The sequence below is a fragment of the Salvelinus sp. IW2-2015 genome, linkage group LG7 (assembly GCF_002910315.2).
Source record: "Salvelinus sp. IW2-2015 linkage group LG7, ASM291031v2, whole genome shotgun sequence".
Classification (NCBI taxonomy): Eukaryota; Metazoa; Chordata; class Actinopteri; order Salmoniformes; family Salmonidae; genus Salvelinus; species Salvelinus sp. IW2-2015.
The window spans coordinates 2,964,355-3,252,712 of NC_036847.1; the positions used below are offsets into that span (position 1 = coordinate 2,964,355).

Below are 288,358 nucleotides of genomic sequence, written 5' to 3' on the forward strand. Positions count from 1 at the left end.
CGTAAACCAAAACCGGGTGTAAAACATAGCCCACCTTGCCTGGCGAGGGTTCAGTCTCCTCACCGCKTGGATGTACTCCAGATAACGGTGGTCAGTCCAGATGAGAAAAGGGTGTTTAGCCCCCTCAAGCCAATGTCTCCACACCTTCAGGGCCCTGACGACAGCCAACAACTCCCGGTCCCCCACGTCATAGTTTCGCTCCGCCGGGCTGAGCTTCCTCGAAAAGAAAGCACAGGGGCGGAGCTTCGGTGGCGTACCCGAGCTCTGTGAGAGCACGGCTCCAATCCCAGCCTCGGACGAGTCCACCTCCACTATGAATGAAAAAGAGGGATCCGGATGCYCCAGCACGGGAGCCGAGGTAAACAGAGCCTTCAGGCGACCAAAAGCTCTGTCCCCCTACGCCGACCACCGCAGACGCACCGGTCCCCCCTTCAGCAGTGAGGTAATGGGAGCAGCCACCTGCCCAAAACCCCGGATAATCCTCCGGTAGTAGTTGGCAAACCCTAAAAACCGCTGCACCTCCTTTACCGTGGTGGGAGTCGGCCAATTACGCACGGCTGAAATGCGGTCACACTCCATCACCAACTCTGATGTGGAAATGCGATATCCTAGGAAGGAGACGGCCTGTTTGAAGAACAAGCATTTCTCAGCCTTGACGTACAGGTCATGCTCCAACAGTCGCCCAAGTACTCTGCGCACCAGAGACACATGCGCGGCACGTGTAGCGGAGTATATCAGAATGTCATCGATTTAAACCACCACACCCTGCCCGTGCAGGTCCCTGAGAATCTCGTCTACAAAGGATTGGAAGACTGCTGGAGTATTCTTCAACCCGTACGGCATGACGAGGTACTCATAATGGCCGGATGTGGTACTAAACGCTGTCTTCCACTCATCTCCCTCCCGGATATGCACCAAGTTATACGCGCTCCTGAGATCCAGTTTTGTGAAGAAGCGTGCCCTGTGAAATTACTCAATCGCCGCGGCGATGAGAGGTAGCGGGTAACTGTATCCCACTGTAATGGAATTTAGACCTCTATTGTCAATGCACGGACGCAGACCTCCCTCCTTCTTCACAAAAAAGAAACTCGAGGAGGCAGGTGACGTGGAGGGCCGAATGTACCCCTGCCCCAGAGATTCAGAGACATGTCTCCATAGCCACCGTCTCCTTCTGTGACACGTGACTCCTGGGAAGTGCGGCGTCTACCAGGAGATTTATCGCACAATCCCCTCGTCGATGAGGTGGTAATTGAGTCTCCTTTTTACAGAAGGCGATAACCAAATCGGCATATTCTGAGGGAATGCGCACCGTCGTTGCACCGATGGAAACTCCTACACACCTGCCTGAGCACTCCTCTGACCACCCCTTCAGAGCCCTCTGTTGCCACAATCTTAGGGTTGTGACAGGCCAACCAGGGTATCCCCAGCACCACGGGAAACGCAGGAGAATCAATAAGGAAGAGACTAATTCTCTCCCCATGACCCTCCTGTGTAACCATGTCCAGTGGAGCCGTGGCTTCCCTGATTAGCCCTGACCCTAATGGTCGACTATCTAACGCCTGCACTGGGAAGGGCTTATCAATCTGCACAAGGGGGATCCCTAAACTAAACGCAAAACCACGGTCAATAAAATTCCCCGCTGCGCCTCAATCTACTAGTGCCTTATGCTGGGAATGAAGGGCAAACTCAGGGAAAGAAATCAACACATACATGTGAGCAACAGGGGACTCTGGGTGAGCCTGGTGCCTACTCACCTGGGGTGACCGAACAGTTCCCTGCCTGTCGTCTCGACTCCCAGAAGAGCTCCTCCAGCACCGGTCAGCAGTGTGCACTCTACGACCACATCTGGTACAGGAAAGGGCTCCTCCTCCGGTTGACCTCGCTGCAGCACCTCCTATCTCCATGGGCGTCGGAGCGGAGGTGCTGGGGGATGAAATTGACCACCGCGGGTAGCCAGCAAATTGTCCAGCCAAATGGACATGTCCACCAGCTGGTCCAAGGTGAGGGTGGTATCTCTACAGGCTAGCTCCCGGCGGACGTCGTCGCGCAAACTGCACCTATAGTGATCGATCAGGACCCTGTCGTTCCATCCCGAACCGGCGGCAAAGGTCCAGAACTCCAGTGCGAAGTCCTGCGCGCTCCTCGTCTCCTGCCTCAGATGGAACAGACGTTCACCCGCTTCTCGGCCCTCAGGTGGGTGGTCGAACACTGCCCGAAAGCGGCAGGTGAACTCTGGGTAGTGGTCCCTCGCCGAGTCGGCCTCATTCCACACCGCATTGGCCCACTCCAGGGCTTTGCCTGAGAGGCAGGAGACGAGGGTGTTCACGCTCTCACGTCCCGAAGGAGCCGGGTGAACGGTTGCCAGGTAGAGCTCGGGCTGGAGTAGGAACCCCTGGCACCCGGCAGCCGTCCCATCGTACTCCCTCGGGAGCGCGAGTCAAATACCACTGGAACCAGGCGACGAATGAGAGGGTTGTGGGGGTTGTTGTAGTGTGGCTGGTGGAGGTGTAGGAAGGCCACCTCTCTCCCACCTGTCCATCGTCGCCATCACCTGATCGATCGCTGTTCCCAGACGTTGCAGTACTGCCGTGTGTTGTTGAACGGGCTCCTCCATAGATATCGGGTGAGCGTCTGCTCCTGCTGACTCCATAAACTGGTGCGGGGTTCTGTTGCGTAATTGTACTGAAGGTAGGTAAGGAGTCAGGCGCAGGAGAGCAGAGATGTCAATGTAGCGTCTTTAATAGGCAAGTCCCAAAACGGTACAGGTACACTGTCCATAAACGCCCAAGACAAAATAGAACCCACAGTTATTCACGGAAGGAGGAAAACAACGCTCCTTACTATACTAAACACACGGTACACGGTACACATGTGAATAAACTGAGGAACAAACCTCCACGAGCAACACAAAAATAACCCCGCACAAACCTAAGTGGGGGGAACAGGGGTAAATATACACACAGAAATTAAAGCAAATGAAAACCAGGTGTGAATGAACCAAAGACAAAACCAACGGAAAAGGACAAATGCATCGGTGATGGCTAGTAGGCCGGCGACGCCGAGCACCGCCCGAACAAGGAGAGGAATCACCTTAGGTGGGAGTCGTGACAATGGACATAGCTCCAAATAAGAACCTTTTTGCCCAATTTACCAGGAAATGACAAGATTTACACAACAAATACTTTTGCTTTTCTAATTCTCTCAGGGGATTTTAACGAAACATATTTTATATTTGAGATTCTTAAAATAGCCACCCTTTGCCTTGATGACAGTTTTGCACACTCTTGGCATTCTCTCAACCAGCTTCATGAGGTAGTCACCTGGAATGCATTTCAATTAACAGGTTTGCCTTCTTAAAAGTTGTGGAATTTATTTCCTTCATAATGCATTTGAGCCAATCAATTGTGTTGTGACAAGGTAGGGGGGTATACAGAAGATTGCCCTATTTGGTAAAAGACCAAGTCCATATTATGGCAAGAACAGCTCAAATAAGCAAAGAGAAAGGACAGTCCAACATTATTTTAAGACATGAAGGTCAGTCAATATGGAAAATGTCAAGAACTTTGAAAGTTTCTTCAAGTGAAGTTGCAAAAACCATCAAGTGCTATGATGAAACTGGCTCTCGTCAGGACCGCCACAGGAATGGAAGACCCAGAGTTACCTCTGRTGCAGAGGATAAGTTCAATAGAGTTACCAGCCTCAGAAATTGTAGACCAAATATATGCTTCACAGAGTTCAAGTAACAGACACATCTCAACCTCAAATGTTCAGAGGAGACTGTGTGAATCAGGCCTGCATGGTTGAATTGCTGCAAAGAAACCACTACTAAAAGATATCAATAAGAAGAAGAGACTTGCTTGGGCCAAGAAACAAGAGCAAAGGATATTAGACCGGTGGAAATTTGTCCTTTGGTCTGGAGATTTTTGGTTCCAACCGCTGTGTCTTTGTGAGACGCTGTGTTGGTGAACGGATGATCTCCGCATGTGTATTTCCCACCGTAAAGCATGAATGAGGAGGTGTTATAGTGTGGGCGTGCTTTTCTGGTGACACTGTCTGTGATTTATTTAGAAATCAAGGCACTCTTAACCAGCATGGCTACCACATCATTATGCAGCGAAACGCCATCCCGTCTGGTTTGCACTTAGTGGGACTCATTTGTTTTTCAACAGGACAATGACACAACACAAATCCAGGCTGTGTAAAGGCTATTTTATACAGAAGGAGAGTGATGGAGCGCTGCATCAGATGACCTGGCCTACACAATCCCCCGACCTCAACCAAATTGAGATGTTCTGGGATGAGTCGGACCGCAGAGTGAAGGAAAAGCAACCAACCAGTGCTCAGCTTATGTGGAAACTCCTTTAAGACTGTTGGACAAGCATTCCAGATGAAGCTAGCTGAGAGAATGCCAAGAGTGTGCAAAGCTGTCAGCAAGGCAAAGGGTGGCTACTTGAAGAATCTCAAATATAAAATGTATTTGATTTACTTAACACTTTTGGGTTACAACATAGTTCCATATGTGTTATAATTTTTTTTGACTCACTTGTTCTATGAATGTAAATCTGTGATATATTTTTGGAAAAACCTTGCAGAATACTTATTATCTTTTTTGAACAATACCCATGGTTTTGACATGAATGATGTAATATTGTTACTATTGCAATGATAGCAAGACCATTGAACATTTTTTTATTTTTTTTATTCTTGTTGCCAAATCCTTTATACACAAACAAAAATTCCAGAATTCTATACCAAAATTACAAATATTTTTGATTGAATTTAATCATCTTGTTAAGGCATTATCCATAGTGACTAGCAAAAAAATCTACTTCTTCCTGAATCATAATGAGATTTTTCAGAGTGACTACAATTGTACTAGAATTGTCATATTTTTGTAATATAGTTTTTAAATATTTTTTTAAATGTTTATATATATATATATATACTGTATATTGTATGTATTTAATATTTTCTTGTTTATACCTGTGTTTTGTTAGACATGTTTGATGTAAGTTGTTGATGAATTTTGTATAATGAATATAAAAAATACAYCATGCAAAAACTAAAAATAGAAACAAATAATAAAATAAGGAATCAAGTCAACATTCTACTGGCAAATCCCTTTTAATTCTTATCATATGAAGAGAAATTATGAAGAGAAATTATAGATAAAACGTATCGGTGCTCATCGGCCATTGGAGATAAACAAGAAGTAAGAAATCGCAAATTCAACAATGAGTGGTTTGGAAGGAATCAGTGGCCAACTGCAACCATTGCAAAGCTATCACTAGCCTGCTATTCAGTGGAGTGGGTGTGTGGTCCCAATTCTCAGTTTATCGGTCTCCTTACAGAGTTTAGAATTATAAACTTTCAACAAACATTCAACAAGATGAGTCCAAAAATGTATTGTATGCTGCTGCATAAATTATATCATGTGCCAGGGAGATATGTATACTGTAGCTAAGAAAGTAATACTAAGTGTATGTTGTGTAGTAAGCTGTTAGTAGCTCATGTGCTTCACCCTAATAATTTGGTATATTTTCCTCTCTTAATTTCGCCTACAATTCGGACTTGGTGGTGTACATGTAGCCTATAACCTGCTTTAGATAGATGTATTCATTGAATATTGTAAGAGCTTTCATTGTCTGCTTATAGGGCCCCTTTATTTATCCTATGGTTCTGACTTGGTGTACAGGGAGAACACTAAGAACGGGCCATGTACATTTCAAAAGTGCTGAACAAATTCCATCCCAACTCGCTCATTAATGTCTTAATCGAAATTACGGATTGCCTCTTATCCGTTTGTCGTCTCCTTATGCCATAGTTTGTACATCTAAATTGTAGAAACCGAATGTTTAAGAAAGTAGGCCATATCAGCTGTTTTTTAAAAAGGCAGTAAATGAGGCTGGCTGAATGAACTGTTTCGCTGCCAGACAAGGCTGCTGATAGCCAGGTGTAGCAGTGGTAAGGTGTTGGGACTGCTGTTGGGACAGCTTTGTGTAGGCCCTAACAGTTTGTGGGCGCCGTAGCAGCGCACTTGCACTTTATATGGCTATGGATGAAAAAGTGAATTTGTCATTTCCAAACGTTTAGGTCAGTTTTATACCGCTTTGCAATCTATTAACAGCAAGGGTTGCGTTAAATAGGCGCAATCTTTTTTTTTTATGCATTTGGTGAAGTTCAATTCATTCACACAAAACGTAGGTATAAACATAAGCATTCACTATGAAAGTTAATAGACTACATAAACCCTTCATAAATAGGCTATGCGCAGCACTTCGTTCAATTTATCGAATCAGTTATTGTTTCTTGCGCAAACCGGAAGCAACACCTGTCAAACGCAGACATTTATCTCAAAACACAGGGATGTCCATTCGCACGGAACCAGTATTAGAGGACTTTGGAGTTTTCAAACAGTAGGTTATTCTGTCTGGAATTGTTACTCTCCTGCCATGTCAAAATTACTGACATGGCAGATTCAGACGGGACTAAAATGACAGATCCTCCCCCAGTAAAACTAATCCCGTCCCAGATTAATCCCGGATTAGTTTTGCTGGGGGAGGTCGGGTAATGTTATTATGGTCATGAGCACAAAACACAAGATCTGTAAATTTAGTCACGTCCGAATCTGCCATTATTTTTGACATGGCAGGAGAGTTACAATATCAAACATAATAACCTACTCTTGGCAAACTCCAAAATCCTAGTCTCGTGCGAATCGACATCCCCTGTGTTTTGAGATAAATGTCTTGAGTTTGACAGGTGTTACTCGCGGTTTGAGCAAGAAACAATAACTGATTCGATACATTAAACAAAGTGCTGCTCATAGCCTTTTATATGAAGGGCCTACATCTATCAACTTTCACAGTGAATGCTTTTGTTTACGTTATGTGCGAATGAATTGAAGATATCAAATATTGCGGGGGGGGGGTCATTTAGGACGTCTTCTACTGCGGATCGCTCAAATATCCTAATGATTATGATCACACTTCCTCAATTAAAATATTATGGCGACACTATACCAAAGATAGTTTGTTATGGTTTAGAAATTTGGGAAGCAAGCTCGAGTTGTCAGTGTACCCTGCTATTGCCCGGACTTGTTGAAATATCTTCACGCCAAGAAAAAAAAKCCTCCAGGCTTCCGTTATATCTGTCAATTTATATAAAAAAATTACATTTAAAAAAGCAAGAAATACAGGGGTCAGTTTGGAAAAAACGAATCCCGTCCGAATCGTTCTCTGGAATAACGTACATTATGGGGTCATACCGACATAACCAACGTTCTCTAGTAATATTAGTCCCGTGCGAATAGGGTTTTATTAAACCTCAATTTTGCACCAAACAGATTCTTAAAACTTGAAAACCCCGCCTACTTGACAACCACCATCTGTTTACGAAAAGTCACGGGTACAACGTGGACCCGAAGATGATAAGGAGACATTTTACGGTGGTTTGGAACCGTAGCCTACAAGGGAATAATTTCAGATAGTCTCGTATATGTTTCGAATAAATTGGCAAACTAAAGGGATATGAAGGATATGACACAGCTGGTTCGACGTTCTTTTAAGGGTTAAATGTGTTTTCTTCCCTAACTGGAGTGGTTTTCGGAGATTAGTTGTAGCCGTTGGAACGCGCTTTGCACTGGGCACATTTCATTCTCGCTCTTTCAAACAGTACATGGAAACAATGGCGAGGCGCAAAAAGGCACATCGGGTTGGAATTTAACTGCGCGTAGCCATAACGTAGGTTGAAAACGGGCTTCGAGAAAACTGAGATCGGGGGACAACCGGAGTCGGAGCGAGATGGAAAGCCCGACCGAGAACCCAACCAGGGCTGCGGAGTATCTGAAGGAGCTTAATAACATTATCGAGACCCAACAGGAGTTACTGGAGATGCACAAGACTAGGATAGAGGAGCTGGAGCTGCAGGTGTCCGACTTGTGTTCGGAAAACGCCTGCTTGAAAGACCAGTACCAGCGGCACCTGGCTACATGTAGGCTGCTGCAACAGGGCAACAGCCACGCAACGTTAGGTGCTATAAAGGAAAACATCACCCAAGAAAAGTAAGAATTTATTGCACTCACTGCACTATTGAAAAACATTTGATAGATGTCGCAATTAATGTCCCATATTTTACTAAGTCCTTGGCAGGAATCTGCTCTTTAAACCCCAGATAAACGCACACCAACTAACGTACACTTTTGTATAATGTTATAGATTTAAAAAGTCTCTATAGACGTATAGCTAATAACATAGACTAAAGTAAGGGATTGCATCGAAAGTTAGTTTCGAATAAATCAAATTGGACACTGGCATTCTATTTCAGCCAAGCCAGTAGGCTTGAAACGCCACAATATAATTGAACAATAATAGGCCCTGCATAGGTCAGTGGCAAGGCCCCCAAAATGAAAAAAGTGCAGAATAATACCTGGCTGGAGGGGGGTGTGCAACAACAACCCAACCTCATGTAACCCAGTTTTGTAATTTTTTAATTCACCTTTATTTAACCAGGTAGGCTAGTTGAGAACAAGTTCTCATTTACAACTGCGACCTGGCCAAGATAAAGCACAGCAGATTGACACATACATCAACAGAGTTACACATGGAATTAACAAACATACAGTAGAAAAAAAGTATATATACAGTGTGTGCAAATGAGGTAAGATAAGGGAGGTAAGGCAATAAATAGGCCATGGTGGCAAAGTAATTACAATATAGAAATTAAACACTGGAATGGTAGATGTGCAGAAAATGACTGTGCAAGTAGAGATACTGGGGTGAAAAGGAGCAAGATGAATGAATAAATACAGTATGGGGATGAGGTAGTTGGATGGGCTATTTACAGATGGGCTATGTACAGGTGCAGTGATCTGTGAGCTGCTCTGACAGCTGGTGCTTAAAGCTAGTGAGGGAGATGTGAGGCTTCAGTGATTTTTGCAGTTTGTTCCAGTCATTGGCAGCAGAGAATTGGAAGGAGAGGCGGCCAAAGGAGGAATTGGCTTTGGGGGTGACCAGTGAGATATACCTGCTGGAGTGCGTGCTACGGGTGGGTGCTGCTATGGTGACCAGTGAGCTGAGATAAGGCGGGGCTTTACCTAGCAGAGACTTGTAGATGACCTGGAGCCAGTGGGTTTGGCGACGGGTATGAGGGCAGTGAAGTATGGGGGTAGTGAAGCAAACCTAGCTATATGAGCCACGTTACAATTCCCAGCAAGCGGATTAACCCTATTGCCACTGTGTAGATTTGTTTTGTCTTTCACACCAGCGACCGTTTGCTACAATACCAAAAGGCTAAAATATCTTGGTGAGGCTGCTACATGTTGTAAAAAGGTTGTTTAGTATTATTACAAGCAGTGCAACTTGTATTTTCTTTATGATGATTTTTTAAAATATTCTTTTGGAGGCTCACCTCACTTTTCAACAAAATAAATCAGTTATACTGTTAATACAATTTGTATGGCCTTAGGGACAACACAATTTCCTACCTCGACTGGCCTACAGTACCACAATGCAACGGATATTTGCATTGTTGTTTTAAAGTCCGTACAATTTAGTTCAATTCTACTCTAGGCTGTAAACAGCAGTGAAAATGTCATTTGAATAATGGATGTAAAAACCCAGTTATTTGAATGTTTCATTCCGTTTGGATCAGTTGCAGGTCTACTCTGGACCGATTTTATAAGGTCTAGAAAGACACAGGACAGTCTGGCTGATTTTTTACTTCTGATGCGCTGTTTGTTGCCAATCATCATTTTCACAGGTCATCCTATACACTCTAGCCACATAGGCCTGTGCTTCCAGCAGGCCCAGTTATTTCGGAAAGCTCAACACACGTTTAGCATCCTTTCCGATCCGAGTCACTATTTATGACCTAGAACCTAACGCTTCAATATAGCCTAAATATTTGTCCATTTAACTTTTTTAAATGTATTACCTTTTTATGTGTGGGATGAACATAACCTGTCACAAATACTCCGATTAGGCTACTTCAAAAGTCTCTTGTCGGCTACCTGCGCACATTCATCCGTTCCGCTCGAATATAATTCCAGCATTCAAACTGTGCCCCGGCCATTTGAGGAATGGAAAGAGGCATCCGTTACAAACCAGCAAAAAGTTTAATGACATTCGTAGATTGTCAAGCCAGGCGTTTGATACTGAGTAGGGAGGGATGCATTTTCTGTTTGTTGAGATAGAGTATGTCAATTTGATTGTGGTGTTGAAAACGCAAACTATGATGATAAGCGCTCGATGTCAGTAATTGCTATGCAGTTATGCGTTGCTTATTGGTAGCGTGGCGCTTTGGCCCAGAYACCTGTTGGTGAACATTTCCCCCTTAGCTGATCATTGTATGTAGGCAGCAGCCTCTCTGAGTTAGTGATTGCTGTTTAACAGTCTGATGGCCTTGAGATAGAAGCTGTTTTTCAGTCTCTCGGTCCCAGCTTTGATGCACGTGTACTGATCTCACCTTCTGGATGGTGGTGGGGTGAACAGGCTGTGGCTTGGGTTGTTGTCCTTGATTATATTTTTGGCCTTCCTGTGACATTGGGTGTTGTAGGTGTCCTGGAGGGCAGGTAGTTTGGCCCCGGTGATGCGTTGTGCAGACCGCACCACCCTCTGGAGAGCCTTGCGGTTGAGGGTGGTGCAGTTGCCGTATCAGGCGGTGATACAGCCCGACAGGATGCTGTCAATTGTGCATCTGTAAAAGTTTGAGGGTTTTAGGTGACAAGACACATTTCTTCAGCCTCCTGAGATTGAAGTGGCGCTGTTGTGCCTTTTTCATCACACTGTCTGTGTGGGTGGACCATTTCAGTTTGTCTGTCATGTATACGCCGAGTAACTTAAAGCTTTCCACCTTCTCCACTACTGTCCCGTCGATGTGGATAGGTGGATGCTCCCTCTGCCGTTTCCTGAAGTCCACGATCATCTCCTTTTTGTTTTGTTTTGTTGACGTTGAGTAAGAGGTTGTTTTCCTGACACCACACTCCGAGTGCCCTCACCTCCTCCCTGTATGCTGTCTCGTCGTTGTTGGTAATCAAGCCTACTACTGTTGTCTTGTCTGCAAACTTGATGATTGAGTTGGAGGCGTGCATGGCCACGCAGTCATGGGTGAACAGGGAGTACAGGAGAGGGCTGAGCATGCACCCTTGTGGGGCCCCAGTGTTGAGGATCAGCGGGGTGGAGATGTTGTTTCCTACCTTCACCACCTGGAAGGCCCGTCAGGAAGTCCAGGACACAATTGCACAGGGCGGGGTTAAGACCCAGGGCCCCAWGCCTAATGATGAGCTTGGAGGGTACTATGGTGTTGAATGCTGAGCTGTAGTCAATGATTGTAGTGTAATGAGACAGGCAAGGAGAGTTGTGTTGGTTGGCGAACCCTCAACCCATCGACTGTGCCACAAAACCATGCTGAAGTGGTCAAGTTGATATCCATGTTTATAAACACCAGGTTGCTAGAGTTATTGTTAAATGTGGTGGTAATCCTTATGTTTTAGTTCATTTTATGAGAGGGTAGTGTGTGCACTACTTTTTTTTGCACTACTTTTTTTTTTTTAACAGTACAAGGGGAGGGTCATGTGAAACTGTCCGTAATAGAACTGTCCATCAATAGGCTACTACCGCGTTCTCCCTGTGGGTCTGAGCTGCTGGGCACATTAAATGGAAGCTTTATGCACAGTTTGATCTCATAGAAGTTTTGCCATACAGAGCTTGGAATATGACCTTATTTGGAAACCTTTGAGGCACTGTGCATTTCATTCAAGCACCTGGGAGATATTGTGCGGAGCAATTCGTTTTCAATAGGGTTTCCAACATTTCATATGAATGAAATGTCCTTGAAATCATTCTAAGCAATTTTTTTTTTCTTCATTTGAGTGCATTTTATTCCTTTGCTCCTGACTTGATGGGCTTTGTTATCATTACATCTATTTTGTGGTAACCATGTTTACAAAGTAGTGGGCTATTATGTAATCTAATTGTGTAAATCAAGTTTTATCTTGCATCCGGTTGGCGGGCATTAGACTCAAAAATAGATTTGCAGTATGACTGTCTGAGGGTCATATTATTTGTTTTGTCGTCAATACAAAACACTGCCATGGCTTTCCCATGGTTTCATCATCATCTCAACCTCTCTCCGTCCTGGTCACTCATCCCAGAGACCAGACTGAGCCTCCAGGCTGTCAGGTTCACTAGTGTCATGGAGTCTGTCTGCTCCCTGTTTGGTAACCTCAGTTGGCTGAGGACTCTCCCATGCCAGGCTAGCTTAGACTCGGTGTGCTAGTCTTTTAAGTGGATTTCATGTGTGGGGCAGGGACATAAATCCAGGATATTTATGGAATGCGGTACAAGCTCTGGGATAGATCAATTATGCAATTACTTCCATGTTTCATTTTTATGTAGGAGGGCAGTCTGGGTGGCTCTTGTCTGGGGATGATAGGAGGTTTAGCCGCCGAGGGCAAGGCAGGGCGGGATAGGTTAGGGTAATGGAGCATATATCACAGACCGAGTGATACACAAGCTGTCAGGATTACCCTCCTCAATTTAGCACTGTTTAAAAGTCCATTCAAAATAAATTTGTCACATGCGCCAAATGTCACAGGTGTAGAACCGTGAAATGCTTACTTAAAAGCCCTTAACCAGCAATGCAGTTTAGTTAATTTAGTAAATATTTTCTAAAGTAGAAAAATAAGAGTAACAACAATGAGGCTATATACAGGGGGTACCGAGTCAGTGTGGGAGTACAGGTTAGTCGATGTAATTGAGGTTATATGTACACTACCGGTCAAAAGTTTGGACACACCTACTCATTCAAGGGTTTTCTTTATTTTTTTACTCTTTTCTACATTGTAGAATAATAGTGAAGACATCAAAACGATGAAATTACACATGTAGAATCATGTAGTAACCATCACCAAATTCCCTGAGAACATTATATAGGATGAAGAAATAATACTCTAAGTCGCAGTTCCATACTACTTGTCAGACATAGAGAACTGATACTGTGTACTTGTTGGGTTGGGATTGGCGTGGGGTGTTGGGGCTCCGTGGGTGGCTTTTTACCATTTCGTTGGATGCTTCATGTCTGACTCTTTGTTAGAAAAAAGTTTCTTCCAAATTGGATGTTGGGTATTATATTTATTGAATATTATATGACTCCTATTAATTAAAATGGCCTATTCGGGACCAATCAATTAACTTAATTTCTCTGAGATTATATTATAAACAATAATGTTGCGGGAATGCTTATCTGTTTCTAGCTACCAAAAATGATTTCAGAACAATCTGAGATGGTGGGTGTCATGGCTTGCTGAAATGACATGGAACGACACAGCTATCAATTGTCCCATCAACAATCACCCATATTAGCAAACTTATTTCAAACTTCACATTTCTCTAGTTGTGCCCTATAGGTTATTTATCATAATGAACGACATCTGCAAAATGTCCACAATAAGTGGTTGGTGTCAACAAGTTTCGGTATATCGTCCCGGCTCTAGTTTATATAAACTGAGTGTACAAAACATTAASAACACCTTCCTAATATTGAGTTTTTCCATGTCTCAAGGCTTACAACTCCTTTAACTTGTCTCCTCTCCTTAWTCTACACTGATTTGAAGTGGATTTAACAAATTATATCAATAAGGGAACATAGCTTTTACCTTGTCAGTCTGTCATGGAAAAAGCAGGTGTTCATAATATTTTGTACACTCAGTGTTCATCATTGGTTGGGTGATAGCCAATGATGTATATAAAACCTGGATGACTGACGGGGCGACGTATTGAACCACCGCACAGCCATTTTGCTACTCCTCCGTTGAATAAAATATGTAGTAATTATTTATTAATGTCTACATTCATATAGTTTTATTTTTTACATTTACCTCTTTTCCTCCCCAATTTTGTGATATCCAATTGGTAGTTACAGTCGATTGCTGCAACTCCCATATGGACTCGGGAGAGGCGAAGGTCGAGAGCCGTGCGTCCTTCAAAACACGACCCTGCCAAGCCACACTGCTTCTTGACACACTGCTCGCTTAACCTGGAAGCCAGCCGCACCAATGTGTCGGAGGAAACACCGTACAGCTGGCGAGCGGAGTCAGCTTGCAGGAGCCCGGCAAGCCACTAGGAGTCGCTAGAGCGTGATGGGACAAGGACATCCCAGCTGGCCAAACCCTCCCCCAACCTGGACGACGCTGGGCCAATTGTGCTCATGGGTCTCCCGGTCACGGCCGGGATCAAACTCGGGGCTGTAGTGATGCCTCAAGCACTGCGATGTGCTGCGATAGACTGTGCCTTAGACCGCTGCGCCACTCGGGAGAACGTCTACATTCGTTTTTGACAAGTCAATTCTATTACAGACACCTTAATGCATACTTTTAAATTATATTATGTGAACTGAACATAATTTAAAATATAACCTATTCCTTAAAGTATATTTTTAGAAAGTATTAGTGATAATGTCCCCACTTTAACAAAGAAATGCACATCATTTTGTCCTGTAGAATTCCATTATTTCCTGTGGAGGACTGCTGTTTCTGGGGAGTACCAATATGGCGTACGGTAGCTTTTAAAGCCTCTAATTGGACAATACATAGCATCAGCCTTCCAGGGTTTACATTATAGGTGATGGCACTGAGAGATAGTACTGGAGGCCTAGGCTATGTGATGCTGGTTACTTAGCAGTCTGTGCTCTTCCTCTATGATCCTGATTAAATATGACAGAGATTATGAATGTTAAGTGGGTTTTATACAGGTTCCAGAGTTGTGTGGTGAATTTATTTTTTTATCTCGGCATGTAGTTTCTCCTGACCTGGTAACCTAAACAGGTACAACTCTGGGTATTGTACCACATGACTTGATTTATCTGTTGTAAAAAGGTTTAATATGGGCTAGGATGAGACCAGAGTTCTAATCAGGTCACATGGCTTTAAAAAACTCCTCCTTGGGGAAGATGAAAATCCTGTGAAACTGCAGCGACCTTGTACCTGTTAATATTATATTTTAAAAGACTCGGCGGGTTTCCTATACACAGACGCAGAGAAAGCAACATGACTGGACAGTAAAACTCACACGGCGGAGCTTGCTTTATACAGGTTTGCATCGTTTAGTCCTGCCCACTGTAGGCCTAATAAAAAATGTACTCACAGTCTATGTCAGCCATTGTGTTAAATGAACAATTCAAGTTAATCATTTTGGATTGAAAAAGTTTAGGTAGCCAAGTCAACCCAGGTTTGAATATAAAACAAATGTTATCCCATTTTACATTTTCTCACAAACAAATGGGCTATAAATGCACAACATTACCACTTTGTTTACCCTGGGACAGGGCATATAGACTGAAAAATAGTCTCGTGTCGATATATTTTATTAAACTGAATCATAAGRGGTGTAGTGCTGCCACACTTGATTGAAAAGTTCTGTGGCAAATGCCGCCTTGCCAAACGTTTTCCGCCCTTCCTGGTTTTCTCGTTGGTTACTGAATCCTAAATGGCATATAAATGTGGAGGGCAATTTTTAAATTGTGTTGTCTCCTTATAAATAGCAGGACTGCCTGACATCTGTAAAGGTAATTTCAGCTGAAGGAAAATGTAATTAAAATGGAATGTGTACATGACACTTACACTGAGACTGATCATTATCTAAATCATTATATAGAGATTGGCAGAAAACGATAACGTTCGGGACCATATTCTGTCATTCAGGTCTTCTCACGTGCTGCTCTTTGTCCTTGTTTTTTTTAATGCCTATTTAATTTCTCACTGCGTGCTTTTAAAGCAGTGTGGAAAGCATAGGCCTTCCGTCATATCATCAGACACTAGATAATCATCAGCCTTTCGTGTCATTGAGGCAGCGTAGTCTTGAATGTCAAACCGAAACCTCTCTTATCTCGAGTTTAGGTATTCTCAAGGACATAGAACTTGAAAGTTTGCTTATTTCTAGCCTACTATTTTGGCTCAAACCACCTTAATGATTTTATTTTAGTCTTGGTGTTATTTTTATCCCCTCGGGTCTATTTATACCAGGGGCAGAAAAAAGAACATCCTGTCAGCTGCTGGATGAGACGACTCTTGTTAAACTGACATTTATCTTGGGTCCTGCGCATGATTAGCTCTCTCTTTCCCTACATCTCCTTTTCAAATCACAGACCAGTGGAGAGAGTCGTAGGGACACCTGGCCTTGTGTTGCTAAGTAAACACGTTTCTCCCTGGGTGTTTCTGCACAGCGAGGCGAGCCCCTGGGAAGCGCTGTATGTCAGGCTCTGAGAGAGGGGAGAGGGCCACTGCACATGTATTTGAAATAGTTTTTATCCTAGCCCCCAGGTTAGGGTGATTAGGCAGGGGTTGATTTGATTTCACCGCCTATATAGGCTTGAATTCCCAAGCTGGTTCCAACTGGAGTAGAGCTGGATCAGGTTGAGTAAAAGCCAATTTATGCTTGATCCCAAATGTGGTCAGAGGCTTCGTATGGAGGGTGTGACGCAATTGCGGTGCCTCCAGAGACACGCAGAGGGCAATTCTAGCTTCGTACAGCGTCACCGTGTGCCTCCCAAATTTTGTAACAATGCGGAGGGCGCTGTATAACTGCGGGTTGACATGATTGGCTGATGGTGTGGGGGGGTCCTGTAAAAACACAAACTCATTTCCTTGACAACTTCCTTCGCAACAGCTCTGCTCTGCTACACAAAGCGTAAGAAGTATGAATGCCCTGCCTTCTGCAGAGGCCGTATCACAGTAAACGCTGTGTGGCCACTGTAGATAACGGATTGACCATGAAGAGCCTTTAAAGCTGGTTAAATCTCACTGCAGCCTGCTATCCAGTTCTTTGTTTTACCCTACCACACACACACACACACACACACACACACGTTCATACCACACACACTCAATTCTTGGAAATAAAGGAAGGTGAGGGAGCAGTTAGTTTCAGAGTCAGCCGGGGAGAGGAGACAGGCGGGGAGAGGGGCTCATGCTCTTCTTAATGTTTCCTAAACAGTCTGCCTTGTCAGCTCTCTGTTGTCTAAGTATTTGTGCTGACCATATGCAGCTTCTATAATCAGCTCTTGTAAAGGACAGACGTCCACAGCTGCATCTTCCCGAGACCATTTAAGAGTCTCTGAATGACAGACGGGACAAATGTACAGTACATTATTCAGTTGTTGTGTAAGTGTACGTCAGGCCAGGAGGTGCAATAAGTAAATAGGAAATAAGGTTAGGCTTCGTCCTCATTGTTAAACAGTATAGCATGGCTTAGTTTAATCCTGTCACCTGAATGCCAAAATACAGACTGGAACAAAGTCACTTGTACTTACTTAAGGCTAGCTGGCCACAAATCTCCAGTTGTACTCAGTAAAACATAACCTGAGCAAACTAAAAAAGTCTGTCATTGAGCAGAATGGGTATATGTAGCATGGTATTTACTGTGGCCTGGTCCAGTCTTCTTCTTGCGTGATGCATTAGAAGGCTGCAGGAGGTTTAATAAGAGTGGCTCCTCTCTGATCCCAACAGGTCCTCTGGGGCCTGGGAATGAATGGGGTTTTGCAAGCACTTTCATTTCTTATCTCGCCAGATACATCTGCAAGCTCTCATTTAGCATTCTAGCTCAGTTCCCAGCCCTGAATGGCCAACATGCCGTAAACAATATTTGGGATGCTGACCCGATCTTTGCAGAGATAGTTTCTCGAACCGCAAGATGTCAAAGAAGTGATGTAACCAAAAGCATTTATTTTATAAGTAAAATTACAGGAAATATAAACAATTTATTCAAACCAGGTCCTTGGTTTAAAGATGTTTTAAAGAAACCAACTGAGGCATCTGCAACAAAGCACTTGGATAATTAAGTGATGTTATGCATAAAACAGTTGGATCCCTCAGTGGGCTTTTGACTAAGTGGAGCATAGCCATGGGCCTCTCTCTGGCGAAAAGCRCACTTGTCTGCTTTAATACTTAGTGCTATGCTTACGTTTATTTATAAGTCACTACTTTTGACCAAGAGTGCACTATATAGGGAAGAGTGTGTATTCGACCTATGGTCTATGACAGGGTTCCCCAACTGGGTGATAAAAAAAAAAAAGAAAGTCCTGTGGCTTAATACAGTTGATGATCCCTGGTATATGAGTTAGAGGCTGGGGTGGTATTAAATGTGAGTGTACAGTGCATTCGGAAAGTATTCAGATCCATTGACTTTTTCCACATTTTGTTACGTTACAGTTTAATCCATTTTAGAATAAGGCTGTGTTTTCCTTCTACAATCTACACACAATACCCCATAATGACGAAGCAAAAACAGGTTTGTAGATTTTTTTTGCACAAAAAAAAAAAGATTTCAAAAGGTATTCGCACATCAGAGCTATCTGTTTTGAAGATGCATGATAACAGTTGAATAAGATGAGAAAAAATAAGACATTTCTACCTTTTTTTTTGATTTTGTGGCATAAAGAAAGTTAACACATCAGACAGGGGAATAAATAATACTCTGAGCAAAAGATAATGTTTTGGAATTMTAGCCCTCCAAACGTTATTTCTTGACGTTCTTGATGATGAAATGTTATGTTGTAYATGTGAACAATAATTAATGCCACCATTTCAGATTACTTTGACGTTTTTCTTGCYTTGTACCCAKTGATTTATGAACACTTGCTTGATGGGTGGATGTCCTCATTGTGGTTTTACAGACGTGTTTAATACGTTTTATGTACACACTATTAGAATATTTATGAAATGCACATTGTTATATTTGGTAAGACTTACTTATTTTCCCTCGACTCCAACCCCATTCGATGCATTGAACGGATGTGGGTGGAGCTATGTCTACATAAGGGTGCTAATTAAAAAGAAATCACAAAAGCTCTGACGTAGGCCTGGAGTCCGATACGTAAAACTTATGAAAGAGCAGTAATACTAGCAAGAGCAGTGTGCAGGTTTCTTTTTTCGTAACAAAAAATGTATATGCAGACATTTACATAAGTATTCAGACACTTTACTCAGTACTTTGAAGCAGCTTTGGTAGCGATTTACAGCCGTGAGTCTTCTTGAGTAAGATGCTACAAGCTTGGCACACCTGTATTTGGGGAGTTTCTCCCATTTTTCTCTGCAGATCATCTCAAGCTCTGTCAGGTTGGATGGGGAGCGTCGCTGCACAGCTATTTTCGGGTCTCTCCAGAGATGTTCAAGTCCAGGCTCTGGTTGGGCCATTCAAGGACATTGAGACTTGTCCCGAAGCTGCTCCTGCGTTGTCTTGGCTGTGTGCTTAGGGTCATTGTCTTGTTGGAAGGTGACACTTCTCCCCAGCCTGAAATCCTGAGCGCTCAGGAGCAGGTTTTCATCAAGGATCTTTCTGTGCTCTGCTCCGTTCATCTTTCCCTCAATCCTAACTAGTTCCTGTTCCTGCCGCTGAAAAGCATCCCCACAACATGCTTCACCGTAGGGATGGTGCCAGGTTTCCTCCTGAAGTCACGCTTGGCATTCAGGCCAAAAGAGTTCAATCTTGTTTTCATCAGACCAGAGAATCTTGTTTCTCATTGTCGGAGTCCTTTAGGTGCCGTTTGGCAAACTTCAAGTAGGCTGTCATATGCCTTTAACTGAGGAGTGGCTTCTGTCTGGTCACTCTACCATAAAGGCCTGATTGMTGGAGTGCTGCAGAGATGGTTGTCCTTCTGGAAGGTTCTCCCATCTCCACAGAGGAACTGACAGCTCTGGAGCTCTGTCAGAGTGACCATCGGGTGCCTTTGCCTTTTAAAATCATGTCCGATCAATTGAATATACCACAGGTGGACTCCAATCAAGTTGTAGAAACCTCTCATGGATGATCAATGGAAACAGGATGCACCTGAGCTCAATTTAGAGTCTCTTAGCAAAGGTTTAAATACTTATGTAAATAAGGCATTTGGAAAAAATGTCTAAAAACCTGTTTTTGGTAGAATAAGGCTGTAACTTTACAAAATCTGGAAAAKGTGAAGGGGTCTGAATACTTTACAAATGCACTGTATGTGCGTCACCAACTATTGCTRCAGCAGGACCCTGGGGTGGCCATGTCAGGCTGCCACTTGAATGCATCATGAAACGTAGCCTAGAGTAAACAAACATGAAAAGCATTCTTGCCTGATGAAATATTGATGGACAGTGTGACAAATCAGGCCCAGCTCTAAAGCGCCCCTCATATTCGGGGCGGCAATGGCGCTCATGTGAACATCAGTCAGAACTGATCGAAGGGCCGAGAGAGAATCGGACCTTTCTGTTGTTGGTACTGTAGTGTACAGTAAGTAATGGATCAGTGCCAGAACAGGCATGTTCTACCACTTTGACTTGGTTGTAATKATTTGTACTATGGGGACATTCAAAAAAAAAAAAAATTATTCTAGTTTCCACTGAAATGAAATATGTCCTCTACGGGGTAGATTCATAGGGTCTATTGCACAGTTAATAATCATGTTTTATATCAAATTAATATTGCTTAATTACCCAATATATCTGAAGGTTATATGTTCATATATTGGCGTTTAGAAATGGCTGTGTTTGGCAGCTCTCTGAAAAGATTTGTAAATGTTGGTTAATAATTTCAATGTATGTTCAACTTTAATTGGAACATTAATATGTTATGGAAACAATGTTCGGTTCTGATTTTTTTWAAACATTTTTATAAATTGCCCCTTACTAACTTGGCTTTGAACTAATGCGTTGATGATGGTCTTATGTAATTTTATTCAGGGACACACACTGTGTACAATGAGGACGTATTAAAGGATCCACTAAGCAGGGTGTCTGCAGACTAAGCAATCTTTAGATCATCTGAACGGGCCAGCCAAGTAAACAACCCACTTAAGTGTTTATCCAGGTGATAAACAGGTCAGGAGAATTTGCATAGTGCGTTGACATTTTGAAATGTCCTTATTTAGGCTGTTCATTTTGGCCAAAAAGCTTTTCCAGATAGAACTCTAATCAGTCAGTTTTCATATAGCACTTTGTATCCCCGTCTTTACTGTAATTAGTTACAAAACTATCTGCGTCGCAGCCTAGCCCTCTCTGAAGYAACTACTGCAGGCTGCAGATTGTCCTAACAGTGTTAGCATGTGTTTTGGGACCCCTCTGTAGGAAATTAAAGCATGATCTAGCAAGCTGCTTCCTGTGGCTGCTGGTGTATAGTCATTCACCCGGCGATTCTGCTGAACAATCAGTGTGCCACGCCAAATTTACGAGCGCCTGAACTCCCTTTCTCTGGCGAAAACCCTTAATGAAATCCCCCTTCTAGATTAATGTCTACGCAGGGATGATTTGCATTCAGACCCACTTATAAATCTCTGGCAATGGCCAGACAATTTGCTTCTGGGGCTCACACACACACACACACACACACACACACACACACAGATTCCCCCAGAGCAGCCTTCATCCTTTAATGAAGTGCAGTTCTCCAAACACTCTGAGAATCACGCCCCAACATTTCTCAGTGGCCCGAGTCGTGCTGCTGGAGGGAAGCCAGGCTGTGCTGACCTCTGCTCGCTCCAATCAGGGCTATTAAGATGGACTTAAGGTTTGGTTTGTGTCCTGTGATGTAGCCAGGGCCCGCCCCCATGAGGATGGCTAATGATGGCTTTAATGAGAGCTCTTAGCTGTATCTGATGGTGGTTCTCGTAAAGGCCACTCCAAGGGGGGTGGGACGGTGGTGGGAGGGAGCACACACACACTACCGTGGGGCCTGAGTCTAGTCTAGCCACGAGCTTCCCTTTTAATTTGATTTCCAACAGAGAGGGGTGCTGGAAATGCCCTCTTCATTCCCTGTGTCATTTGATAACACTCTTTTTTTTAAATACATTGCAGGCTTAGATGTGCGGTGTATCATGTGACTTCATTTCACGCATCTATTTCAAAGATCATTGATCTTCTGATTTGAATCTCTCGTAGATAGACTTGTCTGGTAGTCACAATGGAAACGGGTCTGAGGAGCAGGCCTTTAGACCTTCCTCATATGTATTCTGGCTGCGTCCTGTGTGGAAATGAAATGCTTCTCCAGCCTCCCTCCCAGTCTCTGCCCACTGGGCACAGACATCAGTTCAACTTCTAGTTTTTGATTTATACTGAACAAAAATGACAAATACAACATGTGAAGTGTTGGTTTCATGAGCTGAAATAAAAGATTGCAGAAAATGTTCCATAGCGACAAAAAGCTTGTTTCTCTCAAAAGTTGTGCACATATTTTGTTTTCGTCCCTGTTAGTCAGCATTTCTCCTTTGCCAGGTTAATCCATCAACCTGACAGGTGTGGCATATCAAGAAGCTGACTAAACAGCATGATCGTTACACAGGTGCACCCTGTGCTGGGGACAATAAAAGGCCACTCTAAAATGTGTAGTTTTGMCACACAACACAATGCTACAGATGTCTCAAGTTTTGAGCGAGCTTGCAAATGGCATGCTGACTGCAGGAATGTCCACCAAAGCTGTTGCCAGAGAATTTAATGTTAATGTCTCTACCATAAGCTGCCTCCAACCATTGTTTTAGAGAAATTGGCAGTACGTCCAACTGGCCGTACAACCGCAGAGCATGTGTAACCACGCCAGACCAGGACCTCCACATCTGGCTTCTTCACCTGCGGGATCGTCTGAGACCACCCACGCGGACAGCTAATGAAACTGGGGAGTATTTCCCTGTGTTAAACGCCTCTGCCCAGTCATGTGAAATCCATAGAATAGGACCTAACGAATTTATTTCAATTGACTGATTTCCTTATATGAACTGTAAGTCAGTAAAATGTTTGACATTTTTGCATGTTGCTTTTATATATTTGTTCAGTATACATTTGGTTGAGTTTTCAACTAGCGTGAATTCAACATGAACTCCAACCAAAAAATGTCACCCTGTCATTGGATTTAGGTTAAAAGTTGGGTGAAAAACGTTGATTCAACGTGAATACATTACATTTTCTGGTCGAAATGACGTGGAAACAACATTGATTCAACCAGTTTTTGCCCAGTGGGTGCTGACTGACAGGTACCTTTTTTCATAATATGATGAGCTTGATTCTCATTATGAAGCGTTTAATAATGCACAATTTAATTGGACTCTGATTGGGATTTGTTCCCTCTCATATCTCTGCTCAACTATTGGCAGAATGGTGATTCTCAGAAACTTCCACCATGAGAAAGCATTTTGCTCCATTGCTCAGGGTCACGATAGAATGATAATCACACCATTACCAGATATAGTTTTTATTACTTTCCGATTGAAAATGTGTTTCTTTCACAACAACTAGCTAACAATAAGAAAGACAGGGGGGGGGGGGGGGCGGACAAGGAAGCTCATATGTCATCACTCTACTACTCAGAGGTCCCTTGGCATAGAGTACGACAGTTCTACTGTCAACTTCCTGTCTCTTATACACATCTAGATGTGTATAAGAGACAGCTACTACTCAGAGGTCCCTTGGCATAGAGTACGACAGTTCTACTGTCAACTTCTCCATCGGTCCAAGGTTGTCGACAAATATACAAATGCGCCCGAATCTCTACCAGTAGCCGTCTGTATCAGGATATAACACGGTTACTTTTTGGAGCACTTGCACTACGTTAGTTGAACTATTCAGCATAATGCACAAAACTAACTGCATCCACTTGGTTTGACATTTTTGCTGTTGACAAATATGTTTCCATAAAATCCTGTGATCCCGTGTCTGGCAGAGAGAGAATGCATCATCCGAATGTTATTTTTTACCTCTGTTTGTCTTTAGTTTCCTCCCAATCTATCCCATTAAGCCTCTCCCGACTGATGCAGCCGATTTCCTACGTTTTACGTAATACTTGTAGGAGGTTGGCCGTTTTAACCTTTGCCACTCTTGCTGTTGCCAAGTGTGAATGTGATGTGTATGGGTCTTGGCTGTGTCAGTGAAGCCTGAGTAAACGGCTAAATATAGCCCCAGGAACCAGCCGCTATACAGCCTTGGTCATCAGAGGAAGAGGTGGTCTCAAAGAGCACTAGAGGGTGTCTGGGATCCTGAAAAGCGCTGGCACAATTACCGTGTAACCGACAGTTATGGATGAAGACTGTCATGAAAAAATAACCTTTTATAACCGTTATAAAAAAAAATCTAATGACTGAATACTGGACGGCTGGGGAATTTGAGGTTGAGTCCGTTTCTGCTCTATTATGGACTCTACAACGGGATGAAACGTTGTTGCATAGGCAACGCCCCCCCTCCCCCTCCCTGCAGAAGCAGCACATGCAGTCAGGAGCAGAGGAGAGTAGAAAATGTGCGGCCACAAAATAATAATACAAAGAAGCTCCTCGAACGGTTATGACAGCGACCACGTCATTTGACTGACCAATAAACGTAAACCGAGAATTCCATGTCCGTCACAGCCCTAATCCTGACGAGTCAATATGTGAACCCAGATCTCTAGCAGTAATGTTTTTACTTTGATTTCACACTGTAAACTGAAATAATTTGCAGTTGTAGTATAAACTTTTTGTTTTTTTTGTCTTCAGTTTCAGGTTGCAGTTTGTTGGAAACTGAAAAAACATCACAATGAGATCTGTGCTTCCTCTTTCTTTGTTTTCCGTGTTTTCATGCTGCCTTTGTCGAACGGCATTTCCATGTATAAAGCCCCATGAGCACTGACGTGAAGTTCATAGGAGCACATCAAATGTGGTGTCAAATGAAAGCGTAGACAATTTTTTAAATTAAGGTGTGTTTATATTGTTGGTCAATTTCTTCAACAGATGATCAGGTCTATATCATTATCAAACGTACATTAGTAATGGAAATGAAACGCACTCTTTGTTTTAAGTATTACAATTCTCCTTTAGTAATACAATTGTAGACAGACGTTGGTACAGAGTGCAGTATATGATGGCTCTTCCCAGGTTCTGCAACATGTCTAAGACATCCTGTAACTCATATAGCCTCCCAGTCCTCCTTGTGTGAGTTTCCCTGGCAACAACATTTTAATAAATCTAACCTTCCCCTGACAGCAGCAACCATCTTGTCAGCAATTAAAAGCTTAGAAGTGGGTTTGACCGAAACTTGACCTTTCATCACAAGTACAGGGTCATAACCAGGTGAACGAGTCCAAGCATCTCCTGACAGGTGGCTGTTTTCATCAGGCCTGCGGCAGCCTTGTGTTCTCAGACAACCAGTCGTATTCTCAGAACCTCAGACAGCCACGGTGGGGCCCAGACAGGAGGAGTATGAGCGTAGGCGGTTTCCGCCTTCTGATAGTGTCTGAAGGGCACAACACACTAAACAGGTGTTAATACACACACAGAGGTCTCCTAGAAGAGGAGACCTTACGGTTTATCATAAAACAATTTATTAACCCTTTAAAAGGTACGAGGCCTTGGTTTAACCCCTTCAATATATAAACCACTTCCCATCCTAAAAATTAGGAATAAACAAAGGCTTTGACTTCTGTTCCAACCGATGTAAAGTGGGTCTTCGAAAACATCTTATCAGAAAAAGTATTTAAAAGGTATTAGAAATATAGACAATCTGTGAACAGTCCTGGAGTGTTTATTTATTTATTTATTTATTTTCCCCCCKAAWGAAAYCCCCCCCCCCCCCCAAAAAAAATACCGACCTCATCCAGTGTGCTGAAAAGTGGATTGGCAGTATAGTCTCTCATTTGCATATTTTGTTACAATATTTCAGAAAAGTAATAAAAAAAGAAATATTATATTTGTGTCTCCATTCAAATGGTAAAGGTACATTTTTATTTATATATCAAGTTAAATAGAAATGCAATGTTAGGTTGTGGTGCCTGGCCTTGTATATTATTCAGGCTACCTCTAATTATGCAATAATTATGTACTATGCCTTTTGCTGACCTATTATTTTTAAACATTCCAAATGACAACAAATGTGCTATGATAGATTTTGATAAAGGAATATTTAGGATGTGAATGTCTATTTCTGACTAACATCCATAACGGTTTCTACTCTCTAAAGTAATAATGGAAATGAAAAATTATYGTTTTTGTTTTGACCGAAGACTTTTTCCCCCCTATTATTTTCAGTCTACCCAAAAAGCTTGTCCATTTCCTATAACATCCATAACGCATCTTATTTGCTTTATTTCAGCATCATGCCAATATTTCGAATTCCGCTTTCATTGTAATGAAGCGGGTAGGAAGCGCGGCTCGAACCCTCAACCCTCAGCCCAGCGTGCCTTCACAAGAGTCGATAGGCGCGCTTATAAACCCAGGGTCGCTACGCAACCCCTACTTACAAAGAGCGCGTTCTTGTGCTAGCCCATGGCACAACGTCTTACAGGAACACGCTCACCAGCCAAACCCGAGGTCCAATCACTTCTCCCCACAAGGGGTACTATAGACACACATCAAAAGTTTAATTTAATTTTTGTTTCTCCGTTATGTGAGATTAAAGGTGTGATTTTTGCATGCGACTGTAACGTCTATATCGCTGGAATCGCCCAATGTCTACCCTTCAGCCAGCAGTCTGTAAATACCTGGTAGTGTGATAGATTGAAAGATTTCAGTTCACTATCTGCCAGTGCATGCTTCTGGTTCGCCTTGGCCTTTACTAAAGATTACTAAGGCTGTTCAAAATCCAAGCAATATATTCTGGAATGCAGTTGGAATTAAATTGCAATATGAGTTTCTGTGTATTCAGCCATCTTTTGTGGGATCGGTGCTAGTCTTCAGTTTCTGTTGGGAGAGGAGAAATCGGGCTCTCTGTACAGACAGTCTACACATGCCAACCTATAAAATCACTGATGCCAACAGTCTAGGATTTGATTTTGGGAGAGAAATAGAGACATTTATTTGACTATCTTTAGTTTTAACATTTTGTTTGAAAAATGCAGATCGGTGATCAATATGTATTCTGAGTCTCAATTGTAGCTGGTAGACACCAGGCCACATTTCTACTTAGCTTGTGCTGTAGCAGCTAAGTGGAGCTGAGKGGCAGATGAAACATCTTTCAGCCAGTCCGTCAATAAAGGCATGGCAGCTCGCTTGACAACTATACTGGTGACTGACAGCGCGTATCATTCCTTAAAGGTCCGCTCCACTCATGCCATCCACCGATTGCTTAAATAACTTATTGACCACTGTTGTGCAATCACTGGAAATAGATAGATAGAAATGATAGAAATGGAATGTGGATGATTGAGGCACATCTCATCCGTGTGCATGTTTTTGATGTCTGCATGTGACTTGTGACTTGTGCAAGTGTGATGTGTGCACTTTTGACAGTTTACACAAGCGTGCGTGTGCGTTTGCACACATCTGTTCAGAGCTGAACTACCAGGAGAAGGACTGGAAAGGGGTATCCAATCAGCTGCTGTGGACGGAGATGGACCATTGGCTAGCTTCATGAGAACATAACACACCAGAGGATCAGACAGACTCATAACTGCTGAGCCAGACACTTCTCTCTGTAATTAGGAGTTGACAGATCATTTGGATTTCAGTAATGGGGTAACTAGACACCATAACTGTGTGGTGCAATGGGTCTCCTTTATGATGAATGGTCTTCATTTACTCTGAAGATTGAGGAGCAGGAGCACGGAGCAGGAGCACATGAAGAGTTTCATTCCAAAATGCTCTATATCCATTTTCAGAATGAGCTTTTATCGTTTAAAGACATTATGAGAGATTTGTGTTTTTTTTTACCATCTTCTGCAGAGTGACTTACAATTAGCTCATTCCGTTCATCTTAAGATAGCTAATGAAACAACCACATATCACAGGCAAATATACAGTATACGAACATTCCATTCCCAGCTAAACAATGGATATATAGTGTTTAGAGAAAAAAAACATTTCAATACACATCTCAAATCTATTCATAACAAAATCTGAGAACAGTGATATTTTACACAAACATGAAGGTACCCATAAGCAATCATTTCTGGGGGGGATAGGTGGATATAGCGTTTTGGAACGAACCATGTACATGCTTCACATGTAAACACATGCAAACAAACACACACACCATATCATAAACATTCTGCTGAAAGGCTGCCTTCTGCTGCTTGGGCAATGTTTCTGTACATAGATGTTTGGTACTTAGAAGTCCTAGAAAACTGGATAAGGATCATGTTTGCTTTCAGGACACCCAATTTGAGTGAGCTGCCGTTGCTGAACGGGTGTTCGTGTCGTCGATCGTTTGGTGACATTGTTGTGATGTAAAGCAACAACCACAAAATTGGAAAAGTGCCTCTCTGTTTTCTATAAAAAAGTTCTGTAAATCCCACATGGTTTTTTGACACGATGACATCATTTTTCATTCGAGCTTGCAGGAATGTGTTTCATACCTGTCTGTCTGTTTTTGCACTCAACAATTTTGATGCTTATTTTTTGAACAACATCAATACTGTTTGCAAGTAGGTCCATAAAAAAGGCTGGTTTGATGCTCATAGTCACACGCACATACAGTACTTAAAATAACCATCTTCCTGGGGGAAAAAATCACCTAAAAGCACCTTGGACAAACTGTAATTAGTCATGCTTTCCATACCCAGAGAGAAAGAGGAAATAGCCACATGTACACTTCCTCTTTCATCTCAGCTTTTCCCCTTTTTATAATGTTGGCATTATCGAAAGGTTATCTAACAAAAAGCTGCAAGGCATGTTTGGCCTTTAGGCTTAACCTCAGTAAATAATTGACTGTGTGGAAATAACAAATAATGCAAGCAATTGCTGTGGGTCAGGTCATTCCTAAAACAAGACAAGGAAGAAGAAATGGCTTTGGTGATCATTTCCTCTTAGCCAGATATTATTAGGGTCATTTCGATGTAAAAGCACCTATGAGCACCAACACCTGAAGTTCATAGGAGCAAATCTGGTGTCAAAGGAAAGCTAAGAGTCTGTATTTTTTTTCTTTTAATTGAAGTGTTTAATGTATTATTTGGTCCTGAGTCGCTCAGATGGTAGAGCTTGGCGCTTGCAATGCCAAGGTTGTGAGTTTGATTCCCACGGGGGACTAGTATGAAGAAACAAATGGTATGCACTTTCTACTGTAAGTCGCTCTGGATAAGAGCATCTGCTAAATTACTGAAATGTAAAATATACATTTTTCAACCATTTCCTTTCGTAAATCTTAGGAATAAGCAAAGGCTTTGGTTTCTGGTCAAACAGATGTAAAAGGGCTCTAAACATATACTAGAACGTTTTAAAAATGTATTAGGAAGGCATCAAAACACAATAATGTTGAAGTAAAGACTCCTGCCATGTACACTTATAATCTCCACCCGGCACAGCCAGAAGATGACTGGCCACRCCTCAGAGCCTGGTTCCTCTCTAGGTTTCTTCTTAGGTTCCAGCCTTTCTCGAGAGTTTATCCTAGCCACTGTGCTTCGACATCTGCATTGCTTGATCTCTGGGGTTTTACGCTCGGTTTCTGTATAAGCACTTTTGTGACAACTGCTGATGTAAAATGGGCTTTAGAAATAAATGTGCTTGATTGCCAACTAATATTAACACGTATATTTAGTTTTGGAGAAATCATTTTTGCGGTGTGACATAATATGGAGGTCCCGGCAAGCCAGCCTATTCCCTATAATGTAAACTCAAACCAAAATTAACATCAAATTAAACCACATCGTTTGCCCTCGTGACTACTAGTTTCAATTTCATTTTCAGCCAACATACAAGCAAATACTTCCTGAATTTATTGTTACAAATCAGCTTGCAAGGTTGCTAGCCTGCTAACGTTAGCCCTACTAGCCTGCTAACGTTATGCGACTGCATGAGTCACAGTTGCTATCAACACGTAGCTTACAGCTACATTAAAGTAAACCAGAGTTTTGGAAATACCTTACGCTATCGAACTAGTTAACTATATGCAGTTATCTTGGCAAGCCAGCCAGCTAAAGTTAATTATTTTAGCCTCCTAGCTAGCCTAGCCAGCTAATCCAAAAGTGATACACAGAGAGTTTCCAAAGGCAATAATCCAGAGGTGGCATTGGGCACAGGAGACGAGGGGAAGAGTCAACAATTAGACGGCAATCGGAGGAAGGCTCCAGCAGATGGCTGTGCTGTTGTGATCATGTGCAATCTTTTAGCCCGCTAGTACTAAGCCAAGGTTGAAAAACAACGGTAGCCTACTTCATGGAGAACAGGTCAAACAGTTGACCAAACAAATTGGAGGACAGAAAACAAACAATGAACAGACGAGGTACTGAACAATTAGAGTAGGCGTGATTATCCACTTTCCTTTTGAGCCAGAGGCAAGCCTGCTGGTGGTGCAGGAGAAGTCTGAGCTGCCTGGACTGGAACAGCCGAGCAGGATCATGTTGTTAACATCACACCTCGTAATTGGTGGATTGTAGCTCACTACTGCCAACATTTGGTCTGCATGGCTAGTAGCTGAACTGGCTAACACGGAGTAGATTCTCCATATGATATTGAAAAAGAGTGTATTATGGGTCGTTTTAGAAGATATCAGGAAATAAGTTAATAAATGCATGTAAAACTTAKCTGAAACGCTGAGTCTCATAGCTGCCTATCCCCTTTTTATAGCCAGCAATGGCACACATTTCAGAAAATGAACACCTGTTTCAAATAAACACTAMGTCTAAATTAATTGTTTGAGATTACCATGAATTGTTTACGAGGTTTAATGTTTGACCAAAGAAAGGCCCAGTGCAGTCAAAAACATGATTTGTCTTGTGGTTTGTATATATTTTTTACACTGAGATATTGTGAACACGACGATAATGCCCTTTTAGTGTAAGAGCTGTTTGAAAAGACCTTCAGAAATGTTGGGGTCAGGAGACCCAATATGAGTGAGCTACTGTTGCTGAACAGGAGGTCATGCCATTGATCATTTGGTGACATTGTTTTGATGTAAAGCAACAACCACAAAATTGGAAAAGTGCCTCGCTGTTTTCTATAAAAAGTTCTGAAAATCCCACATTGTTTTTGACACGATTACATAATTTTCATTCGAGCTTGCAGGAATTTGTTTAATATCTCTCTATCTGTTTCTGCACCAAACAATCTGAAAATTAAACCAGTTTGATGAATCAAGATATTGGAGGGCTTACCTTTTGAAAAACAACATTTATACTGTTTCCAAGTACAGTGGGAAGAAAAAGTATGTGAACCCTTTAGAATTACCTGGATTTCTGCATAAATTGGTCATAAAATGTCATCTGATCTTCATCTAAGTCACAACAATAGAGAAACACAGTCTGCTTAAACTAATAACACTCCAAACAATTAAAATGTTTCATGTTTTATTGAACACACCGTGAAACATTCACAGTGCAGGTTGGAAAAAAGTATGTGAACCCTTGGATTTAATAACAGGTTGACCCTCCTTTGGCAGCAATAACCTCAACCAAACGTTTTTTTTGTAGTTGCGGATCAGACCTGTACAACGGTCAGGAGGAATTTTGGACCATTCCTCTTTTCAAAACTCTTTAAATTCCACAATATTCTTGGGATGTCTGATGTGAACCGCTCTCTTGAGGTCATGCCACAYCATCTCAATCGGATTGAGGTCAGGACTGACTGGGCCACTCCAGCAGGTGTATCTTGTAATGTTCAAGCCATTCTATTGTTGATTTACTTCTGTGTTTTGGGTTGCTGTCCTGTTGCATCATCTAACTTCTGTTGAGCGTCAATTGGTGGACAGATAGCCTAACATTCTCCTGCAAAATGTCTTGATAAACTTGGGAATTTATTTTTCCGTCAATGATGGCAAGCTGCCCAGGCCCTGAGGCAGCAAAGCAGCCCCAAACCGTGATGCTCCCTCCACCACACTTTACAGTTGGGATGAGGTTTTGATGTTGGTGTGCTGTGCCTTTTTTTCTCCACACATAGTGTTGTGTGTTCCTTCCGAACAACACAACTTTAGTTTCATCTGTCCACATAATATTTTGCCAGAAGCGCTGTGGAACATCCAGATGCTCTTTTGCGAACTTCAGACATGCAGCAATGTTTTTTTTTGGACAGCAGTGGCTTCTCCCGTAGTGTCCTCCCATGAACACCATTCTTGCTTAGTGTMTTACGTATTGTCGACTCGTCAARGGAGATGTTAGCATGTTCCAGAGATTTCTGTAAGTCTTTAGCTGACACTCTAGGATTATTCTTAACCTCATTCAGCATTCTGCGCTGTGCTCTTGCAGTCATCTTTGCAGGACGGCCACTCCTAGGGAAAGTAGCAACAGTGCTGAAATTTCTCCATTTATAGACAATTTGTATTACCATGGACTAAGTTTTAGAGACACTTTTGTAACCCTTTCCAGCTTCATGGAAGTCAACAATTCGGTCTTCTGAGATCTCTTTTGTTCGAGGCATGGTTCACATCAGGCAATGCTTCACATCAGGCAATGCTTCTTGTGAATAGCAAACTCAAATTTTGTGATTTTGTTTTTTTTGTTTTATGGGGCAGGGCAGCTCTCAGCAAAATCTCCAATCTCGTCTCATTGATTCGACTCCAGGTTAGTTGACTCCTGACTCCAATTCGCTTTTGGAGAAGTCATTAGCCTAGGGGTTCACATACTTTCCCCAACCTACACTGTGAATGTTTAAATGATGTATTCAGTATAGACCAGAAAAATACAATTTGTGTTATTAGTTTAAGTACACTGTTGGTCTATTGTTGTGACTTAGATGAGATCAAATTTCAGAAATCCAGGTAATTCCAAAGGGTTCACATACTTTTTCTTGCCACTGTAGATCTATAAAAAGGCTGGTTTGATGCTCATAGTAGTTTGATGCTCATACTGTATGGCACAGTCACACGCACATACAGTACTTAAAATAACCATCTTCCTGGGAAAACAAATCACCTAAAAGCACCTTGGCCAAACTGTAATTAGTCATGCTTTTCATACCCAGAGAGAAAGAGGAAATAGCCACACGTACACTTCCTCTTTCATCTCAGCTTTTCCCCTTTTTATAATGTTGGCATTATCGAAAGGTTATCTAACAAAAATCGGCAAGGTATGTTTGGCCTTTAGGCTTAACCTCAGTAAATAATTGACTGTGTGGAAATGACAAATAATGCAAGCAATTACTGTAGACCAGGTCATCCCTAAAACAAGCGAAGAAAGAAGAAATGGCTTTGGTGATCATTTCCTCTTAGCCAGATATTATTAGGGTCGTTTCCATGTGAAAGGACCCATATGGAAGCGAGGAGTCTGTATTTTTGAGAAATGAAAGCGTATAATGCATTGTTTGGTCGTGTGTGTGGCTCAGTTGGTAGAGCATGGTGCTTGCAATGCCAAGGTTGTGGGTTTGAGTCCCACGGGGGACTAGAATGAAAAAAGTCAAATCTATACATTTTTCCAACATTTTCTTTTCGTAAATATTAGGAATAAGCAAAGGCTTTGATTTCTGGACAAACAGGTGTAAAAGGGGTCTAAACATTTTCTAGAAAGTTTTTAAAAAGGTATAGCCAGAAGATGACTGGCCACCCCTCAGAGCCTGGTTCCTCTCTAGGTTTCTTCTTAGGTTCCAGCCTTTCTCGAGAGTTTATCCTAGCCACTGTGCTTCTACATCTGCATTGCTTGCTCTCTGGGTTTTTACGCTCGGTTTCTGTATAAGCACTTTGTGACAACTGCTMATGTAAAAAGGGCTTTAGAAATAAATGTGCTTGATTGCCAACTAATATTAACACTTATGTTTAGTTTTGGAGAAATTATTTTTGCGGTGTGTGACAATATGGAGGAGCCTGCAAGCTAGTCTATTCCCTATAATGTGAACTCCAAACCAAATAACTTCAAATTAAACCAAATTGTTTYGACTCACGACTACTGGTTTCAATTTCATTTTCAGCCAACATACAAGCAAATACTTCCTGAATGTATTGTTACAATTCAGCTTGCAAGGTTGCTAGCCAAGCAGGATCATGTTAACATCACACCTTGTAATTGGTGGATTGTAGCTCATAACTGCCAACACTCGGTCTGCCTGGCTAGTAGGTAACGTTAGCACAGTCAGAGGAGAATAATTATAAAGACGTACTGGGACAAAAGAAACGTGACACAGTGTGTAAATGATTACACATTAGTTCAGGAATTGAAGAAATGTATTAAAATTGCAAGTTATCGTTACTCATTGTGTATATATTATTACTTTTATCAAATAGAGTAAAGTACAGTTTACCTATTTAGGATACATCACCATGAATGACACACACATCCATATTTATGCATTTCTYTGTAGAACAGATCAGGGATCCATGATTAAATTCTGTTAATGCAATTCTGTTACCGGGTGTAAATCAACTTCACTTACTGTAGTTCAATAACCAAAAGGTGTCATGTCATAGCTGACAGACCAATCCTTCTGCAGACATGTTTGAATCTTAATTCAGAGTTTTTAGAAAACTTGGTCACAAAAAACTGAGGGAGATTTGACTGGAATTCTGTTATCAAACTTTGCATCTGCACAGTTCATCCAGTAAATGTTTATTGTCTGTATTTTTTTTTTTTAATATTGTCCTTGTGAATAGAGTTGTATGGTTTGTTAAACTTTTAAATCAATGTTTTTTGTTTGGGATACATTTCTAAGTTGAGTATCTTAGTCTGAACGCAATTCCGTTACTGTGGAATTACCGTTAGGTTTGTTTTGAAGTCATTCAGTTCAATTAAAAGATGTCAGTCTATTTTTTTWATGTATTTTTRTTTTTATTGATTTCTATCACAAATGATGATTTCATTGTTGTATTGTGAGAGGTGGATCAGGGGTCTGTGGTGGATGTGCAACACATAAACGGCTGCAGGTAGCCTAGCYTTGGGCCAGTAACCACAAGGTTGCAAGTTCGAATCCCCGAGCCGACTAGGTCAAATCTGCCGATCTGCCCTTGAGCAAGGCATTTAACTCGAATTGCTCTGGGGTCGCTGTCAATGGTCCCTGGCTGTGMCCCCACACTCCACGCACTTGTACAGGTTACACATTTGTACATGTGTGATGCAGGACAAATATAAGCACCCCCTATRTGACCGTTATAGACAGCGTCCCAATATAAGTAAATTAAGCAAAGCAGGAAGCCATTATCAAAAGAGCCGTCCGGTGCACTTCTGCAGTCATGTCCAGTTGCGCTTACTGATGCAGAAATGCAGATTTGATAAAGGTTGAGTCAGCAGTTTGAGCCCTGTGGTGGTGTGCTCCCTTCTGTCTTGTCCTGTACTGTTCTGTCCTCCCTTTCCCTGACTCTCTAAGGAAGTAGAGAGTCTCCTGGCCGGCTTGGACCTAGCCAGGGCAGAGGAGAGGAAGCTGAGAGAGCGCCAGGGTGTGCGGGCGCGCGGGTGCAAGGGTCTGCGGGTGCAAGGGTCTGCGGGTGCAAGGGTCTGCGGGTGCAAGGGTCTGCGGATGCAAGGGTGTGCGAGCGCAAGGGTGTGCGCGAGCGAGATTAAGACATAGAGAATAAGAGAGAGTAGTGATAGGGAGATGAGGTTTCAAGGAAGCAGCTGGATTGAAATCTTCCCCATGCCACAGGAGATTTGGACTCTTAATGAGAAGGGATAGGGCGGCCACCAATCAGGGAGCCTGTAAAGGTCGTCATGTAGAATGATAGCTCCAATGGGATCTGGCACTTCATCAATTATTGAATTGGGTGCTGGAATGACCCTCTGCAACTGTTGTAAGGCCTAATGCAGWAGGAAAGAGTGTAAATCGCATTCCGTAGTAAAGTGCCAGCCCGATTCACCATACTCCTAAAACCATGATAGATTCGGCTTTCGTTCCAAACCTTCCTTTGATGAATGTATTAGCCTGGTATAGAACAATTTTACACTGCAAACATAAAGATGAATCCTCYTGCTTTCTGTCCCCATTTCCACCTTTTTTGTATGCATAATAGATTTMTCTTTATTTGGCTGCATGTTATAGTGGCCATAGTTGAGGCACTATTGACATGGACGATTTCGTAGTATGGATATGCTGTGGCACTGTATGTGTGCATTTAAATCACACTGGCCAATTGGGTATTTTAAAGTTCACTCTTGTAAAAATGCMTCATAATAATTTTGTGCTTTGGATTACATTTATTTTCATAAATGCAGTATTAAAAATGTATATCTGTATTATCAGAGGTGCATGCGTTTCACCACTGTCTTCGGAAGAGGTCTATAAACTGACAATTGAATCATGTATTATTGGAGATATTCCAAAGCACTTGCATATTGTTTGCTATAGTCTCGAGGCCTGTAAAATTGTCAGCTACCCCTCCACCCAGACAAGTATATAAAGCAATATAATTCAGTTAGAATATAAATGGATGATGTTGTAACACACAGTACAAAGTACTGCACTTTCCATCGCTCTTCCATTAAATGTYCCATTCTGGCAGACTTCCTTTAAGTGTCCTTGTTATTGCCTAGGCCTTGTCTGCAGCCTTCCCTTTGAAAGGGTTTTAGKGCATTACGTTAAGTGACCTGTCTCGGTGAGAAAGGAGCTATCCAGGGTTCTGACAACTCATACAGCCCAGTCTCTGTCTGTCTGAAGAGAGACCGACTTAGTTTGTTCTCAACTCTGAGCCTGTCAGACACGATTGGGGTCTCTAGGAAATGGCATTTCTCATAGGGATGGGCATTTGAAATTATTTCAATATTCGAATAATATATTTTGTTGGATATCTAGGTAGTAGAAATACATGTTTTAAAGAAAATATACAGTACCAGTCAAAAGTTTGGACACCTACTCATTCAAGGGTTATTCTTTATTTGTCCTATTTTCTACATTGTAGAKTAATAMTGAAGACATGAAAAGTATGAAAACACTTATTTAATCATGTAGTAACCAAAAAAGTGTTAAATCTAAATATATTTTTGATTCTTAAAAGTAGCCACCCTTTGCCTTGATGGCAGCTTTGCACACTCTTGGCATTCTCTCAACCAGCTTCACCTGGAATGCTTTTCCAACAGTCTTGAAGGAGTTCCCACATATGCTGAGCACTTGTTGGCTGCTTTTCCTTCACTCTGCGGTCCAACTCATCCTAAACCATTTCAATTGGTTTGAGGTTGGGTGATTGTGGAGTCCAGGTCATCTGATGCAGCACTCCATCACTCTCCTTCTTGGTAAATAGCCCTTACACAGTCTGGAGGTGTGTCAGGTCATTCTCCTGTTGAAAAACTGCAGAATGCTGTGGTAGCCATGCTGGTTAAGTGTGTCCTGAATTCTAAATAAATCACTGACATTGTCACCAGCAAAGCACCATCACACATCCTCCTCCATGCTTTACAGTGGGAACCACACATGCGGAGATCCATTTACCTACTCTGCGTCTCACAAAGACACAGCGGTTGGAACCAAAAATCTCAAATTTGGACTCATCAGACATAAGGACAGATTTCCACCAGTCTAATGTCCATTGCTGGTGTTTATTGGCCCAATTAAGTCTCTTRTTCTTATTGGTGTCCTTTACCAGTGMTTTRTTTGCAGTAATTTGACCATGAAGGCCTGATTCACGCAGTCTCCTCTGAACAGTTGATGTTGAGATGTGTTTGTTACTTGAACTCTGTGAAGCATATTTGGGCTGCAATTTCTGAGGCTGGTAATTCTATTTAACTTATCCTCTGCAGCAGAGGTAACTCTGGGTCTTCCATTCCTGTGGTGGTCCTCATGAGAGCCTGTTTCATCATAGCGACTGCACTTGAAGAAACTTTCAAAGTTCTTAATTTTCCGAATTGACTGACCGTCATGTCTTAAAATAATGATGGACTGTCATTTCTCTTTGCTTATTTGAGCTGTTCTTGCCATAATATGGTCTTGAGCCGTTTGATAAAAGATATTTTCTATATACCATCCCTACCTTGTCACAACACAACTGATTGGCTCAAACGCATTAAGAAGGAAATTCCACAAATTAACTTTTAACAAGGCACACCTGTTAATTGAAATAGACTTGCATGGTGAGTGAGTGACTTGTTTCAGCAGATGGGTGGGGGTGGGGCAYGAGAGGAGCAGGGGCCGTTGTGTGTGGCATGCAGGGGAGGAGAGAGAAAGTAGTCAATCCGACTTGCTCTAGTTAGACAAACGTGTTGCCACCATAGGTTATCATACCATCTGATTAAGAAGCTAGCTACAGTAGCCAGCTAGCTAGCTAAAGTAGCAAGGCTAATTGAAGCTACTGTATTTAGCTGTGCTTCCCTCCAATTGCTACAACAACTCCATTCACATGAAACAAACAGCCTGTTGTTGATCATTGTAGCCTACTCCTCATTTAGCCAACTTAATTACATCATTTTAATTCCCTTTTGCATTGATTCATATCTCCCACTTCTCCCCGGGTTTGGCCTTGGGCTTTCCTTGGCCTATCGCGCTCTAGCGACTCCTTGTGGCGGGCCGGGCGCCTGCATGCTGACTTCAGTCGTCAGTTGAACGGTGTTTCCGCCGACACATTGGTGCGGTTGGCTTCCGGGTTAAGCGAGCAGGTGTTAAGAAGCAGCGCGGCTTGGCGGGTCATGTTTCGGAGGACGCATGACTCAACTTTGCCTCTTCCGAGGGGGGCCCCGTTGGGAGTTGCAGTGATGAGACAAGATCGTAACTATCACGAAATTGGGTAGAAAAGGTGGGTACATTCTCTGACTGTATAGCGCCACTTTGATTGACCAACAATAACAAGRTAKACATGTGAAACGTCTTTTTAAAGGGGCACACTCATAAAGAATGTCATAAAACTGTTTAGAATGTAATGGTGTATCCTTGTAGGCTATGTTGCAATGTCACAGATAATTGCATTTAATTTTAGAAAAAGCCTGAAAAAAACTCCCAAGTAATCGAATAGTAGTAACGTCCATAAGGATATTCAAATATGAGAATAACCGTGTCCATCCCTAATTTCTCATTCCACAAGGTATTTAGGGGTTCATAGTTCAATAACCTCTTGGTTATTCAGTGATGTTTGCATGCCTATCATGCTGCACTGGTACAGGGTTAGTATGAACACCAATCACTATGTGTGTCAATGAATCTCAGCACATCATATTGACCCAATGTCACTGCTCTGCTCCGGTCGAACAGGTTCAATTGTGAATGTGATGGGGATTTGCCCTAATGCAGTGGTTCCCAAACTTTTATAGTCCCGTACCACTTCAAACATTCAACCTCCAGCAGCGTACCCCCTCTAGCACCAGGGTCAGCGCACTCTCAAATGTTGTTTTTTGCCATCATTGTAAGCCTGCCACACACACGTTATACTATACATTTATTAAACATAAGAATGAGTGTGAGTTTTTGTCACAACCCGGGTCGTGGGAAGTGACAAAGAGCTCTTATAGGACCAGGGCACAACTAATAATAATCAATAATTTTGCTCTTTATTTAACCATCTTACATATAAAACCTTATTTGTTAATCGAAAATTGTGAATAACTCACCACAGGTTATTGAGAAGGGTGTGCTTGAAAGGATGCTCATAACTKTGCAYTGTTGGGTTGTATTGGAGAGAGTCTCTGTCTTAAATCATTTTCRACACACAGTCTGTGCCTATATTTACTTTTCATGCTAGTGAGTGCCGAAAATCCACTCTCACATAGGTACGTTGCAAAGGGCATCAGTGTCTTAACAGCGAGATTTGCCAAGGCAGGATACTCTGAGCGCAGCCCAATCTAGATATCTGMCAGTGGCTTCTGATTTAAATGACATTTTCACAGAGCCGCTTGTTGCAATTTCGATGAGGCTCTCTTGTTCAGATATCGGTAAGTGGACTGGAGGCAGGGCATGAAAGGGATAACGAATCCAGTTGTTTGTGTCGTCCGTTTGCGCACCCAGCTCACTCAGGTGCTTCACTATATCACATTTGACATTGTCCATAAGCTTGAGTTCATTAGCACACAAAAAAGCATACAATGATGGAAAGACGTGTGTTGTCCTTGCAGACAGAGAAGAGCTCCAACTCCTTAATCATACCCTCAATTTTGTCCCTACATTGAATATAGTTGCGGAGAATCCCTGTAATCCTAGATTCTGATCATTCAGGCGAGAAAAAACATCACCCAGATAGGCCAGTCGTGTGAGAAACTCGTCATCATGTGAGCGGTCAGACAAGTGAAAATGATGGTCAGTGAAGAAAACTTTAAGCTCGTCTCTCAATTAAAAAAAACGTGTCAATACTTTGCCCCTTGATAACCAGCGCACTTCTGTATGTTGTAAAAGCGTTACATTGTTGCTGTCCATTATCATAGTGCAGAAAATACACGAGTTTAGGGGCCTTGCTTAAACAAAGTTAAATGTCTTTCAAGCTGTCAGGCGTTCCCTTGGCAGCAAGAGCCTCTCGGTGGATGCTGCAGTGTACCCAAGTGGTGTCGGGAGCAACTGCTTGCACGCGTGTTACCACTCCACTATGTCTCCCTGTCATGGCTTTTGCATCATCAGTACAGATACCAACACATCTTGACCACCAAAGTCCATTTGATGTCACAAAGCTGTCCAGTACTTTCCAGTGGTTTGCAGAAGAGGATGTCTTCCTTAATTGACCCCCCATAAACGTAACGGACATATAAAAGGAGCTGTGCCAGGCCCGCCACGTCTGTTGACACATCCAGCTGTAACGCATAGAATTCACTGGCTTGTATGCGAAGCAGTAATTGTTTCAAAACATCTCCTGCCATGTCACTGYTGCATCGTGGAACAGTGTTGTTTGATGAAGACATTGTGTGTAGTTGTTTTATTTTAGGCCTTTTCCCCCCAGCATTGTCCCAGCCATATCCGTGGCAGATAGGAAGAATTAAGTCCTCCACAATAGTATGGGGCTTGCCTGTCCTAGACACTCGGTAGCTCATCATATAAACGCTTCTAGCCACTTCTTATTGATGGTATCTGTTGCTTTTATACATGTCTTACTACTCGAAAGTRGTCTTAATTTTCGCTCCAAAAACTCCCGTGGCTTATTTTTCAAATTGTCATGTTTTATTTCTAAATGTCTGCGCAAGAGTGAAGGTTTCATCGAGTTGTGAGACAGAACTTTTTCACATATAACACACTGTGGCTGAGGAAAGGCACTACTCCCAATATAAGTGAACCCCAAATCAATGTAGTTCTCATCATATTTGCGCCTCTTCAATGGTCCAACATCCCTGTCTGTTATTCGGTGCTTTCRCGGGTAAGGGGGCAGTAGCMCTTCGGCTGCATCAGATTCACAACTGTCYGTGTCCATGCTAGCTGGGCTAACAACAAATGTATAATTACTGATGCTGGCATTGGATGTGCTTGTGGAAACAGAAAAACTTGTGTCGTCGACAGGTGCAGGTGTAGTACTGCTGGTAGTAGCAGTTCTACCAGTAGAGCTGATATGTGTCTCTATGGACACGGGCCTTACTAAATGGACAGTTTGAAAATGTGAAGAAAAATACATATAAATAAATAAATATATATATACAGTTGAAGGCGGAAGTTTACATACACCCCAACCAAATACATTTAAACTCAGTTTTTCACAATTCCTGACATTTAATCCCAGTAAAAGTTCCCTGTATTAGGTCAGTTAGGATCACCACTCTTTATTTTAAGAATGTGAAATGTCAGAATAATAGTAGAGGGATTTATTTCAGCTTTTATTTCCCACATTCCCAGTGGGTCAGAAGTTTACATACACTCAATTACTATTTGGTAGCATTGCCTTTAAATTGTTTAACTTGGGTCAAACTTTTCGGGTAGCCTTCCACAAGCTTCCCACAATAAGTTGTGTGAATTTTGGCCCATTCCTCCTGACAGAGCTGGTGTAACTGAGTCAGGTTTGTAGGCCTCCTTACTCACACACACTTTTTCAGTTTTGCCCACATATTTTCTATAGGATTGAGGTCAGGGCTTTGTGATGGCCACTCCAATACCTTGACTTTGTTGTCCTTAAGCCATTTTGCCACAACTTTGGAAGTATGCTTGGGTCATTGTCCATTTGCGACCAAGCTTTAACTTCCTGACTGARGTCTTGAGATGTTGCTTCAATATATCCACATAATTTTCCATCCTCATGATGCCATCTATTTTGTGAAGTGTACCAGTCCTTCCTGCAGCAAAGCACCCCCACAACATGATGCTGCCACCCCCGTGCTTCTACAAAAAAAAAAAAATTAGGTCTTAGCTAATTTCTTTTGATTTTCCCTTGATGTCAAGCATGGAGGCACTGAGTTTGAAGCTAGGCCTTGAAATACATCCACAGGTACACCTCCAATTGACTCAAAGGATGTCAATTAGGGTATCAGAAGCTTCTAAAGCCATGACATTTTCTGGAATTTTCCAAGCTGTTTAAAGGCACAGTCTAAGTTGACTGTATGTATGTGTATGTAGTCTTCTGACCCACTGGATTTGTGATACAGTGAATTATAAATGAAATAATCTGTCTGTAAACAATTGTTGGAAWAATTACTTGTCATGCACAAAGTACATGTCCTAACCGACTTGCCAAAACTATAGTTTGTTAACAAGACYTTTGTGGAGTGGTTGAAAAKTAGTTTTAATGACACCAACCTAAGTGTATGTAAACTTCCGACTTCAACTGTGTATATATGRATGTGTATATATCATTTTAAATGMGAATCACATTTTTATTTGGCGTACCCCCGACGGCATTGCMCATACCCCTGGGGATGGGAATACCTGCCCTAATGAGTTCACTGGACCATTTTTGTCAGCTGAAGTTTGGTCTTAATCAGATTTTAAAGTGATCGGGTYAAGCCTGCTAGTCAGGTGCTGACAACAACAGCGAGGGAAGGCARCAGCAGCACTATATGCCAGCAGTCATATCACATTTTTGTCTGTGCTAGTTTCTCTAGTGTGCGATCTGACTGTTTTGGCTGAGGATAAAACAAATACACAAAGAGACCCATATAGAAGTTGAAGTACTTTTCTCTATCTCTTCCTTGATCTGATATCTATGGAACAGAGCAGATGCTAAGTTGAGAGAGAATCCTCTGCTCTTCCTCTGTTGCCTATGTACTCCGAGGAGAGGGAAATGGGAGAAAGAGAGCGAGTGAAAGGGAGGTGAGGTAGCCATGTGGGATGGTATAGCGTTGAGAGGTAGCCCGCAGCGAATCTTCAGCCCCAGAGAGAATCCAGATGGTTCTGTTGAAAACAACAGTAAAGATCTAAATGTCCAAAGGACCACCATCTACTCTGTCAACAATTCAACTTCCCACATAATTAGAAAAAATTGCTGCAGTCAGACACTTCAGATGGTGTTTTCTTTRTGCAGCTCAGCTCAACTTTCAAAAATGACTGTGGTGGGGGAGGGTTGACTAACTTTCTTTTGGTTTCTTTGGGGAGGGTCGTGCATTTTTCCCCCCTGGTTTTCATTCCCTGTTTTGCATGTATTACTATAAWTTCTTCCATTCTTGCCACATTTCCTGATCTGCTTTCATGCACCCCTATCAAGGTGTTTTAGTACTTCCCTTATGCGCTATGCTTTTCTGCACATTTACTATACCACAGGTCAATATATGTCTACCAGCCGGTCTATCCTGCGTTCTATCCACCAATCATAGGGACCATAGTGGTAGGTGGATCGTWTGTCCAGATCTGCAATAGGCTAAACTAGCAATTATACCACACATAAAATAATTCAAAGCTGCACCAATTTTRAATATAAATCCATAAGAWCAAAGGGGAATAGGTGATAGGCAGTGCAGCGGAGAGMCCKGGTGCATCATTGCGCATGAACGAACATTGAAGACCTTAGACACGCAGCTCAAAAAACTCCCCTATTGATCTTGTTTAGGGACAATAAGATTATCCTACCTAAAGTAGTCTACAACATCACAATGCAATGAATCATTGCATTATTGTTTTCAAGTGAGTACAAAACTCTACRTAGGRTGTAAACTGCYGTGAACATTTGAATAACTGCACAAAAGCACTGTGATTTTTAACTTTTCCTTCCATTTGGATCCATTATAGGTCCACTCGTACTCTTGACAGTTTAGAAGGTCTAGAAAGGCACAGTAGCAAGCCAATCTGTATTTTTACTTCTGATCCTGAGATACGCTGTCTGTTGCAGATCATCATTTGTCRAAGCTTAATGCGCGTTCTGCCTCCTCTCTGATCCGAGCGGCTATTCCTCCCGCACCTACAACCTAACTAGGGCTGTCCCCCGACGAAGAAAAAATGATCTCTTCTTTAGACCAATCGATTGGTCGAAATGTTTAAACTTTTGTTTTTCCATATATAGACAATATGTGTTTTAATCAAATCGGCTATATGCACTGAGCTTGTTTTGATGCTTTAAGTGCACGGTTTGATTAAATAATTAAGACACACAAATGAGAGAGAGTCCGACCTCAATTTATTTGATTGTGACGGGCTGGGCTCAGATTTGCTGCGCTGGGTTAAAACAACATACAGCGAGCGACTGTTGTCTCGTTCTCCTCCCTGCTGCAGCGTCTACCGCAGGACATCAAGTGTTTATCACGCTGTCTGTGCTGCTGAAGCTGCAACATAATTACAGCCATTTCTGACTGAAAAATGTCGTTACCAAAATCCCTCATTTGTTTCGGAAAAACATTCCCTATTTCCCCCAACCCTTGCTCTCTTTATGCATCACATGCACGTGACCAATAGGGCCTGACCTAATAGTATATCATAATCACATCAATAAATGTGTTATCATAAACTCTGAACACCGTATCAGCAAAATGGATGCAGAGGACYTGACAAATAAACTCAAAACGGGGGAATGTTTACTGGTTGCTCAGGCGGTAAAGGGGAAGTCAGATGGGTGTAATACGTTTGACTAGTTGTGGAAAATACTGGAGATKAAGAAAGTAAGGAGCAAGCGCAGCGTGCATATTAGGCTAATGCCAAACAGGTTCTGTTAGGTTGCAATATAATTTTTCTGACTGTTTGGAACAACGTAAACAATACTAAGTAAATTACAAATGTGTACCAGAGAGTCTGTTGTACGCCTTTATTACAGCAAAGACTAAAAACAGTCGTATTAATTTGTGAATGCAATTTCTGAAATGGAACAGTTTATTTATTGTTTGTGATAATTATTCAAGGGTTGCTTTGTTATTTTATAAAACTGAAATGCTTGATTGCATTTCAAATCATGAATGGCTCGCATGCTGTGAGATGAAATGAACAAATTAATGATTGATACAGTAGCCTATGGAAGTATTGAAATGTAAGTAGGCCTAAGTTACGGTATTAAGACCAAACAGGATGCGTTTTTAGGCCTACAGATCAATGGTGGTTATACAAGGCTGCAATACTAAGCCTACTAATGATGATGATATTAATTTATTGTAATGATGATGATCATTTTAGTAATAATAACAATAAGAAGGAGATCAAGAAAAAGGTGTGTTACTATTATAAATATAATTTTTCTGACAATTTGGAACAGTGTAAACAACACTAAATCAATTAGAAATAGCACCAGAGAGGCTTTTCTAACGACACAAAAAGTGTAAAGCCTTTATTACAGCATAGCAAAGATTAAAAACAGCCACATTTGGTTGCATGAGGCTTGGTGCTCACGGAATCAGTAGGCTACTAAACAAATACTCAAACAGGCAACTTAAGCAGGATCTGTCTCATTCCTGTAGATACAGTATATATGGATGATTTATAAAGCCAGGCAGATTTAACAGTTAGGCTGTTGATTATAGAGATAATTAAGGGCTCCTGAGTGMTGCAGCGGTCTCAGGCACTGCATCTCAGTGCTAGAGGCATCACTACAGACACCCTGGTTCGAATCCAGGCTGTATCACAACCGGACGTGATTGGGAGTCCCATAGGGCGTCGCACAATTGGCCCAGCGTCGTCCGGGTTTGGCCGGTGTAGGCCGTCATTGTAAATAAGAATATGTTCTTAACTGACTTGCCGAGTTAAATAACGGTTACATTTAAAAAGTTGTTCWAGTCTTTTCTCACTTTTCTTAGACAATTAAGGCAAGAGCTGTTTTCTTGTCTCCTAAATCCACTGCTGCCCCTGCCACATTGTTCTCAACACCAATATGCTGATCAACTTTGCTATATGCACATAGCAACATGGTCTAGGAAAAGGCGCCAATTCAACAGAGCACTGATGTTTTAGAACCGCGGACATCTGTTACAAAACACCAAAAAGTTGAATGACATTCAGAGATAGTCAAGCCAAGCCTTCGATACTGGATATAATGTAGGGAGGGATCTATTTTCTGTTTGTTGAGATTGACATAGTCTATTTGATTGTGGTGTCCCAAAGTTGGTAATCGGTATACAGTTATGCTTTTCTTATTGGTTGTCTGGTGCATTGGCACAGAAACCTGTTGGTGCATATATTTTCTATAATTATAAATATAGCACCAGAATGTTGAAAATCAGATTTTTTTCCCCCCCTAGCTGATCATTGTCTGCAGCCGGGTCTGACCGTAGTGTAATGAAACAGGCAGGTAGAGTGAGCTCATCCGTGGTGGTCGGCGAACACTCAACCCTTCTGGCCCGTAGCCCTGCGTGGCTTCGACTGTGAAGAGCAGGCCGAAGTGACAGAGTCGATATCGACTTTTATAAACACAGGCTCACTACAGTTCTTATTTGTGGTTGTAATCATTATTTTTGATTAAATTCAACTGGGCGGGGGGGGGGGGGGGGGGTGCAATTTGTTTTACAGTACAAGGGGAGGTTCATGTGAGAAATATTATTTACGTTGGGGGATTTATGACACCTCGAGATGGACTACCCCCCCCCCCCCAGTAACTATCCCTTTCAGTAAGTAACTCAAGCAATTCCCTGTCCATTCATAATTAATGAAAATGCGAGGAAGGTACTCTGTGCGAGGAGAATGGCTAGGCCTCAGTGTGCACATAAATGTAGCTATATTGGCCCTGATGGCTGTGTTCCAGAGAACAGCCATGTACAGAGCAGTTTCCCTTAACGGTAGAGTGGCATTTGTGCAATACCACGTTAACGGAATTCTGACTCACATTTTTCACTTTAAAATGTATGCCAAACAAAACGTTGATTTACAAAATGTAACAAACGATTAGTGATGGGAAAAAGTTACACTTCGGGATATTATTTTTGATGACATTGTTTTGACAATATCACATTGTTTTGTGCTAGTCGTCTGTACCTGTACCAAAACTCCAGTATGTTTCCTTCATGTGTCGGGGGTTCACCTTGGGGTCATGATAGAGGCTGTACCAAATGTTTGATGTATTATAATAATTCATTATGCTTATGTTGTTTTAATAGAAGGGGAGGGGTTATAAGACCCATCCTTACATTTATAGGGTCTTAGACTACAGATTAACAATATATATATATTCATTATAAAGGTTTATATTGTTCAGTCTTTTCTAATCTCTGCCTCTTATAAAGAACTGTCTGAGAATGTGTGACTGAGACAGAACTCTGTAGGGGAGTGTAAGAGATTAGAGACTAGTCAGACATTCCACTATAAATCAACTTGGGGATGGACATTTACTGCTGAGCTTTTAGATAACACTAAAACTATTGTTTATATAGCTGTGTAGGCATGGTTTTGGTCTCATGAGTAGAAGGTAATGACGTAGGCACTGCAGAACAATTTGCAGAACTTACTCGGAAACATGCGTGCTATGCTTCCCGTTTCTCAACTTCTGTCTGCAATTGCATTAATAAATGAATGATTGATTTACTTAAAGATATTGTCTGAATGCTAATTTCACCAATGAGCCAATGATTGACAAGGAACAAGGAACAAACCCCAACATTAGCTTGTTCTCCATCTTCTTTTGAAATAGTGAGGCAATTTGGTTTCAGCACTTTTATTTTACACGACTGATCAAAACGTGTTTTCTGATGTCTCTCTTGTCCCTCTGCAGCAGACACATGGTGAGCAAAATGATTGGAACATCAAATTGCAATAAAATCACAGTATCGAATCGCAATACATATAGAATCGTGAGAATCGCAATACGTATTGTATCGGCACCAACGTATTGTAATAATATCGTATCGTGGGGTCCCTGGCAATTACCCAGCCTTCAAACCATATAACTCTATGCACAAGGACTACTTTGAATAATTTACAAAAATGTTCACAAAACACTTTTACTGGAAGAACTGTGCAGATGCAAAATTTGGTAACAGAATTACAGTAAAATCTCGCTCAGTTTTTAATGAGACCACGTTTTCTGAATTGAGATTCAAAGATGTCTGTAGAAGGAATGGGGTGTCAGCGACCTACAGTAGGTGAAGTGGATTTACATCCGGTAACGCAATTACGGGTCCCTGATCTGTACTATACAGAATGCATAATTATGGATACGAATATCATTCTCTTCATGGTGATGTATCCTGAATAGGTACACATAGGTAGAAATATGTAATGTCCTTATTTTGCATATTTGGTTATTATTCTACGCACTGGCTATTATTGTAATGAGCTCCGCCCAAAAACAAGACCACATTTGGTTGGTCCAGACCAAATCTAAAACAATTATAGACGTCTATGTTTAACAAGTCTGGACATCACACATTGTACAGTTCTGGTTGATAACTTTTTTTCTCTCAAATCCAATGTATTTTCCACGTTCATTCCAGGTCACAATACACCTCCAAATGAATTGAAACCCTCCCTCAAGTGTGCACTATCCTCTTCCCATACAGTCCTTGTAAAACAGTTTTTGATACCTAAAGGTTGAAATGAGGAATTCTAACCACTAGCTTTGTCTTGGGCTCTCTGGAGTATAAAAAAAAAAAAAGTGGAGCTCCATTCCAGCACAGCTTGTGGCCAACTAGAGCCATGCCTCTATCATTATTAGCATGGTGGCACGGTGGGGATATGGTCATCTCTCAATAAACCCTGACTATCAATCGAATGGGGATCTAATTGCGTTGGATTCTTTGCAAATGTTATTGTTGTAAGATATATTGTCAGGGATTTCAATTTGTTTTCTTTGTTTCATGTGGTATTGTTGGTACAATGCATTTGGAAAGTATTCAAACCCCTTGACATTTTCCACATTTTGTTTCGTTAGTCTTAATAATAACCTATAACGACAAAGCAAAACAAATATTTATCTTTTGTTTCTCGCAAATTTAAAACTAAAACTATCACATTTTACATAAGTATTCAGACCCTTTACTCAGTACTTTGTTGAAGCACCTTTGGCAGCGATTACAGCGCTCGGGTTCAAGTCTGGGCTCTGGCTGGGAGACTCAATGACATTAAGAGACTTGTCCCGAAGCCACTCCTGCGTTGTCTTGGCTCTGTGCTTAGGGTCGTTGTCCTGTTGGAAGGTCCCAGTCTGAGGTCCTGAGTGCTCTGGAGCAGGTTTTCATGAAGGATCTCTCTGTACTTTGCTCTGTTCATCTTTCCCTCGATCCTGACTGGTCTCCCAGTCCCTGCRGCTGAAAAACATCCCCACAGTATGATGCTGCCACCACCATGCTTCACCGTAGAGAGGGTGCCAGGTMTCCTCCAGATGTGACGCTTGGCATTCAGGCCAAAGAGTTCAGTCTTGGTTTCATCAGACCACAGAATCTTGTTTCTCATGGTCTGAGAGTCCTTTAGGGGCCTTTTGGCAAACTCCAAGTGGACTGTCATTTGCTTTTTTACGGAGGAGTGGCTTCCCTCTGCCACTCTACCATCAAGACTTGATTGGTGGAGTGCTGCAGAGATGGTTGTCCTTCTGGAAGGTTCTCCCATCTGCACAGAGGTACTCTGGAACTCTGTCAGAGTGTCCATCAGGATCTTGGTCACCTCCCTGACCAAGGCCATTCTCCTTCTCCCAAGGCCCTTCCCCTCCTAGGAAGAGTCTTGGTGGTTCCAAACTTCTTCCATTTAAGAATGGAGGTCACTGTGTTCTTGGGGACCTTCAATGCTGCAGACATTTTTTGGAACCCTTCCTAGGAGGGGAAGGGCTTTGGGAGAAGGAGAAGGCACCAAAAGGCACCTAAAGGACTCTCGGACCATGGGAAACAAGATCTGTATCTCGACACAATCCTGTCTCGGAGCTCTATGGACAATTCGACCTCATGGCTTGGTTTTTGTTCTGACATGTACTGTCAACTGTGGGACCTTTATATAGACAGTTGTGTGCCTTTCTAAATCATGTCCAATCAATTGAATTTACCACAGGTGGACTCCAAGTTGTAGAAACATCTCAAGGATGATCAATGGAAACAGGATGCACCTGAGCTCAATTTCGAGTCTCATAGCAAAGGGTCTGAATACTTATGTAGGTGTTTAATAATGTGTTGTATGATTTGTTAAACTTTTGAAATCAGTGGTTTCTTTTTGGCATACATTTTAAAGGGAACAATTTGATTCTCAGTGTAATTCAGTTTCCGTGTAATTGGCCTAACTTATCTGTTCAGTTTGGTCTTTTCTATTGTAGGCAACTCTTAGCAAAGTGCTCGGTGCTGCAGCGTCCCTGTAATATGTCTTATATAACACTATACTTAATCACTGACTGAATGAAGAAACCAAGCTAGATAGCTAGTCATTTATATTGTCATATCGTCCTTGATTAATTGATAATTTGTTTCAATTAGATTTTTCCATATACTGTGCGCTAGTATTGAATGTCAGTTAATATAAATCAACTTACAATTAATTGATTAACACACTAATCTATTGCCTCTCTGTTTTTCAGAACTGAATGTGACATCTCCAGAATGGTCAGGTATGTACACCATTACTCATGATGTAATGCACGTATTCAGCTAGGACTTTATTAACTCTGACCAAGGACACTCTTTCTCTGACTGTCTTTCTCTCTGTTTTCCTCTCTCTTCCTCTCCCTCCCTCACTCCTCTCTCTTTCTCGCTCTCTCTCCACCCACCGATCTCTCTTGAGTAGGTTCTGGTTCTAGGTAACTTATGAGGCCCTACATTCTCCGGCCTATAGCTGACGAACCCTGTGACAAAACATTCTACAGTAGCAGAGACATGAGTGATTGTCCCRGGGTGATGATAGTAGCAGCTAGGTGCTGATGACGTGTCTCAATGTCCACTAGTGGCCATTGTGATGGGTTTGAGTGTTGAGTGCAACCCAACGTTGTGTTGAGTGCAATCCTTGACTGCATTGAGTACAATTAACTGTTGTATTTTAGTTATACAGTCTCTGTGGCATGAGATTTGTATGGGAGTGTCTCAGTAAATGTGAAGCAGTGGAGTGATTTAAAAGCTGGAATAAGCATACATCATTGATGTGATGTGCCTAGGGCTGGGAAACATGACTGGCATGTTGAGTAGAGGTGCTTTGCTTCCCAGTCCCTAGTAAATAAACCTAGTTGTCTCCAGCTCCTTCTCTCCATAGTATATAGATGTAATATCTTGGGTAAGCAGCACATATGCTCCTGTGAAGCAGATGGTGAATTATACTCTTCCTCCTGCCTCTCAAGTGTTGTCTGTCTGAGCTTTCTGAGAATGGAGAGAACCCGAGAGGAGCTGAGTTTGTGTTGTTTGATATACATTGGTGTAAAAATACTTTAAAGTACTACTTAAAGTCGTTTTTTGGTATCTGTGCTTTACTTTACCATTTATATTTTTGACAACTTTTACTCCACTACATTCCGAGAGAAAAGAATGTACTGTTTACTTTTCCCTGACACCCAAAAGTAATTCACACACTACTGCCTCTGATGTGGCGGACTCACTAAACACAAATGCTTTGCTTGTAAATTATGTGTTGGAGTGTGCCCCTGGCTATCTGTAAATTAAGAAAACAACACGTTTGCTTCATATAAGGAATTTGAAATGATTATACTTTTACTTTTGATACATAAGTACAAAAATTACATTTACTTGTGGTACTTATGTATATTTAAAACCAAATACTTTTAGACTTTTACTCCAGTAGTATTTTACTGGGTGACTTTCGCTTTTACTTGAGTCATTTTCTATTCAGGTATCTTTACTTTTAGTATGACAATTGGGTACTTTTTCCACCGCTGTTGGTATACAGATGAAGTCGGAAGTTTACATACAGCTTAGCCAAATACAAATAGCCAAGATTCTTTTCCGGCGCCGAAAAGAGATGGCCGCCTCGCTTCGTGTTCCTTGGAAAATATGCAGTATTTTGTTTTTTTACGTGTTATTTCTTACATCGGTACCCCGGGTAATCTTAGGTTTCATTACATACAGTCGGGAGGAACTACTGAATATACGATTAACGTCAACTCATCATCGTTCCTACCAGGAATATGACTTTCCCGAAACGGATCCAGTGTTTTGCCTTCGACCCAATACAATGGATCTGATCCCAGCCGGCGACCCTGTGCGACGCCGAAAAAGGGGAAAACGTGGCGGTCTCGTGGTCAGGCTTCGGAGACGGGCACATCGCGCTCCACTCCCTGCATACTACTCGCCAATGTCCAGTCTCTTGACAATAAGGTTGATAAATCCGAGCACGGGTAGCATCCAGAGAGACATCAGGGATTGCAACGTGCTCTGCTTCACGCGAAACATGGCTAACTCAAGAGACGCTAACGGAGTCGGTGCAGCCAGCTGTTTCTTCATGCATCGCGCCGACAGAAACAAACATCTTTCCGGTAAGAAGAGGGGCGGGGGGTATGCCTTATGATTAACGAGAAGTGGTGTGATCATCATAACAACACACAAGAACTCAAGTCGTTCTGTTCACCTGATCTAGAACTCCTCACAATCAAATGTCGACCGCATTATCTACCAAGGATTCTCGTCAATCATAATCACAGCCGTATACATTCCCCCCAAGCAGACACATCGATGGCCCTGAACGAACTTTATCTGACTCTTTGTAAACTGGAAACCACACACCCTGAGGCTGCATTCATCGTAGCTGGATTTTAACAAGGCTAATCTAAAAAACAAACTCCCTAAATTCTATTCAGCATATCGATTGTGCTACCAGGCTGGAAAAACACTAGACCATTGTTATACTAATTTCCGCGACGCTTATAAGCCTCCCCGCCCCCCTTTCGGAAAAGCTGACCACGACTCCATTTTGTTGATTCCAGCCTACAAACAGAAACTCAAACAACAAGCTCCCCCGCTCAGGTCTTGTCAACGCTGGTCCGACCAATCTGAATCCACGCTTCAAGACTGCTTCGATCACGCGGATTGGAATATGTTCCGCATCGCGTCCAACAACAATATTGACGAATATGCTGATTCGGTGAGCGAGTTCATTAGGAAGTGCATTGACGATGTCGTACCCACACAACGATAAAAACATTCCCAAACCAGAAACCGTGGATTGACGGCAGCATTCGCGTGAAACTGAAAGCGCGAACCACTGCTTTTAACCAGGGCAAGGTGACCGGAAGCATACGACGCAAACATACAAACAGTGTACTATTCTCTCCGCAAGGCAATCAAACAGGCTAAGTCTCAGTACAGAGACAAAATCGAGTCGCAATTCAACAGCTCAGACACAAGAGGTATGTGGCAGGGTCACAGTCAATCACGGATTACAAAAAAACCAGCCCCGTCGAGGACCAGGATGTCTTGCTCCCAGACAGGCTAAACAACTTTTTGCCCGCTTTGAGGACAATACAGTGCCACTGAACAGGCCCCCTACCAAAACCTGCGGGCTCTCCTTCACTGCAGCCGAGGTGAGTAAAACATTTAAACGTGTTAACCCTCGCAAGGCTGCAGGCCCAGACGGCATTCCCAGCCGCTCCTCAGAGCATGCGCAGACCAGCTGGCTGGTGTGTACGACATATTCAATCAATCCTTATCCCAGTCTGCTGTTCCCACATGCTTCATGAGGGCCACCATTGTTCCTGTTCCCAAGAAAGCTAAGGTAACTGAGCTAAACGACTACCGCCCCGTAGCACCACTTCCGTCATCATGAAGTGCTTTGAGAGACTAGTCAAGGACCATATCACTCCACCCTACCGGACACCCTAGACCCACTCCAATTTGCTTACCGACCCAATAGGTCCACAGACGACGCAATCGCAACCACACTGCACACTGCCCTAACCCATCTGGACAAGAGGAATACCCATGTGAGAATGCTGTTCATCGATTACAGCTCAGCATTTAACACCATAGTACCCTCCAAACTCGTCATCAAGCTCGAGACCCTGGGTCTCGACCCCGCCCTGTGCAACTGGTCCTGGACCCTGACGGGCCGCCCCCATGGTGAGGGTAGGTAACAACATCTCCCCCGCTGATCCTCAACACTGGGCCCCACAAGGTGCGTTCTGAGCCCTCTCCTTACTCCCTGTTCACCCACGACTGCGTGCCATGCACGCCTCCAACTCAATCATCAAGTTTGCGGATGACACTACAGTGGTAGGCTTGATTACCAACAACGACAGACGGCCTACAGGGAGGAGTGGAGGCCCTCGGAGTGTGGTGTCAGGAAAATAACCTCACACTCAACGTCAACAAAACAAAGGAGATGATTGTGGACTTCAGGAAACAGCAGAGGGAGCACCCCCCTATCCACATCGACGGTCAAGTATGGAGAAGGTGGAAAGTTTTAAGTTCCTCGGTGTACACATCACGGACAAACTGAATTGGTCCACCACACAGACACGTTGTAAGAAGGCGCAGCAGCGCCTCTTCAACTCAGGAGGCTGAAGAAATTCGCTTGTCACCAAAAGCACTCACAAACTTCTACAGATGCACAATCGAGAGCATCCTGTCGGGTGTATCACCGCCTGGTACGGCAACTGCTCCGCCACAACCGTAAGGCTCTCCAGAGGGTAGTGAGGTCTGCAGAACGCATCACCAGGGGCAAACTACCTGCCCTCCAGGACACCTACACCACCCGATGTCACAGGAAGGCCATAAAGATCATCAAGGACAACAACCACCCAAGCCACTGCCTGTTCACCCCGCTATCATCCAGAAGGCGAGGTCAGTACAGGTGCATCAAAGCAGGGACCGAGAGACTGAAAAACAGCTTCTATCTCAAGGCCATCAGACTGTTAAACAGCCACCACTAACATTTAGCGCCGCTGCCAACATACTGACTCAACTCCAGCCACTTTAAAAATGGGAATTGATGGAAATTATGTAAAAATGTACCACTAGCCACTTTAAGCAATGCCACTTAATACAATGTTTACATACCCTACATTACCCATCTCATATGTATATACTGTACTCTATATCATCTACTGCATCTTGCCATCTTTATGCAATACATGTACCACTAGCCACTTTAAACTATGCCACTTTATGTTTACATACCCTACAGTACTCATCTCATACGTATTATACCGTACTCTATACCATCACTGCATCTGCCATGCCGTTCTGTACCACCACTCATTCATATATCTTTATGTACATATTCTTTATCCCTTTACACTTGTGTGTGTGTGTAAGGTAGTAGTGTGGAATTGTTAGGTTAGATTACTGTTGGTTATTACTGCATTGTCGGAACTAGAAGCACAAGCATTTCGCTACACTCGCATTAACATCTGCTAACCATGTGTATGTGACTAATAAAATTTGATTTGATTTGATTTGAATACACCTTAGCCAAATACATTTAATCTAAGTTTTTCACAATTCCTAATTTTTAATCCTAGTAAAAATTCCCTGTCTTAGTTTAGTTAGGATCACTACTTTATTTTAAGAATGTGAAATGTCAGAATAATAGTAGTGATTTATTTCAGCTTTTATTTATTTCATCACATTCCTAGTGGGTCAGAAGTTTACATACACTCAATTACTATTTTGGTAGCATTACATTTCAATTGTTTAACTTGAGTCACACGTTTCGGGTAGCCCTCCACAAGCTTCCCAAAATAAGTTGGGTGAATTTTGGCCCATTCCTCCTGACAGAGCTGGTGTAACTGAGTCAGGTTTGTAGGCCTCCTTACACACACACACTTTTTCAGTTTTGCCCACATATTTTCTATAGGATTGAGGTCAGGGCTTTGTGATGGCCACTCCAATACCTTGACTTTGTTCTCCTTAAGCCATTTTGCCACAACTTTGGAAGTATGCTTGGGTCATTGTCCATTTGGAGGACCCATTTGAGACCAAGCTTTAACTTCCTGACTGATGTCTTGAGATGTTGCTTCAATATATCCACATAATTTTCCTCATTATGCCATCTATTTTGAAGTGCACCAGACCCTCCTGCAGCAAAGCACCCCCACAACATGATGCTGCCACCCCCGTGCTTCACGGTTGGGATGGTGTTCTTCGGCTTGCAAGCATCCCCCTTTTTCCTCCAAACATAACGATGGTCATTATGGCCAAATAGTTCTATTTTTYTTACATTAGACCAGAGGACATTTCTCCAAAAAGTGCYATCTGGCTTTTTTATGGCGGTTTTGGAGGAGTGGCTTCTTCCTTGCTGAGCGGCCTTTCAGGTTATGTCGATGTAGGACTCGTTTTACTGTGGATATAGATACATTTGTACCTGTTTCCTCCAACATCTTCACAAGGTCCTTTGCTGCTGTTCTATTATTGTTTTGCACTTTTCGCAGGAAAATACGTTAATCTCTAGGAGACAGAACGCTTCTCCTTCCTGAGCTGTATGACGGCTGCGTGGTTCCATGGTGTTTATACTTGCGTACTATTGTTTGTACAGATGTACAGTGGTACCTTCAGGCGTTTGCAAATTGCTCCCAAGGATGAACCAGACTTGTGGAGGTCTACAATTCTTTTTCTGAGGTCTTGGCTGATTTCTTTTGATTTTACCATGATGTCAAGCAAAGAGGCACAAATACATCCACAGGTACACCTCCAATTGACTCAGATMAAGTCAATTAGCCTATCAGAAGCTTCTAAAGCCATAATGTAATTTTCTGTAATTTTCCAAGCTGTTAAAAGGCACAGTCAACTTAGTGTATGTAAACTTCTGACCCACTGGAATTGTGATACAATGAGTTATAAGTGAAAAAATCAATTMTTGGAAAAATTACTTGTGTCATGCACAAACTAATGTCCTAACCGACTTGCAAGAACTATAGTTTGTTAACAAGAAATGTATGGAGTGTTTGAAAAGCGGGTTTTCATGACTCCAACCTAAGTGTAAACTTCTGACTTCAACTGTACATTAGATTCAGGCCATCTCTGTTCTTTCCTCCCATGTTGTTTTTTGTGCTCCGGCCTCTTGTGTTACGTACTGGCTGTCCTCTCTTACTGAGGCGAAGGTGAAAGAGAGGGCTGAGCCCCAGAGGTGCCTGCCTGTTGTTGTCTTTTCCTGTGTTTGTGTGTGTGTGTGTGTGTGTGTGTGTGTGTGTGTGTGTGTGTGTGTGTGTGTGTGTGTGTGTGTGTGTGTGTGTGCTGCGTGTGTGCTCACCCACCGAGCAGCATCACCAGCAGAGCCAGTGTACTAAAGATGCTGCGTGTCTGCCAGACCTCAAACTGTGAAACACAAGAGACTTGGGCCTCTTCAATCCGCTATCAGGCTTTCTGAGAACTGGCCAATAACCCATCCCGCTAATTAAGCCTTTATCCAAACACATGGGTAGTGTCAATCATCATAGCTACAGTAGCAAACGCTATTTCGTCTACACTTTTTGTCATCCAAGAGCTAGTATTCATCGACTGCTACCACTGGTAATACACCGCCCAGACAGAAATTCACGTTGTGTGTATGTCTATAGTCTTTCTACATCAATACGTAAAACCAGGGTCCGGCTGAGCGAAATCGCTTCAACATCCACCACTACGTTCAGCACTAATACAGTCCTGAGACAACCAGTACAGACCTACAGCCTCACAGTATGGGATGTCGTTTGGGTCTTTGCGTGTGATTTAAAAGATACAAGTCAAATAACAATATTTGACCCGTCTTATAAAACTGATAATTTGACGTSTCAAATAACACAATTATATTTTAGAATGTTTGCGCCGAATCTGCATTTAGCAAGCCAAGTGTCACCACTATGGTCAGTAGCGCTGTCAAAGCTGTAAAAAAATAAGTCTGCAAACAAGCACACACACCAGTCACAATGTGTTTAAAATACAGCGTTGGTAATAAGKCGTTATTTGTTAGACCGAATGGGGAAAATGTCTGTGTGAGCATTTGAAATAAGATCAGGATCAAATGAGCAGGATAAAAATTGTTAGCTTGGTAGTCCAACATTTCTCCCTGACATGCAACCATCCCAGAGGCAGGGGAGATAGGATGGTGATCCTTCTGCCTGCCAGCTAGCTWGCTAACAAACTAAACAAGCTAGCCAGCTACAGTACCTTGTCGCCCCATGCTAACATTATAAGCATYACTTAGCATGGGATCATCACCCAAATACAAAAACTGTCTTATAAATTAGGGGTATTTTAGATGATGACACCTAGCTAGATAGTTAGCTAGCTAACTATAGCTACTGAAACAGATTGTTGTTTTGCTGTGTTTTTGGAGGAGAACATTGTTTGCCTCCAACTAACTAGCTTGTTTCTGACCAGCACTGCCTGAGAGCTTAGGGAAGTGTATGTCTGCCTCGTGCGGCAGCGGGAGGTGACCGAAAAAACTTTACCAGAATCATAGCATACATATCGGTGAATTGCTATGAAATATGGTGATGGTGTAATCAATGTGTAATCACTATGTCCAAAATTCATGAACGTGTTACATTATTATGTAATGTGCAGTCACATTCAGGTCCTGAATGGTCACCAAGCTTACTTGGCACATCAAATAGTGTTATTTGACATGTATCTTTTTTGACACGTAAAGACCGAAACGGTGCTCTATATCACAGACCCTAGTCTTTCCCTTTTGATATAGAATACTGAAGCTCAAAGTAAGCCAGGCTCTTCAAATTCAAAACCACTCCACGGCCACTGAGGTACCACTCTCTTGCGACACTCACTAGGCTCACTCACTAGGCTCATAGCTTGCTTACAAGTCTCTTGCGTGTTAATATGCAGCTACACCATGACCTAAACTGAGCCTGGCTGTTTAAAATCTAGTGCATTGCATACCTAGTTAGCTAGCTCTCGCTATCATTAAACATGGAAAAGTCATTGTACCTGAGGATTTGGCTTTGCTTTTCCGAGGTGAGGTACCGTAGCTGACAGTGAGCGGACGTGTAGAGGAACTAATGAGAGAAGAATAACAACATGGCTGTGATTAATTGGCCTTCTCCGCTAATCAAAATGGATGGCTTCATTCAGACGTGATTAGGAGCCAGCCAGCAGTGTGAGAGACTGACTTGACTGCTGGTGTGAACAGCCTCAGAACAGCCTCAACGACCTGGTTTTTATGTGTAAAGCAGCACTCGTTCATAAACCCTGACTAGCAGGGAACAATGGGCTGGAGGGAGCTGGAGAGCTCACCAGCAGTCACAGTCAGACAGACACTCAATACAGTACGAGGGCTGGGGATGAATGAAAGCAATGTTCATCCAAGCGCGATAAATATTTGAATAACACTTCCTGTTTTTTCAGAGTGTGCAAATAAGTACATTTGTGTGTGTTCCACAAAAGGGTAGTAACATTATCCTAATGAATTCCGAAACACAGGGACTACAGGTAAGTGCATGGTAGCGATAAACTCTCTACCATCTCTACCATCTCTCTAGATTGAATCTGATTTTCATTGTTATTATGAAACGATTTAATCATAGAACATCCGTATAGCTTCCAGTCGTAGTAGCCAGTCGTTGTCGTTCTGTTTTCCTGAATGAGGTTCCTCCTGTGACACGTGGGGGAGTAATGTGGGTCCAAAGCGGATTGACACTGAGTATGTTTGCATGCACACTAATGAATCAGCTTTAAACTGATTATGGCAGAATGCAGAGAATGGCATTAGTCATGAAAAATCGTTCACCTGCTTTGCAAGAAGAACAATTCCGCTAATAATAATTAGGGGAATTGTTCTTCTTGCAAAGCAGGTGAACGTTTTAAACAAACTATTGTATTAACCCGACTATCCACAATAGTCACATTTATTGTGTGCATATAAATAACCATGCTCAATGTGGTGATGTTGCTTGCCTTTTTATATTACCTTTATTTAACTAGGCTAGGTAAGAACAAATTCTTATTTACAATGACGGCCTACCGGGGAACAGTGGGTTAACTGCCTTGTTCAGGGGCAGAACGACAGACCTTGTCAGCTCGGGGGATTTGATCCAGCAACCTTTCGGTTACTGGCCCAACGCTCTAACCACTAGGCTACCTGCCACCCCAAGTCTGTAGAGGCTCGACGGAAGCGCTTTGCAACAAGAGGCCTGACAGAATCAGTGGCTTTTCATTCCCTTGTCATTGTCAGCAGGGCGGTGTGGAGACTGAAATAGGTTTTCTAATCCCTCTCTGTTATTACTGTGAAGGAGAGAGAACAAAGCACCGGCTCTGATCCCTCGTGTTCAGGCCAATGCCTTCTTCTTATGTGTTAAAACATCCAGTAGCTGATGAAGACACCACTGTCATGTTTTGTAGCCCGTACATACTGTAGCATAATGATGATGTGATGGTGGTTGAGTGAATGTGCAATTATACAGAATTGCACCTTTTTTTCAGATCATTTTTTAGCGCTTCACACATGAAGTGACCTCGGGTAGGGCGGGTGGTAAATCTTAGATGTACAGCTATTACACAGACCTGGACTAATGTTGCATTTGAACCTCAGGGCTATATCAACAGGGGAGCAGGACATGTCTGTGCCAAGGTGACCACAGTAAGACAGAACTGTTTAACCTACTGCTTAACCTGCAAGCTTGCACCTTGCTCAGTCACAGTGCGATGCCAGGAACTGTCGCTGCATGCGGACTCACTGTGGTCCCTGGGTAGAAGAGGTGTCTGCTGTACTCCGCTGCCACTGCACCTTGCCTCTGGATTCATTCGAAGTGTTCTCCAGGGGAAACGTTTTGAAACGTTTTCCCAACTGCACTTRGTTGGGATCAAACAAGGTTGTCCTCTACTGCTCATGAGCGTATATCTCATCGCCATGGAGAGTGATGGTGAACTTTGATAACGGCCCACTGAGGAGGAGATTTGTCCTTGAGTTGTACTCCCTCCATCCTCTGTTTTAAAACGCACACAGGCCCCTGTCAGACTGAAAACATTCTGGACAAATGATTAAGCTATATGATTAAGCTATCATGTGAATAACTCCCTACTAAGGGCTGTTTTAAGAGATTCTGAGATACTGGAACCGGCGCGCCTGACTCCGGCGATCATACCATCCCCGACGTTGCTTAGGTCACTCATTTTGGCCATTCTAACATACAACCGAACAGTAACTGAATGCCTCGATGCCTGTCTGCCTCCTTTTTATATAGCAAGCCATGGTCACGTGACTCACTCTCTGTAGGAGTGAGCACTTCTCGTGAACAAGTGGTGTACCTAATAAAAATGGCATATATAATGTGTATATATATATATATATATATATAGTGGTGGGCTAATGCAGTTTCTGTTTTAACGTTTCGAGAGCGCCACTTTCACCTCCATAGCCTTTGCTAAGTGATTCTTGACGCTTCCTCGTTGCGCTGTTTATTTCTGATAGTTTTCAAAACCTATGAGAAGCAGATATGCAATTTGTTGATACACACAACACAGTACAGATTTGGATACACATTATCCCGACTTCGAATCATTAAAAATGTCTTATAAATTTGTTGATTTCGCTGCACTGTTTTGCTTGTTTACAGCATTGTCGCACATGGTCAGACCGGGGGTCTGATTCAAGTTCACTTTTTGAGTCAAAATGCAAGCCGAGATCTACCGCTCAAACGTATTCGGGAAAAATGCATTCGGAAACCATTCAAACCCCTTGACTTTTCCCACATTTTATTACCATTTTATTATTTTCCATTCATAGTACATAACAATGATACAATTTCAGTTCAATGTGTTTAATGCAGGCCTGAATCACAATGTCTATTGTTCTCTGGGCGGCAGACAGATGGCAGTGTAGCGCAGCTGTTGACCAGAAAGGCCGAAATAGAACGCAACTGCTCAGCTACAGCGACCGACACATCAGTTTGCTACTAGCTATTTTTGCAGTCTGGTCGACATGGAACGATTTATTGTAAAAAAAAGAAACGTAAATATACTGACAAGGAAAATGAGGGGGAAGAGCTGGAGAACAAGGTGACAGCTATGAACGAACAAACACCAGGAGAACCAGCAAAAATCATAGAGATGGCGGCGGGAAAATGCAGCTGGCTAACGTGGCTAAGAGAAGGATACGGTCGATTCAAGAAGAACACAGAAAGTTCCAAAAGAAATGGACAGACAAGTATTTTTTTTACAGCATGATGGAACTAGCTCACTTTGTCTTTCTTATTTTCCAGAAAGCAGTCAATTGTTTTAAACAAGCAAATTTAGAGCGACATTTTCAGTCACACCATGCCCACTTTTTGACAAAACATATCCGCCACAAAGCAACCTCCAGAAATATCAAAATAGCGCAACTCAAAMGACAACAACAGATGATGGACAGATCTAGCACTGTTACGACAGAGGCAAACAAGAAGGCCTTCACAGATGCAGAGATTGTCAAATAATGTTTTTTGTCCTCAGACATATAGAAGACGTAGGCGAGGACGTCGGTAAGCAACTGATGACTGACATATCCGTAGCGCAGTGTTTTAGTATTGCGCTTGACGAAAGCACTAAATGTAAGTGACATTGCCCAATTATGTGTTTGGGTCCGCTTCCCTCAAAACGAGTCGTTCAGAGAGGAACTTTTATGTTTACTGCCCCTTCAGGGACAAACACGAGGAGAGGATATTCTGAAAGCCCTTGTTACATTTTATGCTGATTTAATCATATTGACTGGTCAAATGTGGTATCTGTGTGGACTGACGGCACCCCAAACGTGGGAAGGAGAAGGGACTCATAGGCCTGATGCGCAAGAGAGAGGATATTCCCAAATTTGTTACGTTTCATTGTATCGTTCATCAGGAAGCGCTTGTGGCTAAACTCAAAGACTGTGACTTGCAGAATGTGATGCAGCAAGTCGTGCGCGTGGTGAACATTATTATTGCGAGGGCACTGAATCACTGGCAGAGGAATACCAGACCGAATACGGCGACTTGATATTTCACAATGAGGTGAGATGGCTGTCTCGTGGCAGAGTTTTGGAAAGCCAGAGCTGGATGGACATTCTCCTGCAAAATGAATTCATTTTTCTGTCGATGATGGCAAGCCGTCCAGGCCCTGAGGCAGCAAAGCAGCCCCAAACCATTATGCTCCCTCCACCACACTTTACAGTTGGGATGAGGCATTGATGTTGGTGTGCTGTGCCTTTTTTTTCTCCACACATGGTGCTGTGTGTTCCTTCCAAACAACACAACTTTAAGTTCATCTGTCCACAGAATATTTTGCCAGAAGCGCTGTGGAACATCCAGGTGCTCTTTTGCAAACTTCAGACGTGCAGCAATATTWATTTTTTTGACCGCAGTGGCTTCTTCTGTGGTGTCCACCCATGAACACTATTCTTGCTTAGTGTTTTACGTATCGTAGACTCGTCAACAGAGATGTTAGCATGTTCCAGAGATTTCTGTAAGTGTTTAGCTGACACTCTAGGATTCTTCTTAACCTCATTGAGCATTCTGCGCTGTGCTCTTGCAGTCATCTTTGCAGGARGCCCACTCCTAGGGAGAGTAGCAACAGTGCTGAACTTTCTCCATTCATAGACAACTTGTCTTACCGTGGACTGATGAACATCAAGGCTTTTAGAAATACTTTTGTGACCTTTTCCAGCTTTATGCAAGTCAACAATTCTTAATCTTAGGTCTTCTGAGATCTCTTTTGTTTGAGGCATGGTTCACATCAGGCAATGCTTCTTGTGAATAGCGAACTCAAATTTGGTGAGTTTTTTTTATAGGGCAGGGCAGCTCTAACCAACATCTCCAATCTCGGCTCATTGATTGGCCTCTAGGTTAGCTGACTTCTGACTACAAATAGCTTTTGGAAAAGTCATTAGCCTAGGGGTTCACATACTTTTCCCAACCRACACTGTGAATGTTTAAATTATGTATTCAATATAGACAAGAAAAATACAATAATTTGTGTGTTATTAGTTTAACTTGTTATGGATAGGGGGCAGCATTTTCACGTTTGGATGAAAAGCGTGCCCAGAGTAAACTGCCTGCTACTCAATCCCAGTTGCTAATATATGCACATGTATTAGTATATTTGGATAGAAAACACTCTGAAGTTTCTAAAACTGTTTGAATGATGTCTGTGAGTATAACATAACTCATATGGCAGGCAAAAAKCTGAGAAAAGATCCAACCAGGAAGTGGGAAATCTGAGGTTGGTCGTTTTTCAACTCATTCCCTATTGAAGGTACAGTGGGATATGGGTCATGTTGCACTTCCTAAGGCTTCCACTAGATGTCAACAGTCTTTAGAACCTCGTCTGATGCTTCTACTGTGAAGTGGGGCCGAATGAGAGGGGAATGAGTCAGGTCTGGCAGAATGCTTTGAGCTCGTGACGCTTGTTCACGTGAGAGCGAGCTCTGTTCCATAGCTTTTCTACAGACAAAGGAATTATCCGGTTGGWACATTATTGAAGATTTATGTTAAAAACATCCTAAAGATTAATTCTATACTTCGTTTGACATGTTTCTACGGACTGTAATATGACTTTTCGTCTGAACTTTTGRCTGGACCTGCCTGCGCGTCGTGAGTTTAGATTGTGTACTGAACGCGTGAACAACAAGGAGGAATTTGGACATAAATGATGGACTTTATGGAACAAATCKAACATTTATTGTGGAGCTGGGATTCCTGGGAGTGCATTCTGACGAAGATCATCAAAGGTAAGTGAATATTTATAATGCTGATTTATCCGCCATGTTGTTGTCAACATATCTTCTTGGGTTGTGTTGGTCTCTGAGCGCCGTACTCAGATTATTGCATGGTTTGTTTTTTCCGTAAAGTTTTTTTTTAAATCTGACACAGCGGTTGCATTAAGGAGAAGTATATCTTTAAATCTGTGAATAACACTTATCTTTTATTAATGTTTATTATGAGTATTTCTGTGATTTGATGTGGCTCTGTGCAAATTCACGGGATGTTTTGGTGGCAAAGCCAAATGTAAACTGAGGTTTTTGGATATAAATGTGAACTTGATCGAACAAGTTAGCGGAACACAGAACGCAGTCCTAGACAGGTTAAGCACACTATGTGATCAGATCAAATTTGATGACCAATTTATGCACAAATCCAGGTAATTCCAAAGGGTTCACACCCGTTTTCTTGCCACTGTATATAAATATATATAACATGGCTGTCAGCCAATCAGCATTCAGGGCTTGGAATTTATTTCCTGGTATTGTTTTGATATCCCCCCCTCCCATTATTCTCAGCACCGTGCGTCACCTTGTATGACATCCAAGTCAGCACAGACAGCCCGCTAMCTGAACTCACAAACTGCCCCATCTATGGTGACCAAGCAGAACGGATGTTATTTATGATGATTTTCCTTTAGGTTGCCTCATTCTGCTGGCTGGTAGAAAGGCTCTCATACAATTTACCAGTGAAGTTGTGTAACACCCATTGCTGATTTTCGATTTGGAGTGGTGTCTCCGTGTGCCTCCGTTTTGGTRTCTGCAGCCCTGCCAGTCACTAATAGAGGAAAGAAATCAGAGTAATTCATGGTTCACAGCTCCCCAAACTCATTCAGTGGAGAAAGGGAGCGAGAGAGATGGGACATTAGCATTTGTGAAATTAATAATTCAAACGGCAGTAAATGGCATCAGCCCTTGATTCAATTTGCAACTGATATTAATCATGGCTTGTGTGCAGAAATGAGAAATTAAAAAACTTTTTCGGCGCGTTCTGGGCTTTTCTGTGAAGGTGTTTTCAAGCAAGACATGAACTGATTATACTCTGTGATAATGCCGAAATACAAGGCGACTGTAATTCCTCACCTATATTCATGCTATAATTACTTTTCTTACATAGCTGTGAATTTCAATAGAGGGATTACAGAATATTACTGCACACATCCTACCCACCAGTCAAGATATTGTTCATGTAACATTGGCGAAGACACTGAGGCCAAATGTTAATCTGATTGAGCAAACTGCTTTCATAAAAGATGTCGGATAGCGTTTCCTGCTGCTCTGTGTGTCTGACAGAGATGGGATCAGAGTTCCGTGATGGAGAAAAATGGCCGCTGTTCAGCATTCAGGCCAGATGTTACATGGCTCCATGCTTAATGAAGGTCCTCACCTCTGAGAGACTGATGGCAGACTGGCGGTGGACTGAAGAGGGGATGGTCCCGGCACCAGCGGGCCGAAGGTGGATCATGGAAGCTCTTCTATAGATGAGTGAGAAGTGCTGCCGGGGAGAACTACATCAGGTATATGATGATAAAGAAGGAGAGACATGGCCATAACGACATCAGGAGGAGAGGTCCTTGACAGAATAGAATTCAGCGCCGAACACAAACATACAAAGACTGTAGAAACACTACAAATAACCTGACCTTCTGTCTACATGGGCAATTACTTTCCGTTTCTTTTGTGTCCTTTCTTTGGAATTATTTTTCATTTCTCCATGTCTCTCCTTCCTCTTTCACAAGTAGGATTGAAGTGTGTTCAGGGCGATGAGATTTATGCCGTAGCGGCTGCCATAGACAGAACCTTCATTATGCCGCCGGGCAGGTTCGGGTGTATTCTGGGAGGTGACCTCTGAACTGTACCATTGTATTTCATTCCTAGTGCCTCTGTGGTCATGATGAATGTACAGCTGTACAGCTGCTGAACATTTTGTTTAAATGGCTCTACTGCATATGATCTAAACATCTCATCAATGTCATGTTGCTGATTTTAATTCACTAATTTGAAAATATATCTTTCTAGGGAATTGATCATTTCATGTGTCCTGCGCTAAATACTGTTGTTCTACTGAATTGTTAATATTATGAGCCACTGCGTTTCCATGGTGTAGCTGTTAATAGATCATAATGCAAGCGGAACRATCTGAATAATGAAAACCGTACTCCTGCTGCTCAGCCGATTCATTTTAGGATGTGGAAAGAGCGATTTGGGAGAAAAACGAAGTGTGTTTGTTAACCCCACGTTATATATTATGTATGATGCCGTAGACTCCAGATTAAACTGTAGATTTTCCAGGCAATACATCTCGTCTGTGGAAAGATTGTCATGTGTGCTAGGCTTTAAAAAAAGGCCATCAAATTGAGTTCTTTAGTGTGATTAACCCTTTACTCAATTGGCCTATATGGATACGGCGACATTGAAATGTTTCTCACCATGGTAGCAATTGAAAGGGAACAGTTTGGAGAGTATGGGAAAATYTTTAGACCAAGTAGAACGCTCTGGATACATTCCGTAACATGATAAGAATGTTCCTGAAAAATGTGGGGTAGGTGCAACAAGAGACATCACAAATTACAAGGGTTTGAGTGAGAGGACCAACTGGTGTCTCCAAATGGCCACACACCTCTACAAAGTGTGCGCAGTTCTCAAGTAATTTCAATGCATTTTTATGACTCAAAGAATTGAGTCATAAAAACTTGTAGTTGTTTTGTTTGGGACACAACCCTGAATGCTTTTTTCTTTAACATGTGTGTTTAACAGAAAAGCATGGGTACGTGATTTAATATCCTAAACACAATAATACACCATTTTAAAACATAGACGTATGAAGATAATGAGTGATCAGGTTGAGAGTGAAGCAGAAAGGTGCCACTGGCTGAACTGGTGCCATAAAAAGGTCCCGTTGTCACCTGGGGAACAATCCTGAGGCACACACACACACACACACACACACACACACACACACACACACACACACACACAGCACACGTATCTGTCATTCAGTTTCAAATGAAATGGCTCCTGTCAGGTTGTGATGACTGTGTTCTGTTTCTCTCTACAGGAGACATGCCTCTCTGCCCATCGACGTCACAGAGAACCCTGCCAGTCTGGTGTCAGCCGGCTGTAGGAGAGGTTTCCCCTGCCGCAAGTGGAAGTCTGCCTCTTTCGGGTACAGTAACATGTGGTTTTTGTTCGGGTGTGTGTGTGTGTGTGTGTGTGGTGTGTGTGTGTTTAGTGTGCCTGTATGGACCCCTTAAGCTTGATAGCACTGACATGTTTTGTTTGGCTTTAATCACAACTGGTGCCCTCAAACTGTAGATGACCAAATCTTTTTTCAGATTGGCAGTTTTGAAGTGACTGAAATATTTTTTTTTTTTTTTTTTTTTGCAGTCTGAACAGACTCTGATATTTCAAACCTCATTCGTAGGTGGTTTTAAGTAAGAAACAAATCCTATTACTGGCCTTTGTCTGAATGGTCAAATCTGATTTTATTTGCCCTCAAATGGTTTTTAGACTGTTATTGGGCATATCTTGTTGCTTGCTAGCTACTCTGACAGTTTGACAACAACACGTGGTAGCTAGCTAGCTTGTTAGTTGTGTACAAACAAATGAGTGAGTCTGCTAGAAAGCTAAACCGCTACCTAGCTGTCTCGTTGACTGCCGTGGTTCGCCAAAAATACTTGTTTTGAAAGTTGGATCATCTTATCCTTCGAGGCTTTAAAAGTGTTCGTACACTATGATTTTGAACATTCAAAGCACGTGGGAATAGACCGTGGCAGGCATTGTTGTTCACCTTAGATTGCTACACAACTTCTGAGTGATAGGAAGCACAGGGTTCACCACCAATCAGCCTATACCATTGTGCACACACCGGTCGTTACTATGACAACTAGCCTAGCCATGTCAGCAAATGACTGCTTTCTGAACACCCACACACCACACATACATACAATTTGGTCACTTGTAACGTGCTGTTTGACAGTCAGTAGTCCAAGGCATTAAGCCTTGTTCACACTGCAGGACTTAAGTGTTTGATGTGATTGTGTTAATGTTATAAACAGAGTTTACAGTAAAATTGCCTTCTGGTCATGTTGCACCATGTTTGAGTCTCTATTGGCATATTCTAGTGAGCTGGTTGTGATGCCTTATCCACCTTGGGGGGACATGGCTGTTTCTTTCCCCCGGACATTCCTAATGGGCATCCTGTCCATTATGTAGACCACTAATGAGATATGATGTTGGTGTATAATACCACCCACTACCTGGAGCCTGAGAGCCTCTCAATAAACAACAAGAGCCGGATGAGATAAGAGAGCACACACACACACACACACAACACACACACACACAGCTTCGAAAGGTTGTTGGGGGTTTCAAAGCTTCTTCACTGCCCCGTGCTTCATCATCAAATAGCAATGAGCTCCCACTCAATAGCCTTGCCTTCCTCATTATAGGCTCAAATTATCCCCCAAGCTCATACCAGGCTCATTTAAAAAACATTTAACGTCTGTATCTACGGTGTGTTTATATGGAAATGAGAGACCAAGCCCTGAGATATGAGTATCTTGATATTGTAGCCGTTGTGAAGTGTTTCATTGATTTTAAGTGCCACGGGGTTCTATGACGTTTTCCAGAGAAACAGAGGAGATTATCGTGAACATATTGAGTAATTAGTATGTCCGGTCAGTTGTGTCCTCTGCGATTAGCGTTTGTTTCAGGAACACATTTTAGTAGCTAATAGGTGAAATGGGTTATGACGGCCAACGCAATAATGGATGTGATTGAAGCGTGATAGGCTGGCTCGCAGCGCTGTTGTTTATTCTTTCATCATTTCACAGACTCGTTAGCATAATCAGTCCCTAATCACCAACCAGCTGACTGACGACAGAGCACAACACTCCCAATATGCCCCCAACACATCAGTGATGATTTGGACAATTTACTGATTTTGTTTTCGTTGGGTTAATTTAGCCCACAGGTGGTTATTACATTTAAATGTATTAACGTTATTAAGAAGTGTTAATTACTGCAGCTCAGCGTTGTGTACACAGTACATGTAGTATTACTGCTGAACGATTAACTGAAATTTCCTTCCCCCCCCCCCCCCCCCATTTAAAAAAAAACAACTAATTGACTGACTTGTGTTCAATTATTTGAATTTCCTTTTTATTAAAGTAACGTCATGTGAATAAATGATGGTTAATAAATGATAAGCAGTAATGGGCAGTCACTACCATCATGGGACTTTTTATTAATTGTTTTACTCTGTGTTACAGCATTCAACCCACAAAAGGCATAGTGCATTTAATGTTAAAAAAATTAATCGGAAACCTGACATTTTTTTCTATAAATCGCTCAGCACTGTGCAGTAAAAGTCCTTAAAGGAAAGGTTCACCCAATTTGAATGTTATATTGTTTTTGTGTATCTCTGAGTGATGTTCTGTCTATTCCCTGGGTCATTTCATGTTTTTCATTTTTTTCTGAGTTGTCGTTCAAGCAGGCAGAAATCTGGCCGGTATGACGTAGTACTGTGATAAAGCTGCTCTCACTACACTGGAAGATAATAAGAATATGACTTTTAGATCGCAAGTATGTTTATCATACATGTCAAATTTCAATACTGGTCGATGTCATAACTCGGGAGAATATCTTCTCTCGAATGAGCCATTTATCATATTTTTGCGATAAATGTGTAATTTAACAGAGGGTCCAGCACATTTCTCCTATTTGTCAGCCTCTTAAGTCCAGGGTGCATTGCATGGTGCCGTTGCCAGAGATATTAGAGAAAGGAGATAGGAATCCCATTGGGCAATTAATGGAGGAATGTATACAATATTACAGATATGAAGTTAATTATCTAATTTCAGAAAAGATTTGTAATGTTGTACTTCTTGATAAAATTGTATTGGTCACGTACATATGGTTAGCAGATGTTAATGCGAGTGTAGCGAAATGCTTGTGCTTCTAGTTCCGACTATGCAGTAATATCTAACAAGTAATCTAACAAATTCACAACAACTACCTTATACACACAAATGTAAAGGGATGAATAAGAATATCTACATATAAATATATGGATGAGCGATGGCGTAGAATACAGTATATACATATGAGATGAGTAATGTAGGATATGTAAACATTATTAAAGTTGTGTTATTTAAAGTGACTAGTGGTACCTTTTATTAAGTCCATTTATTTAAGTGGCCAGAGATTTGCGGTTGAGGGCGGTGCAATTGCCGTACCAGGCGGTGATACAGCCCGACAGGATGCTGAAGAAATGTGTATGTGTGGGTGGACCATTTCAGTTTGTCTGTGATGTGTACGCCGAGGAACTTAACCTTCCACCTTCTCCAGTGTCAGTGTCATCGATGTGGATGGGGGGGGGGGGGGMGCTCCCGGGGGGGTGCTCCCTCTGCTCCCTCTGCTGTTTCCTGAAGTCCACGATCATCTCCTTTGGTTTGTTGACGTTGTGAGAGGTTATTTTCCTGACACCACAGTCCGAGGGCCCTAGTACAGGAGAGGGCTGAAAACGCACCCTTGTGGGGCCCCAGTGTTGAGGATCAGCGGGGTGGAGATGTTGTTTCCTACCTTCACCACCTGGGGGCCCGTCAGGAAGTCCAGGACCAATTTGCATAGGGCGGGGTCGAGACCCAGGGTCTCGAGCTTAATGATGCGTTTGGAGGGTACTATGGTGTTAAATGCTGAGCTGTAGTCAATGAACAGCATTCTTACATAGGTATTCCTCTTGTCCAGATGGGATAGGGCAGTGTGAAGGTGATTGCATCGTCAGTGGACCTTTTGGGGCGGTAAGCAAATTGGAGTGGGTCTAGGGTATCAGATAGGGTGAAGGTAATATGTTCCTTGACTCATCTCTCAAAGCACTTCATGATGACAGAAGTGTGCTACGGGGCGATAATCATTTAGTTCAGTTACCTTCGCTTTCTTGGGAACAGGAACAATGGAGGCCATCTTGAAGCATGCGGGATTGGTAGGGATTGGGATTGGGTGAACATGTCCGTAAACACACCAGCCAGCTGGTCTGCACATGCTCTGAGGACGGGGCTAGGGATGCCGTCTGGGCCGGCAGCTTTGCGAGGGTTAACACGTTTAAATGTTTTACTCACGTTGGCCATGGAGAAGGAGAGTCCACAGGCTTTGGTAGCTGGCCATGTCAGTGGCACTGTATTGTCCTCGAAGCGAGCAAAGAAGTTGTTTAATTTGTCTGGGTTGGTTTTCTTTTTGTAGTCCGTGATTGACACTAGACCCTGCCACATACGTCTCGTGTTTGAGCCGTTGAATTGCGACTCTACTTTGTCTCTCTACTGACCATTCATTCCTGGAATTGTTGACGTAATGCATGCTAATGTTGAGCTCTCCTTGTCCCAGAACTGCCCAGAATGCACCACGCGGCCCATTGATGTTAAAACGATTCCAATGGAGTTTCCCATCTCCTTAAAAGTATCTCTGCTGTTGCGAATGTCAGACTCTACTTTGTGAGGCACATCGATCTGCAGGTTGAACATGGTGAGATTGTAGACTCCTAAATTGATAGTGCAGTTTGTTTAGGCGATTTCACAGCTAACTAGCTACTTCACATGCTGATATTGTCTTTGATATTATAGTGTGTAGCTACGTTTGCTAGCTAGCTACGTTTGCTAGCTAGCTAGCCAGCCAGCCCATAGAGAGAGCATTGCATTGTGGATGTTGTAGATGACTTGAGCTGCAACAGATTTCCACAATGGTTTTCACATGTTGCTACCAACCTTATTATWAAAAAYATATTGTCAAATATTAGTCTTATTTAACACTGTAAATTATAGGAATGAATGGTTTTGGGTGGATTTTTTCTGTAATGCATGCTTTAATGAGAACTTTCATTCCTCATGTCTGTTTTAGTTCTTTGTCTTTTGTGGCAACGATGTTTTCTTGTGCTTGATCATTTCTGTGTTGGCATTTCTTTTTGTGTTCTGAGGTTGCCTTTGTCCTCCAGGACAGGACTGAATAAAGTCTCGGCACGTGATAAAACACTGAATAAATGTCCTCCTCCACAACACAAAGGCACAGTTCGTCACACTCAAGGTTAATGGAACAGATTAGTTTACGGGACTAATGGAAAACAGGCATTTACTCCGGAAGCCAATGCTAGAACTGCTTTTTACACAGTGTCACTAAGCGGATGTCAAACCATTTCTATTTTCTTTGTGATGATTATCTGCTGTGACACGGTAGGCCTGTGTGAGGCCCATATTAAAGAGAGTGATTCATCTGCATACCTGGGTGCGTGCAGTATTGAAGTGTGTGTGTGTGCAGTATTGGAGAGGAGGGTAAATATTATTAGTGTGGGGTTTCATATAGCTGCTGTTATCTCCTTTGGCATGCTGAATCATTATTTCATGTATTGACATTTGCCCGTTTGCTAATGTTCAACTGAAAAGCGGTGCTGTATATGCTCCGTGAATACTTTCAGTATTACACACAGGTTGTGATGCAGTTTCAAAATGGTGTGTTGCGATTGTTGTTGTGAGCGTTGTTCACACTTATACAGAACATGTTGTAAGTCAGCTAAAGTTGCGGATAAGTTTCAATTGTTTTGTGCTAGGACTGAACTACATGGGATGTTCAGAATTGTAGATCATCCAACTTTGTCCTCGAGCGTTAGGTATACGGCGTATTCGGAAAAGGTTTCAGACCCCWTGAACTTTTCCACATTTTGTTATGTTACAGCCTTATTCTAAAATCGATTAAATTACATACGTATTCAGACCCTTTGCTATGAGACTCGAAATTGTACTCAAGTACATCCGGTTTTCATTGATCATCCTTGGGATGTTTATACAACCTGATTTGAAGTCCACCTGTGGTAAATTAAATGGATTGAACATGATTTGGAAAGGCACACACGTCTATATGAGGCGAACAGTTGACAGTGCATGTCAGAGCAAAAACCAAGCTATGAGGTTGAAGGAATTGTRCATAGAGCTCCGAGACAGGATTGTGCCAAGGCATAAACACTGTAGCCTCTATCATTCTTGAATGGAAGAAGTTTGGAACCACCAAGACTCTTCCTAGAGCTGGCCGCTCGGCCAAACTGAGCAATCGGGGAGAAGGGCGATGGTCACTCTGACAGAGCTCCAGAGTTCCTCTGTGGGGATMGGAGAACCTTCCTGAAGGATAACCATCTCTGCAAGCACTCCACCAATCAGGCCTTTATGGTAGAGTGGCCAGACGGAAGCCACTCCTCAGTAAAAGGCACATGACAGCCCGCTTGGAGTTTGCCAAAAGGCACCTAAATGAAACCATGATGAAACCAAGTATGAACTCTTTGGCCTGAATGCCAAGCGTCACATCTGGAGGAAACCTGGTACCATCCCTATGGTGAAGCATGGTGGTGGCAGCATCATGCTGTGGGGATGTTTTTCAGTGGCAGGGACTGGGAGACTAGTCAGGATCGAGGGAAAGATGAACGGCGCAAAGTACAGAATGATCCTTAATGAAAACCTGCTCCAATATTTCAGTCGTTTTATTTTTTCTACATTTGCAAAACATTTTTTTACAAGCTTTTTCTTTGTTATTATGTGGTATTGCGTTTTAGATTGAGGGAAACAACTATTTAATCAATTTTAGAATAAGGCTGTATGTAACGTAACAAAATGTTGAAAAAGTAAAGTGGTCTGAATACTTTCCGAATGTGCTGTGGCAGTCAATACCAATGCTGCGTTGTTGACAAAGATTTGCTCTGTCAATGGGCTTATAAAGTGAAGTAGAGCAATCTCTGAGGAGTAGCCATCACATTCCAGGTAAACTACACAGTTAATATAACACAAACATACCCCAGGGAAGAACTTGTTCAGGGTAGGCCTCTGCTTTTTTTTTTTTCATCTCTCTCCCTATGTTTAAGGGTCATATATGTAGTTGTATCTGTGTAGTATTGGGGATGTCTATAGGACCACTGGCTTAGCTGAATCTGCTGCTGCTACTGCTGATTTAAAATGTAACAAAAGAGGTACACTAATTTACCTTGGAACTGGAGCTGCCTGGTCAGGAACCTTCGCAATATTAATTGTGCTCGRGTGGCTATTCATCAATTTTATTTTACTCACGTGAGCCACTACGCCTGGACACGTGTCAAATGTTTTCCCTGTCCAAACTCTCTTTGTATCAACCAAAATATTTTCTTTGATTACTGGACCTCATTGGCTGATGGTTAAACATAGTTAGTGTACTGTCTTAAAATTCTCTGAAATGAAAGACAGGCCCGGTTTCATGTTGTAGTAGATGTTATTTTCTAAGACCGATGACTCATTGGCTCTGTCAGTGACTTCTTGTGCATCTGATTTAGTCCCAGTACAGAACCGCATTAAAAGAGTTCCATTGCACTCTGTGGTGTGATCCTTCAATTAAAATAGTCTTGACTCATGAATCTGTAGACAGGAAAAGCCCTTAGTGTGTGATAAATTGCTTGACTCCCCAGCTGACTTCAACAGTTCCTCCTTTCTTTTCCCCCTCGCTCTCGTCTCTTTACCCCTCTCTCCTTTCTCTCTCTTGTCTTTCCTCTCTCTAGTCTAGATCTTCTCTCCTCTCTCCTCTCCACTGATCCCTCCGCACCACACCAGAATACGTCAGGGGAGATATGTTCCATCCCACAACTYACACTTCCTGATTGTGTTATTACACATGTAGGACAACAGTGAGTTGTCCTCGTGTGATCCATGTTACATTGAAGCTCTTTGTTTATGCTTTTGTCAGAGGTTTGTCAAATTGGTCAAGTCTGTTCAAGTGTGCAGTGAGAGCACTGCTTTTATTGTCTGCTTGTTGAGACTTAGAGAGAAAGTGGAGCAGTGAGCCAGCCCAACAGGGACAGTGGATTGCAGTTTATTGTGTGACAGGGTAATTGCTCTATACGATTTATCAGCCAAGGGGATGAAATATTCAAAGGCATCTCGCTGCAGAGATACTTGAAGGGCACACATCTTGAAAAGGCACACTACTGTGTATATACACTGAGTGTGCAAAACATTAGGAACCCCTTCCTAATATTGAGTTGCAACCCCCCTTTTGCCCTCAGAACAGCCTCAATTCGTCGGGGCATGGACACTACAAGGTGTTGAAGGCGTTCCACAGGGATGCTGGCCCATGTTGACTCCAATGCTTCCCACAGTTGTGTCAAATTGGCTGGATGGCCTTAGGGTTGTGTTTGGTAAACTCAGTGTATAATATAATATACCTGTATAATATATGCCGTTTAGCTGACACTTTTATGCAAAGCGACTTARATTCATGCCTCCATARATTTTACATATAGGTGGTCCRGGGAATCGAACCCACTAACCTGGCATTACAAGCACCGTGCTCTACCAACTGAACTACAAAGGACCARTCACAATYAACACGTGGACAGAGCATGCATTAACTGATTGGAAATGGGATGGAAGTACATTATATTGCCAGTGCGATGTGTGCAGTAGCTGCACTATTTACTGGATGTAGATTCTCTCTCCCTCAGCCTGCAGAGCTCAGGGCTTCCTGGTCTGGTTTATGATACACTGTAGGCTCAATCTCCCTCTCACTCTTTCCTCCTTCACATTCTCTATGTATTTCTATATCCCTCTCTCCCACCCTCCCTCCCTCATGTGCTCTCTCTATTTCGCTCTCTCTCCTCATCCTTCTCTCGCTCTCTCTCTGTGTGTGTGTGTGTGTGTGTGTGTGTGTGTGTGTGTGTGTGTGTAACTATTGCACCACAAGTCTCTCTTGATTACTCGATACGAGGGTTGGGGTGAGGCTATGAGGTCATGCGAGAGGTGTAAATCCCCCCCTGACTTCTACCCAGCAATCAGGGGATGTCCTGAGGACATTTGGTGACGTTCCCATTTGGTCCCTTATGGGATTCAGCGCAACGTTATCCCATTGATAACAGTACCAACCGGGTACTGGTTGGTGTTTTGTGCCGGCCAGGTTCTGATGTGCTATCTGCAGGCCGGGACGGATGGCCGGACGGACAGCGGGAGGAAAGGAGGGAGGGATGGATCTGAATGATCCACTAGCTCCATTTTCATACATTAATAATTCAGAGGTTTTATGATCTTCATTACAGTGACTGGACGTTTCAGAGGGAGCCTGTGGTTTGTGGTTATCTCAGGCGCCTGGCTGCAGTAATAACACAGCTCAGCCTATTGATTACTGGAAMGGTCTGCCCTATTCCTGCATCAGCAGCTGCTGGTAGTGCTTCTGTTAGTGGCCAGTGTGTTATTTGTTGCATGTTGCTTCCGGGTAGCCGGCTAGTAGCCAGGAGGCAGGCTATAATACTGGGTTGAGGTGCATGGGTTCACTTCACACAGAGGAGAGGGAACAGAGTGAGAATAAGTACTATAACAATACAGTTCTGTACATGGATCGATGGCTATATACAAGTTCTGGAGAGATGGATGTATGGATTGGATATACTGTATACAGTTGAAGTRGGAAGTTTACATACACCTCAGCCAAATACGTTTAAACTCKGTTTTTCACAATTCCTGACATTTAATCCTTGTAAAAAAWTCCCTGTTTTAGGTCAGTTAGGATRACCACTTTATTTTAAGAATGTGAAATGTCAGAAAAGTAGTAGGGATTTATTTCAGCTTTTATTTCTTTCATCACATTCCCAGTGGGTCAGAAGTTTGCATACACTCAATTAGTATTTGGTAGCTTTGCATTTAAATTGTTWAACTTGGGTCAAACATTTCAGGTAGCCTTCCACAAGCTTCCCACAATAAGTTGGGTGAATTTTGGCCCATTCCTCCTGACAGAGCTGGTGTAACTCTTTTTTGGTTACTACATGATTCCATATGTGGTATTTCATTGGTTTGATGTCTTCACTATTATTCTACAATGTAGAAAATAGTAKAAATAAAGAAYAACCCTTGAATTAGTAGGTGTGTCCAAACTTTTGACTGGTACGGTACATATAGATACATATCCTTTTAAAARATATATAAATATATAAAACACTTAGGCTTGGTTTGTTTTTAGTCCTATCCTTCCTCTACCTTCAACCTCTCCCATCTATTTCTGATGTCCATCCAGTTTGCTTTCTATTTTCCATATATTTTTCAACTGTGCTGTGATGTTCCACAAAAGATCTGAACATTTCWATTSTCATAGTTTCTACAGATTGTAAATTAAAGATACAAATGTTTGCTAAAAGTATTATTAGTGTTATCTGCAGAGTTMGCTCCAGGTAAATSTTGCAATTCTTCAGCCATTCCTGGAACTGACCAAAAACAAGCTATTGTACATATGCACAGAACCAAAATAAACAATCTAATGACTGTCACTTTGCAGCAAAATCTGCATTGCCGGGAAGGTTGCATCCCCCATATATATATATATATATCATTCTATTGGTTGCAAGAATTTTGTATAATAATCTAAATTGAAAAATTCAAAGTTTTGAACCTGGCGTCGTTTTGCGTATTTGTCCATAAACCATAAGCCATGAAATCTCTTCCCAACTATTTAGCAATCTATATGGCACAGCTGTCAATTTTTTGGTCCTTAAATGAAACGGGTATACTTTTTTATTTATCKCGATTTTCTTTAATCAATTTTGGTCTTTTAATGAGAGGCCGACAGACAATTTCCTTACTTTTTCCWTCTTCCACTTGCCTCTTCCATTTTTGTGGTAATGCTGCAATTAGTTGGTTGTAATTTTGGGTAGAGCAGACATTTACATATATTTTTGTTAGCTGCATGTGTGACCACTCCACCAGTCCCATTTATGATAGAATTTACAAAGATTATACATTTAAAKAAWWWWMTTTAACCTTTACTATATTTACATTTAACCACACTATTTGTTGAATTACTTGTTCTGTCTTTTCTGGTGGATTAAACTGAAATTGRAACTAACTTTCTATGGCTTGTTTTAAAACTCAAATCAAATCCATTTTTATTTGTCACTTGCGCCAAATACGACAGGTTTAGACCTTACAGTGAAATGCTTACTTACAAGCCCTTAACCTACAATGCAGTTTTAAGAAAATAAATAAATAAATAAGAAATAAAAGTAACAAGTAATTAAAGAGCAGCAGTAAAATAGCAATAGCAAGGCTATATACAGGGGGTACCGGTACAGAGTCGATGTGCGGGGGCACCGGTTAGTCAAGGTAATTGAGGTAATATGGGCCGTACGCACTACCCTCTGTAGTGCCTTGCAGTCAGAGGCCGAGCAGTTGCCATACCAGGCGGTGATGCAACCCGTCCGGATAATCACGATGGTGCAGCTGTAGAACATTTTGAGGATCTGAGGACCCATGCCAAATCTTTTCAGTCTCCTGAGGGGGAATAGGTTTTGTCATGTACTCTTCACAACTGTCTTGGTGTGCTTGGACCATGTTAGTTTGTTGGTGATGTGGATGCCAAGGAACTTGAAGTGCTCAACCTGCTCCACTACAGCCCCGTCGATGAGAATGGGGGTGTGCTTGGTCCTCCTTTWKCTGTAGTCCACAATCATCTCCTTTGTCTTGATCACGTTGAAGGAGAGGTTGTTGTCCTTGCACCACACGGTCAGGTCTCTGACGACCTCCCTATAGGCTGTTCCGTCGTTGCAGTGATCAGGCCTACCACTGTTGTGTCATCGGCAAACTTAATGATGGTGTTGGAGTRGTGCCTGGCCGTGCCGTCATGAGTGAACAGGGAGTACAGGAGGGGACTGAGCACGCACCCCTGAGGGGCCCCCGTGTTGAGGATCAGTGTTGCGGATGTGTTGTTACCTACCCTTACCACCTGGGGGCGGCCCGTCAGGAAGTCCCGGATCCAGTTGCAGAGGGAGTTGTTTAGTCCCAGGGTCCTTAGCTTATTGATGAGCTTTGAGGGCACTATGGTGTTGAACGCTGAGCTGTAGTCAATGAATATCACTCTCACATAGGTGTTCCCTTTGTCCAGGTGGGAAAGGGCAGTGTGGAATGTAATAGCGATTGCATGATCTGTTGGGGCGGTATTCAAATTGTAGTGGGTCTAGGGTTTCTGGGATGATGGTGTTGATGTGAGCCATGACCAGCCATTCAAAGCACTTCATGGCTACAGACGTGAGTGCTACGGCACGGTAGTCATTTAGGCAGTTTACCTTAGTGGTCTTGGGAACAGGGATTATGGTAGTCTGCTTGAAACATGATGGTATTACAGAATCCGACAGGGAGAGGTTGAAAATGTCAGTGAAGACACTTGCCAGTTGGTCAGTGCATGCTTGGACTATACGTCCTGGTAATCCATCTGGCCCTGCGGCCTTGTGAATGTTGACCTGTAAAAAGGTCTTARATCGGCTGCGGAGAGCGTACTCACGCAGTCGTCCGGAACAGCTGATGCTCTCATGAATGTTTCAGTATTACTTGCCTCGGAGCGAGCCTAGAAGGAWTGTAGCTCGTCTGGTAGGCTCGTGTCACTGGGCAGCTCTCGGCTGTGCTTCCCTTTGAAATCTGTAATAGTTTGCAAGCCCTGCCACATCCGACGAACGTCGGAGCTGGTGTAGTACGATTCCATCTTAGTCCTGTATTGACGCTTTGCCTGTTTGATGGTTCATCAGAGGGCATAGCTGGATTTCGTTTAAGCTTCTGGGTTAGAGTCCCGCTCATTGAAAGCGGCAGCTCTACCCTTTAGCTCAGTGCAGATGTTGCCTGTAATCCATGGCTTATTGTTGAGGTATGTAGGTACAGTCACGGTGGGGACGACATCATCGATGCACTTATTGATGAAACCAGTGACTGATGTGGTGTACTCCTCAATGCCTTRGGAAMAWMRRCSGYYKWTKTTCCYGTCTGTGCTAGCAAAACAGTCCTGTASCTTAGCATCTGCTTCATCTGACAACTTTTTTTATTGACCGAGTCACTGGTGCTTCCTGCTTTAATTTMAGCTTGTAAGCAGGAATCAGGAGGATAGAATTATGGTCAGATTTGACAAATGAAGGGTGAGTGAGAGCTAGAGCTAAAGTGGTCGAGTTTTATTTATTAAATTTTTCCCCCTCTGGATGCACATGCTGTTTAACATAAGTTTCCCTGCATTAAAGTCACCGGCCACTAGGAGCACCGCCTCTGGATGAGCGATATTTCAGAGATCATTTAATTTTCAAATAACCAAAGTGAGAGGTTGTAATTTGAATAAAGGGATAAGGTCATTATTGAACATGGGGTGCGACATTCTTAGTAAATTGCTAGAGAACCAGTTCGGATTTTAGTGTAGCTTTTGTATGACTGACGCCTTTAGTGAGAGGTCTAATGTTTTAATATTTAACAATTTCTGCTCTCCAAATTATATAAATTGGCCCTTTTTAATTTTGTCTGGCTTGCCATGCCAAATAAAATMGAATAATTGTTTCTCATATACAGTGCCTTTGGAAAGTATTCAGACCCCTTGACTTTTTCCACATTTTGTTATGTTAGTCTTATTCTAAGATTGATTAAATAGTTTTTTCCCCCTCATAAATCTACTCACAATACCCCATAATGACAAAGCAAAAATTGTATTTTAGAAATGTTTGCTAATTTATTCATCAAGGATCTCTCTGTACTTTGCTCCGTTCATCTTTGCCTCGATCCTGACTAGTCTTCCAGTCCCTGCCACTGAAAAACATCCCCACAGCATGATGTTGCCACCAGAATGCTTCACTTTTGGGATGGTGCCAGGTTTCCTCCAGATGTGAAGCTTGGCTTTAAGGCCAATGAGTGTCTGGTCTGATGAAACCAAGATTGAACTCTTGTTTCTCATGGTCTAAGACTCTTTAGGCTGTCATGTGCCTTTTTCTGAGGAGTGGCTTCTGGCCACTCTACCATAAAGGCCTGATTTACGGAGTGCTGCAGAGATTGTTGTCCTTCTGGAAGGTTCTCCCATCTCCACAGAGGCACTCTAGTTGTATTTGTTTTTGATCCAATGGATAATATAGTACATTTATCATAATTTGGTTGTAATCCTGAGAGGTTAGAAAAAGTATCCACATCCCCTGAGGCTGTGGAGGGATCCAAATTGTGGATGTAAAAGAAAACAACATGAATCATCAGCGTATAATGACACCTTTATTGTTAAGCCCTGGATTTTTAACCCCTTGATATTATTGTTGGATCTGATTTTAACATGCTAACATTTCTATGGCAATAATACATAGATTTGCCGAMAGTGGACATCCTTGTTTTYSTCCTCTTGACAGTTTTAAAACTTTCTGATAAGTACTACAGCCGCTATTGTAAAGTTTGATTCCACCAGATGGGAAGTCACTAGTAAGCAACAATGATTTAATAGGCCTATGAAGAGCACCACCCATAATGTGTGGGAGCTCTTAAGCTTTGGMTGTTCTTTGATGTTCGTGGTTTCTGTTTTGTCATCACATTCTGTAGTAGACAAACTGTGCACCAGCCGTTGGATGAATGGAAACAGGCATCTGTTACAAAACACCAAAACGTGTAATGACATTTGGCGATTGTCATTAGGCCTAGGTTCTTGTAATCTGAATTAATTGATGGGTCTTGCTGACAAATMTACTTTTTTTTGTAATAATAAATCTCGGGACACCTGAAAAGGTGCTGAAATATGGGATGCAAGTACAGCTGTGCTGTCCCCGACCTGGTCAGAGTGGGAAACTGTGAGGGCCCAGTTGAAACAATGTTGCAAGTTCACTAGCAGACTGAACCCAGTCCATATACAATGTTGCAAGTTGGCTAGCAAAAGCTCAAGACAGAGAGAGGCACACAGGTGGAGTAGAGCGACGAATGCGATCGAAAGAACCTGAACCGAAAGAACCTGAACCAACTGTCACTGGTTTAAACCATGATAGAGAGGTGGGGTGTTCSTTTCATTTGGAATAAGCTTTTATTTTCACATTTACCACTGTATCAGTACAATCAGGAGAATGGGTAAATTAGAGAATCACTCATGTCTCATTTGGGGTGTCTGAGCCCCCCTTGTCSCCGCTGTAATTTGCACACTGAGGTTACTCCCATTAAGATCTTTATTTAAGTAGTGTAGAGTCTGGAGTGCTGCTCTGGTCTTCTGTCTCGCTATCTGGCTGGGAACTACACGGTTGCTGCTATGATGATGAGTGACTGAAGCCGTGACCTGTCCTGATAGGAGCGGTCAAGAGGTCGTTGAGAAGTGGACTCGGAGCTCAGAAGTGGTTGAGATGTAATTACAGTGCCGTCGGAAAGTATTCAGACCCCTTGACTTTTTCCATATTTTGTTACAGCATATTCTAATGTATTTAAAAATATATATATATTTAAGCTCAGCAATCTACACATAATACCCGATAATGACAAAGKGAAAACAGGTTTTTAGACATGTTTGCAAATGTATAAAAAAATAAATAAACGGATATTATTTACATAAGTATACATCCCCTTTGCTATGAGACTCGAAATTGAGCTAAGGTGCGTCCTGTTTTCATTGATCATCCTTGAGATGTTTCTACAACTTGATTAGAGTCCACCTGTGGTAAATTCAAATGATTGGATGTGATTTGGAAAGGCACACCTGTCTATACAAGGTCCCACAGTTGACTGTGCATGTCAGAGTAAAAACCAAGCCATAAGGTCAAAGGAATTGTCCTGATGGTCACTCTGACAGAGTAGAGAGTTCCTCTGTGGAGATTAGAGGACCTTCCAGAAGGACAACAATCTCTGCAGCACTCCACCAATCAGGCCTTTATGGTTSAGTGGCCAGACGGACGCCACTCCTCAGTAAAAGGCACATGACAGCCCGCTTGGAGTTTACCAAAAGGCACCTAAAGACTCTGACCATGAGAAACAAGCACCTTCCCTACGGTGAAGCATGGTGMTGGCAGCATCATGCTGTGGGGATGTTTTTCAGCGGCAGGGACTGGGAGACTAGTTATGATCAAGGGAAAGATGAACGGAGCAGAGAMKRRRMWMYWYAAKKRKRWCTKMAGKGCMCWSYYSKRCWSASWSMGMMGWYYYMMRWCKRRRRKKKASYYSAKKAKKKRRAWYKYCACASKSKCKAYYKKAKKSKYGYYMWGSRTRSGGYKKAYMRRRRMYAWMMRCRTMYYMMGSCCKYSCKYYYSCCSYYKRTMYAKCCSYWRKYAKKWRRRRMGAGAGACCTGAAAATAGCTGTGCAGCGACGCTCCCAATCCAACCTGACAGAGCTTGAGAGGATCTGCAGAGAAGAATGGGTGAAACTKCCCAAATACAGGTGTGCCAAGCTTGTAGCGTCATACCCAAGAAGACTCAAGGCTGTATTCGCTGCCAAAGGTGCTTTAACAAAGTACTGAGTAAAGGGTCTGAATACTTATGTAAATGTAATATTTCAGTTTTTTGTTTTTTATTTGTTAAACTAGCAAATATGAAAATACAAAAAACTTTTGCCTTGTCATTATGGGGTATTGTGTGTAGATTGATGAGGGGGAAAAAACGATTTAATACAATTTAGAATAAGTGGAAAAAGTCAAGGGGTCTGAATACTTTCCGAAGGCACTGTATGTGCCATAGAAATAACGATGTTTGTCCTGATCCGTACCACATATCCACCGTGTTACTCTCAGGAGAACTGGACTGTTTTAAAACGTGCGTCTAGCTCCTTGTGGTAGACTGTCAGTTATTATGACAAATTATCGGCATTGCACTGAGCACACCGCACTATGCAACACTGCTACACACTGCCTTAAGGACTAGCAGCTGGAAGCAGGGCTCCGTCAACCACAGCATTGTGAGCAGGGTTGTAATCACAATCTGGAGAGTTGATTATCACGCCTGATCACTGATCAGCATGAGGATCTCCATCTTCTAGTCGGGGCTGGCAGAGCTTATATTGTTGTCATGTGTCAAAACGTGAGCCTCTAAGGACATAGAACCTGAAAGAGTAATACAGCACCGGAGGTTGGTGGCACCTTAATTTGGGAGGACGGGCTCGTAATAATGCCCGGAGTAGAATATGTGGAATGGTATCAAACACACGGTTTTCTTGTGTTTTGATGCCATTCCATTTGCTCCACTCCATCCATTATTGAGCCCGTCCTCCCCTCAGCAGCCTCCACTGTAATACAGGCCCATTTAGGGAGTGTTTTGACAGGTTTTCTGTACGGTGAAGATGAGCGATTAACCCGAGGCGAGGGTTAAAAGGGTGGAATAGTGTACGTTTGTCCTTTTCGTGGTGATGAAAATAAGCACAGATGCCTATTGATGTGTCACAGGTGTAACGTCCTGAGATGTGATCGGGTGTGACATCAGTCTTGTTTTCCAAAGGCCCGYGGTGATGGACACTCACGATACACACATGCACACTCACAGGCTCACACACACTTTGATAAACACATACTTTGCTCCACACATTCTCAAGATAAATGTATACACTACAGTATGCTCTGACATCCTCTCTCTTAACTGATGCTCTCCTTTCACAGTAAAAAAATAAATCCCACATTTTTGTGAATTTGATATAGTGGGAGATTTTTGTCTCTGGCAAAGCTTATCGTTTCATCAGTTTCATACCTCTGCAGTATCTGGCAGAGAAGATCCTCATAGTGCCTCGGATCTAACTCTCTGCCTGATAGCAGACATTTGCAATTCCATAGCTCAGTATCCCGGCTCAGGGCTAGGCCGGGAGGCATTAAGACAGATGCTCTGAATAAAGTATTAAACGTTTTCCCCTAGGGCAATTAGATTGGGCATAGTGTTACGCTGTAAATATGACATACTGTGTAACTCGTTCTTTTCAGCTGCCTTTTTAAGTTATAAAAAAAAAAAATTAACCTTTTTTTTAACTTAACAAGTCAGTTAAGAAGTCATTCTTATTTACAGTGATGGCCTACCRCGGCCAAACCCGAACTCGGACGACACTGGGCCAATTGTGTGCCCCCTCTACGGGACTCCCAATCACGGCCTGTTGTGATACAGCCTGGAATCGAACCAGGGTCTGTAGTGACACCTAGCACTGAGATGCAGTGCTTTAAACTGCTGCGCCTCTCGGGAATTTAACTACCCAGGAAGGATGGATATCGGTGTGCAAGTTGGATTTGGTGCGAAGTGTTTGACAGAGGGTAGTTGGGTGGGTTATTAGCTACTGTTGATTTGATTGTTTAGGTTGAATCCTTCAGMGTATGAGTTGAGTGCAGTTTATCAGTGGGGAATTAGGCTTTCTATGCATGGAAAGTCAACTACATACAGTGCAAGAATGMAAGCAGTGTGACGCGAAAGAGGATTACAGTAGGCCCTACTGAATATAAACCGCAGATTTATGATATCCCAGCTTATGTGACATGCACATATGATGTGGTGTGTGCACTTGTGTAAAGATGTTACTAAGTTCTGTATATCCACACGTTTACTGATATATACATTTATATTCTGATGTTGCTGTTAGCAGAGTGTCTGAGCCTTCAGCCCTGCAATCTATAGCAATGCTAGAATCCTAATTTGCTACTTCATCCATACCATCAATCTTCATCACGTCCCATTGGGATGCCAAGGCAATGCAGGTGTAGAATGCAGCTACTCTCGAGTGTACTTCAGTCACAGTGGATATAGTGCTTTATTTCCCCTACAGAGTGAAAGGCTCATCTCTGAGATGGCAGATGATTACCGAGAGAGCGTTGACACACACACACACACACACACACACACACACAGCACACTGCTCTGTGTTACAGAGAGAAGTGGTGTTATGAGGGAAAAAAACTGCATAAAGAAGAACTGCTGCAACTCTCTGACTTCCTGAGTAGAGGTGAAAGGTCGCGGTCACAGGGGAGTTCCATTTTTCCAGCTTCTGACGTTAATTGGGGAGGTCAGAAAAATAGTCTGGTGTTGTGGAACAATAGGATGGTTATTTATTTATTTATTTTGTCCCAAAGGATGTTGTTGAATACTGTGTTCTGTCTGTACACCATCTCAATGACAATCTACTGAAGTCGCTGACTGTTATAATGCATAAAACATATTTGCTCTTTTTCCTATTGGGTTGTGCTCATTTTGAAAATTAAAACAGATGTGTATATATTACTACTAATTGGGTGATTGCTGTTCCCTCCTTTCGCTGGCTCTCAAATTCGATTATTGATGCTTGACAAACATGCTACTGTTTCATTCATTTACTGGGTCTATGCTCGGTGAACATCGGCACGTTAATTAATTTTCTTGAATTAAGATGGTTTAAAAAAAGAACATCTCCACATCTGGATCCACCCTGTTAAGGGAGTGAACGTTATTATAATAAGGGTTACATGGAGAAAATTGGACTCCACTGAACTTAAAATGGATGGCCCTGCCTTCAGCAATGTATATTTGACCTAAACCCTCGCTAAAAGCTTGAAAAAACGAAACAAGTGACCCTCCCCTATACCTAAAATAATAATAATAACAAAGGGGATAGCAGAGAACATGTCTACTGTTCACCCTCACTTATTGAATAGACCAGAGCCTTAGATATGCAGTTTTGGAAATTGTTCTTCATCCTAAAAGCCAGAGTTCCCCAACTGGGAAGTGTTTAAAATATATATWTATTGTTGGACATAATACAGTGCCTTCGGAAAGTATTCAGACCCCTTGACTTTTTCCACATTTTGTTAGGTTACAGCCTTATTCTAAAATTGATTAAATTGTTTTTTCCCCTCATCAATGTACAATCAATACCCCATAATGACAAAGCAAAATCATTTATTTTAATTTAAATTTTGCTAATTTATTAAAAATATTTAAAAATAACATTCAAGTATTCATACCTTTTACTCTACTTTGTTGAAGCAGCGATAACAGCCTTGAGTCTTCTTGGGTACGACGCTACAAGCTTGGCACACCTGTTTCTCCCATCCTTTTCTGCAGGTCCTCTCAAGCTCGGTCAGGTTGGATGGTGAGTGTTGCTGGACAGCTATTTTCAGGTCTCTCTTGAGATGTTAGATCGGATTCATGTCCGGGCTCTGGCTGGGCCACTCAAGGACATTCAGAGACTAGTCCCGAAGCCACTCCTGCGTTGTTTTGGCTGTGTGCTTAGGGTCGTTGTCCTGATGGAAGGTGAAAATTTGCCCCAGTCTGAGGTCATGAGCGCTCTGGAGCAGGTTTTCATCAAGGATCTCTCCGTACTTTGCTCCGTTCATCTTTCCCTCGATCCTGACTAGTCTCCCAGTCCCTGCCGCCTTCGCCCCCAGTCTGAGGTCCTGAGCGCTCCAAGCGGGCTGTCATGTGCCTTTGTTTCTTTCCCTTCCAGATTGTTGTCCTTCTGGAAGGTTCTCCCATCTCCACAAAGGAACTCTGAAGCTCTATCAGTGTGACTACTGGGTTTTTTGTCACCTCCCTGACCAAGGCCCTTCTCCCCCGATTGCCCAGTTTGGCCGGGCCAGCTCTAAGGAAGAGTATTGGTGGTTCCAAACTTCTTCCATTCAAGAATGATGGAGGCCACTGTGTTCTTGGGGACCTTCAATGCTGCAGACATTTTTGGTACCCTTTCCCAGATCTGTGCCTCGACACAATCCTGTCTCGGAGCTCTACGGACAATTCCTTGTCAACTGTGGGACCTTATATAGAAAGGTGTGTGCTTTTCAAAATCATGTTCAATCAATTGAATTTACCCCAGGTGGACTCCAATCAAGTTGTAGAAACATCTCAAGGATGATCAATGGAAACAGGATGCTCAGGTGCATCCTGTTTCCATTGATCATCCTTGAGATGTTTTCATCCTTGAGATGCACCTGAGCTCAATTTCAAGTCTCATAGCAAAGGGTCTGAATACTTATGTACATAAAGTATTTCATTTTGATAAATTTGCAAAAATTTCTAAACCTGTTTTCTGTTTGTAATTACAGGGTATTGTGTGTAGATTGTTGAGGATTTAAAAAAATATATAATCTATTTTAGAATAAAGCTGTAATGTAACAAAACGTGGAAAAGTCAAGGGGTCTGAATACTTTCCGAAGGCACTGTAGACTGTAAAAACACCAGGAAATCATCTCCAAGTGATTTTAATTTGTTTAATCTCTTCCCAAGTATTCCCACGCATAATAGATAGACACGCGACTTGTACATATGTAAGCAACGTTTGAAATTATTATATTTTAGTCAAACATATCTGTTTGGGCTTCTTGCGGTCAATTTGCAGTCTTCAAATGATTTGTTGTTGTGTTCCGGGCCCCCGACCATCCGCTCAAGGAAAAATAGGCCCGCGGCTGAATCTAGTGGATAATCCCTGCTATAAGCGTTACATCATTTTGAGGTTGTGGGTTCGCAGACAACCTTGGACAGGAGTAAGGTTGGAAAGATCTGCTTTATAGTAAAAGCATTGCGTGAGTCTATCATCGTATTTGTAGATCAGAGGGAAAAAATTTGCCTTTTATAAACTTGTCATGCAATTCTACATGATTTGACATATTAGCAGAGTATTTTTTTTACTACAAAACAAAATACAGAAATGTACAGAGAGATAGGCCTATGTGTTCACCTTGACATATTTCGCAACGAAACGGTCCCTATTTGCAAATAATTAAAACTGAGAAGTAATTAGGAATCTCAGCACGTCACTTTCAAAAGTGAGGCCTATCTTTTCACCCCAGACTGAGTCGGCCTACCTATGCAGAAAGATGTCACCTTTAACTACTGGCTGCTCTTCTTCCGTGGTTTAACCCACCGAGAGTTCACATGTGTTTCCCTAAAAGCTGTCTGGGTTTAAACATCTTCTATTGTACATAGAATTAATAGTTGAATCAATTGATAGTGACATAATTAGATGACTTTGTTGTCCTCTTGGCTTTAGAAGGTTGTAGCTATGAAACAAAACGATGATATCCCCATATGCATCGGAGTCATGTCTTTCCTGGCTATTTTACAGCTCGTTTCTAGCATAAAGCATCACGGACCAAAGTGCTATTACAGATCACTTTATATAATCGGATCCGTTTTATTTTCTTCAAAATCTTAAGCTAACAAGGTGCAGGTACAGTAGGCCTGTTTTTTTTGCCATTTTCTTTAATAAAAGTTAGGACTATGGCATACCCCCTCAATTCGAGTCTTGGTTTTAATTTAGCCTACCTCCGTTTCAGTGAAGGGCTGTTATTTAAAGAGTGCATGGTGGGTGGAGGATGGTGGTTGGAGGAATTGACCGGTAAATCTATGGATATAGCAGCCTATAGCCGAATTTCGTCTGCCAAAGAGGTAGGCCTACCTCTTATTTCTTAAATAGGAAGGAATAGGCTCCAACACAAAGTCCCCTTGTTGTGATTAAAGTGTAATTGAAATGAAGACGTTTGAAATGAATTATGCCTACTATAATTTGTCTACTTTCAGCACCATGAACTGTCCATTTGCCATTGATTATGCTGTAGCTGCTGATCAAGTTTCAGCACCACAAAGCAATTTACTCTAATCTGGTTTTACTGTGAGGTAAATAACTCTGCTAAATACATCATGGGCAAGAAACATCGTTTTTAATAAAATCAATTATAGTATTAGCAAGTTATCAAAGTTGACCTCTGGTCCTCCTCAACTTCACGCTCTCCTTCTCAAACTGAACAGAACATTGGCTATAGGCTAGTCCGCGGGGAAGATGGCGAACATTTCGGGAGAAGCTTTCGACGACTCCTGAATTGCCACCGTAGGCCTACACAGCAAAGACATTAGTTAGGCAGCACACCATTTTGGGGGGGATCAGCAAGAGCAGAGTAGGCCAGGGCTCAAGGAATATCCATTGCAATGTGTAGTCCAGTTTAGTTTTATTTACACCATCCGAGAAGCTATCTTAAAAATATAACATTGCTCTGTGCTTCTCTTAGCATGCACATCGTGGCCTATATGTCTATAGGCAGGCTATGGATCATTTGATTGAGACCACAGTAAATAGCCTGTAGGCGCACTTGATATTACGCGTCTAGTGGGGAATCAGAGATGGGGGCACACATCGATTTCTAGCCTAATAAGAAACTAATTCTAAAACACTTGAGAAACATTAAAATGTAATTAATGACAAATTACATGACCTTCCCCTCCCCTTAACTGAAATTGAAAAAGCATGACCCTCCCCCATTTTCCTCCAGGTTACCGTTCTGTAAATGTCGATCAATTCATAAGCATTCCGCTCAGACCCGCTGCCTCTTGTCAACCCACTCTAACATGGATCTCGCTCTCTGTCTCGCTCTTTCTCTCATGGGTACCAGTGTAATTTCCTCTGGGGTGAAAATGCTTTTCACGACCTCAGGATCGGTATCGAGCATTCCACCATGTCATCTGTGAGTAATATCTGGCAATGCTGTATTTGATCCAGAACCATCCAACAATGTTAAAGTACTGCCATCTTGTGGTTGATACAGTATGTGCAGGTTTGATTGTGCAAGGAATCAAAATTCCACTGGACTAAGGGATGCAATCAGTTGTGCACATGGAGCCTCGGATCATGGTAGAGGTCTGCGCGGGACTGATTTATTCATCCCGCTCCCGTCTGCGCCCGCAGCTTTTCATACCGCACCCGCCCACACCCGCTGTCTTTCTATTCGACTCCCACCCGCTAGCAGGAACTGGTCCCAGACCCAACCGCAATCGTCCCACAGTGTTATTTTAGCCGTATGTGATGCTGCTCATTTGCCAGCCATGGTCCCAGCAATTTTGCGCCCTATAGGCAATATGAAAGTGCTCTGGTAATTAAAATAGGTTTAATTACCAGAGATTCTCACGTGGCCCATTTTATATTAGGCTGTCGGTATTACTGGGCTATATCAGCCAATAGATAAGATGTAGTTTGAAGAGAGCAGAAGTGGAGAGACTTACACTTTCTCTAGAGCTACATTTTATAGCCTACCTTTTAAGAGTGGGATGATTTTTTCAATAGGAGATAAGGGTGATCTATGCAATGTAATCAACTATAGCTTAATCATATTTAGGAAGTACATTTCCTTGGAACAATAACTGCCCCTTTCAGGGCTGGCTCCAGGCATAAGTGACATAAGAGGTTGCTTAGGATCCCAGGCAGCTAGGGAGCCCGACCAAAAAAAAGACAAATAAAAAAAGAAATGGCATTTAGTTTTTTGGAACTCAGTCGGAGTCTCAACTTATTATTGAGAGTAAGAATAGTATAATACACCAGGTGTAATTTAAAAATGTGGTTGTGCATCAGCAGTTTCTCTTATGTCGGTCACTCAATTAGCTGACAATTAGCCATGTACATTTTTTGACTGGTAGTTAGGTGGCTAGACTATCTAAACTTGTATTAATCATGGCCAAATACCGACCGGGCACGCATGAATGTTAGTCATTCTCACTCAGATATCATATAAACATGGAATAAGTCATGGCAAAATATGTAGGAAATTAACTTTAAATGAAAGAAAAAAATTCGCTGTTGAGGGGGTTACTAAAATGTTCTGCGAGAGGTGGGCCCCCCCTCCCAACCAAATCTCACTTAGAGCTCCCAAAAGGCTGATTCTCTGCCCATGCATAGTCCCTCCTGTAGCAAAGCACCCCCACAACATGATGCTGCCACCCCCATGCTTCACATTTGGGATGGTGTTCTTCAGCTTGCAAGCATCCCCCTTTTTCCTCCAAACATAACGATGGCCTTTATGGCCAAACAGTTCTATTTTTGTTTCGTCAGACTAGAGGACATTTCTCCAAAAAAGTGCGATCTTTGTCCCCATGTGCAGTTGCAAACCGTAGTCTGGCTTTTTTATGGCGGTTCTGGAGCAGTGGCTTCTTCCTTGCTGAGCGGCCTTTCAGGTTATGTCGATATAGGACTCGTTTTATTGTGCATATAGAAACTTTTATACCTGTTTCCTCCAGCATCTCCACAAGGTCCTTTGCTGTTGTTCTGGGATTGATTTGCACTTTTCGCACCACAGTGTGTTCATCTCTAGGAGACAGAACGCATCTCCCTCCTGAGCGGTATGGCGGCTGCGTCGTCCCATGGTGTTTATACTTGCGTACTATTGTTTGTACAGATGAACATGGTACCTTCAGGCGTTTGGAAATTGCTCCCAAGGATGAACCAGACTTCCAATGATGTCAAGCAAAGAGGCACTGAGTTTGAAGGTAGGCCTTGAAATACATCCACAAGTACACCTCCAATTGACTCAAATGATGTCAATTAGCCTATCAGAAGCTTCTAAAGCCATGACATTATTTTCTGGAATTTTCCAAGCTGTTTAAAGGCACAGTCAACTTAGTGTATGTAAACTTCTGACCCACTGGAATTGTGATACAGTGAAGTATAAGTGAAATAATCTGTCTGAAATGTTGGAAAAATTACTTGTCATGCACAAAGTAGATGTCATAACCGACTTGCCAAAACTATAGTTTGTAAACAAGAGTTTGTGGAGTTGAGAAATGAGTTTTAATGTCTCCAACCTAAGTGTATGTAAACTTCCGACTTCAACTGTGTGTGTGTGTGTGTGTGTGTGTGTGTGTGTGTGTGTGTGTGTGTATATATATATATATATATATATATATATATATATATATGTATATATATGTATATATATATTTTTTTTTTTACAATAGGTAGTCCTAGACTAACGCATCATGAGCAGAAAGATGACCGTTGAGAGGAAATTTAAATCTGAAATGTAAATCAAATAATCTGCGTGACAACAAAAGTTGTTTGTCTGACCTGTCCTCTCTCAACCGAAGAATGAAAAATGCCAACCGCCGCGATGATCTCTGTCGGGACCGCAGGCAATGCTCTCAAGATCCTGGTTTATTTCAACACATTTCTGTATTCTATTGGCTGCAGTGGGTCAGTGTTGAGCCAATTCAAATAAAGGCTTTTCTTTTCGATTCGAATAGGACAGGGTTCCCTTTTTTTAGTATGGATGATGACTGAATTTGTGAATCCATATATACATTTCCTCATCTCATCGTACATGGTTATTTTTCGCAGATTCCATCTCAAACAGCTGTTCTCTTCAGCTCATCCTTCAGTGCCCGTCAGAACACTGAGAAATAGGTGCGGTGTGTGATTGTGATGTAAGTAACTCTCTCTCAGGTCCTCTCTCCTGCCTCTCCCTCTCTTATGTTGTGGGAGACAGCCCAGCCAGGCTCCCCTGCCGTGCAGCTCAGTAGAGTGGGGATCTAAAAGAAGCAGCGTCCCACTGACAAACACACACAGACATCAGCACAGCAATCAGCTATCATCACACACTGCAGCAACAACAAGACAATCAGCAAGGCACCATGGGACAATAATTCTCAGCCCAGTACACCCCAGCACAGCGAAACACTGAATTCCACGACTTATCTTCCAGAGCTACACAACAAGATAAATCCATAGAAGGCATCTGCTGTGCTCGTTCGACACTATAGTGATGTTGGAGCATTGGAGGAAGTCAAGCTTAGCTTAAGCATCACATTTAATATTGAAAAGCAGTACACCATAAACAACCAGCTAACTCTGCACCTCCCGGTCCACCAAGTACAGATGTTGTGTGTGTGTGTCCCAGTTGAAGGAGACTATCTTGGCTGTGAAGCATCATTATTGTTTTATAAGCCCTTATGAACAGCATGTGCCAGCATTCGCAGAGGCTGCTGTGGGCTGCGGTGTTATTTTCTATTATTGGACTTCGGCTCACTCGAGGCTACCAATGCAGACACTATAACTGTTCAGCTTTGTGATTAATGTACACCTATTCTTTATTTTTTACTAGGCAAGTCAGTTAAGAACAAATTCTTATTTACAATGACAGCCTACGATGATGGCTTATTTACAAGGACGCCCTTTGGGACTCCCAATCACACCCGGATGTGATGCAGCCTGGATTCGAACCAGGACCTCTTGCACCGAGATGCAGTGCCTTAGACCGCTGTGCCACCCGGGAGCCCTATAGGACGTCCCTCAGCCATCAGAATGAAGTCTTTCAGAAGGTAGTTGTATAGTGGTTATGCTATGTGTGACTAGTGTAATGCTTCATGTAAAAAAAACATGGGTTTGATTTGCGGTCTGCTTTTGTTAGTTGTTAATCCACTAGTTGGGCTGTTCGCTCTCTTTATGAAGGTTTGATTATCAGTTTGATTTTGATCTGTTGAACTCCGTGTCTTTTATAGACTAAGACAGTTTGTCATTGACTGGTGTGTCTTTTAGACAAAGGTGTAATGGGTTCGCACTCAAAAATATGTTGCATAAAGCTTACTTCGTTATTCAATWWTTTTTTRCCSCCCGCGTCGGGGAMAGRGTACACAAGCATTTCGGCTTTTGTTACAGAGGAATGAGATCAAGGTGCTGGCATTGACATCCAGATGCTGACACCAGGAGGAGCTTATCTTTCTGCATCTCTCTATTAAATCCTCTCGTTGTTGTCCGTTAATGTCTGTTCTCAGCAGTGGAAATGAAAAGCCAGATGGAGATATCTCCCCAGCCCACGGGCCAGCTTATTGGCGTTTTGCTCCTTATCTATTCACTATCTCAGCCATTTCCTGACACTTTTGGATTTCATTGACTGAGAAGGCTCTGCAGTTTGCTGCCTCTCTCACAGAGAACAGGGCTGAGGCAATTAGGCTGGAACTCATCAGTATGCCCTTCCTGTGATGGTTAAAGCCCCCACTGCTGGTGGGTGTGTGTGTGTGTGTGTGTGCGCGCGTTCATGCAGACTCTCAATGCAGCATACTACTGCCAGAGTCGATGCCCGGTCTCATCCACCAGGCCAGCTGGGCACAGAGAAGCCGTATGGCAACGAGTGGGGGTGCGGAGGTTGGCAGGAGAGGACGACATTGTGTTTTGATGTTTGAGACAACACAAACTGACACACCGTTAAATCAAAATAGACAGCAGAAGATTAGGTCAACGGTTGAAAAACCATAAGGCAGTGTCAAGAGAATAAAGTGGATATATTTGTGGTGTGTGTGTGTGTACCTGTATAGAGAACCGTATTGCCGGCGTTGTGAGGAGTGTGAAGATATTTGTCAATCTGACGAGTACAGTATTTGTTAATCTGCTCGCTCAGCACGCCTCTCCTCCTCTGTCTTTGCCTGTGCACTGACTACTAACATCGTGCCTTGGGCTCGCAGCTTCGCTCTGTGGGGAATGAAATGGATCTCACCACCCCTCTCAAAGCTCTGTGTCTGCTGTGAAAAATGGCGTTGGAGAGCGTCGCTAGCTGGTCTTTTGACATGAACAGAGCAACAGAAGAGGGAGAGGGGGTTACAGAGGGGTAGAGTTCCCCACCTGTCTATCTCTGTGCGCACCAGACAGGTGATATTACTGTGTTATGTGTGATTGATGACTTCAGATGGAGGCCTCTGGGTCTCTGGATTTGAACACACACTCACCCCGCATTTATGAATAGCGACAGCCTCTCGCATTGCCTTTTCACCTCAGTGCCTTTTCAGAATGAAATTCATCTTCCCTGGAGACTCCAGACTAGCAGCCTCATTATTATCTGGAACAGTGAAATGAAGGGAGGTCTATGGTGGTAAAAATTTTCCTATGGTGCTCAGTGGATCCTGTGAACTCCCACGGCCCTCTGGGTCGATGCGTATGGTCCTGAGGAGAGCTGTCTCCATAGACACCTGMGTTACCAGGGCATGGGTGTCAACAATGCCTCCCCTGCTTCCCAGCCCTCATCCAAAGCCCTCCCTGTTCTCTTCTCCCCAGCCCTCCTTATAGTCCCCAGCTCCCTAGTGCCATTTTTCACAGCAGACASAGAGCTTTGAGAGGGGTGGTGAGATCCCTTTCATTCCCCACTGAGAGCGAAGCTGCAAGCGCAAGGCACGATGTTAGTAGTCAGTGCACAGGCAAAGACAGAGGAGGAGAGGGGTACTAGAACCCCTAGGGTACTTGGCCTATCCACAGGGGGCACTGTACTTGAGAAGAGCCATGAGACCATGGGCTTACTGGTAAAATGCACATGAGGGGGTACTTCAGGGCTACTCCGGGCAGAGCAAAGTTCAGTTGGTGGTACAGTAACCAAAAAAGGTTGGGAATCACTGCCCTAGTGTTTGCAGGGCTTTGTGGTAAGTAGACCCTTTTTCGCCCCAAGAGCAGAATTTGACAAGAATTTGGTCTGTGTGTGTGCCGCTTGCTTCATTGAGGTGGCTTATTTGTAAAATATATGTGCTATGCGTAAGAGTGCCATTATTACATGAGTGAATCTACAGCATATACTTTAGATAATATAGATGTTAGCCTTTTTGTTCACTTTTTGAATGGCTTAAAGAAACACATTGATTCCACGAAGAGGGAGAGAGAAAGACAATGAGCCCTACCTCCAACACATCCTCCTGTTTCCATGGAGATCAGAGAGCCAATCGGATGGCCCAGCTGCGGACTGTACTACCGTGAGCAGGGGAGAGGTGGTAAAAGGATGGGGATGAGATTCGGTGTGTATTAGAGACAAAAAAACGACATTCTCCCTCCTGCAGATTATCCCCATGCTTTAGACGGCTAGCCCTGTCTCCTCTGCCCTTGGCACGCGTTCAGTGTTAAACGGGCATTCTCCCAGTACCCTGCTCTACCACTCCATCCTCCCCAAACTTTTGGACCTGCCTCGTTTACATCAGAGCTCTCTCTGGCTGGCTGGCTGTTTGTGACTGAGAGAGTAAGAGTGGATGTGAGTGTGTGAGTCTGAATGCACACGCTGCTCCCCCCGTTGAGTTGAGTCCCATTGACGAGCCTGGAGGATGGACAAGCCGAGCGTATGGCGTGCCGTGGCGAGCAGCACCGACCCCAGGCGTCCCCGCAGCGASTCCAGCACGCCGCCCAGGGGTGGGACTCACCCGGGCAGACCCAGCTCTGCCATGTCCTACCGGCTATACGACATGTGAGTAGTAGCAGTCCCTTCGAATCGTCATGCTGTATGAATGGAGCTGTGGCTGGTGAGGGAGGGAGGCTGTGGCTGGGCGGATGCAGCGGTGCAGGCAGTGGTCCTCCCATCCTTCATTGACGAGGATGCGGTGTGGCACTTTGTTATTGCAGTGTCTCCAGTGTGTGTGTGTGTGCTGAGTCACCTAGCTGGCGCTGGCAGACCAGACCTTGCTCTGTCCTCTCAGCCTGTCTGGAGAGGGGATGAGTTTCTGGCTCTGCCTACAGAGCTCTCTCTTTGTAAACAACCACGTCCCTATGGGGAATGGTGGTAATGTTGGGGGTTGTATTTCTGTGTGTGGTTGACGTGTTTGTGGCAGACATGGCTGTTAATATTTATATAAAGAATACATTTTGATTGCATTTGTTTCCCTTTTTGGTGATTTTGACAAAGATATGATGAGGGATGTTCACTGATTTCTGTTATGTACTGGGAGATTTTTTTCCATTGTTATTGAAATCCCTGTCATTTAGTTGTTTTGAGTGACTGTGACGATACTGTGACTGACTAGGAGAATATGACTCATTTTTGTGACGCTGTGACAGCTTCTTGTTTAGCGCGTGATTGCCTCCTAGCTCTGACGTGTGTGTGTGTGTGTGTTAAGGATGCAGATGATACTGCTTGTGTGGTGAATGTAATTTTTGGGATGTCGATGTTCGCTTCTTCACTGTTTGGGATGTTTCCTGCTTGTCTCTCCAGTTCAGCGTCCCTGTGTCATCTCTGTAAAGATCTTTGGCTGTGAAAGGACACACGAATCATATCATATACACTGCATTCGGAATGTATTCGGACCCTTTGTCTTTTTCCACATTTTGTTACGTTACAGCCTTATTGTAAAATTGATTGATGAGGAAATGTTTTCATTTAATCTACACACAATACCCCATAATGACAAAGCGAAAAACAGGTTATTTAACATTTTTGCAAATGTATAATAAATAAAAAACAGAAATACATTATTTACACAAGTATTCAAACCCTTTGCTGTGAGATTTGAAATTGAGCTCAGGTGCATCCTGTTTCCATTGATCATCCTTGATGTTTCTACAACTTGATTGGAGTTCACATGTGGTAAAGTCAATTGATTGGACATGATTTGGAAAGGCACACACCTGTCTATATTAGGTCTCACCGTTGACAGTGCATGTCAGAGCAAAAATCAAGCCATGAGGTCGAAGGAATTCCAAGGAGGAGCTCCAAGACAMMATTGTGTRGAGGSACYGATCTGGYYAAGGGTACCAAAACATTTCTGCAGCATTGAAGGTCCCCAAGAACACAGTGGTCTCCATCATTCTTAAATGGAAGAAGTTTGGAACCGAGACTCTTCCTAGTGCTGTCCGCCCGGCTAAACTGGGCAATCGGGGTAGAAGGGCCTTGGTCAGGGAGGTGACCAAAAACTTGTTGGTCACTCTGGCAGAGCTCCAGAGCCTTTCAGAAGYACAACCGTCTCTGCAGCACTCCACCAATCAGGCCTTATGGTAGAGTGGCCAGACGGAAGCCACTCCTCAGTAAAAGGCATATGACAGCCCGCTTGGAGTTTGCCAAAAGGCACCTAAAGGWCTCAGACCATGAGAAACAAGATTCTCTGGTCTGATGAAACCAAGCTTCACGTCTGGAGGAAACTATATACAACTTATCCCCACACTTGTAACAGGATTTGTGGAAAACGTACAGATTTTGGGAAAGTTACCAGAATTTTGCGACCCTACACACTCGACACTCCCACCACGTCTCTTGTTTTGTTGGTTGTCTCTGGTTCGGCTGCGGGATGTGTCYGAGTTTCTATTTCGGTGCAGGCGCCTGTGCCAAAATCTGTGTTCCAACATGACTCCGCGCAGAGCTCGTATGACTGAAAAAAATAGGTGTTCGTCATCACCACATAATACGTCACTGTGGGTGAATAAATAATAACAAAGCACTCCCCGCCACTTGTTTTGGTAAACAGCTGAGGAATGGGGCTTGAGAAATCCAGTGAGCTCCAAAAAATATTGGGACAGTGACACATTTTTGGTTGTTTTGGTTCTGTGCTGCAGCGATTTGAAATGACACAGTGACTATGAGCTTAAAGCGCAAACTGTCAGCTTTAATTTGAGGGTATTTTCAACCATATCGGGTGAACCGTTTAGAAATTAGTGCACTTTTTGTACATAGTCTCCCCATTTTAYGGGAACGAAAGTATATGGGACAAATTCACTTACAGTACCAGTCAAATGTTTGGACACACCTACTCATTCCAGGGTTTTTATTTTTACTATTTTCTATCTCGTAGAATAATAGTGAAGATATCAACACTATAAAATAACACATATGGAATCATGTAGTAACCAAAAAAGTGTTAAACAAATCAAATTTACATTTTATATTTGAGATACTTCAAAGTAGTCACCCTTTGCCTTGATGACAGCTTTACACACGCTTGGCATTCTCTCAACCAGCTTCACCTGGAATGCTTTTCCAACAGTCTTGAAGGAGTTCCCAGATATGCTGAGCACTTGTTGGCTGCTTTTCCTTCACTCTGCGGTCCAACTCATCCCAAACCATCTCAATTGGGTTGAGGTCGGGGGATTGTGGAGGCCAGGTCATTTGATGCAYCACTCATCACTCTCCCCCTTGGTCAAATTGCCCTTACACAGCCTGGAGGTGTGTAACAGCAACCAAGAGTCCTGTTGAAAAACAAATGATAGTCCCACTCAGCGCAAACCAGATGGGATGACATATTGCTGCAGAATACTGTGGTAGCCATGCTGGTTAAGTGTGCCTTGAATTCTAAATAAATCACAGACAGCGTCACCAGTAAAGCACCATTACACCTCCTCCTCCATGCTTCACAGTGGGAACCACACATGCGGAAATCATCCATTCACCTACTCTGCGTCTCACAAAGACACGGTGGTTGGAACCAAAAATCTCACATTTGGACTCATCAGACCAAAGGACATATTTCCACCAGTTTAATGTCCATTGCTTTGTTTCTTGGCCCAAGCAATTCGACCACAAAGGCCTGATTTCACGCAGTCTCCTCTGAACAGTTGATGTTGAAATGTGTTTGTTACGTGAACACTGTGAAGCATTTATTTGGGCTAAAATTTCTGAGGCTGGTAACTCTAATGAACTTATCCTTTGCAGCAGAGGTAACTAAATAATGAAAAACCCTTGAATGAGTCGGCGTGTCCAAACTTTTCACTGATACTGTACATGTCTAAACACTTCTGTTAATGTGGATGCTAAGATGATAACAGATATGAATTGTGAATAATGATGAGTGAGAAAGTTACAAAAAAAACTCCCCTGTTATTGTAATGGTGAGAGGTTAGGATGTCTTGAGGMTATGATATTTATGTGATTCATTATTAATCATTCAGGACAATCCATAATCATGGTAGCATCCACATTAATATAGATGTGTTTAGAAACATATTCTATTCATACATTTACCATTCATTTCAATTTGGCAGAAAATAATCTGAAACGCAACCAAAACAAACAGCAAATGCATCCAACACATTTGTCCAGTCAAAAGTTTGATGTTATCAATGTGCGCTCCGCATATTGGACCAAATACGTCACTCTTTACTACTTTTTTATTTTAATTTTTGAAAATAAATTTTACTCCCTTTTCTCCCCAATTTTCGTGGTATCCAATCGCTAGTAATTACTATCTTGTCTCATCGCTACAACTCCCGTACGGGCTCGGGAGAGACGAAGGTCGAAAGTCATGCGTCCTCCGAAGCACAACCCAACCAAGCCGCACTGCTTCTTAACACAGCGCGCCTCCAACGCGGAAGCCAGCCGCACCAATGTGTCGAAGGAAACACCGTGCACCCGCCCCCCTTGGTTAGCGCGCACTGCGCCCGGCCCGCCACAGGAGTCGCTGGAGCGCGATGAGACAAGGATATCCCTACCGGCCAAACCCTCCCTAACCCGGACGACGCTAGGCCAATTGTGCGTCGCCCCACGGACCCCCCCGGTCGCGGCCGGCTGCGACAGAGCCGGCGATGCAGTGCCCTAGACCACTGCGCCACCAGGGAGGCCCCACTCTTTACTACTTTAATACACATTTAAGTTAATTTGTCCCAATAAGGTCATTTCTAAATTGTTCACCTGATATGGATGGAAATACCCTAAAATGAAAGCGGACAGTCCGCACCTTAACSTCGTCGTCATTGTATCATTTCAATTCGAAAGTGCTGGAGTACAGATCCCAAAAAATCATTTGTGTCTGTCCCAATACTTTTGAAGCTCACTGTATAACCATTTTCACGTTTATAGACAGAGCGATGGATACAAGGACTGACCATCCATGAGATCCAAATGATAGTTTTAATCATGTTTTGAAGCTATACAGTGTTTTGTTTACCTTGCCATTGTTTACAAACATTTGAGGAAAAAATGGCTTATTTTGGGTTCTGATGCGGTACAATAGTTGAACTAAGCTAATGAGGAATTTGTAAGTTATGTACTTCAAGAATCAATTGCTATATGTCATGAATTTAACAGTACACAAATGGATGTAGCGTCTCTGGACTGGGGCTTTAAAGGAGGGATGTGGTCAAAACACACACAGACACGTTGCCGTACACACACACACGCTCATTGTGTAACATGAACTGCAGTTGTTGCTGGGGTTTTTTAGGCGCATAGATATGCTTGTCAGTTTGACACAAATCTGTATACTATAATCTGACTGTGTTTGGCTTGGGGCGCCTCCCCAATTTAACTGTCAGGCCAGTTTCCTTCTAGAATTCCAACGTAGAACCCCTATTCCTCATGGAGGAAACCCCTGTTGTGTCAGGCCAGCAGAACAGACAGGGTTGTAGGGTAGATGTGAAGTGCATGGCTAAGGGGTTGTAGGGATATTTAGGCTATGATATACTTATATAAGTTTGACTACGTGCTCCGGGAGAAATGTGTTAAAAATAGTACAGCCATGTCTCTCTAAAAATATCTGTAAATCAGCAATTTAAAAAAATAGATGTTTATTTAAAGAGTTTGTTGACTCTGTCTTTCCTTGTGTCCTAGGTGTGTATATATTTTGCATTAGTATTGTTGCCCAGCCCCAACACTGTTCAGTCCCCCCAGCTAGCAGTGCCTGCTGCTCCATCAGAGTGCATGTAAAAGACACCCTGGTCTCACCACTTACCTCTGCACTGGTAGACTTCAACTGACTGTGTGCAGATACAGCAGGCTACACTATAGTCATTTAGTTCAACTATTTCCTGTCACACAGACCACACCATTTCAATTCCAGATCATGAAATCAATGAGACTTGAAGCATGCTTTGTCATCTCCCTATATGGGCCAGCTACAATGCTTGTTAGGCATAATGTCTAATTGTCTATTGTGACCTTTTGACCTTTCTGCATAGCATATCAACTAAGAGCTATTATTGCTTTCCTATGCTGGCAGAGATCTACACATTTGAAGGAAAGAGTGGATGTACATTCTGGGATTTCACGGTTCATATGAGATCATGTCAAAGAGTCTCTGGAGGCACGTGCTGCAGCTGTAGTGTAGCTGGACGGCCGAGGCACCGATGCAGGGATGCCCCATACCCCGTTATTAACTGCCAGGCGGCATTGTGAAGCCGCTGTCCCGACGACGCCAGCGCCTACGCTCGGGAGGCTGGTAGATGAAAAAAAAAACGTGTCGCCCATCGCCGCCAGGCACTGGCAGCACGTTCCTCTGCTTTTAGCCCGGAGTGCGTGGCGACACACTGCACAGCACTGGAACTGCAGAGTCAGGCACGGGCCTGCTTAGTCAGAGAGCGACTGCATAACGTACTGCCACAGCCAACGTTTGGCTCGTATCCGATTTACATTCTATCATTTTTCATTGAAAATATAAATTTCCTCCTTCCATGAAATTGAATCTCTAATCATCACTGTTGTTCAATTCTTGGAATTATTGACTGAATTGAAGTGGAATTGACCGTTGAGTGATGGGAAGGAAAGATGAAAATGGATTTGACCCCCCCCGTGCTCAAGCCGGCCATTACGTAAGACCGTGACTTTGTAAAGCATGCCGCTGTCACTGCTTGGCCAGACACTACACAGAGCATTCTGTTTCATCCGATCTAGTCAGCACACGGGGCACGTCGCCACGGCCCTGCAAGTCGCTCACTACGCCAGCCACGGGCTAATGTGCAGATACAGTCACAATAACACTGTCACTCTCTCACCCTGCCCTGGGCCGCTGTCCCCTGCCGTCATAGAGACGTGTAGTAGTAGTAATGGGCATTATGACAGAATATGCCGTCCAATACTGTAGGAATGTTTGGAACACGCTCAGGGTAACGTTCTCTCCGCTGCTTGGGAGCTGTAGTTCTCTCGGGGGTATATCTCAGGGAGCTGTAGTTCTCTCTGGGGTATACTCTAGTGTTTATGAGTCCGTGGATTGTGACATCCCATAATAGGCCCCTAACATTGCCGACAGCAGCGTCAGGCACTGAGACACAGAGGCACAGTGGGGAGGAGGGTTTCACAGAGCAGCAAGTGCCTGCAGAACATTTTGTTCCCTAGGCCAAATATATACACATTTATGGGGAAGTATATTTACATGCTACACTGTTATGTAATTACAAAACATTGCATACATTAGCACATTTCTTTTCACCGTACTGTGACTGAAACTCTTATTGCATGTGGTTGTCTTCAACCGATATAGGTCTAACAGCATGCATGTGTAATATTTATCATCCTCTGGTTTCATGACTGGTATTTCTGCGGGATTTACTTGGCACTAGATAATTCTAGCATGAATTTAGAGCATCACGGTTGTGTGCAATGTCGTCACAACATTATATGCTACACTGTACGCGCGATGCACTCAAGTCACTGTGCCTAGTCTTACTTCTAAACCATTCCGATGTCAACAAAATCTAAACGTCACTCACAAAATCCCGAAAAAGGCTTTTTTCGCCCCACTCATAATTGACATAATGGTGAAACGCAACAATTCATTGTAATGTGTATGTTGTGTTACACGTGCTGTATGTGCAACACTTTTTTGAGCTCTGTCGCGGCTGTCTAAGTATGCTCTCTTTGACGGGGAAGACATTGTTCTCCATCAGTTCTGTTACACTGGCTCAGTAAGTGTATGGCCTTCACGATAGTAGGATTAAAGACGGGGAGGACATGGATACCACCTTCCACCCTGCAGCCCTGGATCTCTCCTCTGTCTTCTGCTCCCTTCGCTTTCTGCGCTCTACTTTTAAACACTCCTCCAGTTTTATGCTAGTCTTTCCTCTCTCCTTCCTCCTTGTCTCTTTTGCTTTCTTTTGATCTCTCATTTCTTCTCTACTATTTATCTCCCTCCATCTCTCTTTCCTCCTCTTCTCCCCTCTTTTTCTCTCCCTGTCTCCCTCTCTTTCTCTCCCTCCGCTCTTTCTTTGTCTCTCCATTCTCCATCCTCCCCTTCATTGACTCTCTCTCTTGCTCCTCCACCTCTCTTCTGCATGGTGTTTTAAGACTTGACAGCTGTAGTGTATTATCTCTGTGATAAGAGAGATTTTACTGTAATCTACGTTAGAGAATCTCCCCGCTGCTCTGCTACTGTATGAGCCCATCTGCCCTTTTATACTGTAACTAACATGCATGTAAGACAATCCTCTCGATGCTAGATCTCCAATTCCCCTTTCCCTAATGGTCTTGCATACAAAACAGCTACAGTGTCTTCAAAGTATTCATACCCCTTGACTTGTTGCACATTTTGTGTTACGGCCTGAATTGAAAATGTATTAAAAATATTTATTTTCTCACCTATTTACACACATAATGACAAAGTGAAAACATGTTTTTAGAAATTTTAGCAATTTTTTTGAAATGTAAATAAAGAAATGTCTCCTTTACATAAGCTTTCGTACCCCCTGAGTCAATACATGTTAGAATCACCTTTGGCAGCAATTACAGCTGCAAGTCTTTCTGGGTAAGTCTCTAAGAGCATTGCACACCTGGATTGTTTTAAAAATTATTCTAGCTCTGTCAAGTTGGTTGTTGATCGTTGCTAAATAGCCATTTTCAAGTCTTGCCATAGATTTTCAAGCAGATTTAAGTAAAAATTGTAACTAGGCCACTCAGGAACATTCAATGTCGTCTTGGTAAGCAACTCCAGTGTATATTTGGCCTTGTGATTTAGGTTATTGTCTTGCTGAAAGGTGAATTTGTATCCCAGTCAGTGTATGTTGGAAAGCAGACTGAAGCAGGTTTTCCTCTATAATTTTGCCTCTACTTAGCTCTAAACCGTTTATATTTATTATAAAAAATCCCCTAGTCCTTGCTGATGACAGGAATACCTGTAACATGATGCAGCCAACACCATGCTTGAAAATAGGAAGAGTGGTTCTCATTGACGTTTTGTGTTGGATTTACCCCAAATATAACGCTTTGTATTCAGGCAGTTTTACTTTAGTGCATTATTGCAAGCAGGATGCATGTTTCGGAATATTTTTATTCCGTACAGTCTTCCTTTTGTTCACTCTGTCATTTAGGTTAGTATTGTGGAGTAACTACAATTTTGTTGATCCATCTTCAATTTTCTATCTCAGCCATTAATATCTGTAACTGTTTTGGCCTCGAGTTAAAAATCCCTGAGCGGTTTCCTTCCTCTCTGGCAACTGAGTTAGGAAGGACACCTGTATCTGTGTAGTGACTGGATGTATTGATACACCATCCAAAGTGTAATTAATAACTTCACCATATTCAAAAGGATATTCAGTGTCTGCTTTTTTTTTTACCCATCTACCAATAGATACCCTTTGCGAGGCATTGAAAAACCTCCCTGGTCTTTGTGGTTGAATCTGTGTTTGAAATTCACTGCTCGACTGAAGGACCTTACAGATAATTGTATATGTGGGGTACAGAGATGAGGTAGTCATTCAAAAACCATGTTAAACACTCTTATTGCATTATATGCAACTTATTGTGACTTGTTAAGCACATTTTTACTTAGGCTCACCATAAATACTTATTGACTCAAGACATTTCAGCTTTTATTTATTTTTATTAATTTGTAAAAAAAATAAAATAAATCAAACCTAATTTGACTTTAACATTATGGGGTATTGTGTGTAGACCAGTGACACAAAATCTCAATTGAATCCATTTTAAATTCAGGCCGTAACACAACAKAATGTGGAAGAAGTCGAGGGGGGTGTGAATACTTTCTGAAGGCACAGTATTTCTTCTGATTTAGAAATACAACTGACTACATGCTTGGGGTTATCATAAAGAATTACCTTCAAGTGCTCCAGATGAAACGGCTTTATGAATTCGGTAATGCTGTATATTAATCGGAGAGAATTGCATGTTGTTTCCCCCCCCGTAAGCCAGTTCGATGGCTACTGGTATTGGAATGAGATATGAATAAATTGTTTGCTATTATATTTTGTGTGTGATAGGTTTCTGAATTGAATCAATTTGGGGAGGAAATGTGTGTGTGTGTGTGTGTACTGCCTTCTGATTCAGAGGGGTTGGGTTAAATYCGGAAGACACATTTCAGTTGAATGCATTCAGTTGTACAGCTGACTAGGTATCCCCTTTTACTGCTGTAGACATTTCCCGGGAGACTGGAGCTACTGTAGCTGCCACTAGGGGGAGTGCAATTCTAAGGCATAACCATCCAGATTGTCTTTTGCTGTGTCGGAGCACACTGATATGACTCCTTGTTCTTAGTTACACAATGATCAGGCTGATAAAAACACCATCCTTAATCATACGAGAGACTAAGTATAATCACAGTTAGTCCTCTTTAACTTCTACCATCCATCCATGAATTCATCCCCTAATTTTTTATTTTTGTATTTTACCTTTATTTAACTAGGCAAGTCGGTTAAGAACAAATTCTTATTTTCAATGACGGCCTAGGAACAGGATGTAATTCCCTCCTGTATCTGCATATCATCTTTCCATCCCTCCTTCACCCTCCATATTCCCATTTTCTTTCTCCCTGATTTATTCTTTCACTGTCTCTCTACACCTTATGCCACCATATTTCCTTTCCGACATCCTATAGATCGACCACGGCTTCTCATCTCCTCATCCACCCCTCCCCCTCTCCTGGATCACCCTACCCCATGTAAAAGTGCTGATCTGTAGGCTTCCTCTCATCGCACAGGGCGCTGGGCAGGGGCCATTTCTCTTTGTGTTTATTGACTTCACGTTCACATCTCCCTCTTCGTGGACGGCTGGACGCCATGAGATTCTCCTGGCGGATTATCAGTGATTGACTAGGAATGTTAAAGTGAGTGGGTGTCACACTACTACAATGCCCCATATCGGTCTGTATTAGCAGACCGCAGTGCACTGGACAATAGAGACAGTGGGAGCATGTCAAGCAGATCAGCTCATTCATTCTGATTGATTGCTCAACTCCACGGTGTGCCCTTTACCCGACTTTCAGTTTGCTGGACCAGCAGATTCTTATTAATACAGCATGAGCATGAGGATATATCTCCAGCGATAAAGAAGCCGTATTTGTCTTCTAGCTCAGGGTTTCCCAATCTCGGTCCTGCCCCCGTTAGTTGAATCAGCTGTGTAGTGCTAGGGCAAAAACCAAAACGCACCCTGGGGGACACACCGTTATTCCTCCACCAAACTGTACGGTTGGCGCTATGCATTCGGACCGGTAGCGTTCTCCTGGCATCCGCCAAACCCAGATTTGTCCGTCGGACTGTCAGATTGTGAAGCGTGATTCATCACTCCAGAGAACGCGTTTCCGCTGCGCCAGAGTCTAATGGCGGCGAGCTTTACACCACTCCAGCCGGCGCTTGGCATTGCGCACGGTGATCTTAGGCTTGTGTGCGGCTGCACGGCCGTGGAAACGCATTTCTTGAAGCTCCCGACGAAGAGTTATTGTGCTGACGTGGCATTTCCAGTGGCAGTTTGGAACTAGGTAGTGAGTGTTGCAACTGAGGACAGACGATCAGCACTCGGCAGTCCCGTTCTCTGAGCTTGTGTGGCTGAGCCGATGTTGCTCCTCGACCTTTCCACTTCACAATAACATCACTTGCAGGTGACCGGGGCAGCTCTAGCAGGGCAGAAATTTGACGAACTGACTTGTTGGAAAGGTGGCATCCTATGACTGTGCCATGTTGAAAGTCACTGAGCTCTTCAGTACGGGCCATTCTTCTGCCAATGTTTTCCTAGGGAGATTGCATGGCGGTGTGGTTCTTTATTATGCACCTGTCAGCAACGGGTGTGGCTGAAATAGCCGAATCACTCATTTTGAAGCGGTGTCCACATACATGTATATAGTGTATTCTTAGTGACTAATGCTGAAATCATTTATTAGCAGGAACAGGGTTTCCAAGCTCAGTCCTGAACTAAAGAACAAGTAAAACTAAAGAGCCTTGAATGAGTAGGTGTGTCCAAACTTTTGAATGGTACTGTACACATTCTACATGACCAAAAGTATGTGGACACCTGCTCATCAACACATATAAAGTGGGGCAAAAAAGTATTTAGTCAGCCACAAATTGTGCAAGTTCTCCCATTAAAAAGATGAGAGAGGCCTGTAATTTTCGTCATAGGTACAATCAACTATGACAGACAAAATGAGAAAAGAAAATCCAGAAAATCACATTGTAGGATTTTAATGAATTTATTTGCAAATTAGGTGGAAATAAGTATTTGGTCACCTACAAACAAGCAAGATTTCTGACTCTCACAGACCTGTAACTTCTTCTTTAAGAGGCTCCTCTGTCCTCCACTCGTTACCTGTATTAATGGCACCTGTTTGAACTTGTTATCAGTATAAAAGACACCTGTCCACAACCTCAAACAGTCACATCCACAACTCCACTATGGCCAAGACCAAAGAGCTGTCAAAGGACACCAGAAACAAAATTGTAGACCTGCACCAGACTGGGAAGACTGAATCTGCATAGGTAAGCAGCTTGGTTTGAAGAAATCAACTGTGGGAGCAATTATTAGGAAATGGAAGACATACAAGACCACTGATAATCTCCCTCGATCTGGGGCTCCACGCAAGATCTCACCCCGTGGGGTCAAAATGATCACAAGACGGTGAGCAGAAATCCCAGAACCACACGGGGGGACCTAGTGAATGACATGCAGAGAGCTGGGACAAAGTAACAAAGCCTACCATCAGCAAGGGCATTGAAGATGAAACGTGGCTGGGTCTTTCAGCATGACAATGATCCAAACAACCGCCTGGGCAACGAAGGAGTGGCTTCGTAAGAAGCATTTCAAGGTCCTGGAGTGGCCTAGCCAGTCTCCAGATCTCAACCCCATAGAAAATCTTTGGAGGGAGTTGAAAGTCCGTGTTGCCCAGCAACAGCCCAAAACATTTACATTTTACATTTAAGTCATTTAGCTGACGCTCTTATCCAGAGCGACTTACAATGGAAAGTTCATACATATTCATCTGGTCCCCCCGTGGGGAATGAACCCACAACCCTGGCGTTGCAAGCCGCATGCTCTACAACTGGCCACACGGGACAAACATCACTGCTCTAGAGGAGATCTGCATGGAGGAATGGGCCAAAATACCAGCAACAGTGTGTGAAAACCTTGTGAAGACTTACAGAAAACGTTTGACCTCTGTCATTGCCAACAAAGGGTATATAACAAAGTATGAGAAACTTTTGTTATTGACCAAATACTTATTTTCCACCATATTTGCAAATAAATCCTACAATGTGATTTTCTGGATTTCTTTTTCTCATTTTGTCTGTCATAGTTGAAATTACAGGCCTCTCTCATCTTTTTAAGTGGGAGAACTTGCACAATTGGTGGCTGACTAAATACTTTTTTGCCCCATCTGTACAGTGGGAGAACAAGTATTTGATACACTGCCGATTTTGCAGGTTTTCCTACTTACAAAGCATGTAGAGGTCTAATTTTTTATCATAGGTACATTTCAACTGTGAGGAATCTTCAATGGAATCTAAAACAAAAATCCAGAAAATCACATTGTATGATTTTTAAGTAATTCATTTGCATTTTATTGCATGACTAAAGTATTTGATACATCAGAAAAGCAGAACTTAATATTTGGTACAGAAACCTTTGTTTGCAATTACAGAGATCATACGTTTCCTGTAGTTCTTGACCAGGTTTGCACACACTGCAGCAGGGATTTGGCCCACTCCTCCATACAGACCTTCTCCAGATCCTTCAGGTTTCGGGGCTGTCGCTGGGCAATACGGACTTTCAGCTCCCTCCAAAGATTTTCTATTGGGTTCAGGTCTGGAGACTGGCTAGGCCACTCCAGGACCTTGAGATGCTTCTTACAGAGCCACTCCTTAGTTGCCCTGGCTGTGTGTTTCGGGTCGTTGTCATGCTGGAAGACCCAGCCACGACCCATCTTCAATGCTCTTACTGAGGGAAGGAGGTTGTTGGCCAAGATCTCGCGATACATGGCCCCATCCATCCTCCTCTATACGGTGCAGTGGTCCTGTCCCCTTTGCAGAAAAGCATCCCCAAAGAATGATGTTTCCACCTCCATGCTTCACGGTTGGATGGTGTTCTTGGGGTTGTACTCATCTTTTCTTCTTTCTCCAAACACGGCGAGTGGAGTTTAGACCAAAAAGCTCTATTTTTGTCTCATCAGACACATGACCTTCTCCCATTCTCCTCTGGATCATCCAGATGGTCATTGGCAAACTTCAGACAAGCCTGGACATGCGCTGGCTTGAGCAGGGGGACCTTGCGTGCGCTGCAGGATTTTAATCCATGACGGCGTAGTGTGTTACTAATGGTTTTTTTGAGACTGTGGTCCCAGCTCTCTTCAGGTCATTGACAGGTCCTGCCGTGTAGTTCTGGGCTGATCCTCACCTTCCTCATGATCATTGATGCCCCACAAGGTGAGATCTTGCATGGAGCCCCAGACCGAGGGTGATTGACCGTCATCTTGAACTTCTTCCATTTTCTAATAATTGCGCCAACAGTTGTTGCCTTCTCACCAATCTGCTTGCCTATTGTCCTGTAGCCCATCCCAGCCTTGTGTAGGTCTACAATTTATCCCTGATGTCCTTACAAGCAGTCTCTTGTCTTGGCCATTGTGGAGAGGTTGGAGTCTGTTTGATTGAGTGTGTGGACAGGTGTCTTTTATACAGGTAACGAGTTCAAACAGGTGCAGTTAATACAGGTAATGAGTGGAGAACAGGAGGGCTTCTTAAAGAATATAACAAGTCTGTGAGAGCTGGAGTTCTTACTGGTTGGTAGGTGATCAAATACTTATGTCATGCAATAAAATGCAAATGAATTACTTAAATCATACAATGTGATTTTCTGGATTTTTGTTTTAGATTCCATCTCTCACAGTTGAAGTGTACCTATGATAAAAATTACAGACCTCTACATGCTTCGTAAGTAGGAAAACCTGCAAAATCGGCAGTGTATCAAATACTTGTTCTCCCCACTGTATGTGTGTATATATATATATACACTGCTCAAAATAAAGGGAACACTTAAACAACACAATGTAACTCTAAGTCAATCACACTTCTGTGAAATCAAACTGTCCATTAGGAAGCAACACTGATTGACAGTAAATTTCACATTGCTGTTGTGCAAATGGAATAGACAACAGGTGGAAATTATAGGCAATTAGCAAGACCCCCAATAAAGGAGTGGTTCTGCAGGTGGTGACCACAGACCACTTCTCAGTTCCTATGTTTCCTGGCTGATGTTTTGGTCACTTTTGAATGCTGGCGTGTGCTTTCACTCTAGTGGTAGCATGAGACGGAGTCTACAACCACACAAGTGGCTCAGGTAGTGCAGCTCATCCAGGATGGCACATCAATGCGAGCTGTGGCAAGAAGGTTTGCTGTGTCTGTCAGCGTAGTGTCCAGAGCATGGAGGCGCTACCAGGAGACAGGCCAGTACATCAGGAGACGTGGAGGAGGCTGTTAGAAGGGCAACAACCCCAGCAGCAGGACCGCTACCTCCGCCTTTGTGCAAGGAGGAGCACTGCAGAGCCCTGCAAAATGACCTCCAGCAAGCCACAAATGTGCATGTGTCTGCTCAAACGGTCAGAAACAGACTCCATGAGGGTGGTATGAGGGCCCGACGTCCACAGGTGGGGGTTGTGCTAACAGCCCAACACCGTGCAGGACGTTTGGCATTTGCCAGAGAACACCAAGATTGGCAAATTCGCCACTGGCGCCCTGTGCTCTTCACAGATGAAGCAGGTTCACACTGAGCACATGTGACAGATGTGACAGAGTCTGGAGACGCCGTGGAGAACGTTCTGCTGCCTGCAACATCTCCAGCATGCCCGGTTTGGCGGTGGGTCAGTCATGGTGTGGGGTGGCATTTCTTTGGGGGGCCGCACAGCCCTCCATGTGCTCGCCAGAGGTAGCCTGACTGCCATTAGGTACCGAGATGAGATCCTCAGACCCCTTGTGAGACCATATGCTGGTGCGTTGGCCCTGGGTTCCTCCTAATGCAAGACAATGCTAGACCTCATATGGCTGGTGTGTGTCAGCAGTTCCTGCAAGAGGAAGGCATTGATGCTATGGACTGGCCCGCCGTTCCCAGACCTGAATCCAATTGAGCACATCTGGGACATCATGTCTCGCTCCATCCACCAACGCCACGTTGCAACCACAGACTGTCCAGGAGTTGGCGGATGCTTTAGTCCAGGTCTGGGAGGAGACCATCCGCCACCTCATCAGGAGCATGCCCAGGCGTTGTAGGGAGGTCATACAGGCACGTGGAGGCCACACACACTACTGAGCCTCATTTAGACTTGTTTTAAGGACATTACATCAAAGTTGGATCAGCCTGTAGTGTGGTTTCCACTTTAATTTTGAGTGTGACTCCAAATCCAGACCTCCGTGGGTTGATAAATTTGATTTCCATTGATAATTTTTGTGTGATTTTGTTGTCAGCACATTCAACTATGTAAAGAAAAAAGTATTTAATAAGAATATTTCATTCATTGAGATCTAGGATGTGTTATTTTAGTGTTCCCTTTATTTTTTTGAGCAGTGTATATCTCTTCTCATATGGCAAAAAAACTGCTATCTGAATCTGTCTGTATCCTCAGAGATGTGTTGTGGTTCATGTGCACATCGGGCCCTGAAAGAGATCACAACCATTAATTTGTATGAATCAGACCCATGTGTTGACCWGTTGATTCTCCCATCTCCCATCCCCCTCGGACACACACTCTAAAGTGCTGTGATCACAGAGACCCACCCACACTAACGCCTGTAGTGCTCTAATGGATTTGTCAGTATGGCTCCTCAAACAGTGAATTGAGATGGATGAAACAATCACGGCCCTCTGAAAACATTGAGTGTGTAAGTTCATAAAACCACCGTTGATGTTGATGAATCCATACCTCTGTGCATTTGCGTTGTCTCTAATTCAATAGGTTACTTTCACAGTGGTTTAGTACATTCACACTAAATGAAAATGCAATAATTTAACAGTAAAACAATAGCCTACTTGTTGGCAGTCCACAGTGTCAGTTCAGTAGAATGTATTATGCGTTCAAGGAACAAATCGTGATTAAAAAGAGACAATTGAACTGTCGGTGTGTGTGTGTGGTTCATTTTGTGAGATGCGTATAAATGGGGCACCCAGGCTTTGTGATAAGCTACTGATTGATTGTTTTCATTAATTAATTCCTCACCGTCTCTGCTCACAATAGGTGTTCAGTGTTGCTGCCTGTCTCTTTGTGTTGTAGTTCTGGGTGCCATTGGCTGGGTCTTCTGGATCACAGGAAGCCCATATTATGCCAGGGAGTGTGTGAAAGGGTGCAAGCCGTGACTGCCAGTCAGTGGGAGAGGGAGCAAAATGCCCAGATCAACAGGACCTTTTGTGTGTGCGTGTGTGTGTGTGTCTGCCTCCGTGTGCATGCGTGCGTGTGCATGTGTGAAGCAGTATGGGGGATGGTGATGATGGATGGGGGTTGAATAATGACGAGAGGCCCGGGCCTCCTCCTTACCCCGGTTTCTCATGAACACTGGGACAGCGTGGTACAACAGTCCAACGCGGCTTCTCAGACGCACAGAGGAGAACAGACCCGCYCTTGTCTTCAAGTGCAAATCACCAGTCGATCGGAGAAGCTGTGTTTCTATCATCTCAGTCATTGCTCAGCCGTGTGCCGCTCCTCGTTTGAACAATGTGGTAATGATGATGATTTGCACCTGTTTGATCCAGGGCATTGTTCTGTCAGCTCCATCCAATTGTATAATTTCCATTTCTATTCCATTGTATTTTTTTCTGCTTACCTCTGCTGATACTCTTCATAGCACCTATTCGCATGTGTCCATTCACACCTCAGGTATTCAATTACTTCATAAATAGCTTCACGTAGAGAGCAGGTATATTCATTCTCTCTTACAATTCATGTGCCATTGTGTTCGCTGCAATTCCTCATTGACCTTGATGGTTTAAAGGGGCAATCAGCAGTTGCTACATCCACTTAAAAATGAGTTATATGTACCCATTGATTATTGAAAAATATAACTACTAAATGCCCCATGAGCTTAGTTCAACTATCATACCCCATCAGAACTCAAAATATAAGCTTGTTTTACTCCAATGTTTTTAAACAAAGTAAATGTAAACCAACTATATAGCCTCAAAACATGGTTAACTTTAATTTTGTTATCATGAATGGTCAGTCCTTACGTCTATGAATTTGAGAGTGGTTACATTTCTCCAACCCTACCCTTCAGCTTTTTACTGAAGCGGGCGGGGAATCGCTTTGTTGTTTCAACTGCTGATCGCTGCTTTAAAGCAACATTGCATGCCCTGCTTCTACCTTAGAGGATTTTATTCCCAAAACAACTCAGCCCTTGTAGCCTCTGCCTATTCTGATTACAGCATGGGTGTACACTCATGCAGTCGTGGACAATATTGTGGCCACTCCCCATCGACGACGTCGGGCCAATGAGAGAGCTTCCATTTGCAGTTTCAGTAGTACCATGGTGTTGCCCGGCAACCAGTCGGCACATTTCTGGGAGGTCCTGTGTGGATGGCAGCAGCTGTTATTCACTTCAGGAGAGAGAGAGAGCGAGAGAGAACATGTTAGGGTACAGAGATTGAGGGAGGAGAGACAGTTTAGTCAGAGAGGAGGAAAAGGAGGAGCAGAAGAGGGGGTCAGAGACGCAGTGAGAGAGTAATAGAGGAGCCACCATCTCTTGCCTTTATCGAGAAAGTTTGCTTCTGCGACCGAGGAGGAGAGGGAGGCAGAAGAATAGGCCATTTCTAAGCCTGGTTGAGACGGTGTCTATCAGAGCAGAGAAGAGAGGGATGCGTGGTGTATGGAGGATTCGTCCTCTGTGCTTCTGCACTCCAACACACTACAGTACCTGTGCCTGCTGGAGCAGTGGATCTAGAGCCATGCCTCCCCACAGGCTCTCAGCCTGACCCACTCTGGAGGGACGGGAACAGAGGACAGCCTGGGTGACCTGGATACGAGCTGAGCAGAGCTGAGGCAGTACACAGTGTGCAAGTTATTTGAGACAGATCCTGACTTCAACTGGGTTTGGGTTGATCCAAACAGATCCAAATAGGTTTTACGCTGGTGTTTGTTGAAACACGTCCAGAGCTGTTCTGGTTCTGGCCTGCGGATGACCATWGAAGTTCTGTAGTGGTCCAAAGAGGTTTAACCGCTCAGGACCAGGACAGTTTGCCAGAAGAGGAGAATCCATGTTTGGCAATCCACACAGTGAACAACTGGGCAACGTTCTATATCTGTAGTGCCATGATGTTTACTGGATCTGCTAACAAGAACACACCACACCTGGCACAGGAACCTACACCTGGCACCATGGACTAACCTGCTCTGAGTCGCTTTATAGTGGCCCCCTGTTGATCTTTTGCAGGAGAACTTAGGAGCAAAAAAATGTGGAAATTAAAGACCTTCTGTATGGATTACTGGCATGTGTTGTGTCTACATCCTCACAATACCTTTCATAAGAGGTAAGTTGACTTTAGACTAGACGTTTTTAATATTTGTTTTGAAGTTCTGCAGGATAGGATAAGATGTGCCTTATGGATCTTTTCTTCCTGCTCTTATTAGAACACTCCAAACGTCAATTAAAACGATATGAAATATTGTATATAGATTCATGTTTTAGAGACAAACTGTAAAAATGACAACAGAACAGTGTTTAGGCATATTGCTGACTGAACATTGTTCTGGGGCCTGAGCTGACTYGACCGCAATTGATTACCCTGAGTGAAACTAGTTAAAAGGTCATTTATTTTCCTGCACTACTTGGTTAACTCGCTTGGTCTCTTGGTGATGCTTGTCTACTTAATGGTGTCTAGTGTAAGGGACTGGGGCTGCTAAGTGCTTCGGAGGAGAGAGAAGGTGTGACTTGACTCAGCATCCACTCCGCCTCTCCCCTCCCTCGTGGTCTTCACCTTTTCACCTAGTGCAGGATCTCCACAGGGTTGCTCGTTCGGTTTACTGCGCTCACCGGAGCAGATTGCGAATCTGTTTTTGAGTGTGTATAACCGGCACATTACAGGTTAGGAATGTATTAGTGTTACTGCTCAGTCTCCTTGGAATGTTATAGGGTTGGATTTAATGTCGGATGGTTGAATCACAACTCGGCGTTATCAGCTTAGTCGCAGAAACAGGGAGTGGGAAATACTGTTCAATCGGCTCTAAGTGAGTGCAGGGGTAGGTCACTGTACTGAATCTAGGAATAGGGGTTTCTCTCAGCTTTAATACACAGAACTGTACATACAGTAGGTAGTTTATGCGATAGGAAATTGGGTCCCCGCTCACTGCTCACGAACCAATTCATCCTCTCCAATTCCCCTGCAACTCTACAGGGACTATAAAACGCCCCTCGTGTCCCTGACTGCCTGTCACAACATAGATAGCTGTCGTTCTATATTCCAGTAGAGCTGCAGTGATTACCCCATGAATCTGTTCAGAATACAAATGTGTAGCTGACTCCCACAGAATAGATATGCTCTATTACAATCAAGGGGAACAACCAAGGGCTGACTGGATATATATATACAGTGGGGAGAACAAGTATTTGATACACTGCCGATTTTGCAGGTTTTCCTACTTACAAAGCATGTAGAGGTCTGTAATTATTATCATAGGTACACTTCAACTATGAGAGACGGAATCTAAAACAAAAATCCAGAAAATCACATTGTATGATTTTTAAGTAATTAATTTGCATTTTATTGCATGACATAAGTATTTGATACATCAGAAAAGCAGAACTTAATATTTGGTAGCAGAAACCTTTGTTTGCAATTACAGAGATCATACGTTTCCGTTAGTTCTTGACTAGGTTTGCACACACTGCAGCAGGGATTTTGGCCCACTCCTCCCTACAGATCTTCTCCAGATCCTTCAGGTTTCGGGGCTGTCGCTGGGCAATACGGACTTTCAGCTCCCTCCAAAGATTTTCTATTGGGTTCAGGTCTGGAGACTGGCTAGGCCACTCCAGACCTTGAGATGCTCTTACGGAGCCACTCCTTAGTTTGCCATGGCTGTGTGCTTCGTGTCGTTGTCATGCTGGAAGACCCAGCCACGACCCATCTTCAATGCTCTTACTGAGGGAAGGAGGTTGTTGGCCAAGATCTCGCGATACATGGCCCCATCCATCCTCCCCTCAATACGATGCAGTCGTCCTGTCCCTTTTGCAGAAAAGCATCCCCAAAGAATGATGTTTCCACCTCCATGCTTCACGGTTGGGATGGTGTTCTTGGGTTGTACTCATACTTCTTCTTCCTCCAACCACGGCGAGTGGAGTTAGACCAAAAAGCTCTATTTTTGTTTCATCAGAACAATGACCTTCTCCCATTCCTCCTCTGGATCATCCAGATGGTCATTGGCAAACTTCAGACAGGCCTGGACATGCACTGGCTTAAGCAGGGGGACCTTGCGTGCGCTGCAGGATTTTAATCCATGACGGCGTAGTGTGTTACTAATGGTTTTCTTTGAGACTGTGGTCCCAGCTCTCTTCAGGTCATTGACCAGGTCCTGCCGTGTAGTTCTGGGCTGATCCCTCACCTTCCTCATGATCATTGATGCCCCACGAGGTGAAATCTTGCATGGAGCCCCAGACCGAGGGTGATTGACCGTCATCTTGAACTTCTTCCATTTTCTAATAATTGCGCCAACAGTTGTTTCCTTCTCACCAAGCTGCTTGCCTATTGTCCTGTAGCCCATCCCAGCCTTGTGCAGGTCTACAATTTATCCCTGATGTCCTTACACAGCTCTCTGGTCTTGGCATTGTGGAGAGGTTGGAATCTGTTTGATTGTGTGTGGACAGGTGTCTTTTTATACAGGTAACGAGTTCAAACAGGTGCAGTTAATACAGGTAATGAGTGGAGAACAGGAGGGCTTCTTAAAGAAAAACTAACAGGTCTGTGAGAGCCGGAATCTACTGGTTGGTAGGTGATCAAATACTTATGTCATGCAATAAAAGCAAATTAATTATTTAAAAATCATACAATGTGATTTTCTGGATTTTTGTTTTAGATTCCGTCTCTCACAGTTGAAGTGTACCTATGATAAAAATTACAGACCTCTACATGCTTTGTAAGTAGGAAAACCTGCAAAATCGGCAGTGTATCAAATACTTGTTCCTCCCACTGTATATATATACACACAATACAAATATATATATACAATAAAAGCTTTATAGCGTAGACTGCCATTCCAAAGGCTATCTGACAGTCTCCTGGCTGCTTCTATGTGATCGGTGTTGCTTGTGTGTTTTCTGATGCACTTCATGCAGGACCCCCCCCCCCTCCTGATGATAATCGAAACAATAATGATGAAACGTCAGTTATTAGATGAGTTATTAAAACAATCACCTGCTGCAACTTCATGACTGTTATGCTGATAATGATATACATCACAGGCATAGCCTACATTACCCATATAGTTAGTTTGATGTTGCCAACGGCATCAGAACTGAGTCGGAACTGAGCTGCGTTTGGAGACATGAAAGACTGATCCAAGGCCTGTGGAACCCTCCGAAGCACCTGTCACCCTGTCACATCTATATATGCTAATGTATTCGCTCACACGCGCACACACGCACACTGTGGTCATTAGTATTCAGAGTACGAGGACATGTCCATAATGCATTATTAATGCATTACATAGCAGTTTTTATACCCTGAAAAATTGTGCCTCCTGCCATTTTTATATTGCTGTGAATCCCCATAAGTTGTAGGTACAAATATCATAGTGTGTCGAGTTGATCGCGTGGTGTAAAGTAACTAAGTAAAAATAAGTTGTTTTTGGGGGTTATCTGTACTTTACTATTTATATTTATGACTACTTTTACTCTACTACATTCCGAAAGAAAATATGTACATTTTACTGCCGTACATTTTTCCTGACTCCCAAAAGTACTCGTGACATTTTTGAATGCTCTGGCAAGACGGCAATATGGTCCAATTCATGCCTACTACTGCCTCTGATCTGGCGGACTCACGAAACACAAATACTTTGTTTTGTAAATTACGTGTTGGCGTGTGCCACTGGCTATACGTACATTTTAAAAACAAGAAAATCGTGCAGTATGATTTACATAATGGAAGGGATTTGATGTATAGCGTTTACTTTAACTTTTTACTTGAATCATTTTTCCATCACTACTTAAGTACATTTAAAACCAGATACTTTTAGACTTTTACTCAAGTCGTATTTTACTGGGTGATTTTCCTTTTACTTGAGTCATTTTCTCTCTCTCTCTCTCTCTCTCTGACACTATAGTTTCTTGGAAAATATTTAGCATTACAGGGCTGTTGTTTTTTAATCCATTATCAAAACCTGTTATAGAAGCCAAGTAATTTATGCTTGGTCTAAAAGACTTCATTATATGCTCCTAATTCCTCAGAGTCACTGGAAAGATGTAGTCATGGGGCGTAACTTGAAACACCAGCAAAGGGTTTAGGGTAACATGGTTACATTGAGTTCCATGGCTTTAGTAGCTGTGTTGTTAAAGCAAGGCCGGTGTAGTAACTCTAAACAGCCTCTCCCAGCTGCTGAACTGGGGCTAACCCTCCCCCTGCTTGGCCTTCCCATTGAGCGCTCTGTCGTTCTTGGATACGGGCCCATGTATTACCACAGGCACATACACGTACACGGCACAGCACACAGGCATGCCTAGCCCACATCCAGTGGCTATCACAGGCAGTCCCAGCCAGATGGGTTAGTGTGCATTGTAAGGAAAGAAAAATAAGGGGTGTCCTTAAAGGAAGGAGAGAGGGAGGGTTTGTGTAGTAGTTCACAGTGTGGGTGGAGAGCCTTTGTTACGAGGAGGGACGGTTTTAATCTGTTAGCGTAGACATACTGTACTGAGCCTTTACCTAACTTGGTCATCAGGCGAACTTGCTAGTCTAGCAACTTTCTGAGTGTGGACTCGGGCAGGATAAACTGGGACAGGGAACTTCTAAAAGGCGCAGCTGAAGGAACTGGAGCCAGAAGAGAAAGAATTCTGTGTTTTTCTATGGAAAGTAAAGGATGTGGGGTGTAATTTGTGGTCTAGTATATGGGAGTTGGTACAGTGTGTCTCACCACTGACTGTTATAGGGGGAGTTGCCACAGTTTGGTGCGTTTGGGACATTTTGAAACGTCCTCCCTGCGTGTTCCATGCTGCACATTTTTCCCCCTGCGTGTCTGGTGTCTGCAGTGATGTCACTGCCGCGTGGAATGTGATGTGGAAGTACTGCATTTCAAGCCGAACAATAAGGTAGGAGATTATCTGTAATGACTCCTACTGCCTGGTCTGGTAAAAGACGGCGAGCGTTGGTTCACTTCTGACTGGGCCCCAGAGAGAGGGAAGCACTCCTGGACAAATGTTACATATTCAATACCCTGGAAGTGGGCATCATCATCAGTGTTAGGCTAAATCCACACATAGACAGTAGGAGTGGCAGCAATCCAACGTGTCCTAGATTTTGCATGACATACGCGTAGTAACCCAATCATTCATTTGGAAATGAAGATGTGTTAAAACTTCGAGGCAATCCACGGGAGGGGGGCTCGTCTCAGGTAGTCCTGTGGGGTAAATTGGAATATGAGAGGACATTTTATTCAAAGAAGCCATCTGTTCCTGAATGAACCCACATGTCCCTAGAACAAAGTTTTAGATAAACATGATCTGGGTCTAAATCAAAGAAAATGTAAATCTTATTTTTAAAGGCCCAGTGCAGGGAAAAACTTTATTTTTCCTGTATTTTATATACATTTCCACGCTATGAGGTTGGAATAAATGATGATCATGGCCTTTTTGTGTAAGAGTTGTTTGATAAGACCACATGAAATGTCAGCCTGTTTTAGTAGAATGGAGTTTTGGCCTGCCTGGTGATATCATAGTTACGGAGTGGCTATGGATACAGAGTTTCTGTATCCCAATTTGGCCAGGCGAAAAATATGAATATTTCTGCGCATGTATAGTTAGTGGGCCCACTCCGCTGCTGCAGCTCCCGCCTCTCCCCCCTGCTTGATCGCCTTTGTCTGGTCACTGGTGTAGCCTACAAACTTCATGATGTACACAAAACTGTTCAAACTATTGCATTTCATGCCTCAGTAAGAATAATGCAGCTAGTAGGCTACATGCAGCTATTTACATGTTTTACACAAAATACATTATTGGCATGTTCGTACAAACTTTGTTGTCAGTATTGCAAACATAAGCACGACACAAACGGGCAGTCTAGCGATTTCATGTTCTTCTTCGCTGCTGAGTTGCATGCAGCTATTTACTCCAGATATCAGCATTTGTGGCGTAACGATCTCGCCCATTGTCAGACTTTTTTCAACGGCCCGGAAACACCCTCGGCTGCCTAGAACGTTTGGCTGCCCAGAGGTGGAACGCAGCAAGACAGACACACAGTCTTATTAGCGATTTAATGGGGGGTTTTTTCACCATCATTGCAAACATTGGCTAAGCTGTGCAGGAAGCAGACAGGCAGTTAAGTACTGTTCTTTTTTTTTGAGGAACTACAATATGGCAGCAACTATAAAGATTAGCCAACTCCAAAGAGTTTTGACTGCGTCCTGTTTGTGCAACTGCAATATCCGCGACAACAGACAGAGACAGTTGTAGCCTTCATAACATATGTTTTGGAAGGATCGTTCACATCGTCGCATGCTTATTTTCTTCATCAGTTGTTCAGAAACATGAGGCAGAGACAGGCGTAGGCTACGTCATCATGGCTCAGAAGAGGGTGAGTAAAGAGAGAATCGCGAAGTGAGTGGGAGTGTGAGCAGCAGCTACGTTAGAGAAACAAATGTGCGCATAAAATAAGACATGAGCAGAATATGATCCAGAGGGGCGGGGCGGGCYTGGGCGAAAACTGTATCCGTAGCCATGGCCAATTAGTTAATAGACCAATAAGAGAGTTCCAAATTTCTCTTTCAATAACAGGAAATGTTCTGTTTTCCCCTCCCCACTCAGACAGTCCTAGCAAAATTCTTGCTTGAGAAATTGCTCTTTGCTAAGAAGCTATTTTTGTTTGTTTTCAATTAAAATGGTCAAAAATCATCACAGTAAGGTACCTAATTGTTACCCAGATATAATTGAGATAAAAAGGGCTGCATTGGACCTTTAATAGGCTAGTGTTGTGATGTTGTGATTGACTTATTCCAGTTACTTCTTCCTGACTTTGCACCTTTCTGTGTTTTTCTGAGTCATCCATCTTCTGAACCCAGTTGGGCTGATTTGAAATAAACTGTTATCTCTCCCTCACAAGACATGGACTGACCCAGGAGTAAAATGCCTGTCTCTTCAAAACACACAAAGCTTTCATTTTGAACTCCTGTTTTCTCAACTTTTCTCCAGCCTCCTCCCGGAGTTGTCTCCTCTGATAWAATCTCAGACTCTGAAGCTTTCACAGGTGTCTCTTTCAAGTGGAGTTAGTCTCTGGCAGGAACAGACGGTTGTTTTGCAAGAAAGGCTAGCTAGACTGTCTGAAGTGAAGAGGCTTTTGAGGGAGTTGTTGAAAACAATGGTCTGACTGTCTGACAGTGAAGCGGCTGAAATGACACAGTAGAAGCAAAGCAACCTGATCTGATCCTAATTCCAGGGCAGCGAGTGGAGTGGATCACAGCAGCCATGACTTATTTACTGTGTGTGTGTCTGGATAGCGTCTCTGGTGCCGAGCGTTCCTGCATCCCGTCCCCAATCCAGAGGGAAAAACAAGAGATCAGGCTGTTGGGTTTCATCTGAATGTTAAAGCCACTGGAGTCCACTGTAGTCTCATACACTTCCTGCATCTCCAACTGTGTCTGTGTCAGTTGTCGTGTCCATCGCAGTGTCTGTAACMTTGTTTGTGTCGACACTGGGGTGGAATAGGCTGAAACCGGGGTTGTTGTGACAACCCTGCCTCATGATAGACTCTAGGAAGAGCAAATGGACTAACCCAGCCCAGTGAGAAGTACAGGCCAGAATGTGGACCTGGTCTGAAGCTGTTCTGACTTAAACTGGACATCTTGACAAACAACAGCCTCTTGACTTTCATCTGGACCCAGCGAAGAGAGACTCCGGGTTCTGCACGTTTGGTCCCTGTGTTGGTACGCTGGGTTTATGTTGAGAGATCTTTTCTGGGCAGAGAGGAGACAGACGTGTGTAATGGAAAAGCTGTAATATGGCGGGTAGTCCCACTGTGGTGAGTTCACTTCTGGTGTGGAACAGCTTCGACATGTCTGGGGAAGTCATTTTGGTCAGAAATGCCATTTTGAGGGAGATGGTAATGAGCAGTTGTTGCCATTTTGAAGTGTGGTTGTTTTCCAGCCAACAGTATTGGAACAGTTTGATATTTGTATTTGTTGAAGTATGGATTGATCATGTTGAAAGCAGTGCGTCATTCTCACAAGTTCACACACCACACCACACCACACACACACACACACACAKACAAACAGTTGCTTTAGGTCCAAATTCACAAGTTTATTCACCTGTGTTCATAATTGATTCTGCACCCAAAGTGAGCGTATTCAATTGGAAATTACACAGTATTCATTTGTATCCTCTAGATGTTTTCTTGTGTGACTACAGTAAAGTCCCTTTACTGTTGGCTCTGTGTGCATGCAGTTCTTTAGCTCTATTGAATGTTGGAGTCAGTGTCCACATCCTTAATAATTTAAACGTGTTACTCSCAGAGGGTAGACTGCACCTTGAACACTGAATGCAAAAAAAGTATAGCCCTTTCTGTGATTGCTGAACATCAARTCTTAGAACGGTCCTTGTACACTGCAGTTGGTCATGTGTTGCGATCAATGATTTATTTATACACTAGATGACTGATAGAGGGCACTGTGTTGAAGCCACCGTGCCGCCATCTTGGCACTCCCCCACCATTTGTAAAACATTTTTGGAATGCATTTATTCATGTCTACATTCATTTTTGCCACATTTATTATATTACAAACACCTTAATGCATACTTTTAAATTGTCAAAATCTGTAAAAACATTTTCCTAAAAGTTACATTTTTAGAGATTACTAATGTTACTGTCCCCACTACAACAACAAAAAATGTAGTGAACAATTTCAATTCAATTTACATTTCAATGGTGTACCTGATCAATTTCAGTGGTTTGAAGGGATCCATTCTAGGAATTATATTTCAATGATCGCAACGTCACCCACCCTGTGTTCAAGAGCATGTTGTGAAATAGTTTGACAACCCTGTTTGTAAGCTTTTAAATTATAWCCAATTRAACCGTTCTTTTCCCATGATGAAGACATGGTAGGGCGGGGTATGCAAAATGGGTCAACTTTTGATCTGAATGTTTTTTTTTTGCATTCAGGGCCACTTTCTGACCARTTCTTGTTTCAAACAAAAGGGCTGCTGTCAAAAAGGGATTGAATTCAAATGGATTTACCCCTAACTAATGAGTACTGATAGAGTTATTGGGTTAAGCTCGTCTGAGTTGTTGAAATCTCTTGTGGTAGGGCACACTACATTAGAAGTTGTTTTGTTACGGCGGTGAAGCTACACTCTTTCACACGATCCCCATTCGTTCACTTTCATTTCCAGCACAGTATCCTCGTGTTGGTGACCAGAATACACTAAGAAATGCCACGGTGTACATTGGCTCCGGCATATACTTCTATTTACATGATCAGTGTAGCTGTAACTGCTGCAGCTCAAAGGCAGGCACTGCCTCCGTCTCTTCTTCGGCATCTTTCTCCAGCAGCCCTTGTGCTCTCTTACTTTTGATGTCATATGCCTTAGCATCTCGTCTCTGTGGCTGCCTGGTGGATAATGAGGGAGCGTGCTGCATTAACTTATGTAATGATGAGAGGGGAGAGGAGGGGGTGGGGACGATGGGAGAGAATAGATGAGCTCATGTTGCTGCACTGCAGCTCTCACACACACACACACTGCACCATATGGTTTATGCCACACGAGCGTCCACACACACACACACACACACACACACGCGCGCGCGCGCGCGTGAGTACGGTGCCACTACCTCTAGCCAGAATTAGTTACCAATTTAGCTCTACTGCAGAATCGCAGGGCTGCCATCTTCTTTACATCGTTATCTATCTTTGAATGATATGATATGAGTGAGGAGGTGTTTGTGTGTGTGTGTGTAAGGTCTGTACATAGTAGGAGCACATGAAGAGTTTCATTCCAACACGCTATACACTGAGTGTACAAAACACCTGCTCTTTCCATGACATAGACTGACCAGGTGAATCTATGATCACTTATTGGTGTCACTTGTTAAATCCACTTCAATCAGTGTAGATGAAAGGGAGGAGACAGGTTAAAGAAGGATTTTTAGAAAGCCTTGAGACAGTTGAGACATGGATTGTGTATGTGTGCCATTCAGAGGGTGAATGGACGATACAAAAGATATATGTGCTTTTGAACAGGGTATGGTAGTCGGTGCCAGGCGCACCGGTTTGTGTTAAACCCAGCAGCATTGCAATTCTTTTCACACTCAACATTTTCCCGTGTGTATCAAGAATGGTCAACCACCCAAAGGACATCCAGCCAATTTGACAACTCTGGGGTAAGCATAAGAAGAGAAGTTATCTAGATTCTTCAGTTCTTAGCAATTTTTGTCCAATTTCCAACCTTCCATTCCTACGCAAAATTCTGGAGAAATTGGTGTTCAATCAGCTAAATTATTTTTTAAGTGCCAACTGTATTTAAAAAATAAATAAAAAATCTAATCTGGTTTTRGTGCCCAACACAGCCCAAAGACAGCCTTAGTTAATGTGGTGAATTGTCTTAGAGCCAACACAGATGCCAAACAGCTCTCTGTCCTTGTACTCTAAGATTTAAGTGCTGCATTCGACACTGTTGACCATGATGTCCTTCTGGACAGACTGGAGAGGTGGGTTGGCCTCTCCGGTCCAGCTCTAAATTGGTTTAGGAACTATTTAACTGGTCAAGAGTTTTTTTTGTCAGCCTAGGTGAACATAACTCATAGAAAATACATATCACGTGACGTTCCACAAGGTTCGATTTTGGGTCCAGTACTGTTCAGTTTTATATATGTTATGCATTGGCAGCATTATCAGAAAGAACAAATCATTGATTTTCACTACTACGCAGACGATACCCAACTTTTKATTTCTGTGTCACCAGAGGATTTTAGCTCCACGGATAAGTTATTGGACTGAATTAGTGATTTAAATACTTGGATGGCTCACAACTTCCTCCAGCTAAATCAAGACAAGACCAAGGTGCTTATTGTTGGAGCCAAAGCACAGAGAGAGAATCTAGCCGCACATTTTAATTCACGGGTAATAAAGATAAAACACCAGGTAAAAAACCTAGGTGTTATTTTAGATTCTGAACAAAATTTCGAATCACACATTAGGAATGTGACCAAAATAGCTTTTTACCACCCGAGGAACATTTCCAAGGTGCGGCCGATTCTCTCTCAGGCTGATTTATTTTATTACAAGCAGGCTTGATGCTCTCCACTGTCTGGTCTTCCCAAGAAAACCATTGGTCAACTGCAAAACATAGAGAATGCTGCAGCACGGGTCCTGACCAAGACCAGACGGAGAGCACACATTACACCGGTTTTAAGTTCTCTGCACTGGCTGCCTGTGAGTTTTAGAATTCATTTAAAAAATATTCTATTGGTTTATAAATCAATCTACGATTTTGCGCCCCATTACATGTCACATGCTTTTTAGTTATGTACCCAGTAGGTTTRTCAGGTTCTCTGGCACTGGCCTTCTAACTATCCCAAAGCCTAGGACCAAGAGGTATGGAGAGGCAGCCTTTAGTTTTGCCCCCAGCCTCTGGAATAGCCTGCCAGAGAACCTGAGGGGMGCCGAAACTGTGGACATATAAAAAGGAGATCTTAAAACACATCCTTTTAGCGTTGCTATTTCTTAGGGTGCTTTTTAGATGTCCAGTTTGTGTTATTCATCATTTTTTTATATGATGATTGTTGTGTAGTAAATATTTCAGCTTTTATTTTCAGTGTTTTCTATTAGTTTTTTSCCCTGTAAAGCACATTGTTGTATTCCACGTCTGAAATGTGCTGTATAAATAAAGCTTGAATTGATTTGGAGTCAACATGGGCCAGCAACCAAATTTTGGAGTGTGTGTGTGTGTGTGTGTGTGTGTGTGAGCGGTGGTTGTGTGGTGTGTGTGTGTGTGTGTGTGTGTGTGCTGTGTGTGTGTGTGTGTGTGTGTGTGTGTGTGTGTGTGTGTGTGTGTGTGTGTGTGTGTGTGTGTGTGTGTGTGTGTGTTTGTGTGTGTGGAGAGAGAGAGAGCAAGAAACAGGGGAAGAGAGAGAAATATGATAAATAGCTCGACAGGCCACTGGAGTGCTTTCAGCTCTGTGTCTGTCTGAGAGATTGTACACGGAGAACAGTAGATCAATTACCCAGGGCCTTGGGTTAAGCTGAAGCATTACATATCATAGGCCAAGATTCTTCAGAGCCGGTTGACGATTGGATCCTGTGCTAATAGATGTATAGTCCACATGTTGGAGGTCGTCTAATATCTGGATGGATCACCATTATTACGCCGCATTCATTCATAGAATTGGGCAAATTACATTTTTTAGACCGAGTACGGTCCTCTGAGACCTAGACTATTGATTGCCTTGTTGAAGTATTCAGTAGCTTTTTATCCTGTTGTGCCCCATTGATGTAAATACTTCTCATACTTTTTTGTGGTCAGGTGCCACAAAAAAAAGGAACTTAGGAAATTGAAATTGGCTCAGAACAGGGCAGCACGGCTGGCCCTTGATGTACACGAGATATATTAATAATATGCATGTCATACTCTCCTGGCTGAAAGTGGAGGAGGAGATTGAACCTCATCACTACTTTTATTATGAGAGGTATCGACATGTTGAATGCACCGAGCTGCCCTTCCTAAACATACTGGCGCACGGAACAGACCTCTGGGAGGCACACAGTACTACATAGAGCCATGACTACATGGAACTCTATTCCACATCAAGTAACTGACGCAAGCAGTAAAATTAGATTTAAAAACAGATTAAAAAACAGCTTATGGAACAGCGGGGACTGAAGCAACACAAACATTGGCACAGACACATGCACACACACACACACACGATAACATATGCACTATACATACACATGGATTTAGTACTGTAGATATGTGGTCGTGGTGGAGTAGGGGCCTGAGGGCACACAGTGTGTTGTGAAATCTGTGAATGTATTGTAATGTTTTTWAAATTGTAAAAACTGCTTTGGCAGGAGCGAATGGGGATCCATAATAAATACAAACACTAACAAGTTGTGGTATTTATTATTTTGGGCATGAGCTAACCCTAACGCTACACTGCTGAATGTAATCAGTTGACGAGCATGGTTTCAAAGCCTACTGTTTGATCTCCATGGACGGATCCCCACATCTTTAAATTAGTACCTGCCTCTGTGAGAAATTACAGTGTTGGGACTGTTGCATGTAAATAATAATTGAAGTGAACTGTTTATCCTTCTAGGGCATTTTGTGCGTTGAGGCCAAATCAAACAAACAAGCAAACGAGCGTGTACGCGCTGGAATAAGAATGCACCGTAGTGAATGACAGAAAGCCGCGAGCGTCGACGCCGTCAAAAGCGACATGCGCTTCAAATTAGAAAGCGAGTCCTATTTTTCTCACGTCTACGCGAAAGCGATGCTCGTTTGCGTTTCATTTGATTTGGCCTTTAGGCCTAAGTCCTCCTTTGACAATTATTAGGAAGTACTTCTTCTGTCAGCCTTTTTCTGTTACCGTGACAACTGTGTGCAGTAGTTCCATCAGCGTTTGATGATGAGCGTGCGCTGCTCACGTGCGCAGGTCCCCAGAGACCACCTGTCTTCTGTCCTCCCCGTGGAAGGGCTTTTCTCAGTGACAGCCATTCACATTTTCAACAAAGCCGTCGTGACACAGTGAGGCTTTTACACGTATTTCAACTGAACATGTTTTCGCAGTGGTCATTTTCTTTACTCTGTAGATATTTTTCTCAAGGACAGAGTATTCCATAGGAAAATGGGATATGTTCTGGATTTTTCTGTCATCGTAGTTTAAGTATAACGGGGACTTACTCCATCATTGCTCTCTGTCATCAAAATGACACTAAAGAAAGATCTTTAACAACTGTAGTGGGATTCATTGGCAAATATTTCAGTCGGAGACTGTAATTGGCTCAGAAACATGTCATTTCTGTCTCTCATTCCCCTGTATTGGACTTGGAGATCAAACCATTTCTCTCTATACAGTACTGTTACTGTCAGCTTCACACTCCTCCTCAAATGAGCTCCCCTGAGAGAGAATCTTAGTCCTCCGCTCACTCCTGCTCATCCCCAAACACACTATATATATTCTCCATCTTCTCTTTCTCGCTCACATTCTCCTTCATTAGGTGCAGTCGCTGTTTTCACTCACTCGCTTGTCAAATGAAAGCACAGAATGGTTTTGGTACTGAATTGCTGTGCACTGGCTCCATCTGTTGGTGAGAACATTTTACGAAAGAGGACAGGAGTCCCCCGTCCACAGCTTCAAATGTTCCCAAACCAAGTTCCCTTCATACAGTATCTCTGAAGTCTCCACCCATACAGTTGCTTTGGTGTTTTGTTGCTGTACGTGAAGGAGAGATACACAGCCCTTTATCTGTCTTGGCTAACTGACAAGACAGATCAACTAACTAACTCGCAGACATAACAAACGAGATGACAGGTATGKCACGGTGGACTCCCCAAGGGAAGAGACCTGAGAAATGAAAGGATGTGGGATGTCTTTACCCTAACAAACAACTGGACAAGTATTCCACTGTTAACCGTTGGAGGACAGCGAAATAAGAGATGAGAGGATGTGGGGAGCAGTTGGCTTGTGTGTATTCCCTCAGAGTATTCTTCGGCTCTCTCATCTCCCCTATCCCCCTGTCTCTCTCTCTCTCGCTCTCTCTCTCCTCTCTCGCTCTCTTTCGCTCTCTCTCTCTCTCCCTCCTCTCTCTACCTGGCGTCTCTCCAGCGGTTCCTCCATCTGATTACTGCTTGTCTCTATAGAGATCTATAAGTAACGTTTACTTACTATTGTTCAGAGATAATGGGGGCTGCCTGCTGGGAGCAGAAGGAGGAAAAAAKCACAGCATTATACTGTAAGGCAGCGGTGCTGGAAGAAATATGATATGAATATGATGTACTAGACCCGGGTTAATGCTGGGTTGAAATTGACATAGATGAGTTTATTACAGCCATTTGACTGATTTATTCATATATACTAGTCTCTCGTGGACAGACGTACATGACATGTATCTAGTAGCTGACGCAGTTACGCAACATTTGGTTCTGGGTTTCCAAGATTACTTCATACAAATACAATTTTTTTTTACATTTTACAGCGCAGCTATTTTACAATGGGTGAATCCTGTGGACACTGGAATGTGGACTAACGGAGCCTTCCATGGAGAGAGCTGTTTCTATTGTGTTCCGCAAGGTGCTGGCATACAGTGTTGTGGTCTCTGGCCCAGCATAGAGCCAGAGGGCTGGGCTAGGGAGCTTTAGTGAGGCCTGTACAGGACACAAGGCCCAGAGGAAAGACAGGGAGGTGGAGGTTTCCTGGAAGCCTGATGACACTGACAGCGTTTTCCGCTAGCGATGTCCGTGGTTTCCGTTTCAGATTATACAATCGCATGCAGGGATTCGTTTTTCCTTTCCATTCATGCGCTACAGAAGTGGTTTGAGTCAAACCCAGTTAAGATCGAAATATAATGCTTATTACAAGCCAATGTAGATTGCAATACATTATCTAGTATGAGGAGTCAGTCCAGATTCAGTCAGTATAGATGTATAATACAGTTGTTTCAGAGTGTTGTCTGACAAAGCTCAGATTTCCCCTCTGGTCCTGTCATGTGTCGTGGAGAAAGAGAGCGAGAGAGGCATGGAAACAGCGTTGCAACAAACTGATTCTGGACAGACACGTCCCCAATGTGCCCGAGATCAACGTAACAGCTGAATAAATCCGCTGAAAGAGAAAGGGGGGGGGTGAAGGGGGAGAGAGAAAACAGCTGAGTGTATGAGAGAAAGATGGTGGTATGAAAGTTGACCGAGAAAGAGAGAAAAGGGAAGATTGACAGAGCAGCTGAGAGAGAGAGCGAGAGTGCGAGAGAGAGAGAGAGAGAGAGAGAGCGCGAGAGTGGTTAGGGGGAGGGCGCAGGGAGAGACTCTCCTTTTCATTGACATTCAAGAGAATGTGCTGATGACTAAAGCATAAATCAGTCCGATAGAGTTTCCTGCCTGGTGCTCCATGTCTCTTAACCCCAGGCAGCCTACACTACAGCACTATATCCCGGCTCTATCCACCTCTCCTCTCCTCTGCTAGCCTAGCAGCCTGTTTATCGACCTGAGCTCTACGTAGATCAACGAGCCTGCCTTATAGTGCAGGGGCTCTCAGCTCCACCTGAACTCTCTCTCTGTCTCCTCGACACTCGACACAGAGGTGGCAGATTATATGAAGGCTCAGGTAGGTGGGCACATGTCTGTCTGTTGCTGTCAGTGTGCGTTTGATGGTTGCTTGCAGTGCCTACCTGGCTGCGGTAGTGGGGTATAAGCGGTGTTGTCGCACTGACTAAGTCGGTGTGTGGCAGTGAGGAGGGATGCAGACAATGGATCCAGAGCTGCAGCTGAGAGCAGAGGCTGCCGTGTCATAGGATCGAACGGTACGCCAGAGTGCCGGCCCCACTTCTCTGCTCTGTAGTCTGATGTATGTCCCCTGGAGGTAGAGAAGAGAGGGGGAGAGAAAGATAGAGAGAGAGAAGTTTTGTGTGTATGTGCATACGTTTATTTAACATAAGTGTGTGTTCTTGTCTGAACAGAGATGGTTTGTGAGGACATGTTTGGCCCTGTAGATCTGTGGCTATTCTGTCCTTTGCTGTCTCTCTCTCTCTGTAGACCAGGTACGGGCAACTGGTGGCCAGCGGGCAACTGCCCCCCCCACCCCTTTTTTAGGCCGGTGGACCAATTTCACCCCCCCCAAAAAATACATGCGATATACAGTGGCAAGAAAAAGTAAATGAACTTTTGGAATTACCTGGATTTCTGCATGAATTGGTCATAACGTTTGATCTGTTCTTCGTCTAAGTCAACAATAGACACACGGTCTGCTTAAACTAATAACACAAACAATTCATGTCTTTATTGAACACACCGTGTAAACATTCACAGTGCAGGGTGYGAAAAGTATGTGAACCCTTGGATTTAATAACCGGTTGACCCTCCTTTTGGCAGAAATAAACTCAACCAAACTTTTTCCTGTAGTTGCGGATCAGACCTGCACAACGGTCAGGAGGAATTTTCCAAAACTGTTTCAGTTCAGCAATATTCTTAGGATGTCTGGTGTGAACCGCTCTCGGTCATGCCACAGCATTTTAAATCGGGTTGAGGTCAGGACTGACTGGGCCACTCCAGAAGGCATATTTTCTTCTGTTGAAACAATTCTGTTSTTGATTTACTTCTGTGTTTTGGGTCGTTGTCCTGTTGCATCACCCAACTTCTGTTGAGCTTCAATTGGCGGACAGATAGCCTTACTCCTGCAAAACGTCTTGATAAACTTGGGAATTCATTGTTCCGTCGATGATAGCAAGKTGTCCAGGCRCTGAGGCAGKAAAGCAGCCCCAAACCATGATGCTCCCTCCACCATACTTTACAGTTGGGATGAGGTTTTGATGTTGGTGTGCTGTGCTGTGCCTTTTCTTCTCCACACATGGTGTTGTGTTCCTTCCAAACAACTCAARTTTAGTTCAATCTGTCCACAGAATATTTTGCCAGAAGCGCTGTGGAACATCCAGGTGCTCTTTTGCAAACTTCAGACAGCAGTGGCTTCTTCRGTGGTGTCCWCCCATGAACACTATTCTTGTTTAGTGTTTTACGTATCGTAGACTCMTCAACAGAGATGTTAGCATGTTCCASAGATTTCTGTAAGTCTTTAGCTGACACTCTAGGATTCTTCTTAACCTCATTCAGCATTCTGCGCTGTGCTCTTGCAGTCATCTTTGCAGGACGGCCACTCCTAGGGAGAGAAGCAACAGTGCTGAACTTTCTCCATTTATAGACAATTTGTCTTACCATGGACTGATGAACATCAAGGCTTTTAGAAATACTTTTGTAACCTTTTCCAGCTTTATGCAAGTCAACAATTCTTAATCTTAGGTCTTCTGAGGTCTATTTTGTTCGAGGCATGGTTCACATCGGGCAATGCTTCTTGTGAATAGTGTTTTTTATAGGACAGGGCAGCTCTAACCAACATCTCTAATCTCGTCTCATTGATTGAACTCCAGGTTAGCAGACTCCTGACTCCAATTAGCTTTTGGAGAAGTCATTAGCCTTGGGGTTCACATACTTTTCCCAACCTACACTGAATGTTTAAATTATGTATTCAATATAGACAAGAAAAATACAATAATTTGTGTTATTAGTTTAAGCACACTGTGTTTGTCTATTGTTGTGACTAAGATGAAGATCAGATCGTATTGTATTACTCATTTATGTAGGAATCCAGGTAATTCCAAAGGGTTCACATACCTTTTCACGCACTGTGTGTATATGTATATACAGTACCAGTCAAAGGTTTGGACACACCTACTCATTGAAGGGTTTTTCTTTATTTGTACTTTCTTCTACATTGTAGAATATAGTGAAGACATCAAAACTATGAAWTAACACATAAGGAATCATGTAGTAACAAAAAAAGTGTTAAACAAATCAAAATATTATTCAAAGTAACCACCCCTTTGCCTCTGACAGCTTTGCACACTCTTGGCATTCTGTCAACCAGCTTCACCTTGAATGCTTTTCCAACAGTTCCCACATATGCTGAGCACTTGGCTACTTTTCCTTCACTCTCGGTCCAACTCATCCCAAATCATCTCAATTGGGTTGAAGTCGGGTGATTGTGGAGYCCAGGTCATCTGATGCAGCACTCCATCACTCTCCTCCTTGGTCAAATAGCCCTTACACAGCCTGGAGGTGTGTTGGGTCATTGTCCTGTTGAAAAYCAAATGATAGTCCCACTAAGCGCAAACCAGGTTGGATGGCGTTTCGCTGCAGAATGCTGTGGTAGCCATGCTGGTTAAGTGTGCCTTGAATTCTAAATAAATCACAGACYGTGTCACCAGCAAAGCATCCCCACACCATAACACAACCTCCTCCAGTGGGAATCACACATGCAGAGATCATCCGTTCACCTACTCTGCGTCTCACATAGACACAGCGGTTGGAACCAAAAATCTCGAATTTGAAATCATCAGACCAAAGGACAGATTTCCACTGGTCTAATGTCATGTTTCTTGGCCAAAGCAAGTCTCTTCTTATTCGTGTCCTTTAGTAGTGTTTTCTTTGCATCAATTTGTGCATGAAGGCCTGATTCACACAGTCTCCTCTGAACAGTTGGTGTTGAGATGTGTCTGTTACTTGAACTCTGTAAAGCAGAGATAACTCTAGGTCTTTCATTCCTGTGGCGGTCCTCATGAGAGCCTGTTTCATCATAGCGCTTGATGGTTTTTGCGACTGCACTTGAAGAAACTTTCAAAGCTCTTGAAATGTTCCGGATTGACTGACCTTTGCGAAATGTGGCCCCTCACTGTGGCCCCTCGTGAGTTCTGTTTTTTTGTGGCCCCCACCCCTATCAAAGTTTCCCATCCCTGCTGTAGACCAATTGTTGTTCCCTCCTGTCCTATCTGTGCTGGATCTTCCTTCCTGTCCTGTCTATGATGGACCGGAGCAGCCATGTCTCCCCAGCCAGCCCAGCTCTCCCCTCTGACTCACTGCAGAGCTCCAGGGTGATTCGTCTTGATCAGCACCCGGCAGCACCCTATTAGCATATTTTCAATTAAACCTGTAGCGGACAGAATGGGACCCTCTGACTGCACATCGATTCTTCCTCAAATTGTTCCTGCGGATGCGAGCGAGGCAGTGTTGGTTATAGCAGACCCCTGCCTGTTTTTTGCTGTTCACTCAGAACTACTGATCTGCACTCATTAGAGCTGTTTACAAAATGTATGGCCTACCAGAGCAAATTAAACGCACAGAGCTGTGAGTGGTCTCTCTCTCTCTCTCATAAGTCATATGGCAGAATGGAGGTTGGGGAAACTACAGTACTGTATGCATGGATTGTTTCCATGCTGCGTTGTYTACTCCCCCCCCCCCCCCTTAATAGCCACTCCTCCCTCGTTCTCTCACTCGATCTTGCCCTATCTCGCTCTATCCCATCAAGACATTCTTTGTTGTCTTTGGGCGGGTGAGTTTTGTTTTTCCTGCTAGAGATTGTAATGAACCACAGAATTCCCCTCAGGATCATCAGTCAGAATTCACAGAGTTATGAATCCCAGGTGTTATCTCCACATTCCATTGTATGTTTAAGCACTAAATAAAGATGTTGGAAATGACAGTGCACAACTCCGTTTTCTGCCCTGTGTTCAGCATGGCGTCGTGAAAGCGAGCAGGGATACTCTGTTGCTGCCTCTATGAAATAGTATTTACCTCAAGATCAACCCTCTGCTCAAAACAACTTAACCTTGTGACGGCGCAAGTCAATGTTGACGTACTTCACCTCCAGACCGATGAAGTGGACTTGTCACCCTTCACACTGGCCCTCCTGTTCAGCAAAGACTGGGCTCTCAGCTCTGTGGTTTTGCTATGCGTCTGTAGTACACGTGTGTGGATTGGTAAGGGTAATATCCTGGTTGTCAGGGAGGCTGGTGTGAAAGCACACCTGAGCTGTGCCTGTGTGGTTTCTGTGTACCAGCTTAGTTTCTCCTCTCCTTCAGCTCTGGCTAGCATCACCATGGAGAGAGTAAACATACGTTTTTGGGGGTATTCCAATTTTTATTTTTATTTTATCTGCCAACTTTATTATTATTATTTTTTTTTACAAAAAGAGGAATCTAAAATGCACTGGGTGAGGTGTATTTCCAATTGGAGACCTTCCTATCTAAAACAGGACCTACACTTCCGAAGGTTGAAGCGGATCCTTTTGGKACAAACATAATACCTTTTGAGTTGSACTGCCTCTACCTAAGTCTGAACAGCCCGTCCTTTGTTTCGAKACTAACATGACATCTAAGACAGGAGAATAACAAGCGTTTGACAAGGACAAGGAGATATAAAGGGGAAAGTGTCACGAAGAAAGTCATGTAATCTCTGTTTCCACAGTAGATACTAAGGTTGTACATTGTGAGAAAACGGACTTCGCCATTAGAGAAAACACTCTCTGAAATGGCCCCTGTTGGTTTATGTCACTCACAGATTACATTTAGGAGTGTCTGGTGCCATTTTGTGTGTTATCACAGTGGGAATGACTTGTGGAAAAAGCTACTTTTTCCGAGTGGCACCTCAGGTTTGGAAGAAGGTCATTGGATTAGAATGACTGAGTATCTTTGATGACCGAATTCAGTTTGGGTTTTACAGTAGTAGCCACTTAAGAGACTGGTTGATTATTTTAAATGTACATTTTAAATGTACTTACAGTTAAAAGTAACCTCGTGCYAACCATCCCGATCTCGCGAGCTCACATTCTGTAGTGAAACAGAATGTGTGCTCACGAGATCGGGATGGTTCGTACGAGGCTAACTTTAATTGTAAGTACATTTAAAATAATGAAAAGTCTCTTTATGATTCAATTAATTCACTGTAAATCCTTCACACCTACACATCTCTAACCCAGTTGAAGGAGCCACACTGATCCCTTAACGCCTCCAGTTGATTGACAGCTGTGTATCCCTTGACTCTGGTCTGTTTTTTTAATGTTTAATTTAACCTTTATTTAACTAGGCAAGTCAGTTAAGAACAAATTCTTATTTACAATGACTTCCTACCCCGGCCAAACCCGGACGACGCTGAGCCAATTGTGCGCCGCCCTAAGGGACTCCCAGTCACAGCCGGATGTGATGCAGCCTGGATTCAAACCAGGGACTGCAGTGACGCCTCTTGCACTGAGATGCAGTGCCTTAGACCGCTGCGCCACTCGGGAGCAGGGGTCATTCAGACTGCGGATGAGGCCCGCTACCCTTGAATTGACCAGAGTATTTTCCTCGGGTTATCCTGTAGGCTGGGAGAACTGGGCCTGGGGGCTTCTAATGAGTCATTTAGGGGCTACGGGTCGATAGACCCTGCAGCCCACCAAGACCAGGGATGTGCATGCCGTCATTGAAGCAGTAAGCCTTATGGACCATATATCACACTGCCCAGGATAAGGCCGAGACAGCGGACAGATTGACACTCTGGCTGTAATCCATTTCTCCGTAACGACTGTCATTTTTGAAATTCATTCTGCAGGACCTAATTAGGGTTGGAGTGTTGTGAGCTGAGCTGTGTGTTGATGTATTGTGGGGGTTGTGAATGTTGTGTGGTTTTTCTCACTCCATTCGATCAAATGGCTTCCATCCCTATTGACTTTCYATAGGATGTCGTCTGCGATCCAGGAGATTGTGGTTCTGAATGGTTTTAATGGACACGAAACAAAGTTAGTCCTGTGTCTTTTGTCGTTGATAATTGTAAATGAATCCATGTGTCCTACATAGGACTATCCCCCCTGCTAGTAAATACCTTGGCACTATCTCAAACTGAAGCGTCGAGGCTGCCGAAACATAAAACTTGGTGCTTTTATAATTAATGTACTATATACGTTGCCACTCCCTGCCTGTGGCACGGCACGGCGCGGGTCTCGACATGCAGTTCTCACAAACTTATTAAAAGAGGGTTATCCWTCCTGTCAGCTTGGAGGGTTTTTGTGAATATGGAGAGACAGTAGATGTGCTGACTTGCGCTCTTCCAGGACTGGAAATGAAGTATGAATGGAATGTGCACGCTCAGGATATCTGGTTCCACTGCAGTGTGTCGACATGAATACATTTCTTGACACTTGTGACCTGCAGAAAAGTTTGCTTAGTTGCTCATATTCACATAGGGGGGGAAAAAACATTTAGTGAGAGCAAAAAAATGAAACGTATGACTGGTTAAATCTTAGTTGCCCAGATGAAGTATGTCCCCCCCCCCCCCCCCAAAGGACACTTTTTTCGCATGTTGTTTTACCTAGTTTTACCTATTCTATGTCCATTGCTACCTACGACAAACCCAAGGCTTTACAAATGGAGGAATTTCAGCAGAGGCTGGGGACAAAAGTAATAAATAATTTATCTCCTAATTTCCCTTTCATTGTTGAGATGCTTTCAAGCAAACATTTCAGTTAATATTTAAATACTAATGATCCAGGTCCCTTTGCAGTTGGAAAAAAAAATGCAAGCGTCCCGGGTTACCATCACCAGTAAACTGATAGGCCTACGCTGACAGTTTTCAGAGGTACGTTCTGTGATAGGGGTTTGGATTTGGTTGTTGTTTTCCACTCAGATTGGCAGAGTTTTGGAAAAGAGAAGACGCTAGAAACTGGGCAGGATTTCCTTTCGTTAACAAATTTTGAGGACCTGACATGGCAGTTTCCCCAAACACCAACACACAACATGCTTTCAGGGGTCAAACTATAGCTATCTGGCTGTCCAATGGAAGCCTGTCCAATGGAAGCCTGTCCAATGGAAGCCTGTCCAATTTTTTTTTTTTTGTCATTTAGCAGACACTTTTATCCAGGGCGACTTACAGGAGCAATTAGAGTTAAGTGCCTTGCTCAAGGGCACATCAACAGATTTTTCACCTAGTTGGCTCTGGGATTCGAACAGCAGCGCTCTGTGGCTTGTATGAGTCTCTTTTAACAGCTGTGTGTCCAACGGCACTATAGGATAACCCAGAAGCCTGGCAGGCAAGGTTAATATTGTGTGGAAGATGTTCCCTTTTTTTTCTTCAAGTTGAGGTCTAACTGTACATCCCAAATCACTGTGATATATAGTGTTCGTTATCTCAGCCTTCCCWTCCTTTGCACGACATTAAGTGATTATGTCACTCAGTGCTAATCACCTTCTCGGTCATTATCTTGACTAGCCCCGTGGCTGCAGTCACTCCTTAATCACAGCTGGCCTTCATCGTTTAGTACAAAGCGCTTTCTCCAAAAACAACGTTATGCGAAATGAATTATTGTACTACTGTCTACAGCCAAATGAGGAGGTCGTTAATGTGAAATATCATCAGTGTTTTTTTTCAGAAGGAGCACAAAGTAGGAGAGCAAAATTAAAAAGTAATTCCGCACAGCTCTCATACGCTCAACCTTTGCCTGTGTCAATTTTACTCTGTGTCATTTCTTTCTCTTAAAGAAACCCGTGTAATATACAGTATATTATTTGGTGCAGGTCTTTGACAGGATGACACATCCTCTAGCCTCGCCACAGGGCAGACCCTATTTCTCTCTGTCGGTATTTTCCCCTAATCAAACATGGGAAAATGTATGATGCAGCAGGCAGCATGAGAAAGGCTTGCTTTATGCCCTGTGCCAACACAAACAATGGTCAGCGCCAGTGCAGACGGCCGGACAGGGAGGTGCTCCTCTAGGGCTCAATAGCCCCAGTGTCTCTGGCCGGGGGTCTGGGGTGTTACAGAGACACTGTGGTCACTGCCAGGGTAGCGCAGGGGAGCACACGGTGGGTTTGCAGATCTAGCAGACCTCCAGCAGAAGCCCAGGGCTGAGGGAGCAGGCTACAGAGAGCAGGAGAGGGAGAGAACAGGACACACAACACAGAGGGAAGGTCTGGAGAAGAGATTAGCTGGATGTGGTTTGGAAGGTGAGTGAGTGAGGGGGGAATGTGAAGGGGCTCTCTTTCTCGCGTACTCGTTTCAACTTCCTTGTAATACTTACGTGGTACGGACATACTTCAAAAGAATAATTGTCTTTTTCACCTTGTGACTATCCGGTCACTGATGCGATTAACCAATAGTGCAAGCAGATTAAACCGACAACAGCTGTTATTGTGAGCCGTACAGTCAATTTGCACAAATCAACAGCGTCATTCGATTACACTTTGCTTTTTGTGTCTCTAATTTGATTGCATAGACAGGCGTGCTTGTCAATGGCCCAAAACAAACACAGGCCAGTTATTATAGTAGCTTTTCTACTCACACAGTTTGCGCTTGGAGGACAGCTATCAGGTTTCAATCTATTTTTGGGACCGTCAGAAGCAGACAGTTTTTACCCTCTGATATATCAAAGCCATTGAAAATCCGTTTAGGAAACAGACAAAGGAAGGAGAGCCGGGGGAGGTGTCTTTTCCAACGTTTGGCCTTCGCTTTACGGACGGGGAGTCCGTCTGATGATGGATTGGTCACCACGGTGCAGTTAGACCAGGAAGCAGATGTCAACTCAAAGCTGTAGTTGGGTTCTAAGGGTTCTGCGGTGTTTTGGCTGCTGAAGGATAGTTAGGGAGTTGTCCATTTTATCCTGTCGATTAGAAATGTTTGAAATTTACTGGAGATGAAAAACAATGCAACTGTACTTCTATTTTTACAGCACCAGAAAACGACGAGACTCAGTTTGATTACGTTTAGAAATTGAAACCGTGTAGGCCTGCCATGTACTGCTTTGGTGTTTGACGTTTTGATTAAATTCGACATGTATCTATTTTTAAAGAAGCATCAAGCATTCTGTGATCGATAAGTCAATTGACCATCTTCACATGACGTAGGACACACATGCCTCTATGCACTGCTTCAAATAGAATGGTGCACCACTGACCGTCTTAACTCGCGAGCGAAAGCAGGTCGGCGTCTTATTCCATCCTGTGGATCTTTGAATAACTCTGAATAACTCTATCTCCTTGATTCCACCCTCCCTCCCTCCTCCCGCCATTGTCGGCAGAGATGCCTGACCTCCTTGTCCTATGACTTCATGATCATAGCTCAGCTCTCCCTCAGGGTCGCTGGGCGTGTGGCTGTTTATACATATGCCTCTATGCACTGCCTTGCTATGTTGTTGTGTTAGGTCTCTTCATGCAGTGTTGTGTTGTCTCGTTTTGATGTGTGTTTTGGCCTGTATTTATATTGTATTTATTTTTAATCCCAGGCCCCCGTCCCTGTAGGAGACCTTTTGCCTTTTAGTAGGGCGTCATTGTAAATAAGAATTTGTTCTTAATAATAACATCTCTGGCCAGCAGGTGGCCCTATCACTCTGGACCAGGGATGGGCAACTGGCGGGCCCCACCCCCATCAGTGTCATGCACTCTGTGTAGGCTAGCCCTTAACCACGGATCTAGGATCCGATTACTCTACCCCAATCCTAATTTAGCCATTAGGGCGACGAAAACATATCTGTCCCTGCGCAAGTGGTTAGGGATAATTCTGTGTCATGCACTCCAGTTGGCATTCTGTGTATTTATATTCTCCGTGGTCACTCACGTTGGGGGTAATCTGAGCACAGTTCTGTATGTAATGGCCGACCATTAGGGATACTCTTAACTGTAATGGCAATACTCTAACTGAGCCTAGTAATGTGTCATATCTCCTTGTTGTGCCCTACAAGTAGGCCCATTTTCAATGGAATTTCATCACTGAGCATTAGACAAAAAACATTCTTCTACTAGGTAAAAATCTGTCGTTCTGCCTCTGACCAAGGCAGTTAAATTCTCATTGCAAATAAGAATTTGTTCTTAACTGACTTGCCTAGTTAATAAAAAAACAAGTACCAGCATTCTCTGGGTAGAGGTGGTGGTGAATTGTTCATTTCCCTGACAGTGTGTTTACCACAGTGTCACCTCCATTCTCAAATGGCTCTATTTTTAGCACAGCAGCACTGTGCTGAAGCATGGTTCTGTACAGGGGCGGGGCTTGAAGAGACTACAGTGAAATATGAGACCTGGTAAAGAGGACTGGAGGGAAAAGATTTATTCAAACACAGCTCCAGTCCGTTCCCAATAACACAGGGAAAATTTTTATTTTTTGATACAATCTTAATCAAAATGATTGACAGCTGTAATGGCTGCCAAAGGTGCTTCCACCAAGTGTTAACTCTGGGGTGTAAAGACATACGCAATCAATACATGCTTATTTCTTATTCATTTGGAAAATGTTCTTTCACTTTTATAATGTTGAGTAGGTTGTAGAGATCGGACAGGGAAAAATATCTAACGTTATACCTTTTTTAGATGACATTTTAAGGGCAACGCCTGGTGCTGTATGTGTCCTGGAGGACAGGCCGTGTGCACCCAATGGTGCGCTTGGCTGAGCGTGCCACCTTCTCAGTGCCTTGCGGTCAGCGGCAGTGGAGTTGCCGTTCCAGGCTGTGATGTAGCCAGTCAGTATGCTCTCGATGGTGCTCCTGTAGAACACTGTGAGGGCCCTCGGGGACGGGCCAAATTTATTCAGCCTCCTGAGGTTGAAGAGTTGCTGTCGTGCCTTCTTCACCACATTGTCCATGTGGTTTGACCATTTCAGCTCCTTTTTGAGAACTTTTTCACTATCTCTACAGTTGATGAGGATGGGGGCGGGTCCAGCCTAGTTCAAGTCCACAATCAGCTCCTCTGTTTTGCTGACGTTGAGGGAGAGATTGTTTACCTGGCAACACACCGCCAAAGTGCCTACCTTCTCACATTAGGCCGTCTCGTGGATGTTGGTAATTAGGCCTACTACTGTCGTGTCGTCAGCGAACTTGATGGAGTTGGAGTTGGGGGGGGGGGTGATGGGGTCTTTGACTAGCCTCTCAAAGTACTCCATGACAATGGAAGTGAGTGCTACGGGTCGATAGTCATTCAGTTCAGTTACTTTCCCTTTCTTGGGCATGGGGATGACAGTGGACATCTTGAAGCAGGTGGGGATAACAGCCTGAGCTAGAGAGAGATTGAAAATGTCTGAAAACACAACAGCTAGCTGTTTGAATGACTTACAATGACTTACAGTGGAAGTCGAAAGTTTTCATACACCTCAGCCAAATACATTTAAACTTAGGTTTTCACAATTCCTTTAATCCTAGTAAAAAAAATCCCTATTTTAGGTCAGTTAGGATCATCACTTTATTTTAAGAATGTGAAATGTCAGAATAATAGTAGAGAGCATGATTTATTTCAGCTTTTATTTCTTTCATCACATTCCTAGTGGGTCAGAAGTTTACATACACTCAATTAATATTTGGTAGCATTGCCTTTAAATTGTTTAACTTGGGTTAAACGTTTCGGGTAGCCTTCCACAAGCTTCCCACAATAAGTTGGGAGAATTTTGGCCCATTCCTCCTGACAGAGCTGGTGTAACTGAGTCAGGTTTGTAGGCCTCCTTGCTCGCACACACTTTTTCAGTTCTGCCCACACATTTTCTATAGGATTGAGGTCAGGGCTTTGTGATGGCCACTCCAATACCTTGACTTTGTTGTCCTTAAGCCATTTTGCCTTTGGAAGTATGCTTGGTCATTGTGCATTTGGAAGACCCATTTGCAACCAAACTTTAACTTCCTGACTGATGTCTTGAGATGTTGCTTCAATATATCCACATAATTTTTCTCCCTTCTTATGCCATCTATTTTGTGAAGTGCACCAGTCCCTTCTGCAGCAAAGCACCCCCACAACATGATGCTGCGATCCTCTTGCTTCACGGTTGGGATGGTGTTCTTCGGCTTGCAAGCCTCCCACTTTTTCCTCCAAATATAACGATGGTCATTATGGCCAAACAGTTCTATTTTTGTTTCATCAGACCAGAGGACAAAAAGTGTGATCTTTGTCCCCATGTGCAGTTGCAAACCGTAGTCTGGCTTTTTATGGCGATTTTGGAGCAGTGGCTTCTTCCTTGCTGAGCGGCCTTTCAGGTTATGTTGATATAGGACTTGTTTTACTGTGGATATTGATACTTTTGTACCCTTTTCCTCCAGCATCTTCACAAGATCCTTTGCTGTTGTTCTGGGATTGATTTGCACTTTTCGCACCAAAGTACGTTCATCTCTAGGAGACAGAACGCGTCTCCTTCCTGAGCGGTATGAGGGCTGCGTGGTCCCATGGTGTTTATACTTGCGTACTATTGTTTGTACAGATGAACATGGTACCTTCAGGCGTTTGGAAATTGCTCCCAAGGATGAACCAGACTTGTGGAGGTCTACAATTTTTTCCTGAGGTCTTGGCTGATTTCTTTTGATTTCCCCATGATGTCAAGCAAAGAGGCACTGAGTTTGATGGTAGGCCTTGAAATACGTCCACAGGTACACCTCCAATTGACTCAAATGATGTCAATTAGCTTATCAGATGCTTTTAAAGCCATGACATCATTTTGGGGAATTTTCCAAGCTGTTTAAAGACACAGTCAACTTAGTGTATGTTAACTTCTGACCCACTGGAATTGTGATACATTGAATTATAAGTGAAATAATCTGTCTGTAAACAATTGTTGTAAAAATGACTTGTGTCATGCACAAAGTAGATGTCCTAACCGACTTGCTTAAACTAAAGTTTGTTAACAAGAAATGTGTGGAGTGGTTGAAAAACGAGTTTTAATGACTCCAACCTAAGTGTATGTAAACTTCTGACTTCAACTGTACATCCTCCATGAAGAACGTAAGGGCATAGCCCTCCTTGTCCTCAGGGGCTCTCCTCGGCAGCTCAGAGTAGTTTTCTCGAATTTTGAGAAAAAGGTGTTAACTCATCCGGTAGGGCTGCGTTGCTGTCCAGAATGTGACTGGCTTTCTATTTATAATCCGTGATCATTAGAAGCACCTGGCACATACGCCTCGTATCTGACCCTCTGAATTGCTCCTCCACTTTGTCCCTGTACTTGTGTCTCGCCATCTTCATGCTTCTACACCTGCATTGCTTGCTGTTTGGGGTTTTAGGCTGGGTTTCTGTACAGCACTTTGATATCAGCTGATGTAAGAAGGGCTTTATAAATACATTTGATTGATTGAATCATCGATCTGCGTAGGTTGTATTTGTACTGTTTAACTATACTCCTTCAGTTTCCTGACAAGGCTGCCACGTGATCAAAACAGTTTTGGAGCATAGATTCTGGTTGGTCAGACCAGCGTGGTACAGACCTGACCACTGGAACATCCCTCTGGAGTCTTTATTTGTAGGTGGGGAGGAGCAAAATGGAGTCATGGTCAGGTTTTCCAAGAGTAGGACGGGAGATGGCCTTATACCCGTGTCGAAACGACGTGTAGCTGTGGTCCAGCGTAGAATCTGCATGAGTTGGTCTGAAAATGTGTGGATAGTAATTCGGGAGCACAATTCTCTATTTACTTTTGTTAAAGTCCCCCGCGGCAATGAACGCTGCCTCCGGGTATGCGGTCTCCAGTTTGTTCAGGGTTCAATGAAGATCTTTGAGAGCATTTTTATTGTCGGTTGGGGCTCGATGTACAACGCCATGGTGGTAATTATTGAGGAGTCTCTCGGAAGATGAAAAAGGCAACATTTAATGACCAAGTATTCCAAGTTGGGAGAGCAGAAGCTCGCAAAGTTTCCCCCTTCACACCACTTATTGGTCATAAAGCAGAGCTCTCCGCCTTGTATATAATCCGTTTCGTTGTATATAATACGTTTGTATGTCGGAGGAAAGCCAGAGTATGTTGAAGAATATGATGTCCCTCTGGAAGGAGATCCTCGCTCTGAGGTCGTCAAGTTTATTCACTAATAATTGAAAATAGAGGGGGCTGGGTGCAGCAGCTCAATACTGCATAGTTAATTGTGTAAAAAAAGTTAATTGTGTAAAAAAAGAATCACCCCCCAAAAAAAGATCGGCCCCAAAAAAATCTAATTTGTGTTCTTAAACCTCCTGTTGTGTTCAGTCAAACTGAAAAATGTAGTTCATTTAATCTGATTGTCATTAACATTCCATGACTTTGTCCACACAGGGCATCTGAACACACAAAATACATTTTGATGATTTTCATTACATTTTAGGTATTTTGTTTAACTTTTGTACACCTGTGGTGTTCCCGGTGAATTGGTGAGACTACAATTAGTGTATAAAATTGAGTTCAGGCACATTTCCTCTCCCAGACCCCCACATGCATGTGGGTCTGAGCACGCACATACACACACACAGTTACTTCACTCCCCTTCTTGGCTTCCATGGCAACCCCCATGGGAACCTTTCCCCAATAGAATCTTTCCCCCATGGGAACCACACCTGTTGGCATTCTCACAAACAATCGCAACATTGTTTCAATAATATGTAAAACTTTTCTAGCAGCTCTGGTATATAAAGCTTTTTTGAGGCCTTGCTCACAATTCATTCATTCATGGCAACACAATAACCAAACGATATACTGTATGTGAGGCTCTTGATCATATCTTTGATCATGACACTGGTGAGGAGGAGAGAGGCCAGGAAACTGACAGTGAAGATGCATTAGAAGAGGAAGTGTCAGAAGTTGAAGACAACACAGAACATGATTCAGGACAAGAGACAACCGATGTGGAACAATCCAGTGATGAGGAAGAGGGCCTGGCTAAGGTTGTTACATTCCAATCAAAGAATGGGAATTTGTCCTGGTCTTCATCCCCACCTGAGAGGTCGGCTGTCGGTTGAAAATGTTATCAGGATGACCCCAGGGCCAACGAGATACGACATATCCAGAGTTGATGACATAAAATCCTGCTTCGAACTGTTCCTGACAGAGTCAATCGAAACTATAGTGATAAACAGGACCAACTTGAGGGGAGACGCGTTTACAAAGACAACTGGAGGAGGTAGACCGGACAGACGTCCAAGCATACGTGGGTCTCTTGATTTAGGCTGGTGTGTACAGATCCAGAAACGAATCTACCACCAGTTTATGGGATGCAGAGTCTGGTCGGGCAGTTCTTCGCGCTACTATGTCACTGTTGTTTGAGCTCAGGTCAATGAGACCTACAGGCCATAAATAGCAAATAGAAGTTCAAAACTTAAGTTGATAAAAAGATCTAACACAATATTAGGTGATAATATGGATTTATAATCAGCTATAATGGGGTGGTCATTTTGGACCGGGAGCACAGAATGAATTAACATGAAACGAACACAACAGGAGGGTTAATTGATGCAAGCTAATTGTTGTTTTGCTGCAGTGAGAGACGGAAGGAAGAAAAGCAGCCCATATATTTAGCTTACTTTCGCGTACACAGTATACTGTCTCCACTCTTTGGTGCTATACAACATGACAGACAAATTCCACCCTATTCTAAACTTAAGAGAGCTCAGGCATTACTAACGGATGTAGAGACACGTTCAGAAGACCTTCAGACATCACTAGTCGATGTCTGATGATCTTTGATGGTTCCTTGAGGATCCCAGAGGCAACACATCTGTTCCAGCTTTGCTGCCAGCCAGAATTTGATCTGATGAGCAACGCCTCATATCCTTTCATTACTGTCAGTCCAGCCCATTTATCCATTTGTTTCCAGCTCCCTGTTAGGCACAGGAATCCCCCCCCCCCCCCCCCCCKKGKGTRAKCGGGAAAACTGTGTTCGTTTTTACTTTTAACGTGTTGCTTACTATTCACTCCAAATATCCCGGCCCCCTACTTCTCTGTTAAACCGCTGCCGTATCAAACAATGACATCGGCCAAGCTAATTGCTTCCAGACCGGGCCGAGAGCCTGACTTTTTTTCGTTTTATTTTCCATTTCTGGTGCAGCGCTTACCGGCTTTGGCTTGCAAAAGCAGATATGATAAACGGTGCGTGACATCACGTAGACAGCGTTGCACAGCACAACTCTTTCATATACAATTTTTTTTTTTTTACTCTTGTGAGTGGGTCTCCAGGAAACTAGCTATCGCTTCAATGGAAAAACACTTGAGGTCTTAGGAATCTGCAGTACTGTAGCAGATGCCCGTTTTCCATTTTCATTCATATTTTCGTTTTCTTCTCTGTATGTAAGACTTTCGTAACTCAATATTCTTCATGAAGTGCTTTTCTTGCTAGACTGAAATATGGAAATGATCTGTGAAGCTACAACTTGTATGCCATGCGGTGGAGATGTCCCCGATCTACTATGGCTCTTGCCAAAACCAGGAGAGGCAGGGAAAAGGGGACAGGAGAGGGTGATGGAGTATGAGCTGAAATGCAGGGAGGCCATGTGCAGTGAGTTGGGGGAAAATAGGGGTTTTTATGAGCAGAGAAAGGGCCTCCTGTTGGAATGCCCAACCATGACATCATTCCCATGGAAAGAGCCGTGCAGACGTTTGGATAGGGCAGAGGGGATATAGAAGGTTTTCCACACATACTGTATACAGAGAGAGAACGAGAGAGCGAGATGGAGGATGTAGATACAGAGAGAGAGCGAGATGGAGGATGTAGATACAGAGGGTGTGTTCAGTGTTTAAAAAAATCTAGACTTTTCTTGTACCCAAGTTGAACGGTGCTAGGATGTGTGTTTGGCTTACTGTATTTAGTGAGATAGTTGAGATTGCTGCGGGGGGAAAAATACACTTGTCATCAGAAACAGGATTTTTTTATGCAGATCATTCATCTGAACTAGAAATAATAGAGGTCCAAGAATCGATTCTTGATCTCTAGCCAAATACTGAGAAAATCCTGATCTCCAGATTACTTGTAGACATTACTTGTATTACTTGTAGCTTTTCTTCAAACAATACGTCTTCCTTACACGGATAAAATTAGCCTGTACTTGCATTATATGCCTGTACTTGCATGTACAACTCCAAAATGTTAATCGACCATAAGAAAAGTGATTTTCTCCAGACCTTGTAATCATTGTTAACGAATCGAAGTGCCCTTTGATTATGCAGCTGCCCATCTCAACACTGCACCAGACTGTAATGAAATCCTCCACTCATATCTATTCATGTCTTGTTTCGAAAACAAAATGTCAGCAGGGATAGAGTTTATTTATTCATCCCTTGTGATGAAACAACAAAGTTTTGACTGCCGCCGCAGCCCACGGGGCTTTGATAATATTCAGGACTCATCAGGACTCATTTGAAATGGCTGGTGGACGCTTAGTTGCTCTCCCCTCAGGTTTCCTAACGCATCTGAATTACAAAATAATGAGCCTTTAAATTGGATTGAAGGACGTTTTAAGATGTTGTGAGTTTTTGAAACCGTTTTTCTCCTTGGTGTGGGCGTTTCGTTTACTGTCGGTCGGAAACTAAACGGGGACTTCTAAACAGTGGAAAGACTGCGTGACAGGTGATTCCTGTAAGTCTAGTCGTGTCTCTGCTGCTGCGCAATGTGTCGACAGCTGTACAGCAGCACTAGGGTCTTGGGTCTCAGTCATCTCCATCTGAAATAGATCCTCAGTCCGTCTGCCTTCCTCCTGCTATAGCGGCACAGCCGTCTGCTCTCTCAATAACCTTTATCTTCCGCACCCGGCGCTCAGCTCAGCTCAGAGACACACGGTAAAATATTCACATTTTGTTCCTCGTGTGCTTCCTTCTATTTCTCTCTCTCTGTTGGTCTCTGACTCCATCCCTCTCTGTGTCTCTCTCTCTCTCTCTCAATCTTCTGTTTGATGTCCCAGATGGGAAAAGGGGCCAAAGGAAGCAAAAATGTTCTCCACGGGGAGGCCCAGGGTCCAGGCTTGTAATTAGAGGACATCACCACCTTCCTCCTGAGACAAGCGCGTCAGAGTCCCCAGTAAACCTGACCCATCTGGGAACCATTCTTCCTATTTGTCCGGTACCTGTTGTCATTATCCAGTCAGTTTGGCAGTTTGGCCTAGTTCCCCCATGTCCCCCAACCCGTTCTCTCAGAGGGGTAATTGTTCTCTGGCCCTGTCCAGTCAATCCTAAAGAGCCTAGAGCGCACAGCACCTCGGGCAGGTAATGGTGTTACTGCAGCTCATGTCTGACTGACACACTTGGTTAACTAAGCCATTATGGCGCAATGGGAGACATTCCATGTGCTGCTCCATTATCATCCTCCATTATCTTCCATCCATGATAGAGCACGAGAGAACTGAATACAGACATTACAAAGAATGCCCGAAGAGACATCTTAAAACAGGAAGATGACAAGAATAGGGGATGAGAGAGGGTTGATGACAAAAATAGAGAAATGGAGAGGGGCATAGATACAGAAAGGCTAGGGGACTGTACACTAGCTCTTATGTCCTATGGGATTGCGGTTAGGATTGCATTAGGGGTGTATAGAGAGAGGAGGGCTGCTAAATTCATATTGAGGAAGCCTTCTCTCCCTATTTTTCCTCGTTGTATATATCCCAACATTCTGCTGGACCCTGAAAGGCTCTATTAATAGAGGTGCCTCCACTGCTTGCTCTCTCTGCGTCGGACAGCTCCACTCTTCCCACTTACATTCCTCCACTGGGCTGACCGTGGACTAACTTCTTTCACTTCTCTCTCTCTATCGTCTCTCTCCCTTTCTCTCTACCATCTCTCCCTACTTCAGCCCTCCTCTCTCTCTGCCCCTTGCTCTTTCCCCCGTCCTCTCTCCCTCCATCCCAGCCTCTTTCATGTTTTTTTTTTTTACTCCCTCAGATAAGCATGACTGAATGACTTCTTCTATCCTCCTTGGTCCCAGGGTAATTTGTATTCTCCCCTTATGCCATTAGCGTGCTGCCGGAGGAATTCCACCCCCTTTCCTCTGCCTAGCTACAGAGCACACCCCCTTCCCTGCTCCCGCCCCCCTCCATACTGCTAACAGGCCAGTGAAAACAGCCCACACAGGGAGGGAGAGGGGGAGACAGAGAGAGAGAGAGAGCGAGATCCATCAGTGGCTATACTGACTGCCACTTAGCAGTCCCTGCTAGCCACCTGCCTGCCATACATCCATAGGGAGCTGTCTTGAGAGGGCCAGGCAATGGGAATATTTGCTGCTAACGTGAAGCTACACCCAGAGAGCTAAGCGATGGGACATCTGTGAGGGATCCGTAGGCAGTAATGGGGACTGGTAGAGTGGGCTGGTGATGCCTCGTCTCGCGACTGCTAGCCAACATGTGGTGTTTGCACTGTAACTCCGAGAAGACCCAGTCCTTACTGGAGCTGGAGCTGGACAGCTGGTAAGGCAGGGTGGTACCCAGGGTGGGTGTACTGTCTGAGCTGTTCGTTTGTACACGTTGTCATTGGGTGAGGTTGTCATGACTTGCGATAGGGGGGGGGGGGGAATGTTTCATAAACAGAAATGTGTTTTCGTGTGTCTGCGTGCTTGTGTGTGTGTGTACAACAATCTCGGCATGCGTGCTCTGATATGTGTATGACATGCTGAACAGAGTGCTGTTCCAGTGATGTGCGTAGCATATCCACATTTACATGAGCCACGGTAGATATCTTACAGTAGTGATAGCAGGGTCACGCTAATGTATTCTGTGCTCTCACTTAATGCCGTTTTGATATCTGCTCTTCTTTGATCAAAATAGACCACTTTCACTTGGCGTCTTTGCATACCTGGATACAATAATAATAGCTTTACTGAATGTGTTACAACAATACTGCTACAGTATAGTGCCAGTGTAACTGACGTGTATGTGCACTGTACGTCTGCCCATCCTCATGTGTTGAGGACCATTCCATTGCTGTCCTGTAATGGCTGGATCGTCAAGGGCAGGTGCTGAGTGCACTACGGCTCATTTAATTATTCATTACTGAGAGAATGACAGCCTGGCTGTTAGCACCGCCACTAGAGAGACACATGACAACTGGCAGGCTCAGGTTCAGACAGAAGCCAGCCAGCACCAGGTCTGACTGGGCCTGTGTTGGTGGGGTAAGGACTGGACTGTAGCAGCCTATATGGGCAGTGCTTTGTGGATGACTTCCATAGTGACTGAGTGAGTGGTCTGTGGATGACACGCCACCGGCGAGCCAAGTCGCCACTCTTTCAAAAAGGGTCTCTTGTTTTTTTTTTACTGCATTCCTGCTGTGCCTGTTAATATCTGACAGTTGGTTTAATACCGAGTGGATTTCTTAATAATATGAATAATGTGCTTCGTTAATCAACCCCATAATCAGTAAATCAATCAGGTGAGAGTCATTGATGCGGAACGCTGGACTTATTCACTTACAATGGAAAGTAATGCATAGAGAATGAAAAAAAAGAATGCTTCACGATGATGAATGAATGGGGCTCGCATGACTAGTATAGATGATTGTACCACCTCGTGTGCCTGTACACAATCATTTGTATAATAGCACCTCATGACGATAATACCAAGTGCCTATTTGACAGAGCAACACTGATGGACATGGGTGAACATCGCTAGGGAAGGTACTTTTTTTTAATTCGATTTTTTTTTAAATTGATTTGGGTTATTATACCTCAATGTTAAGGGAGCTAGCACACAAGTGTTCTGCTGCACCTTTTTTACCTGCTGTAAACTGTGTAGGTGACGAATGCAATTGGCTAAACATTTTCCTCACAGTAGTATTAGCATCTCTGTGCTGTACATTTGTGGATGGTTAGGTATGACTGCGTTGAACCTGTCGTAGCCACAGTGGCTCAGACCGACATTTCATATCTGTGTGGAGCTAGATATAGGTTAAAGTGACAGTGTGAGGCTTAGACATACAGTAAGCTCCACAGTGATGATTCCAGGCTAAAACTATTTACAGTAGAAGCATGATTCATTGCTAGACAATGGCAAAATAGGCGTTGCAACAGAATTGTGGCGGGTATCAATGTTTGTGCAGGCCAGATGAGACCGTTTGTCCCAGAGACTACGTGGGACTGGTGTTCTGTCTAGACGGTCATTCCTTTCTCCTGAGACTGTGCCAACTTTCCTGCTAGCGCACAACCACTGAAACGGAATTAGTTAACAGTAGTTTAAAATTGAGAAGTCCAAATCACAGTAGTTTGTAATCACGACTGTGATGATGTCGACTACATAACGTCTAGCGGAAAACTCTCCTTAATGATCCCGTCGGTTAACTTGGCCGGCACAGCTAGCCAGTTTCCAGCTGTACTACACTGTAAATTCCAATCTGCTTCCGTATACTAGCTCTCCTTTGTGAGTCATTTAAAAAGATCCACTAACATGATTCTTGGACCTGAAAGTAGTAATGTATCGGAGTGTTGTTCAGACAGCATTGTTTATTATTTTTTCTTCTAACACTGCGCTTGCACTACATCAGATGGTTGCTGTGTTGTCTGCTTGAACTTTGACCTCCGAAACATTCCTACACGTCTGCGTCTTTTGTCGACCACTGTTTGCATTTGTGTTTATGAGCTCTCTGAGTTACTGGCTGGTGGTAGAGAGAGAGAACATCTGTTTTTTTTGTGTGTGTTTGGAGAACATGTGCTGGTGATCTACAGGAGAGGACTCACTCCTTGTGGTGTCAGGGTTAGGGTGTGGGGTTAGGGGTTAGGGTGTGGGGTTAGGGGTCAGGGTGTGGGTTAGGGACTGTAATGCCACATTAAGTTAATAATTGATTCATCTGACTTACGGTGAGACTTTTGTCCCCTCGTTGTTTCTTTTGGAGTACCAAAGGCTAAATGAGAAAGGGAGTGACATTCTGCCATATAGCAAGCTAAACATATTTCACAGTTGATGAGAAAACACAGACCGTCACACGTGAATGAAGGAATAAGGTGGGTGTGTGTGTAGACGTGTTTAACTATACAAGAATAGTAAACTAACAAACATTTGACCAACTGGGGACACTTTGTTAGTCCCCAGTGGGGTCTCCCCACAAGGCTATTTCTAGGGGGTTTAAGGTTAGAATTTGGATTAGGGGTTAAAGTTTAAGGTTAGGTTTTGTGGTTAAAGTTAGGTTTAGGGCTAAGGTTAGGGAAAATAGGGTTTTGAATGGGAATCAATTGTGTTGAAAGGGCAAGTGCTACACTGGAACTCCTCTTGCGTCAAAAACTCCAACCTGCACATAATAACAGTCCGCTATTCCCAGAACCTCCGTGGATGTGACTCCTCTTTTCCAGGATGGCAGGAATTTTTCTCCCTCTGGACTGCGTGATGGAATACGCTGAAGTCTATGCATGTTTACCAGTAGGGGAGGGAGAGAGGGAAGACCCACCTCTGGGCCCCCAACTGAAAATCCCTACCAGCTGAGTTGACGTACTCCTCCAGTCCTTCCAAACCCAGACCAGGCAGCGAGCTAGGCGGCTTTAGGTCTGGCAGGAGGATCTTAGACCACCGTTGCTGCTTCTAGTTTGCTAATATAATAAAAGACAAGTCAAACTTTATTTAAAGTGATGGGGAAAGCAATTTGAATCTCTTTTTTTGGGGGGGAGGTGTTTCTTATATTACTTCATTCATTACCTTGCCACTGGTTTACCTTTCTTTTTGGTGCTTTGTTAATCCCCGTTGTATCTGATTGGCTGAGAAGGACAGTGGATTTGTAGTCCTAACTCAAATAACCAAGTGGAGTCTGTAGATGTGTTGTTCTTTTAAAAGCTCTCTCCTGGAGCGATGTCATCTGAAGCCCTGCTTTCCTCTCCTCCTCTCTCCCTTCTTTTCACCGCAAAATGAAACATCTGCTCACTAATACGCCGCTGTTTCTTCCTTCCGTCCCCCCCCCCCCCCGGTTCTTTTCCCGCCGTCATGAACAACTGACCTGACAGAGGAGAAGTGAGGCTGGCCTTGAAGAGAACATCACTCGGAGTCTCTTTCTCTCGCCTTCTTCCTCTTCTTACTTACATTACACCATCTTGGTGGCTGACGTGGGAGAAATAAAAGCAGAGGGAGAATGGGTGATGGATGGAGCTGGAGAAGTGGAGGAGGAGAGGGTGAGGTCAAGAATGCTGGTGAGTGTCTTCAGTATTCCATGGAAAGGGCCAGCGCAGTAGAGGAGAGGGAATCGCGCACTGTAAAGCAACCATGTCCACTTAGCTACTATCTTACATGGCCGGACACAACGAAGAACAAACCCCCGAAAGCTCTTACACTAGCGTACAGAAAACAGGTTCTAAATCTCTGTAGGAAAGCTTATTTTTAAACAGGATCAGGAAAAATAAGTCTTTGTTTATGTGAAAAACACAGCCAGCATCATAGAGCAAGAGGTTCACTATAACACGGTTCAGGGACTTTGTGATCAAATGTATTTATGAAGCCCTTTCTAGGTCAGCAGCTGTCACAAAGTGCTTCTACAGAAACCCACCCTAGAACCCCAAACAGCAAGCAATGCAGATGTAGAAGCTATGTTTATTCGGTTCGGTGTAGTCTGTTACGCCAACTAAACCACCACTTCCAACAGTCCCCTGAAATGAATATAAAGCATGGTTATCGCTGGTCTCTGGTGGTACTGTGGCAGCATGCTCGGTGCGCTTGCCTCTCACTCCAGGGAAGGACGCATGGTCACACAGTCCGCCACGACAGATGGTCGGGGACACTCGTCCCCGCGGCGATTACGCAAGACGTGTGATTTCACTCTGTCACACTGGGTTTGTGTTTGGTGCCGCATGCAGTAAATAGGCCTCTGTGTGTATTGTAGCTGTAGCTAGCTGTCTGCAGGTCTAAATGGTCTAGAGACAGGACACTATGTGTATATCTAATGTTCCAAGGGAGGCGGTTAGCATTCACTTACTGTCAAGGTAGCCCGTGTCACCATGCCCTTATGTGACCCTCTGTGTCTCAACCCAAAAGAACGGGGGAGTTGGAGAGAAAGGGAGACTTAATGTTATCCACTTAAACTGTCACAGGAATTTACTCTGATATAGTCTGTTGACAAATTGGTGGGGAAGAAAGCTGTGGAAGGAGTATAGCTCCGATTTATGTCTTAAAGTATTGTCTTGCTGTGACGATGAGTTTTAATACATTAAATTCATTCATCTCACAACATTCAGTTCAACTCGATAAGGTGTAGCTTATTTATCCCAAGGGACAATTATTTTTGCTGGGCTTAAATTGTAAATGCAGACAACGTATAACGACGTGATACATACTAGGGCTGTAACGGGTCAATTGTATGGTCGATAGGCTGTTGAACACCTGAGATTTCTTTAGTCGTTTTTCGTGGTGCACAACACACCTGTCTTAGTCGCGCCTGTCTCAGTGGACTAATCCATTGCGGAGGCCACGGGGATGGAACAGTCCATCACCGTAAGACGTCGTACTGAAATTATATATGGTTATATTATGTCGAAATAATTGTGCAACACTAATGAATCTAATATTATTTTATAACAACTGCGCTTTCTCCCGTGTTAAATGCGGTTTTGAAACATAATATTCAGTGGGCTGTAGATTTGGCGCCTTTCCCTATGTTGCTATGTGCATAATAGCAAAGTTAACCAGCATATTGGGATTGAATCAACGCGTGGGAGGCAGCAGCAGCAGAAATGAGGAAACGGCCCTTGCCTTAGCCTAATTGTCTAAGAAAACTGAAGAGAAACTTAGTTAGGTCTATAATCAATAGCCTAGCTGTTAAATGTGCCTGACTTTATAAATCATCCATATACATTTACAGAAATAAGACGGATCTTGTTTCTGTTGCCGGTTTGAGTGTTTGTTTAATTGCCTACTAATTCCGTGAGCACCAAGCCTCACGCAATGGCAAAACGGCAGATAAAGCAATTTCCCAGATTTGTCAGTTTTTTTATCTTTACTATGCTGTAATAAAGGCTTTACAATTTTTTTCTCTCGTTACAACGGACTGGTATTACTCATCATTTATTTAGTGTTGTTTACACTGTTCCAAACAGGCAGACAAATAATATTGTAATCTTAACAGAACTTGTTTGTCACACATAATATGCAGCTCCTATACCCTCCTTTTTCTTGATCTCCTTATTTTTGTTATTACAGTTAATATTATGGCCGTCATTATAATAACAAGTAATGTCGTTATCATTAGTAGGCGTTGTATAGCAGCCTAGTATAACCAACATCGAGCTGTAGGCCTAAGAGCGCATCCTGTTTAGTCTTTATGCTGTAACTGACTTAGGCCTATAGTTCAATATATAGGCTACTGTATCAATCATTCATTCGTTCATGCCGTCACACAGCATACGAGACCGTAATGCTTTGAAATGCAACCAAGCGTTTGTTTTGCAACTGTTTTTAGTCTGCTGTAACAAAGGCTTTACATATAATTTTTTCCAGTTAGAACAGACTCTCCGGACCACTTATTTAGTGTTTACACTGTTCCAAATGGTCCGAAAAAATTATATTGTAATCTAACAGTAACTATTTGGCACTTAATACTCACGCAACGCTTGCTCCTATACCCTCCTTTTTCTTGATCTCCAGTAGTTTCCACAACTAAGTCAAACGTCTTCCACAATTCTGACTTCCCCTTTCCCTCCTGAGCAACCGGTAAGCATACGCCCGTTTCGAGTTTATTTTTCACTTCCTCTGCATCCATTTTGTGTCACTTGTTACTTTGTTCGGAGTGTGTTATAACCAATTTATCGATGTGATTATGATCAGCTATAGGTCAGGCCCTACTGATCACGTGCATGCGATGCTTAGATGTTTCACGTAAAGAGAGCAAGGGTTGAGGGAATAAGGAATGTTTTTCCTAAACAAATGAGTGATTTCGGTAACAGAACTTTTCAGTCAGAAACAAGTAAAAAGGAAATGGCTAAATTGATGTTGCAGCTTCAGCACGGACAGCGCAATAAACACTTGCTGTACTGTGGTGCCTTTTCGCTGCAGTAGGGAAGAGAGCGAGACAATGCTCTCACACAGGCACTCGCTGTCATTTTTTTTTAACACAGTGTGACCATCGGGCTCTTTCTTGAGTCATTTGTGTGTCTTAATTATTTAATCGAACAGTGTGCTTAAAGTATCAGACAAGCTCAGTGCATATGGAGTTTGATTTTATTCAAACAGGGTGTGTCAATAAACAGGGTGTGTCTGTCTATATATTGAAAAATAAGTTTAAAGATTTCGACCAATCGATTGGTCAAAAGAACAGGACAACTCTTGGTCGACCAATACATTTTTTGGGGGGGGGGGGGGGCAGCCCTAATACATACACAACCGTCACTTTAAATTTTACTGCAGGACCCTCGTTTTTGTAGTAGTTCACCATTCTGTGTCTGTATTCAGCTAACTCCTCCACGTCCCAGGTGGCAGCCTGGCTGTCTGCTATAGAGCCACGCCCACCAACATGTTTACAGAAATCACACTTTGCTGTTTGGTTGATAGGCAGTTGAATGTCTAAAACGAATACAAAAGGCCTCACAAAGCACAATGTGTCCCTTTCAGAGACGTTTTAAACTGATTGAGCTGCATTGAAGCTGGAGTGGCTTTGGCCGTTTCCTCGATGCCTTTCACGTGTTAACCCCTGTGACTCCTTAGCTGTGGTCTGCATACGTTAGTAGTGCTAGTGCCCATCTATCAGTCAGAAGGCCCCTACATTTTAATCAGGCAGTTGGAGGGCCCACTAAACTTTTACTGTGGGTGTAAACATGGCGTCGGTATATATTTGGGATGCAGAAGGGTGTGTCGTGAATATTCAATACAGTTACTGTGGTTAGACTTTAAAGGTCACGACGGCCCACTATAAGGCTGGAAATACACTGTGGTCATGGTCAGGGGATTGACACTGTGGTCAGCTGTGACTCTGACATCTGTTTGTAGGTCGCATGTTATAGGGAATCGACCTTGTTTGGTACTTTTGGGTGTGGTGTAAGATGAGTCAAATAGTCTGAATATCAATTTCTGTAAACAATTGTCCAGTATCACTATTTCTCATTTAGCGTACAATGGAAATTGGAAAAGGCATTGCTAAACTGTGAAATCATTGCTAAAAGCCACACTGGCTGTAGTTTGTATTGCAACTTGAAGATGAATTTCCTTATTTGTAGTGTACATCCAGCAACAAATCCTCCTGGCTGTAACTCGGTAGTTGGCAGTCTCCTGTATGAGGAGGGCAGTGGTTGTATGTACCTAAGAAACAAGGGGTGTGTCATGTGTACACTAACAGGTGAAGTCACTATTCAAAACACAACACGTCCTGTGTTAAAGTGAAAGCACCCGTGACCAGAGTTAAGACAGGAGTTATATTGTGAAGCCTCCCATACACACTTCCACGTTGACTCATTGAATCGTCTTCCGTTTAAGTCGGTTCTGAATTATTGGTAACGTTTGATGTATTTACCTTGTCACCGTGCGCTCCAGCTGGACTTTGGAATATATATTGGACTCTCTTTAGTAGAAGTGAGGCTCCTAAATGCCAAACATGATGTAACTGTCATTGGTCACTGGTTGAACTTTGAACTGCCTGGTGCAGACTGAGTTTCCTGGAGGAGCGTGTACTCAAATCTTCAACATGGTGGACAAGGCATGGAGGAAGAGTTGGCAGTTCATCGAGAACAGGATGTCTCTGCGTGTGAAGAAGCAGTCTTCTCAAACTGTTGAACGTAAGAGTGAGTGAGTACCCTCTCCTGTTTGACCATATGCTGGGTTGAAGGGTTGGGTTGCTCCGGTTAGTTTGACGCTCCACCTGGTTCTTACTGCTGTGGGATTACGTCCTTATCAATATCCTGACTGTGTTGAATTTATTCATAGAGATTGGGTTGGTGACATGTTAGAAAATGAATAGGGCTGTTAACAGTCATATTTCAAATGGTTAATCAAGGCAGACCCACTTACATGCACTTTTAATCAGCGCAGTGTTGAGATGTAGGCTGTGTCTAGGAATGAGAGTATCAGCACTTCTGAGAAACGACTGCAGTATTTACCCGTGCGAGTCGTGGTTTTGCTGAATGCTGCTCTGCCACCAACTGTTGGCTCTTTAATGAAGTGTCTGAACACACAGGAACACGGACTTCAACCCTCACTGTTTCCTTTGGCTGTTTTCATTTAGGCATCCACGGCTTAGTTGGAATTCACGCCGTGGGTACTTGAAGTCGTCGACATTTCCTGAACTTATTCTGCAGCACAGTGTTTAAAGTAATATACACACTATGAAAGAATGAAATGTCAATGTTAGTGGTGATTGCTGTACCTAATAGGTTCTAGTGTAGTAATGGATGAGATGCCTGCTCAATGAGTGTCAGTATGGGGTGACTATTGAGAGAGCAGTGGATGAGCACAGGCTATGAAAGCTTTGAGTGACTTTTTTTCTCTCTCTGTATCATTGCAGTGTGGATGGGGTTGAAATAGTAACTGTATTTCTTGCTGTGTCATTGCAGTAGACTAACTGTGTATCTCTTCCTCTGTGTCATTGCAGTGTGGAGGGGGATGCGCGGCCCAGTGAGAGTGACGGTGGAGCAAGCTACAGGGGCCCAGTGATAAGCCCAGACCGTTTCGAGGGCCCCCTCTACAGCCACGGGGTGCAGCCGGGCCCCCAGCGGCCCCCCCGCAGGCCCAAGCTCCAGCACTCACAGTCCATCCTCCGCAAGCAGGCCGAGGAGGAGGCCATCAAACGCTCCCGCTCGCTCTCCGAGGGCTATGAGCTCTCCGCTGACCTCCAGGACAAACAGGTAGGGTATCACTGTTTCAGACCCACCCTGTATATGTCCTATCGAGACTTATGAAGCCATTTTGCAAAAACTCCCACATTACCTGACATCTTTACTTACCCATAAAGTTTGAGTTACCAAACCAGATCACAAGGATGGCGAACTCTGGAAGTGCTGTCTGTTGCTACAGACTTAGGGAAAATAGCTTTTTGTTCCATACATGGAGAGCAAAGAAACTATCTTATGAGTTCTCTACAAATGGATGTATTGGTGCCTTTCGGACAGCTCAGAGTGTTGATTGAGGACCTCTTTGCTGAGGAATGTTTTTCATGAGTGTAATTTTTAATTTATTTTCTGTGTAATTTGTTGTGTAATTGTAAGATGCAGGGCTCCCTTGCAAAAGAGACCTTGGTCTCGATAGGACTCCCTTTAATTTAAAGACAAAATAACATTTCCCTTACTGAACCTCTGTCAATGACCACACTACAAACACTCGAACATCTACAGATACCCTTGAGAAGAAAACAAAACCATGGCATTGCTTTGCTACAGGTTCTCTGCTCGTCCTTGAAATGTGTATTACTAATAGATTATAGCCATGTTTCCCTGGAAAGATCCATTCAGTCCCACAAGTGTTTGAGCATTGGTCATCATTTGTCAAAATATAATCCTTATCCTATAATCAAGAAGTTGTGATAATCCGTTCTCCTCTGTCCGTCAGGTGGAGATGCTGGAGCGTAAATATGGAGGACGCTTCATAACCCGGCATGCGGCCCGAACCATCCAGACAGCCTTCCGCCAGTACCAGATGAACAAAAACTTTGAGCGTCTCAGGAGTTCTATGTCTGAGAACCGCATGTCTCGACGCATCGTCCTGTCCAACATGAGGATGCAGTTCTCCTTCGAGGGCCCTGAGAAAGTCCACAGCTCCTACTTTGAGGGGAAACAGGTGTCCCTGACAGACGACGGCACCCCCCTGGCCTTGGTACAGTCCGAGTGCGGGGACATGGAGGTCCACCACCAGGCCAACATGGCGTCTCACCCCGCCTCCCAGAACGACCTGACGGACGCCATCACGGAGTTGGAGGACGCCTTCTCCAGGCAGGTGAAGTCTCTGGCCGAATCCATTGATGACGCCTTGAACTGCCGCAGCCTGCAGGGCGACGAGGGTCTTGACCCTGAGGCCATGGGCTGCCCCGAGGTGGAGAGGGAGGTGGCCTATCAGGTGAAGCCTCACCGCGGGGTGGCGGGACGCATGCGAGAGGACATGATGGCATCCTACAGCGATGTGACTCTGTTTATCGACGAGGAGGAGCTGTCTCCCTCTCTGGGTCTGTCGCGGGGGTCTGGTGACCAGCCCTCCAGCATTGAGTCAGACCTACGCCTGCGCTCAGCCAACTCCTCCCAGGAGTACTGGCCCCTGGACGCTAAAGATGAGGGGCGTGACACAGACACCAGCTGCCGCAGCACCCCTTCCCTGGAGTGCCAGGAGCAGCGGCTCAGGGTGGACCACCTCCCCCTGCTGACCATCGAGCCGCCCAGCGACAGCTCCGCCGAACACAGTGACCGCTCTGACCGCAGCTCCGTCAAACGGCCGCCCGTCTACGAGCCTCACGGGGGCAGCCACATCATGGCGTCCTCCAAGGCTAGCCCCAAACACATCTCTCATGGCCCACCCCCGCGGGCGCCCTCCAGGGACGACGAGGCGCCCCTCCGCCACCGCCACCGGGCGCTGGAAAGCCACCTGGCCATCAACGGCTCTGCCAATCGGCAGAGCAAGTCTGAGTCCGACTTCTCAGACGGGGATAACGACAGCATCAATAGCACGTCTAACTCCAACGACACCATCAATTGCAGCTCTGAGTCGTCCAGGGACAGCCTGAGGGAGCAGACACTCTGCAAGCAGACGTACCACAAAGAGACACGCAACAGCTGGGACTCGCCCGTCTTCAGCAACGATGTGATCCGCAAGAGGCACTACCGCATCGGCCTGAACCTCTTCAACAAGTAGGTGCTCAGCTCTGACTGAGTGCTAACGTGGTTGTCCACTGATTGGTGTAATTAAGGGTAAATGAGCAGAGGGGTTCGTATAGAGAAACCGAGGTGACCTATTTACAGTTATCAGGATTGTATTTGGGCCACACAATATAAGGCAATCAGTCGAATTCAAGTGAATTAGCAGGGTTAAAGACAAGTCCTATGAAATGGTAAAAATGCATACAATTTGTATAAGGTAGGCCTATGGGCTAAGGTATATATTTGTGCATTCGTGTAAACTCTTTGTAGACTCATAGGTCTACTTTTATAGGACTGATATTCTGTAGATGAGAAATCCAGACAGGTGCAGTTTTACAGTCCATCAGTTTATCCTCTACTACATACAGCCAGACAGTCGCTCCATTTTCTGTGCCCTTATTAAATATTAACCACCCTGTTCCTGTTGTGGCCACTTCCTATCAGTCACAGAATCAAACACCACACTTGGCTCTGTAAAATGACTGAATAGGTCGCAGAAGGACACACCTGCTTCAAAAAGGCCTTATTTTGATGTCATGCTAGACTTTTTCAGTCGGGTCACCTTTGGTGTCAGTCTCATTGTGTCTGTCTGCTTCGCTATAAACACGAACCCTTCTTTCTTGTGTGTCTGCAGGAAGCCAGAGAAAGGCGTCCAGTACTTGACTGAGAGAGGGTTCGTCCCGGACACGCCTGTGGGTGTGGCTCACTTCCTGCTTCAGAGGAAGGGCCTGAGCAGGCAGATGATTGGAGAGTTCCTGGGCAACCGTCAGAAACAGTTCAACAGAGACGTCCTGGAGTGAGTACTAATTTGTAAAGGCCAGGTCATGTGACACTTGTTATTGTCTATCAAAAAAACATTGATTGGGGGATCACAGTGCCTTGCACAGCTAGCATTATACTGTAGGCCAGGCCAGAACAATAGACGTACTGTTCCAAGTTCAGCAAGCCATCTTTGCATTCACCGCTCTTCATTTATATCCTAACTGGGAGGTAATTGTCTTGGAACAGTTGGTTCCAACATTGTGCCCGTTTAAAATTCTACATCTCAAAGTAAGATGGCCGAACGTTGTGTATCTGTGGCCTTGGGTCAGCCTAGTAGAACGTCCACACTCTGTTTCTCTCAACAATCTGCTGCTCCTCACACTTGACCTCTCTCAAATGTGCTTTATGTATTTTCAAAGGACTACTAGGTGGATCCCTATTAGATTTTGACACATCTTGACCTGCTGGGTGCAGAATGCCCCCCCCCCCTGGTCTGCGCGTTTCAGCTGGGTAGTGAATGAGATGGACTTTTGTAATAACCACTTTTCCACGTGTAGATTTGAACTAGAGATGGGCACCAATATGGAAAGTACATATCGACATCGGTTGCATTTTTACATTTGATATTGATGTCATATCGGAGTTTACTGAACTTGCTGTTAAAGCTGGAATCCTTAGTTTCCACATACATTGTTGGTCTTAATTAATGATATATACCCATTGATTCTTGAAGCATATGTTTACACTGTTTGTAAACAAAGTGAATGTAAACAAACACTTGCATAGCCTCAAAACGTGGTTTAATTTGTGTGTCGTGTATGGTCAGTCCTGGTATACATGGCGCTCGCTTTGAATGTGAGAGTGGTTACATTTCTCCAGGCCCATCCCTCAGTTTTTGACCAAAACACAGGTGGGGGTGACTGCTTTCTTATTGTTTCAATTAAGGATTCCAACTTTAAATACTATACAAATCAATTACGTATTTGTTGGTTAGGGAATTCATTGGTTGGTTGTGTGTTCCAGCTGTGTGGTGGACGAGATGGATTTCTCGTCAATGGAGCTGGACGAGGCACTGAGGAAGTTCCAGAATCACATCCGGGTCCAGGGAGAGGCCCAGAAGGTGGAGCGCCTCATCGAAGCCTACAGGTGAGCCAACCGATCGACGGCTCCGAGAAGCATATACTAGGTAGACAGCCACGTTAGGATGGGGGGGGTGGGGATATAAGCACACATGTAGACTGAGGATGAGGGGCTATTCACGTAGACAGGTTTGGCCAAGAGGGTACTACAGGTCAGTATTAGCATTTTAAAATGGTAACAACATCAACCAAAATACTATAATCGCTAGAGTACTGCACATTAGTTTCGGATAACGTTTTCTCTCTCACGAGTGACCTAACAGTTCTTCACTCTTTTGCGTTACATTTTCAAATGTAATGCAAATGTTGACCAATGTCTTGAAAATGCAAGTCACTGCTGACTTTGCTCACAACACCGTGTTGGCTAAATGACTTATTAATGCGTAGAGGGACTTGGTGCTTCAGTTACTTTTGCTTGAGTAAATAGGACAGTTCCTCACGCAATGCTGCAATAATGATGACACGGTACACACACAATGTTGACAGTTATTGTCCATCATGTGATGCATTGTATACTGGCTTTACACATTTTCACCAGCAAGTCAATAAGACAAATGTGTGGACAAAATCCGGTTTTATATTCAAATGCATTCTATGATGGCTCTCTATGTCAAAAGCCTCTGACTCTCTTTTCACCTCTGACACGTGATGTCATCTCCCTTTCCTGTTGTTTTGTATTCCAGCCAACGCTACTGTATCTGTAACCCCACGGTAGTGCGACAGTTCCGGAACCCTGACACCATCTTCATCCTGGCCTTCGCCATCATCCTCCTCAACACAGACATGTACAGCCCCAACGTCAAGCCAGAGAGGAAGATGAAGCTGGAGGACTTCGTCAAGAACCTCCGAGGTGAGAGAGAGGGGGGGGGGGGATGTCATGGTTTCTGAAGACAAAACGGAGACATTGTCCTCTACATATTTTAGAGAAAATAAAGAATGATAAAATCGACTAAAAACTTCATCAAGTGAGTGTAGGACATTCACAATGTGATTTCTTCACCGCTTTTAACAAGGCCCACCTGTAACAGTGCTATCTATCTGGATTAAAAGTAGAAAGCACACATCCACTCCAGCTCAGCAGGACAGAAGTGGAGCAGAGAATAAGCAATCACAAATGGAACAGGTTAATTTGTGCTACATGATTAGCGTTTCAATCACGAAAGCAACATTTTCATCGCACACAGATGAAAACAAGACATTTTTCATAGGGAGGGTGACAGCAGAATGTTGACTGTCTGAAGAGGCTGTCACATGTTACGTGTGTTTTAAAATTCCATTTCAATATCTGGCAGCGTCGGGCAGTTCACAAGGGCAGGCTGCGACTGTGTGTTTGAGTCGAGGCTGTTTTGAGGTAGCGACGACCTTGATGGAAATGTGTCAACAGTCATTAATTGCGCCTTCACACAATCACATTAGCAATTCTTAGTCTTGGGTGAGCAGCGCGATAGAAGCACAGTCAACTACTTGTCGTTTTTTGCTTGGCATTTGAGATTTTATTCGAGAAGTAAAGCGTGACGGGCTGATTCATCCTCCATCGTGATGAGTGTCGGCAATGGTAAAACAAGGAGGAGTAATTGGATAAGAGGGATTCATATTCTCACGCGAAATGGAAAAGACAAAGTGTGTGTGCGCGCGTTGTGCGGTCCGTGCTTTTTGTGTGTGTGTGTGTGTGTGTGTGTGTGTGTGTGTGTGTGTGTTGTGTGTGGTGTGTGTGTAACCATTGTCCCTCTCCTCCTCAGGGGTGGATGATGGGGAGGACATCCCCAGGGAGACTCTGGTAGGAATATATGAAAGGATCAGGAAGAGGGAGCTGAAGACCAACGAGGACCATGTGTCTCAAGTCCAGAAGGTGGAGAAACTCATAGTGGGGAAGAAACCGGTGAGGAGCACACAATGTACCTAAAACTCTGCTACTGCACTTTTTGCATAGTGCTTGATAAAAGGCAGATGCCTGAAACGCCCTTGGGTTTACTCTGGCATGACTCGTCTTAATTAAATGTGTCACTCCATAGCCCCTCGATTAACTATGGCATTCCGTTTGTCAAATACAGCCCAAAGACGCACATTTATCCATGGAGAGAGAGTGTTGGGACTTTTCGTTACACACTATCAAAGCAAATCAAGTTATATTTGTCACATACACATGGTTAGCAGATGTTATTGCGAGTGTAGTGAAATGCTTGTGCTTCTAGTTCTAACAGTGCAGCAATATCTAACATGTAATCTAACAATTCCACAACAACTACCTAATACACACAAATATAAGTAAAGGAATGGAATAACAATATATACATATAAATATATGGACGAGCAATGACAGAGCGGCATAGGCAAGAGTTGGAGGCATGCATGGCCACACAGTCATGGGTGAACAAGGAGTACAGGAGGGGACTGAGCACACACCCTTGTGGGGCCCCAGTGTTGATGATCAGCGAAGTGGAGCGGTTGTTTCCTACCTTCACCACCTGGGGGCGGCCCGTCAGGAAGTCCAGGACCCAATTGCACAGGGCGGGGTTGAGACCCAGGCCCTCAAGCTTAATGATGAGCTTGAACGGTACTATGGTGTTGAATGCTGAGCTATAGTCAATGAACAGCATTCTTACATAGGTATTCCTCTTGTCCAGGTGGAGTGTGATGGCGATTGCATTGTCTGTGGACCTATTGGGGTGGTAAGCAAATTGAAGTGGGTCTAGGGTGACAGGTAAGGTGGAGGTGATATGATCCTTGACTTGTCTCTCAAAGCACTTCATGATGACAGAAGTGAGTGCTACAGGGCGATAGTCATTTAGTTCAGTTACGTTTGCATTCTTGGGTACAGGAACAATGGTGGCCGTCTTGAAGCATGTGGGGACAGCAGACTGGGATAGGGAGAGATTGAATATGTCCGTAAACAAACCAGCCAGCTAGTCTGCGCATGCTCTGAGGAAGCGCATAGGGATGCCGTCTGGGCCAGCAGCCTTGCGAGGGTTAACACATTTAAATGTTTTACTCATGTAGGCCACGGAGAAGGAGAGCCCACAGTCCTTGGTAGCGGGCTGCYTCTGTGGCACTGCATTATCCTCAAAGCGGGCAAAGAAGGTGTTTAGTTTGTCTGGAAGCAAGACGTCGGTGTCCGTGACATGGCTGGTTTTCCTTTTGTAGTCTGTGATTGACTCTAGACCCTGCCACATACGTCTTGTGTCTGAGCCGTTGAATTGCGACTCTACACTGGCATTTTGCTTGTTTGATTGCCTTGCAGAGGGAATAACTACACTGTTTGGATTCGGCCATATTCCCATTCACCTTTCCATGGTTAAATGTGGTGGTTCGCGATTTCAGTTTGAGGAATTCTAGGTCAGGTGAACAAAAGGACTTGAGTTCCTGCATGTTGTTACACCTTGAGTCGTTAATCATGAAACATACAGCCCTCGCCCATCTTCTTCCCGGAGAGATGTTTATTCCTGTCGGGCACGATGCACAAAGAATCCAGGTGGCTGTACCGACTCAGACAGCATATCCCGAGAGAGCCATGTTCAGGAGAGCCTTGTTTCTCGCAAGTATCCAAGCAATCTCATATGTTGCCTTGTCGTTTTCTCTGCAACAGCGCTAGATCTGTCCATCATTTGTTGTTGTCCTTTGAGCTGTCTTTTGAGTTGCGCTATTTTGTAATTTCTGGAGGTTGCTTTGTGGCGGATATGTTTTGTCAAAGTGGGCACGGTGTGACTGGAAATGTCGCTCTAAATTTGCTCCTTCAAAACAATTGACTGCCTTCTGTCAAATAAGACAAAGTGAGGTAGTCCTATTATGCAGAACAAAACAAATATCCATGTCTACCAGACTGCAAAATTAAATGGGAGTAGCAGACTGATGTGTCGGTCGCTGTAGCTGAGCAGTTGCMTTCTATTTCGGCCTTTCTGTTCAACAGCTGCGCTARACTGCCATCTGTCTGCCGTCCAGGGAGCAATAGGTATATTCAATGACGTGATTCAGGCTTCCATTAAAGACATTGAATTGAAATTGTATCATTGTTATGTTTTATGAATGGGAAATAGGAAAATCACCGCAATCTGCAAATGAAGGYCTTGCGCAATGAGTACCACTGCACTAATATATATAACACTTAGTATAGTGAAAGGCATAGCCTAATTACACTTACTATATAGGAGCAAAAACAGAGGGTAAACAACAAATCAAATTGTATTGCTTGTGTACACAGATTRTGCAGATGTTATCGCAGGTGCAGCGAAATGCTTGTGTTTATAGTTCCAACAGGGCAGTAATGCCTAGCAATAATTTTTTTAAAGCAATAAACACATCATCCAAAAATATATATTTAAGAAATATCAGAATGGGCAATGTCAGAGAGCGGAATATAAACATATAATGTATATATACACATATAATGATGTGTAAATATCGTATGGACAGTATATGAATAGAAAAGGTTTATACAGCAGTATACACAGTGCCCACAAAAGTATTCATACCCCTTGACTTATTCCACATGTTGTTGAGTTACAGCCTTAATTCAAAATTGATTAAATGCATTTTCTCACCCATCTACTCACAATACCCGATAATGACAAAGTGAAAACGTGTTTTTAGCCATTTTTGCACATTTATTGAAAATTAAATACAGAAATATCTAATTGACATAAGTATTCACACCCCTGAGTCAATACATGTTAGAATCACATTTGGCAGTGATTAGAGCTATGAGGCTTTCTTGGTTAGTCTTTAAGGGTGTTTTCACACTTTCACACACAATGCTGCAGAAATGTTTTGGTACCCTTCCCCAGAGCTGTACCTTGTACCTCAACACAATCCTGTCTCGGAGCTCTACGTACAATTCCTTCGACCTCATGGCTTGGTTTTTGCTCTGACAAGGTCCCGTCAACTGTGGGACCTTATATAAACAGGTGTGTGCCTTTTCCAAAAAATTGAATTTAACTCCAATCAAGTTGTAGAAACATCTCAAGGATGATCAATGGAAACAGGATGCACCTGAGCTCAATTTCAATTCTCATAGCAAAGGGTCTGAATACTTATCTAAATAAGGTATTTCTGTTTGATATTTTTTATACATTTGCAAACATTTTTAAAAACCTGTTTTCGCTTTGTTCTTATGGGGATTGTGTGCAGATTGATAAACATTGTTTTTTAAATATTTTTTTTAATAAGTCTGTGACATAACATTTGGAAAGAGCCAAGGCGTCTGAATACTTTCCGAATGCACTGTACATATAAAGTGGGTAAAACAGTATGTAAACATTATTAAAGTGACCAGTGTTCAATGACTAGAATACAGTATATACATATAAAGTGGGTAAAACGGTATGTAAATATTAGTGAAGTGACCAGTGTTTAATTACTATGTACATAGGGCAGCAGACTCTAGGGTTCAGGGTAGAGTACCGGGTGCTCGCCAGCTAGAACAGTGACTAAGATTCAAAAGTTTGTGAGGGTCTTAGGGGCCAAGTTTGAAGAGCCGCTGTTGCGCATTCTGTGTGAAGGGACCATTTCAGGTTGTCAGTGAAGTTCACGCCGAACTTGAAGCTTTTGACCCTTTCTACTTCGGGCCTGTGGATGGGGGTGTGCTCTCTCTGCTGTCTCCTGTAGTCCACAATCAGCACCTTCGTTTTGTTGACGTTGAGAGAGAGTTTATTTTCCTTTCACCACTCAGCCAGGGCTCTCACCTCCTCCCTGTAGGCTGTCTCGTCATTGTTGGTAATCAAGTCTACTACTGTTGTCGTCAACAAACTTGATGATTGAGTTGGAGGCGTTCGTGGCCACGCAGTCATGGGTGAACAGGGAGTACAGGAGGGGCTGAGGACGTACCCCTGTGGGGTGCATACTCAGCCCCTCCCCTGTGGGGTGCGTACTCAGCCCCTCCTGAGGATCAGTATGGTGGAGGTGTTGTGGCCTACCTTCACCACTTGGGGTCGGCCRGTCAGGAAGTCCAGGACCCAGTTGCACAGGGAGGGGTTCAGACCCGGGGCCCTGAGCTTAGTGATGAGCTTGGAGGMRARTATGGTGTTGAAGGCTGAGCTGTAGTCTAACAGTATTCTTACATAGTTATTTTTCTTGTTTAGGGCAGTGTGCAGTGCAATGGAGATTGCGTCATTTCAGTCATGTAAAGGTAGAAGGGGAAAAAGCCTGAGATTCTCAGTGACCCCAGGAATTTAAAGGAGTGATTAACCCCGTATACCCCAAAGAAAAATGATCCCTCATCATCACTAAACGGCAGTATCAAAACCCTCAGAGGGCCGGAGGTACAGTGAAGTACCTGGACATTAAACAACAAATTAGACTTCCATGATGTACTGTATCTGTCCCACTGGTATTGTAGAGCTAGAGATCTTGTTTTCACCTCAGTTGATTAAACCACTTCATTCAACTCATTACTGACTCACGGACAGGATTACTGAAACCCTACTTTGAGGTTCCCATGAGGGTTGCTTGCACATAAATGTCTCATGGCTTATACAGACGTAAACAGACAGATGTCTTGGACCATATATCGGAAGTTTACATACACTTAGGTTGGAGTCATTAAAACTCATTTTTCAACCACTCCACAAATGTCTTGTTAAGAAACTATAGTTTTGGCAAGTCGGTTAGGACATCTACTTTGTGCATGACACATGTTTTTTTTCCAACAATTGTTTACAGACAGATTATTTCACTTATAATTCACTGTATCACAATTCCAGTGGGTCAGAAGGTTACATACACTAAGTTGACTGTGCCTTTAAACAGCTTGGAAAATTCCCGAAATTGATGTCATGGCTTTAGAAGCTTCTGATAGGCTAATTGAGATCATTTGAGTCAATTGGAGGTGTACCTGTGGATGTATTTCAAGGCCTACCTTCAAACTCAGTGTCTCTTCGCTTGACATCATGGGAAAATCAAAAGAAATCAGCCAAGACTTCAGAAAAAAAATTGTAGACCTCCACAAGTCTGGTTCATCCTTGGGGAGCAATTTCCAAATGCCTGAAGGTACCACGTTCATCTGTACAAACAATAGTATGCAAGTATAAACACCATGGGACCACGCAGGTGACATACCGCTCAGGAAGGAGACGCGTTCTGTCTCCTAGAGATGAACTTACTTTGGTGCGAAAAGTGCATATCAATCCCAGAACAACAGCAGGACCTTGTGAAGATCGCTAGAGGAAACAGGTTCAAAAGTATCTATTTCCACAGTAAAACATATCAACATAACCTGAAAGGCCGCTCAGCAAGGAAGAAGCCACTGCTCCAAAACTGCCATAAAAAAGCCAGACTACGGTTTGCAACTGCACATGGGGACAAAGATTGTACTTTTTGGAGAAATGTCCTCTGGTCTGATGAAACAAAAATAGAAATGTTTGGCCATAATGACCATCGTTATGTTTGGAGAAAAAGGGGGAGGCTTGCAAGCCGAAGAACACCATCCAACCGTGAAGCACGGGGGTGGCAGCATCATGTTGTGGGGGTGCTTTGCTGCAGGAGGGACTGGTGCACTTCACAAAATAGATGGCATCATGAGGCAGGAAAATTATGTGGATATATTGAAGCAACATCTCAAGACATCAGTCAGGAAGTTAAAGCTTTGTCGCAAATGCGTCTTCCAAATGGACAATGACCACAAGCATACTTCCAAAGCTGTGGCAAATGGCTTAAGGACAACAAAGTCAAGGAATTGGAGTGGCCATCACAAAGCCCTGACCTCAATCCTATAGAAAATGTGTGGGCAGAACTGAAAAAGCGTGTGCGAGCAAGGAGGCCTACAAACCTGACTCAGTTACACCAGCTCTGTCAGGAGGAATGGCCCAAAATTCAGCCAACTTATTGTGATAAGCTTATGGAAGTCTACTCAAAACCTTTTGACCCAAGTTAAACAATTTAAGGCAATACTACCAAATGCTAATTGAGTGTATGTTAACTCTGACCACTTCTGACCCACTGTGATGAAAGAAATAAAAGCTGCACTAAATCATTCTCTCTATTTATTCTGATTATTTTCACATTCTTAAAATGAGGTGGTGACCCTAACTGACCTAAGACAGGGAATTTTTACTAGGATTAAATGTCAGGAATTGTGAAAAACTGAGTTTAAATGTATTTGGCTAAGGMSTATGTAAACTTCTGACTTCAACTGTATGTAACAGGTTGTAGGCACGTGTCCTGTATGCACTTAAAACAGTAATGAGAGTCTCCCTCTGATATTTTCTCTGTCCTCCCATTGCAGATTGGATCTCTCCACCATGGAATAGGATGTGTAAGTACATGGTCACAGTTTGGCATGCAATGATCATGTCATTGTTATGCGTCATTTTACTCACCCACAGTTTCTATGTAAAGCAAGGGGTTCGGCCTGTATTAACATCACCCAGTCTTAGTGTCAGGATGGCTAAAATAARCCACATCCTGTAGATAATTGCTGTTTCAGATGGCTTTAGTTGGGATTAAGGGTCTTCCTGCCCCTAAAAGTCCACACCTATTACTGAGATGAGCAGGATCWCCTGTGATGCACCTGTAGACCGAGTCAACACATATACATTCCTCGGTGCCAGTGAGCTGCACCGTTTCCTGACTGTGCTGAGTTGAGCATGCATCGCTGCCAAGAAGCCGACCACACAGAGAGGCTGCACACAGACACACGCATACACACATGTGCGTACATACACACACACACACACATACGCACACACTCCTATCCACACAGAAGCCTCCCACAGACAGAGGGCATTTGTTAGAGTGGGTATTATTAGTCATGAATGTTTTAGGGGTGAGACGTGCTGAAAGACTGTTCTGAATCTATTTGGGAGAAGAATAAACGATGTAACCTTCTGTAACCTATGTGCTCACAGGCTTCTGTTCTACTGCCGTTACACTGTTTACATAGTCATAGACTAGATGAAAATCATCTCGATATCAGCTGGCTCCTGCTTTTCATTGGATGAATGAGACAGTTTTATACCGTCTTCATTTCCTGGTATTCAAGTTTTATGAGCACAATTTGTGTGGGGAATAAGTGACAGATGTGTTTTGATCCAAGGGAACCTAGTCTAATCACTCTGTGTCCCCCMGACTTCCGAACAAAGTAGGGTGGTGAAACCACCTCTCCTAACGACAATGAATACATTAYGATGAATAATGTAACGAGGAGAAACAGCATCACACAGGGTTTTATAGCACACTATTCGGATTATAACCCATTTCCKCTGCACTCCTCACACTAAATCATCCTAAAATAGAGGCTCACTGTTTGTTTTCATTTCCCTGTTGGCATAGCTGAGGGGTGTGTGTGCGTTTGCGCACGTATGTCTGAGTGCGTGCATGTGCGCTTAACAACAGTTATACTTCAATTTGGGGTCATATTACTCTTTGACCTAAGCCCAGGGCCTGACCGCTGTGTGTGTTAGTGAGTAATGTCGCTGGGTTGGTTTCTAGGTGCTGTCCCTGCCCCATCGCAGGCTAGTGTGCTACTGTCGGCTGTTTGAAGTGCCAGACCCCAACAAGCTCCAGAAGTTAGGCCTGCACCAGCGGGAGATCTTCCTGTTTAATGACCTTCTGGTGGTACGTGTCCTCTCCCYCCTTTTGTCCTGCCCTGTCCTGTGTTAAATATGGTTAGTCAAATATGGTCTTTCAAATGTGACCTCACAGCAACAACAATGAGCAAAGAAGTACAGTCTATGAGCTTTCAGTTCAAACTTTTTTTGGGGTTTCTCCAATATGTTTCTTGCCCTCACAGTATAACTCGTGTATTTGTCTGTGTGCTTGTTTGGGTGTTTTATTTGGGTGCAGGTGACAAAGATTTTCCAGAAGAAGAAGAACTCTGTGACATACAGCTTCCGGCAGTCTTTCTCTCTGTATGGGATGCAGGTTCTGATGTTTGAGAACCAGTGTAAGTAGAACAGACCTCTCCCTGCCCATTCACCATCTCTGCGATGTGTTGTTAGCCCAGCATGGTTATATAGTACATCCCACTGGGTTCAATTTGCACATCTATATACATGTAACCATCCTGTGATGATGGAACGAGACACTGTTTATACTTTCAAAACATTAGACAGATTTTAAACTTCCTTTGTGGTCGATGCCCTGAGTTTTAAAGGTCTCTCTCTCTCTGTGTTTGGTCCAGATTACGGGAATGGAATCAGGCTTACATCAGCCATACCAGGTGCCGACATCAAGGTCCTCATCAACTTTAATGCGCCCAACCCCCAGGACCGCAAGAAGTTCACTGACGACCTGCGAGAGTCTATCGCCGAGGTCCAGGAAATGGAGAAATACAGGATAGAGTGTGAGCAGACATTTTAGCTCTCTGTCCCTCCCTCTGTTTGCCCCGCCCTCATTCCCTTTTCCCCTCCCACCCTCATTCCCTTTTTCCCTCCCACCCTCATTCCCTTTTTCCCTCCCTCCATCCGCCCCTCCCTCCCTGGCCGCTGCGAGCCATGTAAACTCAGTCAAGTAGAGGCAGATAGGGCCTGGTCCTCATTACTCACTCTCTGTTTATGAGAAGGTATGTTTATAGAGTTCACAGGATGACTACCACGAGGAGGATTGTGTTTGCGGAAGGGCATTTATCAAAGAGAAACACACACAAGACTGTTTTTACGAATGAGTCGAATATGCGAAAGGATTTAGGTGCACTTTTACAATGTTACATTTGATTATTATGTAAATGCAATAGTTACCGAATGTATAGTAATAATCTATATAAAAGTAAGTGCCAATAATGAAATTATATGAGGAAATGTAGAAATATTGTATGTTTGAAGATGAATGCTGAAACACACACACACACACACGCACACGCTATCTTTACCTTACTCTCTCCCCATATGTATGTTCATATAAAGCTGAGCTTGAGAAGCAGAAAGGGGTGGTGAGGCCCAGTATGTCCCAGAGCTCTGGGCTGAAGAAGGAGGCTGGCAATGGCAACATGAACCGTGCCAGTCTGGACGACACCTACACCATGGGCGAGGGCCTGAAGAGGAGCGCCCTCAGCAGCTCCCTCCGCGACCTCTCCGAAGCAGGTAAGGTCAAAGGTCACCATTGTGTTCACAAAACGGTCCTTTCCTGGGAGAGACTCTGTTGTTTTTACCTCCTCACTCATCCTATGGTAATATAACTCTGAACATCCAACATMATGTTTTATCGCACCTTGAATTGATGTCCGACTTCCCTTAAGCTGTATTGATGATTAAGTAAAACGTTATTCGGGTGAGAAGTTCTTATTAAATAACTGAAATGCATTCTGTATCTGGGCAGTGTGAGACTTCACAAGATAATAGCGCTTAAGGTCCTGTTAGTTTAGTCCTAAAATTATTTTCTGGTACTGGTGCCCTACCCCAATGTGAAATATTTTTATCATAACCTGGGATATGAAACAACAGAAGTAGGTTTGTGCCATTGGAAAAATAGACGTTTCTAAATGAATAAGCTATTTGGTATGATGTTATCAATAGGTCTACTTTAGAGGGTTTGCCTTTCCACTGAGAAGTGATATTGAAGGAAGGATTGCTCTCGCCCCTGTATCTAAATCAAAATATACTTTATATCTCAATGAACACCTTTGATTTTTGCACTTTTTCGTGTCACATTCTCATTCTTAAATCTCAATTTTTTTTCTCAAACATTTCATGATAAGGCTTGCTTGTTATATGTTTAATTAATCCACCGTTATTCACTACCAATCATTCTCTCACGTATTGCTGTGATCCAAACCTCCTGAACTCAATGGGGATCTGTTCTCATACAATAACTGACGCGAGACGAGATCTGGTTCCAAAATMACAAAGAACGTCTCATTGTCATGAATATCGAGAGTGTTTCACATAGCATTTCGACTCTAAAGCGAATCACCTTGAGAACATGTCATTCATTCTGGATCGCAGTTATGTTAAGACGTCATGGTAACGTAATGAAATCCATACAGGAGTTCTACAGTATCTCACATTTAGGATGTATTTGCTCTGTTTCCGTTGTCGTGTTGGGTACTATACTGAAATACAGATACGATAAGGCTAGTCAGTGCTGAAGTCAATAGATCAACATAGGAGTKTTTCCTTCCTCKTGTCTTAGGTCTCTGTGTACGTTTAAGCCCTAACTTTCTCAACACAGGATGTGGCACGGTAGTGTGGTCATGTCCTGTGTACAATATATTTTCCTTTTCTCGCCARTCTKCATCTCATTATGTACTTCCTGATATTTCCATTCCCATTGGGTTTTCAACTGTTTCTCCATATGTAAAGATTGGTCATGTATCCTTTGGCTGAGCCTAATGACAGTGGCAAACTGCTCTATGTGCTCGTACACCTCATGTGCAACAGCCATTGTATTGKTTTTGATGTTTCTCCTCCGTGACTGTCACTGCCATTGGCTCTCTACGAAAGCCACCCGTTACCCTTCCTTATGACAATCTACATCTTGTGACAACATTAAATCTGTGTTGTCACATTTTATCAGGGGGGAAAAAATCGATGAATAATCGTAACTCGTTGTAGTTTAGAAATACTAACATTGCTTAGCTCTTTGTAGTTATGCCGATGTCCTCAGCTGAATGTTGCAAAAATGATTTCCTTGTCCTTTCAGTTTGAGCAATGCAGTAAATTCAAAATGTAGTGTAAAAGTACACTGACCAAATGTCTCTCTTTATCTCCTAAGTAAATATGAACAAAGCTGCTAAAATAATGGACGTGACAGTAATACCTACCTATCTATCAACCGGTCCCCCACACACTCCCTGCCCCTTTTGATCTCAGCTTCCAGTGTACTACTCACAACCCCCTGCACTGCCCCCTAGGGGAGAGGAGGGCTGCCTAAACCGCTGTAGTTGATCCAGGAGTGCTGTCCTATCCATTTCTAATCTGTGGTATTGCATGTCTCGGGCAGGCAAGCGTGGGCGCCGCAGCAGTGCAGGATCACTAGACAGCAATATGGAAGTAAGTTGGAAGCAGCTGGTGTCCAAGCTACTCTGTGGTGATGTGCTCTGTAAAAAATAAAATAAAAAAAAGTTTATTTTTGTTGTTCTTGCACCCCTCTCTGCTTCATAGACTCTCAGTTCATTTTGTTTTATGACRTTTTTTTAAATCTCGGATGCCTTTTAACAACCTGCCTGCCTCGGTTAGTGTGCATGCATGGGCTGCCTGCCTCTGARGCTGGCTAGATGGGAGACATGTCTTGTTTTGGTCATGTGGCCAGTTTGCCCTTTTTCTTGAAACAAGCATGCCTCTACTACTAATTCCCCCTTCCTCCCTCTAATTCACCCAGCTGTTTGTTTTGATCACAGTCTAATGTCTTCCATTCAGCCATGTCCCGACCCGCAGTTTGGCTTTCCTTTGGGGCTCTCTTACCTTCGGCAGGGGTGCCAGTGAATACCTGTTGTAGCACCTACTCTCCCCCTAGTGTTGTGCAAACCTAAAGCCCCCCCCCCCCTCTGGTCCCTCTCCTGTCCCCTGCCTGTCCTATTGAAAGAAAGCTCACAGAGGTTTGAGGCTTAGGGAGGAAGGTTATCTTACAGCAGCTCACGGTCACGTCAATATCTCACTGTCAGAACTTTATCGATGAGCTTTTTACACACAATATCAAAGAGTCAATATGAAAGATGTGGATTTCATTCATCATCATTTCTTCATTCCATGAGTRCGTGTGTTGGTTTTGAAGTCTGGGAACCCTTGAAAATGTCATTCCACTTTCAAAGAAATCTATATGGTCTCTTCACAACCTTGGGCAGAGCATGCACCAAAGGAAGGGCTTTTAAAACGTGGATGAATCACAAAAAGGATAGAGTCGGAACTAGATTGGTGGATAAGTGAACAGAGTTATTTWAAAATGTGACTACCAGATCTCCAGCATCTCTGCTTCCCGCTGTCTGGCTGAATGCAAAGCCAATATGGATGGAGYTTTTGCTTGTCACCTCCTCTGCATGTGGATCCTCTGCCGCCATTGTTTTTAACCAGTTGCATGTGGGACTCTCAGGTTTGGAAGGCGTTCAACAATATGAATACATTATCAGCCTTTTATACTTTTGATGCATCTACAATAGAAGGTTCCGTTTTCAAATCTCTCTGACGCGTATGTCATTTAAGAAAGTTTGAGTTTTTTTCTATATAGGTTTCTTCATTTGTAACATTGTCGAGTGGCCATAACCCTGATATTCCCATTCGTTATTTGTCTGTCCTCCATTGTGAGCTGATATTTTTTGTTCATTTTTTTGCATGCACTGTCTGTAACGTTTTGCAACTTGCTGTTGACCCTTAAATATGCAGGCAGTTTTCACCACTTCCATGAYGTGATGCCTTAGCTTAACTGCTGGTAGTCTAGTATGTGGTGTGATACTGTGAGTGTCTGCCTGTATAGAAGGCATGGATAGAGATGATGTTACCCTCTTCTCTCCCACAGGGGTCCATCATTAACAGTCCTCACATACGCCGGAGAGCCACCACCCCACGCAGCGAGGGCCCGCCCCGGGGCCACCCCACCATCCCCAACTCCTCCTCCCTCCTCGGGTCGCTTTTTGGCAGCAAACGGGGGAAGCCTTCATCACAGAGCCATCCTCCTCTTCCTCTGCCTGGTCACCCCACCCTCATCTCCCACACGCCCCATCCGTCCAACCTCCACCACACAGCCCAGCAGGTAGCCCAGGCCCAGCTCCACCACTCCCAGTACTGCCACGTCCAACAGAACCCCCCTCCCTACCACCACCACCACCATTACCACCCCCCTCCCCACACACAGTACCACCAGCACCCGGCAGCATATGCATCCTCCTCCCACACACACCAACACACCCACCCCCACCCGCATGTACCACAGCACAGCCACGCCACCCATAGCCAGCATTCCCATCACGCATCACACTCCCAGCATGCCCCTCACCACCACAGTCAGCTGCAGGGCCCGGCACCCAGCGGGCCCAAACCCAAACACAGTGGCATCAGCACCGTGGTGTGACGTCCCTCACTGAAAGAGAGCGCGAGAGAGAGCGAGAGCAAAAGAGAGAACGAAAGAGAGAGAGAGAGCTAGAGAGAGAGAAAAGATTGAATGAGCAAAAGGAAAGAGTGAGTGAGTGAACTTAAGGGAGGGACAGTCTCTTCCCCCAAAGGGACAGAGGGTATACTGTCAGTCGATGGCCTATCTACTGTGTTCCACTGCTGTGATGGAGATGGACCTCTGGCAGTCCCATGTATCCGCTCCCCCCTTCAGCTGCTCACCAATATGCTGGATGGAAACCAGACTCAATTCTTCCACAAAGGGCCTCAGCTCGAACCTTAGTAAGGGCCTCTGTCTCTCTGTCAGGGCTTCAGGGAGGTGTTTTGTACGGGGAAACGCTTTCCCTCCTCCTCCTCACGAACTCACACCAAACCCGGCTGTGACGGCTGAAGAGAACCGTGCGTTCTCTGTAGGCCGCTGTCCACTTCTCCGTTCTTTCAATAGCCTGTCTTCCCTTCACGTCATCAGGAGACAAGACCACCTGGGATAGGCCTGAGAAAACATGTCTGACTGTTTTCTCTGTCACAATGGCATATCATATCGTATACAGTCTTTTTAAACAAAGCTAGCTTTTAACACTGCTTTCTTGAGGTTTCCAAAACGCTCTTCATTTTTAAGAATGCTTTTTGTTCTTGCCTCTCCTAGAATTCATGTAGTGTAAAAAAGCGAGGTGTAATCATTTCACAAAAACTAGACCAACGGACAGGCTAACAACAGTCTCAATCGTAGTAGTTCTAGTGTTGTATTTACTGTAGATGACAGCTTGACGTGTTGTCTCCTAGCTCTCATTGATAAATGTGCCAATTACTAACGCATAAACTATTTAGTCTAGACTTCATGTACGGTATATTGTGCGTAAAGTACCTTGTAAGATTATACTTACAACCATTATTATCATTAGAAATAAACTGTATCAGTATTATACTGAGTCTATGGTAACAGGATAGATGGGAAGGGGGAGTGGAGCCACATTGTCAGGCAGGCCAATAACCTAATCTGGAACCTTTTGCTTTCCAACCAGAGCATTGAGAGACTGGAATGCAGCTGTGGCACATGGCCCTCCTAATGCTGGGCTGTCATGTATAAAACCTCAGAGTGAACAGATATGGGTGTCTACTGACCATATGTTGTTCCTATGCCGGGTGGACGGGTCTCACTCGGCTCGGTGTAGTACTCCTATATGAAGTACTGAAGTGTAGTACCGTGAGTAAGGACATGGAGTAAGATGGCAGTGGGGAAGTGTCACAGATCTCGTGTTGAGCTCATGGCCTTCTTTTGGTTGTATGCTGGCTAAGCTCACAGCTTTCCTGACCTCTCCAGACACTTTACGTTATAGAAGTTGAGGCTCACGTCACTTTACTGATGGACCCGCAGTAAAGCTGACAACGTCTCATGCCTTTGATATATGAAGCAGCTGCATTCTTGACTCTTCAAATCAAAATACGATAATCTTTTTTTTTTTTTTATCATTTACTATATCTTTGTTTTCACCACAAAACCTGAGTAGGTGAGTGACTAGAATTTAGTTTTTTGTTTGTCATCTTAGTTTTTTATCATTATGTACAGTATGTGCAATATCTTCGTACTGGTTTTGTACATTCAAGACAAAAAAAGTGTCCCTTCTGTTTGTTTTGTGTGTTTTCATGTTGCGTCGTTATTTATTTAGTTCGGACCCCTGTCGTTCTCTCTCAGTGGCTTAACGCGTGGCTGTTCTCGTGGTTCTCTGAGAAACACAGTCCTGGAGTTTTCGAATTCAGTGGAATTCAGTGGAATGTCGAAGTGATTTTGCATGTAATGTTATTCATGTGAGGCTACCCTCAGCACATTGTATAACAAATCAGTGTTACCATAGTCGATTGAAGTGCAATCACATAAAAAACATACAGACTTGTAGGCCCTTTACAGGTTCAAGTCTGTTATCATGTCGTCCTGGAAGAGATTCAGGTGAATTCTTTATTTTTTTCATTTTTTTTTCAGATGATATACTTATTTAGACAGTTGACGGCAGTGCTTGACTCGGACTGAAATAGGTTCCGGTACTCATTTTGGGTACCAGTACTGTTTATATTTAGGTGCTGGAGCTCCTCATGAGCTTAAAATTCTATAAGAGGAACAGAACCTCGAGCAGTAGTTCGAAGTGCCGGTACTCTGCTCCGGTGTCCCAAGTCAAGCACTGGTTGACGGTGAAAAGAAAGAGGAATGTGTGTATATATTTTAATAAAGGAATATGCTTCCCTCTGGGCAGAACATAAATATTTTGCTGGATAAGCACATATGAAGGAGCGCTTTCATTTTTCAGGAAATCCAGATCTAATACACAGCAAAGAAATGCAAATAAAACAAAGGAACTGGGTTATATGTAAAGGAAAATATCTTTCTACATTCTACAAAATAAGAGTATATTATCGTGTGTACATTAAAAGTAAAAGTCAACTGTTTGTCCCAATATTCCGGGTGTAAATGTATTTTAACATTCACTAAGGAAACCACAACCATAAGTCAGACTTCCCACTGGGCACACATGTTTCCACATCATCTCAATGACATTACGTTGAACCAACGTGGAATAGACGTTGAATTGACACCTGTGCCCAGTGGGTTGAGGCCTCGGGCTTCACTCAACACYTCTGTTCATGTTAAATCCATGATATAACAACAAATAAGGAAATGTAGACAAACATATCTTACCTATGACATGAATAATCAATTGAATGTCCTTCTAATTTTCTTTTTTGTAACTCAGAGATGGTGGGACAATGTAGAAATAGAGAACGAAATGTATACATTTATCTTGATATGTGTTGTAGTGCTTCAAGKAWTGTCCACAGTCTATAGTCTGATACGTACCCCCACAATGCACTGCATGGACCTGATGCATCGTGTGTCTTTTTCACTGTGAGCTGACTGAACAGGTCAGCCTTGTAAAGTTGATTAACTTTATTTCCTCTCTTTTCATTGGTTTAGATTTGGAATCTCCTGATGTTGACTTGCTCTTGCATCTCACATTAAGCTGATTGTTACTGGAGCTCAGCATGCATTTCATCTACATACACACTACCAGTCAAAYGTTTTAGAACACCTACTCATTCAATGGTTTTACTTTTATTTTTTACTATTTTCTACATTGTAGAATAATAGTGAAGACATCAAAACGATGAAATTACACATATGGAATCATGTAGTAACCAAAAAAGTGTTAAATAAATCCAAATATATTTTATATTTGAGATTCTTCAAATAGCCAAGTTGCCTTGATGACAGCTTTGCACACTCTTGGCATTCTCTCAACCAGCTTCATGAGGTAGTCACCTGGAATGCATTTCAATTAACAATTAAGTTCATTTGTGGAATTTCTTTCCTTCTTAATGCATTTGAGCCAATCTGTTATGTTGTGACAAGGAAGGGGGGGMGGGGGGGGTATACAGAAGAAAGCCCTATTTGGTAAAAGACCAAGTCCATATTCTGTCAAGAACAGCTCAAATAAGCAAAGAGAAAGGACAGTTCATTACTTTAAGACATGAAGGTCAGTCAATATGGAAAATCTCGAGAACTTTGAAAGTGCAGTCGCAAAAACCGTCAAGCGCTATGATGAAACTGACTCTCACGAGGACCGCCACACGAAAGGAAGACCCATAGTTACCTCTGCTGCAGAGGATAAGTTCATTAGAGTTACCAGTCTCAGAACTTGCAGCCCAAATAAATGCTTCAGAGTTCAAGTAACAGACACATATCAACATCAACTGTTCAGAGGAGGATGTGTGAATCAGGCCTTCAGGGTCGCATTGTTGCAAAGAAACCACTTCTGAAGGACACCAATAAGAAGAAGAYACTTGCTTTGGCCAAGAAACACGAGCAATGGACATTAGACCGGTGGAAATCTGTCCTTTGGTCTGGGTCTGGAGTCCAGATTTGAGATTTTTGGTTACAACCGCCGTGTCTTTGTGAGATGCAGTGTGGGTGAACGGATGATCTCTGCATGTGTATTTCCCACCGTAAAGCATGGAAGGGGTGTGGGGGTGCTTTGCTGGTGACACAGTCTGTGATTTATTTAGAATTCAAGGCACACTTAACCAGCATGGCTACCACAGCATTCTGCAGCGATACGCCATCCCATCTGGTTTGGGCTTAGTGGCACCATKATTTGTTTTTCAACAGGACAATGACCCAACACACCTCCAGGCTGTGTAAGGGCTATTTGACCAAGAAGGAGAGTGAAGGAGTGCTGCATCAGATGACCTGGCCTCCACAATTCCCCGACCTCAACCCAATTGAGATGGTTTGGGATGGACTGCAGAGTGAAGGAAAAGCAGCCAACAACTGCTCAGCATGTGGGAACTCCTTCAAGACTGTTGGAAAAGCATTCAAGGTGAAGCTGGTTGAGAGAATGCCAAGAGTGTGCAAAGCTGTCATCAAGGCAACAGTTGGCTTTTTGAAGAATCTCAAATCTAAATTATAATTTTGATTTATTTAACACTTCTTTTGGGTCACTACATAATTCCATATGTGTCATTTCATAGTTTTGATGTCTTCACTATTATTCTCAAAAGTAGAAAATAGTAAAAATGACGAAAAACCCTTGAATGAGTAGGTGTTCTAAAACTTTTGGCCGGTAGTGTACGTGGTCATTGTAAAAATAACAAACCATGAACACGTCGCACTTCTGTTATTATTGAGCCCGGGTGCTTTCGCTTTGAAAATGGCGGAGTATAAATGCTGATTTATGGAATTCTAAAAAGGGTGATTCATCTAAAATGAAGACGAGAAGGGACCAAGTGGGTTGAAAAATAATCTGTACATAGTGAGTACATTATCACTACTCTAATCCCAATATCTGCAGTGGACATCATATAAGGTGACGACCTTATATGGGAGGTTGAAGATATGATTTTCAACATATCGCTTGTCTCTGCCAGCGACATTAGTGAACTGTCATTCGCTGTGGCTCTGACAGACTGTTCTAACGTTCCCTGCCCCTACACACGCGCACACACACACTCTCTTTCTCTCATCCCATGCTGCAAGCTGTTCTATCAGGCGCGAGCCACACTTTAAAAAGGGCAAGACAAGAGATGCCTCATTTCAATGTGCATTCAGTTTGTCCAGTGAGTAGTGAGTCAGTAAGACCCCAGTTATCGTAAAACTTCAACTGTGACAATGTTGACAACGCTAAATAAACAAATATATGACTTATGGTATGCATGTGTTGGTCTTTGACTTCTAATGTGCGTTATCGTGTCAATCTTTTTCCTTTTATCTTACCAAGTAAAATTAAGCACAGCCCTTACCCTTTGAACGTGTTATCAACTTCTTAGATACATGTTGCATATGTATCAGTGAGGTAAATAAAAAAGGAATGTAATTCTGTATTTTTGACCTGTGTTATGGTTTTAGTAAAGTCAGTAATACACAGTGTAACCACTGGAGGGCGCACACATGAATAGAGATGAAGCTGTGTCAGCACGCCACCTAGTGGTGTGATGGGTTTCTAGACAGTGTTTACTACTTGATCATACTACTATAACACAGTAGAGTCAAATCTGAAGTTATGCCAGCACATGCCCTAATTCGTCATTTTACCTCTGGAGTAAGATTGTGACCGGGTAGCAGCATACTCTACATAGAACTGATAGGCTACCAGCTAACGGTAATGGTAGGTGTATAGCAATAAGAAGAGAATGAGCATATTGTTGGCAGGTATGGAGGCTCATACGAAGTATATAATAATACCACATTGGTCCTCATTGGTTAAATGTATAGCAGTACTACATTTACAAACTCACTTAAAAGCCTCTACCACACTTTTGGAAGATAAACCCATATCTTCTCCCGACAGAGGTGTTTCCCTCTCATCACGTGACCCAAAGCCGGCCCTGTCAGTGGTGGTTCTCACACACTCTGTAGCTGTTACATATGTCCTGTGGAGATTCTGACAGTTAAAACACGTCTGTTATAAAATGGAGAATAGTGGCTGACTGGAAGGACATCTTCTGGAACTCTAGACCTAGAGCAGCACTGGACAGAACACCTGGCGAGCACAGGCCTCAATGATGAGTGGAATTACAAGAACTACCTTCTACGTTGTCTTGACACTGAAAGGTAGGCCTCGCATTAACTTGAAAGTAACATGATGAGCTTGTTCACTCCATAGGATATATGTTTTACCCACATCACTATTATTTATAATCCATACATGTTACTTAAACAAATATGCTGCCACAACATCACAATTTGTTTCTACACTGCATGTATACATTTGATATGGCATGTTTTTTCCGCCTGCAGAATGCTCTTAGGTTCAGGGATAGCCATCCTCCTCCTCCTGGTCACTTCCAGTGCACAGCCCAGCCCAAAGCCCTGCCGGTGTTCAGCTCTCCAGCCTTCAGGACTACAGGTTAACTGCAGCTCCATGAGCCTCATGGAAGTGCCCCCTCTCTCTCCAGACACCACAGAGCTCTACCTCCAGGACAACCAGCTGTCCACAGTACCCTCAGGGCACTTTGACAGGCTGCAAGACCTGAGGAGGGTCACCCTGTCTGGGAACCCTTTCCACTGTGACTGTGGCATCCAGTTCCTGAGGACCTGGCTGAGGAGGAACTGGGCTGTCGTGTCTGGTGGGGTGCCCACCTGTGCCAGCCCCAGTGGTGTGGCACACACGGCGATCACTGCGCTCAGTGATGCCTACTTCTCTTCCTGTGCCCAGCAAAGCTGTGCCGGGTGGGTGTATGACACCATGGTGGGGGTGATGCTGTGTGGGCTCATCGGCCTGCTGCTGTGGGGTCTGAGGCTGGCCAAGAACTCCACCTTCACTCTGTACATCGATCAGAGACACGCAGGGTTGGAGTTGGACTCTCTGAGGTCGCTGAAGCCCAAACACAGGAGGCTCCAGAGGACTCTGCCTCTGGAGAGGGAGAACTCTGCCTCTCTCACCCGGACAAACGACCCAGAGAGACCGCTGATTAACATGGAGATATTGCCACAAATACTGGACGTATTGCACAAGAAACACAATATAAAGATAAAGACAATATAAGATTTGGGATGATTGTCGTGGACCATGGGGTGAGTGGGGATTTAAAACCTAAGCTGGTGATTGAGTGTTTTACTCTCTGTTGGAATACCGTTTATCAGACTGTTTTGACTCATGCCTTGAATTGATTTTTTTTTTGTCACGAAGCCTGTGAAATCATGCTCTGGAACTAATGTCTCCCATTGTTGTTATGTAGCAGATTGTTATGCGTTTTACAATTGTACACTGTATATCTCCAATACAAATAAATGTAATTGAGTATAAAGTGCTCGCGTCAAACACACATAGAGTTGCTAATTAATTTGACTTCAAACGCACCCGTTACATTACTGTTGCAATGCACGTGCAGTACTTTAATCTGTGGTGCTGAAGATCCGCATTATAGAGGGATTGAAATTGAAAGGTCATTTCCGATTGAGCTGGCATATGCAGCGATTACCGGGAATGTGGGAACATTGCCTTTAAATGTAAAACGTGCTATAGCGCAGCTCTTCAGCTCTATGGATTGAATCGCGCTCTTACTTCATTGCATGTTCCAAAAAACAGCTCATGCTTTATTTTACAGCCCTGTTACCATTGCTATTTAATTACAAATTACTTGGCATACAAATGGCTCTTCCTGGTATTTGTTACCTTGAATCCTCAAGTGACAAAGTTATTATTGGGCAATTGTTACGTAATTACCCTTGTTAACATGTAGTTTCTGAGTAATTACCAGATAATTATGGGCTGTAAAATAAAGTGTTACCAAAGAACACGATCGCTATCATAGCTACTTTTTGACTAATCTCTCTCTAGGGTGACTTTCTATCAATCAAAACCATCCAATGTAGCCAAATAACCATTTCAGATCAACTTGGCTTACTGCACTGTTATTCCACACTGGGAGGATAGGGAGTGCCCATGTCAACAGTACTTATCACCCTCAGATGGGGCCTTGCCTAGAAGAGATACCCTCAACTGTCTGTGCCGGTGGAGGCATATCCTTCCTATAGTTCAAATGGACATGATCGAGGTGCAAAGTTTGCACTGTGCCTGTTCTTGATAGTAGTGCCCATTACATTTCATATGTTTTCTAATATGCAAATATTGCAGATAAGAGTAGTGAGAATATTTCCTTATGAAACTGAAGATGTGTGCATGAGGACAGTAAGAAGAAAACAAGCAGGATTTATGGCAAGAAGATAAGCGGGTTTTATTTCCTATGGAGTCATTTGTTTTCATGTCAACAAACTCATGCTGCATAGCCTATCTTCAGCACTGAAATATAAGTAGCCAGCATGTTTACATTTTTTTAAGGGACGCCATTTTCAATCGTACAAGCAACACTGACATGGATAACATCTTGTAAAACATGTAATGCATCCACTGAAATGCATGGTTAATCCACCAGTGAAAATATAGCTTCTCTTATATTTATATATTTTATATAAATATAAATGGCTAGATACAGTCTCTGCATCTGCAGTTAAAGTTCTAATGCATATGACAAATTTGTACATTTACAACTAAGGGCAAGTTTACTTGCCCAGCAAGATATGGTAACATTAAATTCAAATGAATCGTTTTGCTCTGTGCAAATACAGGTTATATGGTTTATATTGCTAGAAGTAATGTAGACAGCACAGTTGAAGGACAGTATTGCAACCTAAATAATAATAGGTCATCTTACAGTACAGTATAATGCATTAAATCTATCTCATGAAATGCATGCATACTGTAGACGTAACAGACAAAATGTATGGTAGACAATAATATGGTCCGTTTGTGAGGGAATCTATACATAGACTTCATAAAAATAACTTATTGTGGTCATAAAGATACATAAGACAACTCACAATTTAAAATACTGTCAATCTTTATACGCAATCACAACTAAGAAAATACGTACAGTATAATACCATTAAATAAGGCTTTTATTCAAATCAAATGCCATTACTTAAAAGTGGGTAATTGTGCTAAACTTGATTAGTTTTAAACCCACTATAAAACAATACAACAGAAGGAATAAGAGTTCAATACTTTACACCATTATGAGTTTGAATATGACCTCTTAAGAACCTTCAATGCCCTGACAAGTTGTAAACACTGTCCAAAGTAACTCAGTGTGTGGTGTTTTCCTGCTAAAAACCAAGGGAATCTCCATGTCCATTGTACCATGCAAAACAAATCTGCATAACACTGGACAGATTAGTCAGTTGGTTGGATTTGCTCTGTATCATTTTGAGCACCCCTTCCTTTTAAAGCCAGAATCATAGAATTAGAATAGAATCAATTCTGATTCTATGGCCGGCACAGGCCAACCGAAAACTACTGAGGTCGCCATGACGACACCAATCTTGAGAACTTTACTGAGGCACAAACTTCTCCTGCTCAAAGATGAGCTCCACAGCGTCAGCCACGTCCTGCACGATGTGCCCGGGCTCCACCAGCGCCGGGTCAAAGCGGAAGTCACGGTGCCCGTGGAACACAGTCTCCTTGATGCACTGGTTGGTGTCAGTGGGCACCTCTGTGTGGGGGTTGTACACCCCAGTACATACCAGGATAGATTTGCAGGAGGTGGCGGAGGGGGGTGCCAGCTCGCTCTCCCAGGTATTCTCTACGTGGTCGTTCACCCGGGGCAGGGCTGCGTTGGAGCCCGTGGCGGTGGCCATCTTGGCGACTGCTTTGGAGTTCTTCCTCCTTGTCCTCTCTTCCAGGTAGCGGTTGTAGAGGTTGGCCCCATAGATGTCAGTCATCAGGTTATCCCTGAGGGAGTAGAGAGGCAAAGAAAAAGAAAGGAAATCAAAGAGAGGAATCAAGTAGTACAGACACAACATCGCACATCATGGACACCAGCATATATGCAGTGTCAAGATAAGGCCTTGAATCCCAAAAGAACAATCAAGTTTTTCCATTGTTATCATTGTGTGATTACCCATTTGTAACCTAGTATATTCTTTCACGTGAAATAAATTGCTACCATTTTTGCTGTAAACAGTGAGATGCAAGGTGTCTTACCCAATAGCATAGAGGGTGGTGATGGGCTGTGTCCAGTTTCTCTCCACGGCCTGGCCTCTGATAAGGTACTCAGCAAAGTGATAGGTCAGTTCACTGGGCTTCCCCATCAGAGCCTTGTACTTCACCTCTTTACCTGTTATTTTCTTATAGATGTTCTCCAAGCACACAAGGAACGTCCCATGACCAAACCTGGAGTTGACATGATGTACGGAAGCAAAATTAAACAAGTCAACTAATCCGGTACACTCGACAGCTTTCCCTGAAAGCCAGACTTCAATGAGCTAGGTCCCATTTTGCATCCAGGACATCAATAGATTCTATGGTGAAAAAACAAATGTCTTTCAGTCTATTCATATCGGCCTTTTCACAACATTTCAATAACGGCGTTAAGTCACTGGTTACCGTGGAGACTGGGCCTCGGCCATCCACATGAGGTCCATGTTGCAGGCCAGCAGGGGGAGTTGGGGTAGCTTCTGGCTCTGGTGGGCTCCGCTCAGGTTCCCATTGGTCAACAGGATATCAATTATCAGCTGGAGGTTGGTCTCCCATCGGATGGGCTCCCCAAAAAGAATAACAGCTGGACCGGGAAGAGAAAATAATTGGAATATGATGGGTATGATTTGCGATTTACTGTGACAGTTCAATAAAAATATAAATCAGAAGAAGAGTATCTGTTCACAAGCTCTCACCTTCTACCATGGGAAGGTTGGCAATTGGACTGGACTGAAAAGAAAAAAATGGAACATGCTTAGGAAAGCCTCTGAAATATAGCCTGTCTATGGATCCTGATGTATACAGACTCACCGGCACTTTGGGTCGTCTGTTGTGGTCCACCATGTCCAGAAGAGGAAATGACTCTCTCAGCATGTCGATACTGATCACATTCTGGAAGCCCAAGCTTAACATGGTTAAGTATCACACCAACGCATTGCAAATTCCTTATAATCAGCGTGTTACTTCATTTGTGTGTAAAACAGAAGATATTTTCTCTCATCATGCCAAGCAAATGCTTTGATCATGTCTGGCAACATATATTTCAAAAGGATACTTTTTGGCAATATCTAGGACGGGTCCTTGTCCTGACACCAGAACACACTTGTCATAGTACTTCTTGAACATCCTCAGTGGACTGTGTGACATCATCACCTGGTCCATAGTGATCTGGTAACAAAAATACCAGTCAGATAAGCTGAGCCAGAGCATGACTGGTATGAGACCTACCACTATCTTCAAGAGGTGATGATTAGCTTGATTTACTGTGCAACAATACACACACACTTTAATGTCCTGTCAAAATGCTGCATACAATTTATTACATTTGATTTCACCTTTATTTAACCAGGTAGGCTAGTTGAGAACAAGTTCTCATTTGCAACATCATTGTCTAGGTACCTCTGTTGGTTATCATATTTCGCCATCATGTCGCTGAGAACTCGTTCAAAGTCAACAGACAATGTAGCACACGAACATGGAACTGTATTCCACATCAAGTATCTGATGCAAGCAGTAAAATTAGATTTTAAAAAACATAAACACCTTATGGAACAGCGGGGACTGTGAAGCAACTCAAACATTGGCACAGACACACACACACACATACGATAACATACGCACTATACATACACATGGATGTAGTACTGTAGATATGTGGTAGTGGTGGAGTAGGGGCGTGAGGGCACAAAGTGTGTTGTGAATGTATTGTAATGTTTTTAAAAATTGTATAAACTGCATTAATTTTGCTGGACCCCAGGAAGAGTAGCTGCTGCTTTGGCAGCAGCTAATGGGGGATCCATAATAAATACAAACATGTACAACATGAGTGCACTAAGGTACATTTTGTAGCGATCCTCGCTATACAGTATGATCCACATTTCAATCCCTACGAAGTGGGTAAACCCTATTGGCACGATGCCTTTCACACCAGAGACCCGGGTTCGCTTCCCTGCCCTTCTGTTCACTGCAGTATTGTTCCGACTAACCTCCCACATGGACCAAAATGAAATGAGGGCTTAGTCATTACAGTTTGTGTGTGGCAGAAGAGAGCTGTGAGTAGGTGAGAGACACTTACAGGCACACCCAGGATGTGAGAGAGCTGGTCCGCTTTCGTCTGCCGCATGCAATTCCCTGCGTTGGTAACAAAAACAACTGGCACCACAAATTGTCCTTGAGAGTCGACCAGTTTTTGGAATGCCTTTTTTGCAGCAGGGATGGGCATCTTTCCCCGGACAAGAACGCCATCGATGTCAAACAGCAGGCCAAAGCGTGGCTGTGGCTGAGGATGGGACAGGGAGAGAGTGACTCATATTCCACTTTCTAGATCACTACATGCTGACATAAAAATACTGTAATGTTGACATCGTTCAACATTAAAATCATTACACTCAATAGCATAGGACAAAACATATTTAACATCCCCAAGCCATGGGTCTGAGTTGATAGACAGGAATAGTTACAGGATCCTGTGTGTAGTTCTGTTTTAAATATACGTCTAGTAATGTTTTAGTTTCTATAGCTATGTAACAACACATCTATTTCCAGGGTGTTGCTCAACCTTGTACGACAATCCCGAAGTCTTGTGAGCTGTTTCGCTATGATGTGGATCAAGCTACAACAGTCTCAAGGTAGATGTGGAAGGAAATGTGAATTGGGCAGGCAGCTCACATAGAGAAAATAAGCATCATACAATGGCGTCCGGAATTATTGGATCCCTTGATGAAGAGGAGCAAAAAAAACTGGATAAAATAAATAATACAAATATTGAGCTATATCGTATGATCCCAAAAATAAAACAGATTTTATACTAATACAATTGCTCAGAGAAAGAGATGTTGATTTAACAAGTGATAAAAAAATAAAAGATAAGGGTCAAAATGATTGGATCCCCTGATTTCAATACTCCAGCACCCTCCTCTTGTGAGGATAACGACACTTCGCCTTTTTCTAAAACGTTTAATGAGATTGGAGAACACATTGGGAGGGACTGTAGACCATTCCTCCATACAGAATCTTTCCAGATCATTGATATCCTTTGTCTGCCCTCTTCAACTCAAACCACACGTTTTCGATGGGGTTGAAGTCCGAAGACTAAGATGGCCATTGCAAAACGTAGATTTTGTGGTTAGTTAATGTGCGGGGGCACCGGTGTCGCGGTAATTGAGGTAATATGCACATGTAGGTAGAGCTATTAAAGTGACTCTGCATAGATAATAACAGAGAGTAGTAGAAGGGGAGGAGGCAATGCAAATAGTCTGGGTAGCCATTTGATTAGATGTTCAGGAGTCTTATGGCTTGGGGGTAGAAGCTGTTTAGAAGCCTCTTGGACCTAGACTTGGCGCTCCAGTACCGCTTGCCGTGCGGTAGCAAAGAGAACAGTCTATGACAATTTTTAGGGCCTTCCTCTGACACCACCTGGTATAGAGGTCCTGGATGGCAGGCAGCTTAGCCCCAGTGATGTACTGGGTCGTACGCACCACCCTCTGTAGCGCCTTGCGGTCGGGGGCCAAGCAGTTGCCATACCAGGCAGTGACGCAACCAGTCAGGATGCTCTCGATGGTGCAGCTGTAAAACCTTTTGAGGATCTGAGGACCCATGCCAAATCGTCTCCTGAGGGGGAATAGGTTTTGTTGTGCCCTCTTCACAACTGTCTTGGTGTGCTTGGACCATGTTAGTTTGTTGGTGATGTGGACGCCAAGGAATTTGAAGCTGTCAACCTGCACCACTACAGCCCAGTCGATGAGAATGGGGGTGTGCTCGGTCCTCCTTTTCCTGTAGTCCACAATCATCTCCTTTGTCTTGATCGCGTTGAGGGAGAGGTTGTTGTCCTGGCACCACAACGCCAGGTCTTTGACCTCCTCCCTATAGGCTGCCTCATCATTGTCAGTGATCAGGCAATGTGTTCTCCAATCTCATAAAACATTTTAGAAAAAGGCTGTGTTGTTATCCTTGCAAGGGGTGTAAACTGGAAACCACACACCCTGAGGCTGCATTCATCGTAGCTGGGGATTTTAACAAGGCTAATCTGAAAACAAAACTCCCTAAATTCTATCAGCATATCGATTGTGCTACCAGGGCTGGTAAAACCTTGGATCATTGTTATACTAACTTCCGCGACGCATAAAAGGGCCTCCCCCGCCCTTCTTTCGGAAAAGCTGACCACGACTCCATTTTGTTGCTTCAAGCCTACAAACAGAAACTAAAACAGCAAGCTCCCGCGCTCAGGTCTGTTCAACGCTGGTCCGACCAATCTGATTCCACTCTTCAAGACTGCTTCGATCACGTGGATTGGGATATGTTCCGCATTGCATCCAACAACAACATTGACGAATACGCTGATTCGGTGAGCGAGTTCATTAGAAAGTGCATTGACGATGTCGTACCCACAGCAACGATTTAAAACATTCCCAAACCAGAAACCGTGGATTGATGGCAGCATTCGCGTGAAACTGAAAGCGCGAACCACTGCTTTTAACCAGGGCAAGGTGACCGGAAACATGACCGAATACAAACAGTGTAGCTATTCCCTCCGCAAGGCAATCAAASAAGCTAAGTSCCAGTATAGAGACAAAGTAGAGTCGCAATTCAACAGCTCAGACACAAGAGGTATGTGMCAGGGTCTACAGTCAATCKCGGATTACAAAAAGAAWACCAGCCCCGTCGKGGACCAGGATGTCTTGCTCCCAGACAGACTAAATAACTTTTTTGCTCGCTTTGAGGACAATACAGTGCCACTGACACGGCCCGCTACCAAAACCTGCGGGCTCACCTTCACTGCAGCCGAGGTGAGTAAAACATTTAAACGTGTTAACCCTCGCAAGGCTGCAGGCCCAGACGGCATTCCCAGCCGCGTCCTCAGAGCATGCGCAGACCAGGTGGCTGGTGTGTTTAAGGACATATTCAATCAATCCTTATCCCAGTCTGCTGTTCCCACATGCTTCAAGAGGGCCACCATTGTTCCTGTTCCCAAGAAAGCTAAGGTAACTGAGCTAAACGACTACCGCCCCTTAGCACTCACTTCCGTCATCATGAAGTGCTTTGAGAGACTAGTCAAGGACCATATCACCTCCACCCTACCTGACACCCTAGACCCACTCCAATTTGCTTACCGACCCAATAGGTCCACAGACGACGCAATCGCAACCACGCTGCACACTGCCCTAACCCATCTGGACAAGAGGAATACCTATGTGAGAATGCTGTTCGTCGACTACAGCTCAGTATTTAACACCATAGTACCCTCCAAACTCGTCATCAAGCTCGAGACCCTGGGTCTCGACCCCGCCCTGGGCAAACTGGTCCTGGACTTCCTGACGGGCCGCCCCCAGGTGGTGAGGGTAGGAACAACATCTCCACCCCGCTGATCCTCAAACTGGGCCCCACAAGGGTGCGTTCTGAGCCCTCTCCTGTACTCCCTGTTCACCCACGACTGCGTGGCCATGCACGTCTCCAACTCAATCATCAAGTTTGCGGACGACACTACAGTGTAGGTTTGATTACCAACAATGACGAGACGGCCTACAGGGAAGGGGTGAGGGCCCTCGGAGTATGGTGTCAGGAAAAAACCTCACACTCAACGTCAACAAAACAAAGGAGATGATTGTGGACTTCAGGAAACAGCAGAGGGAGCACCCCCTATCCACATCGACGGGACAGTAGTGGAGAAGGGGAAAGTTTTAAGTTCCTCGTGTACAGATCACGGACAAACTGAATTGGTCCACCCACACAGACACGGTTGTGAAGAAGGCGCAGCAGCGCCTCTTCAACCTCAGGAGGCTGAAGAAATTCGGCTTAACCAAAAGCACTCACAAACTTCTACAGATGCACAATCGAGAGCATCCTGTCGGGCTGTATCACCGCCTGGTACGGCAACTGCTCCGCCCACAACCGTAAGGCTCTCCAGAGGGTAGTGAGGTCTGCACAACGCATCACCGGGGGCAAACTACCTGCCCTCCAGGACACCTACACCACCCGTGTCACAGGAAGGCCATAAAGATCATCAAGGACAACAACCACCCGAGCCACTGCCTGTTCACCCCGCTATCATCCAGAAGGCGAGGTCAGTACAGGTGCATCAAAGCAGGGACTGAGAGACTGAAAAACAGCTTCTATCTCAAGGCCATCAGATTGTTAAACAGCCACCACTAACATTTAGTGGCCGCTGCCAACATACTGACTCAACTCCAGCCACTTTAATAATGGGAATTGATGGAAATTAGTAAAAATTTATCACTAGCCACTTTAAACAATGCCACTTAATATAATGTTACATACCCTTCATTACTCATCATATGTATATGTATATACTGACTCTATATCATCTACTGCATCTTGCCATCTTTATGTAATACATGTATCACTAGCCACTTTAAACTATGCCACTTTATGTTTATATACCCTACATTACCATCTCATATGTATATGTATATACTGTACTCTATACCATCTACTGCATCTTGCCTATGCCGTTCTGTACCATCACTCATTCATATATCTTTATGTACATATTCTTTATCCCTTTACACTTGTGTGTATAAGGTAGTAGTTGTGGAATTGTTAGTTAGTACTTGGTTATTACTGCATTGTCGGAACTAGAAGCACAAGCATTTCGCTACACTCGCATTAACATCTGCTAACCATGTGTATGTGACAAATAAAATTTGATTTGGGTGGGTGCTGGAGTATTGAAATCAGGTAAAATGATTGAAACCCTATCTTTTTTAGATTTTTTTTTTTATTACTTGGAAAACAAAATCTATTTATTTTAGCAATTGCTAAAATGATACAATAAATAAAAATATGCATACCATATTGCTCAGTATTTGTATTTATACAGTATATTTTGCTCATCTTCATCAAGGGATCCAATAATTCAGGACCCCACTGTACATGCACCTCTGTGTCCTATTATTTAGAGAGAGAAAACAAGATGTATTCCAATTCATTGTAGACTATATTACAAGATGAGTGGTGCAGAATTGACTGCTAAGAACAGTGCATTTGTGCGATTACAGGCAGACGACGAGCCCCCTGGGTATGATACATTAGAATGCATCATCAGAGGCTAAAACATCCGCATTGAAAGCTACAAAACCTCGACTCAAGATTACGATTTGGCATGAACAAAGGGGACGTTGTTTTGACATTATGGAAAATCATGAGTTTTATGCTGGCCTGGTTACCACAAAATGTGCAACATTTGTCTACATTAAATAAAAAAATGACTGGGTTGTGGATTTATTTATTTATCAAGAAAATACCCCCACATCTTGCATTTAGGCTAGTTGCCCTCACAAGTCTGCTCCCATAGAGGCAGTAACATTCCGACACAGAGCACAGCCTAAAAGCTACATTTGTGTGCCTCCTATTACAAGGAAACACTTGGCTACAATGTATTAATTGCCAGAAGTCTACAATGTATCAACGGACAGTGCAGAATCAATTTGGAAGCAACAGCTGCAGTTCAAATCGTACCTTGCTATCAGACACGGTTCCGCTAAACCCGCACTGAGAACCGGCAAATCCAGCTCTTCGCTTGACTTGTCGGTTACACAGGGCGTTCAGAGCCCGGTAAAACGGCAGGAGCCCCCTCATCTCCTACTTTCACCGAGGACCGAAAAACAATGAAGCCTCGAATAAAAAAAAGGGCCTGGGCTGAGCTGGCGGTTCAGTTGGGCTAGTTTTCCTCCAATTTTCTCCCGTATGTATTTCTTTCTGGGCAAGCCTAAATGACGACATATGAGAAGTAGGAGGGCCTTTATCTTTATTATGCAGACTGTTGAAAGTCGTCAACAGCGGCAAAACTAGACTGCGGCCCCTGCTGCCATTTTGAACATCAGGTGGAGCGATAGAAATGCATGGGAAAAAGCAACAGCAAGTATACTGGACATCTTAATCTGTATAGATTAATTTTTTTATAACCTACTGCTTTTAATCACCACCGCACCAAATTAAAACAATTTGATTGACTTAATCCATGTGTCAATAGATGTGTATATATGTTCTGTTAATGACAGGAGACCAAATAAGGCCTGAACTGAATGCAAAATTGACAACCGGATAGCTGAGGACCAAGTGGGTCTTTATATATAGGTTGGCTAAATTTACACTGCAAGTGCCACCTGGGGGTATTTGACATGGACATCTGAGCCAATGGGTAAGAGATGACAGGAGGATTCCCTATGCAGTTTGGCACATGTTCTACATTCTCTCTGGGAAGAAAAGTCTGCTGTGGTTGCTTAGTCCTGCACTGTAACTGCTGGCAATGTCTGGGGCTACCCAAAAGCACAAATATTAAAGGACAGTTCTAGGGTAGGGTTGTTAAACATTACAAAGTTAGTTTTAGCCTCAAGTGCTGACAAAGACATAACTACTTTCAAGAAAGTAGCAATACCATTCCTAGAAGAAATATAAGCATTGAAAGAAATGTAAACAATCATCCTCCCTGTGCTCCTCCAGCTTTATTGATAGTTTAAAATTACATTTCTATGTTCTAGGACTTCAGTTGCATTTCCTTCCGACTTAAAAACTGAGTACAAGCAAATGGTATTTTTACAGTAGTCTAAGTGATATTGTACAAAAATAACATTTGATTTCTGTGAAAACATTCTCCACTCCCAAATAACTGCTAATTCTGATGATCTGGCAACTGTGTTCTTGATGCACATTTTTCCTCCAAGGTAAAAGTTTCCAAAATCGTTTTTTGGGGGGAAACGTCTACCTTGGACTATTTACCCATACTCCTTTAAATTGTAAACAATTATTTTTTTTCTATTATAAAAGAACTTAAGATTCTTTCAATTCCTCCAAAAATGTAACGGCATTTATTGATATAACACATCATTTATGTTATCGCCCAGCACTTAGCTGCTTGTAGGGCCCAGATGCAGATAGATCATATGGTGTGAACTGTTACCCATGTCATACGCTCTTGGCCAACTCATATGTTATCCCGCTAAAACAAACCATACATGGAAGTTCAGGTTTCTTTTTACTCCCTTCTTACTGAGACTCACTTTCCACAAGCCCAGAGGTCCTCTATATCCAATATATTTAGTCCCATTCATTCATCTCTGCTCACCAGTGGCTTGGAAAGGGGGGATTCGTTAACAAAGCATTAAACATAACACTCCTACCAAACTAAACAAACATTTTTTGTGTTGAATGCAAAAAGTTTTTTTTTTTTACCCCTTTCTTCGTATTACATGTCGAGGGGCTCACTGGCCCGGGACTAGCCTCTGTCAGCCAACCTTTGGCCGGTGAAGAGGATTCAGAGAAAATAATACAACCAACCATCAATCAGAAAAAAATAGGAGGGGCAACAAAGGGCACTGATTATGCTGTGGCTTCAATGGTGCACTCTTTCGCCAGGTGGCCGGTGTTGCCGCACTTGTAGCAGTTCACCTCACTGGCTTTGCTGCACTGCACAGCCACGTGGCCGATCTCGCCACACCTGGGGGAGGGGAAACAGAATGTCGGCCGACCAAGCTTAAGAGTGAACATTTGCATGGCTCTGGCGAACTAAACTGGGAACGGCTGCCACGGCAATTGTTTTGCTAACTCTCAAAAAGCGAAAAGGACCATATACACAGCACAAACGTTTATAAATCTAGATATACAGCACAACTACTTGAAAGCTTGCCAATTAGATGATACATGCCTATAACTAAAGACTACAGCAAAACCATTTGTCCCCAAAAGAAGGGGGTACCAGAGACTGCATGTCACTCCTGAGAAGACTTGTCGAAACGCGTTGTGTTTGTGCTTTCAGCAGTTGTTAGTGAAGTTTGCTCTGTACATGGGAACATGCAAGCATGAGTCGGTACCATGCGATTTCATTACCACATTTCCCCCCACAAAAAATACATTCACTATGTGGTCACTCACCTGTAACATTTGACTTTATCGCAAAGTTTCTGGATGTGGCCAAAGCCTCCGCAGGAATAGCACTTCTGCTCGTTGGCATGGTCGCAGTCGCGGGCCACGTGGCCAGCCTTGCCACAGCTGTAGCAACACTGCTCCCGCTCCTTCTTGGGCTCCTTGCAGTCACGGGAAATATGGCCGCTCCTGTGGCAGTTGTAGCAGGCTGGGGGGAAAAAACGAAAAACAGTACGCTAAATATTTGTCCTCTACARGAAAGCAATTAACAACGACATGGCTATCAATAATTAAGGCACATCTTCCAAACACCATCACTATTCAACCAACAAGAATGTGGTGTACAATGTTAACGTGTAATAAACATTCTGAAATCCCATGTGTCCCCAGATCCTGACAGCAGGACCCAGTACACAGTGACAGTCATGAGAAAGCTACAACTATTGCTCACTCCGCAGCATACCACCCTGCATACCACTGCTGGCTTGCTTCTGAAGCTAAGCAGGGTTGGTCCTGGTCAGTCCCTGGATGGGAGACCGGGTGCTGCTGGAAGTGGTGTTGGAGGGCCAGTAGGAGGCACTCTTTCCTCTGGTCTAAACAAAGATCCCAATGCCCCAGGGCAGTGATTGGGGACACTGCTCTGTGTAGGGTGCCGTCTTTCGGATGGGACGTTAAACGGGTGTCCTGACTCTCTGAGGTCATTAAAGATCCCATGGCACTTATCGTAAGAGTAGGGGTGTTAACCCCGGTGTACTGGCTAAATTCCCAATCTGGCCCTCAACCATCACGGTCACCTAATAATCCCCAGTTTACAATTGGCTCATTCATCCCCCTCCTCTCCCCTGTAACTATTCCCCAGGTCGTTGCTGCAAATGAGAACGTGTTCTCAGTCAACTTACCTGGTAAAATAACGGTTAAATAAAATAAATAAAAAATAAACTCCAAAGCTGAACACGTCCATACTAGAGTTACAAGTTCAAATGTACAAAAACTCTGGAGTTGTATTGACAAAACCATTTGCATGTACTTGGCATTAAAGGGATCAAAAGTATTCTCACCGTCCTCGGTCTGTTCACAGTCCCTGGCAATGTGACCTTGCTCTCCACAGCGATAGCAGAACAGATCTAGGAAAAAACAGAGGTGACCCAGAGGTTTACTCTACACTCATTCGTGAAAAGAACACTGGCAACTTACCGAGGAGGAACATCCATCGTTTTGCTGCCATGTTAGCTAAGCTGTGACCTAGGTGCTTGTGAACTAAATCACTAGAATGAAGTACTAGACGTTACTAAGACAACCGTGCTTCATCATTTGAACATCCCAGTGATAACGAAGTGATGACTGAAAGCCCCTGATAACACTGAGGTTATTTTCCATGGGAGAAGACCTTTGTAAAAAATTAAGGCAGCTGCTTAGAATTGGTCATTTAGCTCTTTGATTGACAAACCAGTCTCTCACACAGTGCAGAATTTGTTAGTGTCCAAAAAACAAGGAAAGTACCCTTTCCTCTTCCTCTTCCCCTGCCGCGGCCACGCCCTCCAGCTTCGGGACAGTTCTTGATCCAATGCCCAGGACGGCCACATCGGAAGCACTCGCTACTGCTCATCTCCATAATCTGCAGAGAAAACAGAAATGACTGTTATTGGACACTAAAATCGCAGTCTAGTCATTTCAAAGGAGGCAGGAATTCTAAGGGCATGGTAGACAATTCAACACAGTAGAGGCAAAGGTCAGGGTTGTCTAATAAAAGCTGGGCGGATCAATGGCTTGTTCCTGACTCAACCATGTGCTAGCTTGAGTAGTAAGCCCTGGTATCTGGCTAGCCGGTGGCTACTATTCTAAAATGTCATAAAGAAGGATCGGTATGCCACCTGTCACTATTTGCCTCTCAATGAGTTAAAGGCAAATGGTCTGCTGGTATGAAAGTACACATGTGACAAGCATGAATTCATTAGTCTCTGAAAATAATGAAAGGATGTTCACCCAGAGTCAATACCAGCTACATTTACAGTATCTAACCTTGCCATGTTGTCCACATTCATACATTGATAAAGGCACGGACATCAGTTTCTCTGTCCATTACATTTCCCCCCCACAAGACAAGTGTTTGCTGAAAGTCAGTGAAAGCCATGTATAAAAGTAGTTACTGTAACTAGATAGATTAATAAGTTACTTAGTAGTGGCTTGTTATAGTGGTGCTAACGTTAACTGATGGTAATTCCACCAATTAAATGTAAATGTAATGTAAATGTAATTCCAGCTTCGAAATATGTCAACTTCTTGTGTACAAGGTAGCTTGCGCAAATACAATTTCAGAAGTTAGCCACGTGCAGGATGTTATGAATATGAATTAACATTTCGTGGTAGCTATAATACCTACGGTGGTTTGGCCATGGCTACCTGTTAGACCAAGCTGACATGCGGGCATAAACTATTAACGTGCCTACCCTACAATACTAGTGTAGTTAGCCAGCCTACTACCTAACTAGCAAGTAACGTTAGCTAGCTACAGTAATGAAACATGTCACGCCTGGTCCGTTGACTGGCGATGGTACCTAGCACACACAAACCTGGTTAACTGCAAAACAATGATTACTCTCCCTGAAATGTTGATATACCGAATTACTATTTAGACAGATACATTAAATGGTATTTATCTTCGGTAAAAGCATGACTGGTGCATGAGGATTTCTGGCCTTGTCACGTTGAGACAACAGCAGCTGCTGCTGATGGCTGAAGAAAAACGCTAGCACCACCTCTGCAGTTGAGTGTGGCACTAGGCCGCGTCGCAGCCATACAACATTAATCAAAATGGAAGTGATCAACCACATTCACAAATAATTCGTTTCAATAGTATATTGCTAGACACCTTAGTCGGACACATTTTAATGAGGGAAAATTCTAATTGTAATAGGGCTAATTTCCCGCGCATAACGAACCACATCGTAGTAACTAGCTAGCCAACGACAACAACGTTAGGCCACAGATCCAGTAGAAAAGGCTAATGCTAACGTTACCCGCGTTGGCGGACATCACTCAGCAGGTCATTTCGCAATAAAAACACTTGATTTCGAATGTTTTTTTTATGGCGCTTCTAAGTTTGACACTTTACCTAAGGTCGGAAATAATAACGTCAATATTTTATAATTAAAATATGGCGGTGAAATGTTTTCATTACTCACCTTCCTTAGCTAGCAACCTAGCTACGCGATTCTCTGCTGATTACGCCTCCTCTCTCCGTTGCGCCACATGCGGTGTGAACATGAGTTTCTAGAATGTGTCATTCACCTTATCCAGTCAAAGCTAACGCAGCACTTGGGCACGGTCTTTTTGCAGTACCAATGGCAAAGGAGCGCATGCGGACACCGCCTCCATGGAGTGGCGAATCACTGAGCAAGACAGCAATCATGTCCCGCCTCCCAGGGTGTCTGTTGTCTGTTGTCAAATCTCAGATTATCTCACATTTCCATCTTTTGATGTTAATTCATTTGCCATATATTTCGCGTAGAACTAGCCTAAATACAATGATGGATCTTCTTCTTTCCTCTTTGAGCTTACATTCTAATAGCTTTCCATCTCCAAATATTCAAAATATAAGAGCGGTAGGTGTAGGCTGCAATAGGCTACACATTGTGTGCATCAGCGTTGAATGACTAACACCAGTCATTTTATGGGCATGCAGGCAATCAATCAAATATAATTATTTGTCATTCAGTATTGAACATTGCCCAATGAGTGGTGGTTAATTGTGATATAAGGTAAAGGGTATATCAAGTTTAAGAATATTAGTGTATGGGATAAATGGATGCAGACTGACCCATCCCTGTTCCACACAGAGGTTGCGTCATAGGTAGGCTATTTGAGTACAGTGCTGATTAGTGAGAGACATTACACTGAATCATTTCAGCTCACTGCGCCATGAGCGCATGGTCAGATCAATAAGTGGGAAAGATGCAATCTCAAGGGGCCTGTACTGTCATGCACATGGAAAGTATAGGTCAATTTCACTAGGGTGGTGTGGGATATTGAAACCCTTAAATGCATTGTCCATCTATACTCTAGAGGGATTCTCTAAATGAAATTGCATCATTTTGGTATAATGAACACCAGTGACTGGACACTTCTCCCTGACATAATGGTTTTCTGGTTTCCTCCCAACCCTGCAGCTGATGTTGCACTGATGATGAGACTGCATCCTAATGGTTACCTTAAGATCATACAGTGAAAAAGCCCTGCCCTTATCCTCTTAGGCTGCATGCAAAGTGTTTGCATTGGTATTCGTGGGATTTGTTGATGTCAGGATATGAATGAGGTAGTTGCTTTAATGGAGATCTTTGGAAGGGAAATTAAATCAAATATATGATCAGAAAATGGTGAGCATTTGACAGGAGAGAGATGATATATGCAGCTATAATGTTATGATGATCAAAGCGTTTTTGACAAGGATGTCATCTGCCTTGTGTATTCAGTGTGTGCCCATCGCGTCAAGGAGAGCAGGCTGGTCTGTGCTCGTGAGGAAAGCAACATTGCTACACTTAACTAAAGTGGTCTGATCATTCTCCTCCTCAATTGGCCTTGGCGATAGAACTCTGGAGTCTTCAGTGTCATCATCCGTGGTTACCTCAGGGGACCTTCGGCTGGGGATCTGATCTTGTTCACATGATCAATTGAGTAGTTGGTTTGAAGGTAAGATAAGATCCTAAGATCCAACTGCTCTATTTAACAGTGTACGCTTGCCCTTTGCTATGAGAAAGTAATCTATTTCATGATGAGAACATGTCTCAAATAGGATAGATGCACTATTTTGAGATTCAATTTCAAATTCTTAGACTACCAATATTTTTCTATTTCAAGTCACCAGGATTTTAAAATCCCCTGTAAAAAATCGAATGGACAGGCCTAGTTTGATCACTATTTACACAGTTAAACTCAGTTATTTAACCTGACAATTGACTCATCAGTTGACTCCTGGTACAGATACAAAATACATACAGCCTTTAGAAAATATCCTAATGTAGATGTCCACTGAATTAGTCTTTAGGTAGTGTCTTATTTTCACCAGATGATGGGGCGCTTGTTATACTTTTTATGGATTTCTCATTCTGCAACTGATTAACAGCATTTATTTTTATATCCAGTGCCTACAGAAAGCATTCATATCCCTTGACATATTCCACATTTTGTTGTGTTACAGCCTGAATTCAAAATTGATTCAATTGTGTTTTTTTTGTCAGCCATCTACAAACAATATCAATAGGTTCCCTTCTTTGCGAGACACTGGAAAACTTCCCTGGTATTTGTTGTTGAAACTGAAATTCACTGCTTGACTGAGGGACCTTACAGATAATTGTATGTGTGGGGTACAGAGATGAGGTAGTCATTCAAAAATCATGTTAAACACTATTATTGCAAACAGAGTGAGTCCATGCAAGTTATTATGTGACTTGTTAATAAGCACATTTTACTCCTGAACTTATTTAGGCTTGCCATAACGAAGGGTTGAATACTTATTGACTCAAGACATTTCAGCTTTTAATTTTGTATTAATTTGTAAACATTTCTAAAAACATCATTCCACTTTGACATTATGGGTTATTGTGTCAATTTAATCAATTTAAATTCAGGCTGTAACACAACAACATGTGGAAAAAGTAAAGGGGTGTGAATACTTTCTGAAGACAATTCTGTATGGTCTACAAAAAGTATTGAATAATATAATTGCCTGCTTTTAATCTTAATTCAGCATACATTTCATAGATTCACAGATATTTGCAATTGAGCAATGTCATTTTTGTTTCGAAATGTTGATAGAATGGCTTATATTTTGGTGTAACAGGCCTACTTTTCAATCTCAACACTGTAATTGTATTCATCCTAAATCTCTCCCCTTTAGATAGCTAGGCTAAATGTTGTCTCGTTTGTGTGCTGTCTGTCAGTCCCCAACCTGCATCACACGTTCATAGTGCAGTAATACCATGTAGTTGTTTTCTATTAGGCCTCCACTTTTTGGACTTTGTTTTCTTTTCGCCAGTTATTGACATAAAAAGTAAATATCAAAGTGTCAGAGTGGGTGGGCTTACATTTGTGTCCACATTATGGCGCAGTGAGTGTGTACGGCTGAAATAATTTTTATGACTGCAGGGTCCTGTTTCAATCACTGGCGTCAGGCAGGCGCACGACACGAACTCAAAGTATTTCACCTTCTGCATATCGCCGTAAATGTTGCGAACAACATAACTAGGCTACAACAACTTTTTGAGTTTTAATTTGCCATCGACCTAATAGAATCAGACGGTTCTAGTATCCTTCACTTGTGACTTTGAGAAGGTGTCTCTGTTGGACTTGTAGGACCTAGGCTACAGTCATTTTTTCACTCAGCGTAAGTAATGGAAGAAAGACTAAATATATTTTTAGGGATTGGTTAAGTAACCCATCGGGTTTTCCTAGTTGGTGGACGTTATTGCATACATGGGAATGTTTTGGTAGCTTACATTGATACATTGTTACCTTTTTTCCGGGCTCCACATTTTGGATTAATCATAATAACACGGTACTTTTTTTCTCCCTGAATGCGTTGCGATGATGTCATCGACTCTACATTTCCTCCAGTTATGGCGGAGCTGAAGTTTTCTAACTTGTCGTGGTAAGTTTGCTCTGACAGTGCCATTAATTCTGCACAAAATTGGATTGCAGCTGTCGTCTTTCTCCCGTACCAGATCACTGCGAGTCTTGTTGGAGTCAGTATCACAAATAGGTGTAATTATTGTGATAGGAAAATGGTGATGTGTGAAGTTTCGGTTGCTGTTGGAGTTTGGATCGTACGGGAAATGGGCCTAGATAGGCTGTTGTCATATTTTATACAGCGTGGCATTGTTTATGCTACTTCAATCTAACAGTCTTTTAAAGGAAATGTTGAGTTAACCTTGCAAATTATAGGACTGAGAATTCAGTCATTTCTAACACTATTCTCCTCCACAAATGTATTTATACATTCTTTGCATTATATTCTCCTTCTATAACACACTGACATTTATGTAGTATAGCCAGGTTACTGATAGAACATGTTTAGTTATTGCATTGCATACATTTTCACACTTTAATGTAGTAAGTAGGCCTATGAACTGATCGTGACAAATCTAAGTGAATTGTTTTGCTGTCGGTGTTTGTTCAAGAACGTCAGCTCTGCGCAGTATTGCGCAAAGGAGGGAACGGGACAAAAATATTATGTTACCGGCTGACTACACGCGAGCGTTGCAAAATAAATGTAGAAATCTATGTTATTCAATTATTGCACCCACACTGCTCGCGCACGTCAACGAGCGTCTGCGTTGCCAAGGGCTAAAATAGAAATCAGTTCTATTTCTGACGCAGATCGTGCTGCAAGTCCTGCCTCTCCCATCTCCTCATTGGTTTATAGAAGCAGGTACCCGCGTGCCATCTCCTCATTGGTTATACCCACGTGGGCGACTGAAAGACGAACGAGGTCAGTGGCGGTAATGCACCTAATTTATGAAAGTTGCCAATTGCAATATAAAGTCAAGAGAAGAAAAAGCCTGGAAGGAAGAGAGATGACTAGAAACGATTTGGTTGAATGTTTTATGTGTGGATTAATTGGCGGAGTAGAGGACCTTGTGCTTTTCAGGTAAAATAACAACTCAATGTTTATATCCCAGGACAAATTAGCTAGCAACAGCAAGCTAGCTAAATAGGACAAATTAGCTAGCAAGCTAACTAGCTAAATTGCCATAAATGTTTAATGCTTTTCGACCTGTCCCCAAATTAATATAATTGGTTTAGAGTTTGTTTTGATACTTTAACCTGCGTGTCCTGATCGCGTTTGGTGTGGGGGGACAAAATAAATGTATGCACGATGGCGCACGCGCATAGCCGGTTTGGGTTCCGTGTTAGGCTTGTGTCCTTTCACTAAACATTCCACCAATGTGTATGTGTTCACTAGATGACTGACAGGGGGCGCTGTTCTGAAGTCACCGTCCGCCATTATGATACTCCTGATAAGGAAAAGCTTCCATAAGAATTAATGGGAATTTACAGTATCAGTGTAATGTTGTGAGGACAAAAATACATGCATTTAATTATTTATTTTTGTAGTGGGGACTGCAACATAAGAACTCTATGAAAAATGTCAAAATGTTTTTACATTTTTATTGGCTTCTGTTCAGTTCATACAATTCTATGTATTGTTTAAAAAAAGTATGTATTAGAGTGTCTGTAATAGGATTTTTCTTTTATCTTCCAAAACCTGTAGCTGTTGAAATTAATGCATGTAGCTCACCTCTCTACACAACAAAGCAACACAATGTCAATTACTATAATGTAAAGCTGGAGAAGTTAATGCATGATCCCATAATAATATGTTTTCAATATTGCTGACCAATTAAAGATCAATCTGTTGTAAAGTTACTTCCACATGAAGCCAGTAAAAAGAAATTGCAATAGTCAAGATCAATACATTTCTCTTAGTACAATAAACCTAGGAACTCTCTTACGACAATAGATTGCAGTCAGAGTGCAGTATAACTGCAGTACACTGTAGTATAACTGCAGTTGGAGTGCAGTATGCTGCAAATACTGCGTCCAAAAGAACAGTTTTTTTTACTGCAGTAATTTTGCAATATATCTGCAGTAGTAACCTCAGTCTGCAGATAGACATTATTGAGCTAAAAGCCTAATGTGCTGCATGTCTTGCCTGTCCCATCTACTCATTGTTTTTTGCGAGCATACTAACCTACGTGGGTGATTGAGAGATGAACGAGGTCCACAAACCAGTCCAGTTGGTGGTGGTAATGCTAATGCTCCTTTAAAATTGGTTTCCAACCACCATATAAAATCCACAGAAGAAGAGCAAGAAGAAAGATGAACGGGGATAGATTAATCAATGAACACGAAACTAAAGCCTAAGGTTTCCTCTTTTATCTGTGGATTAATTGTCGGGGTAGAGAACACACACTTTTGTATGACTCAGAATTTGTTAAAATTCGAAGAAGATCCAGCTAAAAAAGGATGATACCCACTGGGCACATGCTGGTTGAATCAATGTTGTTTCTATATAATTTTAATGAAATTACGTTGAACCAATGTGGAATAGACGTTGAATTGACGTCTGTGCCCAGTGGGTATGCATTTCAGGTAAAATAACAACCCAATGTTTATCTCCCTGGACAAATTAGCTAGCAACACCAACCTAGCTAAATGTCCATGACCGTTTCATGTGTGTTTCAACCTGTCCCCAAATTAATATAGTTGGTTCCCAGTTGGTTTTGGTATTTTAACCTCCATCGCGCACGCATGTTGATTTTGTCCATCCACACCATGACACACAGGTTAAAATCCACAGATAAAAAGGGAAACCTAGTTAGTTTTTAGTTAGTTATCTTTAATTAATATCTCATCGTTTATCTTTCAAGCATCTGTGTGGGTTTGTATCTTCCTGATACCCAATAACTTGCAAGAACCAAGTTCTATTTTAGCGCTTGGCTATACAGACGCTTATTCACACGCGCGAGCGGCGTCAGTGAAATGATTGAATAACATGTATGTGTACAGTTATTTTGCAACGCTCGTGCACACAACGTGGCTGGTGAGGTTTGCATGTTAGGTTTACTTTGCGGGAATAGAAATTGTGGTGGTGCATTGTATAACTTGTTGCTTCTGAACTGTGCATTTTGCCTAGTCATGCATATTGAAAACAACTTTTTAATTTTATTAATTTTAATTCACCTTTATTTAACCAGGTAAGCTTGTTGAGAACAAGTTCTCATTTACAACTGCGACCTGGCCAAGATAAAGCAAAGCAGTGCGACAGAAACAACAACACAGAGTTACACATGGAATAAACAAGCGTACAGTCAATAACACAATAGAAAAAGAAAGAAAGTCTATATACAGTGTGTGCAAATGGCATGAGGAGGTAAGGCAATAAATAGGCCATAGTAGCAAAGTAATTACAATTCAGCAGATTAACACTGGAGTGATAGATGAGCAGATGATGATGAGCAGCTGATGGTGTGTAAGTAGTGATACTGGTGTGCAAAGTAAATAAAAACAATATGGGAGATGAGGTAGGTAGATTGGGTGGGCTATTTACAGACGGACTATGTACAGCTGCAGCGATCGGTTAGCTGCTCAGATAGCTGATGTTTAAAGTTAGTGAGGGAAATGTTAGTCTCCAGCTTCAGCTATTTTTGCAATTCGTTCCAGTCACTGGCAGCAGAGAACTGGAAGGAAAGGCTGCCAAAGTAGGTGTTGGCTTTGGGGATGACCAGTGAGATATACCTGCTGGAGCGCGTGCTACGGGTGGGTGTTGTTATCGTGACCAGTGAGCTGAGGTAAGGCGGAGCTTTACCTAGCATAGACTTATAGATGACCTGGAGCCAGTGGGTCTGGCGATGAATATGTAGCGAGGGCCAGCTGACTAGAGCATACAGGTCGCAGTGGTGGGTYGTATAAGGCACTTTGTTAACAAAACGGATGACACTTCTTAGTGAATCCAATAAATAAACACAATCTTTGTCACAATTTGTCTTTGTAGTGCTGGATGACACTAGACTGGCTAACACCTAACACTTAAAGTCTGATGTTGTTGGCGCAGTGCGTTGATAATGAAGGAGGCTGTGGTTGACTCTCTTTTGTGTTTTTCTCACTCAAACACCGACACACACAGCCCCCCGAGCAATCCCAGCAACGAGGTCTCAACCCCCGAGGATTTTTGTTGTTGTTCAAAGAACCAATCGAACCTGTTGCACAATTTCTGAGTGAATATTGCATTAACTAGTGGCCTCCTTTCCAGACCAGTGTGGTCACAGCTCTCCCTGCACCGTGAGTCACGTCAGCTAGGCTAGGATGACACTGCATTGTCTGCATGAAGGCAGCTGGAGGAGTATCAATGTCCATTTCTCTAACAAGTGCAATTGCTCCTGCCCCAGTGACAAAGCCTGCTTATGGCAGGGACTGGAAAAGTTATATTTCATTGGCATTGTTGCTGGTGCACCCACTTCCTACCCTGTACAATAGTCAACCTGATTATTTTGAACGCAACTCCAACTGAGGTATGGTGGTCTCACCGGCTGTGGTCGTGTACCTGTTGAGTAGGCCCTTGGTTTTTGTGTTGTGACCTGTGAACCTTGTGGGGTTAAAGTTGACAACGGTAGTCAATCATCTCTGTCATGTCAACTGTTCTCTGTTCAAGATGTATCTCGTGTGTCCACACTCCACACGACCGGAGACGGTATTTACATGTCTTGTGTTTATGTGTGCTGCTGCGTTTGTATTGAAAACAAGATCGAAGCAGGTGCATATTTGTAGTGAAATGGGCCAAAGGGCTTGTTGGTACGATTTGATGAGATCTATCGACTAGAAAGTGCTCTTGTTTTCAGATAATTATTGATTGCAATGAGGACACAAATATGCTATTTGACGCGTTTCTTTACAAAAATGCAATATATCCATTTTCAGATAGGTTCGTAAATTAGTTTTTATTGTTTAAAGAATTTATGAAAGAGATTGTTTTTTTTTTCTCACTATCTAATCATGGCATGGGATTGTTCAATGACAGAAATATATTTGTTTGAAATCTATCACTTGATAGTTTCATTTCAGATAGATAGATAGAATGTTGCAAAACATTATATATCCGCCGCACTCTCAGAGAAATAAGTAGTACTGCTAGGGTTTTACACAGTCAAAAGTAACAATTTTTTATAAAGAACTACAAATTCTACAATTGTGACATCAATATTTTACTGTTTTAATTTTATGAATCAATACAGTAATATGAGATCTGTATGTAAAACATTTACATTGGACATTTTAGTCATTTAGCACATGCTCCTTTCCAGACTGACTTAGTTAGTGCATTCATCTTAAGATAGCTAGATGAGACATCCACATATCACAGTCAAATATACAGTATACAAACATTCCATTCCAGCTAAACAATGAATATAAGCGTTTTGCCCCCCCCAAATATTTTTGATACACACCTAAAATCTAGCAATCAAAAATCTGAAAACAGTAATACAGTTGAAGTCGGAAGTTAACATGCATGTGCTTTGATGTGCTTTGATTTTGAATCTTTGCAGGTGCTTTGTTTCGTGTGTTGATATTAGAGGTCGACCAATTATGATTTTTCAACGCAGATACCGATACCGATTATTGGAGGACCAAAAAAAGCCGATACCGATTAATCGGCTGATTTTTTCAAAAAGAAGAAAAAAAAGAAAGAAGGAAAAAAATATTTATTTGTAATAATGACAATTACAACAATACTGAATTAACACTTATTTTAACTTAATATAATACATCAATAAAATCAATTTAGCCTCAAATAAATAATGAAACATGTTCAATTTGGTTTAAATAATGCAAAAACAAAGTGTTGGAGAAGAAAGTAAAAGTGCAATGTAAGAAAGCTAACGTTTAAGTTCCTTACTCAGAACATGAGAACATATGAAAGCTGGTGGTTTCTTTTAACATGAGTCTTCAATATTCCCAGGTAAGAAGTTTTAGGTTGTGGTTATTATAGGAATTATAGGACTATTTCTCTCTATACCATTTGTATTTCATTAACCTTTGACTATTGGATGTTCTTATAGGCACTTTAGTATTGCCAGTGTAACAGTATAGCTTCCATCCCTCTCCTCGCTCCTACCAGGGCTCGAACCAGGAACACAACGACAACAGCCACCCTCGAAGCAGCGTTACCCATGCAGAGCAAGGGGAATAACTACTCCAAGTCTCAGAGCGAGTGACGTTTGAAACGCTATTAGCGCGCACCCCGCTAACTAGCTATCCATTTCACATCGGTTACACCAGCCTAATCTCGGGAGTTGATAGGCTTGAAGCACAGCGAAGAGCTTCTGGAAAAACGAAGGAAAGTGCTGTTTGAATGAATGCTTACGAGCCTGCTGCTGCCTACCATCGCTCAGTCAGACTGCTCTATCAAATCATAGACTTAGTTATAACATAATAACACACAGAAATATGAGCCTTAGGTCATTAATATGGTTGAATCCGGAAACTATAATCTCGAAAACAACACGTTTATTCTTTCAGTGAAATACGGAACCGTTCCGTATTTTATCTAACGGGTGGCATCCATAAGTCTAAATATTCCTGTTGCATTGCACAACCTTCAATGTTATGTCATAATTACATAAAATTCTGTCAAATTAGGCGGCCCAAACTGTTGCATATACATTGACTCACAAGAACACAAGAGAAGTGACACAATTTCACCTGGTTAATATTGCCTGCTAACCTGGATTTTTTTTAGCTAAATATGCAGGTTTAAAAATATATACTTCTGTGTATTGATTTTAAGAAAGGCATTGATGTTTATGGTTAGGTACACATTGGAGCAACGAGACGCACCGCATCGATTATATGCAACGCAGGACACGCTAGATAAACTAGTAATATCATCAACCATGTGTAGTTAACTAGTGATTATGATTGATAGATTTTTTTATTTTTTTTATAAGATAAGTTTAATGCTAGCGAGCAACTTACCTTGGCTTCTACTGCATTCGCGTAACAGGCAGGTTCCTCGTGTAGTGCAATGTAATCAGGTGGTTAGAGCGTTGGACTAGTTAACTGTAAGGTTGCAAGATTGAATCCCCCGAGCTGACAAGGTAAAAATCTGTCGTTCTGCCCCTGYACGAGGCAGTTAACCCACCGTTCCTAGGCCGTCATTGAAAATAAGAATGTGTTCTTAACTGACTTGCCTAGTTAAATAAAGATTAAATAAAGGTGTAAAAAATAAAAAAAATAAACGACCAAATCGGTGTCCAAAAATACCGATTTCCGATTGTTATGAAAACTTGAAATCAGCCCTAATTAATCGGCCACTCCGATTTAATCGGTCGACCTCTAGTTGATATGTAGCGGATGTGCTGGTGAACCACGCTTGCGTGATGAGTAACCTTGCCTTAAGGTTTGCATTTGCTACCTGAGCTAATTCTAGGCGAGAGACTCAATTTCGAAGTATTCGAACCCATTCGGTTATAAAAAATATTGTTGATTTTTGTCACAAAACACATTTTCTCACCCAACGTGTAACCTCACACAACTTTACTTGCTCTAAACAGAGTCATCCAGTATCATGTGTAGAAACCTTGCCTAGTTCAGTCTAGTGACATGGCTGATCTCTAGTGTGGCCTGATATTCTCTGTGTCCCCAGAGCGCCCAGAGCACCAGTTTGCTGATGGAGCACCTCCAGGGAGCGTGGAAGACCCTGAGCAACGGCTTTGGGATGAAGGACTCTGTGTTCGAGGGCCCCTGCCTCTCCCCCACCATGGTTCAGGGCTTTCCCTACCAGCGCCGCTCCTCAGACGACGGCAAGATCCCCGACTCGAAGACCAGCAGCACCATCCGAGTCTACCTCCCCAACCAGCAGCGCACCGTGGTGAGTCTTAATAGAATAATAATATTCATGTTGTAACTGACGGTACATTTCATTTGAGGGGCTTTTCAAAACACCCGAAGACACTGTACACATGGACACACAACGAAAACAGTAGTTCAGAGGACGGGGAGTGAGTGGGATTACGGAAACAACGACACTGTCGCACTGCTGTTGTTTTGAGTGAGTGCTTAATTAACTGAGTCATGTAAGTGTGGCAGTTTATTGCTGTAAAATTGCTGCCTAAATTGATTGTCACCATCATACACAGACCAGAAGGTATACCATTATCCCAAATCGTCCCATTATCCCAAAATATAATATATTATCCACATGTTTGTGTTTTAACTAGTCACATTAAGTGTTGTTGCTGTTGTTAAGTGTGTTTGTTGTGGTCCCCCAGGTGAACGTGAGGCCAGGTATGACCCTGCACAGCTGCCTGATCAAAGCGCTGAAGGTGCGGGGTCTGCAGCCGGAGTGCTGTGCTGTCTTCAGACTGCACCCAGGACAGAGGAGGTATGCACTAGGCACTGGAGAGGGAGATCAGAGGGGTGTCACTGGCTCTCCACAGTGTAGGTGACTGTTATCCCTAACCACTGACACAGGGTCAGATATTATTTCACCCACCTAATATTTCAAGCTAGGATTGAGAGTGGGACAAGCTGATCCTAGATCTGTGGTTAGGGGAAACTTATACCTTGTTTTATTTTTTCAGCAATGTGGTTAAACTTTTCTGCAAAAAGCTTTCTACAGCTATTCCACCTTTCAAGTTAAGACGTGTTGAATGACCTTTTCTTGTCTTGGACTGTAGTCTCCAGTAGGTGTTACCTTACTAAATGTGTCATGTCCCTTTTCTAACAGTAAAAAGTCACGTATGGATTGGAATACCGACTCTACCTCACTAATTGGGGAAGAACTGCTGGTGGAAGTGTTAGATCATGTCCCCTTGACGACGCACAACTTTGTAAGTAGCCCATACATAATTTTACACCATTCACCCAGGCCGTTACTATTGACTGGAAAATAAATAAGTACTTAATTCTCCTCTTTAACTTTCAGGTTCGGAAAACATTTCTTAAGTTAGCCTTCTGCGATATATGCCAGAAGTTCCTTTTGAACGGTTTCCGTTGCCAAACATGCGGCTACAAATTCCATGAGCATTGCAGCACCAAAGTGCCCACGATGTGTGTGGATTGGAGCAACATCAGACAGCTCCTGTAAGTCTCCTCTCCTCTACTGTGCAGAGCAAAACAAAAAGTCTGCCAACACCTAGACTGTTTGTATTGAATAGCAAGAACACTTACAAAACAATATGAATGTTAAGTACAGCTATATATCAATCGGTGAATAAATGATGTTATGAACATTCTAGCATAGGGGATAAATTAATGTACTGCTCTCACAGTCTGCATTGTTGATAGATATTCAGAACAAATAGATACAAATGACATGTTCTACAAAGGGAACCTCCAATTGCTGAGAACAGTGTGGTCAGGATAAAGTAACCTCTGTTGATATGGTTTCTGTAGTAGAGTAGTTCATAGGGACCCAGTTTTGCATGCAGGTTTTAGAATTCCATATTTCAACAGTAAGCATTTGTAGATGGCTATCACTGGCAATGAATGGACACATGGCTCACTTTATCTGGCAACCTTCCATGGTGCTTCCTTTATCCTGAAGTATTTCAAACAGATCTACAGTTGAAGTCGGAAGTTTACATGCACTTAGGTTGGAGTCATTAAAACTCGTTTTTCAACCACTCCACACATTTCTCGTTAACAAACTATAGTTTTGGCAAATCTACTTTGTGCATGACACAAGTAATTTTCCCAACAATTGTTTAAAGGCAGATTATTTCACTTATAATTCACTGTATCACAATTCCAGTGGGTCTGAAGTTTACATACACTAAGTTGACTGCCTTTAAACAGCTTGAAAATTCCAGAAAATTATGTCATGGCTTTAGCAGCTTCTGATAGGCTAATTGACATAATTTGAGTCAATTGGAGGTGTACCTGTGGATGTATTTCAAGGGCTACCTTCAAACTCAGTGCCTCTTTGCTTGACATCATGGGAAAATCAAAAGAAATCAGCCAAGACCTCAGAAAATAAATTGTAGACCTCAACAAGTCTGGTTCATCTTTGGGAGCAATTTCCAAACGCCTGAAGGTACCACGTTCGTCTGTACAAACAATAGTATGCAAGTATAAACAACATGGGACCATGCAGCCGTCATAACGCTCAGGAAGGAGATGCGTTCTGTCTCCCACAGATGAACGTACTTTGGTGCGAAAAGTACAAATCCATCCCAGAACAACAGCAAAGGACCTTGTGAAGATGCTGGATGAAACGGATACAAAGGTATCTATATCCACAGTAAAACGTATCCTATATTGACATAACCTGAAAGGCCGCTCAGCAAGGAAGAAATCACTGGTCCAAAACCGCCATAAAAAAGCCAGACTACGGTTTGGAACTGCACATTGGGACAAAGATTGTACTTTTTGGAGAAATGTCCTCTGGTCTGATGAAACAAAAATAGAACTGTTTGGCCATAATGACCATTGTTATGTTTGGAGGTTAAAGGGGGATGCTTGCAAGCTGAAGAACACCATCCCAACTGTGATGCACGGGGGAGACAGCATCATGTTGTGAGGGTGCTTTGCTGCAGGAGGACTGGTGCACTTCACAAAATAGATGGCATCACGAGGCAGATAAATTATGTGGATATATTGAAGCAACATCTCAAGACATCAGTCAGGAAGTTAAAGCTTGGTCTCAAATGGGTCCTCCAAATGGACAATGACCCAAGCATACTTACAAAGTTGTGGCAAAATGGCTTAAGGACAACAAAGTTAAGGTATTGGAGTGGCCATCACAAAGTCCTGACCTCAATCCTATAGAAAATATGTGGGCAGAACTGAAAAAGCATGTGCGAGCAAGGAGGCCTACAAACCTGACTCAGTTACACCAGCTCTCTCAGGAGGAATGGGCCAAAATTCAGCCAACTTATTGTGGGAAGCTTGTGGAAGGCTACCCGACACGTTTGACCCAAGTTAAACAATTTAAAGGCAATGCTACCAAATACAAATTGAGTGTATGTAAACTTCTGACCCACTGGGAATGTGATGAAAGAAATAAAAGCTGAAATAAATCTGACATTTCACATTCTTAAAATAAGGTGGTGATCCTAACTGACCTAAGACAGGAAATATTTACTCTGATTAAATGTCAGGAATTGTGAAAAACTGAGTTTAAATGTATTTGGCTCAGGTGTATGTAAACTTCCGACTTCAACTGTATCTCTCTGTCTCGTTCTCTCTCTCTCTCTCTCTCTCTCTAGGTTGTTCCCTACACCAGGTGAAAGTGGGGGTCCATCTCTTCCTCCTCTTACATCTCGACGAATGAGAGAATCACTATCCCGATTCCCTAGCAGGTACGGCCAACCCTCCGGCTCCTGACCTATCACCTCTGATCCCTGAGTGATATTGGCCCCATGGACCACTTTCACCATAACACTGTGAGCGAGGTTAACTCCAGGCAGCAATACAGCATCAGCAATTAGACAACTACAGAAGTTCAGTAAAAGTCTTCCTATTGATTTACTATTTAACATCGACTAAGGGTTTCGTGTGGTAGTAATTTATTTAACTACAGTACGGTAAGTTGAGGTAAGTACTTTGGCTCTTGGATTTAATGGTGGTCAAATGCTAAAGGTTCTTTCGTTGTTATGCTTGACTGGCCCCTCAGCTCGATGCAGCTGTAAGCTGTAAAGCACCTTAACTTGGGCCTCAAACTGAATTACAGACTGTTTTTGATTACGTCTCCAGCTTTATGAAGCTTTCCCTGTCCAGGGGGCTGATGTAACCAGAGGCGTGAAAAGAGCCTGTGGTTTCAGAAGCATTTAAAAACCGTTTAAAAGCACTCCGATCGCCAAAGTAGCTCACACACAGTATCAAGTTGTTCTTTGCAGAACAATGTAAAATGCTCTTTCGAAACAAATTTCTGTTTTGGCCAAAAGGGGGATTATTTCTCAGAGTGCTTTACACGATAAGAAGTGTGGTGTAATACAGTACAAGAGACTGTCCAGCAGAAGTATACCAGGGCGTGCCTGGCAAAAATGACGCAACATGGCAGAAATGAAACTGACAAGCTGCCATCCACCACAACCCTGTGAGACTAATTTGAAGAAGTTTCAGAATGGTCTTATGTGTGAAGTTTTCCCTCACAAGAACTGATGGTGTATGGAGAATGTGTAAGCATTCGCAGAGCACCTCAATGGCATCTGTCCGAGAACTATCTAAGACTTACAGAAACAACAATAGTAATAATTCAATCATAATAATAATACTATTTGATCTTTGATAATCCCCCAAATTGTCATGGTAAGCGATAGACTGGTGTCCTGTCCAGGGGGCCCTGTGATAGACTAGCTTCCTGTCCAGGGGGTGTACTTAACTACATCAAGCTGCCTCACAATACTGAAACAGGAGATGCTCATATGAGCCGTACCGGCTCACACAAGCCAAGGCGGTATCCCAACTCCTAAGCCTGATGTTCCCCCTGTGTTCACCCCCTAGCTCTCTGCACCGCTACTCAACCCCTCACGCCTTCAACTACACGGCCCCCTACCCACCCACAGGGGGCACTCTGTCCCAGAGGCAGCGCTCCACCTCCACGCCCAACGTCCACATGGTCAGCACCACCCTGCCTGTCGACAGCAGCATGATTGAGGTAACAACATACCACGGGGGGCCCCCAGGGGACTCCTGGATGTCCAGGCAACCATTCTGAAAATAACCTCCCTGCCTGATCTGGCCCTTCTTACACGCCAGGAATCCCTACCATCCTCCTCTGCCTCACTTCTGTCTACCGTCCTCCCCCTTATGTTTTCTATTAAGTAATCCATCTTGCATGTTTACATTCCATGATTTTCTTGATTGTGTTCCATGTCACTTTCTATATTCTGCACTTACTGTATTCTTTTCTAATTCGTTTTTTATGTCTCCATACCCGGGTGTATTTGGCAAAATTACAACTCGAATGCTGTATCTTATATGCCCACAAACACCCAGGTAGCACTCTTTCTCTCCTCCCTTACCTTCCTTCACTCTGTCTCCCTTTCCTTCCCTGTCCTCACCGTCCCACTGTGTCGTGCCCTGATTGGGAGTAGCTAGATTGCCTGAATGCCTACCCTAGCTCCTGGTGCAGGCGCTTCTGGCTGAAGAGGAGAGTAGGTATTGTTCGCTTCTCCAACTCTTTTCTTGAGGCGACTTCAGAGAGCCCAGCCAAGGTTAGGAGGCAGAGTGTCTGAGTGTTGTGTGATAAACAACATGGCATATGCTTTTACAGTGTCTGTATCTAACTGAATTATCAAGCTGTTGAATGATTAGTGTCCATTTGATGTTTGTAAAAATGTGACAGAATATTTTCTCTTTTGTTTTCGTAGGAGGCAATGCGTAATCATGAAGCAATGCGTAATCATGACTCAGGTAAACATTTTGAACGTTTCTGCTGTGCTAAAGGAGACATGTATAACATCCCACAACAATACTTTGTCATAACCTGGTGTGCTCAATACCGTTGGCCATCTTCCCTCTCTAGACGGGAGTTCCCCCAGCCAGAGTCCCACAAACTGGTCACAGTCTAAAACCCCAGTGCCAGACAGACGAGAAAGGGCTCCGTCGTTCAACACTCAAGAGAAACACAAAATTGTAAGCTCGACAGCGCTTGTAGTTTGTACAGTGCCTGTGAGTTAATAGCATCTTAACAGTACTTTTAATTCCTAGGAATAACTGCATACGTGTATTGTATGTAATACCTACTGAATAGAGAGAATGTGGACTTATATTGGCTATCCTCTTCCAGCGTCCGAGGGACAAGCGAGACTCTAGTTACTACTGGGAGATCGAGGCCAGTGAAGTGATGCTGCACTCCCGTATTGGCTCAGGCTCCTTCGGAACGGTATACAAAGGGAAATGGCACGGTGAGCATGCTTCTGGATAAACACAATTCTTGTAACGCTTGGTCTGTTGTAGGCTGTTTTTTCTAACCACCCCACGAGTGTAACACTCGTGCTGAGTCTAGTCGACTCGGCGATTCGCTTCACCTCTCTGTTGTGTAGTTTGTTGAGAGAAGACGGCCGCACAGCAGCTAAGGAAGTTTCTTTACCACGTGTTGCTTGTCTGTTGTAGGTGACGTAGCAGTGAAGATCCTAAAGGTGATTGACCCCACACCGGAACAGTTCCAGGCCTTTAGAAACGAGGTGGCTGTGCTAAGGTAAGAGAGGGTGAGAGTAGTGAAGAGGACTATAGTAATGCCCATATTGCATTCAGGGTATTCACTTCAGAGAGAGCAATAAGTTGACCCTATAATGTGTTTATTATTGGTAGATTATCTTCATGCAGCATTATCTCTCTCTCTCTCTTTCACCACAGGAAAACACGACACGTCAACATCCTATTGTTCATGGGCTACATGACGAAGGACAACCTGGCCATCGTGACCCAGTGGTGTGAAGGCAGCAGCCTCTATAAACACCTCCACGTCCAGGAGACCAACTTCCAGATGTTCCAACTCATAGACATCGCCAGGCAGACAGCTCAGGGCATGGAGTGAGTCTATACAGCAGGGACAAGCTTAGGTGTAGAATGGTATTATTGCTAGCTGTATAGGGATGCTAGTTTTACAAGGATGCTAACTTAAGATCGACGCTATAGAAGGGTGATAGCTTTAGAAGGATGCTAGATCTTTTCCCCTTTTATTTTTTTTAACATGCAAGCGAATGTCCTAAAATACAATTTTCACTGTATTTCTCTTTCAGCTATTTGCACGCCAAAAACATCATCCACCGGGACATGAAATCAAACAGTATCCTTTTCTCAGTGGTGTAAAGTACTTATGTAAAAATACTTGAAAGTACTACTTATTAAGTCGTTTTTTGGGGTATCTGTACTTTACTTTAATATTTATATTTTCTTTACATTCCTAAAGAAAATTCTGTACTTTTTACTCCATACATTTTCCCTGACAACCAAAAGTACTTGTTACATTTTGAATTCTTAGCAGGACAGAAAAGTAATCTAATTCACACACTTATCAAGAGAACATCCCTGGTGATCCCTACTGCCTCTAATTTGGCGGACTCACTAAACACATGCTTCATTTGTAAATTATGTCTGAGTGTTGGACCATGCCCCTGGCTAGCCGTAAATAAATAAAAATAGATTAAATAACGCAGTCTGGTTTGCTTTATATAAGGAATTTGAAATGATTTATACTTTTGATACTTAAGTATGTTTTAGCAATTACATTTACTTTTGATACTTAAGTATATTTAAAACTAATTACCTCTAGACATTTACTCAAATAGTATTTTACTGGGTGACTTTCACTTTTACTTGAGTCATTTTCTATTAAATTAAGGTACTCTTCTATTGGATACTTTTTACACCACGGCCTTTTCTTCATACTCTTTCATGCTCAGTCACTCTTGTGACAAAACTGAATAAAAAAACATTGTCGGCTTGACATTAGACAAACGATGTATGAGCTCAGATATTTAGGTTTTTCCACAGACTCCGCTGTCTCTGCCACAGCTCTGCCTCCTTGACAGCAGTACAGATATCTTCCTACACGAGGGCCTGACGGTGAAGATTGGCGACTTTGGCCTGGCCACAGTCAAAGCCAGGTGGAGTGGTTCTCACCAGGTGGAGCAACCTTCAGGGTCCATACTGTGGATGGTCAGTAACAGGACATAGACAAGTTAATTGTGCGTTTCTTCTGTGTTTGACTTAACTGTTGAAAATGACACACAATGAAACAGAAGTTACCACCCATCAGACTCCTATGAGAAGTTGATTCATTATGTTTTTCAGATTTACTCATTTATGGTTCCCGGAATTGTAAATTAAATCAATTTAGTCATGTTTGTTTGTTCCATCCTCTGTTCTCAGGCTCCAGAGGTTATACGGATGCAGGACAATATGCCCTATAGTTTCCAGTCTGACGTATACTCTTACGGTGTTGTCCTCTATGAGCTGATGACAGGAGAGCTGCCATACTCACAGATAGCCAACAGAGACCAGGTAAATGCAGCCTGCCACATAACCATATCTAAAACCATGGTACTTTGACCTCCCCTGCCGTGTTTGAGTTTAACATATCAAATATAACTTGGATTGTAGGACACAGTTTAAGCCACGTGGTCTGTATTTCCCTGGCCTGGGTTCCAGTGTGTGGGTGTCAGAGGGGTAGATGGGCTCTGTGTCACTGGCTGGCTGGCTGACTGTCTGAGTGGGGGTTTGTTTGTTGTATGGAGTTGATGGAGAGAGAGAGACAGCGAGAGAGTGCTCGCACGTGCACTGATTTMAACCTCTCTGGGGTAGGTGGCAGTATTTTGGAAGAAAAGCGTACCCAAAGTAAACTGCCTGTTAATCAGACCCAGAAGCTAGGATATGCATATGATTGGTAGATTTGGATAGAAAACACTCTAAAGTTTCTAAAACTGTTAGAATAATGTCTGTGAGTATAAAATAACTGATTTGGCAGGCGAAACCCCGAGGACAAACCATCCAGGGGAAAACAAAATTAAGGTCATAGGATTTTCCAATGGAATTCTATGGGATACCCTTATTATTAGGAACCTGGTTGCAGTTCCTATGGCTTCCACCAGATGTCAACAGTCTTTAGAAATTGTTCTATGTTTTTCTTTTGAGAAATGAAGAAGTAGTCATATTCTTTGTAAGTGTCACTCCAGGTGGACTCTACTGTTTTGGTGCGCGTGAACAGGAGCGCGCTCCACGTTGTTTTTATCCGGTATTAGAAACAGTTTATTCCGTCTTAAATTTGATCGATTATTTACGTTTTAGGGTACCTGAGGTTGGATTAGGAACATTGTTTGAAATGTTTGGACCAAGTGTACAGGTAACTTATTAGATACTTTTTTAGACATGTTGGGCGAGTTGAAACCGGTGTATTTCTGAATCAAGCGCGCCAAATAAATTGACATTTTTTGGGACATAAAGAAGGATATTATCGAACAAAAGGACCATTTGTGATGTTTCTGGGACATTTTGGAGTGCCAACAGAAGATCTTCAAAGGTAAGGCATTAATTATATCGCTATTTCTGACTTTTGTGTCGCACCTACCTGGTTGAAAAATTATTTTCATGTGTTTGTATGCGGGGCGCTGTCCTCAGATAATCGTATGGTGTCCTTTCGCCGTAAAGGATAACCTAATACTTTACTGAGAAACTGTAGCTGCAGGATCACAGTACACTTTAAAAAACAACAAACACTAAGTCTCGGAAATTCGCCCAGGAAACAAATGCACACAGTAAACAATTCAAGCTTCTCCAAAGGACCACAGAAAACACCTCCCTCTGGTGCCAGGAGGAACCGTGACTGTACCCCCCCCCCCCTCTAGGAGCGGCTCCGTGATGACCACCACGTAGTTATTTGAAGTCTCTAACAAGTCCCAGATCCAGGATGTCTCGGGCAGGCAGCCACGCTCACTCCTCGGGACCAGTCCACCAGGTACTGCAGGGTCCCTCGGCCCTGACGAGCTTCCAGACGCCGGACCGTGTAGGCTGGGTGGCCATCCACAAGTCAAGGGGGCAGAGGAGCAGGTGTGGGGGGAGATAATGGACTGGTCCTTACCAGCTTGAAATGGGAGACATGAAAGGATGGACAGACCCTCATAGACCTGGGAAGCTGGAGACGATAGGTGACCGGTTTGATGCGACTCAGGATCTTGAATGGTCCTATGGAGAGAGCTTCCCCGAGTCCACATTTAAGGGAAGATCACGGGTGGATAGCCACACCCGTTGACCCGGTCCGAGGAGCCTTTAAGGTTCCGTGTTGCCTGATGTTGGTGTCGGGCAGAGGAGCGGAACAAGGAGGATTGGCAGTGTGTTATGAGCGTACTCCCCCCAGACGAGGAACTTGTTCCAGTTGCTGCCCTAAGTGGAGACGAAGCAGCGCAGGAACTTCTCCAGCTCCTGGTTGGCCCGCTCAGTTTGCCCATTCGTCTGAGGGTGGAACCCCGAGGAGAGACTCACCGATGCTCCCAACAGAGAGCAGAAAGCCTTCCTATAGCATGTGACGAACTGGGGCCCACAATCTGAGACAATGTCCTGGGGAAGTCTGTGTAGTCGAAAGACATCAGCGAGATCAACGGTCTCCTTCGCTAAAAGCAATTTGGGTAAGGCGATGAAATGGGCTGCCTTGGAGAACCGATCGATGACCACCAAGATAGTGATAAGCCCTTGAGATGGAGGTAACCAAGTGATAAAGTCTACAGACAGATGAGGGCCGGGTGTGGATGGGCAGAGGTTGGAGCAACCTGACCGGTCGCTGACTTGAAGACTTGCTTTGGGCACAGATGGAACAGGTTCTCACGTCTTCCATCATGTTGGGCCACCAGAATTTCCGCCTCAGGAACTCCAGTGTCCGATTAACCCCTGGATGCCCAGTTAATTTAGGAGTGCCCCCATTGTAGTACTTGGGACCAGGCTGACGTAAAGTCTGTTAGTGGGTCCCCGACTGGGGTCAGGTTCTCAGGTCTGGGCTTGTCAGACCGTGGTCTCAATACTCCATATCACAGGGACCACAATGCTGAGCTGGGGATGGATGAGCTCGGGGTCCTTCTCCTCGTTAGAGACATCCTGTTGGCGGAACAGGATGTCTGCCTTCTGATTCTTGGATCCCGGGCGATAGGCTAGTGTGAAATCGAACCTGTTAAAAAACAGAGCCCACCTAGCCTGGCGAGCATTCAACCTTCTTGAATGAAGACCAAGTTCTTATGGTCCGTCCAGATTACGAAAGGATGAGGTGCCCGCTCCAACCAGTGTCTCCACCCCTCAAGACCCCACTTAACTGCCAAGAGCTCCCGGTTGCCTACATCTTAGTTGCGTTCCGCTGGCGAGAAACGCTTGGAGAGAAAGGCGCATGGGGGCAGTTCCATCTACTCCTCGTTCCGCTATGAAAGGACCGCCCCTGCTCCGGTATCCGAGGCATCCACCTCCACCACAAAGGGACGAGTCAGAGTAGGATGAATGACGATGGGTCCTTTGAGCTCCATGAATACCCTGTCAGCCTCAGGGGTCCAGCAAACATGGGTCTGGGACTTGTGGGTTAGGACTGAGAGGCGCTGCCACCACACCAAAGTTGCGTATAAAACGCCTGTAAAAATTGGCAAACCTGAGGAACCGCTGGACCGGCTTGAGTGAGGTGGGACGGGACCAGTCGGCGACCGTCTCAATCTTTTCGGGGTCCATTTGGATGCCTGCTGCAGAGATAATGTGACCCAGGAAGGAAACCTGGAATATGTGGAACTCACACTTCTCTATCTTGACATATTTTTGACTCTGCAGGAGGCATCTCAGGACTTGACGGTTGTGCAGTATGTGTTCCGGAAGGGTCTTGACGACATCTTGATCTTCTCCGAGGTAAACAAAGACGAACCGATTCAGCATATCCCTCATTGACCAATGCTTGAAAGACTGCCCGTGAGTTCGATAATCCGAAGGGCGTTAAAGGCAGTCTTCCGCTCATCTCCCTCCCTGATTCTCACCAGATTGTAAGCGTTGCAGAGGTCCAGTTTGGAGAAGAATTGTCCTCCACATTGGAGTTGGTCCAAGGTGCCCATCAGAGATAGGGGCTAACGATTCATGATTGTGATCTGGTTCAGCCCTCTAATCAATGCAGGGATCCAGGTCTCCATATTTCTTACCCATGAAGAAGAAGCCTTCACCAGCAGGAGATGTAGAGGGGTGAATGAAACCTGCCTCCAGCAACTCCCGGATGTAATTGTCCAGACGACCCCGGGAGGTGTGGCGCTGGGTAGGAGTCCATCGAGGGCTTGAATCTGCAGAGGGATGGGACATTTCACGCAGGGGATCTGTAACTCTCTGGCGAAGTCTTGCTCAATTAAATGATCCGTGACCCCGGAGTCCACAAACGCTTGAATCTGATGTTGACGGTTGTTCCAGTGGAGGGTTGAGGGTAGTAACAGACGGTGACTCGGTAGCCGAGAGGTAACTGCACAGCTCGTCAGGGTCTCCCCTTGTTCTGGTGAGCCCTGGCGTTTCCTGTCAGCTCTGGGTAGGTAGCACGGAGATGGCCGAGACCACCTCCGTGGAGGCAGCAGGCTTCGTGCATGTGCCTGTCACACTCCTGTTGGCTCAGACGATTGTGACCCAGCTACATTGGATCCTCCATGCTGGGCTCGGGGTCCTCAGGAAACCAGGAATGCTGGAGTGGTGTCAAAAGGGCGCTGTCTCACCCGTTCCCAGATGCCGTTGTCAATCCCGATTGCCAGCGTTATTAGGGACTCAAGGTCTTCGCCCAGTTCCCGAGTGGCCAGTTCATATTTGATGGAGTTAGACAGACCCTGGTGGGAAACGGTAACCAGAGCCTCCGTATTCCACCCACTCTCGGCAGCGAGAGTGCGTAATGGTGAAGTCAGCCACTGGTCTGGCCCCTTGGTGGAGGTTGAACAGTCGGCTGGTCACTTCTCGTCCGCTGACTGGGTGGCTGCTGTCCGCTGACTGGGTGGCTGCTGTTCCCACACCGCCGTTGCCCACGCGAGGGCCTTGCCCGAGAGTAGAGAGATGATGTAGGTGATCATGGCTCAATCAGTGTGGAACAAGGAGGACTGTAGCTCGAACACCAGAGAACACTGAGTGAGGAACCCTTTGCATCCTCCCAGGTGGTCGTCATACCGCTCGGGGGCTGGGGTCTTGGGTGAAGGTGAAGGTTCCCTGGAGGAACCACGGCAACGTCTGTAGCACTGGGCTATGAGACATGGGTATTGGCTACTCCTGGGTTGGGGGCGTGCCGTGGTTGGAGGGACTCGGCAAGTGCCTGAAGGGTCCCGGAGATTTGGGGGAGCTGTTCTTGCTGCTGTCCTAACGGTGCTCACATTCTGGATCTGGGTGATCTCTGCTTGGTCCATGTTGTGGCAGAAGCCTGCTGTGATGTAGCAAGGTTGGACCCAGGTGCAGAGAAGAGAGATGAGGAATCAGTGGTTAAGGATACACGTAATACTTTACTGAGAAGCGGTAGCCACAGGATCACAGTACACTTGAAAAAACGTCTCAAACTCACTCAGGAAACAAATGCACATGGTAAACAATTCAAGCTTCTGCAAAGGACCACAGAAAACACACCTCTTTTAACAGGGACACAATCATGACATCAGACACACCAGAGTCCAATAAAAGTCTCTAGGGCGGTCTCTGCCGGACCCTGGTGCCAGGAGGAACCATGACAGCAGCTGTAATACAAAAATACATCTTTACAATTGAAAAACAAGATGACCCCCGAAAGCCACATGGAGATGGGGAAATTAGATGCACATTCAGTCTTTATATTACTGTAGCATAGGCTATGCTTCAGAAAATGTAGGTCTACATGCATTGTGAACTGTGCTCCATACTGAGATGGGCTGTCTGTCTTCACCCTGAGCGTTGATTCATCATGCAGAGGCTGTAGAGAAGCCAGATTTAGACATCACATATAATTTAACGGGTTCTTGGTCACCTCCCTTCTCCTCCTATTGCTCAGTTTGGCCGGGCAGCCTGCTCTAGGAAGAGTCTTGGTGGTTCCAAACTTCTTTCATTTAAGAATGATGGAGGCCACTGTTCTTGGGGACCTTCAATGCTGCAGAAATGTTTTGGTACCCTTCCCCAGATCTGTGCCTTGACACAATCCTTTCTCAATGCTCTATGGACAATTCCTTCGACTTCATGGCTTGGTTTTTGCTGTGACGTGCACTGTCAACTGTTGGACCTTATCTAGACAGGTGTGTGCATTTCCAAATCATTCACTTGAATTTACCACAGATTATCACGTTTCAGGTAAGACCCAGATGCAGACAGTGTCGAAGTAACAAAAGTGTATTACTAGTACAGGGGCAGGCAAAACGACAGGTCAAGGGCAGGCAGATGGCAGTAATCCAGAAAGGGTGCAAAAGGTCCAGAACGGCAGGCAGTCTCAGGGTCAGAGCAGACAGGGGTCAGTAATCCAGTGTGGTGTGGCAAGGTACAGAACAGCAGGCAGGCTCAGGGGCAGGCAGAAATTGTCAAAACCGGGAAAAACTAGAAAACAGAACTAGAACAAACCGGAGCAAGGGCAAAATTGCTGGTAAGATTCACAAAACGAACTGGCAACAGAGAAAACAGAGGACACAGGTATAAATAGACTGGGGATAATGGGGAAGATTGTGTGACACCTGGAGGGGGGTGGAGACGAGCACAAAGACAGGTGAAACAAATCAGGGTGTGACACAGGTGGACTCTAGAAACATCTCAAGGATGATCAATGGAAACAGGATGCACCTGAGCTCCATAGGAAAGGGTCTGAATTCCAATGTAAATAAGGTATTTAAAAAAAAAATATAATAATAATCTTTATAAATTAGCAAACATTTCTAAAAACGTATTTTCGCTTTGTCATTATGGGGTATTGTGTGTAGATTGAGGATTTTTTATTTATTTAATACATTTTAGAATAATGCTGTAACGTAATTTTTGGGGGGAAAAGTCAAGGGTCTGAATACTTTCCCGAAGGCACTGTACACAATCCATGTCTCAATTGTCTCAAGTTCTAAAAATCCTTCTTTATCCTGTCTCCTTAACCTACTTTGATTGAAGCGGAGTTAACAATTAACATCAATAAGGGATCATAGCTTTCACCTGGCCGGTCTATGTCATGGAAAGAGCAGGTGTTCCTAATGTTTTCTACACTCCTTGTAAAATAAATAAAATAACAACAATAGAGTGACAACAGTGGATAATAAGATCAAAATAGGATTAATAATGGGAACAATAATAGGCTAAACATGAAAAATAACAAGCTATTATTATTGCTACTAAAATGAATGCTACCACCAATGTTATTTAGACTAATAGCACAACTATCCCTCCGTTACCATTACCACTACGAGGTATCATTACTACTACCAATATTTCTACCTACTAACACTACTACTGCTATTAGTGTTACTGCTTATTGATACAGATTTAGTTACTCAGTGTCCTAAAGGCTACCTGCCGTAGCCTTTAGGACACTGAGTCCTAAATACATATTTGGCTGCAAGAGGAGCCGTTGCTCCTTCACCCATGAGTATTTAACATTTTTCCTCTGGGCTTAATAATAATATATTTGAGAATAAATGGAGTAATTTCTTCAAAGAATGACTCTTGCTGGATGATATTTTTTGCAATGGAGGAGGAAGTGCATCAGTCTCTACTTCCCTTTTGTGCAGCGACCACGTACTCTCTTCTCTCTCTTTCTCAATTCAATTTAAGGGGCTTTATTGGCATGGGAAACATATGTTTACATTGCCAAAGCAAGTGAAATAGATAAAACAAAAGTAAAATAAAAAATGTACCGTTAACATTACACTCACAAAAGTCCCAAAAGAATAAAGATATTTCAAATGTCATAATGTCTATATACAGTAGTCTATATGTACAGTACAGTCTATATAAACATAAATATAGGTGTCACGTGTGCTCCCTCTCCGTCCTCTAGGTCACCAGGCTGCTTGTTATGGCGCATCAGTGCGTCATTAGACTCCCCTGGATTCCATCACTTCCCCGATTACCTTCCCTTTATGTCACTCCCTTTGGTTCCTTCCCCAGGCGTTATTGTTTCATGTCTGTGCGTTGTCCGTGTTTCTTATTATGTTTTCATGTATTTATTAAATGATTCACTCGCTGAACTTGCTTCCTGACTCCCAGCGCACACGTTACAGAATAACGTCTCACCAAAGGGAAGCATCGGGGAGTTTTTTTTGTTTTCGTGTTGGAGGTGATGTCGGGTCCGGGTGTCAGAACCGGAGCTACCGGGAGGACTTTGTCGGATTCCCATGCCTCGGCGGGTTCGAAGGATTCCCCTGCCTAAGCTGGCTCGACGGGTTTCCATACCTCAGCGGGATCGACAGACTCCCATGCCTCGGCGGGATCGACTGGCTCCCATGCCTCGGCGTGATCGACAGGCTCCCATGCCTCGGCGGGCTCGACTGGCTCCCATGCCTCGGCGGGCTCGACTGGCTCCCATGCCTCGGCGGGATCGACTGGCTCCCTGCCTTCGGCGGGATCGACAGGCTCCCATGCCTCGGCGGATCGACAGGCTCCCATGCCTCGGCGGGATCGACGGCCTCCCATGCCTCGGCGGGATCGACAGGCTCCCATGCCTCGGCGGGATCGACAGGCTCCCATGCCTCGGCGGGATCGACTGGCTCCCATGCCTCGGCGGGATCGACTGGTCCCATGCCTCGGCGGGCATCGACTGGCTCCCATGTCTCAGTTGGGTGAACATGTTCCTGTGCCTCGACCGAGGTAACCGGGGAGGTCTCAGCCGGCTCATCAGGCCCTACGCCTCAGCCGGACTGACAGGTTTCCCGCGCCTCAGCAGAGTGTCCGCTCCTGATCCCCGGGATTGTCATTTTTGGTCGGCGTCTTGCGGTCGGCGTCTATGCTCCCTCTCCGGCCTCTAGTCACCAGGCTGCTTCGTTATGGTGCACACCTGTCACCATCGTTATGCGCCTCAGCGTGTCATTAGACTCACTTGACTCCATCTCTTCCCTGATTACCTTCCCTATATACCAGTGGGGAGAACAAGTATTTGATACACTGCCATTTTGCACGCTTCACTTACAAAGCATGTAAGGTCTGTCATTTTTATCATAGGTACACTTCAACTGGAGAGACGGAATCTAAAACAAAAATCCAGAAAATCACATTGTATGATTTTTAAGTAATTAATTTGCATTTTATTGCATGACATAAGTATTTGATCACTACCACCAGTAAGAATTCCGGCTCTCACAGACCTGTTAGTTTTTCTTTTAAGAAGCCCTCCTGTTTCCCACTCATTACCTGTATTAACTGCACCTGTTTGAACTCGTTACTCTGTATAAAAGACACCTGTCCCACACACTCAATCAAACAGACTCCAAACCTCTCCACAATGGCCAAGACCAGAGAGCTGTGTAAGGACATCAGGGATAAATTGTAGACCTGTACAAGGCTGGGATGGGCTACAGGACAATAGCCAAGCAGCTTGGTGAGAAGGCAACAACTGTTGGCACAATTATTAGAAAATGGAAGAAGTTCAAGATGACGGTCAATCACCCTCGGTCTGGGGCTCCATGCAGATCTCACCCGTGGGGCATCAATGATCAATGAGGAATGTGAGGGATCAGCCCAGAACTACACCGCAGGACTGTCAATGACCTGAAGAGAGCTGCGGACCACAGTCTCAAAAGAAACCCATTAGTAACACACTACGCCGTCATGGATTAAAATCCGGCAGCGCACGCAAGGTCCCCCTGCTCAAGCCAGCGCATGTCCAGGCCCGTCTGAAAGTTGCCAATGACATCTGGATGATCCAGAGGAGGAGATGGGAGAAGGTCATGTGGTCTGATGAGACAAAAATAGAGCTTTTTGCTCTAAACTCCACTCGCCGTGTTTGGAGAATAGAAGGATGAGTACAACCCCAAGAACACCATCCCAACGTGAAGCATGGAGGTGGAAACATCATTCTTTGGGGATGCTTTTCTGCAAAGGGGACAGGACGACTGCACCGTATTGAAGGGAGGATGGATGGGGCCATGTATCGCGAGATCTTGACCAACAATCCTCCCTCCTCAGTAAGAGCATTGAAGATGGTCGTGGCTGGGTCTTCCAGCTGACAACGACCCGAAACACACAGCCAGGGCAACTAAGGAGTGGCTCCGTAAGAAGCATCTCAAGGTCCCTGGAGTGGCCTAGCCAGTCTCCAGACCTGAACCCAATAGAAAATCTTTGGAGGGAGCCGAAAGTCCGTATTGCCCAGCGACAGCCCCGAAACCTGAAGGATCTGGAGAAAGGTCTGTATGGAGGAGTGGGCCAAAATCCCTGCTGCAGTGTGTGCAAAACCTGGTCAAGAACTACAGGAAACGTATTATCTCTGTAATTGCAAACTAAGGTTTCTGTACCAAATATTCAGTTCTGCTTTTCTGATGTATCAAATACTTATGTCATGCAATAAAATGCAAATTAATTAKTTAAAAATCATACAATGTGATTTTCTGGATTTTTCTTTTAGATTCCTTCTCTCACAGTTGAAGTGTACCTATGATAAAAATTACAGACCTCTACATGCTTTGTAAGTAGGAAAACCTGCAAAATTGTCAGTGTATCAAATACTTGTTCTCCCCACTGTATGTCACTCCCTTTAGTTCCTTCCCCAGGCGTAATTGTTTCTGTTTCAGTTTCATGTCTGTGTGTTGTTCGTGTTTCTTGTTTTGTACTATGTTTTCTTTTATTTATTAAATGATTCACTCCCTGAACTTGCTTCCTGACTCCCAGCGCACACTAGGTTGTATTCACAATGGTGTTTGTTCTTCACTGGTTGCCATTTTCTTGTGGCAACAGGTCACAAATCTTGCTGCTGTGATGGCACACTGTGGTATTTCACCCAATAGATATTGGAGTTTATCAAAATTGGTTTTGTTTTCGAATTCTTTGTGGATCTGTGTAATCTGAGGGAAATATGTCACTAATATGGTCATACATTTGGCAGGAGGTTAGGAAGTGCAGCTCAGTTTCCACCACATTTTGTGGACAGTGTGCACATAGCCTGTCTTCTCTTGAGAGCCAGGTCTGCCTTCGGCTGCCTTTCTCAATAGCAAGGCTATACTCACTGAGTCTGTACATAGTCAAAGCTTTCCTTAAGTTTGGGTCAGTCACAGTGGTCAGCTATTATGCCACTGTACTCTCTGTTTAGGGCCAAATAGCATTCTAGTTTGCTGTTTTTTTGTAAATCCTTTCCAATGTGTCAAGTAATTATATTTTTGTTTTCTCATGATTTGGTTGGGTCTAATTGTGTTGCTGTCCTGGTGCTCTGTGTGGTCTGTTTGTGTTTGTGAACAGAGCCCCAGTACCAGCTTGCTTAGGGGACTCTTCTCCAGGTTCATCTCTCTGTAGGTGATGGCTTTGTTATGGAAGGTTTGGAAATCGCTTCCTTTTAGGTGGTTGTAGAATTTAATGGCTCTTTTCTGGATTTTGATAATTCGTGGGTATCGGCCTAATTCTGCTCTGCATGAATTATTTGGTGTTTCATATTGTACACGGAGGATATCTTTGCAGAATTCTGCGTGCAGAGTCTCAATTTGGTGTTTGTCCCATTTTGTGAATTCTTGGTTGGTGAGCGGACCCCAGACCTCACAACCATAAAGGGCAAAGGGTTCTATAACTGAAAGTATCTTTTGCCAGATCCTAATTGGTATGTTGAATTTTATGTTCCTTTTGATGGCATAAAGGCCCTTCTTGCCTTGTCTCTCAGATCGTTCACATCTTTGTGGAATTTACCTGCGCTGATGTTTAGGCAGAGGTATGTATTGTTTTTTGTGTGCTCTGGGGCAATGGTGTCTAGATGGAATTTGTATTTGTGGTCCTGGCAACTGAACCTTTTTTGGAACACCATTATATTTGTCTTACTGAGATTTACTGTCAGGGCCCAGGTCACGAGATGAGCTATAGGTGTACCTACAATAGGAGTCCCCTCGAAGCCTACCATTGACTTTGTACATACCCAGCGTCCGACAGAGCTGCAGGAGTTGTGACCCGTCTTTGTTGGTTATGTTGTCATAGTTGTGTCATAGGAGGCATACAGGGGAGAGAATGCTGTCATCTCCAGGTAGGTGTTTGTCCCCCCATGTGCTGAGTGTGTTGGGTTCTTGTCCAGTTCTGGCATTTAGGTCGCGACATGTCCCTGAGCCTGGAAATTGTTGATCTCCCCTTATATGATGAAGAAACTGTCATAGTTAAAGTATGGGGATTCTATTAGGGAGATATAGGTAGCACACATGAGGACATTTTTCTCTGTTGAGAGAATTTCCTTATTCATTTCTAGCCAGATGTAAAATGTTCCTGTTTTGACTAATTTAATAGAGTGGGTTAGGTCTGCTCTATACCAAATTAACAAACCTTCTTATTTTCTTTCCTGTTTCACACCTGGTAGTTTGGTGGATGGGACTACCAGCTCTCTGTAGCCTAGAGGGAAACCTGTGGGTCCGTCTCCTTTATACCATGTTTCTTGTAGGATGACAATGTCTGTATTTCCATTTTTTTTTTATGAAGTCTGTGTTTCTGCTCTTTAGGCAAAAGGCAGATGACCTCAGACCTTGTATATTCCAGGATGAGATAGTAAAAGCTTTGTGTTCCATAGTGTCTTGTGTTGTTTTTGTGTGGTTTAAGCCCGGACCATCACAGTAGGTGGGAGCAGAGCAGAGCATGTTGAGCATCTTACGTTTCAGAGTTGTGGCTGAACGATGACATAAATAACATACAGCTGGCAGGTTTTAAGCTTTTTTGGCAGGATAGAACAGCAGCCTCTGGTAAGAAAAAGGGTGATGGTCTATGTATATTTGTAAACAACAGCTGGTGCACGAAATCTAAGGTCTCAAGTTTTTGCTTGCCTGAGGTAGAGTATCTCATGATAAACTGTAGATGACACTATTTACCAAGAGGGTTTTCATCTGTATTTTTCATAGCTGTCTATATACCACCACAAACCAATGCTGGCACTAAGACCCCACTCAATGAGCTGTACATGGCCATAAGCAAACAGGAAAACGCTCATCCAGAGGAGGCGCTCCTAGTGGCCGGGGACTTTAATGCAGGGAAACTCAAATCCGTTTTACCTCATTTCTACCAGCATGTTAAATGTGCAACCAGAGGGAAAAAACTCTAAACCACCTTTACTCCACACACAGAGACACGTACAAAGCACTCCCTCACCCTCCATTTGGCAAATCTGACCATAATTATATCCTCCTGATTTCTGCTTATAAGCAAAAACTGAAGCAGGAAGTAGTCCAATGAAGCAGATGCTAAGCTACAGGACTGTTTTACTAGCACGGACTGGAATATGTTCCGGGATTCTTCCGATGGCATTGAGGAGTACAGCACATCAGTCACTTGCTTCATCAATAAGTGCATCGATGACGTCGTCCCCACAGTGACCGTACGTCATACCCCAACCAGAAGCCATGGATTACAGCCAACATCCGCACTGAGCTAAGGGGTAGATCTGACACTTTCAAGGAGCGGGACTATAACCCGGAAGCTTCTAAGAAATCCCGCTATGCCCTAAGATGACTAAGATTGAATAGTACTACACCGGCTCCGACACTCGTCGGATGTGGCAGGGCTTGTAAACCATTACAGACTACAAAGGGAAGCACAACCGCAAGCTGCCCAGTGACACGAGCCTACCAGACGAGCTGAATTACTTCTATGCTCGCTTCCACGCAAGTAACACTGACGCGGGCATTAGAGCATCAGCTGTTCCGGACAACTGCGTGATCACGCTCTCTGTAGCCGATGTAAGATCTTTAAACAGGTCACCATTCACAAGGCCGCAGGGCCAGATGGATTACCAGGACGTGTACTCCAAGCATGCGCTGACCAACTGGCAAGTGTCTTCACTGACATTTTCAACCTGTCCCTGACTGAGTCTGTAATACCAACATGTTTCAAGCAAACCACCATAGTCCCTGTGCCCAAGAACACTAAGGTAACTGGCCTAAATGACTACCAACCCATAGAAATCATGTCTGTAGCCATGTAGTGCTTTGAAAGGCTGGATATGGCTCACATCAACACCATTATCCCAGAAACCCTAGACCCACTCCAATTTTCATACCGCATCAACAGATCCACAGATGATCCAATTTCTATTGCACTCAACACTGCCCTTTCCCACCTGGAATAAAGGAACACCTATGTGAGAATGCTATTCATTGACTTCAGCTCTGCGTTCAACACCATAGTGCCCTCAAAGCTCATCACTAAGCTAAGGACCCTGGGACTAAACACCCACCCCCCCCAGGTGGTAAGGGTAGGTAACAACACATTCGCCACGCTGATCCTCAACACGGGGGGGCTCAGGGGTGCATGCTCAGTCCCTTCCTGTACTCCCTGTTCACTCATGACTACATAACCAGGCACGACTCCAACACCATCAAGTTTGCCGATGACACAACAGTGGTAGGCCTGATCACCAACAACGATGAGACAGCCTATAGGGAGGAAGTTAGAGACCTGGCCGCGTTGTGCCAGGACAACAACCTCTCCCTCAATGTGATCAAGACAAAGGAGATGATTGTGGACTACAGGAAAAGGAGGACCAAGCACGCCTCCATTCTCATCGACGGGGCTGCAGTGGAGCAGGTTGAGAGTTTCAAGTTCCTTGGTGTCCACATCACAAACAAACTGTCATGGTTCAAACACAAAGACAGTTGTGAAGAGGGCACAACAAAGCCTATTTCCCCTCAGGAGACTAAAAAGATTTGGCATGGGTCCTCAGATCCTCATTAGTTTCTACAGCTGCGCCATCGAGAGCATCCTGACTGGTTGCATCACTGCCTGGTTTGGCAACTGCTCGGCCTCCGACCGCAAGGCACTACACATGGTAGTGCGTACGGCCCAGTACATCACTGGAGCCAAGCTTCCTGCCATCCAGGACCTCTATACCAGGCGGTGTCAGAGAAAGGCCCTAAAAATTATCAAAGACTCCAGCCACCCTAGTCATAGACTATTCTCTCTGCTACCACACGGCAAGCGGTACCGGAGCGCCAAGTCTAGGTCCAACAGGCTTCTTAATAGCCTCTACCCTCAAGCCATAAGACTCCTGAACATCTAATCAAATGGCTACCCAGACCCCTCTTTTAAGCAGCTACTACTCTCTGTTTTATCTATGCATAGTCACTTTACCTCTACCTACATGTACATATTACCTCAAATAACCAGTGCCCTTGCTCATTGACTCTGTACTGGTACTTCCTGTATATAGCCTCGCAATTGTTATTTTAATGCTGCTGTTTAATTATTTGTAACTTTTATTTTACATTTTTTACTTCTCAATTTTTTAAATTAACACTTTTTTTTTCTTAATTTCATAACGCATTGTTGGTTATGGGCTTGTAAGTAAGCATTTCACTGAAAGGTCTAAACCTGTTGTATTCGGCGCATGTGACAAATACAATTTGATCTGATACATACCTCTTAGGTCGCAGGATGGGGCTTCTGCGGGTGTAATAGTGGGGGTTGGATCTGTTGCTCTGCTCATGGCCTGGGCATCTATCTTGCTGTCAGGTCCTAGCCACAGGGTCGGGGGGCATGCGGTGGGCAGAAGGGGTATAGGTCCTCCAGGTCTGGGAAGGTGTCTCGCTGGTCAGGGCGGGGTGTCCGGTGCTCTGTTGCTCCTGTGTGATGTGCTGGGGCTACGTTTAAAGGTGACGTCCTTCAGGGTCCTGGCAAAAGTTGGGATTGCTGCCTTTTAGAGGTTGACCTGTTCGTAAAGGCTGTTCAAATCCAGGGTGGAGTGGTGGGCCAGGTATACATTTATCACGTTTCAGGTATGACCCAGATGCAGACAGTGTCGAAGAAACAAACGTTTATTTCTAATACAGGGGCAGGCAAACGACAGGTCAAAGACAGGCAGAGGTCAGTAATCCAGAGAGGGTGCAAAGGGTCCAGAACGGCAGGAAGTCTTAGGCAGGCAGGGGTCAATAATCCAGTGAGGTGGGGCAAGGTATAGAACGGCAGGCAGGCTCAGGGTCAGAGCAGGCAGCAGGTCAAAACCGGGAAGGACTAGGAAACAAGAGCAAGAAACAGACAGGAGCAGGGGAACAAACGCTGGTAGGTTTCACAAACAAAACGAACTGGCAACATACAAACGGAGAACACAGGTATAAATACACAGGGGAAGATGGGCGACACCTGGAGGGGGTTGGAGACAAGCACAAAGACAGATGAAACAGATCAGAGTGTGACAGTACACCCCCTCTAGGGGTGCCACCTGGCGTCCTACCTGGGTGCATGAGGATGCCCTGCACCATTACTGTCCCGGACTTGTACACGTTGAGAGGTTGTTTCAATTTCCTCAATGTCTAGTATTCTGAGTTTCCATCCTGGGCCAATATCCTCTCTCCTGACATAGGGGTAGTGTGCTCTTATAGCACTGTGCCAGGGGATGGTCTGTGTAAAAAAATAAGTTGCTTAAGTTCCCCTCTTTGCAGCAATCAGCAAATAGTGTCTCTGGATTGTCCTTGAGGAGCTTTTTTTTGTACTTATTCCTTGCAGTGTTATTTTTTATATCCAAGGGGTACTGTATTGTAATGACTTCTGGACAGGGATAAGCCACTGGGGCTTCAAAGGCCTCTGCATTTGGTTGGGGTGGGGGGGCTGTGAAACTCTCCTGCCATTGTTGGGCTCAAGAGTTTTCACACATCTGACTTCACACTTCAGTGCTAATTGAAGGTGCCGCCAGGTCTGTTCTGTCCTAGCAGCTTGGTAGCTTAGTATGCTTATTTACTTAGCTTTATAATACAAAATTACCTAGAGATTATTATCTTTTACTTTTTGGCTTCAGAAGTAGCTTCAGACTGAATATTACTCACTCAGTTCTGTGTTGGATGGTATTTCCAGGTTCCGCTGTACTTTCTTGTGCAGGTTTCGGTTTGTTAGAAGTTTTTTCTTGATAGTCCTTGGTGGTAGTAGTAGTCCATTCAGGTAATTTTGTCCAATCAAGGTTTTAGGTATGGAATTTTTTATTTGGATTGATGGTTTTAATGTTGAGGTTGGTATTCTGTATAAGTCCTTGCAAAAAAAGTTCACGTTTATCTACATTTATCCAACTCTAATTCTCTCTATCGCTCTCTCGCTCTCTCTCTCTCGCTATCTCTCTATCTCTATATATAGTCAAGGTGTCAGGATTGGCTCACATTATCTGATGACTCACCTGTCCTCAGTGTAGTAATGTCACAACCAGTGGTTCAAACTGGCAGACAGACTTGTATGGAGCTGCTTCAATATCACCTGGTCACCACATTCTTGTCACAGCAGGTATTACAATATTAGTGACTCACTGTGACTTCCACAGAAAGCAATAACACTGTGACCATTCATCTGTCTCCCCTGTCAGATCATCTTCATGGTGGGTCGGGGGTACCTGTCTCCAGACCTCAGTAAGCTTTATAAGAGCTGCCCCAAAGCCATGAAGAGGCTGGTGGCTGACTGCATCAAGAAAATCAAAGACGAGAGGCCTCTGTTTCCCCAGGTACACCGGAGTCTTGCTAATTGCTTTTCTTTTTACATTATCTCTCCATCTTTATTTAGGACATTTCTAAAATGGCTGAAGTGGGTTGATGGCACTGTACCAAATGCCTCCACGTTTGCTAGGAGTGCTTCTAATCTTCCTCGCTTTCTCTCCCTCTCTTCCAGATCCTGTCATCCATTGAGCTGCTCCAGCACTCCCTGCCTAAGATCAACCGTAGTGCCTCAGAACCCTCCCTGCACAGAGCCTCCCACACCGAGGACATCAACATCTTCACATCGACCTATAGCAGGCTGCCTGTGTTCTAGAATTACAGCACCCAACCTGCCCCTCCTACATGCTCCTATTCCAAAACATACACACGTGTGCATGAGCGTGCACACACACGCAGACACACACACGCCGACACACACACGCTCACACACAGACGGAATATCACCGGCAAAGAGGAAGAGGACTGACTGGTAGGAAAGGTGACAGTGAATGGGATCAATATGGGATTTCAGTCACTGACTGAGTTGTGCCAGTGAAGGTTTTGGTGTAGAGAGCAGAGGAAAACGACCCATTGGTTTGGAGAAGATGATTGGCAGTGAAGGAAATGAATGCCCATTTATAGGTTTAATCAGAGGCCTACTTTTCCCCGTGGCTAATATGGGTGCAACGGACAGAGTGGCAATGCAGTTAGTGAAATATGTGAACGAAAGCACACCTACCTGGGGACAGTGAGGCAGCACCCTCTGTGGGTCGGGAATGCATCCGGTTTTCAGGGGAAATGGAAAAGAGCGCCTGTGACACGACTTCCGCTTCCACTTTGTTTGCCGGGCAAGGTGGTCAAATGGTTAGAGCGTTGGGCCAGTAACCAAAAGGTTGCCAGATTGAATCCCAGAGTTGAAAAGGTGAAAAATCTGTGTGCGCCATTGATGATAAATGTAATGTACTGCGTCTTGGACGTTAACAAGGCGACACTCCATCTTGACTCCTCCACATTTTGTGGATTGGTTCAACAGTGCAGAAGAGAACCTCCCCCAGACAGTTTTTTTTTTCTCTCGTCAGGACCAGAAAGAGAAATGTTGCTCAGGTGTTTCTTTTACGCCTGCTATGTTAGGTTAGTGAGGTAGAGACATTGAAGGAACTGCAGGCGAGAGAGCAGTAAAAAGCTCTCTTATCTCTGTGCTGTGAAGCACACCTTTCAGTCTGACTGACAGGGACTCACTGCCTTGGTTTATTATGAAGAATAGTTTCTCTTAAGCTGACCTCCCTGAAGAGGAGATGAAGCCTCGACACAGACCCTGCACAACCTCACCTAGGATGATTCTTATATAAAAAATAAAAAAAAGTGTGATGCAATCTGTTGGTTTCTTAGGATTATTTGATTGTGCATCGTCTTAAATCGGATAGAGATATTAAATGATTATCAGTGTCTTCATCTTCATGCTTTTATTCTTTTTTTTTATTCTGGAAAAGTATATTCTGTCAGTCTGTCACGCATGAGTGATTGAGGAAGACATTTTTTTGTGTGTGCACATTTTAACTAAAGCGATGACTATTTCTACGGTCCATGTGATTGGTTCATGGCTTTGCTGAGAGTTCTTGTCAGTAGTTACCTACACATTTGAATCAGCCTTCTCTTTGGGTGAACCATCGCAAGCTGGATATTAGGCAGTTCTCTTTAATATGTAGAAAAATATTTGACATAATTAGCATTTTGTCTGCCATGTCTCTTTCAGGAGGTTAAACATTTTTATTGTAAACGTGGTGAGAATGTTTATTCCAGGTTATTTTAATAAAATGAAGTTAAACTAAATTGCAGAAGTGTTCAAAACCTTCCGTTCTTTGTTGCTACTGACTGGCAGAAGTTGCCACTGACTGGCAAAAGTTGCTGACTTAGTAGGGCCTCAGATGGTTAGTTGACACTGATTTTGTCTGCTCTCAAGTGCTTGCTTTAATCTTAACGTTTCCAGATGCTGAGACACTGATCTCCACCATTAAACTCCCTGCTGCCTCTCTGTGCACTGCCGCTCAGTAGGATCCTATACGTGTGCAAGACTTTGTGGCTGGGTGCAATGTTTGCTGTTGCAGTAGCAGTGTGGTGCAATCACACCGTGGATCCAGTTCAGACACGCCACTAGGAGATTCCACCATTGGGCAATGGCACTAGGTGCTCCACAGCTATTGGCAAGCCCACTGGAAAAACAGCCTACCTGAGAGAGGAGAAAGACACACTTGGTGGAGAGATGGGATTAAATGATAACACATCTCAACAAAGCTATTGGGTAACACTTTAGTTGAAGTGTCTTATGTGCTAAACTGCCCTGTAAACATCCACACACCTATGCAGTCATAGACCATTTTGTTCTTGTGTTCTATAATGATGTCTCTGATGTTTTTATCCAGCCTGGCCTCAGTCAGCCCAGCCAGCATCTGTTGGTTATCAGACCTAACTGGGGGATTTGATATGGAACGATTTCAGTGACAGCAGAAATAGTATTTGAAAAAAAAAAAAAAAAAGCATTTGTATCTAGATATTGAATTTTTATTTGTAATGCACATACTGATTATTGAATTCATACATTTTACTTGTATTTCATGATTTGAAACTTTATTGAATGAATATTGCAATTTATTGAACGTTCAAATTCAATATTTATACATTGTTTCAATATGGTAAATATTGCATTCACTGTCTGCATCAAGTTTACAAACTATAATTTCAAGTTGATCAATCTTTCATATATTCAACTTCTCAGATGCATTCAGATTCGGTTGTCTATTGTTTTTGTATACAGTGCATTCGGAAAGTATTCAGACCCCTTGTCTTTTTCCACATTTTGTTACGTTACAGCCTTATTCTAAAATTGATTAAATTTCCTCATAAATTTAATTTCCTCATAAAACTACACACAATACTCCATAATGACAAAATGAAAACAGGTTTTATGATTTTTTTGCAAATTTTATTAAAAATAAAAAACAGAAATACCTTATTTACATAAGTATTCAGACCATAAGAAGAAAAAAATTCAACATGCCACATTGGCTTCAGAACCCACCAGAAGCTTCCGTTTACCACAAGAGCAGTTGATTCTATCTGTTCTCTATATTTCCTGATGTTGTCTCTGGTTTGGAATCTGAAATTAGAGATGCTGAATCTGAATGCATCTGAGAAGTTGAATATATTCAACTTGATAAACAGACAATGATTTCAATATTTACCATAATAATTTACCATAATATTTACAATTTTTCTTCTGTTTCATATTGAAACACAACATATAAATATTGAATTTGTATGTTCATTCAATTCAGTTCAAAATCATGAAAAGTTCAATTTATGAATTCAATGATTACATTTGTGCATCACACATTATTGTACATCAAAGTATTTCATTCAAATTCAATATCCAAATGACACATTCTAAAATATGGAATTCAAATACAATTTATGTTGGCACTGAAATCGCTCCATAGATTGGTGCCACGGCATAAGCGTTAGGATTTGTGTACGGTTTGTTCAATCAATATCCGAACTTCAACAACGAAGACGGACAATCATTTTGATTACGTGAATTAATTTATCTATGTCGTCCACGAGATGGAATTAATGACCAGACACGGTGTGGGCGTTGTAAGGAAGGGCTGCCATAGGAAACGTGTTCTAGCGGTTTCAAAGTAAAAGCGGTGTGACTCCAACGTTACTTACTTACCTGACCATCGCTCCAGCTAGCTAGCTTTTGCAATTAGTAATATGATTTATTTTATCTTACTGAATCATTTGTCTCAAAAAAAGGGAAGGGTAAAAATAGCCATGGTGTCATCGAAAGTGAATCGCAAGACCAAAGCAATCTTTATCGGCTGGCCTCTTGGCTTCTATTTCTGTGGAGTTTTGCTATCTGTGTGTTTAACTGTTCTATTTCTGCTTTCTGACCGGCCACAGAGACCGCCTAAAAATAAGACAAGCAATAGAATACAAAGAGCAAACTCTGATCTGGCCCTATGGCGACAAGAGCTCCACCTGGCGGCATTCGGTGATCATGTTGCTGCCTACGTTGCTTTTACACATGCAGCAGATTCAACCTCCTCACACAGTGGGTGCTGTAGCAGATCCAGGGGGCTTTAAGTCGGCTACATTATTCAATAGCTACAAACACAAGTATTACAGGTTTTCCTCTTGCACATACAACAAAGCCCGTGTGCAACCCATCTGCAGATATCCCTTTAAAAACACACACATGCACACAAACACAGACACAGTACACAGAGCCATGCTGGAGGAGACACAGGATCTAATCTGCAGAGCATAGGTGTCCACCGAGACAGAAGACAGCCGTGGGCATGGTGACAGTAACTCATGTCAAGCCCAGTAGGGTGTATACCAAATACAGCTCAAGGATGAACCATATAAAGACTGGATTCACTCAAAACAAAAGCTGTCAATCAAAACACATGTTCCAGGTGCCTGAACACAGAAACAGACAAGGCATTGGTTGGATATACAAAATCCAGTTTTTTGGCATCTACATTTAAATAAATATTCAAAAGATAGACACTTATAACACTGTAGATAAGTGTGTACTGCAGGTCTACTTCCTGTAATGCACATTATTAGTTCACGGAAGCAATATAATATATGTCATTGAGCAGATGCTTTTATCCAAAGCAACTTACATACCTATTCATTACGGGTGTTCCCTGGAATCAAACCCACTACCCTAGGGTTACAAACGCCATGCTCGACCAACTGAGCTTACAAAGGACCACTCTATTGTACCATTTCCCCAATTATGTTTTGACTAAACTAAAGTATTTTAACCATGCCATATCTCATTGTAGATAAAATACACTATGTATAGCAATAATCATAAAGTCATTCAAGTCACCCTAACATAAGCGCTGCAACATTTCACCATGTGTCAGCAACAGTGGTATATCATGACATGGCACAACGTCATAAAGCAACAGAATGTGCAATATCTCCACCCAGCACAGCCAGAAGAGGACTGGCCACCCCTCATAGCCTGGTTCCTCTCTAGGTTTCTTCCTAGGTTTTGGCCTTTCTAGGGAGTTTTTCCTAGCCACCGTGCTTCTACACCTGCATTGCTTGCTGTTTGGGGTTTTAGGCTGGGTGTCTGTACAGCACTTCGAGATATTAGCTGATGTACGAAGGGCTATATAAAATAAACTTGATTGACTTGATTGAATATATTCACCAGCAGATGGCAACATTGAGCAATACTTTTATGTATTTATTAGAGAGGATTTTAGTATCGCGTATAAAGGTCATTTTAAATAACAAAGGATATATGTCCATGGTAGTACATGTTATATACTATGTTAGGCGAAAAGATGGATGCATTATACACTGACATGTTTAGAGAGGGTCATGTTGAGAAAATGGAAACTAATAGATGTTTTCACATTCATCTAACCCCTATAGAATGATTCAAAGACAAGGAGACTCAATATACTGTATATGACAAATGATTTTAATTAGCTATATTTTTTCATTCTCCTTCCTTCCGTCTGTTTCTTTTTTAGTACTTTGATTTCATTATTTTATGATATAGAGCTATACAAATAAAGTTATTATTACAAATATGTATCATTAACTAAATGTATTAAGATAACACATTGTTTTCACAATATATTACACCTTTAGCCAGGCTTTAGTTTATTGTAGAATGCTCCAATGAATGCCCTGCAATTAAAAGCATTTCTCCTTTCATCCCTTTAACTAAAAAACACAGCAGAAGACTGAATAGCTGCGACAACAACGAGATGGTGAGAAGCTCTGTAATGAATAATTCACAATGTGGTACAGTTCAAAGACCCTTCCGAGAAACCAATCTTTCCCCTTACTGAATATCAAACAGGGTTCAGCGGAGCGGCAGCGCGCGTCTTGTCATGGAGGTCACTTCTGAAGTCAGACATTCGGTTTCATTGAGAACCTGATGAAGAATAGCCTGGTCTCGGTGACTATTGTTGTTATGACATACAAGCCACAGACGAGTGGACTAAAGCACAAACAGGTCTAGGACCAGGCTAGTTAAAGATCTATAAGGGTCTACACATTGTTATAGGAATCACAATTGGGATAGTACTGTACTACTGTATATATCACAGTGGGCAGTCTTCTTTTCTTCATAGCTGTTAAACTGAGTCCCCCACTACTTTAGTACAGGTCTCTCATGATCTCCTGCAGTAGTGGGTGCAGACACATCTGCAGCTCCTGCTTCTTGAGCAGGTGGATGAGGCGGACGTGGTTGGCCACCAGCTGCCGCAGGTCGGTCATCTTCTGCAGGAGCTTGGCGAACAGCTGGGGGCAGTCTGGGTGGATGGTCTTCAACTGCAGCTCCAGGGCCAGCAGCACTGTCTCCTGGAGGTCCTCAATGGGCTTCACGTTCACCAGGCCTGGACGGTCTAGAGTAGAGTACAACATGGTCGAGGTTAGTCACCAGAGTGGGAGAGGGAAATAGAGGAAGACTGGACAAAGACATTACAGCAAATGATCTGAAGTTATAATGATCTACCTGATGAGCAAAGTTCAATTGAAATGATACAGCACAAAAGAGGACACCGTTACTTTATATGTAACGGATTTCCTCTTCGTCTGAGGAGGAGTAGCAAGGATCGGACCAATGTGCAGCATGGTAAGTGTCCATAATGAGATATTTAATCAATCAACAGAACACTGAACAAAATTACAAACAAACAACCGAAACAGTCCCGTATGGTACTAACAGAGGAAACAACCACCCACAAAACACAATAGAAAACAGGCTACCTAAATATGGCTCCCAATCAGAGACAACGACTGACACCTGCCTCTGATTGAGAACCATACTAGGCCAAACACATAGAAATATAACAACAGAACAAAACATAGAAAAACAACATAAGATGCCCACTCCAACTCACACCCTGACCAACTAAAATAAAGACATAAAAAAGGAACTAAGGTCAGAACGTGACATTATATCTGGTCTCCAGCCCAATCAAGTCATCTCTGAGCAATAAAAATGCAAATCTTGCAGATCTTGCATATAAATGCATAAATGTAAAACTGAAAAACAATCACCTCCACTGAGGATGATGACGGCGAAGAAGAGCGCCATATCACTATCGTCCAGCTCCAGCACGTTGAACTTTACCGCAAACTCAAACTTGGGCTCCATCATCTCACAGAAGGGCTTCCTCAGGCTCTTGAGGAACTCCCGGGTCATGAAGATCTGTCCGTAGGCAAACAGTGTGCCGTCCTTGTTCATGAGCGGCGCCAGCATGGTCGTCATGACCTCGATGACCCCGTACTTCAGCAGGATCACCTGGTCGTTCATGTCCAGCTCTGTGAACCCAGGGATGCTCTTGGCGAACTCTGTGACCTCTTGTACGGCCTCGGCGGAGCGGAACTGGAGGCGGCGGAAGACGGAGAGCTCCAGCTCCCCAGCAGGCTCCTCAGGGGGCAGGACGGACCTCTGGCGCTCCAGTACCGGGAGCTGTCTACAGTTTATAAAGTACTGACCCGCCGTCAGAGACTTCATGTCATGGATGACAAACGGCTGGAAGAAAAGAGATACATGCCATAGGTAATTAACTATGTAAAGGAAGCATTTCCATCCGTTGTCATTCATTCTCTTGGCACTTAGTAGTCATTCAGTATTAGGCAACTTGCTTGGTGCACAAGGGGTTTAATCTAACTAGGAAATAAAAGGGAAATTAAAATCCTGACTTTTATGTTTGTTTCCTTGAGAACCAAAAATATATCTGTTTCTCTAAAATATAAATAACGGTCTATTAGTTATTTCCTCTTAGACAAACTGACATGACCCAATATTACTGCTTCCTATAGTACTTTGATATTTTGCTACCAGTAAATCAGGACAGAGTGGATCTACCAAAAACTGTGATTCAAATAAATAGAACCAAATGTCTGGTGTGTGTGTTTGAGTGTGTGTGTGTGAGCGAGAGCGAGAGGTGAAGTGAAGTGGCTTTCAATGGGTCTGTTCTGATTGATCTCACAAATTTCCCATTGACATCAATGCATAATTCATGTAACACTGTCTGTGCATGTACAGTATCTCAAGTAACAATTGGGCCCTTACTGAGTTTCCGTGGGTCTTTCCAGAGAGGATGGCCTTGGCCTTGCTCTTGGTCAGGGGAAAGTGTCTGTGGTAGGACAAACACAGCTGTCTGGACAGGGCTCTCAGGTCCGTTGACTCTGGGTTCCTGGGGTCCACATCCATAAACTCAGCCTGCAGCTTCTCTCTCTCCACCTGGGGCATCCGGCCGAAGCGGATGGCTGCATGGGGGCATCAGGGAGGTTTACAGTTAGTGCATTACATTCTAGCCTGGGTGCCAGTCAGACGCTTTCTTTGAACAATGCTAACAACACTGCCTGACCAAACAAGACAATGACAAATAGGTTGGCTAAAGAAGGACTATACTTCATCCCACTGTGTAGAAAAATGTGTAGAAAAATTCCAACGTCTAAAGGCCCTTTACAGACAGACAACTGCTGTTGAAACAGTTCATATTGAAAATCTGTAACACCCTTGACATTAAATAAGTGTCATCAAATAGGACAACTAACCCTGTCACCCCTTTGTGAGTGGGCTTTACTCAGATTGTGATTGTATAATAAATACTGTTGCAGAAGGGCTTATGAACTTTTACAATAGTTCTCATGGTCTCCATTTGGAGCCCAGCCCATCTGTCTAAGCATTTTATGTCGTAGCCACATTATCTGTCTTAATTAATCAATGATTACACTACAAATATTTAACTGAACAAAAATGTGATAATTCCTCGCCATTATATGGATGAGCTGAGACAAAGTCGCGTGCACATATTGTGTAGCCGAGCAATGTCAACTGATGACAAATCAAATCTAAGTTTACACCGATTTGCAGGTGTTATAGCAGGTTCAGTGAAATGCTGGCGTTAACAGCTCCGACAGTGCAGTAGAATGTCTAGCAAATACACAAATTAAAAATAATTTTGAAAACAAGAAACGTCAGAACGACATGACAACATCTCCTGAGAGCTTTGGTGTGTCTGCCAGCAGTTGTCCCATCACAGGTACTAAAAGAGTACAAAGATCACTGTTATACAAACTAACATATAAATCACCAATAGCAAGCTGTCGCTGAGATTGTGGACTGACTGCATACCACTGACATACAAACAGGATGAAATTGCATTTTTATCTGATTAGCCCAACATAAGTAGGCTATATTTAAAAGCACATCAAATGCAATGTTCAAACACATAATGTGACCAGCTAAGGCAGACGGACAGGAATGTGCTTATGGTCGCTATCTATCTCTTCCAAATTTAGTGCAAGACAAGCAAAAAAATATATAAGCTTTCGGCAAAATGAATTGGAGCAGCCAAAAATCCTTACATAACGCGCAGCTTTGGCGTTATCACGTATGACAAATCATGACCCTTATAAATCTTTGTCGATTTTTTTTTACATAACAATGTGGTGGCTTACCATCATGTGACATGCCCACAAGCAGACATTTCTGAAAGCGACAGTACTGGCACTTATTCCGGCTCTTTTTGTGAATCCGACAGTGCAGATCACAGTGGTCATACACCAGTTTTAACCGCAAGGTTCTGCGGAAGAATCCCTGAGAGAAAGGCAGAGAACATGTTGATTGTAGAATCCTACAGCAGCAGTTGGCTCTAATTATTTTACAGGAAAAAATTGAAAGAAATGTAAACAATGTCAAACCATGAGCTTTACATGAATCCAATGGCCAGGGTGCGTGTTTTATGTTTCAGGGTTAAGTCCTTACCAATATGGCCCCATGGAGGTTACATAGCGAGACATTTCTATACCTCCAAGCATTCACAATAATCATACATATTGACAAGCCAACAGAACCAAAGGAGGTAGGTCTCAGTCCTACCTTGCAGCCCTCACAGGCATGGACGCCATAGTGGAAGCCTGAGGCCTTGTCCCCACACACTCTACAGTCAATATTGAGCAGAGAGCTGGCGTCTGTGTAAGTAGGGGGATTGGAGTGAGGCCGGGGTCTGGACAGGCTGACAATGCTACAGTCGCTGGACTGAGAAGGCGATAAGGGCTTATCGTTTACTGAACCTAAACAATATACATAACATCACAGGCAAAAGGAAAGAGTGTCATTCAAAATGTGTGGCAATTGCTTTAACACAAGATTCAATTGATGTGGATAGATAATTAAGTTATTACACTTTTAGTTGTAGGGAATGACAGATTTATTGACAATCCCTTACAGTAGACTTACGTTGATACATGCTGTATGTGTAGTTGTATGAGTGGCTTCTGTCTGGGCTGTGGTTAAATGAGTGGCTTCTGTTGGGCTGTGGTTAAATGAGTGGCTTCTGTTTGGGCTGCGTTAAATGAGTGGCTTCTGTCTGGGCTGTGGTTAAATGAGTGGCTTCTGTCTGGGCTGTGGTTAAATGAGTGGCTTCTGTCTGGGTGTGTTAAATGAGTGGCTTCTGGTCTGGGCTGTGGTTAAATGAGTGGCTTCTCGTCTGGGCTGGGGTTAAATGAGTGGCTTCTGTCTGGGCTGTGGTTAAATGAGTGGCTTCTGTCTTGGGCTGCGGTTAATGAGTGGCTTCTGTCTGGGCTGTGGTTAAATGATTGGCTTCTGTTCTGGGCTGGGTAAATGAGTGAGCTCTGTCCTGGGCTGTGGTTAAATGATTGGGCCTTCTGCTTCTGGGCTGTGGTTAAATGAGTGGCTTCTGTCTGGGCTGTGGTTAAATGAGTGGCTTCTGTCTGGGCTGTGGTTAAATGATTGGCTTCTGTCTGGGCTGTGGTGGTGGGGACTGTTGTGGCTGTACTCTAGAGAGGGGAGATAAGGGTAGTCCAGCGTCGACAGGGTCTCCATGTCAAAACTATTCATCTTGTTGTCCATCTCTGCCAAGTCCAACGTGTCCAGCCCAAAGCTCAGCAAGGACCACGCTGCTCTCCGTGTGTCCACCATCTCTGGATAAGAAGACACTAGACAGCAGTGTTAAAAGAAAAAAGGTCATCCAACAGAATAACTATCTCCATTCACTATAAATAAAGCTATCAAGGAGACAACAGCAAAGGAAAACCATTCATTACCACCGCTGTTGTAACTGTACTGTACCTTTAGCCTGTTAAAACTAAGAAATAGAACTGGACAAATTCTACATTCACGCTGATATGGATCTGGTTATGTATTGTACATTAGATTCAGGGCAAACACAAGGAATGCAATTTAAGAATGGTTTCATTGAGCTTACAATAGTGCTTAACAGATAGTGAAAACTAACCAACCCGCCCCCTAGTAGGACCTCTCAGCCACACCGTAAGTAAACTCACCCTTCTGTATGATTTATTTTATAGAACACACAGACAGATCTTTAGGTGCATTAGTAGAGACAGGTCAATATAGCCATGCTCACTTCAACTCAAAGAAAGACATTCTCTCTCTCTCCTCTCTCTCTCTCTCTCTCTCTCCTCTCTCTCTCTCTCTCTCTCTCTCTCTCTCTCTCTCTCTCTCTCTCTCTCTCTCTCTCTCTCTCTCTCTCTCTCTCTCTCTCTCTCTCTCTCTCTCTCTCTCTCTCTCTCTCTCTCTCTCTCTCTCTCTCTCTCTCTCTCTCCTTCTCTCTCTCTCTCTCTCTCTCTCTCTCTCCTCCCTCTCCTCTCTCTCTCTTCTCTCTCTCTCTCTCTCTGCAGAAATCGAGATATGATTCAATAAAACATCTCTGATTGTAGGATGATAAATTGCCTTTCTGTTATATGTAGCTATTGTCTTTCAAAAGTCATGAGAAAACTTTAATGGGTGGCATTGGCCATAAATCAAGAGGCAATGCATCATTTGATTATACATTTATGGGAAGAGGGCCAGGCTTTCAGTGTGATGCATCATATGCTCATTGTAGTAGTTTTGTTTTCTAATAGACAAGACCTAATTACAACCTCTAACAGGCTCAAATAGGTCTTGCACATGTTCAAACCTGTGGTGTGTGCAATAAAAAGAGTGTTTTTTGGTTTTACTATCCTTGTGGGAACCAACAGTGAGGACATTTTGCCAGTATCTACAAGGAAAAATGATATTTTAGGCTTAGGGGTTAGGTTTAGGGTTACAATTAAGGTTAGGGTTAGAATTAGGGTTAGGGGTTAGGTTTAGGAGTAAGGGTTAGGGGTTAAGGTCAGGGATAGGGAAAATAGGATTTTGAATGGGAATCAATTGTTTGGACCCCACAAGGTTAGTATAACAAACGTGTGTGCATCATAATGATGATAAATGATCTACACATACTGTACCTAAACAGAAGACTGACAATGTCCTGTGGAATAGTCTTGTTACCAAAGTGGAATGATTTTAATAGTTAGTGTGTTAGAAGTTGGTAACTAGGAAACACCTGAATTATGGTGATCATATAGAGGTCTCGACTATACAATAAAATAAAAATAGTAACATAAATTTAAATAAATGACATCTTGGTCAAACTGTCAAAAGTTGACAGTAGCCTTTTTCTAGTTTGAAATACAGACAAAGTTAACATTTAAATTCACAACGGAAATCCTTATTATAATCCAACAATGTTTTTTTTATGCCAATACAAATAGGTCTAGATAAATTATCAAATGAAATAAATGAAAGCCTTTGATCGATCTAAGACCAGTATCAGTTTATGCAAAGCATTGTCAGACATCAGTTTCACTTGTTCACCTTTAGCCTGAGCCAGGCAGTCTACATTCTCACGTATCAGAATTATTCAAGGCTGATATAGCCTAGCCTACCTGTCCTGGTCTTCTATACAAAAATAGCCTTATAACACTTCACCACGCACTTGTACAGCTTCATTCACATATTCCGCCATCTTTCTTCCTTTTTCTTGATCCCGTTGTTGCTGAATTATAGGCCAGGGCACTGCGGGTTGCATGCGGGTCATATGGCCAGTATCTGAATGACAGAAGTTCCCCTCGCCCAGTTTGCAGCCTGCATACTTCCCTTCCCCCATCAATTTGCAGGTTGGACTTTGGAATCATACTTCACGGAACACTGGAGACAAACCTGTTGCTCAAAGAGTGATTATCTGATTTGATAGGTAGGCTCCTTTATGAGATTGTTTGATTCTCATAAGGTGTGAAGCACTGTATTCAGAGCTGCAGTACACAGAAGTCCATAGGCCAACAGGGGTCCATTTTGACACAAAGGGGTAAAAATAAAATCATAATTTCTAAACAAATGTTTTATCCTTCTGAAATGTTTTAACTTTGTCAAGCAATTAGCCTGAAAAAAATATATGAATGCAACATGTAAAGGGTTTGTCCTATGTTTCATGAGCTGAAATAAAAGATAACCAACATTTTGAATATGCAAATTAAGTGCGTATTTCTCTCAAATTTTGTGCACAAATTTGTTTACATCCCTGTTAGTGAGCATTTCTCCTTTGCCAAGGTAATCCATCCACCGGACAGGTGTGGCATATCAAGACGGTGCACCTTTTTCAAATGTTTTATTTTATTTCACCTTTATTTAACCAGGTAACCTAGTTGAGAAGAAGTTCTCATTTGCAACTGCGACCTGGCCAAGATAAAGCCTAGCAATTCGACACATACAACAACACAGAGTTACACATGGAATAAACAAAACATACAGTCAATAATACAGTAGAACAAAAGAAAACAAAAAGTCTATATACAGTGAGTGCAAATGAGGTAAGATAAGGGAGTTAAGGCAATAAAATAGGCCATGGTGGCYAAGTAATTACAATATAGCAATTAAACACTGGAATGGTAGATGTGCAGAAGATGAATGTGCAAGTAGAGATACTGGGGTGCAAAGGAGCAAGATAAATAAATAAATACAGTACGGGGATGAGGTCAGTAGATAGATGGGCTGTTTACAGATGGGCTATGTACAGGTGCAGTGATCTGTGAGCTGCTCTGACAGCTGGTGCTTAAAGCTAGTGAGGGAGATATGAGTCTCCAGCTTCAGAGATTTTTGCAGTTCGTTCCAGTCATTGGCAGCAGAGAACTAGAAGGAAAGACAACCAAAGGAGGAACTGGCTTTGGGGGTGACCAGTGAGATATACCTGCTGGAGTGCGTGCTACGAGTGGGTGCTGCTATGGTGACCAGTGAGCTGAGATAAGGCGGGGCTTTACCTAGCAGAGACTTGTAGATAACCTGGAGCCAGTGGGTTTGGTGACGAGTATGAAGCGAGGGCAAACCAACGAGAGCGTACAGGTCGCAATGGTGGGTAGTGTATGGAGCTTTGGTGACAAAACGGATGGCACTGTGATAGACTGCATCCAGTTTGTTGAGTAGAGTGTTGGAGGCTATTTTATAGATGACATCACCGAAGTCGAGGATCGGTAGGATGGTCAGTTTTATGAGGGTATGTTTGGCAGCATGAGTGAAGGATGCTTTGTTGCGATATAGGAAGCCGATTCTAGATGTAATTTTGGATTGGAGATGCTTAATGTGAGTCTGGAAGGAGCGGTTACAGTCTAACCAGACACCCAGGTATTTGTAGTTGTCCACGTATTCTAAGTCAGAGCCGTCCAGAGTAGTGATGCTGGACAGGCGAGCAGGTGCGGGCAGTGATCGGTTGAATAGCATGCATTTAGTTTTACTTGCGTTTAAGAGCCGTTGGAGGCCACGGAAGGAGAGTTGTATGGCATTGAAGCTCGTCTGGAGGTTAGTTAGCACAGTGTCCAAAGAGGGGCCAGAAGTATACAGAATGGTGTCGTCTGCATAGAGGTGTATCAGAGAATCACCAGCAGCAAGAGCAACATCATTGATGTATACAGAGAAGAGAGTCGGCCCGAGGATTGAACCCTGTGGCACCCCCATAGAGACTGCCAGAGGTCCAGACAACAGGCCCTCCGATTTGACACACTGAACTCTATCAGAGAAGTAGTTGGTAAACTAGGCGAGGCATTTGAGAAACCAAGGCTGTCGAGTCTGCCAATAAGAATGTGATGATTGACAGAGTCAAAAGCCTTGGCCAGGTCGATGAATACGGCTGCACAGTAATGTCTCTTATCGATGGCGGTTATGATGGCGTTTAGGACCTTGAGCGTGGCTGAGGTGCACCCATGACCAGCTCTGAAACCAGATTGCATAGCGGAGAAGGTACGGTGGGATTCGAAATGGTCGTTAATCTGTTTGTTAACTTGGTTTTCGAAGACCTTAGAAAGACAGGGTAGGATAGATATAGGTCTGTAGCAGTTTGGGTCTAGAGTGTCACCCCCTTTGAAGAGGGGGATGACCGCGGCAGCTTCCCAATCTTTGGGAATCTCAGACGATACGAAAGATAGGTTGAACAGGCTAGTAATAGGGGTTGCAACAATTTCGGCAGATACTTTTAGAAAGAGAGGGTCCAGATTGTCTAGCCCGGCTGATTTGTAGGGGTCCAGATTTTGCAGCTCTTTCAGAACATCAGCTATCTGGATTTGGGAGAACGAGAAATGGGGAAGGCTTTGGCGGGTTGCTGTGGAGGGTGCCGGGCAGTTGACCGGGGTAGGGGTAGCCAGGTGGAAAGCATGGCCAGCCGTAGAGAAATGRTTATTGAAATTCTCAATTATAGTGGATTTATCGGTGGTGACAGTGTTTCCTAGCCTCAGAGCAGTGGGCAGCTGGGAGGAGGTGCTCTTATTCTCCATGGACTTTACAGTGTCCCAGAACCTTTTTGAGTTAGTACTACAGGATGCAAATTTCTGTTTGAAAAAGCAAGCCTTAGCTTTCCTAACTGCCTGTGTATATTTGTTCCTAACTTCCCTGAAAAGTTGCATATCACGGGGGCTATTCGATGCTAATGCAGAACGCCACAGGATGTTTTTGTGCTGGTCAAGGTCAGACCGGTCTGGAGTGAACCAAGGACTATATCTATTCGTAGTTCTACATTATTTGAATGGGGCATGCTTATTGAAGATGGTGAGGAAGGCACTTTTAAAGAATAGCCAGGCATCATCTACTGACGGGATGAGGTCAATGTCATTCCAGGATACCCCGGCTTGGTTGATTAGAAAGGCCTGCTCGCAGAAGGGTTTTAGGGAGCGTTTGACAGTGATGAGGGGTGGTCGTTTGGTCGCAGACCCATTAGAGATGCAGGCAATGAGGCAGTGATCGCTGAGATCTTGATTGAAAACAGCAGAGGTGTATTTGGAGGGCGAGTTAGTTCGGATGACATCTATGAGGGTGCCCGTGTTTACGGATTTGGAGTTGTACCTGGTAGGTTCATTGATKATTTGTGTGAGATTGAGGGCATCAAGCTTAGATTGTAGGATGGCCGGGGTGTTAAGCATGTCCCAGTTTAGGTCACCTAGTATCACTAGCTCAGAAGATAAATGGGGGGCAACCAATTCACATATGGTATCGAGGGCACAGCTGGAGGCAGAGGGAGGTCTATAGCAAGCGGCAACGGTGAGAGACTTGTTTCTGGAAAGGTGCATTTTTAGAAGTAGAAGCTCGAATTGTTTGGGTACAGACTTGGATAGTAATACAGAACTCTACAGGCTTTCTTTGCAGTAGATTGCAACACCGCCCCCTTTGGCAGTTCTATCTTGGTGGAACATGTTATAGTTAGCGATGGAGATTTCAGGGGTTTGGTGGTTTTCCTAAGCCAGGATTCAGACACGGCTAAGACATCCGTGTTGGCAGAGTGTGCTAAAGCAGTGAGTAAAACAAACTTAGGGAGTAGGCTTCTAATGTTAACATGCATGAAACCAAGGCTTTTACGGTTACAGAAGTCAACAAATGAGAGCACCAGGGGAGTGGGAGTGGAGCTAGGCACTGCAGGACCTGGATTAACCTCTACATCACCAGAGGAACAGAGGAGAAGTAGGATAAGGGTACGGCTAAATGCTATACGAACTGGCCGTCTAGCACGTTCGGAACAGAGAGTAAAAGGAGCATGTTTCTGGGCACGATAGCATAGATTCAAGGCATAGTGTACAGACAAAGGTAAGGTAGGATGTGAATACATTGGAGGTAAACCTAGGCATTGAGTAATGATGAGAGAGATATAGTCTCTAGAGACGTTTAAACCAGGTGATTTCATCGCATATGTAGGAGGTGGAACAACATGGTTGGTTAAGGCATATTGAGCAGGGCTAGAGGCTCTACAGTGAAATAAGACAGTAATCACTAACCAGGACAGTAATAGATGAGGCATATTGATATTAGAGGCACGCGTAGCCCAGTGAGCGGTTGGGCTGGCTGGGGACATGGCGATTCAGACAGTTAGCAGGCCGATGCTAACAAGCTAAGAGTTAGTAGGCCGGGGCTAAACAAGCTAGCAGTTAGCAGACCGGGGCTGGCAAGCTAGCAGTTAGCAGACCGTGTTAGCAAGCAAGCAGTTAGCAGGGGCTAGCAGTTAGCAGACCGAGGCAGGCAAGCTAGCAGTTAGCAGACCGGGGCAGGCAAGCTAGCAGTTAGCAGACCGTGGCTAGCAAGTTAGCCTTTGGGGGACGTCGCGATGGGGGTAAGTTTTTGCCTCTTCGTGCGGTGACGTCGATAGACCAGTCGTGGAATTAGTAGGGTTCCAGGTAGCTCTAGGTAGTTAGCAGGCCTAGCAAGTTAGCAGAATGGGCCTTCAGGCGCCTGAGGGGCCTGTTGGAATTCTCGGGCAGATTATGTCGGTATTCTAGTCGTAGAGGATTGGCGGAGTTTCGTGCCCCGTACCGGCAGTAGAAGGGGTCCGGATATTGTACCCCAGGAGTGGGCTTCGGTGGTAGCACAGGAGCCCTGGCCGGGCTAGCTTCAGGCTAATTGGTGCTTGCCCTGGGATGGAAACGCTAGCCAGGAGTGGTCACCCGGGATTGCGGTTAGCTAGTTGCGAAGATCCAGATGAAAATGTTCAGAGTTTGCGGTAGGAATCCGGGGATATGGAGAGAAATAGGTCCGTTATGCTCTGGTTTGAGTCACGTTGTTCGAACTGGCGAGTGCTTTCCGAGCTAAAGGTTAGCTGATGACCGCTAGCAATGGTTTGCTAACTGATAGCTGGTAGGTAGTTAGCTGGCTAGCTTCATTTGAGGGATTCCAGATACGAAGTAAATAGAAATACTTTAGAAAAAAGCAGATCCACGCCACATTGGGTGAGGCGGGTTGCAGGAGAGTATTTAGAAGTTGAGGTTTAGGAAAATATTTTTAAAAGATATGCAAAGAAAAAGATGTAAAAACATATATACAAGGGACACGACAGGACAAAGACAAAGACGTCTGATGACCCACCTTGTGGTGGGGACAATAAAAGGCCACTCTAAAATGTGCAGGTTTGTCACACAACACAATGCCACAGATGTCTAAAGTTCTGAGAGAGCGTGCAATTGGCATGATGACTGCAGGAATGTCCACCAGAGCTGTTGCCAGATAATTCAATGTTAATTTCTCTACCATAAGCCGCCTCCAATGTCATTTTAGAGAATTTGGCAGTATGTCCAACCGGCGTCTCAACCACAGACCACGTGTATGGAGCCGCGTGGGCGAGCGGTTTGCTGATGTCAACATTGTGAACAAGTACCCAATGGTGGCGGTGGGGTTATGGTATGGGCAGGCATAAGCCACGGACAATGAACACAATTGCGTTTTATCAATGGCAATTTGAATGCACAGAGATACCATGGCGAGATCCTAAGGCCCATTGTTGTGCCATTCATCCGCCGCCATCACCGCATGTTTCAGCGTGATAATGCACGGCCCCATGTCTCAGCGATCTGTACACAATTCATGGAGACTGAAAATGTCCTAGTTCTTCCATGACCTGCTTACACACCAGACATGTCACCCATTGAGCGTGTTTGGGATGCTCTGGATCGACGTGTACCATGTTCCTGCCAATATCAAGCAACTTCGCACAACCATTGCAGAGGACTGGGACAACATTTCACAGGCCACAATCAACAGCCTGATCAACTTTGCGCAAAGGAGAAGGCAATTGGATGTTACACCAGATGCTGACTGGTTTCTGACCAACACCCCTACCTTTGTTTTTAAGGTATCTGTGACAAACAGATGACCATCTGTATTCCCAGTCATGTAAAATCCATAAATTAGGGCCTAATGAATTCATTTCAATTCACTGATTTCCTTATATGAACTGTAACTCAGTAAAATCTTTGAAATCGTTGCATGTTGCACTTATATTTCTGTTCAGTATACCGCTACAGTTAGTAGTTACCTGTCCAAGATTGAAATCAGTAACGGATTAGCCAAACTCAGTAATGTAATCTTATTACTTTCTGTTACTTTTGGATTACTTTCCCCTTAAGTGGCATTAGAAGAAGACAAAAAGGATCCATCAAATGCATTTGGTGGGTCCTCACAGTGGTCTCTGACTTGTGGTCAGACTCGCTCAGGTGGAACAAACTTAAACTTGTGCCCTTTTTCAATGCTGAATTGAATTGAAAGGTGTCATAATGTATTTTTTTCTCTCGCAATAATCCTTTCTGAATTTAAAGGAAAAATCCAAGAAGTAATCATCTAGTTTATCAAAAGTATCTGTCATCTGCTTACAATATTTTAGCTGGCTATGTAACGGATTACAGTTACAGTTTTTTTGTAACCAGATTACATGTAATCAGTTACTCCCCAACCCTGATCGCCCATATCGGTGGGCATTTTAGGTCATACAGGTATGTCAGATTAGCTCAATCGCCAATTTCTGAGCCTCTGAGTATCACAGAAACACAACACTTTGAATGAATAACAGACAAGTTGTCATAACAAGTGGCCATGGATCCAATTGATAAAAAATATTGGTTAAAAACATATATTTTGAAACATAACATTTGACTATAAATGTGTGACATTTTTCAATGCTTATTTACATGCTTATTTTAGGGATTTTAAACCACTTACTTGGGTTACAAAAGGCTTTGCAATCATTACCAATTTGGTGCTTTTAAGCAAAACATATGTTGCCTCTTTTAGGGGTTAATATAACTACAAGTGTAACCTATTCCTTTTAAACTCAAGAAATAGAATTCCATGGGTTACATCTGCATTTCTAATGCAGAGAATGAGTAGGCCCTGTAGAGTCACATTGCTTATTGATGCATGGTCACTTTATTAAGAGTTGCAGGACTGCAGAAACCATCAGTGGATATAATCGTGTCAACAATAATGTCTACAAACAAAGCCAAATGCCCATAACAATACCACTAAAACAAAACTCCAGATTGAACAGTTTAAGTCGACACAGATAACCAGGCATTCGTCAATTATGGCTATGGATTCCCGTCTCTGTAGAAACATGCAGTTAGTTAAGTCAAGTTAGTGATTTGAGAGGACGTGTCAAAATAGGCGAGACTTTAAATGAGCGTTGTAATCTCCTTATGCTAATGACAGACCGTACACATTCAAACTATTAAACACATGTACAATAAAGCTACAACATTCAAAAGTCATAAATGCACATTACAGATGGTTTGATCCTCTTCTGCCCAACAGTGATTCCCACACTACTGCATGATCAACACCAACTTTACATCTCTCGACTTGCACCTCAAGAAGTCATACCATTAGTTGTAGTGCTGTAATGATATAGCATGCACAGTACGTATGTATCTAGATAAACAGGAAGGAGGTTACTGTAACACTTTGTGAAGTTGATGACACAGAGACTGGTTTCGGTACCTCATTTTTCATTCTCTCTGTTTCAGGGTTATTCAACCCACACTGCGTCTAGTCAGAGAACAGACTTGCAAAAGACTTCCTCAAGTTGCGCATGGTCTCGGCCTTGGCCACGTCTTCACTGGCTGTACGAAAGAAGGATGTTTCCTTCAGACCAAAGGCATTGGTCAGGGACTGAGATTTACTGGAAAACAAAATTAAATAATTGATTACAATCTGTAGAAAGCCAAAGGTTTTGTCAGAACAAATAACCTCACAACTTGACTGTAGAGCATTGTATTTATTAGATGCAGGCTCTTCTTTTTGGTTAAACCTTTTAATTATGTCGGAATTATGTTTTTTTAATGTTGCTGCCAATGTGTTCTTACTTCAGCGATGGATGTGCCTGTGCTTTTTCCTCTGCTGTTGGCTGCTCTACCACTGGAGGCTGGCTCTGCTCAGGGCTCAGGTCCTTCTGTGGTGCCTGAGTCGTTGGCTCATTTTGGGGTTGTGCCAGTGGCTCAGGCTGGGGCAGGGCTGAGGCCTGTGGAGGTGCCTTGAACTCAGGTTGGAGCTGAGGCGCTGAGTTGCGCTGTCTTGGGGGTGCAGGTTTGGCAGGCTGTGCTGGAGGTGTTTGTTGAGCCCCCAGGCCTCCTGGTCTGGGCTTGCCCTGACTCGCTGACTGGGGCTGGGGCTGCTGTGTGGTTGGGATAGGCCTCTGGCATGAGTCCTTAGCAGAAGCTTTAGGAGTTGACTTTGGATCAGGCCTGGGACTTTGGGGTTCCACCCGGCCCCCTAATTTTAGTACAAGAAACACTTTATGATATTATCACACTTTCGCTGTGGAGAGAGGATATTGAAAGTCTTTGAATTTGAGTCTGTATTTTTTCACAGTTGTAGGTGAAATTTTGTCCCTCAAACCATCTGACAAAAACAGTAGACACAGTCTAAAATCGACACTGGTCAAGGGAGGAAGTCAAAGCTGCGAAATAAAGACACACAAAGCAGGAGGGGATACAATATTACAATACTGCAGATACATTATCTCTCATGCGTTAGAAGCAATGCAATGTGGGGCGCACATGCTTTGAGGGTATAGATGGAGGGGTTTTGACCAACCAATCAGTTTGCTCAATGATTCTCCACTTCAATAATATGACATGATAGATACAGAGTTTAACTATCATTAGTGGGTCTTAAAATAGAAGTAAATTGATATTGTTTTCTGACCTTGCTTCACCTGTGTTTGTTGTTGGTCTTCTTGCTCCACATATGTTTCTATAAACTGACATTTTTAAGGAGTCTCTCTAGCTACTGTACGTACATAGTGCCACAATATAGGGTGATTTGCTCGTTGATATTGTCTTTTTATACAACCATAACAAATATGGCGACACACGCTGAGCATATACCGCAAAAGGAAGCTTTATTGCCAGTGACAGGGGCAAAATATCCAGTTGGGGAATTTTTTTCCACAATGTATTGTTATCTGTACTGAATTCTTTCAAACAATTCAACACTAGTTCCAAGAGAACACACTTAACAGTTGGTGGCAACCCTGGTCCCAAATAGAAGCAAACGAGCCGGTATGAAAAACTAAGCCAGCAAAAGAGTTTCACCTGGGAAGGATGGCTGATTTCGAGTTTCCACTGACAATAGCGCCTTTGATCAATTAGTTCCACAACAAATACCTCACCATGCAACTATTAAGGACCTTGGTACCTCCACTCTATCCTCCCTTTTATAGGAACGTCATGGCAGTTTGCCCCACAAAAAGCAAAACACAAAGCCACAGGTAAGGCTTTTTACAAGGTTCCTCTCTGGGTTATCTGCACAGACACAATGACATTTCATACACGTTGGAAAATAAATTGCACATAGAGCTTGCTAACATAGTTCATTTGTACAATTCTGTTAGTAACAAACAAAAGTGTGTTTTAGAATGTGACACACATTTACAATGATGTTGATATAGCTGTATTCTTAAATGGACAGTATGACCATTTAACCAAATAGGAGACATGCATGGATTCTATATTATTAACTGCTACTTAATGCAGGTGTTTTTAATGGGAAAATGTTTGTATCCCACTTGTGAATGTAGCTGTATGAATAAATTATGGAATAATATCTGGTAATAAAAATATAAAGAATATAAAGTTAAAAACATATATATTGCACTCTCCGTTAACTCAGAGGAGTATAAGGCAAATATGTCAAATAATCCTTAAATGGCAGTAACATAAGCATAACTCCACGCACATCATCACTGCAAAACAGAGCGCCATCATTGTTGTCATGGCAACACCAATATGGTTGTTGATATTCTGCACGGACGGTGCGCGTATGGTAGAATCAGAAACCTCATACCTAATATTTCAGATATATTATGTAACACGTTAACCATTTAACTGAATCACAGTTTCGTTTTTTGACTTGAAAACATAATTTTAAGTGACAGGACTAATTTGACTACTTCCTGGTAATATATATATATATATGTATATATATAAAAAAAGATTGACACATTAATCATTTGCCAAAGAGGCAACGGTTGTTACTGGAATCTTACTAGTTGACAGACAAACCCTACCGTTATGTTAATGAATCTTAATTATTGGAATGAATGACAGCGTTTGAATATATCATAGTTAGTTACTCTCTAACTCTATCACATAAAATCTCTCCTCTCACGATCGCAACTGCAGCTGCCACAAACCAATCCCATATATTTACAGTGGGGGACTGTGATTATACGTGCTGTGTGATAATGAGTCAAATATGTATTATTAGGCCAAAAAATTGTACACTAAATAACATCCTGTTGTTTTTACAGTAATTTACTGGCAGCCAGGTACCTGTAAGTTTCTGTAAAAAAAAGTACAGTATGTTACCATAAATTCTAAAACAAAAACTGGTTTAACAGTGCATTACTGTAAAATGTACTAATGTACTGTTAAACCAAAGTTTATTTGGAATTTACAGTAACATACTGTACTTTTTTTTACAGTAACTTACAGCTAACTGTCTGCCAGTAAGTTACCATTAAAACAACAGGATTTTGTTTTTACAGTAGTCTATTGTAATTGTGTAAGTTATCTAATATGCTTGTCCTCATACACATGAAAACAGCTATGGCTGTGTTCTGTGCATAGAGACAGGTTATAAAACTGTCAAAGAAAGGTCTTTCTAAGCGTTGGTTGTTATAGCAACATTCACTGATGGAAGTATCTTGATGGGTAAGCTATCTGCTAATAATGGACAAAGACAAATCTAAATATCATGTCCTTTCAAACAACGCATGGAATGAAAGTTTACAGAGCAGTGATCTGGCTGTATGTATGCAGGTACTCATCAGCTTTCTTGGCTCTAACATTTGATTGTTTATGCATACATCTATTTTGTATAACTTATACAATATGCATTTGCTATTATGACACATTCACAATGCATACATCACAGGGACCATAGTTTGGATCTAAAGAATAATAGTGGTGGCACTAGAGAAACATCCAGAATGAGAAGGAAAAAAAAACATGTTACCTGCCTTAATATCATTCATGCAAAACAAAAATAAATATCTATTATATTAGTATATGTATGAAAATAATCACCAATACAGTCATACGCACCCACATTTACATATTGACATATACACAAACGTCAAACTGCACGACAAACCACAGTTTGAACAATATCTAAAAGTACACACCAAAATTGAGAAATAAACAGGGGGGTTTAGAGGGAGGTCAAATTATGAATAATGACTGAATCAAACACGTGGCACACAGTAGCACTGGACTCAGTGTAGGCACAATCTGCTTATTACACCGTCAACAACAGCCCCAAAGAAAACCACGGCTACAGAGAAACAGAGGCGACCGTTACAAGCACACTAAATCAACAAGGAAACACGTTAACAGTACATCTTGACACTGCATAGAGGAAAAAACACAGTCCAGGCCAGCACTACACTCTGGCCCAAACTAATACCAGCCACATCTCAGTTCGTCTACCGTCTCTCCCCAACACCCTCCCCGCTTTTGTGTCCAGCTAATGTACATCATCATCATTTCGATATTAGATAGACTTCCTCTCTGGCGGGCTACTCAGTTGGCCTGGACGGGTTTAGGCCCCACTGCAACGCCATTACAGTCGAGAATGTACTGCAGACAACCTTGAGGAGGGTGTGGAGTGCCAGTCTTGGGATCAACCACAAGGTCCTTCTGGCCACCACTCTGCAAACAGACAAAACATAGTGATACTCCCAGGGACACTACAGTAATAGTGTCCACTACAGTAACATTTCTTTAATGCAGAAGTCATTATGTCCTTATGATAGAATTCTGCTTTAAAGAATGTACTTTTTAAACAGGAATATTGTTTTTATACAAATATAGCTATACTCTAGTTACTGAGAGACAGTAATACACAACCTGGTGCCCTATGTACATAGACATGGAATCACTGGTCACTTTAATAATGGAACACTAGTCACTTTAATAATGTTTACATACTGTTTTACCCACATCATATGTATATACTSTATTTCAGTCAATGCCACTCCGACATTGCTCGTCCTAATATTTATAGATTAATTCCATTCTTTTACTTTTAGAGTTGTGTGTATTGTTGTGAATTGTTAGATACTACTTCACTGTTGGAGCTATAACACAAGCATTTCACTACACCTGCAATAACATCTGCTAAATATGTGTATGTGACCAATAACATGTGATCTGATATGGCTGTAGTACAATAAACTAATATAGGCGGAGGCTCTCAAACCGGATTTCCTAAAAAGCATTCCTGTAAGACTATGACTGATCATATTCCCCATACAGTGGTGTGTAGCCTACTGCACCATACCTGTGATGGCTGCATGGTGGTGGGTCTGTTAGGGGACCCAGTGGGTGTCCGTCCTACTGCCTGGTTCATCTTGGCTACCACCATGTCAGTGATGAGCTGCCTGTCCTCTGCCTGATGCTCTCCTACCAGTGGCATGGAGGACCCCACCACCTGACACACACAGAAGATGGTATTATTACCAGAGGAAGAGAAGGTGGAAGTGGAGTAGGTTATGAAGTGTGGACAATAGATTGCGTGTCACTTTTAGTTGAAATTAGGGGAAAACTGAATGGCTGGGGAAATAGGTAGCCCAGCAGCTAAGGAGTTGGACCTGTAGCCAAACGGTCCCCTGTTCGAATCATGGACAGGCGTTGGAAAAAAAGGGACTGCCTGGGTTCATATCCTCAAAACAATCCCCTACCGTTGGGCCCTTGAGCAAGGCCCTTAACCCCAAAACATGCTCTCCATCCAGGGGCACTGCAGCTTGACCCTGTGCTCCTCTTAACTGTGCGTCTGTGTGAGCATGAACATATAGTTAACCATATCACATGTATGCTGCTGTTCCCATAACAACCAGATAGACTCAAAATGACCTGACAAAGGACGTGGAATACATCAATACATTGTTTAACAAAGATGTTGAACCTTTCATTATATTTAACCGCGTCGGTGTGTAGAGAGCAACTACGTAATTAGGTGATACAGCATGAGAAACTCATGCAATACGTCAAGCACTGTATATTGAAACATTTTCACACTTACTCCCAACTGTACGCAGCTCATACCTCAGTGATGTAGTCTTTCCCATCCTTCCCATGAATGGCTTTGACAGCACAGATATCCAACCCTCCGAAGATCTCTGAGCAGGTGTCAACCCACAGCTTGTACCTGAACACGGGGGGGAAGAAGGATAAGATACTCACACAAAGTGGTCCTACAGAGTGTCACAGTCAATGGATTCACGTCAAGGACAAGTGTGATGCTATTTAATAGAAAGAATTTGCATGTGGCAACGCAATTACTCAAATGGCTGTTGTCAATGGTGCACCATTCAGAGAGAAGACAATGCAGCGTGCTAACTCGGATCAATACAGACATTTGCATTGTCTCTTAATGAGCTACGTGACCTCTCGTAATGAGACAGGGCATTGTCTGGTATTGTCCTATTAGAATGGATGCCTTAGCAGTGGTGCTGTACTGCTGTTGTTCAGGACTCGTACCTGTCAGTCATGGCCACTTGTTCCAGCATGGCGGAGCCTATGTTGGTCTTCCAGTTGCCAGAGATCGAGGTCCTCCTATAATGGACGAGGCAGACATTACACGTGTATACATATTAAAGTCCCTGACAAATTCAAATTGTGCCGGATTCATTTGATTACTCTTCTGGATTATTTCAAGAAGTGGCCGGTCCTTAAGCTGTACTGTGGAAAATGTAACACTTTTCAGAAGCATATATCACACACATAAAACGGGTGAATAGTTCATACGTACATGTAAGCTTTGTAGTCATTGCCAATCTTCTGGATCCTGATGTCGTACTTGGAGTCGATGAGGGGCTCGGTGGTGGTGTAGGTTTGGGTAAGAGCCACCACACTGGCAATGTCCTGGAATTTACTGTGGTTATCCACCCTCACCTGGACACGGCACGCACAGAGTCCAGTGCGAAACCCAGGGAAGCAGAAACATTAGGAGATGAGAGTCGTCAGTGGTTCTCTCAAACTACCAGGTTCTCCATGTGTTTTTTTTTCTGCTGGCATAATCCTTTTTGATGGCGCAGTTGTTTTTGTAAATTACAATAATAACAAACGGACCAAAATGCACGTCTTACCACCCACCACTAGCAGCCCCACAATCTACAGAATAACAACATCAAGCCTCGATAACATTCTTACCTTTCCTACTCCTGAGTGAGCGTGTCCAATTTTCACCACGACAGGAAATGTTGGCATGGCAACCTGGGTGGTAAACCGTGTAGACATGATTGTTTCACGTATTTGTGGTTTCATCATACAACAAAGCAAAAGAAGTCCACATTAAATACTACATTTCAGAGCAGGAGAAGATGAGGTTCTTACCATATCCTTGTAGTTGGGATAGAAGGTCTGTTCAATCAGAGGGAACTTCTCTGCACCAAGCTTCCTGTAGGTGCTTATTAGTTGTGCAAACTAGAGACAAACATCAGACATCCCTTAGTCAAACTATGCAAATGATGTACTGTCGGCACAAATACACAAGCGTCATGCATGGCACCCAGCCAGTCCTCTGTCTACCTACCGCCCAGGGCTTGTCACACAGGTTGTAGATGGACTCCAGGGAGTTGATACTGGGGATGCCCCCATACTGCAGACCAATGATCAGGTTACGGAAGTCCTCATTCTGGGTCATACTGAAGGCATGTATGGCGGATAAGGACAAAGTCCGGCTTGAATGACCTGTAAAAAAAAGAATATAATTATGAATATAATTCTAGAAAATCCAAATAACTTCACAGATCTTCATTGTAAAGGGTTTAAGCACTGTTCCCATGCTTGTCAATGACCATAACAATTAATGAACATGCACCTGTAGAACAGTCGTTAAGACACTAACAGCTTACAGACGGTAGGGAAATTAGGCACAGTTATGAAAACTTAGGACACAAAGAGGCCTTCTACTGACTCTGAAAAACACCAAAAGAAAGATGCCCAGGGTCCCTGCTCATTTGCGTGAACGTGCCTTAGGCATGCTGCAAGGAGGCGTGAGAACTGCAGATGTGGCCAGGGCAATAAATTGAATGTCCGTACTGTGAGATGCCTAAGACAACACTACGGAGACAGGAGGACAGCTGATCGTCCTCCAGTGGCAGACAACGTGTAACAACACCTGCACAGGATTGGTACATCCGAACATCACACCTGCAGGACAGGTACAGGATGGCCACAACAACTGCCCGAGTTACACCAGGAACACACAACCTCCATCAGTGCTCAGACTGCCCACAATAGGCTGAGAGGCTGGACTAGGCTCGGCCTATGGGCACCAAACCCCATCGTCGCTGGACCAGACAGGACTGGCAAAAAGTCTCTTTACTGACGAGTCTGCGGTTTGTCTTCCAGGGGGATGGTCGGATTCGTGTTTTCGTCGAAGAATACTCGGGATCGATTTGGAGGTGGAGGTCCTCATGGTCTGGGGGTGTGTCCAGCATCATCGGACTGAGCTTGTTGTCATTGCAGGAAATCTCAACGCTGGGCCTCTCTCCAGGGAAGACCTCATGTCTGGTGACCTTGCAGGCTTCATCCTGACATGACCCTCCAGTATGGACAATGCCACCAGCCATTATGCATCGTCTTGGCGTGATTTCCGACACGACAGGAAAGTCAGTGTTCTGCCATGTCAGCAAAGCGCCGAGATCTTCAATTCCCACTGAAGCACATCTAGGGACCTGCTTGATAGGAGGTGAGGGCTAGGGCCATTTCCCCCAGAAATGTCTGGAACTGCAGGCGCCTTGTGAAGATGGGAAAACATCTCACGGCAAGAACTGGCAAATCTGGTGCAGTCCATGAGGAGGAGATGCACTGCAATACTTAATGCAGCTGGTGGCCACACCAGCTACTGACTGTTACTTTTGATTTTGACCCCCCCTTTGTTCAGGGACACATTATTCCATTTCTGTTAGTCACATGTCTGTGGAACTTGTTCAGTTTATGTCTCAGTTGTTGAATCTTGTTATGTTCATACAAATATTTATACATGTTAAGTTTGCTGAAAATAAACGCAGTTGACAGTGAGAGGACGTTTCTTTTTTTGCTGAGTTTATATAGGGCAGGTAATCAAGGAAGTGATGGAGTCCAGGTGAGTCTGACGACGCGCAGGTGTGCGTAACGATGGTGACAGGTGTGCGCCATAACGAGCAGCCTGGTGACCTAGAGGCCGGAGAGGGAGCACACGTAACAGTACCCTCTCCCCGACGTGCGGCTCTAGCTGCAGGACGTTGACCAAAATGACGATCCCGGGGAACAGGAGCCGACCGGTCACCTCTGCAGAGGCGCAGGAAACCCGTCAATCCGGCTGAGACGCAGGAGTATGGTGACCTAGAGCGCCAGAGAGAAAGCATAGCTGATGGTACCCCATCCCTGGGAAAATTTGGATCCAGCCTTAGGGACGATCCCGTGGATCAGGAGAGGACCGGTCACCCCCGCTGATGTGCGGGAACCTGTCGCCGGCTGGGACGCAGGAACCTGACAGACCGGCTGAGGCAGGGGAGCCTGGTGATCCTGTTGAGGCATGAGAGCCTGACGAGGCAGTGGAAGCAGGGGAGCCAGGCAATCCAGTGAAGGCATGAAAGCCCAACGAGCTGGCTGAGGCAGGGGAGCCTGTCGATCCGGCTGAAACATGAAAGCCTGTAGTGGCTCCCGGACCCGACGTCATTCCCACCTAGCCAAAAATACAAAAAACAATCCCTGATACTTCCCTTAGGTGCGGCGTCATTCTGTAACGATGTGAGCTGAGATTCGGGTAGCAAGTTCAGGGAGTGAGTGTTTAATAAAATAAACGGAACATAATACAAAACAAGAACCTCGAAGAACGCACAGACAGGAAACAGAAACAATGAAGCCTGGTTAAGGAACCGAAGGGAGTGAGATGTAATCAAGGAAGTGATGGAGTCCAGTCTGACGATGCGCATGTGCGCGRAACGATGGTGACAGGTGTTCGCCATAACGAGCAGCCTGGTAACCTAGAGGCCGGAGAGGGAGCACACGTGACAACTGGGATGTAACCCAAACTAAAGAGCGAGTTGTAAACCTCTAAATAATACACGGGACGAGACCTGTAATAACAAGTGCACAATAACACGTAGCAGGAAAGCCGATACAACAGAGCACAGGTACTCACAAGACCAACGGGCATGGGACAATAATCGACAAGGACAACYGGGAAKAGAGGATACATACACATACTAATCAGGGGGAATGGGAACCAGGTGTGCGTAATGAGACAATCAATCCACAGATGAGAAAGGAATTCGGTTGACCGTTTTATCTGTGGATTAATTGTCGGAGTAGAGGACCTTGTGCATTTCAGGTAAAATAACAACTCCACGTTTATATCCCAGGATAAATTAGCTAGCAACAGCAAGCTAGCCAAATTGCCATAAATGTTTAATGCTTTTCGACCTGTCCCCAAATGAATATCGTTGGTTCAGAGTTTGTTGTGGATATTTCAACCTGCGTGTCCTGATTGCTTCTGGTGTGGGTGAACAAGATCAACGTGCTCGCAATGTTAGACATCAAATCTGGAAATTTGCCATGGTTCTATTTACATGTAAAGGTCAACTAATGCTGACCACACAGCTTGTGTTGCGTGCGCGAGCGTTGAAAACAACATACATACATGTTATTCAATCATTGCACCCACACTGCTCGCGCACCTCAGCGAGCGTCTGCGTGTGCTAAAATAGAAATAGGTTCTATTTGCCTCTCCCATCTCCTCGTTGGTTTTCAGGAGCATATACCCACGTGCCATCTCCTCATTGGTGTAATGCACCGTAAAAGTAGGTTGCCAACCGCCATATAAAGTCCAAAGAAGTAAAAAAAGAAGCCTGAGGAAGGAGGAGAGATGATGAGAAAGGAATTTGGTTGACCATTTTGTCATCTCTCCTCCTACCTCAGGCTTCTTTTTTTTTATAACTTCTTTGAACTTTATATGGTTGGCAATCAACTTTATGGGGCATTACTACAACCGACTGGAGTGTGGACATCAGTTCATCTTTGAGAGGCAGGACTTGCAGCGCGTTGAGCGTCACAAAGAGAACCAACGTGTCGCAATGTCATCGCTGTCGCAATGATTGAATAACACYTGTGTGTACATTTATTTTGCAACGCTCTCGCATGCCACAGGAGCGGTGTGGTCAGCATGTAAGGCTTGAGTGTGTTGCTCAGGAAAAATTGCCTCTCAGAGCAATGGTGAATTGTCAATGAGTTCAGATGCTACAGTTTGGCTTGTGTGTGTGTGTGTGTGTGTGTGTGTGTGTGGGCGGGCACGTGCGTCCATGCGTGTCTCACCTGGCCACCTTGGTACCATTTCTCAGAACCTGCATGTCCACATTACAGCTTCCATTGGCATGAGCTATGACGTTGATCTCACTGAACTCAGCCTGCAAGGCAGAGAAACAGACAGGTACATCTGAAGAAGTGAACGTAGACACTCCAACAATAGAGTCACAGATACATATTCAGTTTCTAGGTAGAGAAGTCTGAGACAAGTGCCAAAAGTAAATCGACGCAGTTTGCCTAACGAGGCTTACCTGTTCGACTTTGATGTCATAATCTCCATGCACTTTCTTCCCTCTGAAGAGTTTGGCCCTAGGCAACAGAGAAATCAATTGATTATCCTTTCGATGACATTACGAGATAACACTGTGACTCATTGCAGTTGAGTTTCTCTGCGGGTGCCTTCCATTAATTTACAATCACGTACGGCTCCAGTCAATATTGAATAAGATACACTTCATTGACTTTAATATGCATCAATATACATTTTATGGCGCGAACACATGCATCTAAATGATTTAATTACACACCACACCATTACCCAAACATTCTGTCTTTGTGGCACATGTCCCCTCAGATAAACGCGACTTAGAGAACTGTTGATAGTGATAAAGTGATAAAGTCAAGGTGGTGATATATTCACTCCAGGGCCATACTAGCGAACATTAAGAAAAAGTCGAAACGTAGTTTTTCAAGTCTCAAAATGCGSATCAGCCAATTGAAATCATTGACGTAGTTGCACGTGATAAAGCGCTACAAGTTAGCTGTTCCCATTACGTAACCTGGCACATTTAGCCCTATGCTTACCTGAGCTTGTGGCGGTGATTATTTCCTGTAACAAATTCTGAATCAGCCTATCAAAAACATACACTTTATKTCCAACGACCAATGTAATTTCTTAAAATACTGTAGGTCAATTTGACCACCAGAGGGATATTTTAAACCTCCTAATTCAAGTTTTAATTCTGTTCCACATGGAACAAATAGTAGAGTGCCAATATTCCATGATGCATCCTTGACTAGGCTACTAGCTACTAACGTCAGACAAAATTCCAAAAGGCAAAATCGCACATTTTGGAAGATAAAGGTCTTTACAACATTTAAGTTTATATTTTTTCCCCGTTAAAGCACATGTATGGGTGTGAAACGGATTAGCAAAAATGTTGGATTTTGTATCAATTTATGCCATTGTTTATCAGATCTCTGATAAACTGATGCAGAATTTGTTACAGGAAATAATCACCACCACCTGCTCAGGATAGCATAGGGCTTAATGTACCAGATTATATAATGGGAACAGCCTTCACGTGCGACTACGTCACAGATTTTAATTGGCCGATGCAAATTTTTCTAATGTTCGCAAGTATGGCCCCACCCTGATCATGTTCATTTTTTTGTTCTGGTTTATGTCCCTGTTATATGACATTTTAGTAGGCTACCCTGTTGCAGCAATTGCTGCCATCTGTTGGATCTTTACTGTCCTCTTGAAACAAGATACATTTCACAATTGATGAAATGATCTGGTTCAATAGCTATGGTTTCTGTCCAAGATAAAAGCCTTTGTGGGGACTAAAGTATTTGTTTGGTGGATCTTAGTCTACTGAGAGTCAGTTTAGCATCGAGCTACGTCTGTACAGACACTGCCACTCATTCCCTGTCAATAGACCAGCTGGGCACTTATTGAACCCACACACACTGCAGTCGTTGAATATACCCACGGACAAAGAAGGGAGAAAAATATCTTAACCTTCCTCGGAAATGGTGCTGTACAGTTCAATGGCCAAAGTAATCAAAAGGAGCTACGTACCTGTATTTACAGTAGGGCCATACAAGGTTTCAATGGCCGGCCTTACTTAACTTTCTATTGAAATTACACATAAATAACAGGGATCACTGAAGTCTACTAGCAGAAGAAAAATACAATCTGAGCAATTATCATACACATTAAGACGTTTTATTGTCGCATACACCAGATAGGTGCAGTGAAATGTGTTGTTTTACAGGGTCGGCCAAAGTAGTACAGCACCCCTGGAGCAAATAAGGGTTAAGTACAGTACCTTGATCAAGGACACATGTTTCACCTCATTGGCCCGAATACTCGCACCAGAAACCTTTCAGTTACTGGCCCAATGCTCTAGGCTACCTGCCACCCTCTGCTTGTTTACTTCACGTTGGTACTGTATGTCAAACACACCCTAATGAGGAACAGCTGAATAATTCATAGGCTGATCTAATTTGAGTCTGGGATTTATCTGTGGCTGTGGAGGAAAACAAGCATCTGAATATGAATCACGCCAGCACAGTCACAGTGTAATGAAAACCTGTAGATACTCTGTGTTATGATAAATGGCCTCTGTGAATGGATATATGCAGGGCTGCCAAAGACATGACTCAGAGACAGAATCACAGTGACAACGCATTCAATTTTGAGGATGGTTTAAGGCAGGGCTGCCAAACCCTCTTCCTGGAGATCTACTGTCCTGCAGGTTTTCAGTCCAACCCTAATTTAGCATATCCGATTCAGCTAGTTAACGGCTTGTTGAGCCGCTAATTAGTAGAATCAGGTGTGTTAAATTGGGGTTGGACTGAAAACCCACAGGACGGATGGCAGATCTCCAGGAAGAGGGTTTGGCAGCCCAGGTTCAAGGGATTGTTCAGTATCACAACCGTCTCCCTGATTCAGTTCCTACTTCAACATATATTTCTTGTGGAGGATGTACTGAATATATTTGTAGAACAGAGGCTGTTCAGACACAAACTCACGAGTAACCTTCCCTGAGACCTGAATACTTGCATTAGCTCCCCGAGCTCATGCCTTGGCTTCGCTCAGCGAGTTAACAGCCTTGTGGCTCCCTGGACGCCCAGATCGAATGACGTAGGTCTATGCATTGAGGCAGAGATGATTAAACCTACAATCAACTGCTTGATCTTTGCTTTTTTGCTCTGTACCCTGACCATTGCACATGCTAATAACACCTTCCTGCACTGAATGAAGTAGCCTACATGCCACTTGTCCAGGACCATATGGTGTCATCATCAATAATTAACTGACCGTCTATAACAGAATTCAGGCGCCAGACATTTCAAAGCGATCCATGTAGAATTGCTGGTAAATTACATTTACATTTACATTTAAGTCATTTAGCAGACGCTCTTATCCAGAGCGACTTACAAATTGGTGCATTCACCAGTACCCATGCACTGAACAACAGATGCTGTGTACTGTAGATGGAGCTATTTTTATGTTATTTATAAATCAGAGCGGTTCTCAAAGTGATGAGCCCAATTTGAGATCTGGATAGAGGTGGCTGGTATTGTGATGAAGGCTGAGGTTTGTCTTCTAAGAGCGGGCAGTCTAATGTAGCTACTGATGAGTAAGAGCCACTCCAGTCAGATGACTACAGCTCAAATGATGCATCATTACTGTGAGAGCTTTTATCTAGCTAAGGCTAGCTTTTTCAAACAGAAATGTGCTTCCTGTTGCACTAATTCCAAAAAGTTTAGGACACTGTAAAGTCCATGGAGAATAAGAGCACCTCCTCCCAGCTGCCCACTGCACTGGGGATAGGAAACACTGTCACCACCGATAAATCGACGATAATCGACAATTTCAATAAGCATTTTTCCACGGCTGGCCATGCTTTACACTTGGCTACCCCTACCCCGGCCAACATCTCAGCAGTCATGGGTGCACCTCAGCTACGCTCAAAGTCCTAAACGATATCATAACCGCCATCGATAAAAGACAGTACTGTGCAACAGTCTTCATCGACCTGGCCAAGGCTTTCGACTCTGTCAATCACCACGTTATCATCGGCAGACTCAATTGCCTTGGCTTCTCAAATGACTGCCTTCGCCTGGTTCACCAACTACTTCTCAGATAGAGTTCACTGTGTCAATTCGGAGGGCCTGTTGTCCGGACCTCTGCCAGTCTCTATGGGGGTGCCACAGGGTTAAATTCTCGGGCAGACTCTTTTCTCTGTATATATCAATGATGTTGCTCTTGCTACTGGTGATTCTCTGATACACCTCTACGCAGACGACACCATTCTGTAATCATCTGGCCCTTCTTTGGACACTGTGCTAACAAACATCCAAACGAGCTTCAACGTCATACAACACTCCTTCCGTACACTCCTTCCATGGCCTCCAACTGCTTTTAAATGCTAGTAAARCTAAGTGCTTGCTCTTCAACCGATTTCTGCCCGCACCCTCCAACCCGACTAGCATCACTACTCTGGACGGTTCTGACCTAGAATATGTGGACAACTACAAACATTAAGCATCTCCAATCGAAAATGAAATCTAGAATCGGCATCCTATTTCGCAACAAAGCCTCCTACACTCATGCCGCCAAACATACCGTTGTAAAACTGACTATCCTACCGATCCTTAACTTCGCTGATGTCATTTACAAAATAGCCTCCAACACTCTACTCAGCAAACTGGATGTAGTCTATCACAGTGCCATCCGTTTTATCACCAAAGCCCCATAAACTACCCACCACTGCGACCTGTATGCTCCCGTTGGCTGGCCCTCACTACATATCCGTCGCCAAACCCACTGGCTCCAGGTCATCTATAAGTCTTTGCTAGGTAAATTCCCTCCTTATCTCAGCTCACTGGTCACCATAGCAACACCCACCCGTAGCACACGCTCCAGCAGGTATATTGCACTGGTCATCCCCAAAGCCAACACTTAATTTGGCCACTTTTCCTTCCAGTTCTCTGCTGCCAATGACTGGAACGAATTGCAAAAATCTCTGAAGCTGTAGTCTTATATCTCCCTCTCTAACTTTAAGCATCAGCTGTCTGAYCAGCTTACCGATCACTGTACCTGTACACAGCCAATCTGTAAATAGCACACCCGACTACCTCATCCCCATATTATTACTTACCCTCTTGCTCTTTTGCACCCCAGTACTTGCACATCATCATCTGCATATCTATCACTCCAGGATTAATGCTAAATTGTAATTATTTTCGCCTATTTATTGCCTACCTCCCTACTCTTCTACATTTGCACACACTGTACATATATCTTTCTATTTGTATTTTATTTTGTGTTGTTGACTGTACGTTTGTTTATGTGTAACTCTGTGTTGTTGTTTTTGTCGCACTGCTTTGCTTTATCTTGGCCAGATCGCAGTTGTAAATGAGAACTTGTTCTCAACTGGCCTACGCTAAATAAAGGTGAAATAAAATAAAATAAAAATCGAGGCCATCCATTAAATAATCCTATGAAGGTATAATTACAATCCACACTTTAAATATTAAGGGCCATATTATGTGAAGAAACATTTGTAAGGAAAGACCCAATGGTGCATATCAATGTCCTGTAATTATAACTCTCGTATTCAAATGATCTATACCCAAGTCTAAGATAGAAATGGGAGCAAAAAGACAGAGATTGAGTGAGTGAACGAGTCAGTGTTTGGGTCAATCAAATTGTATACATGAAAATATGTTCCAAATATGTTCCAKATTTCAGACGTTCTAAAATGGCCTCTAAAAATGGATGTTTGTGTGAGAGTAAGATGAGTCAGAGATGATCTTGACAGGTTGCGGTACGATGGGAGCAAGTATTACCTTATTACAAATGTTTCATCAACATTCGCTTCCATCCATTGTGTGAACAAGACCAAACAAATAGTCAAACTCTTTTAGTTTGTTTGATCAGTGATTTACAATTAACCGTTGATTGGTTGATTTAGATGTCAAACAAAGAGGAACTAAATTATGATCATGTCTTTATCTTCCTTCACCAATATCCTAGTCAGTATATGTCTCCACTGCGACACTGAAGTGATTGAGTGATGGCTCTCTGCCTCGCTACACTCTTAGAAAGAACCGTTTTTTAACCATTTTTCGGCTGTTCCTATAAGAGAACCCTTTTTGGTTTGTTAGGTTRTAATTTTCAGAGTAAAAACTCGACGGACACTATGAAAAGCTTAACCAAGTTTATTCTTCCCAGAGGATCAATACAGCTGCATTAGACAAAAAACGTTTCACACAGGCACTGATATTTAACCCTTCCTCCTAGGCTGTCCCTTCCTACACATCTGTACAAACATTGTATTTTTAATGCTAGGCAGGACAAGAAGTGATACGGGCCATAAACTTGTATTTCTCCCTTAACATGACCTGACCTCGACCCCCTTCATCACTACTCCATGGCTCTCCCCCCTTATCAATCCCTGCCGGGGCACCAGTTAGTTGAGGTAATTGAGGTAATATGTACATGTAGGTAGAGTTACTAAAGTGATTATGCATAGATAATAACAGAGTTTAGCAGCAGTGTAAAATGGGGGGGGGGAGCAAACAGTCTGGGTAGCCATTTGATTAGATGTTCAGGAGTCTTATGGCTTGGGGGTAGAAGCTGTCTCGTGTCCTCCCATGATTTCCTCCCATGTCCAAAACACCTTCTCCTCCATGGCACGCTGCTTGGTCCTTGCGAGGTGGGATATTCTGTCACGTTCTTCAAAATGAGTGAACCAAGGCACAGCGTGCATTCAGTTCTACATCTTTTTAATACAAAGTGAAACTAGAAACAGAACAACAAAACTTCCAAAGAACGTGAAGTCGTAGTGCCCAAACACACTAACACAAACAATATCCCACAAATGCAGGTGGGGAAAAAGCCTAACTAAATATGATCCCCAATTAGAGGCAACGATTACCAGCTGCCTCTAATTGGGAACCACACAAACCACCAACCTAGAAATCTAAAAACTAGATAACCCCCCCAGTCACGCTCTGACCTAAACACGTGGGGCGTGACATCCTTGGCGTACACATCACGGACAAACTGAAATGATCCACCCACACAGACAGTGTGGTGAAGAAGGCACAACAGCTCTGAAGGCTGAAGAAATTTGGGTTGTCACCGAAAACACTCACAAACTTTTACAGAGGCACAATTGAGAGCATCCTGTCGGGCTGCATCACCACCTGGTACGGCAAATGCACCGCCCATAACCGCAGGGCTCTCCAGAGGGTGGTGAGGTCTGCACAACTCATCACCGGGGGAAAACMACCTGCTCTCCAGGACACCTACAGCACCCGATGTCACAGGAAGACCAAAAAGATCATCAAGGACAACAACCACCCGAGCCACTAACATAGTGAGGCTGCTGCCTACATACAGACTTGAAATCATTGGCCATTTTAATAAATGGATGAGTAGTCACTTTAATAATACCACTTTAATAATGTTTACATATCTTGCATTACTCATCTCATATGTATATACTGTATTTTATATTTTATCTTGCCTATGCCGCTCTGTCATTGCTCATCTATATATTTACATGTATATATTCTTATTCCATTCCTATACTTAGATTTGTGTGTATTAGGTAGTTGTTATGGAATTGTTAGATCACTTGTTAGATATTGCTGTACTGTCGGAACTAGAAGCATAAGCATTTTGCTACACTCGCAATAACATCTGCTAACCATGTGTATGTGACCAATAACATTGGATTTGAACTACAGATCTAGGATTAGATGAATCTATCCCCAAAGGTTAACCATTACGGGCATACCACCCTGCATCCCATTGCTAGCTTGTTTCTGAAGCTAAGCAGGGTTGGTCAGGGTTGATCCTGATCAGTCCCTGGATGGGAGACCAGATGCTGCTGGAAGTGGTGTTGGAAGGCCAGTAGGAGGCACTCCTTCCACTTGTCTAAAAAAATATCCCAATGCCCCAGGGCAATGATAGGGGACATTGCCCTGTGTAGGGTGCAGTCTTTCAGATGGGACTAAAAGATCCCATGGCACTTATCGTAAAAGTAGGGGTGTTAACCCTGGTGTCCTGGTTAAATTCCCAATCTGGCCCTCATACCATCATGGTCACCTAACCATCCCCAGCTTCCAATTGGCTCATTCACCCCCCCCCCCTCTCCCCTGTAACTATTCCCCAGGTTGTTGCTGTAAATGAGAATGTGTTCTCAGTCAACTTACCTGGTTAAATAATATCAAAGGTTGGGGGAAGCTTATGGTCCTGATTGACATGCTAACCTCCCATATCTGGGTTCATTCACCATGTTAGTGTCTCAAGAGGCCTCTGTAGCATGCCATATTTGTGACACTTCCAGTATAATGGTGATAGGTGATCTGGCCTACATGCTTCATTCCTGCAATGCACACAGTCAATACAGAACCACTAGCCAGTATGCAATTGAAAGCCTGTCAGTTGAGGGGAAATTGACATGCCACTTCAAACAGGTAGCAAGCAAAGAACAGCTGGTGAATATAAGTGCTGCTTTGTTTCTAATATGTCCTTCTGAGGCAGGATGATACTGTACTGAGCAGCCATTCTGTGAGTGAGTGCTGTCCCAGTTCTGTTTCACAAAGGACGTCTGTTCCCACACTTTGTCTTGGTTCTTGGCTATAGTTTATCTGTAGACAGTTCGACTCCAGTTCAACAACCTCTGACATCACAGTGTTGTCTTTTTACACAGGTGTTCATGCACTCTTAGAGGAAAAAGGTGCTATCTAGAACCGTAAAGGGTTCTTCGGCTGTCCCCATAGAATAACCCTTTGAAGAACCTTTTTCTGTTGCAGATAGAATCATTTTGGTTCCATATAGAACCCATTATGTTGAAGAAAAGGGCGGCGGAGGGGATGGTTGCCGTTTTACGGGCTCCTAACCAATTGTGCTATTTTCTGTGTTGTTTCGCATTGTTTGTAACTTATTTTGTACATAATGTTGATGCAACCATCTCTTATGACCGAAAATTGTTTCTGGATATCAGAACAGCAATTACTCACCTCAAACTGGACAAAGATTTTTTCTTTAATGAATCTGACACGAAGGACATAATGTTGCTCCTGGACAAGGCCCAAACCCCCATCATTCACATGTAGAAAAGAAGGAGATACAGGGGATCTCGCAGATCAAGGTGCCTTGTGAGAATTTGTCGACGAGTGGGTAATCCGCCTCTACCATCCGTTCTATTGGCCAACGTGTAATCACTGGAGAATAAACTGGATAAACTCCATTCGAGATTAACCTACCAACTGGACATTAAACACTGTAATCGAGTCGTGGCTGAACGGCGACACGGATAATATACAGTTGGCTGGGTTTTCCGTGCATCGGCAGGACAGAACAACTACGTCCGGTAAGATGAGGGGTGGGGATGTGTGTCTATTTTACAATAACAGCTGATGCGCAATGTATAATATTAAAGGTAGTCTTGAGGTACCTCATGATAGGTAGAGTACCTCATGATAAGCTGTAGATCACACTATAAACGGAGAGAGTTTTCATCTATACTTTTGGAGCTGTCTATTTACCACCACAAACCGATGCTGGCTCATCCAGAAGCGGCACTCCTAGTGGCTGGGGACTTTAATGCACGGAAACTTAAATTAGTTTGATCTAATTTCTACAAGGATGTGAAATGTGCAACCAGATGAAAAAAACTCTAGACCACCTTTACTCCACACACAGAGACGCATACAAAGCTCTCCCTCGCCCTCCATTTGGCAAATTTGACCATAATTGTATACTCCTGATTCCTGCTTACCAGCAAAAACTCAACCAGGAAGTACTAGTGACTCGCTCAATACAGAAGTGGTCAGATGACGCAGATGCTACGCTACAGGACTGTTTTGCTAGCATAGACTGGAATATATTCCGTGATTCATCCAATGGCATTGAGGAGTATACCACCACAGTCACCGGCTTCATCAATAAGTGCATCAACGACGTCATCCCCACAGTGACCATAAGTACATATCCCACCCAGATGACATAGATTACAGGCAACATCTTCACCGAGCTAAATGCTAAAGCTGCCACTTTCAAGGAGCGGGACACTAATCTGGACGCTTATAAGAAATCCCGCTATACCCTCAGACGAACCATCAAACAGACAAAGCTTCAATACAGGACTAAGATTGAATCCTACTACACCGGCTCTGGCGCTCATCGGATGTGGCAGAGCTTACAAACTATGACGGACTACAAAGGGAAACCCAGCCGCGAGCTGCCCAGCATACCAGAGAGCATACCAGACAGGCCACATGCCTTTAACGCTCACTTCGAGGCAAGCAACACTGAAGAATGCTTGAGAGCACCAGCTGTTCCGGAAGACTGTGTGATCACACACTCTGTAGCCGATGTGAGCAAGACCTTTAAACAGGTCAAAATTCACAAGTCCGTGGGGCCAGATAGAATACCAGAACGTGTACTCAGAGCATGCGCTGAATAACTGGCAAGTGTCTTCACTGACATTTTCAACATCTCCCTGACCGAGTCTGTTAGACCTACATGTTTCAAGCAGACCACCATAGTCCCTGTGCCCAAGAAAGCGAAGGTAACCTGCCTAAATGGCTACCGGCCCGTTGCACTCATGTCAGTATCCATGAAGTGCTTTGAAAGGGTGGTCATGATTCACATCAACACCATCATCCCGGAAACCCTAGATCCACTCCAACTTGCATACCACCTCAACAGATCCACAGATGAGGCAATCTCAATCACACTCCGCACTGCTCTTTCCCACCCGGACAAAAGGAACACCTATGTGAGAATGCTGTTCGTTGACTACAGCTCAGTGTTCAACACCATAGTGCCCACAAAGCTCATCACTAAGCTAAGGACCCTGGGACCAAGTCTAAAATATTTTCTGAACTCTATTTTCTTTAAATGGCATTGTTGGTTATGGGCTTGTAAGTAGGCATTTCACGGTAAGGTCTACCTACACCTGTTGTATTCGGGCTGATGTTGAATCCTTTGATGTTGAACCCTTTCTACAGAGGGTTTGACATGTAAGCCGAAAGAGTTCTACCTGGAACCCAAAAGGGTTCTCCTATGGGGACAGCTGAAGAACCCTTTAGGAACCCTTTTTTCTAAGAGTGTGGAGTCATGCTAAATGTATAGGATGCAGATGCAGACGCAGATCATGTATTTTGACAAGGGAAATAACACTTCATAGCGTTATTTGCATTGTATACGGAAAGAGGAGTTTGATATCATAAAGATTTGTACTCTGCACAGTAAATGTATAGGCTAATGTATAGGCTAATGGCATTAGAGGGTGGCAGTGTCAAACGGTTGATTTGATATACAGTCCTGGGGTCAGTCTTCAAGCCATGATCTCTGCTAAGGACAGAGTAATCTACAGTACCAGTCAAAAGTTTGGACACACCTACTTTATTTTGACTATTTTCTACATTGTAGAATAATAGTGAAGACATCAAAACTATGAAATAACACATATGGATTCATGTAGTAACCAAAAAAGTGTTCATTATATTTTATATTTAAATTCTTCAAAGTAGCCACCCTTTGCCTTGGTGACAGCTTTGCACACGCTTGGCATTCTCTCAACCAGTTTCATGAGGTAGTCACCTGAAATGCATTTCAATTAACAGGTGTACCTTGTTAAAAGTTAATTTGTAGAATTTCTTTCCTTCTTAATGAATTTGAGCCAATCAGTTGTGTTGTGACAAGGTAGGGGTGGTATACAGAAGATAGCCCTATTTGGTAAAATACCAAGTCCATATTATGGCAAGAACAGCTCAAAGGTCAGTCAATTCGGAACATTTCAAGAACTTTGACATTTTCTTCAAGTGCAGTCGCAAAAACCATCAAGCGCTATGGCTGTGATGAAACTGGCTCATGAAAGGAAGACCCAGAGTTACCTCTGCTGCAGAGGATAAGTTAATTAGAATTACCAACCTCAGAAATTGCAGCCCAAATAAATGCTTCACAGAGTTCAAGTAACAGACACATCTCAACATCAACTATTCAGAGGAGTGAATCAGGCCTTCATGGTCGAATTGCTGCAAAGAAAGGACACCAATAAGAAGAAGAGACTTGCTTGGGCCAAGAAACACGAGCAATGGATATTAGACCGGTGGAAATCTGTCCTTTGGTCTGATGAGTCCAAATTTGAGATTTTTCGTTCCAACCTCTGTGTCTTCGTGAGACGCAGAGTAGGTGAACGGATGATCTCCGCATGTGCGGTTCCCACCATGAAGCATGGAGGAAGAGGTGTGATGGTGTGGGGGTGCTCGCTGGTGACACTTTCAGTGATTTATTTCGACTTCAATGCACACTTAAACAGCATGGCTACCACAGCATTCTGCACCGATACACCATCCCATCTGGTTTGCGTTTAGTGGGACTATCATTTGTTTTTCAACAGTACAATGACCCAAAACACAGGTTCCAGGCTGTGTAAGGGCTATTTGACCAAGGAGATTGCTTGAGTGCTGCATCAGATGACCTGGTCTCCACAATAACCCGACCTCAACCCAATTGAGATGGTTTGGGATGAGTTGGATCGCAGAGTGAAGGAAAAGCAGCCAACAAGTACTCAGCATATGTGGGAAGCTGGTTTAGAGAATGTCAAGAGGGTTCAAAGTTGTCATCAAGGCAACGGTTGGTTACTTTGAAGAATCTAAAATATATTTTGATTTGTTTAACACTTTTTTGGTCGCTACATGATTCCATATATGCAATTTCATAGTTTTGATGTCTTCACTACTATTATACAATGTAGAAAATAGTAAAAATAAAGAAAAACCCTTGAAGGAGTAGGTGTGTCCAAACTTTTGACTGGTACTGTATGTGGTGGACAATGGGAACAGCAGTGGGAGAGGATCATGTCAGAACTGACATCATGTCCTCTCATACACCTACAGAAGTCAGGACGTATTCACAAAAAGCTAGCATATCACCATCACTACGCCACTTAAAGACAAAGATCATTTTTACAATAAACTGACACAGTGAAATATTTGACCCATTCTGGGAGCAATTGCTTCTAATTGCGTTTTCATTACATTTGTTAAAAATATAATCAAAATAACGGAGGGATGATTTGTCATAATCACCGTCACTGAGGCAAGCTTTGGTCATTATACTACTATGCTATTTATTCTCCAGGTTAATCATGCTTTCAGAACATTCCTATAATAGCACTGTTTTCATCTCTGTCTAGCGCTCCTTGGCAACCACTAATTCAAATAGTCGAGGAGGAGAGAAGGGGAGAAAACGTAAATGCCTGTAGTGATATTGCCAAGTTACAGGGACTGTCAGCAACGACATTCACAACCATAATAATAAGGACATAATAGGTGTAAATTGTGAGAAAAACATTGTGCATTGATATCATTCAAAATTCAGAATGGTTTCTGTTTACCAGTGCTCATGGCCTAGTCTTTTTCTCCGGCAGTTGGTAGTGAGACTGGAGTATTCCTGTCTAATTCCATTTCAGTGTCTGTGCTAAATGCAGGAGACACAGGATACACAAAAGTTATAGCCTGATACTGTATATTGTCTGAAGTGGATAGCTACCTAACCATTGTATGGGTTAAATACTGTTATTGTTGAAACTAAATATCTGCTATTTGAGTATCCCAGACTCATAGACAACTAAGTAATTATGCATTCATCACATCCATGTCTGTAATTAGGCCTATGCTTTTCACGGTGACAGCGGGAACGTTTATGAACAATGAATCACCACCACAGACATTCTAATAAGGATTCGTTATTGGGCACTGAAAGAAAAGCTCATTTCTACACTCATCTGAGTAAAGGCCTATAGTCAACCAACTAATCCTTATGAAATACAACCACAACCTAAAAAGCCAATGATTAACGATGGCCAATGATTCAATGATAAAATCAATTGCCTAGTTAAATAAAGGTTAAATAAAAACAATAAAATCAGTAGGGCAATCAGACTGAGGCAAAACTCCCATAGCTCTCCTACTCCTCACACTCCCGACTCCCCTTCTCTTTGACTGATTGTTGTTTGAAAAAGAAAACGACAGATGCCAAATTACAACGGCTGAAAAAAGAAACTGGAGGAGCAGCAAAGAAAGATCGACACACGAGTCAAAAGGCCAGTAAGAAGAGACAAAAGGGTCTACCTGGAGGAGCTGGCAAGTGCAGCTGAAAAAGCAGCAGCAATTAACCAGCAAGGAACAGTATACAAATTCACTAACCTAATCTGTGGCACCTCCAGAAGATTGAGACATAAACAATGGGAAAGCTTCAGGTTCTGATAACCCAGAGCTAAAATCGATCTTGGCTGCAAACATCCTTCTTCCACTCTTCACTGATGTCTGGATGAAGGGAAAGATACCTTCCGATTGGACAAAGGGAGTCATCATACAGGTACCTAAGAAGGTCACACTACCTGACTGCAACAACTGGGAGGGCATTGCACACTTCACAGTTCCCAGGAAGATCTTTTGCAAGATTATCGTACAATGAATGTCTTCAGCTGTAGACAAAGCTCAAAAGGAAACTAACAAGTGGGGTGTTAGGGGAGGAAGGAGCTGTACAGACCATATCTTCGGGCTCAGGAGCGTCATTGAGCAATGTAGTGAGTAGCAACGGCAGCTCTACATCAACTTTATCCGCTTCTAGAAGGCTTTCGACAGCATCCACCACGAAAGCCCATGGAAGAACTTACGAATTGATGGAATCCCCACACATGTTGTTAACATCATAATACAGTTCTACAGCAACTGTGGGAACAAACAACACAAGCTTTGCTGTGAAGTCTGGTCTTGATCACGGTTGTGTTATGTCAGCCTTACTCTTCAACCTGGCAATAGATTAGCTCATGCGTCAAACAACAGAAAATCAAGCAAGAGGAATACTAWGGACCTTGTATTCTACTCTAGAAGACCGTGACTTCAGTGATGACCTGGTTCTTGTATCACACATTGGACTGGACATTTTTCCGAGAAAGAGTTCAGAGACTCGATCCCAAGAATAGCTGTTCGTTGGAATACAGAGGGTAGACATAAGAGGCGGAGACAGAGCTCCGACAACATCAGCAGAGATGGGACATGGTGGAGAAGATGGTTAGAGACGGACAGAAATGGAGAGCCTTTGTTGCCGCCCTACCCGGAAGCAGGCGTGACGCGGATGAGTGATTGAGTCAGTGTTGTTCACCAATCCCAAAGAGTGTAAAATGAGAGAGGGCCTCAGAACCGACTCATATTGTAGACACATTAAATATACATGTGGTGCTTGGCCTGAGGCCGGCTTGGAGACTGAGCAGCAGGGCTTTCTAGTGGCTAAGTGGTTGAAACATGAAACAGGGAGGCTTCAATACTGAGCTGCACAAATCTTTCAGCTGATGGCTATGGGTTTTTGGAAAAGGTTTAGGAGCCAGAAATGACTGAAGTTTTCTCGAATAGAACATAGCTGTTTTGTATTGATGTGGTCTGCTGGTTTGAACACTGACACACACGGTTGCTTTTAATGTTGTTTTAAAGGTTATGTCATTTACTCAGATGTCTTCAATGTTTCCGTAACGGTTGACCTTTTGATAAACTCCAGACTTTTGATGTTTGGCATTATATGGTATTATTTAATGATTGCCAATACATTGACATATACTATAAGAAAACTATGATTTTCTTTCCTCTTAGGCCGTTGACTGCCTGCTTTTATGTGGAGCCAAAAGACATGGCGTCCTTTCAAATGACATCAAATGAGTATGATCCTTTTAGTATTGATCTGGGTTTCTATTACCTAAATGGGCTAAATCACTCGTGATGCAACTTGAATTTAAATATCGAGCATTACTTTAGGCTTAGGCTACAGTATATCTGCAGTGCAAGCATAGTGGTCATTTTTGTTAAACGGAGCTTGCACGGATTTAACATATACACAAATATAATAAATGCATCTGCAGTATGCCAAATTCCAATAAATGTAATGTGTCCACTCTGCCCATGTTATTGTAGTAGCACCCATTTTGCATGGTGAGATGAATCATGCACGTACACAGGACTTAACCTTGAATAGCCACTATCCATCAAGCAGCATGTCATCCAAACACAGATATGTCCCTCAGGCTACAGTTGCCATCTGCATAGCCTACTGTGTATACACTATATACAGTCCATTCGGAAAGTATTTAGACCCCTTGACTTTATCCACATTTTGTTACGTTACAGTCTTATTCTGAAATTGATTAAATCGTTTTTTCCCCTCATCAATCTACAAACAATACCCCATAATGACAAAGCAAAAATAGGTTTTTATACATTTTTTGCAAATGTACAAAATAAAATGAACTGAAATATCAAATTTACATATTCAGACCCTTCACCTGAGCCAAATTTTGAGTCTCATAGCAAAGGGTCTGAATACTTATCTAAATAAGGTATTTCAGTTTTTTATTTTTAATACATTTGCAAAAAAAGCTGAGTAGATTGATGAGGATTTTAAAAAATATATCAATTTTAGAATTGTGGAAAAAGTCAAAGGGTCTGAATACTTTCCGAAGGCGCTGTATACAAAAGTATGTGGACACCCTTTCAAATTAGTGGATTTGTCTATTTCTGCCACACCCATTGCTGACAGCTATATAAAATTGAGCTCACAGCCATGCAATTTCCATAGACAAACATTGGCAGTAGAATGGCCTTACTGAAGAGCTCAGTGACTTTCAACATGGCACTTGTCATAGGATGGCACCTTTCCAACAAGTCAGTTCGTCAAATTTCTGCCCTGCTAGAGCTGCTCCAGTCAACTACAAATGCTGTTATTGTGAAGTGGAAACATCTAGGAGCAACAACAGCTCAGCCGTTGGGACCGCCAAGTGCTGAAGTACGTAGCATGTAAAAAATAGTCTATCCTCGGTTGCAACACAAACCACCAAGTTCCAAACTGCCTCTGGAAGCAACATCAGCACAAGAACTGTTCGTCGGGAGCTTCATGAAATGGGTTTCTATGGCCGAGGTTTCTATAAAACTCGCCGCCATTGGACTCTGGAGCAGTGGAAACGCATTCTCTGGAGTGATAAATCACGCTTCACCATCTGGCAGTCCAACGGACAAATCTGGGTTTGGCAGATGCCAGGAGAAAGGCATCTGCCTCAATGCCTAGTGCCAACTGTAAAGTTTAGTGGAGGAGGAATAATGGTCTGGGGCTCTTATTCATGTGTTGGGATAGGCCCCTTAGTTCCAGTGAAGGGAAATCTTAACACCACAGCATACAATGACATTCTAGACGATTCTGTGCTTCCAACTTTGTGGCAACAGTTTGGGGAAGGCCCTTTCCTGTTTCAGCATGACAATGCTCCCGTGCACAAAGCGAGATCCATGGTTTGTCGAGATTGGTGTGGAAGAACTTGACTGGTCTGCACAAAGCCCTGACCTTAACCCCATCGAACACCTTTGGGATGAATTGGAACGTCGACTGCGAGCCAGGCCTAATCGCCCAACATCAGTGCCCGACCTCACTAATGCTCTTGTGGCTGAATGGAAGCAAGTCCCCGCAGCAATGTTCCATCATCTAGTGGAAAGCCTTCACAGAAGAGTGGAGGCTGTTATAACAGCAAAGGGGGGACCAGCTCCATACTAATGCCCATGATTTTGGAATGAAATGTTTGACGAGCAGGTGTCCACATACTTTTGGTCATGTAGTATGTCTAAGGAGAATCAGCTGAGGACCCACGTAACAAGAGCAAAGTCAGGGTCTGCACGCTCTTGCAGCAGAAAGGTGTTTCTTTGACTGTTTCTTTGTTATTTTGTATTTGCCCAGTTTTAGATCACCGTTTTAAATAACCGAATGCAATTATTTAGTAGATCAATTAAATAGAAAGCGCAGTGTTGAACTAGTCCCCTAATTTCTTTCAGGAATATGGAGTTAGCTGTCTTTTTTATTTATTTATTGTGGACACCGTTTTACCTGGCACAAAGTCATCAATATCTTTCAACACAGATCCAGTACAGCAGGGAGTTTCTTCTCCAATGGAATAAACCCCCAAATGCCAATCCTCCCTTAGATTTGATCTACCCAAACCTTAATGCATTTTATCCTTTATT

The 288,358-nt window shown here is 43.3% G+C and overlaps 6 protein-coding genes and 1 pseudogene across 21 annotated transcripts; 3 read left to right on the plus strand and 4 right to left on the minus strand.

Annotated features, from left to right (window-relative positions):
* The first annotated feature begins 7,408 nt into the window (after positions 1 to 7,408).
* On the plus strand, positions 7,409 to 184,836 carry LOC111966202 (IQ motif and SEC7 domain-containing protein 1). 8 transcript variants are annotated; one of them, XM_023990656.2, is made up of 16 exons: positions 7,409 to 8,062; positions 50,459 to 50,488; positions 67,577 to 67,684; positions 160,529 to 160,781; positions 161,482 to 162,767; positions 163,411 to 163,572; positions 164,562 to 164,684; positions 165,361 to 165,527; positions 166,417 to 166,556; positions 172,890 to 172,919; positions 174,095 to 174,220; positions 174,449 to 174,548; positions 174,786 to 174,947; positions 175,507 to 175,683; positions 177,542 to 177,591; positions 179,051 to 184,836. In XM_023990656.2, exons 1-16 carry the CDS (start codon positions 7,803 to 7,805, stop codon positions 179,600 to 179,602), a joined length of 3,726 nt encoding a protein of 1,241 aa, XP_023846424.1. In that variant the 5' UTR covers positions 7,409 to 7,802; the 3' UTR covers positions 179,603 to 184,836. The 8 variants fall into 8 exon arrangements, with proteins under 8 accessions (XP_023846424.1, XP_023846431.1, XP_023846425.1 ...); XM_023990663.2 differs by lacking the exon at positions 177,542 to 177,591 and having other exon boundaries at positions 179,051 to 179,164; XM_023990657.2 differs by lacking the exons at positions 7,409 to 8,062; positions 50,459 to 50,488; positions 67,577 to 67,684 and adding an exon at positions 96,983 to 97,201.
* A 503-nt stretch (positions 184,837 to 185,339) lies between these two features.
* On the plus strand, positions 185,340 to 188,009 carry gp9 (glycoprotein IX platelet). The gene is made up of 2 exons (XM_023990666.2): positions 185,340 to 185,737; positions 185,924 to 188,009. Exon 2 carries the CDS (start codon positions 185,925 to 185,927, stop codon positions 186,669 to 186,671), a length of 747 nt encoding a protein of 248 aa, XP_023846434.1. The 5' UTR covers positions 185,340 to 185,737; position 185,924; the 3' UTR covers positions 186,672 to 188,009.
* A 557-nt stretch (positions 188,010 to 188,566) lies between these two features.
* On the minus strand, positions 188,567 to 198,014 carry LOC111966203 (haloacid dehalogenase-like hydrolase domain-containing 5). Of its 5 annotated transcripts, none has more exons than XM_070444360.1 (8): positions 197,136 to 198,014; positions 191,737 to 191,934; positions 190,717 to 190,829; positions 190,473 to 190,566; positions 190,358 to 190,391; positions 190,071 to 190,245; positions 189,669 to 189,857; positions 188,567 to 189,416 (listed from the first exon to the last, which is right to left on the minus strand). In XM_070444360.1, exons 1-8 carry the CDS (start codon positions 197,253 to 197,255, stop codon positions 189,017 to 189,019), a joined length of 1,323 nt encoding a protein of 440 aa, XP_070300461.1. In that variant the 5' UTR covers positions 197,256 to 198,014; the 3' UTR covers positions 188,567 to 189,016. The 5 variants fall into 5 exon arrangements, with proteins under 5 accessions (XP_070300461.1, XP_023846433.1, XP_070300462.1 ...); XM_023990665.2 differs by having other exon boundaries at positions 191,737 to 191,940; XM_070444361.1 differs by lacking the exon at positions 191,737 to 191,934.
* An 87-nt stretch (positions 198,015 to 198,101) lies between these two features.
* cnbpa (CCHC-type zinc finger, nucleic acid binding protein a) lies at positions 198,102 to 202,831 on the minus strand. Its single transcript, XM_023990667.2, has 5 exons — positions 202,721 to 202,831; positions 201,039 to 201,153; positions 200,597 to 200,662; positions 199,548 to 199,746; positions 198,102 to 199,113 (listed from the first exon to the last, which is right to left on the minus strand). The coding sequence occupies exons 2-5, from the start codon at positions 201,148 to 201,150 to the stop codon at positions 198,996 to 198,998; spliced, it is 495 nt and encodes a 164-aa protein (XP_023846435.1). The 5' UTR covers positions 201,151 to 201,153; positions 202,721 to 202,831; the 3' UTR covers positions 198,102 to 198,995.
* Positions 202,832 to 205,624: 2,793 nt separating this feature from the next.
* raf1a (Raf-1 proto-oncogene, serine/threonine kinase a) lies at positions 205,625 to 239,990 on the plus strand. 5 transcript variants are annotated; one of them, XM_070444362.1, is made up of 18 exons: positions 205,625 to 205,917; positions 206,148 to 206,181; positions 213,736 to 213,960; positions 214,361 to 214,473; positions 214,819 to 214,921; positions 215,017 to 215,174; positions 217,301 to 217,393; positions 218,538 to 218,691; positions 219,407 to 219,449; positions 219,562 to 219,707; positions 219,826 to 219,943; positions 220,152 to 220,236; positions 220,395 to 220,571; positions 220,781 to 220,827; positions 221,581 to 221,699; positions 221,913 to 222,044; positions 238,942 to 239,076; positions 239,241 to 239,990. In XM_070444362.1, exons 3-18 carry the CDS (start codon positions 213,760 to 213,762, stop codon positions 239,379 to 239,381), a joined length of 1,965 nt encoding a protein of 654 aa, XP_070300463.1. In that variant the 5' UTR covers positions 205,625 to 205,917; positions 206,148 to 206,181; positions 213,736 to 213,759; the 3' UTR covers positions 239,382 to 239,990. The 5 variants fall into 5 exon arrangements, with proteins under 5 accessions (XP_070300463.1, XP_023846436.1, XP_070300465.1 ...); XM_023990668.2 differs by having other exon boundaries at positions 219,562 to 219,671; XM_070444364.1 differs by having other exon boundaries at positions 205,695 to 205,917; positions 213,736 to 214,140.
* A 4,782-nt stretch (positions 239,991 to 244,772) lies between these two features.
* Positions 244,773 to 249,437, minus strand: LOC111966207 (peroxisome proliferator-activated receptor gamma). The gene is made up of 6 exons (XM_023990671.2): positions 249,345 to 249,437; positions 248,985 to 249,178; positions 248,564 to 248,702; positions 247,170 to 247,366; positions 246,149 to 246,626; positions 244,773 to 245,490 (listed from the first exon to the last, which is right to left on the minus strand). Exons 1-6 carry the CDS (start codon positions 249,352 to 249,354, stop codon positions 245,243 to 245,245), a joined length of 1,266 nt encoding a protein of 421 aa, XP_023846439.1. The 5' UTR covers positions 249,355 to 249,437; the 3' UTR covers positions 244,773 to 245,242.
* Positions 249,438 to 259,089: 9,652 nt separating this feature from the next.
* Positions 259,090 to 288,358, minus strand: part of LOC111966208 (synapsin-2-like) — a 37,798-nt pseudogene continuing 8,529 nt past the window's right edge.

What these genes read in the sequence shown, in the direction of transcription:
- LOC111966203 (XM_070444358.1), bottom strand. Translation starts at nt 197,255, where the DNA reads ATGAGGGGGCTCCTGCCGTTTTACCGGGCTCTGAACGCCCTGTGTAAC. An exon ending in CAACCTTCCCATGGTAGAAG is followed by an intron (nt 190,246 to 190,357) that starts GTGAGAGCTTGT and finishes TTCCCGGTCCAG; the next exon opens with CTGTTATTCTTTTTGGGGAG. An exon ending in GCCGAGGCCCAGTCTCCACG is followed by an intron (nt 189,858 to 190,070) that starts GTAACCAGTGAC and finishes TGTCAACTCCAG; the next exon opens with GTTTGGTCATGGGACGTTCC.
- gp9 (XM_023990666.2), top strand. Translation starts at nt 185,925, where the DNA reads ATGCTCTTAGGTTCAGGGATAGCCATCCTCCTCCTCCTGGTCACTTCC.
- LOC111966207 (XM_023990671.2), bottom strand. An exon ending in TGTGGGCATGTCACATGATG is followed by an intron (nt 247,367 to 248,563) that starts GTAAGCCACCAC and finishes GCCCCCATGCAG; the next exon opens with CCATCCGCTTCGGCCGGATG. An exon ending in GAAAGACCCACGGAAACTCA is followed by an intron (nt 246,627 to 247,169) that starts GTAAGGGCCCAA and finishes CTTTTCTTCCAG; the next exon opens with CCGTTTGTCATCCATGACAT.
- LOC111966202 (XM_023990656.2), top strand. Translation starts at nt 7,803, where the DNA reads ATGGAAAGCCCGACCGAGAACCCAACCAGGGCTGCGGAGTATCTGAAG. An exon ending in CGCCTCATCGAAGCCTACAG is followed by an intron (nt 164,685 to 165,360) that starts GTGAGCCAACCG and finishes TTTGTATTCCAG; the next exon opens with CCAACGCTACTGTATCTGTA. An exon ending in CTTCGTCAAGAACCTCCGAG is followed by an intron (nt 165,528 to 166,416) that starts GTGAGAGAGAGG and finishes TCTCCTCCTCAG; the next exon opens with GGGTGGATGATGGGGAGGAC.
- cnbpa (XM_023990667.2), bottom strand. Translation starts at nt 201,150, where the DNA reads ATGGAGATGAGCAGTAGCGAGTGCTTCCGATGTGGCCGTCCTGGGCAT. An exon ending in CTGTGAACAGACCGAGGACG is followed by an intron (nt 199,747 to 200,596) that starts GTGAGAATACTT and finishes TTTTCCCCCCAG; the next exon opens with CCTGCTACAACTGCCACAGG. An exon ending in GATAAAGTCAAATGTTACAG is followed by an intron (nt 199,114 to 199,547) that starts GTGAGTGACCAC and finishes CCCCTCCCCCAG; the next exon opens with GTGTGGCGAGATCGGCCACG.
- raf1a (XM_070444365.1), top strand. Translation starts at nt 213,760, where the DNA reads ATGGAGCACCTCCAGGGAGCGTGGAAGACCCTGAGCAACGGCTTTGGG. An exon ending in TCGACAGCAGCATGATTGAG is followed by an intron (nt 218,692 to 219,130) that starts GTAACAACATAC and finishes GATTGGGAGTAG; the next exon opens with CTAGATTGCCTGAATGCCTA. An exon ending in CAGACAGCTCAGGGCATGGA is followed by an intron (nt 220,572 to 220,780) that starts GTGAGTCTATAC and finishes TTTCTCTTTCAG; the next exon opens with CTATTTGCACGCCAAAAACA.